This window comes from Mchenga conophoros, linkage group LG22 (assembly GCF_057382185.1).
Source record: "Mchenga conophoros isolate Kocher_MC1m ecotype Shallow Benthic linkage group LG22, M_conophoros_male_GT1.1, whole genome shotgun sequence".
Classification (NCBI taxonomy): Eukaryota; Metazoa; Chordata; class Actinopteri; order Cichliformes; family Cichlidae; genus Mchenga; species Mchenga conophoros.
In genome coordinates this window covers 7,179,291-7,467,648 of record NC_140546.1, presented here as the reverse complement: position 1 = coordinate 7,467,648, position 288,358 = coordinate 7,179,291, and the positions used below count along the sequence as shown (strand labels likewise).

General features: G+C 40.8%; 12 protein-coding genes across 19 annotated transcripts; 3 read left to right on the top strand and 9 right to left on the bottom strand.

Annotated features, from left to right (window-relative positions):
• Positions 1 to 4,161: 4,161 nt before the first annotated feature.
• Positions 4,162 to 26,637, bottom strand: rxrba (retinoid x receptor, beta a). 5 transcript variants are annotated; one of them, XM_085263032.1, is made up of 13 exons: positions 26,426 to 26,637; positions 25,488 to 25,636; positions 22,869 to 23,104; positions 22,195 to 22,348; positions 21,922 to 22,101; positions 19,139 to 19,159; positions 17,177 to 17,337; positions 16,806 to 16,935; positions 15,691 to 15,823; positions 13,047 to 13,082; positions 11,166 to 11,257; positions 10,925 to 11,030; positions 4,162 to 10,114 (listed from the first exon to the last, which is right to left on the bottom strand). In XM_085263032.1, the coding sequence occupies exons 2-13, from the start codon at positions 25,501 to 25,503 to the stop codon at positions 9,967 to 9,969; spliced, it is 1,413 nt and encodes a 470-aa protein (XP_085119158.1). In that variant the 5' UTR covers positions 25,504 to 25,636; positions 26,426 to 26,637; the 3' UTR covers positions 4,162 to 9,966. The 5 variants fall into 5 exon arrangements, with proteins under 5 accessions (XP_085119158.1, XP_085119160.1, XP_085119159.1 ...); XM_085263034.1 differs by lacking the exon at positions 13,047 to 13,082 and having other exon boundaries at positions 26,426 to 26,633; XM_085263033.1 differs by lacking the exon at positions 19,139 to 19,159 and having other exon boundaries at positions 26,426 to 26,633.
• A 23,845-nt stretch (positions 26,638 to 50,482) lies between these two features.
• On the top strand, positions 50,483 to 286,044 carry LOC146548697 (major histocompatibility complex class I-related protein 1-like). Its single transcript, XM_085263391.1, has 9 exons — positions 50,483 to 50,544; positions 53,952 to 54,218; positions 153,408 to 153,668; positions 153,775 to 154,077; positions 179,455 to 179,457; positions 283,133 to 283,334; positions 283,812 to 283,921; positions 284,587 to 284,670; positions 285,962 to 286,044. The coding sequence occupies exons 1-9, from the start codon at positions 50,493 to 50,495 to the stop codon at positions 286,042 to 286,044; spliced, it is 1,365 nt and encodes a 454-aa protein (XP_085119517.1). The 5' UTR covers positions 50,483 to 50,492.
• LOC146548707 (major histocompatibility complex class I-related protein 1-like) lies at positions 54,241 to 61,950 on the top strand. The gene is made up of 6 exons (XM_085263102.1): positions 54,241 to 54,432; positions 54,559 to 57,700; positions 57,799 to 57,917; positions 58,730 to 59,047; positions 60,227 to 60,331; positions 60,539 to 61,950. Exons 2-6 carry the CDS (start codon positions 57,675 to 57,677, stop codon positions 60,604 to 60,606), a joined length of 636 nt encoding a protein of 211 aa, XP_085119228.1. The 5' UTR covers positions 54,241 to 54,432; positions 54,559 to 57,674; the 3' UTR covers positions 60,607 to 61,950.
• On the bottom strand, positions 77,710 to 91,038 carry LOC146548706 (major histocompatibility complex class I-related protein 1-like). The gene is made up of 9 exons (XM_085263308.1): positions 90,804 to 91,038; positions 85,957 to 86,217; positions 85,486 to 85,764; positions 85,304 to 85,366; positions 78,776 to 79,030; positions 78,549 to 78,559; positions 78,151 to 78,337; positions 78,047 to 78,064; positions 77,710 to 77,944 (listed from the first exon to the last, which is right to left on the bottom strand). The coding sequence occupies exons 1-9, from the start codon at positions 90,862 to 90,864 to the stop codon at positions 77,889 to 77,891; spliced, it is 1,191 nt and encodes a 396-aa protein (XP_085119434.1). The 5' UTR covers positions 90,865 to 91,038; the 3' UTR covers positions 77,710 to 77,888.
• On the bottom strand, positions 91,045 to 105,547 carry LOC146548705 (major histocompatibility complex class I-related protein 1-like). The gene is made up of 7 exons (XM_085263076.1): positions 105,285 to 105,547; positions 96,717 to 96,983; positions 96,286 to 96,564; positions 95,861 to 96,163; positions 95,457 to 95,555; positions 95,315 to 95,338; positions 91,045 to 94,789 (listed from the first exon to the last, which is right to left on the bottom strand). Exons 1-7 carry the CDS (start codon positions 105,328 to 105,330, stop codon positions 94,740 to 94,742), a joined length of 1,068 nt encoding a protein of 355 aa, XP_085119202.1. The 5' UTR covers positions 105,331 to 105,547; the 3' UTR covers positions 91,045 to 94,739.
• LOC146548704 (major histocompatibility complex class I-related protein 1-like) lies at positions 110,788 to 125,196 on the bottom strand. Of its 2 annotated transcripts, XM_085263077.1 has the most exons (7): positions 124,934 to 125,196; positions 122,829 to 123,095; positions 119,240 to 119,518; positions 117,005 to 117,307; positions 112,642 to 112,740; positions 112,502 to 112,519; positions 110,788 to 112,027 (listed from the first exon to the last, which is right to left on the bottom strand). In XM_085263077.1, exons 1-7 carry the CDS (start codon positions 124,977 to 124,979, stop codon positions 111,978 to 111,980), a joined length of 1,062 nt encoding a protein of 353 aa, XP_085119203.1. In that variant the 5' UTR covers positions 124,980 to 125,196; the 3' UTR covers positions 110,788 to 111,977. The 2 variants fall into 2 exon arrangements, with proteins under 2 accessions (XP_085119203.1, XP_085119204.1); XM_085263078.1 differs by lacking the exon at positions 119,240 to 119,518.
• LOC146548703 (uncharacterized) lies at positions 132,214 to 136,465 on the top strand. The gene is made up of 12 exons (XM_085263108.1): positions 132,214 to 132,324; positions 132,864 to 132,896; positions 132,993 to 133,082; positions 133,494 to 133,565; positions 133,674 to 133,762; positions 133,875 to 133,977; positions 134,240 to 134,342; positions 134,422 to 134,474; positions 134,582 to 134,660; positions 134,882 to 135,378; positions 135,578 to 135,771; positions 135,880 to 136,465. Exons 1-12 carry the CDS (start codon positions 132,274 to 132,276, stop codon positions 136,022 to 136,024), a joined length of 1,509 nt encoding a protein of 502 aa, XP_085119234.1. The 5' UTR covers positions 132,214 to 132,273; the 3' UTR covers positions 136,025 to 136,465.
• LOC146548702 (major histocompatibility complex class I-related protein 1-like) lies at positions 155,433 to 162,790 on the bottom strand. Its single transcript, XM_085263045.1, has 9 exons — positions 162,008 to 162,790; positions 161,169 to 161,426; positions 160,792 to 161,070; positions 160,340 to 160,642; positions 159,984 to 160,100; positions 159,508 to 159,528; positions 159,330 to 159,428; positions 157,379 to 157,402; positions 155,433 to 157,282 (listed from the first exon to the last, which is right to left on the bottom strand). Exons 1-9 carry the CDS (start codon positions 162,060 to 162,062, stop codon positions 157,230 to 157,232), a joined length of 1,209 nt encoding a protein of 402 aa, XP_085119171.1. The 5' UTR covers positions 162,063 to 162,790; the 3' UTR covers positions 155,433 to 157,229.
• On the bottom strand, positions 164,414 to 167,225 carry LOC146548701 (uncharacterized). 2 transcript variants are annotated; one of them, XM_085263096.1, is made up of 6 exons: positions 167,001 to 167,225; positions 166,801 to 166,918; positions 166,534 to 166,670; positions 166,359 to 166,436; positions 164,640 to 164,829; positions 164,414 to 164,560 (listed from the first exon to the last, which is right to left on the bottom strand). In XM_085263096.1, exons 1-6 carry the CDS (start codon positions 167,100 to 167,102, stop codon positions 164,508 to 164,510), a joined length of 678 nt encoding a protein of 225 aa, XP_085119222.1. In that variant the 5' UTR covers positions 167,103 to 167,225; the 3' UTR covers positions 164,414 to 164,507. The 2 variants fall into 2 exon arrangements, with proteins under 2 accessions (XP_085119222.1, XP_085119223.1); XM_085263097.1 differs by having other exon boundaries at positions 166,633 to 166,670.
• On the bottom strand, positions 180,215 to 210,752 carry LOC146548700 (major histocompatibility complex class I-related protein 1-like). Its single transcript, XM_085263062.1, has 7 exons — positions 210,660 to 210,752; positions 206,415 to 206,684; positions 206,053 to 206,328; positions 202,883 to 203,200; positions 199,841 to 199,921; positions 199,630 to 199,647; positions 180,215 to 180,396 (listed from the first exon to the last, which is right to left on the bottom strand). Exons 1-7 carry the CDS (start codon positions 210,703 to 210,705, stop codon positions 180,272 to 180,274), a joined length of 1,134 nt encoding a protein of 377 aa, XP_085119188.1. The 5' UTR covers positions 210,706 to 210,752; the 3' UTR covers positions 180,215 to 180,271.
• Positions 257,905 to 259,514, bottom strand: LOC146548699 (uncharacterized). Its single transcript, XM_085263098.1, has 4 exons — positions 259,385 to 259,514; positions 258,992 to 259,243; positions 258,336 to 258,425; positions 257,905 to 258,164 (listed from the first exon to the last, which is right to left on the bottom strand). The coding sequence occupies exons 1-4, from the start codon at positions 259,512 to 259,514 to the stop codon at positions 257,905 to 257,907; spliced, it is 732 nt and encodes a 243-aa protein (XP_085119224.1).
• Positions 264,589 to 268,540, bottom strand: LOC146548698 (major histocompatibility complex class I-related protein 1-like). Of its 2 annotated transcripts, XM_085263080.1 has the most exons (7): positions 268,468 to 268,540; positions 266,372 to 266,632; positions 265,913 to 266,191; positions 265,500 to 265,802; positions 265,227 to 265,328; positions 264,941 to 264,958; positions 264,589 to 264,688 (listed from the first exon to the last, which is right to left on the bottom strand). In XM_085263080.1, the coding sequence occupies exons 1-7, from the start codon at positions 268,538 to 268,540 to the stop codon at positions 264,639 to 264,641; spliced, it is 1,086 nt and encodes a 361-aa protein (XP_085119206.1). In that variant the 3' UTR covers positions 264,589 to 264,638. The 2 variants fall into 2 exon arrangements, with proteins under 2 accessions (XP_085119206.1, XP_085119207.1); XM_085263081.1 differs by lacking the exon at positions 264,941 to 264,958 and having other exon boundaries at positions 264,639 to 264,688; positions 265,212 to 265,328; positions 268,468 to 268,528.
• Positions 286,045 to 288,358: the final 2,314 nt, after the last annotated feature.

Below are 288,358 nucleotides of genomic sequence, written 5' to 3'. Positions count from 1 at the left end.
TTTAGGTTTTTTACCTTTACTGTAAAATGGAGAATACACCACAAATTGCACGTAAAACGTAGCTGTTTAAAACGTTTGGGGCACATTTCTTGATTACGTACCCAGTTGGCACCACCACGATGTCTTCCTCTCAGCCTGACATATATTTATCTGCCATGTTCCTTTGATTTGAAAGCAAAACCAACTATCCTCAAATGTAGAATTATATACTTTGTGTGGGACCCGTTCTCAGTTTCACCCAGATTTAGCTCTGCTCAGGAGGCGCTCTCAGGCATCTAAGTGCACGCTGGCTCAGAGCTGGTCTGTGTATGCCCAAAACCTAGCATATCATTACGCCTGAAAGAACATGGGGACAGTGGCTGACCAGTAATTTGGCTTTTATAAATGTTGTCACCACTCATTCCAACGTTTCTCCCCGTCCCAAAACACAACATAAAAAAGACAGAAACGTGACTTTAAGCTTGAAACGAGACAGAAATAGTGTTTCCAAGAATCTAACATGTACCACCCGGTGCCCCCTAACAGAAAAGTTTAATTTAATCACAATAAACTGTGACGACTATATTCAGCGGATGGTTTAGCAAGATAAATGTTTTTGTTTTCATTTATTTTACTTTTTCAGAGTAGGTAGCTTACCAAATGTGACCGCCCTCTACAGCACCATAATGGACCCCGATGATCCACACCACCCGGTTTCCCTTCTGTCAGCAGGGAGGTGGTGCTGCAGGATCTGTGCGAGGACCACCAGTTTTGTAACAGCTTCATATGTGAGGATAATAAACACTCAGCACTCGTTCTCCCAGACTCCTTTGCAGATCCATACACATTCATCCTCTGTTTGTTCATTCACAGTTGGTGAATAAACAAGAGGACACAGTAAAATCCACAAAATACATTAGATGCCACTACCCACGTCTAATCATGTTCATTCTTTTATGTGCTGTCAATCACGCACATATTAAAAACTTCATCCTAAAGGCCACACGAGGTTGGCTCCAACAGTAACTACAGTTACAGACTTTTCTGTTAAAATGAACTTTAACAGGGAAAATAACCTGTTAACATCCAAGTAAAGGTGGAAGGTTTAAGTCCCTGTAAATACATTTCCTTTTCCTTGACACCTGTATGTATACAGATGCATTTCCAGGTTTGAAAAATGAAGCCATTTCTGTTTTAAGAGATGTCTTCTGCCCGATGAAGGCATCAGGGGCAACTTGGGGCTCAGCATCTTGCCCAAGGTTACCATGAGTAGGGGAGCCAGGGTTTCAAACCATCGACGTTATGATTAGTACACTACCCGCTCTCCCTCCCATTTATGGGCTCTCTCACTAATTCTGGGTCATAATGAATTAAAAATTAAGTATATTTTTCAAATTGCGGTCGCACCATGTTTCCAGATGACAGACTGTCTTGCGTATGAAACTACACACCTAATGAGGACACGGTTTGACAGTCAAAGCTGCCACATCTCGTCACATCCAAGTTTTTGCAAGCAAAATCTTGATGGCGTAAACGCCTAAAGCTTCAGAAATCTTTAGGTGATCGTCTCGTATACCGTTTTGTTTCCTCTGCAAAGCTTCACCTCAGAGTTAACTGGAACTTTCTGGTTTGATTTGCCTCTTGGGGCTTTTTGAGGTCTCTGTCGTGCGATTATCTGACACGTGTGTTTTTCTGTTTTCATGAGTGAATATGATTCTGGGGCTTCAAGATGTGGAGTCAATCAAACAATGGACGTCACAGTGGTGATGTTATTTCTATATACAGTCTTTCCCACTAATACATGTTTACTTTAACTGGCTTCTAAAGTAGTTCATCCACTTCTAGTTTACTAGTGTTTGTACTTTGTCTTATAAATAGAGAGATGATGTCTTTAAATGATCTTTTCCTACTTGTGTTCTGTGGTGTAGGAAGAACAGGGTCATTGCTTTTGTGTGTATGCTGGTGCAAACCCCCAAAAACTACTAATTATTTGTCCCTGCAGTCACCAGTATTAGTAATGCTTAACAAATCTGCAGTAAACGGAGCTTTAGCATAAAATACACAGAGTTTAAGATGGATTTTAAGAAAACAACAAAAACCATGTAAAAAAGCTCAAAGGGGATTATAGTGTTTATTTTACTGTGTAGGCCGAACAGAAAATAACAGTGAGCAGAAAACACAACTGACATGTACTCCTCCTGCGTAATATTTGCCTCTCCAAAGAGTACACAGGCTCAATAAAGCTCTGTCCTCCTCAGGTGTGTGTGTGTGTGTGTGTGTGTGTGTGTGTGTGTGTGTGTGTGTGTGTGTGTGTGTGTGTGTGTGTGTGTGTGTGTGTACGATGTGTGGGGTATTCTACCACACGGGATCCACAAAAAGTGACTTCAAACACATCATGTTTATTCAGCACAGGGAAAAAACATTTACCCGGTGAAAAATCGACATTCGCTAAGCAGGAATTAGGAGGAATCTGACCCCTGGCATAAAGGTGTCTTTCTACAGCCCTCAGCCTCAAATAGAAGACAGGAGAGGGGAGGGGTGAGAGGGCGGGAGAGCCAGGAGGAGATTGGGGACAGAGCAGGAAAGAAAGTGAGACAAAATGCAGGCAGTCAATATTAGAGAGTGGACGAAAAGCAAGACAACAGAGGCAAAACTGTGATGAGGAAGGAAACGTGAGGCAGGAAGTAAAGCAAACTCTGAAGATGCTAATGAGCCTTAGAAAAGGTTAAAGGCCCAGGCAACAGCATAGCTGCAAAACACTTAAACAGACCGCAACGCTAAAGGTCAGCTATAATTAAATGCTGTTATTTTAATTCACTAAAAGTGATGTTTCAGAAGTTTCAAAATGCTGTGTTTAGTGTCAAAATACAACTTTACGGGAAAATAGTGACTCTAACCAGGTGGAAACCTTTTTTTTGGAATCTAAATAAACATCATTTGACAAATATATTCCTGGATCAAACTGGGAAACTGACTGTCTACCACTCCAAGATGAGAGGTTATAGGGTCTTCTCTAAATAGAGGCTGCTGACTTGGCTGTACTGAGCTCCCAGAACAGACACCTTATTGTGCCTGCGCCCTCTGCTGGCAGCAGGTGGTACTTCAGGAGCCGCTCAGAGTGGCACACTTGGCTCAAACATCTGTAGCATTCAAAGTGACGCTCGGCATCCTTCTAATCTGTTTTAGTTTACTTATCCAAGTCAGGATAACCATGACCAGCTAGTGATTTGAAGCTTATTCACCACCTCTCTGCTCTGAAGTGATGGAAAGTGTTACAAACTCTGAAAATCTGACCCATATATTTCGGCTTTTAAAAACCTCCAGTCTAATCTGTAATCTTTGGCATAAATCAGCTTGAAAACACAGAAGCAGCTACAGTATTATTCTTATGCTTCTATGGTAATGTGTGGTTTCCCATGTTACAGATCCCTCAGAGGGAGAGTAGTTACAGGTATGAAAAGTGCCCATGAATAACTAGCGTTTCTGAACAGGCTTATAAAAAACAGGTGGTCTAAAATAGTTGATTTATCTGACTCCCTGCAAACTTCTGTTGATTATAAACATATTCAGGATTAAAGTTGTTGTGACCATGACCTAAAACAAATCCTGATGGTTCTGCATAGTGAGCTAAAGCTTCTCTTAGTCAGGAGGAAAAGGAGATTTTTTTGATGGACTGTCAGACGAGGGAGGAGACAGAAAATAGGAGGTGGCACAAAAGTGAAAGAGCATTCCCCTGGCTACATCTCTAAGAGACAAACTCACACCCACATTTTTCTTAACATTTAAATATGCAGCAGAGAGAACAGAGCCACCAGTGTCGGGTGAAACCTATCAGCAAAGCATGCTCTGATCTTAGGTCTGCTGCATCCTTATTGGTCAAGGTGTGCAAAGTAGGCCGGGAAAGAAATGCAAAGCAATTTTACCACGGTGGCAGAAAATTGGACAGGACAAAAAGGTCAGTGCTCCCTCTAGAGGTGGAAAGATGGGAGTGCGGTGCCAGTGGTCACTCGGGGCCCTGGGGTCCTGCTGGACTGAGGAGGATATCGTTTCCCGAGGCAGTCGGAGCGGAGGCGGCACGTTCCCTTACATCTGTGGTCAGTCGGTGTTTTAAAAGAAACTGAGTGCACTCTGGTAACTTTTATCATCTTATAGACTTAAAAAAAAAGACAAACACTATACTCGTACAGTATTAAAACCTTTACTCATGATACAACAAACAGAAACGAGATTCAGAATTAATGACTGAAAAAAAAAAGTTTCATTTTTTTTTTCTTCTTTCAGTCCCCAAAGCACACAATAGTCAATCAGCTCCACATGTACGATGGAGTAAGATACAAACAGGACAAAGAACAGACACAAGAGAAAGAGAGAAATTAATAACGAGTGACAGATTCTTCCATTCTGATTTTACACTTCTCGTATTTGTTTAATACTTTGTAATAAACAAAAGATGAATAGCATAGATTGAAAAGACTGATACAAGAAACGAGACAAAGAAACTGTGTGTGAAGTTTTTAAAGTGAAGAGTAAACAATTAAGGAAGATTCTAGATCTACTGGAAAATAGTTTTCCTGCTTTTCTTCTTGATCAACAACCGAACACCTGATCTGGGTTCTTTAAGTCCCTGCCCTTCTTCTCCTCCCTCCTCGGCTCTCTGACCTACTCTTCGCGGTTCCTCCAACACAACCACCTTCTCCTTCAGTGGAGAAATCCAGTTCAGCTGATCCTTCCTATCAAGTTAATGCAACCAGATCCTGCTCACCACACCTATGCATTTTAGTGGGCTATGCACTGTTTTCTCTAAAGTTAGAACCCTATTTTCTCCCTCATAATCTAAAACAGACTCTGAAAAGCTTTTCAAACGTCCACTTTTAGCCAGACAGGTAACACCCAGCAGCAAAAATACCAAACCAAACCCAGCTTAAGAGCAGGTGGAGGACTAGGCTAGGCTAGCCCTCTTAAATCGTTCCTTATCCTAATTTCACTCATCGATGCATTCCCCTCTCCTTTATAAACCAAAGCAGATCTTTTCAGGCTATTAAGCACCAATGCACAGCTTGAGCACCCAGAAGGGTCCACAACACTGATCCACTCTCTCCTGTGACCAGCACGTCCCCTCTCCACACGTGCTATCATTCAACTCTTATTAGGGCCCCCGTTAGTAAGCATCACAGACAGGCCGAGGTGGGCATCACAACATATGACATGACAGACAAGCGCTGGGGACTGAGTGGCCCTGCATTTAAAAATGGCTGCAAACAGCTTGGCAGTGATAAATAAACCAGTGAAGGTGGTGGCGGTTTTGAGGCTGCACAGCACACTCTTTAGCACTCACTGATCAAACAGGAGGGGCCTTGGCGCCTGGGTTAAAACGTCCAATCAGACACGGTGATCAAATCTTCAGTCACAGCCCGCAGGGGGGAAAAAGCATATTTATAATCAACGTCTTTATTCTCAAAAGCGAGTCATTTCAAAATGTAACAAAGATGGCGACAACAATACTGCTACACAGTCAAAAGGTCACAGCATGCGTCTGCCTTGAGTGCACAAGGTTGCAACGACAAACATTTTTGGCGGTGCGGCGCAATCCCGAGGCCCCTCGGTGGAGACCACAGATCGCCGCAGCTCTGCCGTCAAGTAAAGTAAGCAAAGAGGACAACACACCACGGGATCCCTTCGCCATAGCTCTCCAACACTTTGTCCCACGATAAGCTTCACATCCTTTTCAAACGGTCCGAGTCCATTCAGATGGAAAGCCCAACAATTTTCAGCCCACGTGGGTGACTGAATGTTAAGTTAAAAAAAAAAAGGCAGTGGAGATGGGGCAGTACAGGAAGGAAGGAGGCTGGGCTGTACTGACAGGGATCGGGCCAATGAGCGAGTTCATCACCCCTCCAGCCTGGCTCCCTTTCCTGCACCATTTTATTATTTCACGCAACTAATTTATTTAACAGCGCTCAGCAAGTCACAGCCAAAGCTACAGTTTCTGCCAGTCAAAAGGCGCAGCTGCAGAGGATTCCATACACATGTGCATAAAACCTTACACACATACCTTAAAACAAAAGCTGAAAAACAAAAACACCCAACCACCAGCTTTTGCCAAGACAGCCTGAAAGCTTGAAACGTCTTAGCACGTAAAACCTGCAACGACTGTATCGCCGTTTTACTGTTTCTGTTTATTGTCTTCTAAATGCTAAGCTCATAGCAAAAAGTAAAGTAAAAAATAGCATAGCACAACTTAAATACATTGCTGTTATATGGAGGGATGGGAATACCTAAATGATTTTACTGCCAATTAATATTAAGTTATGTAACAGACTAAGCTAAAATGAACTAATGCCAGAAACACAACAGATATATTGCATGACAAGTTGAACCACAATGAGTATACAAGTTGCATATTTTGACTTTTGAAGAATCACCAACAGAAATCGGCGTCCGTTCAGTCAACTCTGCATGTGTGTCTAGTACTTAATGTCAGCTAGTGAACCCTGCAGCACTGTGACTGGCTGTATAATGATTCCCATCCCAAGGTATAAACACAGTGCAGTAGCAGCAGGCTTAAACATTCAACAGAGGAAGCTCCAAAGCTAAAATCCTGCAGAGAAAGTTTCAAGGATATCAACCAACCAGAAGAGGAGACTATTCACACCATCACACATCCTGAAGTCAGCATACTCTCTGAGCGGCACACTGAGGGAAAAAAAAGCTTGTTTAAGGTAAAACCTAATCCACAGCCCAACTGTCTCAGGATAACCAAACCTGTGTCCAGACCACAGATTTCAAAGCTCAATGGCTGCAGAATCACTCAAGTCTCTATTATTTCATCTGAACCACCTCAAGTCACTAAAGCACTGAGACCATACAGCTTATACAGTACAAGAATGCTGGTAGATGCTCGTGCATCTCACCTAAATCATGAGCTTATCACCATCCCGCTTTGCTTGCTAATACATAACACGAGTCAGCAATGGTGCATAAGAGAATGAGCTTTCTCTGCATGTAGGAAATTAATGGACATCTGGAGACTACTTTGTTGAGTTGATCGTTTGTATGCAAGGAAAAAGAAGAAATGAAACAAAACCAAACTCTAAGGTTAGACCAACTTATATGTTAAACACGACACCTGTTTTACAGGTCAACTGCCAGCCTCTATGTCCACATCACATGGGGGAGGCCGCGGATCCTCTCTGAGAAGTAGTATTTGGACTATTTGCAGGGCGGGAAGCTCTTTGCTCATTCTGGTAGCTGGCAGACCCCAAAATTCAACAGCTACTTCCACTGCTTCCACCAGGCAAACTGCTTCCTACAATTACAAAACAAACTAACTCTGGCTGTGACTGGTAGAGCACAGAGCCTTATCAGCCACAGCCAACAAGTACAAGCACTTTGCTGGTATTCATTTTCCAAAGTAAGGAGACTAAAATAAAGGCCGGGGTCATAAAAAAAAAAAATGAAAAAGAAAACTTCAAGTGGGAGATTCAGTTTTAAGCTAGAGTGGAGAACGGCTGTCTGATTTGTCTGTGTACTTGCATACTGTAATTGCATTGATGTAAATGTGCAAGTCTTAAATGAAAAGACCGTATTCGTTATTTAGCACCTGGTAGAGGACACTTGTGCCTCTTCCCTGTAGAATGATACTGCAAAATGTGTATCTAATTTCTATTCAATGTGGTGACTAAAAAGAAGGCTAAACATACTTCAGAATGTCAACACTCTTTTAAATACTAACAAAAATGGCAGAAAATCTTTATGTGTACCCCAGTATTGCTCGCCTTTGAGCACGTGTAGACGGTTTAATTCATAGTTTTAATATCTCCTGATCGTGTGGTAGCTGCATTTGACTTTTCACTGTAATTCTCAGATTCAGTTGCTCACAAATTTCAATCACAGTAAATGTCAAGTGCCATTGTCAACAAAATCCAGCCAACCAATTACCAAGAACTACAGGAAACATTGGCAGAAGTTGGTGCAAAAGCAGCATTGAGGTGTGGTTTGGCCCTGGGCTCCAAAAGGTTCAATGGTGAAGGTTTAATGGTTGTCACATGGGAATCCAGTCCAATGTTGATTCAACAGCTAAAAATAGAGCTTTATAATTTGTTTGGTGGAGCCACATCTCTGACGTTCTCAAGTGTGAACAGGCCTTTGTTTTCACATGACTCCATTTTTTCTATTATTTACATCTACTGTACAAAAGGTTGCAAGCACCGAGCCCATACACAGTGAATAAAGTTTTGAAAGAGTAGGTAGTAGGTGTAGGATTTCCATTATATATAATCACAAGTTAATTCCAGGAGAAACATGACATACACGAGGATCTTTGTAAACATGGGGGCATCTTCACCGATCTCCATCCTCAACATGAGATCTATAACGAGCTGTGGGCTGCAAAATTATGCCAATGGACAAATTATGCAAATCTCAGCTGCTGCTTTTTGTATTGCACAAACCCTGCTTTAACAGAGAGTATGGGTGCAGCACAGCATGCCTCTCAAACTACAATAACTGCTGGGTTAATTTTCTGAAGAGTCTCCCTGAGCTGCAGGCCACTCAGTTTAGACAGACCGTTCAGTTACATGCAGAACTGCTCAGGGAGAAATTCAAATCATCTTCCTCTTTTGTGTTCAACACACACTCGATTAAAAAAATATTTTTGCTTTTAAAAAAACCCAAAAAACCCATAACAAATGGAGATGTTCAGCTGTGCTGCGTCAAGACCGTAACGGTAATATAGTCAGTATATTAGAGGTTAGCATCCAATCCAACATCCAATCTGATTATTATTTGTTCAGGACGTGACCGAACTTTTATAACAAATCACCACATGGGATTTGAAAATAACACAACAATAAGAAAATCCTACACTTAGTACCTTCAAGTTCATCTTAGATGTCTGAGATGGTCATTTCTAGGAAACAGAAACATTTACACAGTTACAATTCACAAAAGTGCATAAAAATGACCACCAGCAAGAGGAGCCGTTAAATGAATGGGAAGTTAAATGAATGGGAAGTTAAATGAATACTCTTTTTTTTTTTTTTTTGCATGAAGCTGTACTTCCTGTGAGCCTCAAGCTGTTTAAACCATCTGCCAAAGTAGAGAAAAGGATAAAATAAAACTTAAAAAGAAAAGAAATTCAAGTCATTCTTCTTACAAAGCCCGCTGTGCGCACCAGGGCGGGAAGGACCATGTTTGGCTGTTCAGAGTCCTCCCAGCCCCCTTTTTCCTGGATTTCAAAGCCTTGGAAAAAGCTCTCATTTCATGAGTACAGTACTTCAAAATAGAAACTTAAACAAGTTTCAGCATGAATAAAAAGCATTAAACATTTCAATTTTTACAAGATTGGATGAGCTTGTTGGGAGGGTGTTTCTGCCTGTCCATTACAGGGCACCTCCTGACAAAAAAAAAAAAAAAAACTTTTGATGATGGACAGTTGATTGAAATGCTATGCACCTGATTTCAAGCTAAAATCAAACATGAATAACTAACCGGCTAGTGATGGATATAATATGCAGAGGTGCAACTGGCAGTAACCCAAGTAAAAACGGGGGAGGTACACCAGTTACACAGAAGCAAAAACCCACTGCGAGTTGAAGATGGGAAAACGGAAGGCTAACTTAAAATTAAGACATTTACTGTATATATAAGATAAAAAGGGCGTGTATTCCTTGAGTCATAACCCCTATGGAGGAAAACTGGATATGTGAAAACAAGTGAAAATCTGTGTGTCTCAGTATTAGGAAACTTATTTTCACAGCCATATTATCTGTGTATTAGTTACATCATAGGTCAATCCATGGTTGCAATCTGCATGCGTGTGTGTGTGTAGACAATTAGCCAGGGTGAATGTGTGTTTTTGTGTGTCCACCAGCAGGTGCTGCAGTTAAGTGAGGAAGAACAAGAAGAGCCAATGACCCAACACAGAGGGGTCGTGTTGGTAATCCTGGTGTGCACTGGATCCTGACCGGAACAAAGCTGGCTCCTCCTCTAGGTGAGCTGGTGAGGCGCCTCTAGCATCTCCATCAGGAAGGTGTCAATGGGCGTATCACCAATCAGTTTAAAGAAGAACAAGTGCTCCAGGCACTTCAGACCGATGGAGCGCAGTGCCGGGAGCCGGAGGAGGAGCTTTGCAAACCTGTATAACAGAAGGAACGATGAGGGACAAAAATGGCCACTGACCTGGTAATGTCTTAAAATCAATTAAAATGCACGAAAAATTGTGAATAATTTTTCAGATTGCAGAACGAAAGCATCCTGGATAATCTGTTAATATAATGTATTTAAGCAGAACTAACAGTTTGTGAAAACAGTGTAGCTTGCCATCACCAGTGTGTGAATGGGTGGATGACTGGATATGTAAAGCGCTTTGGGGTCCTTAGGGACTAGTAAAGCGCTATATAAATACAGGCCATTTACCATTTACCATTTAAAACACGAGTTGGAATACATAAAATATCTGTCCATAATCACAATATCTAACAGTGTACAGCTCAAGTTATGCTTATAGTACACAGAATCTGCCCCCACTCTTGCATTGAGTTTCAAGTAACAAGATCAGAATCAGAATACTTTATTGATCCCTGGGGGTATCAGCAATACGACTACTTTATGCCAATCCGAGTTATCTCATACAACTAAACTAAAAAAATGAATTATAAATTGTTGTTTCATTTTAACAAAGTCAGTGGATTTAAGAGGACTTGATTAAATGCTGCCCAGGATTCTTGGCTGTTTTATAACTTTTCTGTTTTCACACTATGAGCACAAGTAAATTTGATCAAGATACAACATTCAGTTTGTTTGGTAACAGCCCAGAGACTAATTCAGAAAGGCAGACTGTATCAGCTGCTCTGTGCAGCGGTGATGAGTGTACGTGGGTATGTGTAAACAGCAGAGCCCACAGTGACTTCACCTCTTGTCTGTAGTCACATGTGCAATATCTTACCTTCCCTGCTGATCGGGATATTTCTGTTTGCAGTAAGACTCCAGAGATGCGTACACCCTCTCTCTTAGGAGCTCCACCTCACTGGAGTTGGACAAACCCTTAGCATCTTCAGGTAAAAACAGAATATTTTCATTATTTCAACAGTTTAAAATTTCTTCAGTTTTCCAGACTTTAATGAGTCTGTTTTAGTTTTCCCAATGACACTTTCACATGATTTTCAACATTGCACCAGCCCATGTACCTGGATTGAAGAGAATGATTGCTCGAAGGCAGCCCAGCTCTGTCTTGTCCATTTGCATGTCTCTCATTTTACTAACAAGCTCTGTCAAAACCCTGAAGAGAGGACAAGAGATATGCAAAGAGAGAAGTCCCAAATGGAGACAGTAGGAAAAAGCCGGGAGAGAGAGGGGGAGAAAAAAGAAAGGATTGTGCCAGTGAAGAATAAAAAAAAAGAGGGGGAATCGATAAAAATAGGAGAAAATACATGAGAAAAAGACAATATTAAGTGAAACAGAGAGACCAGATGGCAAAACCACTGCTATTTATGGTTACTTATTAATATAATGACTGTAAGTTAGGCCATGGCTGAACACTGCTGGTTCTGCAGCTGCACCGGTGACTGAATCTGTCCTGTCATGAAAATGGCTGGCAAATGTCAAAATCTACAATGACTGGAGATAAAAATGTTTTTAGTAATTTCTTGTTTAGTTTAAAACTTTAATTTGTGTCTTTCCCTCAACTGCTCATGGAGCAGAGACACTCGGGTCAGAAAAATATTTTTCATTTACCAAACACAGACACATAATTTGGACCAAAGCTTTTGAGAATAAACCCAAAATGTATTTAGTGAAGGGAACATATCCGGTTGTTGTCTCTGTTAAACAGTTTTTTTTTCTTTTTTAACTCTTCATTTCAAGTACAAAGCTGTGGCTGTGGGGACAGCAGACCCACCCATCTGCTGTTAAAGCCTCCTGTTTGAAAGGCACAACCAGTGAGAGGAGGTAAAACGGCTCGCTTCAGGCAGTGGATGGACTGAGGAGCTGCACAGAGGCCGAGGTGGAAATAATCCCCTGTAATTCCTAACAGTAATCCTTTTAACATAATTTAAGGTTTAAAAAAAACTACTTTTCTAGGACTGTCACCAGCATTTTGATGAAATGCTCACTTTTAAAATAATTTCTTAAAATTAAAAGTAGAATGGCTATTTTTAATTTTTCACAACTGCATGAATAAATGCAAACAACTAACAAAAACACCGCCTAAACATGAAAATGTCACAATAACAACATTTTCAAACATTTCATTCAATGCATTTATCAATCTTTAGTAGATGTTGCGTTTTGCAATCTAAACTATTAAGCGTTTCCCCTCCAGGCAAACGAACTGAGTGAAAGAGGAATGGGATACAATTATAGAGTAAGAGGAAGAAGTGATGACTGTTAGAGACTGCTTATTTGCTTCTCCATCGTCCTTGATCAGAAACGAACATCTGTTTTTAATGACAGGGTTGTTTTTGTTAAACAGACACCACCTTAACCAACATTACGATGCACTGCCAAATCAATTGTTTTATGCACGGCAGCGCTCTGGATAAATGCCTTTCCCCCCCCTTTTTACTTGAGAAAGTGGAGGAAATGAGGAGTAATTTATGGGGTACACCCAGAGTACGTGTCATTATTTTTATACTACGGGTATTTCCCATCTGATGACAGCCAACAACACCTCCACTATAAATTAGGGGCTCTAAACTTTAACCGAGGACTTCGGTAATACAGTATTTGCTGTTCACAAAGGCAGTCCACACATTTAGTTTCACTCTGCAGTCGTCTAACCTAAATATACTTTAAGTTCTAAGAAAATGAAGTGCCAAAGTGCAAAACATTCAGTGACAGGATGCATTCAAAGCCACAAACAACACATGGTGTCTGACAGTACGCCGATCATTTACAATTTTAGTAGGTGATGTTCAGACTTGTATCCTGTTGTAAGAACCTGGCTTGCAGCTGTAAGGCTGCAGGAAAGTCTGACAGCATCAACGTTTCCACGTCGTTTGTTTGTTTGTTTTAAGGTAGACTTAAAGAGGAGGGGTTCAAGGAAAGTGTTTGTGTAGTGGGGTAATTACCTGTCAAATATGGCCCCAACCTCGGCATTGTGCGCCCTGTGTATTCAATCACAATGTGTTATTACAATGTCATTACACAGTTACAGTACAGTACTTTCTGTTCTGAGCCCTTCAGCTGTACAGGTAGTGCACAGGTAGTCCACGCTTACATGTGATGTGACATGGTTGTATTAAATGCGATGTCTGGTTTAAGGTTTGCTTTATTTGAAAATTTATTGTGCATGTACTGTTACATGTTGCTAAATGTGGACCTCTGGTAGAAATGTGATGTGCTTTATTACATTATAGTGTGTATATAGTATTCAATGATTTGCACATGTATTAAAACAAGCACAGGCTGTAACAGATTTTATGAGCCAAATGCAGGACAGCAGAAAAACATCTTACAGAAAGGGCCCTTCAACGTTTAAATGATTTTTCTAGCTAAATGTTAACAGATCTGCAAAGTAACCTGAGTAAATGTCACTGAACTGTGTCTGTTGGATGAAGAACAGAGGCTTGACGAGCAGAATACAACATTTAGGACAACAAATTAACCACACACAAAAAAGGAAAATAAAACATCAGTAAACAGAAAACACATTTAAAACAGCACAAACACAACAACAAAGTAAAGCAGAGATGCTTTCTACCTTTGTCATCGATTTATTTTCACATAAATGTGGAGTGTATGTAGGCAAAAGGTCACTGTGTGCTTCTTTTCTGTGTGTGTGCTCATTGCGTCATCTTTCCTCTTGGCCATCTAGTCAGTAGCAGCATAATAATATACTAAATTTAACTGTTCAGTAGCTTCTTTGAATGAGGTCAGCAATGACCATAATTTAGTATTCAACTGAATGAAACACTGCTAGGCAAGGACTGGGTCTGCTTGCTCTAGGAAAGGGTCATTGACCAGGAAAGCAAACAGGAAAGGATGTGCAATAATCAATTTACTTTCTGCCTGTCCAAACTCAAAGAAAGATGGTACCTTTCAAAATAAGACACCAGAGTCATGGTACTATTAAGACTTACATCTTTTAAACCTACATCGTATTAATCTGGACCTGCTCAGCTTTTGTGTTTGCTGAAATTTGTCCGTTAGTTCGTGTAGTTAAATGATGTGTTTTTCAGTTTGAGTTTTGTGTGGAGTTTCTTTCTTTTCTTTTTTTTTAAAGAGCTTGTGGTATTTTACACTTCAGGGCCATTAAAGCAAAACGTCTACAGCGAGTAATGTGTTACAAAGAAATATCCACATCCTCTTTCATAAAATATGGTTCAGTAGACTCAAACAGATGCTGATGCCAAGCGGAAACAGAAGCCTGCTGCTAGTAGAGAGTAGTGCTATGAGAAAATGACCTTTGAGCCATTTGCAACAAGCCCAGCATGATTTGAACTAAACTGGATTTGAAGCCAGGATTAACCATTTGTAGCAAATTAGTAATCTATTAATGTGCAACTACTGTGAATTAAAACACTGTGATCAAGCCAAAACTTTAGATAAGATTAACCAAGAGCTGCAATACGCATACTGTTTTTTAAAATCGAGGCAAAAGCCGTCTGACATCCCATCATGACATGAAACACGTTATTTCACCTTACCTAAGTATTAAATGCATCAACTGCAAACAAACAGTGCACCATTTTGTTCTGGGTCCTCGTCCAGCAAACCTCTCGGCTATGAGGGGAAAACCCCCGCTCAGCGCAGCCACACATGCCTGGGGTGCGACTTGGCGGTCAGTCGGGGAAATATACCTCCTTCATGAAGCTGGCAACTTTTCAATCTTTGGCCTGCGGTCATAAACGCTACGTGGATTGTGATCTGATGGTTTCTTGTAGACACACTGGAGTTTGCACCAGAACTTTAATCATTTATAAATGTGCCAGAAGGGTCCGTTTGTATATCTGCATCCATATTAAAGCCCGATAATTCAAAGAACATAAAGTTTGACATCTTTAACTTATAATTAAATCTGTTTATGCATGTTAAGCCAGTCGTACTGAAATTGTGTGTGTGTGGGGGGGGATAATAAAAAGGGAAGATTTAACACCTTTTAACATACTTACGGCCTCTAAAACATTCTGCACAGTAATTAAATTATAGTCACATATTTTTAAAGACATTTCCATTTCATATTTGCACATAAGATTGTACATTTGCCAGCCATTACCACATTACCAGATTATACAATGAGTGATATGCCACTGAGTGTGCAGGAGTTTGCATGCATGCCTATTGCTAAGTATTAGTCACCAGCCTCCCTGGCATGCGCTGTGATCCTACAGGCAGCACTACAGAAGCAAAGTCTCTCAGCCAATTACAGCCAATGCAGAACACAGCAGCTGCAGCCAGCCAAAGATGAACACTGTAACCTCGATTCTTGTTCACTATCCAGAGAAACCAAAAGGGATTTCATTTTGGCTTTCCAGGATCTGCTTATTTTACTATGTAGTACATGATTTTATACTGCATACATGTAGACGTAGTACACTTGAGATTCAAAGTAGAACGGCTTCTGAAAATGCACTTATATAACAAAGCTAAAACCCTCTAGTGAACACAATGTTTTGGTTTCATGCCTTCTTCTCCTTAAAGCTGCAGAGAGTCCCAAATGTTGTTTGTGTATCAGAGTTGCACCATTTGTGTTTCCATACATTGTGGCATTACCTGTCAAAGATAGCTCCAACACCTGCACTGTGGGCACTGTTCCTGTGGACATGCAGGCCTGTGGCAAGTAAAATCCCGTCCTTCACCGAGATGGAGCGATGGGAGAACGATGCAATCAGGAGCTCATTCCAGCCTGTTGAAAAGTTGGTGTCTCAGTATCTTTAATGAGGTTTATTTCATGTTTAAAAAACAAATACATCAAACTGCAGTGGCTAATACATGAGACAGATCCCCAGTTCAAGACTAAGACACACAAACCCAGCCTCAGTGGGTCACAAGCTACTGTGCTCCTGCAAAGCCCAGAAAAATGGGAGCGATCAGGCAGAACACTCATCATTAAATGTGTGCAAAATCAAAGACACGGATCCATTCAATGTGACAACACATCAGAAACAAGAGATTACCCAAATTTACTGTACTTCACAAAGCACAAAAAGCAGAAAATGCCAAATACCCTTGCAAAAATAGTGTGCAAGTTTATGATTAGCTTTTCTTGGCTGTAGTGGCTGCTGTTGTAATAACTGCATCAAATATACTGCTCAATAAATAGATAAGTAAATAAATATGGGAACACTTAAATGAAACATGATGAAATAATTATTCAAGTTGAAAATCTTTACTGACACAGTGTGAAATTTATTGAGAACAAGACGTAACAATGGATCTTGAAAACCAAAATAATGAAATCAAAATAACATCAAAGAGTTAAACTTAACATTGTTAAATTGTTTCCTGAATTTCTTTAATAAGCAAAAGTGATGTTTGCATTCTTCTTTGATGCACAAGTGAGGCTAAAAGCTGCACTGGAAGTTTTAAGATCGGGTTACAGCACAATATAGAAAATCCTGAGAACTAAAGATTATGTAAGATTAAAATGTTTACATTTTGATGGATAGACCATATGGTGTACTTTATATCAATCCATGCATGGTGAAGATCAAACTGTAATGCCATTGTTACAAAGAACCACAAAAAATGTTCATTGTTTGCAACAACCGCCCTGTTATTTGTGCATTTTTAAAACTGTTGGAGTATATCATGATAGTTTTAACTAAGAGTAAAACCAGTAGAATCTCATCTGAGTTATTAAACCGGATCAAATCAGTCTGACTTACCTGCACGTAGCAAGATGACCTGGTCATCCAGGGGCAGCTCTGAGAAATGAGGGATCCTCTTGGCCCACTCCACCAGCGTGAAGAGCTGCTTGTCTGCTGCCTGGCAGATGTTGGTGACTGGATCGTTGGGCTGAAATAAGCAGATTTACAGTATTAGTGGTAGTGATTTCATTGCAGCTTTAATGCATTACTATGTGCCTGTGAATAATATTAAAACTAATCTGACATCTAACAGTAACTGTATCACGCAAAGCTCAAGAAACACAAACGTGTAACTGCTATAGAGTTTGTTTAAACTCAGACTTCCTTTGATAATTATTTCTATTGTTAAAAACATCTAAAGGGTTTATTTCCACCCCCAGGCTACTCACAGAGCTGCCGCCTGAACTTCCATCTGCATGCAGCTCTGTCTTCTGCTCTACGGCCATCTCTGCTTCCAAAATCTTCTCTACTGGCATCTCCTCGTTGACTGCACTGGTCGACTCCACGTCACCATCTCTATCCTTGTTCCTCTGCCGCTCCTCTTGGACAGCTGCAGGACAAGGGAGAGAGGAACACAGGGGAAAACAATAAAAGGGAAGAAGGTTGGAAGGGAGGAAAAAGTAGGAAGAGCAGAAAGGAGAAAAAAATGCAGGTGGGTAAAATGAGTGAATGTATGTTATTATGAGAGGAGGAAAAGTACACAAGCAGAGGAATGGCCGAGAAAGCAAATGATTTGGGTAGGCAGGCAAATGTGGAGAACAAGAATAAACAAAGAATGAGCCAAGGTAAATAAAGTGAGAGATGCAGAAAAGGAGATTAACAGATAATGTGTGAACAATGAGGGATAAAGATTGGTGTAGGAAGAGGTGAGCATACAAAAGGAAAGAAGCAGAAAGATTCAAATGAATTTGGAAATATGAAAAGAAACAAACAGCAGGGAGAGAGAGGCACATGTATACACAGTTCATAAAAAGTCTCTCATACTGTCTTTCATACTTCTTTCAGGTCCACAACTAAGGCAGAAATAGACCAATTAAGACATACCACATAAATTATTAACAAACCATTTTATAGACAATAAGGAAGAAATTACAGTGAAATCAAACTCAGAGTGTAAGCGCTTTTTCCTAGATTGAATTCCAATTCCAGGCAATTAACAGTTAATGGCTGGAACAAAGTTTTTGGAACTATTAAATCCCTGCTGTAATAAAACTAGGTTTCTATTTTCATAAAATTCAAGCAATCTAGTTATTGCAGACAGTGCCCATGTAAATACAATCAATATAAATGCATGAACTCTACTTTCCCTTTTCATGAGGTATTAAAAAGCTGTGTTTAATAAAAATATGGTTTTATATTCACTTTAGATGACCCATTTCTGTGGGAGTTTTTTAATATACACAGTAACCAGATTTTTTTTAAAAGAAATAAATGCACAATTACGTTAAAATAATCAAATTCATAGTCCGTTACAAATGATTTGCAGTCAAATGTTTTGACAGTCTGATATCCTACAGACATCAGCAGATGCAGATTATGTGACTTGGCCGCTTTGGTTTGTTTAAAGTACCAGATTTATGCCATTGACCTAAATTTTGTAATATGATTTTTTTTAAATAAAGCCTGTTTCATAAGTGTACAAGCTGACAACCAGTTGCTGTTGTGGCAGTCCTAAAGCCATTCAGCTGCCACTCCAGTGATTCTCTTGTCCACCATCCTGGACTAAAGCTGGCGACAGTAGTTCTGGTTCTGCTTGCTGGGAGATCTGCTGTGAGCTGGAAGGCTACTGAAACCAGAAACCGCAGCAGGTGGAGGACTGGTTATCTGCCACTACGGCTAGCTCACTAAGGCGGCAGAGCAGAACAGAACCGGGACTACCAGTGCCAGCTCCAGTATGAGACAGTGAAGTGGCGTCTGTCTGCAGTGCAAGACAACAGCTGGTTGGCTAATTAAAAGAATCTGGATACGTATCCTCACAGTATTCTTACTACGGTACTACCAAGCATCAGTTTATTCTTAAATAAATGTTTCCACACGGTTGAGGACCTCTTCTGTAAGTGTGACTCTACTGGGCTGCACCTGGTTAAGAGCAAAGAATAGGTAACTTAAACTAGTGTAACGATGACTGAACGAGTGGGCATACTCAGCAAACTTTCCCTGTAACCATGAAGGTTAAAAACACATGGGGAAGTAATTCAAGGCTGGCACTGGTCCTCCTCTCAGCACTGGCAAGAAACAGTGGAAAAATATTTTAAACTAGCTGCTCCTAATTGATAGGCAATGTAATATCTCTGCTTCCTGCTCACTCATACAGGCACAGACACACACCCCTCCCTCCCTCTTCTCCTTACATCTGTCGTTCATCTTGGCCACTACAGAAGGAGGGTGGGGGAGAGAGATCGAGAGGAAACAAAAAGAGGAAGAGAGGGGGAAAGGGGTTAGTGTTTACAAGGCTTACCCACCCCCATCTCCCTCTCTACCACTCTTTACTCGCTCTTTCTATCCTCCATCGTACACATATTAAAGCCTTTCCAGTCATGGAATATGTAGCATTGCTGCTTTATCAAGCTCATCAATTAGATTTGGATGATTTGTGACATTTAACAGGCAAGAATAGAAAGCAGAGGAAGTTGCATATAATTTAAGAGATTATTACAGTCCCTTTAAGATACAAGTCTTTTCCATAATCAGCACGATTTGAGATTAGCTCTCTAATCTGAGTGTCAGGCAGAGATTACACTCCCTTGCAGAAGTACATGCAAACAGCTGCAGACAGAGGAAGAATAGTTACTTCTATTCAAATTAGAAGGAGCGCTGACAGCTACACAAAGCTTTGCGTATAACTTCTAATGTTGAAATTTGTGTCACGCGGACAATCATGCTGCAGCAGATAGAAATACAACATTTGCGTCAGCAACATTTCCAGCAGCTTTACTCAAATTTGCAGCGACCGAATGATGCCTGGAATCACATGGAAGCTTGTTAAGAATAATTTATTTTGTTGTTATGACTGGTGAGGAAAATATACAATAAAGTTATCTCATATGAATTGGTTCTGATTTTTTGCATGCCTTCCATTTTGATTGCTCTGATTGGACAGATCTAGTGGGGTTGCCATCGTGTCTGTTACTGTTAACTGACCTGCGTTCTTATACAGGCACGAGACCAATTTGTTAAACCGTCATCAGATTAAGACAGAAGTGTGTTTTTAAATAGTTTTTACACATGTATTGCAGCCCTCAACTTCTCTATATTGTTATTTCACAGCACAAACCACAAACACAGTGAGCGTGACTCACTGTCGTTAGCTTGCCACTTCCCTTGTAAAAAGGTGGACTGTGGTGATGTGCAAATAACTCCGGTACATAGTCCAGAAGATTTACCTCTACTGAAATGATGTCATTAGTGCTGCCTACTGAACACACTAAGCAGCTTTCTCACCCTAAACCACATGGAGTAGTGCTAACGTGTGAAAACAGCTTTAATTAAAGGAAGAATATTTGAAAGCAGATGTGTTTAATTGTATTTTTATGGTATATCATCTCTCGGCTGGCCTGGGAACGCCTTGGTGTTCCCCCGGATAAGCTGGAGGAGGTGGCTGGGGAGAGGGAGGTCTGGGCCTCTCTGCTTAGGCCGCGACCCGGCCTCGGATAAAGCGGATGAAGACGGATGGATGGTATATCATAGCTCTTAAAATGTTGGGTAAAGTTAAAAAATTAGGCTCAGAGTTAGGCTGCAGAAACTGCAGATTATGCAGACATTAGGTCCCACAGAAAGCATGCTGCCTCGAATATTCCTAAATCTGTGCCGTCTTAATACTCCACAACCACAGTGACAATATCAGCAACAACAGTGGTGACATACCTTACATTTAACTTGCATTAAGTCATTATCAATGTTCATAAAATTTGCATTGTACAACGCTAAGGAATTCAGTGCTAATCTAATAATAGGACACGAGAAAGCACAGGGTGCAATATGGTTAGCTTACTTACACTGCTCAACTCTAAGACGCTTAGCAGCAGATAATCTCAGATGGGCCGGCTTGAAATGGATATAACGTAACTTTCAGTGTTAAGACACTTGTACAAGGCAAGATACAGATTAGTAGATGTTTGTAAAGGTTTCTTAAGGACAGCAGTGAGAATTCTGAATGGCGTTTGATGTTTCGTGCTAATTGCCATGTCATCCATTTTAACATTGTTATTGTTTAATAACTGTTAACAAGGCATGAAGTCTGAGGTAGTGTTCAGGCTGTGTCAGACTGAACTACAATGCACACAAAAACACAGCAGAGCAACCACAATGGAAGAAATGCGCACTTTGATAACTTCACACAAAATCTGGCAAAGCACCAGTTTTGAGCAGGGTTGTACCGAGATGTGAGCTTATTTATTTGTATTTCAGAAAAATGTTTATTTCCTCTTTTCACTTCTTTGTTTTCACTCTCTGTTCCTTCACTCGTGCTTCGGCTCACTGAAGCTGCTCTCCATTTCTCTCTCTCACCCTTTGAATGGGAACATTAGGGGCCAAGATTCAATGCTGTGTTTACAAACAGTAACCAAAGATTTCTGTGGCATACTTTAAAGTAACCAAACTGATTTTTACAAACTATTGCGCAGTGTGACTGTGAGGGGCTGGCTCAATTGCTTCATGTTGGCTACTCCACCAGTCAGAAATGATCACTGCTGCAAACCCCACCCATTACATTTTCACAAGTACAAGGCAGGGACTTTTTTGGAAGTTTAAAATGGAACTTAATTTAGATGCTGGTTCCTGCAGCAAAGGCACCAAGGCCGAAACACAACACTGGGCCAATTGAAAGCGCCTTTGAGGACATTACTCTTGGCCTTTTGTTATACAAGAATAGATTGCAAAGCTAAATCAGCAACACTCTTGTTCAACTATTAACAGTAAAAAACCTTTTAAACCTTTAAAAAAAGAAAGAAAGAAAAGAAATTGGTGATTTTATAATGGATTTTAGGACACTGCAAGTTGTAAAGGATGCAGAAAGTATGTTGTGTGTGAATATTTGGCTCTTTGTGTATTTAACCTAAACTTGTTTGGATAAACAGGAATAACACAGAGAAGATTAAGAACAAGCCGATTACAAGGCCTTTTCCTGCTGGCTCACCTTCTCTCTTCATGCCCATGGCCAGGCACTTCTGATAGCGGCAGTACTGGCAGCGATTCCTCTGTCTCTTATCCACAATACAGTCTTTATTGTCCCGACAGGTGTAGGTCAAGTCTTTTCGCACAGTTCTTTTGAAGAAACCTTTGCAGCCCTCACAGCTGTAGACTCCATAATGCTTACCTAAGAGAAAGGGGAAAAATTGCTTTTAATCATAGATGAAACTAACTCAGAGGCAACACAAAGAAAGTAGCTGTATTTTAGACGTCTACTCACCAGAGGATCTATCTCCACAGATGGAACAAAGACGTTTCTGGGAAAGCATCGGCCCAGGGCTGTGAGATGACAGCTGTTTCAAGCCCAGTGGAGGTTTCACATCATCGGAGCTGCTCACTGCATGAAGCCCCGACATCGACACTGTTGAGTTGATCTGAGAAAGCAACAGAAAAGATGCAGAATGCAATGACAACCAGGCTTTTTATGATACATTATTCACTATTCCCTTTTCATCTCTGTAAGAATCCAAAGACTGTGTTTAATATTACGATGTAGACTGCACTATAAACTTTAGAGGACACTGAAAATGAAACATGGGCCCTTTGCAACTAATTTTTTAACCTACTTACTCTTCTCTCTCTGCCATATGGTTGAAAACAGACAGCTATTAGAATCTTCCATGTAAATAACAAAAAACAGAAAACAATATAAATGGGCTCATAACAAAGAACAAACATTCCTGATATCAAAGACAAACACTAAAGCAAAAACAGCATTTTTTAAATACTTTGTGTTTAATGTTGAGCATATACAACGTGAAATATTTTGAATGACACTGATTTACAGAGTAACGTTGGTTTAGCCATCACTTTAGCTGGAGCAAGCTCTAAATCCTACAAAATGACGGATACATCCACATGTACTGAACCATACTAAACAAAGCAAAATGTCACCTGGGGGCTGCTAATTGGGCCGTAACCCACTGACGGTGTGCCAGGTAGGCAGGGAGACCCCAGCGAAGAGCTGATAACAGAAAAGGGGGAACCAATGCTGCTGATGGGGCTATTGACCCCGGCAGTGGTGATGGGAGGCAGGGAGGTCATGGAAGCTGCAGCTGAGGGAACCAGCGGAGGGGAGCGCTGGCCCGAAGGTGGGGAGGACACAGACGAACTGTCTGGGCTGTGGGAATCTGATAAGAGACAGCAAGATGAACAACACAGTAAATTTCATTATTCATAATAACAGCACACAGCAAAAATGCCTAAGTCTATGGATGGCTTTCTCTGTGATGTTTCATCAGTTAGATGTGTGTGAAAAGTATGGAAAACAAACTGCATTACGTGAGAGCTTACACTAAGAAAATATAAAACAACTGCTTAATACTTTAGTTCAACAATACCTAAAGTAACTTAAGCCTTTAAGTCATCAGGAGCTCCACAATATTGTCACATGACAAAACTAAAAACATTATTTCTACAAGGGATGTTGCATCGTGGATCAAGCTTTTTTATAAGCTGCTTTACAACCATGCAACCCCATCAGTAATGTCCATCCACCGTTTGCTCTTCCTGTCATATGGAGTGCAAGGATCAGTGCCCCAGCAAAGCTCAGTTGAGTCACTTGTTTACATTTGGGTCACACGTCACCAGCAGGTAGGATCGACTCCTTCACAGCTTGGTTGTAGTCAACAGTTTGTTTTGGCCTCAAGTGGTTTCCACCGTTATCAGGAACAGCTTCCCTGCATAATTTGCAAAGCACTGTGCTTTGTTGGAGCTTGCTGAAGACGCTCCTTTTTTGAGCGGTAAATTATCATTGGATGCAGACACGGGGCTCCTACTCGTACAACAGATGTACCCAGGCTCATCTCATTTAATTATATCATGATGTCCTCCTGAGACCCAGCCTATTCATTTATGTCCTCTGTAATGGAAATTTGTTTTTGGTCTATATCTTTTGACTTATTACTAAAGCTACCCTACTAAGTCCTGATGTGCTCAATTTAGGACATCCTTACCTTTCCAGTGATATCTCGTGTGACTGGGTGGCCTCTTTTAGCTCCATAGAGGCAGGAAATTATAAAAAAAAAAAAACGTTAAACTGAAAGATACTTTTTTTCTTTGGTTCTCGGGAGGATATGCCATTTCTATATACGTAAAGATACCTGTGTTATCATGGATGAGGTGATATAAATTTCCCTTTGCTTTTAACATTGACTTTAGGGCGAAATTAAGTCAAATCGAACTCAGTAGTTATTCCTTACATTTCTAAAGGAAATAAAAATTCTTACTACAGCAATTTGCATGAGTTTTAGCAGAAATGTGTGTTTGTTCTATGTTATTGGTGCAATATGTGAAAAAATATGAATATTAATATGAATAAATGTACCTCATTTGTCTGAAGACCCTATTTGACTGTGCAATTTCAATCAGATTTATTTTAAAAAAAACAATGACACAAAATATTGTTGGAAATAATATGTAAATTGTGTTCTTCCCCATCATCATTCCTTAAACTAGTCTGTCCCTTCTACAGCTGGCTGTGCTGCATTCTTGCTGCTGTGGGCGATGTACTGGCTGCCGTCTGATGTAATCACTCCCCCCCCCCCCCCCCCAGGAACAAAAATCAGGGAATCACGTTGTCTCATAAATCATCTACTGCAGGCCAGGAAGAAAACAGTTATTTCAAAAACAAATCAACAAAGTCAACGAATTGTGCCTTACATTACTCAGATTTGTGTGTGTGTTTAATTTTAAGTGGTGCATACTTTCTCAGCTGTTCATGTATTTCAGGGGAAAATAAATAAATAAATCCCCATTACTGGCACGAGTTGTTATTACTTTCCTGGCTTGGGAATAAAGGTTCAAAGTGCTGATAGTCTGAAACGTTTTGGATCGAGGTTAATGAAAAACAGAATCAAAGAGTGAAGAGTGCCTTCTTTTTAGCACAGTAACAACTTTATGATTGCCTCACAGTGAATTATATGCATAATTTATTTTTTAGCTTTGACATGTTTTTATAGTACATTGGTTAATTCTGTTCCTACATTAGAACCGGCAAGTTGAACACCGATTCAATCAAATGGGAGATTTTATTTTTAACAGTAAAACAATTATTAAAACCTACTTACTTTTAGAAGAATGGCAGATGATATTTTGGACACCACACACTGATTTATTTAAAAAAACAAAAAACAAAACACTTCTACCTGGTCAGCTGTGTCAGATGTAACACATAAATGGTAAACGGCTGTATTTGTATAGGGCTTTACTAGTCCCTGAAGACCCCAAAGCGCTTCACACATCCAGTCATCCACCCATATACACACACACACACACACACACACACACACACACATCTGTTTAAGCTTTAGCACTGTGATGTTTAAGCAAGTCTTGTTTTAGTTTCTGTTCCTTCATACCACATATCTTTCATAGCTACGATTTTACAACAGATAATAATGTAACATTGATCTATTATTAACACTAGTTTCCAGATGCAAGTCATCTAGACAATAATCCTGTCTGCAGTGCTGAAAGATTAATCTTTGCACATTAGTTCTTCCTTTTGCTTACCTCTGCTGTCTCCCATGATGGTGGTTGGGGCACAGGGGCTGACTGACAGCTACAAGCCGATGTGCTTCCGTCTCTAACAGCCCGATATCAAACTCTAGACCGCGGACTGAGGCCCGGGCCGGAGTTTTTTTGGGAACCCAAAAACGGCTCTGAAATTCCAACAGAAGAAATAGCACCGTATAAAACAGGAGTGTGACACAGAGGGTCCATTTGGGCATAAAGATGCAAAACAAAACTATCGTGGCTCCCATCTTTACACGGCTGTGAATTCTACCTGTGCTTAGCATTAGAAATATTTGCGTATTTGATGCATTTTGGGTGATTTTACGTAACGTTACAGCTGGACGTTTTAAAGCAGCCAGCTGCTCAGCTGATGCCAAGATTGTCTTTTACAGTACAGATCGAAACACCCGTGTTATATTCCGCAAATAAGCAGCATGCTGATCCCAAAACACTGCTCATCTTATCTGGGTTCAACGAGGTGAATAAAACACCCCAAACCAAATGAGATGGAGCCCAGACAGATGGCAACAACCCATCGTTTCTCCACGCTAGCCAACGTTAGCCAAAGCTCGTAAACTAACCTAGCTAACTTGCAATGTCTGTGACTACCGAGAAGCAGAGTGGCTTGTATTACATCAAAATCAAGTGGCATTAGACCGATTAACACTTCCGTTAAAGCTAACAAGCTCTGGTAATAAATTGCGTGAAAAGCATAGTTTAAGTTGGCAAAACAAGCCTATCGCTAAAGCTAACTACACTTAGCTACGTAACTTGGCTAGCATGCTAGTTACCACGAAAGCTTCGAAGGAGAGCGAAACTACCGAGAACAAGCCACCCCATCACCCAGTCCTTCTTCCCCTAACTATGCAATCTTTTTAAAAACATGCTGAATATTTTAAGTAAATATTTCGTGCAAATAAATGGAAGTTACTAACGGTTTAGCGGCTCAGCTTCTCCGCATGAAAAGATGTGGCGACTAGGCCTCGTGTGTGTCTGTCTCTCCCCCCACTTTGCCTCGTAGTCAACCCTCCCTCCCCCTGCAAGGATGAAAACATGATGATGATGGTGGAGGATTTGGCTTAGTGCTCTCTCACAGCTCAACGCTGGCTTCCCTTGCTTCTTAAAGCAGGACGTGGACTGTGCGGAGTGTTGTGCCCCACATGTCACTGAGTGAGGGAGACAACATCCAGCGAGAGGGTCAAGAGGTCAAGACTAGTTCAGCTCACTATGTCAGCTGCATAGATGAAAAGGTTACTGGCAGACACTGAGAAATCAATGCTAATCATAATAATCCTTTATAGCCTTTGTGGTCAGATTCAGTATTCAAAACACTTAACTACCTAATTATTCAAAAATATTCTTTTGTTATTGCAGGAGGTGCAGATATGTAAGGCATACAGAAGAGACTGATGGTTGAAAAAGAAACATGTTAGTGGCTGCTTTGCACCACAAAGGTAAAAAAGAAAAGATTTTTCTTTGTGTTATCAAGAAAAAGCTATGCATGTCCCAATACAATGCAAATTCAGCTGTGTTTACCACAAATGTACTTTTTATTCATTGTAAATATATCAGCTGTGAAAGTTATTAATAGTTTATATTCTCAACAGCTGCATTGGCAACAACAGAGAATGTTCAAGCAGATTTGTTTTCTGTTATTGATGATCTTTTTTCCTATTTTCCTTTTAAAAAGGGATGTTGGAAAAGTCTGTTGCTTTATGTAAAAGGGAAATAATTTAGAACTTGATGAAGCATCTACAATCAGTTTATATAAACATAAAAGAAACAGCAATGAGATCTGAGGAAAAGTCACATAATTTGTAATGATTTCACAGTGCTAAGGTGACTCAAGCGTAGATGCCTCTATTCATACATTAACACTAGTTAAATGCAAGATTTCTTCTTGATGGAAGAAATCCATCAGTGAAGAAATGCTGGCACTCACAATTGTCACAGTTTTTGTTGCTTTTGCCAAAATTAATGTTTATATATCTGTCATACATTAGTCTTTTGGGAATGTTTATCAAGGTAACAGCTTAGTTTAGTTAGCTTACTCAGCTTTTAGTTTTTGTGTCTGAGATGTATCGACATTACTAGCTGGCTGAACTGGCTGAGTTCAGATTTATTAGTTTAGAATGAGTGAAAAACGTTCCCTGTCATGCTTTTCTTGCTTTCATGTGGTCTGCCAGCCTGTGCATTTTACCTAGATTAATTAATTATACCATCAATGAACTGCAGTTTTGACATTGCTTACATTTTGACATAAAATATAAGAAATAATCCGTTACATTTTGAAATATTAGAGCCAGAATGTCTGTGAATGTTACAAATTTACAAACCCTAGTGCAAAATAGTTGGAACATTATGTACTTAATGTAAATAAAATCAGAATGCAATGATTGCAATGGGTGAGAACAGGATGATTGCGATGGGTGAGAACAGGCATCAAACTGGAATAGTATTTAATGCATGACTAACGAGGATTATAAAAGTAGTCAGCAAATTTGATAAAGTCTGTTTAGCATGAAGGGATATAAAGTACACACTCTTAATTCACCTTTCACGTCATCGGTTTAACCTGATTTCAGTGGGGATTGTACATTTATATGGAAATTTACTGAGAATCAGTCCCTGTTTAAACTGGCTTAAACTGTGTGATCCGAATGTTTTGCCTCCATTTTTACAATTTCCGTTTTTATTAATGCAGAAATCAGCAGTGAGATCAAACCCAGTGTTATACAGCAGTGTTATACAAAAGCCTGCTCCTGTGTTCACAAACTGTGTTTCAAAAACAACTAATGGAAAACCCATGATTCCCAATTTAGCAGGTTCTTCCTTCCATCTGCTGTGGCTGAATTCTTTAAGTTTGTTGGTGCTTTGTCACCCTCAAGGGGACTAAAATGGTATGACACGACAACAAAAAGCATGATGTGATAAATATGCTCCAGATTTTATTGCAACACTGACAGATACTGTTTTCCAGTTGAATACTTTTAAGAGAATAATGTGTTTTGCCACATTATCTCATAAACTTTGTGGAACTTTTCTACTGTCTGTAAGTTAAATTAACTTCATAAACATTATAAATAATTTTAGTGATTTAAATAATGAGACAAAACCAACAACCAGCAAAACCTGTTATCCTTACTTATGTGTGAAAATAAATTGTAACATATTTGTCAGTTTTCAACAGGAAAAATAACTTAATTGGTTGATACAATAACATGTAGACTTAACTCAAGAGTTTACCACATAACTCCAGAAGAAGAAACACATCGAAACACAAACACAAATTTTTAAATTGTAGTTTTATTATTGGTGCTCTTAATACAATTACACACATGGCAGTGATATCAAAGATAAAACACAGACGAGACACATAAGAGCAACAGCTGCATTTCAGTGGTTCAGGAGATTTCCTTTTTTGTCTGCTAACACAGTGACACAATATGTTTTGAGTATATCTCTGTAATCTGAAATTTAATACTGATAGTATGAAATTAAATCACGTCAATCTACTTACAACACCAGCTGGAAAACATCTGCACTCAGTTGCTTCGTCTACGTCCCACAGTCCTCTTCACATTCATCAGTTTTTGTGTTTGGACTGTGCATTCAGTCTGCAATAAAAGAAATCCATTTCCAGTTTAAATGCAGTCAGAATTTCGTGTTTTGTCACTGAGCATTCAACCTGGTAGAAAAGATCCTGAAATTACTCATAAAAGCCTGAACTTTGACCTCACGCTCAGTCTTTCAAACCTGTGACAAATCACTGCAAACGAACTGTCCCAGTATTTTAACCTGCACTGTACAGTACATCTGCATGAGCAACTGCATGCGTGTGACCACATGTGTGTAAGTGCTGCATGAGGGATTAGCCTCAGTGTGTGTCCACCAGTGATTAGCCTGGTCAGTGGGCCTGTTGTGTATTCACTCAGGCCATTAGCATATTAATGCAGCCTCGCTCTTGATCTCCCTCCCGCCCTCTCTCTCTCCCGCTCAGCCTCTCCCTCTCTCTTTCTCTTTCTCCATACATATTTCCAGACCGAGTTGTCGCTTCCTGCAGCTTCAATCTATAAATCTTACCAATTTACGCCACTCGTGCTGTGAAGCAGCGAGCAAACTCGCCACAGAGATTTCAAGGTGCTTGCTCTTCTTTTCCCTCCAAAAACTGTCCTCTTGTCCTTCTCTCCCTCCCTCTCTCCGTCAGATCCCTGCCTTCTTTTTTCATCCCACTCCCCAGCTTGCTCCCTCTCTCCCTCCACCTCATTCAAATCCTTTACTTTCACTCATTTTCCCTCTTCTTTCTCCAAGCCTGGCCCCTCGAACTTTGTCAAACAGAGGGAAACACACAGAAGCAAACTCACAGGGGCAAACACAGAGGAGGAGACTACACACACACACACACACACACACACACACACACACACACACACACACACACACACACACACACACACATATGCACACACAGAGTAACACACACAAACTCCCTCCCCTCATTCATTCTACTTTTCTGTCACTCTCACCCCTTCCAGTGCAAATTTAGCAGGACCCTCTCTAGACTCTGGTGCTGAAGTGCGAACCGGACACATTCAACTGTACTTAACGCGGTGAGAGCTATTCAGTCTTTTCTGCTCCACAGACAGACTCTTACCTCCTTTCCAAAATGGGACCCTCCTGATCTGCACTGCCAGGCATCTCCAAGCATTTAGACTTTGCACCTGTGCGGAAAGAAAAATACATATTAGTGAAACCAAATGTCACCGGCAGCCAACTGGCATTGATTTAATCACATCTCCGAGAAAGTTTGCATTATTTAGCAATTGTGCACATTATTTGCGTTTTGTAAATGGCCAGATTAATTCAAGATGAAGTTCTTTCTCTTTACTATTCCTTTGGCTGCTTTCCACCTGCTGCCTCTGTTTGGTGCCAGTGCTTTTCAAATCAGTGATGATATTAATTATTCACCAGCTTCTCTTCACTGCACACCTAGATTGACTGAAATATTTACAATTTAAGAGCTTGTCATTTGTCACAAGTGAAACCTTTGAGCAGTTTTCTAAATAATGCTCCCGTGGGGGGGAAAAAGTTAAGCTGACCTCCAAAAAATGTCAAGAGAGGTTCTTACGGGCTTTACATTTACATAAACACACACTCTGCTCCTTTCTCTGTTTGTCTTTCAGTGTCTTTCACTCGTCCACCCGCAAAGCCGCCGGGTTAGAACCCATCAAAGGTGGTTTCTCCCTCGCTGATTTTCAGAGGTCAGGGGCGTGATGTCCATCCACAACTCCTGGTTTCACAAAAGCACATGCAAGAATTGCGTTTGGACAATCAGCTCCGGACCTCCATCCTTTTCTTGGTCATCCGTAAGTGTGCACACTTGGACACTCGGGTGCATAGCCTACTTAAAGTAGGCTTCAGTCCACTAAGGCCAGAGACTGATTGGTGTTGGTCCACCCAAAAAATCTTTTCTCCACTTGTTGAGCTTTACTTTCATAATGGAGGATGAACAAAAAAAACTAAAAGGATTGTGAGCCCATCACACAGGAATGAGCGGGAAGGCGAAGAGAAAAAAAAAGAAGAGAAAAGAAACAGAAAGCTTTAACTCATGCTTGTCCTCTGTGCCGGTGACACCATGATGAACGAAGGGGTCACCACCCGGGGGCAGGCCCGTCCAAAGGGAGCCAGCGATGTGACCTTGTACAAAAGAAGAAGTGAATCCCCCAACGGTCACACGGATCAAAGAAGACAAAAGCCTGAGATGATAACTCAGCACAGCAGTGGAGCACATTATTATCAGACACATGAGCAGAAGCAGTAGTAAATTTCACAGAGTTCGATGCAGGCGGGTGGACGTGGGAGGGCCTGCAAACGAAAAACTAAAGCTCTGACCCGCTCTAATCTGATTTGCCGTACGCAACATTTTCTCTTTATCTGATTCGCTCCGTGAGGCGTTTTCTCTTTCTGTGGGACCCCATCTTTATCCAAATGATGTGGTCTTTGGTGAGGCCTGGTCTATTCATGGGAACCCCATGTGCTGTGTGCCCACCATTGAGGTGCAGAGTAGCATGGCCACAAAGGATGGCAGCATTTCAGAAGGTCCTCTCCTTACAGTTGAAGTCTCTGTTCAGGATAAAGTTTGTGGTTAAACCACAAAACCAGAAAATCCAACAAATGTAGTAAAATTATAAAAAAGTGAAAAAAAGGTGTTAATTATGGTCTAAACTGCTGAAATAAAGAGGAAGAGAGTTTTATATTGCAATATTTAACTTAAAAACATTTGACGTTGGTCTTGTTTGTAAAGTAAATGATTTGTGTCACGAATTAACATCAGACTGAGCGCCTGAAACTTTTTCCATGAAACTGACTTTGCAATAAAGTTTATCTTCCTTGACTAATACCTACATTTAAAATATTTGTCCTACACTTTTAAATAAAATACTGTGCTTCAAATCTCCATGAAGTGCTGGTATTAAAACAGGCCTGAAGGCCCAAACTTTGCTCTTCAGCTCCTGTTAGCACACAGGCTACTTACAGGTGTAAATTTAAAACAGTTTAAATCTGCTGGAAGAAAAAAAAAGAGAACGAAACAGCAAAAAACCCAAATAAACAAAGAAGGAAAAATACAAAAACTCAACAACAAAACGCACACAAAATCAAGAAGACAACAGTGCAGTAGCACCCAGTGTTTGAACCCTTCGTGGCCTAAAATCTGGACGACCAATTACAGCAAAAAGCATATGATGAAGTCCCTCACAGCCACAGAGCGTTCATCCTTACATGTGCGATGGACATCTCCGCCAGTCAGTCTTCCTCCCTCGGCTCTGGGCCGAATTTCAGCGGCGTCGCTGTCGACGTCTGACCGCACTTGTTCCACTTCTCCATCTTTCACTCTCTCTGCCTCTGCCTCCTCTGATCCGGCGTCCTTCTTCCTCTCCTTCTTCAACCCTTTCTGTCCGGCCCTCCCTCCGCCTTTACATTTCCTTCGCCCCTGTCTTTCTCAATTTCCCCGCCCTCTCTCTCTCTCTTTCTGTTTCTCTCATTCTCTGTCTCTCGCTCTCTCCCTCTCCTCATTTCATGCAGCGCTGGGGTTACCTAAGAGACTGGGCCTCAATGGAGAAAATCTCCTTTGGTACAATGAAATGGGTGAGAGGCAGAGAGGAGGGGAGGGGAGAGAAATGAAGGGTCTGGGGGGACTGGGTAGAATGAGGGGGTGCTGGACACAGGAGGGGAGGGAGAGTTGGGGGTGTGAGAGTAGAGGGACAGTGGGATGCAGATCTATGCAGGGATGTAAGGGGGATACGAAATCCCAAAAACTGAATAAGTGGCTTTGCTTGATTTCGCCTCAATGGTCAGTGCTTTGCTGGTTGCCTGTGATGCCCCCCCCCCCCCCTCACCTGCTCTCCACTCAGCCTAGTTTGTCTAACCACAAAAAAAACAAAACAAACTACACTCATTTGAAAAGTTTGAAGCTAAATTTCCACCAAAAAACATTAAAAATGAACCTAACATGATATAATGCTCTTTTTTTTTAAAGGGAAATTAAAGTTTGACCTCACTTAAATGGTTTTTTTTTTTTTTTTTGCAAAGCCACCATTGCCACAGATGAATACCATTTTGATAACCATGAGATTGGAGACCTCGGTGTCAGTAGTCTCCGTTTTGTTTGTTTATTTGTGTCTTTGCTGGGATCAGAGCTCTCTTTACAAAGAGTGTTTCAGCAGCATAAACTCTCTGTTCTCCAGCACAGTGCAGGCCCCATTCAGCACGAGTAATTACACTGTTCCTCTTACATCTATTCAGTGTCTCTCTCCAAGAGATGTTCCTCCCCAAAATAAAAGAAGTCACAACACATGCAACCTTGTTTAGAGGTTAGTTACTGATTAGCACAGAAACTGTTGCAGTTCATTTTCCCGGTGCACCTTATTGAGCTCTTCAGCGATTCTTTTCAGTTTGTCGCTTGTCTCTGGGTTGGCAAACAGATCCCCCGCTGCTCAGCTCTGTGTCTTTACAACTCTCCCCGAGCCCCTTTTCTCATCGAAGGATGTGAGAAAACAATGGGGCTAATAAAAGAAGCAGAGATAATTACAGCACGGCAAAGAAGTTTGCGCTCCTACGCCCCAAAACCATAAATACCGCCGGTGTAAAATCGGATATGTGGGTGACTTTAGGATGTCTTTTTACACGCTTTTCTGTGCCAACAGCGGAAACTTATTCTTATTCTCATGTATGTCCTGTGTGCATGCCAGGGTGAATCTGGGATCTCTGTGTTAATGACTCTATCAGGCCCTGATACCCAGAGGCCCCTGCTGAGGGAAAGGATCCAAAGGGATTGGGGTGTTAGAATGTGGCACAGAGGGTGGCAGAGTTGGGTTGGGGCGCGCTGTGTGTGTGTGTGTGTGTGTGTGTGCGAGAGAGAGTGAGTGTGTGTGTGTGTGAGTGAGTGTGTCTGAGGATGTGTATGTGTTTCAGACATGGGAGGGAGGGGAGGAAGGGGGTGCGGGCAGATTGTCCATGGTACTCACCCCTCCGGGCGGGGCTGAATGAAGTTATTTCCAGGCCCCTGTCCATCTGTTACCGTGGCAGCAGTGGTGACCAAGGTGTTGCCATGGCGAGGTGGACACAAAAAGGCGTGGCGTGGGAACGAGTCCAGGGGTCAGGAGTAAGGGTCAGGAGGTCAAGGGTCACAGCCAGCTGGACAGCACACAAGAGGAGGCCAGGGTGAGAAAAGAAGGAGCGAAGGTTTGATTTTCGTTTTCTTTTTCATCCTTTCTTCTCTCATTTTTTTTCACTCTAGAAGGAGACATCCGAAGAGTGGACACCAGTGGACATTAACATTGAACTGGGGTGGTGAGATAAAAAGGTGGAGGCGGAGGGGTGGGGGGTCACTGTGGATGAAGGGAGTGAGAGGGGCTGTGGGGTTCACAGAGCAGGGCTCCCACAGCGTCCAGGCTCTGGGAGGCAGCGCTGCATTCGGCCTTACTGGTGTCTAATCGCACATTGCATTTGACAGGCAATTGACTCTGGTCAATGTACACGCAAATGCGACTATTGAGAGGATGTGGCCGGCTGCATGTGAGTGCATGTCTGTCTGTGTGGCCGCAGTCTGCACTTTACCCGGATAAGTGATACCTCAAAAAAGACAAAAGGCCCTTTGGACAACATTTCATTCCTTTCGTTTTAGGCCTCAAAACTGCTCGCAGACAATGAGACAAACTGAAGGGAGGTAATGAATCAAACTTTCACTCAGCATGGGAAAACCATTTTCTACATGTTTTTCCCATCTCATATCATTACCTAGAACTTTTCTTTCATGCACAAATTGCTGCCCATGTACTGCAGCGAGCGACCAGCAGCACCTTTAAAAGTTAAAAAAATGGATTAAAGCTTATCAAAATCGAATGAGGAGGCTTCTTTGCAGTGAAGGACTATCTGTTAAAGACTGTTTGCACAGTTGGAGCCTCATTTTACTGGCATCAACTGTGAGAAAGTAAATATGTGTGTGAGAGAATAATACTGAAGGAAGGCATACATGAAAAGCACAACCTGAGACCAGAGAATTTGGTTTGTTAGCAAATGTCATGTGTTTCTAATAAAATCTGCTCAGTCAGAAGTTTTTGTATTTCCTTTGGTAATGTTCAAATATGAGCTTGTGTTGGCGGAAAACTCAAAATTTAAAATGTAAAATGAAAGTGCTGAAGATAATTTGACCTTCAGTTGTTCATAGACACTGCACACAGTTCACCTTTAACTTCACCCCATGATTTTCTTTCTGTAACAGGCAGGTATCCAAATATCCGACTCAGTAAAATGTCATGAAGTTGTTTCTAACTTGGCAGCTCACTCTGTCCAGGCAGCTCCCTCACCTGCACCAAATGCCGTACTTCAACAGTCAGAAAACTTTTCAGCTGGAGCCTCTCCTGCTGCCTGCATGACAGAAAGGACAATACTTTGATGATGTCTGACGTTCACGTGTGAAAATACCTTAAACAATATATTTTTCCCCATTTTCTCATTAAAAAGATTTTAAAATGAAAGGCTGGAGTGTGAAAAATATCAAAGTTCAATGTTTGATTTCATAGATTAAAGTCATAATTAACACATTTTAAGTAACACCTAAAAACACCCTTGTGAGACTGAGGCCTTTATCATAGTATTTATTACTATTTATCTTGTAAAAGTGAGACTGTATCACAACAAAAGGTGTCTGATAATAAAGCTGGTAATGATGAAATGAGAGCTACACCAAGAGGGATACACTAATACTGTTATTAAAACTGAATCATGTTCATAACCAGGGACAAATAAGGCATTAGACTGGTTTTAGTGCAGACACGAAGCAAAAAGGTTTGCATGTGTTGAGATGCTTTTGCAGTTGCAGCTCTTTTAAAAACACACTGTTACTCCCCTGGCCTTCAACCCAGTGTGAGCTGTCTGTGATCTTATGTTACTTTTATGAACTCGTTTATTGTTTAGCTTCTACAAATAAAACATTGTACTAGCTAACTAGCTAACTAATCAGCTGTTCTTGCAAAATGTACCCACTCACATACCTGCCAGACTGAAAGATGTGAACATACAGTCTACAGGTCAGAACTGGCCCACCAAAGGCTCCAGTCTGGTTCACTCGATGGGTCACACAAGTCATTAAAAACTCCAATTTTTCAATAAAATGCACTGCTATTCCTGGCGTTCGTGTTGCTAACATGATTAACACAGGAGCAGTATCTTTACTGCTCCACATGAAGATGTAAAAACTGTTTAGTTTAGATTACACATATTCTACATGTCATGTGAAGGTGTGTGTGACACTCTTAGCTCAAAATTATTGAAGCAGACTGTAGAAAACCTGAGGTCCAAGTTGGAATTGCTCTTTCTTTTTCTTTTTTTCCTTAGAATTCCCAGTTTGTAAATTCATGAAACATGGTATTTTCAGGATGTATCTGTAATTTTTATAGGTCATTGTGAAGTGTTTTAAATAGATGGGCCTACGTGAGGTCAAATTGGACTACATGAACTGGACTCTCATAAGCTTTCAACTATGGCAGCAGCAAAGAGCGAGAGATTGAAATGTCCATCTGCCCCGTAGCGAACGAAATTGACGGCCAACCTCGAGCCGCATCAGTGGATAACACATTATGACAACGTGGATAAGAAGACGCTTACAATGCAATTACACACACAAGAACACACACACAGACACACAAATACATAGAATAAACACATAGGGCCCCTTTAGACTTTAATAGTTGCCGGGATGAAAGGAGTGCGGGATCCATACTCCTCTGCAGCCCACATTAATAGGATTAGGAGCAGGCTCGGGAGGACGTGGCAGGCCAAGTCCACTGCTCCGTTTGACACCTTTTGTCCACAAGCCCTGAGACGCAGATCACAGCAATAGGATGAGAGACAAAAGCTTTTGAACATTGTGTTGTAGCTACAAAAATGTCCTGATGGGAGAACGCTGAGCCTCGAGGTCCACAGCAGATAAAACGAACAGACGGCGATTTTGACAACTCAATCAATTTTCAAAATGGAGAAAACACGTTTTCACAATTTAAATCCATACAATGCCTTCACCGGCAAAGGCCTGATTCTGATAGTGATGTTTATACATTATTAAGTATTGGAAAGTTTCTGAGATGTGAGTTCTTTACTTAAAAGTGAGAGCAGATCCTTTGGTAGGAACATGTACTTCTCTTGTCTTGCGGCTTCTACTCCATTGACTTATTTCAACCAAACCATTAGAAGAACCACTTCCTGTGCACCACAGGAAATACATCATATACTGGATCACAATGACAGCATGCATGATGCCTGGTATACAGTATAAAATAGTAAATTCTGTCATAAATGTGTAATTTCAGGTTTGAAGTTTTTTTCTCTCACATAATACATAGTTGTGTTTAAAAGCTCATTAAAAACACAGAATTTAATTTTTGGATATTTTGGCATGTATGGTCTGAGTTCATCATTCTCCTTAAATGTTTGCTTTAAAAATTCAGGAGTGATGAGTAAATATCCTGCAGCAGACCACAGGTGGAAGCTGGGGCAGTGACTGTCACAGTCCTGGTGACTCAGGGTGTGTGTGTTTTTGAGTTTGGGTAATATTTCTTGGTTTTGTATCAGGTTCGGTTTTTGTGCTTATGTTACTTTCTTGCTCTTGGTGATTATCTTCTACTTCACTGTCCAGTGTTTTCTTGTTTGTTGTGAGTCTTGTCTGTGTTTCATTCCCCCAGTCACAGTTTCAAGCTCACGTGTGTTGTCTGCGTCTACCTATTTGTCATGCTTCTTGTTTCATTTTGATAGTCCTTGTCCAGTGTGCTTTTGCTTCCCCTTTGTCTCGTTGTGTCAGATTTGTCCCAGTTGTGTTCCCATCTGTTCCCCATCCTCTGTTTGTTGTTATGTTCTCCATTTTTGCTGTGCGTTCCTGGTAAGCTTCATGTTCTCAAACTACATCATGTAATGTCAAGTCTCATCTAGTTGTTAGTAGTCAAGTGCAAGATTTTTAGTTCTCGTTCATCTTTTGTTTGTTTCTATCATCAGTCATTTACTTAGTTTTAGTTTTTATTTTCCAGCAATAAAGCTGCTGCCTTTAGCTAAGCTTTCTGTCTCCGAGTGCTGCGTTTGGGTCCTACCCCAGCCTGCCACACAGCTTACAATGACACTGACATGTCTGATGGTTAAATTTTGCTATTTAAATTATAAAGGTGTGATCTGTATATGAGGCGAGGAAAGAGGTATACTGTGTAGTCACCATATGGTTTTGCTCCATTTATAGTTGCATGCCCAGGGGAGTAAATATGTGCAGATAGACTCAGCCACAGTCTCAGAATCAACCTTAATGTGTTAAAAAGCTCCACAGTGAGTGGAGCAACATAAATACACAGTGTTCAGTTAGGGAAGGACAGCAGATATTGGTGTGAATGTGCTGGTCGGTGGAGAGATGGCACGTTCTTGTGTGCTTTCACATCCATTTTAGGTTTTCTGTTTTCCTAAACTTGCTGCAGGTCTCTGTTAATCCAGTGACAAACTGGTGACCTGTCCAGGGTTTACACCACCGTTTACCCAGCGTCAGCTCGTCTAACCAAGTCCAACCATGACCCTGGTTGGATACATGGATGGGCACAATGGTTACATGATTGTAACACAATGTTTCATGTTTATCAATATGAAAAAAGTCACTATTTGTCATATCACAAATTCAATAAAGGAATGCAAGCACATTGACTGTGAGAGTACATTGAAGTTTAAGAAAGAATGCAATGGTGCCATCAACCCTTAAATATGAATGCAGATCTCTGGTGGATCTTCCTCCAGTGCAGGGGTAAGCAACTCCAGGCCTCAAGTACTGGTGTCCTGCAGGTTTTAGATGTGTCCTTGATCAAACACAGCTGAGTCAAATTGCTAAATTACCTCCTCAACATGTCTTAAAGTTCTCCAGAGGCCTGGTAATGAACTAATCATTTGATTCAGGTGTGTTGACCCAGGGTGAGATCTAAAACCTGCAGGACACCGGCCCTCGAGGCCTGGAGTTGCCCTCCCCTGCTCTAGTGTCATGTATGAATAAATCTGGGGCACGTGACTCACCTTTACAGGATTTATCAACTTATTTTGAAATGTTTTGTTTTAATTTCTCTCATATTGATATTCAGGTCGTTGTGTTGCACTGAGAGCAGGCAGCAGCTCGTCCTCGGTTTGAGCGATTATTGACATTCCCGGCGATCTCCTCACATCCCGTGCCACAGCGAGGTGACACAGAGATTCTCTGTCCTCTCTCCTGCCACTGCGCTCTGGGAGAGCGACCAAAAGCAGTTTTACAACCAAGAGCTGCTGACGCTCACTTCCTGCCAAGAATAAGAAAGAGGAGGTTCAAAGTCATCTGAGGCACACATACCAACAGACATGCAATGACGCACACGTACAAACTTGTTTCATGTGTTTATAGTTTAGTGATGGATGTGTTCATGCTACACGACCTCTTCATTCTTGTTTTTCCTACAGCCTAAACTTCCATAATTCCTACAATAAATGTTTGGAGAAATTTCACTGAAGTACAGGTGGATGAAACAAGTCCATGCCTGCTCTTTGGTCCTATAGAAGCGAGTCCCGAGTCTTCAAAAGCCCATCAGTCACAGGGACACATTCATTGATTAAGGAATAAATCATTTATAATGAGTAGAGTAGGTTAAAAACAGCAGCAGTGATGTCTCTAACCTATGGCTAAAGTCCTAAAACCAGTTTGCCAATCATTCCAATCCATCTGCTGGATGGATATGCAAAGTGTGAAAGTTGCAGAAAGTCATTAATATTCAGTTATTTTAAAAAATAAAATACATTGTTATACCTTATATGGTGATACCAGTGCCTTTAAATATCCATTGGGATCTGTATTCAATTCATTTAACTTTGAATTCTGCACGATAAATTCAAGTGTTTGTTTCATTAGTGGTGTTTAATGCTTCTATGACCAAAACTAAACACGTTTTCAGAGTGACTTTCCTGTTCTGATTTGTTGCTGGCTGTGGAGTTCCTCTCTGCTGACTTGGAGCGCTGTTGTCAGCATAAATGTTTCACACTACATTTCTTCTTTGTAAAAAGTAAATTAAAACACAGGAACAAATGTTTCTGTTACAAAACCCAAGTTTTTGAGCTTATTCAACCTTTACTTCCACTTTTTAAGAAGAAAGGCTGAAGTTTTCCTCTCCTTTGAGTCTTTGTATTGATCAAAGCTTAACAAGTCTGAGACCTAATGAACAGTCAGAGAAATAAAAACTAATTTTGCGCAGATACAAAGAAAGTAACTCTACTGTCCTGATTCTGGTCGAGGCAAAAGGTAAATTTACTATCATTATCTTAAATATATTTTTAAACACCAGAGTCAGTCCTCTCAGATGTCTCTGTCTGTTTGGACTGGCTGTTAGACTGAGTTAATAAAGACTTTATCTTACCCACAGAGACTGCTGTGGTTGCTGGGAGAGTTACGATGCACCTGCAAACATTTGTCTGTCTCTGGTAGGTTACATAAGAGTCACTGCCTGTGGTGTCAAGTTCCAGCTTCAGTTTTAAAATGTAATGTCAAAATCACAAGACATACATACAGGTCAGCACTGACCCCAGCATCCATATCAGAGACACAAAGGAGGGGAAGGAATATCTGAACTGAACAACTGTCTGCTGGACGTGGCTCACACCATACATCTCTTCCCCTCTACAACAACAGCATCCTACAGCACTGCAGAATAAAAGACTCAAAGATGGAATAAAACTTTCATCAGTAAAAAATTCAAAAGATCTAAACCTAAACATCCCTGTTAAATATCAAGGAAATTATTTTCAAATTGATCCTTGTCGTGTTGGCCACATACATGATTTCATATGTCAGTAGTCAAAAGTCATTTATTATCAGGGTGGACACCTTAAAATCTAGACACAGTCTGTAAGTTACCATCGCGTGGATGGTTAGCTTTTGGACTTTTCAGAGATTCATTTATCGTTTTTAGTGTAAAAGTTTGTTGTGGACACAGAGTATCACATCATGTAGCAACATGTTTGCACCACAGAGCTAAAGTTTCTTTTTTGTGTGTGTGAAACAGTAAATGTGAATAAATCTGATCATCTTTTGAATGCATTCTGAGGCTTTGCTTTCTTTAAAAGCTTAAACTTATAATTTAATGTCTAATAGATTTTAAGGTATGCGTTGTGTGTGGTAAGGCTCAGTTCTTGACATCCTCACTCTTTTTTTCCTCAGCATTGAAAGAGGCTGATGAATCAATAAAAAAAAAAAAAGAGTAGCAGAAATGTCTGAATAAGAGAAATGATTACAATGGAAGAGCTTCAGAGAAAGGAAAGCCTTCATGTCATGAAGTCATGTCTTCTAAAAAAAAAAAAAAGAGTGTGTGTGTGTCTGTGTGTGAGAAAGCATGAAAAAAAAGCGCGGTGCATGTGATTATCGGACAACGGCCGGACAGAGGCCACACAGGGCAGGCCGCAGACGGACGCAGAGAAAGGGACATTTACCTTGAACTCCACTTGTCCCGTCTCTGGGGCGGGGTCAGGTATTGTAGCCGGGCCTGACAGGGTCAGGAGGGGACAAGAGAGGGAGACAAGGGGAGGTGGGTGGGGAGCAGGGACACAGGCTGGCCCCGGGGTCGTGGGGGCTACCCTCATGGGGGGCCAGCGAGGGGGAGGAGGGTAGGTATTGGCAGATTTTCGAGGGGTGCAGATGCTCAATATGCAGATGTCTAATCGAATTGTGCTGCGATGAATTGGTTCTCCCTCCTGATTTGCATCAGGACAATCCCCAGCAGCAGCTCAGGGGTCAGCGGAGTTCCCCTGGACAAAATGAGCAGCCGGCTGCAGACGCCCCTGAGAACGTGTGAACTTGAAGTAGACTTTACTCAGTGACAAGGATATTGATTGATTCAAATGTCTGTCTGTCTGGGAGTGCGTCTGACATCTGTCTTTCCTGTGTTTCTCCAACTATGAAAAAAACATTTATTGTTTTTTAGTGATTGAACTGCACTTTGGATTTGACTAAAATAGCCCTAAAACTAATAACAGTACTACGAGTGTGTGAGTACAACCAGAGAGAAGAGAATCTATCTCTATGTATCTATCTACAAACACAATGTAATTGGTAATATTTTTGTTCCAGAAAATGTATAAAATTGTGGAATGAAAGTATTTAGCTGCTGTACTGATTAAGATGTTTATCAGCACATAAACTCATCAGATTGATGCAAATCAATAGGAAAAAACAAAGCAACAAAATAACTGTTCAAAGGCACAAAAAACGACATCTGTGCTCTTCCAGTAAGAAAACATGAATGTCTGTGTTTGATTGAGACAGTTTTCCAACTTATACGGAATCATGTTAACTTAAATAATTTACTTTCCCCCGTTTTAAATCTAAATATATCAGCAAATATAGATGAATATCTACTTATTATTTTACTGGATCATTATTCTGACAACAACAAGACTGAAGCTACCTTTCCTCTGATAGGTATAACTCCCCTAGAATAAAACACAACAAAACAATAAAAGACTAATTTCAGTGCCACACTGAATGTTTTCCTTAAAAAACATAAACCCTCTGAAAAGCCAGAGGTGTGGAAACACACTGACAGCCTGTTTCCTCTGTTGGGACTTTCGCTGTGGCAGAGATGTCGGATTTGTGTTGCCCTCTGGTGGTAACATGGAAAAACACACACTGAGCCTGAGGATTCATTTAAATGAAAATTGTTGGGTGGCATGTGTTTGTTACAGGTTTCATTCACTCTCACACATTTAGTGTGTTTCTGTTCATGACATCTATTTTCATCAGCTGATTATGCATCATATTAGAACAAGATGAAATTTGAAAAATATAATTGGGAAGTCAAAGAGTAAAAGAGAAGTATCAGAAATCCACATAGCAAGTTTAACATTTCAGTTAAAATAATATAAAACCAGACTGCACTTACACATTAGAAAACAGTGACTCCAAAAGTCCAATAGTCAAAATTACAGGGCTTAAAATAAGTCTAAAATCTAAAAAAGTCAGTAGATGTCATTGTTCAGTACAAACAAATGAATAATGTTTTAAAAATGTAGTAAAACTGGAATAAAGCTAGAGGCAGCTGATGGAAACATCTCCACACTCAACATTCACCTGTGAATAACTCGTTACGGGTGAACACAGACTCTCTGGCTATTTATAGTTTTCTTCTTCAAAGATGAAGGTGGGAAGTATATTAGAATATTGTGTTTGTGATGTGTGAGCTGTGATAACCCCCACCAAAAAACACATAAAATGTAACAGTTTGACAAATTAACTATGAAAGTTGTTTAACAAAAGTGTACACAGTTGGTATCTCAGCATGCATTAATTATTGGTATGCAGGCTGGAGTGTCCGTTTGCCTTGTTGTGAGGAGCTGTAAAGACAGAAACACAGTGTTAGTGAAGACACTCCTCTTTGTCCTCTGTAAAGATACTGATGATACTCACTTTAAAATTACTAAAGTATTTGATTTGCTTGAAAATTCTGAGACCCTGGTGACAATATTAAAAACAATATTAATCAAAAATGATTATTATCATAAACAACGATGAGACCTCATGGTAACACTTGGTAATGTGGCCTGTGACTGAGGGATTAAGTCCCCTCTAATTATACCTAATTCTATTAACTTACAAACACCTGAAGGTAAGTACAGTAGAATATGGGGGTAAAACTAACTAACTAAATAATATAGGTACATAGGTAAATTTAAATCATGTGTAAGTAATTTTAAATAATGCAACACATCCACTTTAACAGGAAAGGAAACACAAATTATACTGAAAATAATTTTAAGTACAACATAAGTCATTTTAAGTAGTGCCTAATGATAATACTGGGGAAATGCAAAAAATATTTTCCCATCTTCCATCATAAGTACTCTGTTGTTAGTTTACTTAGTTCTTGTAGACTGTTTTAGACACAGTTCTAAAATAATTAAACACAACTGTCTCCTACTGTCCTTTGTTTTTGTCAATTCGACTCTGAAAGTGATGATGATGAAAATAAGAAAAGCCAGATCAACAATGATGAGGATAATAATGTTTGGATCTCTGTTGAACTAAAACAACACATTGGCATTGTTAAAGACTGCTAAATCTCATTTTAGACTTACCTCAGTTTGTTCTGATCATTTCATTGTCAAGTCTGTTCATGATGTTGTCATCAGAGCGCTGAAACACACAGTGGTATCTTCTCCTGTCTTCAGATGTGACCAATTAAACATTCAGATCGACACTTGTGTGGAAGGTCCCATCATGGTTTGGGATTATTTCTCCTTTTTTCACACCATCATTAATCTCTTCACCATCTTTCCTCCAGTGGGGTACTAACTACTGGCAAATCTGAAAAAGTCTTTGTTTGTGGTTCTGAATCATGTCTATAACAACTTACAGTACGTATAGTTGCAAGAAAAAGTCCAATTTCCTATATTTCAATATTCATGTGACTGTAAACATAATCTGCTTTTCACAAAAAAGTTAAAATTCATATCTGCATTTATCTCCATCCCACTCATGTTTGGTGGCAACAGCCTGCGGCCTTGGAGTAATCCATGTTAGAGTCTTCAGGGCCAAAGATATGAAGGCTTCTCCATCATAACTGTATGGTTGATGAGCAATAATATCCCTGGTCTCATCGTTACATTCCCAACCTGCCATCTATTGAACTACATGGACACATGAGAGACCAGCAGAATAAAGCAGAAAGGCACAATGAGATCCCAGATCACCTGGAGTCTACACACTGGTGCACCAGTGTGTAGACTCCAGGTGATCCTGTCCTGCTTCATTAGAGTCTAATTAACAAATTGCTCCTTTCTCAAATTCTGTTTCTCTTTAAATCACGTTCAGTTTTTTAAATGGTCTCTCCATGCTGAACTGCTATGAATAATTTTGTTGTAAGACTTTGAGTTTTACTATGAGGTGCTGAAATTGTATTTACCTATTCTCAAAGTGGAGAAAATGTAATCAGCCCCAGAAAAGTCAGGTTTTCTTGAGTGGACTGTATACATAGAGCCCTGTTTTAGTATTGTAATTTGTGACTGATTAAAATTCAAGTTTATTTACCCCATCCTTATGGAGACACATTTAATTCATCAAAAGCATTCAGCGGGTTACTGAATGATTACCACAATGAATAATACAGAAATATTTCATTTTTAATGATTATAACCCAAAACAAATGTTTCACTGAAAACTGTCTGGAGTGAAAAGCCAAGTTAATTTGAATAGTTAATGACAAAAATATTCCTTAATTATACTACAAGAAAGTATGTATAAAAACAATGTTCTATAAAGAGAATACATAATAAAATGCACACACCTCTGATTTGGCCTCAGAGCATCTTAATTATAATGTTAAACTACATGGTGGGAATGGTGCACAATCTACTGCTGTGGCCAGTGCTGCTACATCCATTAAAATAGGTGTTAAATTAAGGATTTTAGTGTTCCTGACATTTAAACTCACTTACACACAAACACACAGTGCACATGAAATGTCTAAAATGTGATCATATCTGCAAATTTAACACAACAACCCAGGAGTAACAGAAACGTCTTCATTATGTTGTGGAAAAGTGTGGCGTTGAAGATAAGAGTCTCGAATGTAGGACTGCTTCCTGGTTTTATGAAATATGGTAGGTGAAGCATGTTTACCTGAATAAAGACTCATTTCTAAACAATTCAAACTATCACAGTCATGATTACACAATATCACATAATGACTTCATTCTTTATCTTGTTCTTATTCAAAGTATCATTAATCCTTGCACAGAATTATTATAAACTTTATGATCCCATATATCTTTGGTGGCTGTACATGTGTTTTTAATTCATCAGCTTCCTCCGCAACTTTCTTATTTCATTATAATTTTATTGGTTGGTAGAAACACAGCCCCCTGTTATTCTCTTGCGCACTTCTTCTTTATATAAATACCAGAGCCTTATTGTCTTACCTTTTCCCACAATGTCACCATTTGCTTGCAAGGTATCACATGACCTACCCCCATAATCTCCACCTCTTCACTGCAGATTTGGAAAAATGCCCATCTGGCTAACCAAGCAGCACATTCAACCAGAATAACTAGAATAAGGCAGGTATTTACTTGCCTCTGTTTTCTTCAGAAGTAGATGTGCTCAAGATAATTTCATATCCTGTTTATGACACTTATCTGCAGGTTTAACAAAGAAGATCTATAGTCACTTTGCTGGCTGCATTCCTGGGCATTTGTGTTTCATACTTGTTCATCCTCATGACTTTCCATGCAGTCAAACTCCCTCATCACTACTGTAGTCCAATCATTTTCTCACTGCATTTGGTGAGCCAATCAGCCTCTGTTCTGTGTGGTTTCAATGTAAGGTTTCTTCTGTCACCGTTACACCTTTCAGACTGTCATCTCATGTGATCCTCCGCATCTCCACTTCATCACGGTCACTTAAACAGCCTTATCAAAGCCTCCCCCTTCTTCAAAGATATGTAGACTCAAGGGAATCCTGTCCTGATTTCTTTCATTGTAGGGAATCTATGTTGCTTCTATGTTGTTTCAATAGAGTCTAATTGACTAATTGCTTATTCCTCAAATTCTTTTTTCTCCTTAAGTCATACTCAGTTCTTTCATCCCTATTGAACTGCAATTAATAATTCTGTTGCAAAACTTAGTTTTTCATCTCTTCCTTTTCTTTTTCCACCACAGACACCATACCTCAGCAAATAAACCTCAGCGAGTGACAGCTACGCAGACAACACCATCAGTTTTAAAATATGTACAGCAATATTTAGAAAATTCAGATCAACTAGATCTATATGTGTTTACTCAATTATTTTTAAAACAATTAATCTTTCGTTCTCATTCTTTCGGTCACTACCCACAGCTCGTGACCATAGGTGAGGGTAGGGAGGTGGATCAACTGGTAAATTGAGAGCTTCACTTTTACGCTCAGCTCTCTCTTCACCACAACAGACCGGTACAGCGTCCGCATCACTGCTGCCGCTGCACCAATCCATCGATCTCTCGCTCCCTTCTCCCATCACTCATGAACATGACCCCGAGATACTTGAACTCCTCCACTTGGGGCAGGAACTCGTCCCTGACCTGGATTGGTCAGGTCTGGGCTTCTCTGTTTGGGCTGCTGCCCCCGCAACCCAGCCCCGGATAAGCGGAAGAAAATGAATGAATGGATGGACGGATAATCTTTCGTTACTAACTATTGTGTGTGCAAACAACCTGGAAAAAGTTCAAATCAAAGCAAGCGGGAACAAATGTTGGAAGGTCGCTAAGCTAACATATCTCAAAAATAAGATATAAGATAACTCTTTATTGTCATTGCACAGTCATACCTAGTACAATAGTACAACAAAATTAAAAACTGTCCTATGTTGGCACTATGTACAACACAACACAACCAACACAACACAATGGATAACTTACCTTAAAGTAGCAACAAGAGGTATGAGCAAAAGAGTGACTTAATAAATAAAAAGAAAAGGACTGTGTGTATGTTTTTCGCACATTATTATTATTATTATTATTATTGTTATTGTTGCCCCCCCCCCCCAAAAAAAAAAGTCCAGGGAATGGAGGGAGGAGGGGGGCAATAACGATAACATTAATTAGAGCTACCATTTGCAGAACATTGAATATTGAACATTTAATATATTCAATATATATATTTAATTTGAACTGCATTCATAATCAAGATATGTTGTATTGTGAGGTGGAGACTCTGTAAGTATTTAATTTAATGGAAAAATATTTTCATTTTCAGTGACTTGCAGACAGTGACATGGAATGAAAAAACTTGGAATATAATAAAAACCTTTTCATCTATAAATGCAGTGAGTTGTTAAATAAATATGTACAATAAATGAGGAACTTTTTGCAGTCAGCAGATAAAATTAGATCCCGTTTTTAAAGTATAGTAAAATTCAAAAGCTTCTCACATGCACCTGGCCATCCACTTGATATAAAAGAAGACGTGATCCATCAGGCCAGGCCACCTTCTTTCTTTGCTTTGTCATCCAGGTCTGATGCTCACGTGCTCATTATTTTCCTGTCTACTGAACTTTTAGCAGTGGACAGGGTTGAGAATGGACTGCAGCTATGCAGCCTCTTTGTTTCAAGTGGATAGTGTCTCAGCACATTAGAGACTGCCTTTGACCTCCACAAGTTTGCTTATAAAGCAAATTAGTCCACAAAGGATCCCATCACCCTTCAAAGAGCACTGAACCATGTGGACAAAAGGAAGAGCTACGTGAGGATGCTCTACCATAATCCCAGACATCCTTACCACCAAACAGGACCACCTCCTCTTACTAGAAATGAAGAACGGATGGAATCTGCCTCGATCTTCAGGTTTCTGCGCACGCTCATCTCTGCTGATCTCACCTGGATCCAACACTCCATAGCCCTGGTAAAGAAGGCTCAGCAACAGCTGCACTTCCTCCGTGTCCTGGGGAAGAATAACTTGGACCAGAAGCTGTGCTGGCCTTCTACCACTCCTCAGTGAAGAGGATGATCTCCTACAGCCTGGGTGTTTGGTATGCAGGGGCCACTACTGAGAACAGGAAGGCTGAGCAAGAAGTAATTAACACCACCCAAAAAATCTTTGGGTGCCCTCTGCCACCGCTGGAGGCCATCACTTCAGGAGAACCACGGCCACCACAGGTGACCCACCTTGTCACCGCCGCTGCTGGATAAGTGGGTGGCCACCTGAACTAACACAGCCCTCTGTCTCTGGGCCAGGGGCACCGAGAGTCAGGGCTGATCCCCTCTCCCGCCTGCGGGGGGAGTAGGTTCGGCCTCCCCGGCCTCAGTCAGGCGATGGGCGTATGTGGTTGGGGGTTGTCTGTGGTGCTGCTTCAAGGGAGGTGGACGCACAGGACCGGTTGGTGGTGTGTATGTTTGACTGGTGACTGGAAAGCCGCAGCCGCGTGTGAACAGCAACCTTAGAACCAACCATGGTTCTGTTACAGTAATAAAGCAATAGACCTTTCAGCCCAATTCTATTTTGTCTGCACAATCCATCGTATAATATTGAATCAAATGAAAAAGCTTCTTTTTAAAACTTGTTTTATGAGTTTTAATCTTTTAACTTTATGCACATTCCATCAAGCAAAAATTAAATTCTATGCAACAATCTTTGACTTGACGAGATTTGCTTAACATTCCTGTGGCAGCATGCTCGGACCTTGCTCAGATTTGAAGTATAATTTTATGCTGTAGAAAGATGTTTTCTTCCCACGCAGTGTACTGTGGACGCTCAGGTTTTTTGTCACTTTTTACTGAATCAAATTCAAAGTAAGGTCAGTACTTCAAAGCTTTAAATGCTGGATGGTCTTACGCTCTCCCATACTCCAAATTATCCATTGGTGATCTACACACATCTGTTTCTACCACGGACATCGCATGCGCTTACATCATTGTCAAGAGACACTCTCACAAACAATATCACCGTTTAGTATTGCAGTAACGCAGGGAGCTTATATGAAAGTAACAGTAATCTAATTACTTTTTTACAACAGTAATCCCTTACTTTACTCATTACTTGAAAAAGTAACTTGATTACAGTAATGTTATGTTATTTTAAAAAACATTTTTTTTAGCAGTTAAAGCTACATCAGCTCAACTGTTGGATTGGACCACATGGGCGAGCCTTTGTTCCCCATGTGCATCCGTGAGTGTAGCCACCCATTACCCAGTTGCTGGTTAACCACTGTTCCTCCCTTGGACCACTTTTGATGAATACTGGCAACTGAAGACCGGGAACACCCCACAAGATCTGAAGTTTTGGAGATGACCCAGACATCTAGCAATCTACTGTTCAGAGTTCTGTCAAACTTAATTTTTTCATCATCACTCCGCCAAAGTCATTTTCTTCTTTCTGTGAGCCAACCAACTTCTGTTCATTGTGCTCCTCTGTCATTAGATTAATAATGGCACAGCATGCCTCTTCCACATCGTTACCTCATCCTTGTTAGATGGAGATCATCTTCCAAATTTCCACCTGGTTCATCTCTGCTACCACTGAAATCTTGACTCCAGCAAGTTCATAACATTGTTCAAATCCAATCTGCTAATGAAGGATAGATTAGTAACAATATTTCAATAAATCATGTTCATTTCCTTCAAATGATCTCTTTATACAGAGGGGATGTTCACTCTGCTGCAGGACAGATAAAATAAAGAAACTTCTTTTCTCCACCTGTTTTATAGACACACACATGCATACAGGCATGAACAGGTACAAACACGTTTTAACCCTCTTTAATTGAACAAAAGAAGCTGCTGGCAGTCAAATTAAAATAGTATGAGTAAGAGTGAAGGCTTGTTTGGTTTCTGCTGAAGTTGAACACACCTGAAAATGTAACCTGAACCAGGAAATACCTTCAAACTAAACAAGCCTGTAAAACCAAATGACTCTTGTTAGTTCTTCAGTTTAACTCCAACACGCTGAACATGGTGGTGAAGCTAATGATCCTCTTCCTTCTTTGTCACCCTGCATCTGCAGGTAAGATCATGATCCACAATCAAAAAATATAAAATTTACTTGGCAATGCTGTTCTTAGTAAAATGCAGCTAAAATGTCTCAGCAGAAGGGGTAAATCTAACTGTTCAAGTTAAAAAGATTTAAAACTGATTTGCAACAGACATGACAAATACATGCAGTACTCTGATAAAAAATTATTTGGCTGTTGGACAATTACTTTTAAAAAAGACATTAATGCTCTGACATGAATAAAAGATTAAAGGTTGCTGGTTGAGTTCCAGCTGGAGAAATGCCAGGGCATCTGGTGTCAAACTCTGCCAAATCAGATACTGCTACCTCCTGTGGTGATTTTTAAGTAATAAATAATAATGAGAAATTGTAGACAAAGGAGATTTGACCTCTTCTCAAGGATTCACAAGAGTTTCTATAGGAGATTCAAGTAAGGTCTCCTGAGTCTCCTATATCTCCTGAAAAGCTTGATACTAATATTTCAACACTGTGTTAACTTTCCGAAGCGTAGACCTTTTGAAACACTACTCTGAAGTGTGGTTTGGAACACACAGGTCACATAACCCGAACATCCAACTGTGATTTACCACAGTTTCGACAGGTGGGGTGCCTGCTGCTTCTAGGCATTGTGCGGATTCCCCTTTTTTATGTGCAAGAGTCATTTGTAATGAGTGAATTGTTGCTTTTGATACTACCGCTTCTATTATTACACACATATGTGTAAAAGAAAATATACCCTCTCTCTTATTATTATTATTATTATTATTATTATTGCTGTCGGTTGTGAAGACCAATATATACTATCATATAACTTAAACCCTGGTATCCAAAGTGTAATTAAATATATATTATCTTATTGGAAAGATTACTGGGATAGAGATCAGTTAAAACGAGAAAGACTGATACTGCTGTGTGAGCTCCATTCACACGTTTGCATGAGTCCAACTGTCATTTCCTGTGTGAATAACATGTAAACAAGATCCAGGTTCACCATAACCAAAATTCCAGAATCAAACTCACTAAAACAAATGTTACAGAGCAGTATAAAGTTAAGAGAATGTATTCATTATTCAGAATACTGCATTTGAAATAACAAATTATTGTTTTATATTTGGTATGTTTTTTAACTCCAAGAAAATCAGCAATCCTTGAATATGACTTTAGTGGACATTGGGGGATTTTCTTTTAAAGATTTCAAATTAGGGATTGAAGGACGTAAAGATGAGAAGAATCATTTATCATGAATTTTGAGGTGTATAGAAATTTTGAAATAAGGGGGGCATTCTAAAGTTTCCCCTCCACAATACCTATCTGGCCTTGGGATTCAGATAAGGTTTGTAAACAAACAAAAGGAATATTCTTGCTTACTAAGAATATTGTTAGACCCAGTTTTTGCGTTTTTGTTTTTTTGATTTTGTTTATTTCATTAAATTCTAGCTTTCTTTATCTAATGGGTTATATGATTGTTCTAAGTTTAGGTTCTTTGTGTGGTTTATGTTATAGTTTTAGTCTTCTGGTTTCTGTCTCTGTGTTCCATGGTTTTTCTGTCTCGCCTGTCAGTTGTATCCCATTGTCTAGTCCGCTTCTCTGTGTTATGTTTCCTGTTTTACTTTGAAAGTCTGTGTCTCACTCCACTGTATCTGGTTTTGCTTCCCTTGTCTCGGCAGCCCTGATTTGTCCCAGCTGTGTTTCCCTCCTCCAATTCCCTGATTGCTCCCTCTGTGTATTCAAGCCCTGCATTTTCCTTTGTCTGTGTTGTGATCTGCCTTGTCCTATCCTGTGTGTTTTGCCCACCCACACAACAAACATTGCATCTTTAGATTTAAATCAGAATTAGAGGTGATATGCTTTATTTGTAAATGATAATGATCTTGATTTTCTTGGGTTTTTTAAGTTGTGCCAAAACTTTACCGGTTTTTACAGCACCATTCATTCCCTCAATGTTTTATGTAATAAACTGAACTAAACGTTTTTTGTTTGTTTGGTGTAATTATTATGTATTTCCAATTACATATAAGCAGTGTTGGGAAGGTTACTTTTAAAATGTATTCCACTACAGATTACAAAATACATGCCCCAAAATGTATTTTGTAACGTATTCCGTTACGTTACTCAATGACAGTAACGTATTCTGAATACTTTGGATTACTTAATATATTATCATGCTGTTTACAACTACATGAATGTACTATTGCTGTGTGATTTATTACTGTTACTGAAGGTCCGCGGCTCCGAACCGTAGTAAAGGGACCTCTGACTAATACATCGGGGTCCCTGTCGGCTCGTAGCCAAAAAATAGCTTTACTTTGTTGTGTGGGTCAACTTTGCTTGCGAGAGACAAAGAGGCGTTGAAAGACTGCTCCAACGGAACTTATTGTTTTTGGAGGAAAACACCAACACGGTGTACAGTCGAGTCTTAATAGCTTACTTACAACTGGGCTCGTCAGGCACTCTTCTTGGCTGCAGTGGGTTTTTATTATATTTACATGCTTCCAGCTCCCGTTATTGCTCGATGACAACTCGTACTTTTCCTTTTTCTCCCTCCCTCGCTCACAGACACATAACGGGTATGGCAGTCCATTCTCCCTGCAGCACGGACTACACTGCCTATGATGCTACATTCTTTAGAGCTATACCTGTAGCATTCTGCCTTTTAGCTTAGCACAACAACAACAAAAAGGCGCTCTCTCACCCAGGAAACACACACAGAGAGAGCGTCACCCGGTAACCATAACGCTGCCACCTGGAACAACAGAACATAGCTCTCAAACAAAACCTAAACAGTCCTGACCCGCCACAATATGAAACAGGGAAGTACCGCCGTGTAATCCATTTATTTCAACAATGTAACTGTATTCTAAATACCACCTTTTTAAACAGTAACTGTAACGGAATACAGTTACTCATATTTTGTATTTTAAATAAGTAACGGCGGCACATGTATTCCGTTACTTCCCAACACTGCATATAAGTAAGACTGGGCACGTAGAAAGAAAAGAACAAAACCAACATACAACTTCCTTATCCTACCACTGAAAGAAAAAAAACATACCCACGCCTGATGCGAGCCTAACACGACAAACTGGTTTCTAATGAATTTGCATATGAATAGACTTCACTTAATATATTTGATTCATTTCATGTAATTCTACTCTATTTATTTTAGCACAATACCTTTTAATCTGGTTAGACAGGAATACTTTCTTTCTTTGCGAAGCTAGATCGTGTGCACACAAAATCTAGACATTTTCACTACTCGAGCAACATTTCTCATTTACCATATTGATTAAACACTTCTGTTACTTTTACTACATCATAAGTCATATCACTTATGATGCATATATAATGAGTCATATTTCTGATCATGTCTGCATGTTTTATTGAGTTATTTACTAACATCATATACTTTTGTCCTGCAGTGAGCAATATTCTGAAGTATTTTGCCACTGGAGGCTCTGGACACCCAAACATGTCAGAATACATGTATGTTGGAGTGCTTGATGGCATAGAAGTGTTTTATTGTGACGCCAGAAAGAAAATATTGGAACCAAGACAGGATTGGGTGAAAAGATTATTTGATGACAAACCTGATATCTTGGAGTGGTTCACGCAGTGTTTGGAGGCACAGACAATCATTTACACAAGTTTGATTTCTGATTTGAACCAACATTTAAACCAAAGCAGAGGTACAGTATTTTCTTTGATTCTGTCATATCATCATGGATATATCTAAACAAAACTGATTAATGTAAAATTAATTAAAATAATTAATTAAAAATTGTCAGTGTATTTTAAACTTATTGTTACTAACTTGTTTTTTTAAGATGGACTGTGATTTTAAATTGGACACTCAAATTAGGGCTATTGTCCAGTTTTCAGCACTTTAGGCACTTGACAATGGTAAGACCTTTTTTATCCAGGCCGCATTTTAAAACTGTAATCCTTGGTTTTTTTTTTCATCTCGTTTGGATTACTGTAATGCACTGTATTTTAGAGAGAGATCAATGTCTTCTCTCTCGTCTACAGCTGGTTCAAAATGGCTCTACTCGACTTTTAACTGGAACTTGCAAAAGAGAGCACATAACTCCGATCCTGGCTTCACTCCATTGGCTGCCTTTATATCTTAGAGTTCATTTTAAAATTCTTATGTTTGTTTTTAAATGCATAAATCATCTTGCCCCACCTTACCTCTCTGAGCTTCTTCATCTTTAATCATCCCCCCCATGTTGCTGCAACACGTTCTCACTCCCAAAGCGTAACATTTTACGCTAGGTGACAAATTGTCAACATATTACGTTTTCACCTACCCACCACTTTCCTAAATGACGACCTTGGAAAAAAGAGGAAATATGAGAACCGTCTGGACTCAATGTACACATGTTCACTCTTTTTCTTCAAATCGCTTAGAAACATGCTATTTAACATCATTAAAGTCCTGGTTAAGGTCAGGAATAAGGTTATGGTCAGGGCTAGTGATAGGTTTGTAGCTTGAACCCATCCGCTGGAACGTTGAAGACAATATAATTACACTGCAAAGCAAGACACAAGTAGGCAAGCTTCTTCATGTTTCTCGTGCACGGGAGAGAACCGGACAGGCACCGTTCCTTCGCTTGACCCCAGTTGCTCTCGTCCGTTCTCCCGTACCACTGTTCTTTTATTGAGGTTACATGAATATGCATACGTTCATTAACATATGACGTCTACATACACACAAAGAGTACCTTGCCTGTGTGTGTGTGTGTGTGTGTGTGTGGACTGCTGATCAAAGGGTCAAACATCCTTGGTCAGGACGAGGGTAGCCTCCCCCTCACCCTAGATGGTTCATCCTAGATAACACGGTGAGGAAGTCCTGCAGTTCATCTAAACAAAGAGCACTTAGACTAGAACAGACGCAACTACGTTAATCCTACCATAAAACAATAAGACACGGTATGACCTCTCATGCTCCCAAAGTGCTGTCTAATACACACAAAGTTTGCAGACTATCAAGGATCAAAACCTCTACCAATCTACAACTAATTACAAAACTCTAAGCATATATAAGTAAATATTTCTAAGCATAAATGACAATCAACAATACAAATCTAACAGCTAGGGATAAGGTTAGGTTTAGGGCTGGAATACAGGGCTGGAACGTCTATTACCGCGGGAGCGTCGCTGCACTGGATTCCAGCCATAACCCGCCGCGTACCATAACAACGCCGAAGGTCTCCTTTTGCGTTCCTCAGGAACGCCGCGGGACGTGACAAAACGTCGACATGTTACGCCTCGGGAGTGAGAACGGGCTGCAACACGGTCAGCTGACAAGCTGCTCCCAGGTTCAATAGGAGGCTCAGAGGGGACAGGGCCTTCTCTATTGCTGCTCCCAACCTGCCCCAGCACATAAGAGAGGGCCCTTCATTGTCCATTTTTTTTAAAAACACGTCTTAAAACCCATCTTTATTTCTTTTTTCCCTTTATAAACAAATTGCATGCTTGCTTGATATTTACAGCCTTACTTTTGTGCTTCTTAATTGAGACCAAGAATCCTGATGTAAAACATACATTTACTTGTCCTAATTACTTCATTATTCTAAATCTTAACTTTTTAAAAACTAGTTAGATTTAGCTGTTGCCTTTATAACATTTAACATTTTTTCTGCTTCTTACAGTTTATAGTCTAGATCAGGGGTCAGCAACCTTTAACACCCAAAGAGCCATTTGGACCCGGTTTCCACGCAAAAGAAAACACTGGGAGCTGCAAATACTTTTTGACATCTAAAATGAAGATAACACTGTATATAATGTTTTTTGCCTTTATGCTTTGTGCCAACAACTAAGGTGTGTTGCTTATGAAATCCATGAAGTGCTATAGAGAAAATTACATTTTATTTATGTAATTACCACATTTTGATCTCTTAAAGAAATATAACAAAAGTAAAGACACCCAGCTGAACTAAAATGATCCATGTAGCAAACAAAAACTGTTGTGAGCTGCGACCTTTATATCGCCTTTGGGCTTTTGGAGCCTTGACCTGGCTTTTAAAAAATAATTTGAAAAAAACCCCACTATGCTGCTAAAAAAAAAAAGAAAAATAGATATTTGCAAAATTCTGCCTAAGTATGTATTTTACCTGGTTAATGTGTGTGGTGGGGCGTGGTCTGCAGCGCCGCTGCAGGGGAGGCGGACGCACCTGAACGGCACCCGCAATCACGACTTGCCGCCTTAACGTCTGTGCTCTCTCTGCTGTTGTTGGTGTGTGTCGGGCTGTGAGCTGCAAAGTTACAGCCGGCTGTATGCGTACAGCAACCGTGTGTGAAAAATGGTCAATAAAGAAATGCTGAAAAGCATGTTCATGCAAACATCATCGGGTCTGCCGTGATATGTTTACAATGGGACTTCTGCTCCTGAGCCTCTGCGCACAGCGTCTGCAAATCGGGGCTGTATTAAGTCACTTTTATCTTTAAGCAGGACTGTAAGCTGTCATCTGTGAGGCGTTAGCGGTGTTTGTTTTTAACATAGTTCACGGTGGAGAATAGCCGCTGAAATAATGTGGATCCGAAGATCCATAATTGGCCTACCTGGGGTTGAAAGTCTCGATAAATGCATGGCGTTTCGGCGGGTATACCGCCGAAAAGTGTGACGCTTATTTTGAGCAATGACAAAATAACAGAATATAATTTTATTTTTATATTTCAATATCACAATAATCTTCCAATTTAGAACTGCAAGTTAAAAAAGACCTAACATAAATAAAATATACTTCAGCTAAATACTTCTAATTTATTTTCCCAAGCCACGCAGAGCCGCACTATATGGACTAAAGAGCCTCATGCGGCTCTGGAGCCGCAGGTTGCCGACCCCTGGTCTAGATATATATCAGCTGACGTCTGGGCTGGAATAGTCTTTACCTGTAGTCTTTAATCTTTTTCTTTTAATATTGAATAATCACATCAGACCTCCTTTTGATTCATCTGTGATTCTAATTATGGTCCAATAGAGATATCAATAAAGGTTTACAGATAATCTAACATGACTCATGAGCACAATGCAGACTTTTGAGAACAGAAATGCATCACAATGTACAATTAACACAGATAATTACAGTCTTTGTTTTTCTTTGTCTTTCCAGGTGTTCACATTTTGCAGTGTATAATTGGCAATGAATGGAATAAAAACTCTGGCGAGGTGACAAGCTTTTTACATTTAGGTTATGACAGAGAAGGCATCTTTGATTTTAATCTAAATACAAAGACATGGATCCCACTGAAACCAGAGTTTTACAGTGCAAAACAGATGATGGGTGGTGACAGAATTACATACGCAGAGACCCTCCTCCGTGACGTAATACCAAACACATTGAAGTTATTGTTGGACTATGGGAGCAGCGCCTTGAATAAAACAGGTAGAAGCCTCGTTGAGCTTAAAGCCAGTTTTTCCATGTCGCAAAAGTGACTCTTTATCTAGACAAATCCCTTTGGTAACAATCATCAGACCAGAGGTTTATCCACTACGTACTTATGCAAACAATCAGAAAAAAGCTGTCAGCCTCTCAGCATGACAAGCTCCAGTCTAACAATACACAGACATACCCTGAAAACACATGGTCCACACAGGTCCCAGTAGGATCATGCTTAAGCAGAGTTAATCCTGATTCCAGCAAACTGCCAACTGTGGCCAGAAGATTGCAGTAATGCAAACAGACATGGGAGAAGCTTTTAGGACAGAAGTTGTGTGAGATGAAAGGACAGGGATGACTTTTACTTTGCCTTCAAATGATATCCATTTTTGGTTGCCTTGCTTGCACTGATGGAATGCCAGAGATTTATTTTGATGATTTTGGTCATTTTCCCATTTTAACCTGTTGGTGATTTTGGCTGCTGGTAGATCTTAAAACTGATAGTTGAAAGACATTTACACAAACTATGGTATAAGTATACCATAATACAGCCTTATACAGCTGCTGAAAAGCCGGTGACTCTTTGGCTCTAATGACTCAATAATTCAAAAATTTGATTTGAGTTCCAGCCAGACATGTTGTCTGTTGCTACTGTGTTATTTTTTCATCTAATATGTACACTAAACATGCTTCTCTCATAAAATATATTTTCTTAATATCTCCTTATTAAATGTCTTCATCTTTGTTTTTCATTCCTGTTTTTCCCAATTTTTCCTCTGATATTTACTTCCATCCATTCTCACGCCATCTCTTTCCAGTCTCTCCAGTTCTTCCCTCAGTGTCTCTCCTCCAGAAGACTCCCTCCTCTCCAGTCACCTGCCACGCTACAGGTTTCTATCCTGACAAAGCCATGATGTTCTGGAAAAAAGATGGCGTGGAGATTCATGAGGGTGTGGATCTTGGAGACATCCTCCCCAACAATGATTGGACCTTCCAGATGAGTGCTGATCTGAATGTTTCATCAGTCACACCTGAAGACTGGAGCAGATATGACTGTGTGTTTCAACTCTCTGGTCTTGAGAATATCATCCAACTGGATAAAACAGTAACCAGAACCAACCAGGCAGAGAGAACTGGTAATGATAAAGTTGCGAGAAACGCATTTAATTTATTTTGTCTGCAGATACTGTGGTTTGATATTTGAATTTTTTGTCCTGTTTTTTGTTTGGACACTGATGTCAATTAGTTATTACCAGAATAAAAACTAACGGAGATCATAAAAGAGAATAAAGAATCCTAAAATTTTAATTTGATTTAATTTTCAGTGAATGTATGTCATAAATGTGTTTTCTGGTTCCACATATACAAGCTGTTACTGTTGTTAATGTTAACAAACTACTTTTTAAATTTCACTGTTAGACCCTGAAATCCTGACAGTGATTTTTGAACTTCCATATTTCAAATTAATCAAAGTGTCTTTAATCCATAAAACCTTTGGTTATTAATTTTTTGGCCTGATATTTGGGGAACTGCTGCTGAATATACGCGGTGTTATTCAAATGAAAACAAGAGCTTCTCTAAAAACTTTAGAAATGTAACAATATGATTTTAGTGCATCTGCTCTGCTTAACGGAAAAACATGTTCTTATAGGTATAGTATTTCTGTCATACTACTGGGTCTATAACCCAGTGTGTGACTTAGGTTTGTGGTTAAGTTTACATTCTTTGATTTATTTTGTTTTCATGGTTTTGCTTCTCATTATTGTTTTCTGCTTGTGCTATATTTATAGTTCCTAGTCTTTAGTTTTCTGTCTCTATGCCATCCCTGTGCTCCATGTTCCCTCTCTGTCTCCCCCTAGTCAATCATATCTCCATGTCATAGTGTCAAGTCCAAATCCTAGTCAATATCTCATATTCCCTGTTTTATTTTGACAGTTCCAAGTCTTGTGTTCAGTGTTGTCAGTTTTTCTTCCTCCCTCCCTCATTATGTCAGATATGCTCCAGCTGTGTTTCCCTACTGTTTCCGATACCCTGGTCATACTTTGTGTATTTAAGCCCTTTGTTTCCCTCTGCCCGTCGTTGCGTTGTCCCATAAGTCCTGCATTTTGGTCCTATTCCTGCCTGGCATAGCACTTTTACATGGCAATTGTATGTATGGTTACATCAGACTCCTATAGAGATTATAGTTTAATCACCTCCCCTTACCTCCCCTATGTTGTTTATAAAGTAACTAGCTGAATACTACAGGGTGGACTTCTTCTATTCTAACCTGCTTAATATGCAAATTCTATCTTCTGTGTTTTTCAATGGAGCAGATAATCCCTGTGACATGACAGCTCTAGTCATTGCAACAGTGGTGGTTCTTCTTATTTTCGTCCTCATTGCTGCTGTTGGATTTGCTGTTTACAAAAATAAGAAAGGTGAGCAATTTAAAGGAGTTGAGTTCATCAGTCAGTGAGCAGCTGCAGTACATGGCTCAGTTAAATGATTTCCTCAGCATAGTATATGTTAGACTTTTTTTCTTTCCTATTTAATAGAAAGTTTGATTGTAAGGAATTTAAAATCACAAAATCCAGACATGAAACAATGATTTATAAATATTTTATTTTTTTCTGTGGACATTACAGTTCCTGAGAACAGCACTGAAGCCTCTGTGAGACTGAATCAAGAGACCATTACGGCACCGTCTATATAGTGTTCTTTTTTTTTTTTTTTTTTACTTAACTCTTGTGTTCTTTTATATAAACTTGATTTTTTTTTTTTTTTTTTTTAGAAAATCTTTTTTCATCTTATTATTTTGAAAGGATGTTTGGAAAGAAGCTTCATGTTTATGATTCATTTATGTAGCCACGAGTGGTGTGAAAGTGGAGAAAAGTGGGTCCGTGTCCAGTGCGGAACTAGGAAATTTTCAGTGGGTTGGCCAGGATGGATCTGTGATCATTTTGCGTTGGTATATGCAAAATCTCACAAAAAACACAGAGCTATTTAACCTTTCTAAATGGAAGTGCCTGCGATCCCATTTGCATAACAATTTTTAAATCCTGGTAGAATTGCAACCAAATAAACTAGAGCAAAATGTTTTTTGCATATAAAAGAAGAAGTTGTAGTTACATATCATGCATTCAACTTGTCCCAGGTCGCCATTTCCTTGCACTAATGGCTTTGCAAAAATTGAGTTAAAAGCGCACACAACAACAAAAATGTTATAATCTGGAAACTTGCTGGAATAAACGTCATGTTGTCAGCAGGAACTATCACATGTCCACCATTACCTGAGAAGTGATGTCATTGTAGTTCTTTTCCCACCAGGGCCTTTCAAAAGGTTCACCGGTGGTATTAAAAGTCATGTTTGACTTAATGCCTTTCTGTATAGTTCCTGGGACACTTAAAACTTAAACTGTACTGTTGGAAATAGTTTATTTTGATGCATATTCTGTTTGTTTTATTTAATTTTGCAATTATTATACAAATATGCAAATTTGCAAATATCTATTTTTGTTTATTAAGCTTTAGGATATAACAGTTATATTGATTTATAGCAACTTAAAATGCTACAAGAAGTGTCACTACAGCATGTAAAAATGTAAAGTTAAGCTCTGGCATGTTCGTTCTATGGTGGGGTTAAAAGGGTTGGACCTAAACCACACATCTCTACAATATTTGGAAGGTAGTGGTGGAAAAGATGAAATAATATGTCTTGCATGTAAGTTTACACTAAACAAATCTAGCACAATTTGCAGGCAGTTCGACTCTGTATTACTACTATGCTGAGAGGACAGATCCTTCAAGTACAAAGTGTCAGCACCAGAATGTAACTGAAAATTAAAGTCAGTATTTCTTTTCTTCACTTGTATAAACATGGAGTATTTTGGATTAATAGAACTGTCGTGTTTGTATGCTTTATATATTTTTGGTAAGTTAATTTACAGCATTAAATCATATTTTATAAGGATGTTGTGTGTTTTTTAAGAAATGATGTGATGCTATGTTAGAGCCGTTACTTTATATATTGGACACCGGATAACGTTTTGACAAGAACAGTGGAACCCCGGCTTACGAAGACCCCATTTAACAAAAAAATTCAAGTTACGAAGGCACTTAACGGCAATATTTCTGCCCATGGTACGGCAAAATGCCCGTGTAACGAAATAGATAAAATAGAAAATTAAAAAAAAATTTAATTAAATTCCATAATGTTATGTACATGTACACGTACGTATGTATGCATGCATACGTGTGCGTTCTTCAACCTCCGCCACTACCTCCTCCACCAAGAACTTTGTCTTCAGCCAGCATCGCCTCACTCAAAAGGCGATGGAAAAAGGTGCTTTGACTTACGAAAATTTTGACTTACGAAAGACCCTCTGGAACAAATTAATTTCGTAAGTCGGGGTTCCACTGTATCTTTGACAGTATATATATATAGATGTATTATATATAATAGACAAATATTGTTCGTTTAATGTGTTGGCATTATTGCATTTGGCTCAATGCTTACATATATGTGTAAAAAGAAAATGTACAAGCTGTGATAACTGTTACTACGGTGGCCCTGAGAGGCCAAACAGACTGCAACTTCAGAAAACACTTGCAAAAAGAAAAATGCTGCAAAAAGAAAAACACCTGCAAAAAGAAAAATGCTGCAAAAAGAAAAACACTTGCAAAAAGAAAAACACTTGCAAAAAGAAAAACGCTGCCAAAAGAAAAACGCTGCAAAAAGAAAAACGCTGCAAAAAGAAAAACGCTGCAAAAAGAAAAATGCTGCAAAAGCACACACAACACAACGGAAATGTTTCTGGGGAGACAATAACCGGACGAACCAGTTGCACGAACCAAAACATGTATGTATGGTTGTATCGCAATTCAGGGGCTGTGTCCCAATTCAGGGTCTGCAGCCTTAAAGTAAGCAGCCTTAACGGTCCTCAAGGGCCGCGTACTCAAAGACCGCTGAGGCCGGAAGTGCGAGGCTTGTAGGCTTGTGAAATGGGACGGTCTAGCCTCCGTCGCGCTGCCCAGGTTGCCTAGCAACTATGATACTAGCAGCTGGAAACGTTCCATACAGCTTTGTTTGGCAGAAATGAAGGAGAACATATTTTGTACATTTGTTTCTACATGAGCTTTGTGTGATTTGATAAGTATCTATCACCTTAAATCTTCACTTAAAGACAAGTATCTGTTACAGTGTATATATAGATGTATTATATATAATAGACAAATATTGTTTGTTTAATGTGTTGGCATTATTGCATTTGGCTCAATGCTTACATATATGTGGACAAAGAAAATGTACATGCTGTGATAACTGTTTCTGATAAAATGAAGAGTAGACTGATATATTAAATATTCCTTTATTACAGAGGTGAAGGGAGCCACCAGGCTGAAGAAGGAGTCCTATCAGGCTTGGTTAGCCTGTGGGACTCCGGAGGCAGCCGACAGGTATCGACAGGCCAAGCGGAATGCGGCTCGGGCAGTGGCTGAAGCAAAAACTCGGGTGTGGGAGGAGTTTGGAGAGGCCATGGAAAAAGACTTTCGGACTGCCTCGAAGAGATTCTGGCAAACCGTCAGGCGTCTCAGGAGGGGAAAGCGGTGCTCTACCTGCACTGTGTATAGTGCTGGCGGAGCGCTACTGACGTCGACTGAGAAAATTGTCAGGCGGTGGAAGGAATACTTCGAGGACCTCCTTAATCCTACTGACACGTCTTCCGAGGAGGAAGCAGAGTCTGGGGATGAGGGGAATGACCCGCCAATTTCCGGGGGCGAGGTCACTGAGGCAGTTAAACAACTCCTTGGTGGCAGAGCCCCTGGTGTTGATGAGGTCCGCCCCGAGTTCCTGAAGGCTCTGGACGTTGTAGGGCTGTCCTGGTTGACACGCCTCTGCAATGTTGCGTGGAGATCAGGGGCAGTACCTGTGGACTGGCAGACCGGGGTGGTGGTCCCCATCTTTAAGAAGGGGGACCGGAGGGTGTGTTCCAACTACAGGGGGATCACACTCCTCAGCCTCCCTGGGAAAGTCTATGCCAGGGTGCTGGAAAGGAGAGTTCGTCCGCTAGTCGAACCTCGGATACAGGAGGAACAATGCGGTTTTCGTCCTGGTCGCGGAACACTGGACCAGCTCTTTATCCTCTCCAGGATACTTGAGGGTGCATGGGAGTTTGCCCAACCAGTCTACATGTGTTTTGTGGACTTGGAGAAGGCATTCGACCGTGTCCCTCGGGGTGTCCTGTGGGAGGTGTTGCGGGAGTATGGGGTGTCTGGCCCATTGCTACGGGCCATTCGATCCCTATACAACCGTTGCAAGAGCTTGGTTTGCATTGCCGGCAATAAGTCGGACTCGTTCCCGGTGGGTGATGGGCTCCGCCAGGGCTGCCCTTTGTCTCCGGTTCTGTTCATAATTTTTATGGACAGGATTTCTAGGCGCAGCCAAGTGGCGTAGGGCTTTCGCTTTGGTGGCCTCAGAATCTCATCTCTGATTTTTGCGGATGATGTGGTTCTGTTGGCTTCATCGGGTGAGGGCCTCCAGCTCGCACTGGAACAGTTCGCAGCCGAGTGTGAAGCAGCGGGAATGAGGAACAACACCTCCAAATCTGAGGCCATGGTTCTCAGCCGGAAAAGGGTGGAGTGCCCACTCCGGGTCGGGGATGAGTTCCTGCCCCAAGTGGAGGAGTTCAAGTATCTCGGGGTCTTGTTCGCGAGTGATGGGAGAAGGGAGCCGGAGATCGACAGACGGATTGGGGCTGCGGCTGCAGTAATGCAGACGCTGCACCGGTCCGTCGTGGTGAAGAGGGAGCTGAGTGTAAAAGCGAAGCTCTCAATTTACCGGTCGATCTACGTCCCTACCCTCACCTATGGCCACGAGCTGTGGGTAGTGACCGAAAGAACGAGATCGCGGATACAAGCGGCAGAAATGAGCTTCCTCCGAAGGGTGGCTGGCCTCTCCCTTAGAGATAGGGTGAGAAGTTCGGCCATCCGGGAGGGGCTCAGAGTACAGCAGCTGCTGCTCCACATCGAAAGGAGCCAGCTGAGGTGGTTCGGGCATCTGACAAGGATGCCCCCTGGGCGCCTCCTGGGTGAGGTGTTCCAGGCATGTCCCACCGGGAGGAGGCCCCGGGGCAGACCCAGGACACGCTGGAGAGATTAGATTTCTCGGCTGGCCTGGGAACGCCTTGGTGTTCCCCCGGATAAGCTGGAGGAGGTGGCTCGGGAGAGGGAGGTCTGGGCCTCTTTGCTTAGGCTGCTGCCCCCGCGACCCGGCCCCGGAAAAAGCGGATGAAGATGGATGGATGGATGGATGGGTGAGAAAATCACATCATTTCATAACTGCTTTAAGTCATACAGAATAGATATCAGAGCCACACCGAACGAGATGGACGCAAACAAAAACGCCCCAAACGCCCCTAATTTGACGCGTGCACATTCGCGCCTCAACGTGTGTCCAAGAAAAATCCATCGATATTTTGACGCGCGTGAACCAGGAATGTGGGAGGAAGTTGTTCCAGACGGTATCTTTGCAAGATGGCAGCTGTCGAGCTAGCGCTTGAAGAGAGTCTCCCTTCTCTATGTACTGTGGAGAGCAGAGCAGCGGCGTAAAAGACGTCCTCGCCGTACCTGGGTCCATCAGGTCCTCCAGAGGCGTGAGCAGTTTGGTAAGTTTCACCATTTGCTCCAGGAGCTGCGCCTGGATGACGGCAGATTCCAGCGATATCGCCGTCTTTCACTCGGCCAGTTTGAGGACCTGCTTTCCCGCGTCGGTCCCAGAATCGCCCGCCTAGACACCAATTACAGGCGCTCAATCCCACCTGCAGAGCGCCTGTCCATCTGCCTGAGGTTAGTAAAAGTATTTAATACGGTAGTCCTTTATTGATACCTGTGCTAATATATGCTAAACCATCCATTTATACACTGCTAACATGGATGTGCTATGCTAACAGTGAATGCTCTCAGTGTTTACTGATAGCAAACTGTGGTACGGAGACGACTGTTTATAATACAGGGAGTGCAGAATTATTAGGCAAATGAGTATTTTGTCCACATCATCCTCTTCATGCATGTTGTCTTACTCCAAGCTGTATAGGCTCGAAAGCCTACTACCAATTAAGCATATTAGGTGATGTGCATCGCTGTAATGAGAAGGGGTGTGGTCTAATGACATCAACACCCTATATCAGGTGTGCATAATTATTAGGCAACGTCCTTTCCTTTGGCAAAATGGGTCAAAAGAAGGACTTGACAGGCTCAGAAAAGTCAAAAATAGTGAGATATCTTGCAGAGGGATGCAGCAGTCTCAAAATTGCAAAGCTTCTGAAGCGTGATCATCGAACAATCAAGCTTTTCATTCAAAATAGTCAACAGGGTCGCAAGAAGCGTGTGGAAAAACCAAGGCGCAAAATAACTGCCCATGAACTGAGAAAAGTCAAGCGTGCAGCTGCCAAGATGCCACTTGCCACCAGTTTGGCCATATTTCAGAGCTGCATCATCACTGGAGTGCCCAAAAGCACAAGGTGCGCAATACTCAGAGACATGGCCAAGGTAAGAAAGGCTGAAAGACGACCACCACTGAACAAGACACACAAGCTGAAACGTCAAGACTGGGCCAAGAAATATCTCAAGACTGGTTTTTCTAAGGTTTTATGGACTGATGAAATGAGAGTGAGTCTTGATGGGCCAGATGGATGGGCCCGTGGCTGGATTGGTAAAGGGCAGAGAGCTCCAGTCCGACTCAGACGCCAGCAAGGTGGAGGTGGAGTACTGGTTTGGGCTGGTATCATCAAAGATGAACTTGTGGGGCCTTTTCGGGTTGAGGATGGAGTCAAGCTCAACTCCCAGTCCTACTGCCAGTTTCTGGAAGACACCTTCTTCAAGCAGTGGTACAGGAAGAAGTCTGCATCCTTCAAGAAAAACATGATTTTCATGCAGGACAATGCTCCATCACATGCGTCCAAGTACTCCACAGCGTGGCTGGCAAGAAAGGGTATAAAAGAAGAAAAACTAATGACATGGCCACCTTGTTCACCTGATCTGAACCCCATTGAGAACCTGTGGTCCATCATCAAATGTGAGATTTACAAGGAGGGAAAACAGTACACCTCTCTGAACAGTGTCTGGGAGGCTGTGGTTGCTGCTGCACGCAATGTTGATGGTGAACAGATCAAAACACTGACAGAATCCATGGATGGCAGGTTTTGAGTGTCCTTGCAAAGAAAGGTGGCTATATTGGTCGCTGATTTGTTTTTGTTTTGTTTATGAATGTCAGAAATGTATATTTGTGAATGTGGAGATGTTATATTGGTTTCACTGGTAAAAATAAATAATTGAAATGGGTATATATTTGTTTTTTGTTAAGTTACCTAATAATTGTGCACAGTAATAGTCACCTGCACACACAGATATCCCCCTAAAATAGCTAAAACTAAAAACAAACTAAAAACTACTTCCAAAAACATTCAGCTTTGATATTAATGAGTTTTTTGGGTTCATTGAGAACATGGTTGTTGTTCAATAATAAAATTATTCCTCAAAAATACAACTTGCCTAATAATTCTGCACTCCCTGTATTTCTAGTGATACTCAGAAGCTCTCATCAAGTCCCGATTTAATTCGATTTATGCTGTTATCAGTGTTTGAATGATAGCATGGCTGTGGTGTCACATCAATGTATGCGCTCGGTGTTTGCTGATATCAAACTGTAGCATTAGGACCACTGAGTTAACCTTTGTAGTGATACATACTCCTTTTTATTTAGACCTGGTTTAATTCTGGGATAGTTGAATATTTGTATATAATCACCGCAGACTGTTTTAGATTATATCTAATATATATCATGTAATTATCCTTATAATTACAAAATGCGTTATGTAAGATTTATGTTGTGTAATTTGGAATTTTGGAATTTCAATAATGCATTTTGTAACTGCAGTACACATAATACTAATTTTAAACAATTTTGTCCAGGTTCCTTGCCACCGGGGACTCCTTCAGGACCATCGCGTTCAGTTTTCAAGTTGGTGTGTCCACGGTGAGCCAGATCATCCCCCAGGTAGCGACGGCCATCTGGGACTATCTAGTGGACGATTTCATGGCTGTGCCTGCAACTGAAGACTGGCGGTCCATCACAGAGGGATTCCAGGAGCGCTGGAGCTTTCCTCTGTGCTGTGGAGCTCTGGAGCCAGCACAAAACACAAAGAAATGAGAAGACTGCTACTAGATTTTAATTTCAACATCGAAAAAAAACAAACAGGATATAATCAGATTGGTTGTAGACATTTAGTAAAGGTGATCACAAGGGAATCCCACCGAATAAAAAGCTATCAGTGCTTACCGTACATCTGATGCTACAATTACATACCTGTGGTGCAGCAGCAGGAGCTCAGGGACTGGGGAGCCAGGAGAAGCAACAGGGGATGCTCTGCTGCAGAATCAGTTGGTTCTATCAATACAGTATTAAATGTTAACAGGTTGAATATAATAATCGTAGAGTAGGCAGTGGTCCCTCATTTATTGCAGCAGGGGTTCTCAGAATAACTAGCCCCTGGTCACGCACTTTATACACTGTTTTCCCCACACACATGAACATTGGTCACAGTTCTCACAATTGATTCTCAAAGTGCAAACCTTTGTAGATTGCAAAACGTAAAAGTATTATGCCGCGTTTTGTCTTCATCTGCCTGCCACTTTCGTGCGCCTTTTTCCCTCACGGTGCAGGTGTCTATTTCTGAATGAGGGTCATAGTTATGGGTGTTTTTGTGCTGTTTTTTCTATTGGACGTGATGGTTATCAAAACCAAACGTGATAAATTTGGCAAGCGCAGGATACACGACACGAAGGAGATTTGTCAATCAGGCTGCAGAATGCAATGCTGTACTGTGCAATAAAAAATCAGCGAAAAAGCGAAGCAGTGACGGATGAACAGCGGGACCACTGTGTGCTGTTTATTAATAAACAATAAAATATATTCCTAAATGACAACATGCATAAAAGCAGAACGGTATTTGTACGTCAGTGGGAAAATAGCGGTGGCTTGCTAGCTTTTGTGCGGCTTCCCCGGGTCAGCGAAAACTTTAGAGAAAACTTAAGAGAAATGAATGAACTTACCAGGTTGCCCGATCTCTTCACATATCTTCCTCCAAGCTCGGTCCTTTTTATTCCTGTCTCGGTACAGAAAGCAGCTGGTGTCGTACGACTCCGGGTTGTTTGGTACTGCATTGATTAGCTTTATAGGGCGACCGTGGCTCAGGGGGTTGGGAATCGCATCTGTAACCGGAAGGTCGCCGGTTTGATCCCTGGGCTCTCTGTCCTGGTCGTTGTGTCCTTGGGCAAGACACTTTACCCTACTTGCCTACTGGTGTTGGCCAGAGGGGCCGATGGCGCGATATGGCAGCCTCGCTTCTGTCAGCCTGCCCCAGGGCAGCTGTGGCTACAACCGTAGCTTGCCTCCACCAGTGTATGAATGTGAGAGTGAATGAATAGTGGTATTGTAAAGCGCTTTGGGTGCCTAGAAAAGCGCTATATAAATCCAATCCATTATTATTATTATTATTATTATTATTATTTCCCTCCATTGAAGTATGAAGGGCTTTGGCTGGATCTGCCCCTTTGACCTAGGTCACAGCCACGTCACCAGGTTCCTGATTGGTTGTCGCAGCGCGATTTGACGCTGGAGTTCAGATTTTTCCAACTCGAGCGGTAGACCCGAAACGCGCGTATGCGCAAAATACAACACAAAAACTCACACGCGTGGTTTTATTCGCGAGTTAAACGCGCCAGACACGCTAGACTGACGCACGTTTCAGGCGTTTTGGCGACGCAAATCTGCTTCCGAATTTTCGTGGGAGCCGCAATCGCGGGTCATCGCGCTTTTCCGGCGCCCCCCGTGTGCAGCAGCCTGTTACAGCAGCTCTGCTCATTCTGAGTTTCTTTCTTTCTTATCTTTTTCTTCTCGTAATTTTTTTATAACTAACGTATCAGTAATTAGACCCTGCAACCATGTTCTACCGTTTTGTGCTAGTTCTGGTCGTTTTTCTTAGTTTATTTCTACTTTTTTCACGCGTGTCTGGGGACCCAGAGCAGGGATCCTTTGTTTACAGTAAGGATCAGCTGTTAGCGTTGAGTCCCGCAGCGGTACTGTCGGCGGGCAGACCCGACATTCCCAGCGAGCTGAGGAGGAAAAGACGGGGGTGTCGTGCTGGGAAGGAGCGCCGTCGCCCCAGAAGGAGACGTTATCGACCATCTCTTCCTTCTGTAATCATTGGAAACGTAAGATCTTTGCCCAATAAGAAGGATGAGCTCACGTCGCTAACCTGGTCACAGAGGGAGTACCGGTAATGTAGCATCATGATGCTAACGGAGTCGTGGCTAACACCGCTAACTCCGGACACGAGCGTGACACTACCGGGATTTCAGATGCTGCGAGTGGACAGGACGAGAGAGAGCGGTAAGAGGAAAGGAGGGGGACTGACAGTGTTTGTGAACGACAGATGGTGTAACCCTGGGCACATCACTGTGAAAGAACAACTCTGCAGCAGAGACATTGAGCTGTTAGCCGTTAGCATGCGTCCGTACTACCTGCCCCAGGAGTTCTCGCATGTTATCGCGATAACAGCGTATGTCCCCCCCTCGGCCAACGCGGATGCAGCCTGTGACACTCTCCACTCAGTGGTCAGCAGACTGCAAACACAATCTCCGAGAGCCCTTCTCATAATATCAGGGGACTTCAATCATGCCTCACTGGACTCCACACTGCCCACCTTCACCCAGTATGTGACCTGCTCAACCAGAGACAATAAAACACTGGACTTACTATATGCCAATGCTAAAGAGGCATACAGTTCATCACCTCTCCCTCCACTGGGCAAATCTGACCACAACCTGGTGTACCTTGTCCCTGTGTATGAGCCCTTAGTGCGCAGGGAGCCACCAGCCACCCGCACAGTACAGAGATGGTCAGAGGAGAGCGAGGAGGCTCTTAAGGACTGTTTTGAGTCGACTGTGTGGGAGGTGATCTGTGACGACCACGGAGAGGACATCGACAGCCTTACTACATGCATTACTGACTATATTAATTTCTGTGTGGATAACACCGTACCTACCAGGACTGTACGGTGTTTCTCCAACAACAAACCTTGGATTACCCCAGAAATTAAAGCTATCCTCAAGCAGAAGAGGAGGGCCTTCAAATCCAAAGACAAAGAGGAGCTGAAAAGGGTGCAGAGAGAGTTGAGGAGACTGATAAGGAATGGGAAGGACAGCTACAGGCAGAAGATGGAGAACCAGCTTCAGCAAAACAACGTTGGTGAAGTCTGGAGAGGCCTCAGAACCATCTCAGGCCACAAACATCAGAACTCTCTGCCTGAGAGGGATGTGAGATGGGCAAATGAACTGAATCATTTCTTCAACAGATTTGATTCAACCATGAGACAGTCTCCAACATCGGCTGCTGACTCACCCACCCCCACTGCTGCTGTTCCACCTCTGACACCTCAGACACTTCTCACCTCCTCTATTCACCCTGCTCACTCCTCCCCACCCCCAACAACAGCATCCAATACACACTCAACACAAGGCTCCAGCCTGTCTCTCTCAACCACCCAGGTTAGGAGGGAACTGAGGAGGATTAATGGCAAGAAGGCAGCGGGTCCAGATGGCATCAGCTCGAGGGTCGTCAGGTCCTGCGCGGACCAACTGTGTGGGGTGATAGAGCACCTCTTCAACCTGAGCCTGAGGCTGGGAAGAGTCCCACAGCTCTGGAAAACCTCCTGTGTTGTTCCAGTGCCAAAGACTTCACGCCCCAAGGACCTCAACAGCTACAGGCCGGTGGCTCTGACATCCCACCTGATGAAGACCCTGGAGCGGTTGGTCCTGGCTCAGCTTCGGCGCCTAACAAGCTCATCACTGGACCCACTTCAGTTTGCCTACCAGCCTGGCATTGGAGCGGATGATGCCGTCATTCACCTCCTACATCGTTCCCTCGCTCACCTGGAGACCGCTGGAAGCACTGTGAGAATCATGTTCTTTGATTTCTCCAGTGCCTTCAACACCATTCTTCCCTCGGTTCTGAAGGACAAGCTGGAGAACTCAGGAGTGGACCATCACCTCACTACCTGGATTTTGGACTACCTCACCGACCGACCACAGTATGTGAGAACTCAGGGCTGTGTGTCGGACAGGGTCGTCTGCAGTACGGGGGCCCCACAGGGAACGGTTCTGGCTCCGTTCCTCTTCACTATCTACACTGCAGACTTCTCCCACAACTCCACCCAGTGCTTCCTGCAGAAGTTCTCTGATGACTCTACAATAGTCGGCCTCATCACTGATGGGGACGACAAGGAGTACAGAGGACTGACTCAAGACTTTGTGGACTGGTGCCAGCTGAACTACCTCCAGATCAATGCCAGTAAAACCAAGGAGCTGGTGGTAGACTTCCGCAGGCACAAGCATTCTCCACTGCAACCACTGAACATCCAGGGTATGGACATCGAGGCTGTGGACAGCTACAGGTACCTTGGTGTTTATCTGAACAACAGACTGGACTGGACTCATAACTCAGACGCCCTCTACAGGAAAGGGCAGAGCAGGCTGTACCTGCTGCGGAGACTCAGGTCATTTGGAGTGGAGGGCCCACTCCTGAAGACCTTCTATGACTCTGTTGTGGCTTCCGCTATCTTTTATGGTGTGGTCTGCTGGGGCGGCAGCATCTCTGCTGGGGACAGGAAGAGACTGAACAAGCTGATCCGAAGGGCCAGCTCTGTTCTAGGATGCCCTCTGGACCCAGTGGAGGTGGTGAGTGACAGGAGAATGGCGGCTAAGCTGTCATCCCTGTTGGACAACATCTCCCACCCCATGCAGCAGACTGTGACAGCACTGAGCAGCTCCTTCAGTGGGAGACTGCGGCACCCACGGTGTGGGACGGAGAGATTTCGCAGGTCTTTCCTCCCCACTGCTGTCAGACTCCACAACAAAGACTTTAACTGAACAAACACACACATCCACACATGTGCAATAACACTAAGTGCAATAATCTTTTCTGGCATCGTTGTATTTTTACTCAGTTGTATATAGCATTTGTATTCTATTTTTATCTTATTGTATATTTTTATTCTATTTTATTCTACCGTATATAGTATATTATTTTATTCTATTCTGTACAGCTGTGTACTGTATTTATTCTTATTGTATTCTAATTTTTGCATCATAACTTTTGCACTGTCCACTTCCTGCTGTGACAAAACAAATTTCCCACGTGTGGGACTAATAAAGGTTATCTTATCTTATCTTTTCCATTGACTTTACATGTAAACCTGACGCTCTATTCGCATCCATCGCGTTCAGTGTGAACACACCGTTATAGTGCTTGGGCTCAGGTGGTTGTTAAGACCCAGAAACATCAGCTGTTTGGGAAAATATAATGACAGTTCACTCTGCATGTTCTGAACTTCTCTCTTTAGTGCATTTAATTACAGTGAATAACAAAGCACCGTTCAAAAAAGGTCAGAACAGTTGTTAGGTTCAGTCTGCAAAAAGCTTAAAGCCAACCAATGTCAGTTTTCTCCCAGAATTCACAGAGTTACTTAGAAAAAGGATCCTGGTGTTATTTGTCTCTCAGAAACAGTTCATAACTTCCCTTCAACTCATTCATGTCACCTAAAAGGTAAACCTGCTTCTCCATCACCTGTTCAGCTCTGATGATTCAGTAAGGACATCTCCTGGTTTCATCTTCATGTTTCCCTCTCACCACATATCCAAACCGATATCATGACCAGCAGCTTTTACAGCTGTGGCTCCAGCAAACATCAGCTGATACTAGAAATGAATATTCAATAAATTCTAACAACAGCTGATCAAGCTTAAACGTGCTGCTGTTGTTTAGCGCGACATCCGCTGGTTTCCTGTTTCTGGCACAAAGTGGGCGATAAATAAACAACAGAGAAAAGCCAATCAGCTGATCATTGATCAGTTTCATGATTGAAGTACAAACAGGAGAGGGAGGGGGGGGGGAGATAAGAGAAGAGGCAGCTGTGCAGCGTAAAGACAGAATAACTCCAGCTTTTTGTCTTTTCCCATTCTAGCTAAAGTACGGGACAAACTGCGTCTCTTCTCAGCTCAATACGAAACGCATAATATTTTCTCTGAATGAGGGACCATTCCATCTTTTAAGGAGCTGTTGGCAACTCTACTAACTAACCTTATGAATAAAATAAAGTTCACTATCAGTAACATCATAGCAACCGAACAGCTGTATAGAAACTCCGTCATGCTAGCTCACGCAGTACGAGTTATTGTAACTGACTGTAAAAAGTCAGCACAACGAAAATAAACTCCACCTAAACTTGGTTTATATCTGACCCAGATAGACTGCAGGTCATAACTTCTTACCTGAAGTTCAGTTCACCTGATACTCGAACCGGCGGCCGCTTCGGGTCTCTGCTCCTCCTGCCTCCCCTTCCCTCATCCACCTGTTGCCTCTGTGGAAGCCCCGCCATAGCCACCACCAAACAACTGAGTTATTTTTACATATCGGCCTGCATCTGGCCAATCCACCAGGGCCGTGCAGAGAGGTTTAAAGGGGCGGGTGCTCAAAGTTAAAAAGGGGCACATTGAACCAGGCTGAATAACAACAACACACATTCATCAAGAATCTAATATGGGAAGGGCAGGGCTGTGTTGATCTGAGACTGTAGACATTAAAAAGTCCATAGGAGAGATGGTAGCTGATTAAACAAGTGTCATGAGATAATAACAAAATGCAAAGATTGGTGACAGCGCTTGGAACCATAAGGCAACAAAAAACTGTGAGAAATAAACTCGGCTCTGCCTGTGAATCACTCTTTGCTTCTCTTCTTCCTTCCATCCCATCATTTCATATATCACTCTCCACTTGCTATGTGAGAACAAGGCACAACTTGCTATTGCAATAAACTATAATCTAATTATCCACACCTAACAACTCTTGCACTTAATCTATAATAAAATGATGACAGAAAAACGTTATAGCACTGCCTTTAGTAGCCTCACACAGCTCCTGCTGTTTCCTCCTCATGTCCTTACCAGCCATGTCTGGACAATGTTATATCATGAGTAATATTTTTTTTTAAAAATCCATCTAAATAAAACACACACATGCACGCACACACAGTGACATTTCAGACCTTCTTCAGAATACTGTATATACTATGGGCATCATGGTGCTGATCCAGAATCCTTACATTATTATTTATTACTAGAGCTACAATAATAAAGCAAAGAGGAGGGGGAAGTAATAAATATGAAATAATGTCATTATGATGATTCCATTTGTTTCACTATCCACTCTGTGCAGGGGCAAAGCTTATTACATGTTTAAACTGTAGGGATACAATCATTTTACTGCTGTAAAATCCAAATTTTGTCTTATTTAAAATATAAATCTAATATAATCTGCTTCTTAATGTATGTTCTTTAAAATACAGTGTGTGTTTTTTAATATATTATAATTATAATAATGCATAATTATGTGGACATGCATATTAGATCGTTTTTTAGTGAAATATAATCCCTCCAGAAAGGCAGGAAAAGCCCGGAAACTTACTTTAAAACTAAACATGTTCCCTAAAACGGTGACAGAGCTACAGACCCATGACAGCCAGGTAGCCAGCAGCTATGACCAGCACTACTTTGCAGTTAATAAAAGGACAGGTAATGTTTGTCACGCTGTTCGTCAGTTGCCACAAGACAACTTACCAACGTGTACGTAATAAGCCAATACTCCTGTGTGCTACACACTACAGTGTACGCTGCACACCTACTTACTGGTTTTGTCGCATCAGTCTGTGTCTCTGAGTTAACTTGTGTTTCTCTTACAGCTCCGGACCGGAAAAAACGCGCGTGCTCTTTGTGAGCTCGTTCCCGGCTCGTAACCAGCGCGTTCTGCCGTCAAGGGCGATCATTGGTTAAATGTGATCATGTGACTGATGCAAGAAGATCCTTTTATTTAGCAAAACTGTGATTAATAGTTAAATATTATTGTTGAGGGGCACAGACAGGACTCCGCACGCACGCACACGCACATAAAAAATAATAATTTTTTTTCTTTAAAAAGTTGCCTCAACAAAAGGGCACTTTGGGCACCCATCAGGAAAGGGGCGGGTGCTCAAGCCCCTCTAGCCTCCCCCTCTGCACGTGCCTGCAATCCACCACCTCTCATTGTTCATGCTGTTACAAAAAAAATAAATAAATAAGTCATCAGCCCACTGTGCAAATGTCCGATGGCTAGTCCAGCTATGTTAACTTGTTAATCTTTCGCTGAAAAAATGTTTTCTGTGGTGCCGTCTTTCGTGCTTGGCTCTCCTACCTTTGCTAACATGATGCTCATAGTGCAAAACCCGGTGCTGCATTCACTTACCCTTGGACATCTGAGCTTCACTGTGAAACCATAATCGTACATTTGATATTTCATTGAATTTTATTGTTTTAGCTTCGGGGTGGCACCTGGGGTAGCCAGTCTGGTTGGGGGGGTGGCCTGTGCCGCCCCAGGCCACCCCGCTGGACACGCCACTGACTGCTGTAACTGGAGCCTCGTCGTCTCCTCTCTCTATATACTGGACTGTATGTAGCAGAGATGACAATAAAGTTTACTTTGACTTCAGCAGCGAGCAGGCGCACTGAGGGCTCTCGCGCTTACTTTTCGCATACAGAATTTCGACAAAACATCGGTGCAAATTAAATTCTGTATCATGATGTCTGGTGTTTTCGTATTTGTTTGTTTGTTTTTATTTTGTTTTATTTTGCGAGTTGGTTATTAGATGCTGCTCCAGCCGGTCAGAGAATCCCCCGCCCTCTCCTCCCTGTGCCGCAAGTAGCAGGCGCACCTCGCAAACGGAGGAAGCTCTTACTCCCAGCAAATGTGCGATAGAAAGCCGACCGGTGCCCATGACATTCACAAAATGCGCTGACTAACGTCGGGGCAGCATGAGTACGAGTATAAATTTTTTTTTTGCCGATGCCCGTGATGCCCCCCACCACGATGCCGCCCCGGGCAACCGCCCATGTCGCCCGCTACTGGTATGTAGCGGAGATGACAATAAAGTTTACTTTCACTTCAGCATCAAGCAGGTGCACCGAGGGCTCTCGCGCTCACTTTTCGCGTATAGAATTTCGAAAAAACGTCGGTGCAAATTATAAGTCTGTATTATAATGTCTGGTGTTTTCGTGTTTGTTGCCACCTTGGATGGACAATACTGCCAAATGCCTCCATCTGGTAGTGAAGCGCAGCAGTTTCTTATAAGCCCACTAATTGTCAGCTGGGAAGGTGTGGATGTTAGTGGTGCATTCGTGAACATCATGTGAGATCCTACCCCAGAATCTACTTCACTACAATCGGCCACGTAAAACCAGAGTCATGATAAACAATTTATACGCGCATTTTTTTTACTGGGGGGCAGAGGGGAAGTTTTAGGAGTGGCGTCGAAAGAGAGGAAGAAACAAAGACAGCAGAAAGAGAGAGAGAGAGAGTTTTGAGATGTGAGAGATTTGTGACATTTAGCATGTTTGGAGTGCGTAGTTAGTGTGTTGTCTTTTTTAGTTAGTGTGTAGCGTTGTGGATAGTTTTGTGTTGTGTGTGAGAACAATGAGGCGACCGCTGTCTCCAGGTAAAAAACAGGATGAAATACTAATAAAGGTACTAATTTCCTGAGACATCACTTTGCAGAGGAATTTTTAAGACTGAATTGATATCAGAGCAGCAGGTTACAATATTAAATAAATATTAATATTACCTGAAAAAACAAGGAGGCAGTATTAGTTTTGCCAGCACAATTATTTATTAATCACTAAGTAAGAGCTGATTCAAGTTCTGATTCACATGCTCATCAGAAAAATACCAGAAATGTAAAAACTGTTATTAATAAAAATAATAAAATGACCAACAATCTTCTTTGCACTCAACTTGCTTAACTGGAGGTTTGTATACTTGTCAAGAAGGTGGTGTGTTTGTCTGTGTGGTCTTTGGATTCAGTTTCTCAAATATGAACTTCTCAACTCCTCAATTTCAGAGACGTCACCTGGAGCTGTAAGGTCCAAAAAATAAAGTTAGTCCCATTAATCTTGCACTGGCTTTTACATGCAGTATCAATGCAACCCAGAGTAACAAAGAAAATTAATTTACTTACATGGTTCAGTATTTCTTTCTGAAATAAAATGGAAAAATAAATATTTTCGTATCAGTTTTGTACTGCTTATTAGATAATCAGCTCAACTCATTTGAATCTCTCACCTTTTTTCTTTTTGTAAACAGCAACACCAACAGCAACGAGGACGAGAATAAGAGCAACAACTACTGAAGCAATGATGGAAATCAACATGCCAGACGGCGTCTCTGCACAGTAAAACACAGATGTGCAGATGAAGCAGGTTAAAACAGACGTCCATCCATCTCTAGTTAATCTATAAATCACAATGCACTATAACATCTACATCAAGCTCTACTGATGAAAAACACATCCAAATAAATTCAGTAACAGCTCCCCAACTCTAAGGCAAAAAAGAAGTAACAAACGTTTATATAAATTGTGAATATTTTAAGTAAACTTTCAAATGTATAAGTTCCAGTATTCCTGTCATAGTTAGTCTAAACAATGGATTTTAAAAAAGGGTTATCTCAGGAATGTTAACAGCAGTCACAACTTGCATATAAGGAACAAAAGACAGACTATCATTAATATCATGATAACCAAACATTTAAAAAAATACTCTTTTAGGATCCCAATTAGTTATTCAGACAGTAGCAGCTGTTCTTCTTGGAGTCCAAACAAAAAACAAGACAAAACATTCAAATATTACGTTTTAGACAATCCACAGCATCAGCAAACAAAATTAATGAATGAGTCTTTTTCTCTCACCTTTTCTAATGTTCCCCTCTGGGTTGGTTCTGATCAGTGCTTGATTCAGTTTGGTGACAATATCCTCAACACCAGAGAGATGAAACACGCAGTCATACCTCTCCCACTCTTCAGGCGTGTCTGATGAAAGTTTCAAATCAACACTCATCTGGAAGGTCCCATCATTGTTGCGGAGGATCTCTCCAGGATCCACACCTTCATGAAGCTCCTCTCCATCTTTCCTCCAGAACATCTCGGCTCTGTTAGGATAGAAACCTGTAGCTTGGCTAGAATATCGCCCATATGGTTTTCACTGCCCTATGCATAGCCAAGAAAACAGTCCTCATGAACTGGAAAAATAAAAATAATCTTAATTCTAACCAATATAGAAATTATCTATTAGATTACATTAGTCTTGATACAGCCTCTGCCACCACATCAGATCAATTGCTCTGGGCTCCTTTGATCAGCTCCATCACCTAGTGGGGGTGGGGGGTCATAGTTTGGTCCCGCCTTCACTGTTGTGATTGATGTGGGGGTAGGGACAGGCTTAGGGCGTCGGGGGGTTCCCCGGAGGCATCTTCCTTGGGGGGCTCAACCCGGGGTAGCGGTCATGTCCGGTTAGGGGCTCTGTTGGCTCTCCGGTGACTGTTTCCTCGCGGCTGCGTGCAGCGGGGCTAGGGGAGGGTCTGTGCTGACGGACGTGGGTTACTGACCTGGTAGCCTGGCTGGCCCTGGGTGGGTCCGGGATGGGCGTGAGGTTCTGGGGGCGCTCCGTCTCTGGGCTGGGACCCGGACCGGGCCTCGGGGGCTTGGGTCCTGGTTGGTGTGTTGCCGGGGTTGTGGGCGGGTGGGTGCATGGGGGCCCAGCCCTGGAGCAGGGTGCCGCCGGTGCGTCGAGCCACCTGGGGGGCTCTTCAACTGGTGGGGGAGATTGTCACATCTTGCAGGAGCTTTCCTCTCCTCAGGAGCTCCCTCTGCAGGAGGGGGAGATACAGGAGAGGTGGAGGAAGATCTCAGCCTGGGTGTTTATTGTCTTATGTAGTCTGGAAGATGAGTGGATGGTGGGGTGGGTGCAGTTTTCTCTGTGGTGGGGTTGGGTGGACTGTCCCGGGCTCTGTGGGGCCGGGCGGCGCTGCTGCACTGGGCCCGGTCTGGATGGGCCTGGGCCCCCTTTCCCTGGCGGGTCGCGGAGTATGGGGGTGCCTACTGGGGTCAGCGGGGGAGCTGGCCCCAGGGAGGGGTCACTTGCCCCTCCCTTCCTTCCCTCCCCATCTCCAGCTGCCTCCCTCTTCCCGCTCCACCACAACCACCCACACATGCAGGGCCTTGGAGTAGGGGTATGTCACCAGGGTGCAGAGGAGGCTACCCCCCCCCTCTGTCCCCTTCTGGCTGCCTCTGCCTCAATTTTATCCCACAACTTAGACATTCACATTACTCACACTCTCATTACACATACATATAGGATCTTGGGGGTGGGCACGATACACGGAGTCCAAAGTACCATCAGGGTGTACACCCCACCCCTGGCATCGTTGCCCACCTCTCAATTTTAAATACACGTAGACATTGAGGGCTAGCAGGAGGGACCATGCGCTTACCTGCTGCTCTCTGGCAGGTAGCTCCATGCCCTCCTGGGTTTTAATTGCACCTTAGAACACACATGCATCAACACTACAATGAGCGGGTGGAGGGAGGTTTGGAGTCTTCTCTCACCCCCGTTCTCTGCGACCTGCTGGAGCAGGGGGGCTAGGAGCAGGAGTTGGCCGTCCGACTGTGGTCTGGAGTGTGGAGCCTTCCTGCTGCTGCGGAGTCGGGGCGGTCTGCCTCCCCCCACCGCAGGGAAAAGGGAAACACCACCTGGGTCTGGGTGCAGTTCCCCCCTCCAGGGGCGGGGGCACCTAGACCCGGTTTGTAGAGTACGCTTGGGGAGTGTGATCGTGTGTACAACGTCTCTTTATGTCTGTCTCCACGTTGGTTGAGTGTGGAGTAAGTGCATATCAGAATCAGAATCAGAATACTTTATTGATCCCTGGGGGAAATAATTTTTTGTTACAGTGCTCCATTTTAAACCAACATTAAGACAAGACAGACAATACGCTAACTAAGAATAGTACAATATATACATATATATACATACATACATACATACATAAGTCACTTATAAATAAATATTTGGAAAAGAAACATGTGTAGTTGTAGCAGCAACAGTGTGTTAAGTGGATGCGTTGTACAGGGAGATGGCCACAGGCAGGAATGATTTCCTGTGTCGTTCAGTGGTGCTTTTCGGTAATCTCAGTCTCTCACTGAACGAGCTCCTGTGACTGACCAACATGTCATGGAGTGGGTGGGAGGTGTTATCCAACATTGTCTTTATCTTGGACAGCATCCGCCTCTCCGACACCACCTTGAGGGAGTCCAGCTCCATCCCCACAACATTGCTGGCCTTACGGATCAGTTTATTAAGTCTGTTGGCATCTGCGACCCTCAGCCTGCTCCCCCAGCATGCAACAGCATAGAGGATCGCACTGGCCACCACAGACTCATAGAAAATCCTCAGCATTTTCTGGCAGATGTTGAAGGACCTCAGTCGCCTCAAAAAATAGAGACGACTCTGGCCCTTCCTGTAAAGTGCTGTGGTGTTTTTAGCCCAGTCCAGTTTATTGTCAATGTGTACTCCAAGGTATTTATACTCCTCCACAATGTCAACACTGACCCCCTGGATTGACACAGGGGTCAAGTGTTTCCTGGTCTTCCTGAAGTCCACGATCAGTTCCTTGGTCTTTGCCACGTTGAGCTGCAGATGATTCTGCTCACACCACGTGACAAAGGAGTCGACCACAGCCCGGTACTCTGTCTCATCATCCCTGCTGATGCATCCAACCACCGCAGAGTCATCAGAAAACTTCTGAAGATGGCAGGTCTCTGTGCAGTGGCTGAAGTCTGTGGTGTAGAGGGTGAAGAGGAAGGGGGAGAGGACAGTCCCCTGTGGTGCCCCTGTGTTGCTAATCACCTTGTCAGACACACACTGTGGGAGACGTACATATTGTGGTCTTCCTGTCAGGTAATCAACAATCCAGGACACCAGAGAAGCATCCACCTGCATCGCTGCTAACTTATCACCCAGGAGGGTCGGCCTGATGGTGTTGAAAGCACTGGAAAAGTCAAAAAACATGACCCTCACAGTGCTCGCCGGCTGGTCCAGATGGGTGTAGACACGATTGAGCAGGTAGATGATGGCGTCCTCTGTTCCGAGACGAGGCTGATAAGCGAACTGAAGGGGATCCAGATGTGGTCTTACTATGGGTCGCAGCTGGTCCAGGATGAGCCTTTCCAGGGTCTTCATGATGTGGGAGGTCAGTGCCACGGGCCTGTAATCCTGGGGGCCACTGGGACGAGGCGTCTTTGGTACAGGGACGAGGCATGATGTCTTCCACATCACCGGGACCCTCTGCAGACTCAGACTCAGCATAAACAGTTTATGAAAGACTCCACACAGCTGGGGGGCACAGGCCTTGAGGACAAGGGGACTCACTCCGTCTGGTCCAGCAGACTTGCCTGAGTGAAGTCTCCTCATTTGCATCTCAACCTGGTATTGAGTGAAGGTGATGGGTGGGGGAGGGGTGTCAGGAATCTCACAGGAGGCAACATGTGAAGAGAGAGGCTGGCACAGTGGTGTGGCTCTGGATTCCAGGCTGACTGCAGGTGAGGTTGTGGGGGTGGGAGCAGACACTGTGGTGTCGAATCTATTGAAAAACAGATTCAACTCGTCGGCTCTATTCTCACCTCCCTCAGCTCCCCTGCTGTTGGTTGGCCTGAATCCAGTGATGGTCTTCATGCCCCTCCACACCTCTCTCATGCTGTTCTGCTGGAGTTTCCACTCCAGCTTCCTCCTGTAATTGTCCTTAGCCTCTCTGATCTTGTCCTTTAGTAACACCTGGACCTTCCTCACCTCCTCTTTGTTGCCCCCTCTGAAAGCCCTCTTCTTGTTGTTGAGGAGGGCTTTGATGTCCTTAGTCACCCACGGCTTGTTATTTGGGTAACAATGAACAGTCTGAGCTGGAACAATGGAGTCGGTGCAGAAAGTTATGTAGTCTGTGATACACTCAGTAAGCCCATTGATGTCCTCGGCGTGAGGCTCACAGAGTGTTTCCCAGTCGGTCACCTCGAAACAGCCCTGTAGTTCTGCTAAGGCCTCCTCTGACCACCTCCTGACAGTCCTGGTGGTCACAGGTTCCCTCCTCACAATTGGCACATAGCGGGGGGTGAGGTGAATCAGGTTATGATCTGACCTACCAAGTGGGGGGAGGGAGGAGGAGCTGTATGCATCCTTGACGTTAGCATACAGTAAGTCTAAAGTTTTCTCTCCCCTGGTGGGACAGTCCACATATTGTTTGAATGTTGGTAGTGTATTGTCCAGTGATACATGGTTGAAGTCACCCGAGATCACAATAAAGGCACTCGGGTGCTGAGTCTGTAGCCGAGCTATGGCAGAGTGGATAGTGTCACATGCAGCTGTGGGGTTAGCAGAGGGGGGAACATAAACAGCCACCAAGATGACGTGAGAGAATTCCCTGGGTAAATAATACGGCCTGAGTCCAACAGCACACAGTTCAGTGTCCGGGCAACAAATCCTTTCTTTGATTGTTATGTTGGCAGGGTTACACCACCGGTTGTTAACTAAAACAGCAAGCCCACCTCCTTTACGCTTACCGCTAGCGATGCTGTCCCTGTCCGCCCGAACAGTGTGGAAGCCTTCCACGGAAGCATTCTCATCGGGAATGACCTGGTGCAGCCATGATTCGGTGAAACACATCAGGCTACACTCTCGGTATTCCCTCTGACTCCGTACCAGTGCTGAGAGCTCGTCGATTTTACTTGCCAACGATCGCACATTTCCCATCACGATAGACGGCAGACACGGTTTAAACCTCCTCCTCGCTTCGAGCCTCCGCTGTCTCACCGTCACCTTTTTTCTTCTCTTCTGTCCTTGACCTCTGCATCCCCGATGTGTTTTCCTCCAAATTTCAGCTGGTACTTCTGCGGGCACTTCTGCGGGCCTGGCCAGCGAGCCGGCCGGCATCAGGGCGATCAGCTGATCTCTGGAGTAAACAGTCCGTGCGTGTAGGAGATGTGCCGCGGTCCCGTTCCATGATAAAAGTAACAGTTCCACGGCCACCAGAAGAACAAAAACTCTCTCAATCCACATGATTGAGTAAGAGATAGAAAACGGAGGAAAATACAAGTCAGAAAAAAAAAGAATACGTAAGAAAAAAGAGCTAAACTAAGAGAAAAGCAGGAGCGACTGTAACAGGCTGCACGCTGGTTGGCGCATGCGCACTATATGAGAGCATGAGGGTGGGAATGGATGTTTGTATCTGTGTGTGCCTGTATGTCTGTGTCTATATGTCAGGTTGGGTGTCAGGCGCCACCTCTCTGGGGACATCTCAGGCCCTCCAAGGTTTGGAGGCCTATCTCCCCCTACCACCACTTCCCCTGCCAGTGGCGGACCCCCTCAGACATCGGTGCGTTGGTGGTTCTTTGTGTCCGGGGATGGGCGTCCAGGTACACACCGGCTCACTCCTTGGCGGCCGCTTATCGGGGCCTGGAGCCTGGGGCTCGCTCGGGCCACTTCGGAGGTGGGGTGCCCCCGGCCTCTTGGCCTGGGGCTCGGTCACTCAGGCACGGCTGGCTGCCGGCGGAGCTCACGGGCACGTCACTGCAACTCCCCCTGGCTTCTGCTCCGCGGCTGCTGAGTGAGCCCTCATCTGGGACTCTCCTCAGCTCTTTCCGGGACAGTGGCGCAGCTGCCCCTCTGTTGGTCTTCCTTGGTCTCTTGTGTTCTGGGGGCCTCTGGATGTCTGGAGTTTTGATCTCCTCCACACCTGCTTCAAGCCCTGGAGGACGGGGCTGTGGCCCCCCCACACCCTCTAGCAGATTATTACATGAAGGAACCTTTTAAAAAAACAAAAAACAAGCGCGTCCATGCTCACAGGTGTACACACGGGTGATCACACCCACAAACTACACCCTTTTTGGCTCCTACCTCAAAGCACACTGTGTTCTGTTGATCTTATGTGCTGCACAATAATGTTTAACATTTAGTATTTACTGTCATATTCCCATATATCATTGTGATGTTGTTTATTCTATTACTCTTGTTCTCTTCTGCTTGCTTTCTTTTTTCTTTCTCAGCAGGTGATCCAGGTGATCGATATATGCATTTTTTTTTCTCTGCCCGTTCTGTTGGTTTTTGTCTTTTGCCCTTCTCCCCCGTCCCTCTTCTCAGCTGTTTCTCTTTCCCTCTTTCTTTCTCCCCTTCTTTCCCCCAGTCAAGTCTGTCCCGTATTCAGTAAGTGAAAATAAAATAAACAATAAAAGGTGAATCAAATGGACCATTACGGCAAGGCTGGGATGGTCAGTTTGGTAAAGTAAATCCGTTGGGCATCTTTCTTTGCCTTTAGACAACAATTCTGATGGCAAAAGAGCCAAACGGGACAGGCCAAAAAAAAAAAAAAAAAAAAAAAAAAAAAAAAAAAGGATAGAAACCTGTAGCGTGGCAGCTGACTGGAGAGGAGGAAGACTTCTGGAGGAGAGACACTGAGGGAAGAACTGGAGAGAGACTGGCAGTTGTTACATTCTTTTTTTTTAATGTATTCTATTCTACATTTGAAGCAAGAAATACATATGAATTCTATTTGACTACATTTAATCAGATTCTGTAATTCTACCTGCTGTCTGCAGAAAGCTCCTGCCATACTGCAAATACTGCTTTAAAAATTCAGGGCACCGATGGCCTAAAAAGTTTTTATTTCCTTCTAATCGAGCTTTATAAGCATCCCATCTCAGTTTGGTGATGACAGCCTGTGGTTTTGGAGTGATCCATGTCAGTGTCTTCAGGTCCAAAACTAGAAAATCTTCTCCATCATAACCAAACTGATTGAACCCATTAATCTCTCCAGTCTCATCATCCCACTCACAGCCATTCATCCTCTGCATGATATGAACACCTGAAAAGAGAGACAGCAACAGTAACTGTGATAAACCAGTAAGATGCCAGCACAGCTAATACTTGAAACTACACCTTTACTACAAATAAACAATGCAAATGCAAAAATAAATACTTTTAAAATTAAAATTAAACTGATTTTTAAAAATTCATTACAATATTTCAACAGTAAAAAGGTGAAACAAATCCATACCGTCAGTTTGGTTTAAACGTTGCCTGAAAGTTTCAATGTTAGCCTTGAAGACCTGATGACTCTGCTTAGATATCGAACTATACCACTCCAGGTGCTCAGGATGATCCTCAAAGAATTTAATCCAGTCTTTCTTTGGCTCTGCTCCTCTTACATTATTGAAGTCACCTATCTGAACTTCATCAACAAATGCAACAGCCACAAACTCTGGGATGCTCTGGACTCCAGGGGTTTCAGTGCAGAAAAACTTCAAGGAGTGTTTTACTGTAAAATTGGGAGGACTTTGAATTAAGAGACACTCCTATTATGTAGTTTTTAATATAATTTAAGAAGTTTAAATATAAATTAAAACTTGTTTCAGATTCATCATTTTTGCAGAAAAATTAACCTACAACAACGTTTTAGAGGGAAAAAACACTGGAAACCTGCTCATTTATGAAATACTGTTAGTGTTGTCTAAAATTACAGTTCTATTACTAATTCTTCGTTAACTCTACTACTACTCCAAACATACATTACCATTATACAAATGAATATAGCACATTCTGAAATCCACATCTACAGCAAAAGTACATTCACTGATAATACTAACATGTTTCCTACACACACTCTGACTGTGACATTTCAGGGGTGCACACATCATCCTTCCACCACTGACCACCTTAACAATAGTATAGAACAGAATGCTTTTATTGTCACAAACACACAGCTCCCCTAGAGTGCAACTTCCACCACTGGTGCAGACAATGGTGTAAGATGAAAAGATAAAATAAAAGATAAAAGATCAAGTAATTTGCTTTTGGCAAGATGGCGCCGGTGTGCATGGCTGACCGTCTCCGACCACGTCTTTGCCTCGGCGTTGTACTTCTCGTTGTTTTATCTTTGGTTTTATGTTCTCTAGGTGATTGTACACTAATAACTTATGACAGAGACACGCTCCTGAATCTTCGGTTTTCCTGTTCTCAACGACCTGACTGCCTTGGGACCGCCGGTGCCGCTATCCCCCCGATGCCTGTCTCCCCTACCTATGTGACCTATCCTCCTCTTCCCATGCTCCGTAGGAAACGCTTCAGGAAACGGGGTAGGAGGAGCGGCGTCCGTGTCCGCGTTAAGGCTTATATCAGAGCCATGGCTATGGACTTCCCTTCTACAAGCCGTGAGCTTTCCTGTTTCTTCCACTATCTCAGCAGCCACTCTGCGGCTAGATTGCTAACCCACCGTTGGATTTGCTCCGTCGGCCTTCAAACCTACCCTGCTCGCCCAGTGGCTTACCACTCTGCCCGATCTTGGATAACACCGCCTGGCCGCGGTGTTCAACATAACAACCTTTGCTCCTTGCGACGGGCTACTACAAAGGTCCTGGCCCCCCGGATTCGGATGGCCTTATTTAATGTCAGGTCTCTTTCAAATAAGGCCTTCCTCCTAAATGACTTTTTTCTCACCTCGGGACTGGATGTCCTATTTCTAACGGAGACCTGGACTTCTCCGGGTGAGTTCATCCCCTTCTCTGAGCTTCTACCTCCTGACTGTGCCTTCTTTAGCTCACCTAGGCTAACTGGTAGAGGTGGTGGCTTAGCCTCGGTTTTCAAAAATAAACATGATGCACGGCTGCTATCCTCTCCAACCTATTCCAGTTTTGAAGTTCAGCTATTGGAACTGACGGGCTCTCGGACCACTTTGTGTGTCGTGGTCTATCGTCCGCCTAAATATCATAAGATGTTTATCTCTGAATTTGCTGATTTTTTGGGATCCGTTCTTTTTAAATATGATTCTGTTATTGTTTCTGGAGATTTTAACATTCATGTCTGCTGTATGAATGACCAATTGGCTAAAGACTTTCTTGTGCTGACTGATTCTTTTAATCTTATTCAGTGGGTGAATGAGCCTACCCATGTTCAAGGCCACACCCTTGATTTGGTTTTTTCATTCAATGTGGACATTTGCATTAAGGAAATCAGGAATACTGGTCTCTCTGATCATTCCCCGGTCATCTTCGATGTAGACCTGGGTGATACTGGTCAATACCTAAACTCTCCTCTTTATCCTACGCGCACTATTAATGCCAATACTGTGGTCAACTTTATTACGTCTTTTGTTAACTCCCCATTTAGTATGCTGGATTGTTCTTCCCCACACACACTTGAGAACTCTACTAATACTCTTTTTACCACCTGTTCCTCGATTCTTAACATTGTTGCACCCATCAAAATGAAACGCCCTAGAACTTTCTCACAATGCTGGTTAAATGATTCTGTTCGTGCCCTACGACGTATATGTCGGCGTGATGAGAGGAAGTGGAGGAGTGATAGACTTCAGTCTTCTTATGATATTTTACGTATTAGCCGCTCGAAGTTCCAAAACTGCTGCCAGAACGGCTAAAGCGGCTTTTCTCTCTAAAATTATTACCACTAATGGTGATAATCCACGAATTCTATTTAAAATTTTTAACTCTGTGGTGAACCCCCGTCCCTCTATGCCACTGCTGTCTTCCCCGGGTCTTTGTGGAAAATTCTCAAACTATTTTTTAGATAAAGTTTTATCCCTTAGATCTACTCTTCCTCTGGTGACTGATTGTATGTCTACTCCTGATTGTTCGGCCACCTTTTATCAATTTGAACCCGTTTCTCTCTCCACTCTGAAGCGTCTAATTGATAAATTGAACAATACTAATTGTGTACATGATGCTCTCCCATCCCGTATTGTTAAGGATTGTTTCAGTGTAATTGGACCTTGTTTATTGTCCATATTGAACTTCTCCTTGTTTTCTGGCTATGTACCTTCAGCTCTCAAGCATGCCATAATCCAACCTGTTCTAAAAAAAAGGAACCTTGAGCTTAGTGATTTTGCCAATTTTAGGCCAATTTCTAAGCTTCCCTTTCTGGCTAAAATACTTGAGAAGGTGGTTCTGCTCCAACTGCAGACCTACCTTGATGAGAATAATATAAATGATAAATTTCAATCGGCCTTCAAACAACATCACAGTACAGAATCAGCATTGCTTCGTGTTTTCAATGATCTCCTACTAATGGCTGACAACGGACGCCCCTCAGTCTTAGTGCTTTTGGATCTATCATCGGCATTTGACATGGTTGACCATAATATCTTATTAGCGAGACTTGAGCACACTGTAGGCATCAAGGGCGCTGCCCTGGATTGGTTTAAATCCTATCTCTCCGATCGGCTCTCTACGGTACATCTGGCTACATCCTCTTCCTCGGCTGTACCTGTTTGCTGTGGTGTCCCCCAGGGATCTGTGCTGGGCCCTACCCTTTTCTCATTATACTTGCTTCCTTTAAGTGCCATCTTTGAGAAATACCATATTGCTTATCACTATTATGCTGATGATATCCAGCTCTATTTTGAGCTAAACGACGATCTTGCTCTGTCTCTGAATAGCCTCCGAGAATGCATGTCCGAGGCCAAGAAGTGGTTGTTGTCGAATTCTCTTATCCTTAATGAGAAGAAAACCGAGATTATGATTTTTGGTAGTAATGCCCTTCGTGCCAAACTCCGGGATGCCTTTGGTTTTCTTAGTTGTTCTCTCTCTGATACTGTCAGGAATCTGGGTGTCTTATTTGACAGCTCCTTTTCATTTGACAAACAAGTGTCTGCTGTTGTCAGATCTAGTTTTTACCAGCTTCGTCTTATCTCTAAGGCTAGGCGCTATATCCCGCATAAAGATCTCGAAAAGCTCATCCACGCCTTTGTAACGTCGAGGCTAGACTATTGTAATTCACTTTATTGTGGTCTCCACTCTTCCCTTTTACAGAGATTACAGACAGTTCAGAATGCTGCAGCTCGCATTCTAACTAAAACCAGCAAGTTTGCCCACATTACTCCTGTCCTTGCCGATCTGCACTGGTTGCCTGTCAAATATCGTATTCAATTTAAAATTTTGTTGTTTACTTTTAAAATTACTAACAACACTGCACCCAGCTACCTTAAGGACCTTTTAAACCCTTATGCTCCTGCTAGGGCTTTAAGGTCATCGTCACAGTTACTGCTGGCTCAGCCCAGATCTCGACTTAAGACTAGAGGTGATCGATCGTTTGCTCTTGTTGCACCTGTGCTGTGGAACAATCTCCCGATTGGCATCCGGGCATCTGATTCTATTCATTCTTTTAAATCACAGCTTAAAACATATCTTTTTAAACTTGCCTTCTCCACCTTTTAATTGCTGGTTTGTTTGTTTGTTTGTTTGGTTGCTGTGACCTATTGACCTCTTGTATTAATTCCCTCCTATCTTTCTATTGGTGTCTTTTATTATGGTGGTACAGCTTTTATCTTGCTATTACCCATGTGCTGTAGTCATTCTTATTGGTAGCTTTTATCTATGAACATAACTCGTTATTTTTATTTATCCGTTATCAACGTTTGAACCTTTTATTGTTTTATGTAAAGCACTTTGGTATGCCCAAGGCTTTTAAATGTGCTCTATAAATAAAGATTGTTGTTGTAGATTGTTGTTTTAGAATAAGTTAACTCTCACAATTGTAAATAACCTAGCTGTACGTGTATAATGCGCTGTATTGCTGTATTTAATAACACTCTGTAGTGCTTTCCTGTCAGCTACAGTGCAGTTAAAAACAACAGGATGTCACGAGAGAAGATACAAAACATCTGTAAAAGCATAGCCACAGCTGCTGATCTAAAATCCATCTTCTATATGCTTAAATATCTCCCTGTGCCTTTTTGACAAGTTAGGTAGTGTTAGTAGTCCATGTCAGTTGTTGACACTCTCCACCAACAAATGAGTAAAATGGCGACAGCTCTTAGTAAAACTAAGTCTTGTCTTGCGATTGAAGTTAAGAGAAATATTTTTTAAAGAAAAACTTGAAATATGATCTTACCTGAAGATGCAGCATGGCAGCAGAGGAGTAATATGAGCACACACTTCATCTTTTTTTCCATTTTCACGTTCACTAACACAAGAAAAACAACAGAACAAAAAAAACTGGGAGTGGTAAGGTGACTTGTCCAAAGTCTATGTTCTGTTAGGCTGGGCCAAAGTTCTCTGAGTCAGAAATAATTAAACATTAAACAGACTGTGTGCCTCCTACAGTCTCCCTGTTTTGCCCATGGCATCCAGTGTTCATGCCATGGGAAAACATTGAACAAACAAGACAGAACTGAAACTCTTTTTTTTAGATACTTTAGAGAGATTTATTTTCTATTAATGCTACTTCCGCTGCTTCAGTTGAGTCACAAATGTTACCTAGCTTAATAAAAACAATTGAAAAAAAAAATCCAAAATTTAAACAATTATTATTTAGTAAAACTAAAGTAATCCCCTATTGCTGGGTTCAGACAATCGAGGTATAAATACTCTTGCACAGAAATAATTAAATTTCTATGTTTTATTTGTAATTAGGATCAAACAGTGGATGCTACTCTCAAACTGGACTAAAAGTACTGTTTAAATGGAGCTATATTAGATGAACAAATTTATTATAGGAGGTTGGTGACTCAGATATGCATTTTTAAGGGTTTTGTGTACAGACAATATCACTGAAACACTGTGATATTGAAAGAAACTGAAAACCAGAATCAACCTATCAGATCTTCAAACACATTCTAGGACCTGAATAATAAAAAAACAAACTGTCAGAGACAATAAATCAGGAACTGTATTTTTACTGAGTATATGCATGTAATAGGGCTTTATCTAATGAACAACAGGTGAACTTCATCATGTGTTTTCTCTGGGGCGATCGTGCCTCAAGAGTTGTCAGTTCGTCTTGTAATCGGAAGGTTGCCGGTTCGAGCAAGGGAACCCAACCGTTGGATGTTAACAAAAAGTATTGCACAGTGAAAAGGCACTACAGCTTAGTTGTCCACCCCTCCATTGTCCTCCTGTTTCCTCTCCCTCTCCCCTCCAGAGAGGAGTTAAACAGTTTGATGGTGTGTGAGACAAAGGAGTTTTTAAGTCTGTTGGTTCTTGTCTTTGGAAGTAGCAACCTGTCACTGAACAGACTCCTCTGGTTGTTTATGGCCGTGTGCAGAGGATGCCCAGCATTGTCCATAATGTCTAGCAATTTCTTTAGTGTCCTTTTCTCTGCAACTGTCACCAGAGTGTCCAGCTTCATGCCGACCACAGAGCTAGCCTTCCTGATCAGTTTCCCCAGCCTGGATGAGTCCTTCTTTGCTGTGCTGCTCCCCCAGCACACCACAGCATAGAAAAGTATGGTCTGGATATTTGCATCACGGACATAGAGGACTCTGGGATTTCAGATCACTTCCCGGTTTTGTTTAATACTGTAGCAAGTGCTGTGGACTTGAACTGTGATGGTCCTGTGCGGCAATCGCGCACGATTAACTCCCAGTCAATCGCCTACTTCATTGATGCTTTCCTTGACTCTCCCCTCTCTGATGCTAACTGTAATGGGGTTTTATCAGCGGATGAGCTTGCTAACCTCTTTTATACTACATGCGCTGACATCCTTAACTCTGTGGCACCTCTGAGGATTAAACGTGCCAAATCCTCACAACCCTGGCTAAATGATACTACTCGCGCCCTTAGGCGTGAATGTCGTCGTGCAGAAAGAAAATGGAGGAAAGACAAACTCCACGTCTCTCTGGACATCCTCCATAATTGTCTATCTAAGTATCAAAAGTCTGTTAAAGCTGCCAAATCTGCCTTTTTGTCTAGCATTATTATGACTAATAGCCACAACCCCCGAGCCCTTTTTAATACTTTTAATTCTCTGATAAACCCTCGCACTACCACTTATAGGGATGCCTCCCCTGCTCTTTGTGATAAATTCTTAAAGTATTTCTCTGATAAAATCTCAGCTCTAAGGGCTTCTTATCCATCTCATCCATCATCAGTTTTAGACCCAGTTCCAGTTTCTGAATGCTTGACTGTCTTTCAACAGTTTGAGCCAGTGTCTTATTCTGCTTTAAAAGATATAATTGATCATCTCAAAATCTCTGGTTCCCCACATGATATTCTTCCTTCTCGTTTCTTTAAGGAAGCTTTACATGTTATTGGTCCTTGTATCCTATCTCTGCTGAATGCATCATTGTCATCAGGTTGTGTACCGTCTGTCTTTAAGCATGCTGTTGTGCAACCTATTATGAAAAAGAAAAATCTTGACCTAATTGATCTCACCAACTACAGGCCGATCTCTAAACTCCCTTTTATTTCCAAAATATTGGAAAAGGTAGTTTTAAAACAACTACAGGCCTTTTTAGATGCAAATGGTATTAATGAAAAGTTTCAGTCTGGTTTTAAACCTCGCCACAGCACAGAGACAGCCTTACTTAGAGTTTTTAATGATCTTCTTTTAACTGTTGACTCTGGATATTCTGTGGTCTTAGTTTTACTTGACTTATCTGCTGCTTTTGACACGGTTAACCACAACATTCTTCTATCAAGACTGGAACATGTTGTTGGTCTCAAAGGTACGGTTTTATCTTGGTTTAAATCCTATCTCTCAGAGAGGTCGTTCTCTGTTGCTATGGGGCAACACTCCACGGCTTCTGCCTCTATTTATTGTGGTGTGCCTCAAGGGTCCGTGCTCGGTCCTGCTCTTTTCTCTTTGTACATGTTGCCCTTGGGATCAATTTTTAGTAAATACAACATCTCCTTTCACTGTTATGCTGATGATATCCAGATTTATTTACCTTTGAAATCCGATGTGACTGCTTCTTTGCAACCTCTGTTCAACTGTTTGCATGAAGTTAAAATTTGGTTATCATATAATTTCCTTACATTGAACGAGAATAAGACCGAAATCATAGTCTTTGGTAGCCACACTCCACTAGACCAGTTAGCTGATGCCCTAGGCCCTCTCGCTAGCCATCTTTCGTCCACTGTAAGAAACCTCAGAGTGTTCCTGGATGGCTCTTTTAAACTCGAGAAACAGGTGTCCACTGTGGTAAAAAACAGCTTTTACCAGTTGCGTCAGATTTCCAAAGCAAAGCCGTTCCTTCCTTTAAAAGATCTTGAAAAGCTTATCCACGCATTTATTACATCTAGATTGGACTACTGTAACTCCCTCTACTCGGGCCTTCAACACTCCTCTCTTTGCCGACTCCAGTTAATTCAAAATGCAGCTGCGCGTCTTTTAACAGGTACGAGAATTCATGAACACATAACTCCAATCTTAGCCAAATTACATTGGCTCCCTGTTAAATATCGTATAGATTTTAAAATTCTTTTGTTCACTTTTAATATTTTGAATAATTTAGCGCCCAGTTATCTTTCTGATTTACTCCATTCATACAATCCCAACAGAGCACTTAGATCGTCAAACCACAGGCTCCTAGCACAACCTAGGACTCGAATGAAGTCGAGAGGCGACCGGGCCTTTGCATCCGTGGCACCCAGACTCTGGAATAACCTCCCCGTTCATATTCGCACTGCCGAGTCTATCCAGTCTTTTAAATTACGTCTTAAAACTTATTTTTTTATCCATCCTCACTGCTAATTACACTAAGACAATCTGTTTTTTTAACTTCTGGCAGTTTTGTACGCATGATACTACAAAATTTCAATATATATATTAATATATAATAAAATATTTTGTGTAAGACATTTACCAACTTCATATACTTAAGTGCAGACTTTACAGTAACTCTTAAACGCAGTGGACAAATATTCAAGAATTTTCCAAGGTCTTTTTTGCAGGAATAGTGGAGTTTCTTTGGAGACTGCCATTCAGGAGTAATTAGAGAAACAGAACTTTTGTTTCAGGTGCTATTAAACACAATATATGAAATGGTTTATATCAGAATCCGACCTATTGCTCTCCTAAGGTAATTTACTGTATGCAGAGTGTTTATCAGGCTTCTGGATTCAATTTCTCAGAGAGTTCAGAGATGTTGTCAGGAGCTGTAAGAAAAAAGAAACTGTTTACTTATGCTACACAATTTTCTTTAATAAATAGCTGGTATAATGTTGTTTTTATTGCCATTTAACTCTTAACTGTTAGTCAAGTCTGTCATTACTCTTAGTATTTCTTTACTCATTGGCAAAATAAAGATCGTTTAAGTGGAATTTTACTGTTTATGCACAGCAGGTATGTAGGGCATCTGTGCTCACCGCCAACTCTGTCAGTTTACAGCAAAGATCATCTGAGGTGCATCAAACAGCAGTGATATGCTGGAACTATTGGCAGGAGATTTCTGATGTACTCTGAAGTCTGAATGTTTGGCTTACATGTATTACTTATGCATACACTGTCCTAATTATTTGAAATCATGGGTATCCGTCATTGTAACACAATATTTAGATCACTCAATAAGCTTCAGATTATCTGACTGTTGTGTCCATCACATTTTGCTTATTCGTGAAGAAGCATCTTTCACTCTTAATCTGCTATTCATTATATTAAAAACATGAATAGGTTTTACTCACGACAGAGAGAGGATTCAGCAGAAACTAGAGGAAAGAAAATATTTTCCTTATTTACTACATTTCTCAGATATAATGAATTTTCTAAGCATCAAATTTAAGTAGAGAAGATGAGAAGAGATTAGGTGATTTTTTTCCCTCTTACCTTTCTTCTTTTTGCAAATGAAAGCAGCAGCCACTATGAGGGTGGCAGCAAGAGGAGCCACAGCAGAGATGATGGAAATAGTCATATCAAAGGGCTTCTCTGTTCAAAACGAAACAACGAAAAAAAAAAAAAAACAAGAAAAGGTTTACTAGGACTAACTACTGATATAAAAAAAAACAGGTCAGATACTTTCAGATACCACTCCTTGTGATATTTGTTCTGCAGCAGGGTATATGCATTGGAAGAAAATCGGGGGGTTCAGGTTGTTAATTGTATACAAGAAACAGAAAGGCGGTAGGTCGAAAAGAGTGGTGAAACTAAACGTATTTGCAATTTAATGCAATTTGAGCATATGTACATGCATGTGTATTTCTCACATCTATCACACATTATTCTAGTCTTACTCCAGTTGGTTCTGATCATGCCTTTTTCCAGTTTGGTGATGATGACTTTGTTAACACCAGATAGCAGAAACACACAGTCATAATTCCTGAACTCCTCAGGTGTCACTGTTGAAAGGTCCAAGTCAACACTCATCTGGAAAGTCCCATCATGGTTTGGCAGGATTTCTCCATGATTCACACCTTCATGAATCTCTTCTCCATTCCTTCTCCAGAACATCATGGCCCTGTGAGGGAAGAAACCTGTGGCGTGGCAGCTGACTGAAGAGGAGGGAGTCTTCTGGAGGAGAGACACTGAGGGAAGCTCTAAAGAAAAAAATTGATCAAATAACTGCTAGCTGGAAGCATATGCGTAATAACTATTTTAATGTAGGCTAAGAGAAATTTTAATAAAATCCACAAAACTATCTTACGGTATGTTAATTTACCTCTTCTCAGCAGAAAGCTCCTCCCATAGCTCATATGCATCTTAAGGCAGTCAACACAAACTTGTTTTAAGAATTTCTTCCAAAAATCATTGTTGAATTTGTCTTTGTCCCATAAATGTTTTGTAATGACAGCCTGTGGTTTTGTAGCAATCCATGTTTGTGTCTCGAGGTTAAATGTTAGAAAGTCTTCTCCATCATATCCATACTGATGAAAACCATTGACTTCTTCAGTCTCCTCATCCCATTCACAACGACTGAATCTTTGCAAAATATGGACAGCTGAGAAAAGTAAAAAGTGTGGTAAATGACAAACTGATTGCCACAGTGACATACTGACTCACAGACTGCAACAACTACTGTCAGTGATATTTTTGTGAGTAACACAGTTTAAGCATTAAAACTGATTCCAATAAATATTTACAGAAACACACCTCCAGTTTGATTTAGGCGCTTCTTCATAAACAGAAATTCTTCTTTAAAGAATTGCTGATGCACTGTACACTCCCCAGTGTACCACTTCCAGTAGTTTGGATCCTCATCTCTTAATGTTTCCATCCAGTCCTGTTTGGGTATAGCTGTTTTGAGTTTGCTGTCACAGTAACCGACCTCTACATCATTATTCAGCATAACAGCCACAACCTCCGGGAAGTTTGGGACTCCAGAAGATGCAGTGAAGAAAAGAGTCATTGAGTGCTTTACTGTAAGTTAAACAGAATATCAAGATCAACTGATGTAACTGTCCTTATGTCAATGCAGGCCTTGTATGGTACCATTTTAGGTCATACATTTTAATTGTAAATACAGTGGAACCCCGACTTACAAAATTAATTCGTTCCCGAGGGTCTTTTGTAAGTTGAAGCACCCATCGCGCCTTTTGAGTGAACGATAGGCTATAGGCTAATTGCTAACTGCAACAACAATACGTCGTTGAAGTGGAACAGCGAAGCCCAAGTACGAAAGCCAAGGGGGTTGTCACATGATTCGGAAGGCATTCTGGGCTCAGCCAATCAGAGCCAGCGGATTTCGTGCATTTTGCTGTAACACGGGCAGAAATATTGCCGTTAAGTGCCTTCGTAACTTGAATTTTTCGTTAAATGGGATATTCGTAAGTCGGGGTTCCACTGTACAATTTTCTTGTGTGTTTTTAAATAGGTGTTTTATAATATTCATCACCAAAGTGTGAAGACAACCCCTCTATGAGCAAAAAGTTGAAGGAACTGTTCACCATGCCCTGGAGCCCAGCCTGGGGAAGGTACCTGAGGGAAAGGATCTGGTGGCTGAGCCTTAGTCTATGGCCCAGCCAGGCCCTACCTGAAAAAGGGCCCAGGTAATGAAACTAGCAACTGGGACATGGAATGTCACCTCTGTGGTGGGAAAGGAGACTGAGTTAGTGCGTAAAGTGGAGAGGTACCGGCTCAATATAGTCCGGTTGTTCAGTCTGACGTCACTAGCCGTGTCTGGACCTAAACTCCGCTGCAGGTCCATATATCAAACGATCACTATCACTAGGGTGGTCTCAGAATCTCATCTCTGCTTGTTGTAGATGATGTGGTTCTGTTAGCTTCATTGGGTGATGCCGTCCAGCTTGCACTGGAGCAGTTTGCAGCCTAGTGTGAAGCAGGAGGAATAAGAATCAGCACTTCTAAATCTGATACCATGGTCCTCAGCCGGAAAAGGGTGGAGTGCCCGTTCAGTGTTGGGGATCAGTTTCTGCCCCAAGTGGAGGACTTTAAGTATCTTGGGGTCTTGTTTACCAGTGTGGAGAGAAGGGAGCAGCTGATTGACTGATAGATTGGTACTGTGGCACCAGTGATGTGGACAGTGTACCAGTCTGTTGTGGTGATGAAAGAACTGAAAAGTGAAGCTCTCAATTTATGGTTTGATCTTGTTCCCTGCCCTCACCTAGGGTCATGACTGAAAGGAACAGATTACGGATACAAGCGGCAGAAATGTGCTTTCTCCAAAGGGTGGCTGGCCTCTCCCTTAGAGATAGGGTGAGAGGGTCAGCCATCTGGGATGGGCTCAGAGTAGATGGGCTCAGAGTAGATCCACTGCTCCTCCACTTTAAAAGGAACCAGTTGAGGTGATTTGGAATCTGACTAGGACTCCTCTTGGGCGTCTCCTGGGTGAGGTGTTCTGGGCATGTCCCACAGGGAGAAGGCCCTGGGTCAGACTCAGGACATGCTAGAGAGATTATATCTCTTGGCTGCCTGGGAATGCCTTGGTCTTCCTCCTGAAAGGATGGAGGAGGTGGCTGGGGAGAGAGAGGTCTGGGCTTCTCTGCTTAAGCTGCTGACCCTCGAACCGGGCCCGGATAAGTGGTAGAAGATGGATGGATGGATGGATGGATGATGCCATGAAAACAACGAAAACTTGAGTTTTATAATATGCACATTTATGCATACTTAGATAATGATTCATTTGCATACGTAAACATAAAATTTCAGACAATATGAAATAGAAAATGTATTCTTTAATTAAAACCTGTGTGGATGTCGCCTGTGGATGTTCCATATTTTTTTTATTTATGTATTAATTGATTTTTTTAATCAACTTCTCTTAAGTCTTAAGATAATGCTTAAAAAAAGAAAAACACATGAATGTAACCACATTTATTACATAACTTTTTTACTAATAAATATTAAAACTCTTTCATATAAATAATGATTAATGCAAGAAGTATGAGAAAATCAAAAAACTGAATTACTGCACAAGAAATGTTACTCTCTTATAAGACATAAAACACATACACTGACCAACCACTTCATCAGGAAGACAAATATTTAATCAACCCATCAGAAGTCAGCAAATTAGTGCAATTAGGCATGTAGACATGGTCAAGACAACTTCCAGAAGTTCTTACCGAGTATTCTTACCAAGAAAGAGGAAGAAAGTTGATCTAAGAGAGAAGTCTCTAAGACATACTGGTCTGAGTATTTCATAACTACTGATCTACTAGGAATTTTCCACAAATCTGTCTCTAGAGTTTACAAAGAATGGTCCAAAGAAAAAAAAAAATCAAGTGTCTGGCATTTCTCTGGGTGAAAATAAGTTGCTGATGTCAGAGGTCAAAGGAAAACAGCCATAATGCTTTGAACTGATAAAAACAACAGAAACCCAAAGAAAAACTTGTTAAAACCAATACATGAACAAACATTACATCAAAACTTGAAGCAGATGTGACACACCTGCTGCCACTCATTTCAGCTAAGAACAGGAAACTGAGGCAATAGATTACATGGATTCACAAAAATTGGCAGCGGAAGATTGACCTTGTCACCAGGACAAGAACTGCTCCATGGAGCAGTTCTGAAGGGGAAACTCCAGTTGTTGAATGAGGGGTTGCTCTGTAGTCCATTAGGTAAGTTCTCAGGAACGATTTCCAGGGCTGTCCTTGAATCAATGCAGTCTGTAGGCAGTCATTAATGCATCTATTGAATCTCTCAACTTCCCCATTAGCTCTTGGGTAATACACTGAGGATCTCAGATGTTGGATTCTTCTGCTTTTGAGAAAGTCAACAAACTCAGCAGAGAGAAATTGAGAGCCATTGTCACTTATCAATGTCTTAGGATTCACTTCACGAGAGAAAGCTAAAGAAAGGAACTGAATGATAGTAGCTGCATCAGCTCGGCAAGCAAAAGCTACTTCAGGCCACTTACTACAGTAGTCTACAATGTGATGGCAAATCTACAGACAGAAGGGGCAATTTCAAAAGGGCCTATGATGTCCGCAGACACCTTTTCCCAAGCAGCAGCTGGTAGAGGAATGGGTTGAAGTGGAGCATCATGGGTGACTGTGGACTTGTCATTCTGTCTGCATGTTGCACAGTTCTTTATCATTGTCTCTATCTGACAATCCATTTTGGGCTACCAGTACAATTCCCTCAGGTGTTGTTTGGTACGTACAATGCCTTGGTGAGTTTCATGACCTATATCAGTGAGTTTTTTCTGCAATGACTCAGGCACTAGCAATCGATGTGTACCTCTGACGATGCGCTCGTTCATGACCACAAGTCTGGAAGTCATCCTCAGACACAGCACTCAGATCAGTGAGGATGGATGCAACTGACTCCACATCCTCTGCACATGCCATGTCTGTCTCGGGAATTGGGAGCCTAGATAGACAGTCAGCAACATGGTTCAATGACCCAGTTCTATATTCCACTTCATAGTCAAACTCCAACATGCGAGCTGACCATCTGGCTATGCCTAGACCAGCTCTGTTATTGCCCTTAGTAGTCAGCAGTGTTGTAAGCGCTTCGTGATCTGTTCCCAGAGCCATGTGCGCCATTTTTTAGCAGCCCAGATGCAAGCCAGGACTTCCTTCTCAACGATTGAGTATTTCCTCTCTGCATCAGACAGGCTGCAAGATGCAAATGCGACAGTCAGTTCTACATCATTACTGTCAAGTTGAGTCAAAACAGCACTGACGCCGTAGTCTGAGGCATCTGTTGAAGGGTTGAACATCACCAGAGCAGGGCTGTGCACAATTAACTACTGAGTAGTTAATAATCACGTAATTTGGCACAAACTTGCTGTACCATGCACTCAAACCAAGAAATGTTTGCAGGGTTGCAGGATCAGTAGAGGTCGGAGCATGCAGGATAGCAGTGACATGAGAATCATCTGGCAGCAGACCTTTTGGACCGATCTTTTGACCCAGAAAGATCAGAGTAGTTTGACAGAGTTGACATTTGTCAACATTGAGTTTCAGTCCTGCATTGTTGATTCTGTGTAACACAGCACGCAGGTTGGCCTCATTTTCAGCTTCTGAAGTTCCATATACGATGACATCATCAAGATAGCATTGCACCCCTTTTTGGCCACGTAGAATTTGTGTCATCATCTTTTGGAACACTGCAGGCCCCGAACCTAACCCGTAGGGAACTCTGCACTACTGGTACTTCATGTGTAATGGAAGCAGTGAGCCCTCTACTGTCTTGATGTAGTTTTAGCTGATGGTAGGTGGATTTAAGATCTAGGGTGGAGAACATGACAGCCCCACACAGCTCAGACAGTATGTCCTCAATCAGTGGCAAGGGATTACTGTCAACGACCACTGCTTTGTTAGGTTCTCTCAAATCAACGCACATGCGTATGCCACCAGTCTTTCTTCTAGTGATTACAGATGCATCGATTTTCTCTATGATGCCATATTCCTCAAGGTTCTTGAATTCTGGGGAAACAGCATCAAGGACTGACAGGGGTAAGCGTCGAAGTTTCTGCTGTATTGGCTTCACTTCAGGTCGTACCTTCACTTTATGTACAAAGTCCTTTGCACATCCGAATGCAACTGTTACTTTCTATCAAAAGTAACTCAGTTACTTCAAGTTACTCATTACTTTCAAAGTAACTAGTTACCAGGGAAAGTAACTTTGGTTTTACTCAAAATTCTCTTGTTAATGTGTTGCTTCCGTAACTGGATACCCAGCAAGAGTGCCAGTCTTCTAGCTTGCTTACTTTCCACAAGTGCACTGTGCCACCTACCAATAGAAAGGAAAAAATAATGTGCATATTTCCACGAGAGAAATCCCACGCCTGGACCGTCGTTGACCGCCCCCATGATTCTAGCCTACGTCACAGCATCATGTGCGCTTTTTACGTCCAACACGAAAACTGCAGTCGTGGTGGTTTCGATTGTACTCAGAACTCGGAAATTCTGCCTTCCGAATAGGAAGATGTAGGCAACACCAGACTGCAGATGAGCTGCATACATGGCTGGACTGGGACAAAAAATCGCTCTGGCCGTTTTGACTCGAGACCGGTCCTCCATTATAGGAAAATCATAAAGCCTTTGAATGAAAACAAACGCTGTTGTGACAGTGATGTACACTGTTTTGATGGTATATATGCATCAATCTATCAGTCGTTTGTTGTAAGATTCAGATAATTATTTTTTAAAAGCTAGACATTTTAAATGAGAATAAGAAAGAAAAGTATTTCTTTGTGCCCCCCTCTCCCTGTTAATGCCCTACCTGGCCCCCCTGGCAAAACTTTGCTAGACCCGCCCCTGCACAGTTACCAGCTGTCAGCTACTTAGAAAAGGGTCCTGGGGTTATTTGTCTCTCAGAAACAGTTCATAACTTCCCTTCAACTCATTCATGTCACCTAAAAGGTAAACCTGTTTCTCCAGCACCTGTTCAGCTCTGATGATTCAGTAAGGACATCTCCTGGTTTCATCTTCATGTTTCCCTCTCACCAGATAACCAAACCGATATCATGACCAGCAGCTTTACACCTGTGGCTCCAGCAAACATCAGCTGATACTAGAAATTAATATTAAATAAATTCTAACAACAGCTGATCAAGCTTAAACGTGCTGCTGTTGTTTAACGCGACTTCCGCTGGTTTCTTCTTTCTGGCACAAAGTAGGAGATAAACAAACAAGAGAGAAAAGCCGATCAGCTGATCATTGATCAGTTTCATGATTGAAGTAGCATCAGGAGAGGGAGGGGAGAGAATGAGAGGAGAAGAGGCAGCTGCAGCGTAAAGACACAGAATAACTCCAGCTTTGTGTCTTTTTCATTGTAGCTGAAGTATGGGGCAAACTGCATTCCTTTTCACCTCAATACAAAACGCATAATATTTTCTCTGAATACGAGACGATTCCGGTTTTTAGCGGACGGTTGACAACTCTAATAATCAACCTTATGAACAAAAAAAAGTTCAACATCAGTAACATAGCACCCACCCAGCTGTATAGAAGCTCCGTCATGCTTGCTAGTACGCAGTACAAAAAAGTCAGCACAACGAAAATAAACTACTGTCAGGGTCCTGGGTCTGAGCGACCCAGGATCCCTGGGCAGTCATGGACTGGTGATATCATACACTCAACAAAAATATAAATGCAACACCTTTGTTACTGCTCCCATTCCCCATGGGATGGACGTAGAGACCTAAAATTCATTCCAGATACACAATATAACCATCCCTCCCAAACAGTGGTCACAAATCAGTCCAAATGTGTGGTAGTGGGCACATCTGCTATATTGAGATAATCCATCCCACCTCACAGGTATGCCACATCAGGATGCTGATCTGACATCATGAGTAGTGCACAGGTGTACCTCAGACTGCCCACAACAAAAGGCCACCCTGGAATGTGCAGTTTTGTCTCACAGCAAAATGCCACAGATGCCACAAGCAATGAGGGAGCGTGCAATTGGCATGCTGACAGCAGGAATGTCAACCAGATCTGTCGCCCGTGCATTGAATGTTCATTTCTCAACCACAAGCCGTCTCCACAGGCGTTTCAGAGAATATGGCAGCACATCCAACCGGCCTCACAACCGCAGACCTCGTGTAACCACACCAGCCCAGGACCTCCACATCCAGCAGGTTCACCTCCAAGATCGTCTGAGACCAGCCACCCAGACAGCTGCTGGAACAATTGGTTTGCACAACCAAACAATTTCTGCACAAACTGTCAGAAACCGTCTCAGGGACGCTCAACTGCATGCCCGTCGTCCTCATCGGGGTCTTGACCTGACTCCAGCTCGTCGCCGTAACAGACTTGTGTGGGCAAATGCTCACATTCGATGGCGTCTGGCACGTTGGAGAGGTGTGCGCTTCACAGATGAATCATGGTTCACATTGTTCAGGGCAGATGGCAGCTACCCTGAGGTACCCCTGAGCAAGCTACCGTCCCTACACACTGCTCCCCGGGCGCCTGCTTAGTGGGCTGCCCACTGCTTCACTGAGTGAATGGGTCAAATGCAGAGAAAAACAAGTAATTTCCCCATGGGGATCAATAAAGTATCCATTATTATTATTATTATTATTATTATTATTATTATGTGTGTATGGGTGCAGTTGTGTATGTACACTGGTTTACAGGCGCCTTCAGGCCTGGTGGGTGTGGCCTGGGTCTCTCCTCCTCCTGCCTCCCCTTTCCCTCATCCACCTGCTGGCCTCCACCACTTGCTAATGTTACTGAATCTGTGGAAGCTCCGCGATAGCCACCACACGAAGTAACGAATAACGACCCTATCTAAATCCCAGTAACGATTAACGTGTTCCTGATTTTGGCATAATAACTAGTTACCGTGCTCGTTACCACAATAATAACATAGTTACTGTAACGCCTAGAAATTTCCAAAGTTCTAACAACCATCAAATCCTCCTCCATTAGCAGTCTTTCACGTATACGAACATTATTTGTCTTCTCCCGCAACATTTCATTCTCATTAGCTCCAAACTTAGATCGTATCACGAGCTCACGCATTGCTGCAACGTAGTGATCTGTAGACTCACTGACAGCTTGGGCTCGTTGCCTGAAGCGGTATCTCTGGGGAACAACATTGACTTTAGGATGAAAGTATGTTTAGAAAGCCTTTATGGATCCCTCGCAATCATTCTTAGCGAGTGGTAAGGCACTGTAGATTCGTTGTCCCTCCGTTCCCAAACAGTGAATGAGCAGGTCCTTCTTCCTTTCCATAGCAAAGTCATTAGCCCCGATCGCAGGCAAGTAGTTATTGAACAACTTTTTTCATGCAGCAAATGGAATTTTCAGTTTGCCCGGACAATCCAGGAAAACACCCGGGGGTTGCAAAGAGAGCAGAGCTATAACTTCATCACCACTCGTCACCACTTGTGTGGTGTTGGTTCAGCAGGCATTACACACACACACACACACACACACAGGTAGGAACAGAGGATCACCGGAGATAACTCTTTTTTTATTATTTTTTCTTCATACAACAACATGCAACAACAACATACTCACTAGCGCCCTCTAGTGCTTCTGGTAAATGCAGAACAAATGCAATAGTATGTGGACACAAAAGACAATGAGTTCACTAAACTCAAATGGCCTCCAAAATCACCAGATCTCAATCCAATAATGGATCTTTTCTTGAATAGTGTTGAATCAGTCCAAACTATCATTGTCAAAGTGTACTTAATAAAGTGTCCACACTCAGGGTATCATAAACCATAGGAAACTGCAGGACACTGCTTTTAATGCAAAAGAAAAAAGTAAAATATTTAAAAGGTCTTACCTGAAGATGAAATGTGACAGAAAAGCAGCAACAGCAAAAACTTCATGCTGAATACACAAAGAGGAAAAGCATATAATTTATAGACGAGAACTTTTTGCTGAGGTTGATTTTTCCTGGTTTTGTGTTGCAGTGTTTATTTTCCTCCTTAATCTGTTCACTACTTGTGACTTGTGATCCTCACTACAAAAGTGTTAAAGCTCCAATGTGTGGAAATTGACTTTTCCGTGCTGTCCGTGTCATTTGTGAGAAAGCAGGTTAAGAGTTTGGCATGAAGTACACCTTTCTGCTTCTGTTTGCTTTGTTGTTGCTTTTACTGCCTCTCAGTCACACCCATGAAGCATCTCTCTGTCAAATTCCCCTATAATTAAAAACCTGTTCATCATGTTTCTGCTTTTAGATTACTTTTACTTTTGAGTCATAGGTTAAGGGTATTATTTGTTTTAAATGTGGTATTTCTTATATCATCTGCTGAGGACTACTCAGAAACATGTTCAAGATAATCTAGTTAACACTGGTTTCAGTTAACTCCACAGGAAACAAACAAAGAGAAAAGCTGAGGAATTAGAAATTATGACTTAATTTCCCTTTGTTCAATACTAGGCTTTGCTTATTCAGAAATCATTGTAAGACAGTCCTGATTAAGTCACTGAATGATTAAACTGCATGGTACAACTGACAAAGATTAATGTCTCTGATCCAATGACTTGTAACACTACAATTTGACCAGAGGTGGCAAAAGTACAGATATTTGTGTGCTTAAGTAGAAGTCCAGATAATGGTGTTGAAAAATACTCTAGGAAAAGCTGAAGTACAGATTAAACTTCTTTATTCAAGTGAAAGTGAAAATGTACAGACTCTTGCCAAAAAGTAAAAGTATCTCACTGAAGAATATTTCTACCACATATTTTATGCAAAGCTAGCTGGATTTTGTGCTATATCAGTGTAATAATAAAATAATATTAGTAGATGGAAATACCAACTTTATGTCAGTGAAAAGTTAATCACGTAAGTAGAACATGAGCAGAGACCAAGAAGGAAAACAAAATCTGTTTTCTGTTGCCTACATTGTAGAGGGTGTGTTTGCCTCTAAACAGGAAAATAAGTAGAGAAGCGGTTAAAGTGGGATTCAGTGGGGGGTAGAGGTCCCTAAAAACAGTTGGGGAAAAGAATAATGACTCACAATAATTTCTATAAAGACCTTATGTAGATTTACAGGCTGTGATCAATTGACCTGCTGCACGTTTTTGGATTTACACACTTATATTCAACAAGATGTTGGCCCACGTTTCATGAGTCGTCCTGGCTGATTTCCATCCTCTACACTAATCATCAAGAAAGTGACCTCACAGCCCATTGTTCATTCAGATGTACTGTTTATAAGGTTGGGCAGTCAGCTGATACTGAAGAAGTCACTTGGATCAGTGACGAAAGGTTTTTCCTACTGAAAACAATATAATAAGGCATTAACATTGCAGGCATATTTTCTGATTGTTGTGCTGTGCAATAATGCAACTTGCACCAATCGAATGAGTCAATGTTAGAACTCTCTCTGCATTATTTTATTTAAATTGTTTAAGTTAATTCCTTCTACCACAGTGGTATGTTGCATTGGCTTAGCTGCAGGTGGAGGGTGGAGCAGAGGGTCCAGGAACCAATGCCAAGAGAGGCCGTTAATGCAATTTATTGCTTAAAAATGTAAATTGTTTATTTAAGTTCATTACAAACAGTCATATAATACACAATGCATGTAGGGTTTAAAAGCAATCTCATCTACTCAGTGTTTCATTTTCATTTTACTTTAACGAATAAGCACTTTTAACATGATGGTTAATTAAATATGAGCAATAATGTTCTAGAACATTAAAAAAAATAAATTTTTCATCATTTAAAATGGATATTTGTTGCGCTGCATGTTAATGAGTGGATATGTAGAGGCGCAGTTTACACGTTTGTGTAACATATGAAATATCCCCAGTTCATATAGCTGTGGGTTGTGTCAAGAAAGACAGCTGGCCAAATAATTATATGGCATGAATACTTGGAGAACCACCAAAATTAATGTCAAGAGTGAGCATCTGGTTTAACATTGTAGGATACAAGATAACTTAAAATGAACCAACCCCCCAAAAATACAGATTGGCCTAATGGGAGTCTTTCAACGGGCTTTAGGAAGATTTTTATGATATGCCCATCAATCAATGCCTTAAAACTGAAGGCTCTGCCTCCCATTCTACTTTTAAATACTCTAGGAACAACAAGTAGGCCTGCAGTGTGAGAGCGAAGTGCTCTAATAGGGTGATATGGTACTACAAGGTCATTCAGATAAGATGGGGCCTGATTATTTAAGACCTTGTATGCAAGATTTTAAATTCAATTCTGGATTTAACAGGAAGCCAAAACAGGAGAAATATGCTCTCTCTTTCTAGTCCCTGTCAGTACTCTTGCTGCAGCATTTTGGATTAGCTGAAGGCTTTTCAGCGAGTTTTTAGGACATCCTGATAATAATGAATTGCAGTAGTCCAGCCTGGAAGTAATAAATGCATGAACTAGTTTTTCAGTGTCACTGTGAGACAGGATATTTCTAATTTTAGAGATGTTGCGCAAATGGAAGAACGCAGTCTTAGATATTTGTTTAATATGTGCGATGAAGGACATATCTTGACTCCAAGGTTCCTCACAGTGTTACTGGCCATCCAGAGTAAGAATCTGGTTAGATACCATATTTCAGGGCTGACAATAACTAATAGAGCTGGGTGTCATCTGCATAGCAGTGAAAATGTACACTATGTCTTCTAATGATACTGCCTAGGGGAAGCATGTATAATGTAAATTGGTCCTAGCACTGAACCCTGTAGAACACCATAGTTCACCTTAGTGTGTGAAGAGGACTCTCCATTTACATGAACAAATTGGAGTCTATTAGATAGATATGATACAAAGCAATTGCTCTAATAGAATATTATGGTCAGCAGTATCCAACTGCGGAACTGAGGTCTAGCAGGACAAGCACAGAGTCAGAATCAGAGAGATGTCGCCTTTCTGACCCGATGGCATGCTGTGCATGAAGCCCCGACATGCCGTCAGGGCTTCATGCACAGCTCTCTCTCTCTCTCTCAGTGCATTTTTCGCTTGCTTATTACCCACAAGTCTACCGTTATGTACTGACTTCCGACAAGGAAGTCTCGTTTCTGCTGTTAAATACTGAAGAAATGTAAACTTTTTAAAATCATGCGAAATTGCAAAATGCTTAGCTGTATCTCTAATTAAACCTCTGTGACATTGCCCTGCTTTACTTCAGCAGCATCAGGTAATGTTTATATGCTGATTCATGGTTTTCTTCCGTTTTTTTTCTATTGCAGAATATTGTTAAGGTTATCTGCTATGAAAAGTGTTCCGTTTTCTGTTTCACCCCAGTTCTTTTTATTACTCAGGCCTCCAGAGACGACACCGGAACTCAGTAGTTATTTCACAAAACCTTTATTCATCTTCAGACACTCATGCACCTTCCACAAGGGGAGATATACAGGGCCCGGCAGTCCCTCTGCAAAAATCTCAACTTCTTTGTCTGTTACAAGCAGTTTTATAGAAGCGACCCCCAATCGTAAACCCACATGATGTGTTATAAACCCAAAACACTGTGTTTGTGTATGTATGTGCGAGCAGGTGAGTGCTTGTGTGCGCGCACATACCTGTGCGTGTGTGCACGTGAGTTGTGTGTCGTAACAGTTAAAACACTGGGTGTGTGTCTCTGTATATGTGACTCCCTGCCTGTCATAAAAGTCCATCTCCCCTCCAGACCATAATTATCAGGTTACAAACACTGAGACCCCCACTCTACTTCCATTTGGCAGTTTCCACTGGGCCACTGGCCTCTTATTGTCTTACTTTTACAGCTAAGCATGGGGAGGGTCTCCTGCAAACCTACTTCTAAGTTGTGACAGTTATGAGCCTTTATTCAGGGACAAGGGTAACAGACTGCTCCTCTCTTTCCTATCTGTTCCATACAGTCCTAGCATCCCCCAACTGTGGCTTCCTATTTTCTTTTATGACAGGCAGACCCCCAGTGCCTCTCCCTCTACACAATTACACAGAGACTCAGGCCTATAGCTAAACCAACCTAAAACACACAGACATTCACAAATCCTTTCCTATTCCTGTGATCTAGAGCTGGACCCTCTCATCTAAGCAAACTTCAGGACATTGTACTCTAATCATTGTTTTCTTGTACTCACATAAGCCAGGCCAGGAAAATTGCCTTCATGTTTTTCTGTATTTTATTCTGAGTTACTTTGACACAAAGGAATCTGCTGTGATGTTTACACCTGTGATGAAGTCTCAGCTTTATTTTTATAGATATAAAAATATGGATATGTACTGATAAGTGATCAGAATTATAATATTTTGGACTGCCTGAGGCAAAATTTCCCCGATTCAAATTGAATCAAATCGTGGATCGAATCGATTCTAGAATCAGTGATGACACCCAGCCCTGTTTATAAGCATTTTCCCTTTCCAATTCACAATAAATCCAACCCTTAGGTCAGAAATATGTATAAGAAATTTCGCCTAATATAATGATATTTATAAACATACCTGTCCAGCTGTCCAGTGATTAATTTCCTAAGTACATGGAGGCAGGATCTCACAGCAAAAGCATACTCCATAATTCAAATTCAAATTCAAATTTTATTTGTCACGTACACAGTCATACACAGTACGATATGTAGTGAAATGCTTGGTGTGCTGTATATTATTATATGTATTTTTCAGTTATTTTATTTACCAAGATCAAGAAGTCACAAGTAAAGAAAGACCACACCATGGCGCATATTTAAACAAGGAAAGATTATTGATCAAAATTATTTATTAAACATAACATTTTTTTTCAGCCCCCCCCCCCAAAAAACAAAACAAAACAAAAAAAACAAAAAACAAAACCCAAATAACCAATACATGGTCAAAGCAACACAACGGTGGCCCAATATGAAACAGAATTCCACTCTGTAGAGTGGGCAATCATAATGAAGCAGTCCATTTCATTTTGTAGATTCAAGTTGCTCTTCATATTTTTGGCCACCAGATGTCACCAGAGAAGACTGTGTTGAAAAGCTTCGAGAAATGAACCGTTTTTCAATACAAGCTTCAACGCTTCAGAAAGCTTAATTTGGCCATCACTAGGTGAGAACACCATTTGTCCATATTCTTAGTTAACATTCTTGTTTTGATTTAACCATATTTCATATATAGTCTGCAATAGGCAAACCTACTATCCCAGGTTTGTTTATGTTTTGCTCTTTTATAGATTATTAACATAACATCTTGGTTTAAATCAAAGTTTGTTAAGTTAACATGTTATTTATTTCAACTGTTAATTGGTTTAGTCTGAACTCACCTTACCTACCTGTGTTCCAGGAACAAAAGGAGAAAATATAGTTTTACTTCCTTTATTTATAGCTTCCTGGTTAATCTGAGGTCACAAGAAGAGACCAGGTGAAGAAGGAGGGAGAATCTTGGTAATTTAATAAAGCTGATTGTAGACTGTGTTTATACAGATATGGATTTATTGGTGCAATATGTATTGAATATACCGTAGAGATTTTTTTTTTTGCTAGTAAAGGGTAGTAGGATAGGTTGGAGTATGTTAATGTTCATCCTACCTACCTAATGGAATAGTCCTGGGGTGAATGGTCTATTTAAGCAGATGAATTCAGATGGGTTCAGAAAAAGGATCAGGTCAGTGTAGCTGTGTGCATTTTGACCTTAATTTCCATTAATTTAAGTTCAGTTATGTTTATTTGAACTGAGTTAATTATGGAGTTGAGTTTTTTTATTTTTTTGTAAATATTGTTTGGTCACAAGATGGTGAATAAATCACTCGCTACACTGGCTAGCATCTGTCTCCTGCACTTCTTTAGCTGTGAAGGTCAAGTCCTACCACAAGCTCATTGGTTTATATTTCATGTAACACATTTCTTTTTTTTCTCATACACTACTAATTATAGTAAAACAAGTTGTTTCTTTAAATTCTGGCACTTTTGTACATGGTCAGAGGGCCCGGTGGCGCCAGTGTCCAGCAGCCTCGCCTCTGTCAGTGGGCCCAGGGTGCCTGTGGCTACAATGTAGCTTGCCATCACCAGTGTGTGAATGTGTGTGTGAATGGGTGGATGACAGAATGTAGTGTAAATCGCTTTGGGGTCCTTAGGGACTAAGTAAAGCGCTATCCCTCTGTGGGGGGATACTCCCACTAGGCTTATATCTGGGACTCTCCACCATTTGACCTTAGAACTGAAGAAGCTTCTCGGATGAGAGGTGAAACGTCTTCAAGTAACTTAAAGAAGTCCAGATGCTTTTCTTTGCAAGCTCCTTTGACTACGATGACCTGGATGACTGAGAACCTTCACAGACATATACAATACAGGCCATTTTGTATGCATGATACTACAGAATTTCAATGTCAAGATGTAACAAAAAATTAATGTAAGACAGTTACCCACAACATACTTATACATATATACAGAAGTGCAGACTTTACAGTAACTCTTAAATATAATGGAGAAATATTCAAGAATTTTAAGAAAGTTCAAGAAAGTTACCATTGACCATTGACCATTGAATTTTAAGAAAGTTTTTTAGTTGATATCACAACCTAACCTATTGCTCTTCTAAGGTAATTTACTGTGTGCAGAGTGTTTATCAGGCTTCTGGATTCAGTTTCTCAGAGAGTTCAGAGATGTTGTCAGGAGCTGTAAGAAAAAACAAACTGAGTTTACGTACGCTGCATAATTTTCTTTAATAAACAGCTGGTATAATTATGTTTTTATTACCATTTAACTCTTAGTCACGTCTGTCATTACTCTTAGTATTTCCTTACTTTTGTATTTTGTGTTTTACTTGGCAAAATACAATGGAAAGTAAGTGGACTTTTAATGTTTGTGCACAGCAGGTATGTAAGCCATCTGTGCTCACCCCCCACTCTGTCAGTTTACAGCAAGAGTCATCTGAAATGTGTCAAACTGCAGTGATATACAGGGATTAGGGGCAGGAGATTTCTGATGTAGTCCAAAATCTGAATGTTTGGTTTACAGGTATTACTTATGGATACAGTGTCCTTATTATTTGAAATCATGGGCATGGACATTTTGCTTATTCACAAAGGAGGACTTTTCACTCTTAATCTGCTATTCATTATAGTAAAAACATGAATAGGTTTTACTCACGACAGGGAGGGCATTCAGCTGAAACAAGAGGAAAAAAAATATTTCCCTTATTTATTACATTTCAGAGAAATGCTGAATTTTCCAAGCATCAAATTTAAGTAGAGAAGATGAGAAGAGAATAGGTGTTTTTTTCATCTTACCTTTCTTCTTTTTGCAAATGAAAGCAGCAGCCACTATGAGGGTGGCAGCAAGAGGAGCCACAGCAGAGATGATGGAATTGGTTGTGTCAAAGGGCTTCTCTGTTCAAAACAAAACAAACAAATAAAAAAAGGAAACAAAGAATTGTAATGATTGACTCCTCATAGAAAAAAGGGTTCGATAGTGTACCTTAAGACATGACTCACACATTAACCCTCTTTTCAACCAATTGCTTTTTGTTTTTGTTCTATAGCAGATTATAGGCACTATTTGAAAACCAAAGAAAGATTTTGTGAACATGATTGACAAACTGCAAACCACATTAACAGCGTGAATATTGAAGGAACAGAGACTCACAAAGTATGGATGGAAGGTCTGAGATTATTTGATCATCTGTTGGTGTCATGATCCTGGGTCTGGGGAACCAAGCATGTTTCTTTTTTCTTTTTCTTTTTTTGTTTTTGGAATATCCCTTGATATTAGCATTTTTTCTTGGTATAGTCATTTGTATATCTAGCTACCTTAGTTATTCTCTGCTTATTTTATGGTATCTAGTTATCTAGTTAGGTATCTAGGTTTTGTTACTGTGCCTCCGCTGTGTTCCTTGTGTTACATCTAGTCATCCTTGTTTCTTTATTCCTGTTTTTCCTGTTTTATTTTGATAGTCCCTCATCCTGTGTGTAGTATGTTCAGTTTTGTTTTTCTTCCTGTCTCATTGTTTCTGATTAGCCTATGCCGTGTTTCCCTCTTTTTTCCCATCCCCTTGTTTTCCACATGTATTTAGTCATCTGTTCTCCTCTGTCTGTTGTTGGTGTGTCTGCTTAGCGTCCCTTGTGTTTTCAAGTTTCATGGTTCCAGGTCCTAAGTTTTGTGATTCAGGTTTTTGCGGGGTTTTTTTCTATTCAATTTGTGTTTTTTGTTTTTAGCTTTCCCCAGTTTAGGTTTTGTTAGCTCTAACAAATTCTTCCCATGCTTTTATTTGTCGAGTTGTGCAACCCAAAATAAAGGCTCATCTTTTGTTAACATCTTACTCTGTCTCTGTAGTCCACATTTAGGTCCACACTGTCTTCACTCCATGCTGTCTGCAGCAGATATGACGGTACAGACCAATCACAATGGTCTCAGCAGACTCAACTCACTGTCAACGTTCTCGGCGAGGCCGGACTTGCCGAGACCGCACGGGAGTACGGACTTGCCGAGAACGCGAGCACGGACTCGCGATTTGTACAATTGGAACACCAGCGTACTTGATGATGTCACAGGTCCGGAGTTTTTTCTGCCATCCCCTCTTAATTTAACTGTGAGTAATATGTTATGAAGCTTAACTCTAATCACAGCCAAACCGGTTTACTCAGGAACAAATAAAACACTGAAATAAAGCAAACATTAACATTTAGAAGTGATCTAAGTTACTTATATATCATGTTTAACCTCAGTAGTGAAATCTCTATTAATAAAAATAGTGTACATGTACATACCTTAATAAATACAAGCAGGTGAGATGTTAGAACGCTTTTATTTTTATTTTAGTGGACACTCAATACAATAGACAGCTACTGGGGTTTGGGGTTTGTTTAACCTGAGTAGCGAAAAGACCACGGGGGTGAAAACGATGCGCCGCTAATGATCCTCGACCTCGCTGTCTGCTATGGAGCTGGCGGGTCACAGACCTCTCCGAAAACGTCGGAGCGCGTTTGGAAATATATGATATCTTGATAAATCGAGCAGATATTTGAAGTTTACACAGCTACATTCTTGCTTGAAAATAACTTAAACGTTAAACGCACAAGTACGCATATTGAGAAAGGCCCCTAGACTTCTGTCCTCAAAGTTAGGTCAGTAGGGCTAAATGTCGTGGAAGCCATTTTTCCAAGCAATCCACTCCTTCACCAGCTCTACATGGCTTCAAAGTTCATCCCCACCCTAACCAAGGCAAAAAAAAAGGACTTCAAAAAGCACCACCGGAGTCTACAGTTCACTCGGTTGGTGCGGACGCCTGGGGTGAGTGAAACTGACAGTTTTTCTCAAGCTTCCTGAGGTTACAAAAATTAGGACTGAGACTGTTAACCTCACCTCAAAATATTTAAAGACTGTTTCTCTATCATGTTTCTGTGACTTCCACCCGCTACTTGCTCAACCACTTGCAGCCTCCACACCACTACCTGATCAACCACCTGTCCAGCCTCCACCAGAGGTCTCTGCACCATCTGATCCAGCTAGGTACAAACCTGTGGTCAGTGCTCTGCCTGGTCCTGCTCAGTTCAAGGGTCTCCATTGACGTCGGCTTCCAGCCAAGCTGCCCGAGAAACTCCTTCCCCAAAAACCTACCAAAGCATGTCAATGCCTACACCGGCTACCTGGCAAGCTACCTAGGATCTCCCATTCTCCTCGATGGAGAATCACTGGTACTGCAGCTCCGCCAGACCTGTTTCGTATACGCCACTGATGCAGCGGTTGTCCACCTGATCTGCTTGGCCTGTGCCATGGTACTGCAGGCAATGTCAAAAAGTGCTCCATTAATGCTGCTGGCATTTACATGACTTGCAGCATTATTTATTCATACAATAATCACACGGTTGCTGTAACAGTACATTCAGCGGCTGCAGCTCTCCTGCTGCCAGCCATACACATCACCACCAACAACACAAGCAGAGCACAGATTTTAAGCTGTAGATGCTGTGCAGTTGAATGCATTTCACCTGCAGCGGCATCGCAGACCACGCCCCACCATATACCCCCATCGCCTCTCTGAAGCCTGCGGGGCATTCAGCCGAACCTACTCTCCCCTCTGCGAGGAGGCAAGTGAATCGGCTTGGACCATCAGCGCCCCAGGCCAGGGCCCAGCGATGGGGAAGTGTCCACTCTGGCGGTCGCCCGCGCATCCAGTGACGCCGGTGACGACGTGGTTCCAGGGGTCCCCCGCGTCTCCAGTAGCAACCCCGGAGCTGGTCCGGTGGCCACCCAGGTGGCAAACAGTGGTGGCGCAGCAGGCATGGAAGTGAGTCGGGGCTCACTGGCAGTTGGGCAGGCAGCCAGCACACAGGACCACGGAGCGTGCCAGCCTTTGTTGGAAGACAGGCCGGACCGGCCGCCCTCGGGCATTGCAAGACCCCTGCGCACCTCGACCTCCGTCTTCAGCTTGGCAGGTCCCGCTGGCACGCCAGCCTCCGGCTCATCCCGAGTTGGTCCTGCCCGCGAGCTGTCCACCCTTACAATACAATACAACCCTTATAATAATCACACGGTTGCTAAAACAGTACATTCAACGGCTGCAGCTCTCCCACTGCCATCCGTACACATCACCACCAAAAACAACAATAACACAAAAAGAGCACAGGATTTAAGCCATCAAGGCATGATTGTAGATGCCGTGCTGGTGAGTCCATCTCACCTGCAGTGGCATCGCAAACCACGTCCCGCCACAATAATAAAGCATTTTGTTTTTTATTATAAACTTTGTCCTAATTATGTCCTGGGGCCTGGGACAACTCACACTTTTCGACTCTCCTTTTTCTCCCTCCCTCCCTCCCTCCCTCCCTCACACACACACACACATAACGGGAGGGGGAGTCCCACACATTCTCCCTGCAGCTTGGACTACACTGCCCATGAGGCTACATTCTTTAGGGCTATGACTCTAATACTGCTCATATTGACTTCATATTAACATATTTTTGTAATAATTATTTTTAAAAATATTTCTTCACGTCATTATGCGGCCCACAAGTAGGGATGACATGGGCTGTGAGATTGAGAACCAGGCATTAGAGTCTTATTGAGTGTTTTGTTTGGGTTTCCATGGAATTACCAGAAATAGAGAGGGCATAGCCTAACAAATGAAACGGGAAAAGACTGTCGTGTAATCCATTTGTTTGTTAACACTGAAGGTTTTCCAATTAGTTTTAAGGACAACCTGATAATAAATTAATTACAATGATATTTTTTACAACTGTAAGGCTTGGAAGAAAAAATGGATGGACTAGTTTTTCAGCATCATACTAGATAGGATATTTCTGAAGGTATTGCACAAATTAAAAAAGTCCAACATAATTTTGTAAAATGCACAATAACGGATTACTGATACACAATGGATACACAATTACTCCCACTGGGTTTATATCTGGGACTCTCCGCCATTTGACCTTGGAACTGAGGAAGCTTCTCGGATGAGAGGTGAAATGTCTTCAAGTAACTTAAAGAAGTCCAGACGCTTTTCTTTGCAAGCTCCTTTGAGCACAATAACGGACATATCCTGGTCAGAAACAACTTCAAGATTCTACAAAAGTAGAAAACATTTGAACTACAGAGCAAATACAAAAGACTGAATATGTCTTTCTCATATCTATAAGACTATTCCAGTCTTACCCCAGTTGGTCCTGATCATGGCTTTGTCCAGTTTGGTGATGATGTCTTTTTTAACACCAGAAAGCTGAAACACACAGTCATAATTCCCGAATTCCTCAGGTGTCACTGTTGAAAGGTCCAAGTCAACACTCATCTGGAAAGTGCCGTCATGGTTTGGCAGGATTTCTCCATGATTCACACCTTCATGAATCTCTTCTCCATTCCTTCTCCAGAACATCATGGCCCCGTGGGGGTAGAAACCTGTAGCGTGGCAGTTGACTGAAGAGGAGGGAGTCCTCTGGAGGAGAGACACTGAGGGAAGCTCTAAAGAGAAAATTTGATCAATTAACAGTTAATTGGAAGCATAGGCTTCATGATTATTTTAATGCAGGCTATATATATATATATATATATATATATATATATATATATATATATATATATATATATATTAGGGGTGCAACGATATTCGTATCGATATTGAACCGTTCGATACAGTGCTTTCGGTTCGGTACGCATATGTATCGAACAATACAAAATTTGTAATTTATTTTATCAACTTTCCTTCTGACGATGCTGTCTGTGTTGAGCGCTCAGTGAATCTGCGTTCGACTACTCCGCCTAGGCTCGAGAGTGCAGCCTAGGCGGGGTAGTCGAACACAGATTCACTGAGCGCTCAACACAGACAGCAGCGTCAGAAGGAAGAGCGCAGGGCAAGCTAGCGAGACAGAAGTTAAGCTCTCCTTGCAACATGGACCTCCCCACCCTCATTCAGATCTGGCGTTTGGAATTATTTTGGTTTTCATGTGACGTATGACCCTGAAGGTAAGCGAGTCATGGACTAAAGTAAAACAGTATGTTGGATGTGCCATGCAATGCTCAATTACATGGGAACTAGTGCATTAGCGCAGTTAGCTCGTTAACGTGTTGGCCGTCTAGCCCCATGCACGGGGCGATCGGCGGTAGCTCGTTAACGGAGATTTGCCGTGTTGTGGCGTTAAGGTCATTTCAACGAGATTAACTTGAAAGCACTAGTGGGAACACAACGAATATGACTGCACATTTACGCCGACATCATCCTAGTGCAAAGACAAGTGGAAGCAGACAAAAACAACAAGCACGCATGCTACAAACTTTAGCCGAGTCATTTAGACAGCTGTTAGCACATGATTCTCCTTATGGAGACCTGATATGTTTAATATGCTGCTGAGAATATAGCCCAGAAGAAGCGGATAGTATAGCTTTTATTTTGGAAAGAGCCATTTCTCTGTAATAAACTCTCTTTTCCAAAGATGAGTGATTCCTCAATCAGATACAGGGCTCGCAATATCGCTAGCCCGACGTCCCGGGGCTAGCGATTTTCTCAGTCGGGCTACCAAAATCTATCTCTGCCCTGCCCGTCGGGCTATTGTAGAAAGGAAAAATATATGTCAATGCTTTTGCATTCTTTCAGAAATGTAGCTGGGTAATTATGTCATTGGCATCGGTGAGCCACTGTCAATATGTGACATATTGAAATCGCGTTTGAATTTGCGCTTGTTTTTTTGCTTTCACTTTGCAATCGTGCGAACTGTGTATAGAGAGCGACAGCACTGATCTGTGAGTGATGATAATTTGTGCACCAATTCCTCTGACATTGTCTTATTAATCGTTGGCTTACTATGCAAACATGACAAGTGAAATCTCCCGCAGCAAGCTTGAACATGTGAGAGGTTGATCGCACAGAGAATCGCTGAGCTTATGTGAGTGCGTGTGTAAAAGCAGCAGGATATATGATATATATTTTATATTATTTTAGTTCTGCTGAGCCAAATAAGACAGGTCAGGGTGAAGAAGTGACAGCCAAAGAAAAGCTTACCACAAAACGGAGAAGTTATGACAAATCAGACTATAAGGCAAAAAGAAAGTGCAGCTTTATGGTTTCATGGACAAAATAATTTCTGTGGCTGCAATATGACGAGCTAAATAACCAGGGGTGCACATAAGTGGTGCGCATTCGCTGTCAAAATAAAAAACACGCACAAGGGTTAGGGTTAAATTTAAAAACTGTACTTTTGAGTTAAAATATATATTTATAATTTTAATAAATGACAAATTAAAAAGGCATGAACATTTTTTTTGTATCGAAAAAATATCGAACCGTGACACCAAAGTATCGAACCGAACCGAACCGTGAATTTTGTGTATCGTTGCACCCCTAATATATATATATATATATATGATAAATCATGAAACTACATCAAGTTTTTAATTTACCTGTTCTCAGCAGAAAGCTCATGCCATATTTCAGATTGGTCTTTAGTGTATAAACACAAACTTGGTTGATGTAATTTGTAAAAAAGATATTTCGAGCACTGTCATTGTCCCATAAATGTTTTATAATGACAGCCTGTGGTTTGGGGGCAATCCATGTTTGTGTCTCCATGTTAAACGTTAGGAAGTCTTCTCCATCATAGCCATACAGATTAAAACCACTGACTTTGTCAGTCTCATCATCCCATTCACACGAAGTCAGTCTCTGGTAAATGTGGACAGCTAAGAAAGATACACAGACTACAGTAAGCCAAAGTCATATATATTAGGGGTGCAACGATACTCGTATCTATATTGAGCTGTTCGATACAGTACTTTCAGTTCGGTACGCATATGTATCGAACAATACAACATTTTTAATTTATTTTATCAACTTTCCTTCTAACGATGCTGTCTGTGTTGAGCGCTCAGTGGATCTGCGCTCGACAGTGCAGCCTAGGCGGAGTAGTCGAACACAGATTCACTGAGTGCAGGGCAAGCTAGAGAGGCAGAAGTTAAGCTCTCCTTGCAACATGGCAAACTGAACCTCCCCCACCCTCATTCAGATCTGCTGTTTGGAACTATTTTGGTTTTCATGTGAAGTATGACCCTGAAGGTAAGCGTGTCATGGACTAAAGTAAAACAGTATGTTGGATGTGCCATGCAATGCTCAATTACATGGGAACTAGTGCATTAGCGCAGTTAGCTCTTTTAACGTGTTGGCCGTCCAGCCCCACTCACGGGGCGATCCGCGGTAGCTCATTGCTGTGTTGTGGCGTTAACGTCATTTCAACAAGATTAACGCTGACAGCACTAGTGGGAACACAACGAATATGACTGCACATCATCCTAGTGCAAAGACAAGTGGAAGCAGACAAAAACAACAAGCAGGCATGCTACAAACTTTACCCGAGTCATTTAGACAGCCGTTAGCACATGATTCTCCTTATGGGGACCTGATATGTTTAATATGCTGCTCAGAGTATAGCCCAGAAGAAGCGTATAGTATAGCTTTTATTTTGGAAAGAGCCATTTCTCTGTAATAAACTCTTTTTTCCAACGATGAGTGATTTCTCGATCAGATAGATTTATTTTTTATGACTTTGTTGTTTCAGCAACATTAAATTTAAAAACTGTACGTTTGAGTTAAAATATATATTTATAATTTTAATAAATGACAAATTAAAAAGGCATGAACATTTTTTTGTATCGAAAAAATATCGAACTGTGACACCAAAGTATCGAACCGAACCGAACCGTGAATTTTGTGTATTGTTGCACCCCTAATATATATATATATACAGTGGGGCAAAAAAGTATTTAGTCAGCCACCGATTGTGCAAGTTCCCCCACTTAAAATGATGACAGAGGTCAGTAATTTGCACCAGAGGTACACTTCAACTGTGAGAGACAGAATGTGAAGAAAAAATCCATGAATTCACATGGTAGGATTTGTAAAGGATTTATTCGTAAATTAGGGTGGAAAATAAGTATTTGGTCACCTCAAACAAGGAAAATCTCTGGCTCTCACAGACCTGTAACGTCTTCTGTAAGAAGCTTTTCTGTCCCCCACTCGTTACCTGTATGAATGGCACCTGTTTGAACTCATCATCTGTATAAAAGACACCTGTCCACAGCCTCAAACAGTCAGACTCCAAACTCCGCCATGGCCAAGACCAAAGAGCTTTCGAAGGACACCAGGAAAAGTATTGTAGACCTGCACCAGACTGGGAAGAGTGAATCTACAATAGGCAAGCAGCTTGGTGTGAAAAAATCAACTGTGGGAGCAATCATCAGAAAATGGAAGACATACAAGACCACTGATAATCTCCCTCGATCTGGGGCTCCACGCAAGATCTCATCCCGCGGGGTCAAAATGATCATGAGAACGGTGAGCAAAGATCCCAGAACCACACGGGGGGACCTGGTGAATGACCTGCAGAGAGCTGGGACCAAAGTAACAAAGGTCACCATCAGTAACACACTACAACGGCAGGGAATCAAATCCCGCAGTGCCAGACGTGTTCCGCTGCTGAAGCCAGTGCATGTCCAGGCCCGTCTGAAGTTTGCCAGAGAGCACATGGATGATACAGCAGAGGACTGGGAGAATGTCATGTGGTCAGATGAAACCAAAGTAGAACTTTTTGGTATAAACTCAACTCGTCGTGTTTGGAGGAAGAAGAATACTGAGTTGCATCCCAAGAACACCATACCTACTGTGAAGCACGGGGGTGGAAACATCATGCTATGGGGCTGTTTTTCTGCCAAGGGGACAGGACGACTGATCCGTGTTAAGGACAGAATGAATGGGGCCATGTATCGTGAGATTTTGAGCCAAAACCTCCTTCCATCAGTGAGAACTTTGAAGATGAGACGAGGCTGGGTCTTCCAACATGACAATGATCCAAAACACACCGCCCGGGCAACAAAGGAGTGGCTCCGTAAGAAGCATTTGAAAGTCCTGGAGTGGCCTAGCCAGTCTCCAGACCTCAACCCCATAGAAAATCTGTGGCGGGAGTTGAAAGTCCGTGTTGCTCGGCGACAGCCCCAAAACATCACTGCTCTCGAGAAGATCTGCATGGAGGAATGGGCCAAAATACCAGCTACTGTGTGTGCAAACCTGGTAACGACCTATAGTAAACATTTGACCTCTGTTATTGCCAACAAAGGTTATGTTACAAAGTATTGAGTTGTATTTTTGTTATTGACCAAATACTTATTTTCCACCCTGATTTACGAATAAATTCTTTACAAATCCTACCATGTGAATTCATGGATTTTTTTTTTCACATTCTGTCTCTCACAGTTGAAGTGTACCTCTGGTGCAAATTACTGACCTCTGTCATCATTTTAGGCGGGGGAACTTGCACAATCGGTGGCTGACTAAATACTTTTTTGCCCCACTGTATGTATGTATATATATATATATATATATATATATATATATATATATATATATATATATATATATATATATATATATATATATATATATATATATATATGTATACAAATAAATTTCAGTAAACCTGTTCAATACCTTGTCCCTGTTTCATTTCTCAGCATTAAGGATAATATATGCATCTATGGTTTTATTTTTGTGCACCTGTTTAATATGATGAGTTGTTACTAGTAATGTTCCTGGCCACTAATTTCTTTCTTGACTACATAAGGAAAACGATTAAACTGACAAACTGACTAGTGTAAAACTAAGAAACACTCAGGTATTAATTTGAAAAACCTAAAGCAAAGGCATTTATCTCATTCTTCAATAATGAATAATGCTGCTTAAATGTGCACCTCACATTGTGCAACATGAATTTACTAAAGTGTATATTATGTGTATATTATTTCACATTCCATTACTGAAGCACGATCCTTTTTGCTATTTTAATATGCATGAATCTTCTGGTACTCCATAAAATATATCATGGTATACATTTTTGTTAAATTAATTCCACTTCAGACAGCTACAGCAGGGATATGCAATGTATACACTGAGTAATCTATTTTAGTGGAACAAAACCAAATCAACAAACTTCAATGCACAAACCTCCCGTTTGGTTTAAGCGCTTTTTCACAACATGAAATTCTTCTTTAAATAGTTGCTGATGCACTGTGCACTCCCCTGTGTACAGCTTCCAGTACTTTGGATCCTCATCTCTTAATGTTTCCATCCAGTCCTGTTTGGGTATAGCTGTTTTGAGTTTGCTGTCACAGTAACCGACCTCTACATCATCATTCAGCATAACAGCCACAACCTCCGGGAAGTTTGGGACTCCAGAAGATGCAGTGAAAAAAATAGTCATGGAGTGTTTTACTGTACAGAACAGAATATCAGAATGAGACACTAGAAGCATCTAATAACAAGTCTTCAGATAATTAAACACCCAACAGACATATTGTTTCCACTGGTTACGTATGGAAATTGATGAGATAATATTCTATTTAGATACCATAGTTAAACAAAATCCAGTAAATGGGTAAAATTGTAGCAAATGCCATTATATAACTGATGTAAAAATCCTTATGTCAAAAAACATGGTATGGTAACATTTTAGGTCAACATTTTAACTGTAAATACAATTTGCCTGTGTGTTTGTTTCTAAATATGTAATTTCCAGTGTTTATTATTACACTGCCAAGAAAACAAGCTTTAAAATAGGAACATTAATGCATACTTGCATAAAGATGAATTTGCATACATAAACACAAGATTTCAGAAAATTTGAAATACAAAATCAACTTCTAATGTCTTCTCTTAAAACACTTAAGAGAAGGGTTAAAAAAGAAAAATACATGAACCTTTACAGTTCTTACTAAGTATCACAAATTTGTCTCTAGAGTTTACAAAGAATGGTCCAAAAAAGAAAATATCAAGTGACCGGCATTTCTCTGGGTGAAAAAAAGTTGCTGATGTCAGAGGTCAAAGGAAAACAGCATAATGCTTTGAACTGATAAAAACAACAGTAACCCAAAGAAAAACTTGTTAAAACCAATACATGTAAAAAAGCATTTTTGAACAAACATCACATCAAAACTTGAAGCAGATGGGACACACTTGCTGCCACTCATTTCAGCTAAGAACAGGAAACTGAGGCAATAGATTACATGGATTCACAAAAATTGGCAGCGGAAGATTGGAAAAAGATTGCCTGATCCAATACGTCTCGATTTGTGATGCAAAATGCAGATGATAGAGTCAGAATTTGGCATAGAGAACATGAAAGCTGTCAAGGGTAGTGTCGTGGATGAGAGAAGGAGGACCCAAACGCTGGACTCACAGGCAGGTAGGTGAAGGTGGATGTTTATTGCCGAAGGAGTGAGCAAACGGTACAGAGGGAGGAAATGGCTGGCTGACCGAATGAACAAAGGACTGACTGACTGACTGACTGACTGACTGACTGACTGGACATACAGACGACATTGACATCAGACATACATCATTAATGACCCGACATTGAATGGGTAGAACAGAGGGCTTAAATACACAGACTGGTGATAATGATGATAATGAGAGACCGGTGAGTACACAGCTGAACATAATGAACTAATGATAATGGGAAGAGGACGGAACATAATGCACATGGACCAAGGCTAACACAATAAAACAGGAGGTGAAGCAGACAGAATATAAACAGTGAACATGAACTAAGAATACTGGGTCAAAGACCCAGAAACCCTGACAAAAGCATTGATGTATCCTGCCTTGTATCAACAGTTCAGACTGTGGTAATGGTGAAATGGTAACGGGGATATTTTATCACGGAACTTGAGTATCTTAATAACAACTCAACTCCACAGCCCATCTGAGAATTGTTGGAGACCATGTCTATCCCTTTATGGATATGTGGACCATGTTCCCATCTTCTGAAGGGCGCTTCCAGCAGGCTAAAACATTATGTCACAAAGGTCAAATCCCATCAAACTTATTTCTTCAAGATTACAATGAGTTCACTAAACTCAAATGGCCTCCAAAATCACCAGATCTCAATCCAATAATGGATCTTTTCTTGAATAGTGTTGAATCAGTCCAAACTATCATTGTCAAAGTGTACTTAATAAAGTGTCCACACTCAGGGTATCATAAACCATAGGAAACTGCAGGACACTGCTTTTAATGCAAAAGAAAAAAGTAAAATATTTAAAAGGTCTTACCTGAAGATGAAATGTGGCAGAAAAGCAGCAACAGCAAAAACTTCATGCTGAATACACAAAGAGGAAAAGCATATAATTTATAGACGAGAACTTTTTGCTGAGGTTGATTTTTCCTGGTTTTGTGTTGCAGTGTTTATTTTCCTCCTTAATCTGTTCACTACTTGTGACTTGTGATCCTCACTACAAAAGTGTTAAAGCTCCAATGTGTGGAAATTGACTTTTCCGTGCTGTCCGTGTCATTTGTGAGAAAGCAGGTTAAGAGTTTGGCATGAAGTACACCTTTCTGCTTCTGTTTGCTTTGTTGTTGCTTTTACTGCCTCTCAGTCACACCCATGAAGCATCTCTCTGTCAAATTCCCCTATAATTAAAAACCTGTTCATCATGTTTCTGCTTTTAGATTACTTTTACTTTTGATTTATAGGTTAAGGGTATTATTTGTTTAAAATGTGGTTCTCATATCATCTGCTGAGGACTACTCGGAAACATGTTAAAGATAATCTAGTTAACACTGGTTTCAGTTAACTCCACAGCAAACAAACAGAACAGTATGATATACAGGGAGTGCAGAATTATTAGGCAAATGAGTATTTTGTCCACATCATCCTCTTCATGCATGTTGTCTTACTCCAAGCTGTATAGGCTCGAAAGCCTACTACCAATTAAGCATATTAGGTGATGTGCATCTCTGTAATGAGAAGGGGTGTGGTCTAATGACATCAACACCCTATATCAGGTGTGCATAATTATTAGGCAACGTCCTTTCCTTTGGCAAAATGGGTCAAAAGAAGGACTTGACAGGCTCAGAAAAGTCAAAAATAGTGAGATATCTTGCAGAGGGATGCAGCAGTCTCAAAATTGCAAAGCTTCTGAAGCGTGATCATCGAACAATCAAGCGTTTCATTCAAAATAGTCAACAGGGTCGCAAGAAGCGTGTGGAAAAACCAAGGCGCAAAATAACTGCCCATGAACTGAGAAAAGTCAAGCGTGCAGCTGCCAAGATGCCACTTGCCACCAGTTTGGGCATATTTCAGAGCTGCAACATCACTGGAGTGCCCAAAAGCACAAGGTGTGCAATACTCAGAGACATGGCCAAGGTAAGAAAGGCTGAAAGACGACCACCACTGAACAAGACACACAAGCTGAAACGTCAAGACTGGGCCAAGAAATATCTCAAGACTGGTTTTTCTAAGGTTTTATGGACTGATGAAATGAGAGTGAGTCTTGATGGGCCAGATGGATGGGCCCGTGGCTGGATTGGTAAAGGGCAGAGAGCTCCAGTGCGACTCAGACGCTAGCAAGGTGGAGGTGGAGTACTGGTTTGGGCTGGTATCATCAAAGATGAGCTTGTGGTGCCTTTTCGGGTTGAGGATGGAGTCAAGCTCAACTCCCAGTCCTACTGCCAGTTTCTGGAAGACACCTTCTTCAAGCAGTGGTACAGGAAGAAGTCTGCATCCTTCAAGAAAAACATGATTTTCATGCAGGACAATGCTCCATCACACGTGTCCAAGTACTCCACAGCGTGGCTGGCAAGAAAGGGTATAAAAGAAGAAAAACTAATGACATGGCCTCCTTGTTCACCTGATCTGGACCCCATTGAGAACCTGTGGTCCATCATCAAATGTGAGATTTACAAGGAGGGAAAACAGTACACCTGTCTGAACAGTGTCTGGGAGGCTGTGGTTGCTGCTGCACGCAATGTTGATGGTGAACAGATCAAAACACTGACAGAATCCATGGATGGCAGGCTTTTGAGTGTCCTTGCAAAGAAAGGTGGCTATATTGGTCGCTGATTTGTTTTTGAATGTCAGAAATGTATATTTGTGAATGTGGAGATGTTATATTGGTTTCACTGGTAAAAATAAATAATTGAAATGGGTATATATTTGTTTTTTGTTAAGTTGCCTAATAATTATGCACAGTAATAGTCACCTGCACACACAGATATCCCCCTAAAATAGCTAAAACTAAAAACAAACTAAAAACTACTTCCAAAAACATTCAGCTTTGATATTAATGAGTTTTTTGGGTTCATACAGAACATGGTTGTTGTTCAATAATAAAATTATTCCTCAAAAATACAACTTGCCTAATAATTCTGCACTCACTGTATAATTTGTTATTAGCTAACACTGTGAAGCAATACAGAAATGTTGAAAGAAATAATAATGGAAGCTTTTTAGACCCTACAGAAACTGGAAATATCACAGTTTTGTTTTTGGTTTTTTGCCCAATGAGCAGTGTTGGGTAAGTTACTTTAAAATAGTAACTTAGTTACATTACTAGTTACTTCTCTCAAAAGTAAGTCAGTTACTTCAAGTTACTCGTTACTTTCAAAGTAACGAGTTACTAGGGAAAGTAACTTTGGTTTTACTCAGAATTCTCTTGCTTCCATAACTTTGCCAGTCTTCTAGCTTGCTTACTTGCCACAGTGCACTGTGCCACCTACCAATAGAAAGGAAAAAATAATGTGCATATTTCCACGAGAGAAATCCCACGCCTGGACCGTCATTGACTGCTGCCATGATTCTAGCCTACGTCACAGCGTCATGTGTGCCTTTTACATCCAACACAAAAACTGCAGTCGTGGTGCTTTCGATTGTACTCAGAACTCGGAAATTCTGCCTTCCGAATAGGAAGATGTAGGCAACACCAGACTGCAGATGAGCTGCATACATGGCTGGACTGGGACAAAAAATTGGCCCGGGCATTTTGACTAGAGACTGGCCCACCATTATAGGAAAAATCATAAAGCCTTTGAATGAAAACAAACGCTGTTGTGACAGTGATGTACACTGTTCTGATGGTATATATGCATCAATCAATCAATCGTTTGTTGTAAGATTCAGATAATTATTTATTAAAAGCGAGACATTTTAAATGAGAATAAGAAAGAAAAGTATTTCTTTGTGCCCACATCTCCCTGTTAATGCCCTACCTGGCCCCCCTGGCAAAACTTTGCTAGACCCGCCCCTGCACAGTTACCAGCTGTCAGCTACATAAAAAAGGATCCTGGTGTTATTTGTCTCTCAGAAACAGTTCATAACTTCCCTTCAACTCATTTATGTCACCTAAAAGGTAAACCTGTTTCTCCATCACCTGTTCAGCTCTGATGATTCAGTAAGGACATCTCCTGGTTTCACCTTCATGTTTCCATCTCACCACATATACAAACCGATATCATGACCAGCAGGTTTACAGCTGTGGCTCCAGCAAACATCAGCTGATAGAATTTATTTAATATTACTTTCTACTAACAACAGCTGATCAAGCTTAAACGTGCTGCTGTTGTTTAGCACGACATCCGCTGGTTTCCTCTTTTGGCGCAAAGTGGGAGATAAACAAACAAGAGACCCAATCAGCTGATCATTGATCAGTTTTCATGATTGAAGTAGAAACAGGAGAGGGAGGGGGAGAATGAGAGAAGAAGAGGCAGCTGTGCAGCAAAGACACAGAATAACTCCAGCTTTGTGCCTTTTTCATTGTAGCTGAATTACGGGACAAACTGTTCCTTTTCACCTCAATAAGAAACGCGTAATATTTTCTCTGAATACCAGACGGGACGGACTCTAATAACTTATGAACAAAATAAAGTTCAGCATCATTAACTTCATAGCACCACCCAGCTGTATAGAAACTTCGTCATGCTAGCTAGCACGCAGTACGGAAAAAGTCAGAATAACGAAAATAAACTCCACCTAAACTTGGTTCATATCTGACCCAGATAGACTGCAGGTCATAACTTCTTACCTGAAGTTCAGTTCACACTTGGACCGGCGGCCGCCTCGGGTCTCTTTTCCTTCTGCGTCCCCTTTCCTTCATCCACCTGCTGGCCTCCACCACTTGCTAATGTTGCTGAATCTGTGGAAGCTCCGCGATAGCCACCACACGAAGTAACGAGTAACGACCCTATCTAAATCCCAGTAACGACTAACGCGTTCCTGATTTTGGCATAATAACTAGTTACCGTGCTCTTTACCACAATAATAACGTAGTTACTGTAACGCGTTACTTAATAACGCGTTAGTCCCAACACTGCCAATGAGTACTGAGCTGTGCCACATGAAGAAACCACCATTTTACCAGTTTCCATAGAGTTTGCACTGTGTTAAGATTTGATACAACAAGAAGTATCTGCCTACTGTCACTGAAAAACATTTGTGTTATACACTTTTGTTCCCCTGTCTTTAAAACGGCTGATATTTTGCAAAATACAAATGCTTCTTTGTGAACAGAGCTGAGGAAATTGAAATTATGACTTAATTTCCCTTTGTTCAATAATAGACTAGCCTAGTTTATTCAGAAATCATTGTAAGACAGTCCTGATTAAGTCACTGAATAATTAAACCTCATGGTACAACTGACAAAGATTAATGTCTCTGATCCAAGGACTTGTAACACTACAATTTGACCAGAGGTGGCAAAAGTACAGATATTTGTGTGCTTAAGTAGAAGTCCAGATAATGGTGTTGAAAAATACTCTAGGGAAAGTTGAAGTACAGATTAAATTTCTTTATTCAAGAGAAAGTGAAAATGTACAGACTCTTGCCAAAAAGTAAAAGTATCTCACTGAAGAATATTTCTACCACATATTTTTATGCAAAGCTAGCTGGATTTTGTGCTATATCAGTGTAATAATAAAATAATATTAGTAGATGGAAATACCAACTTTATGTCAGTGAAAAGTTAATCACGTAAGTAGAACATGAGCAGAGACCAAGAAGGAAAACAAAATCTGTTTTCTGTTGCCTACATTGTATAGGGTGTGTTTGCCTCTAAACAGGAAAATGTGTAGAGAGAGGTTAAAGTGGGATTCAGTGGGGGGTAGAGGTCCCTAAAAACAGTTGGGGAAAAGACTAATAACTCAAAATAATTTCTATAAAGACCTTACGTAGATTTTCTTATTGTACAGGCTGTGATCAATTGACCTGCTGCACATTTTTGGATTTACACACCTATATTCAACAAGATGTCGGCCCACGTTTCATGAGTCGTCCTGGCTGATTTCCATCCTCTACACTAATCATCAAGAAACTAACCTCACAGCCCATTGTTCATTCAGATGTACTGTTTATAAGGTTGGGCAGTCAGCTGATACTGAAGAAGTCACTTGGATTAGTGACAAAAAGTTTCTCCTACTGAAAACACTATAATAAGGCATTAACATTGCAGGCATATTTTCTGATTGTTGTGCTGTGCAATAATGCAACTTCAGAGTCTTTCCACAAGACCTGAGCCTCTGCAGCAGGTACAGCCTGCTCTGCGCTTTCCTGTAGAAAGCATTTGAATTGTGACTCCAGTCCAGTTTATTCTTCAGGTAAACACTGCCGTGTACAGAATTTTTGGAAGGAATCTCAGGAGAAAGGCTGCCCCTCTGTTGGTCTTCCTTGGTCTCTTGTGTTCTGGGGGCCTCTGGATGTCTGGAGTTTTGATCTCCTCCATACCTGCTTCATACCCTGGAGGACGGGGCTGTGGCTCCCCCACACTCCCTAGCAGATCGTTACATGGAGAAACCTTTGGAATGCAAGCATGCTGATCCACACAGGTATGCACACAGGTGTACACACGGGTATTCTTGGCTGCTGCCTCAAAGCACATTGTGCGCTGTCTATCTTGCGTGCTGCACAATATCTTTTGTTTATTTAGTATCTACTGATATCTACTGCTAGCTAGTTTATTGTAATGGTGCTTTTTTTTTTATTATGTTGCTCTTTGTTGTTTGCTTTCTCTTCTGTTTTTTTTCTCCATACAGGTGACCCAGGTGTTTTGTTTTTTTGTTTGTTTTTTTTCTTTCTTCCCCCCCTTCTCACCGTCTCTTCTCCCCTTTGGTTTTCTTTCTCTCCCTCTCTTTCTTTCATTCTTTCTCCCTGTCCTATCCCCCAGTCATGTCTGTCCCGTTTGTAGCAACTGAAAATAAAATAAATTCATAATTATAATAAAGGTCAATCAAATGGACCAATATGGCAAGGCCATGATGATCCACTTGGTAAAATAAATCCGCTTGGCATCTTTCTTGGCCTTAAGACAACAATTCTGATGGCTAAAGATCCAAACGGGACACAAAAAAAAAAAAAAAAAAGGATTTACTTTGCTTTTGGCAGTTGAAATGGACGATCTGATTTCCTCGTGTCAGCATTGTTCCCACATCATCATAATTAATGTTGTTCCAGGTTCAACATTGCAAGTGACCAATCACCTTCTTGTGACGTCATTCCTTTGCGACTTCGAAATACCCGCCTTCGATTATTTCGAAATACAAGTGAAGAAGCGAAAAACCGCCGCCTGTCCGCCGAATTTGAAGTCAATTTAGGATACTTTCCTTTAATAAACGGTAAGCATTATACATATGTTCCTCACTTGGCTTGCTGTTTGTTTGCTAGCGATAGGCTACTTGACGACAGCATTAGCTAACCAGTGTTCTCTAGACCAGCGTTCCCCAACTTTTTGGGTGTTTCGTGGCCCGGGGGTTGGGTCAGGCAAAATTGCAGTAGCTTCCCTGATCATTTTACAAACATAAGTGAAGAGAATCTGGACTAAAAGGCCTAGACTTATGGTTGTGTGCTGAATCTATGAATCAAACTATCACCTGGAAACATAATTAACTGGTCCATAGCTGTGAAACTGGACATGAGTTCTTGATTCTATGGAGATTAACAGTAATCCACAAATTTACAAATTTGTCCTGGTACATCGCGTAAATGTTGTCCCAGGGACATCGCGTAAATGTTGTCCCTGGGACATCATGTAGAAGTTGCCCTGGGACATCGTGTAGATGTTGTCCCTGGGACATTGTGTAAATGTTGTCCCTGGGACATCGTGTAATTGTTGTCCCTGGGATATCGTGTAAATGTTGTCCCTGGGACATCGTGTAAATGTTGTCCCTGGGACATCGTGTAGATGTTGTCCCTGGGACATCGTGTAAATGTTGTCCCTGGGACATCGTGTAAATGTTGTCCCAGGGACATCGTGTAGATGTTGTCCCTGGGACATCGTGTAAATGTTGTCCCAGGGACATCGTGTAGATGTTGTCCCTGGGACATCGTGTAAATGTTGTCCCTGGGACATCGTGTAAATGTTGTCCCAGGGACATCGTGTAGATGTTGTCCCTGGGACATCGTGTAAATGTTGTCCCTGGGACATCGTGTAATTGTTGTCCCTGGGACATCGTGTAAATGTTGTCCCTGGGACATCGTGTAGATGTTGTCCCTGGGACATCGTGTAAATGTTGTCCCAGGGACATCGTGTAGATGTTGTCCCAGGGACATCGTGTGATAGCTTGTAAATAATGGAATGAAAATTATTGATTGTTATTAACTTGTGAAAAAGAAGTGTAACAAATCCACATGTTATGTTCTTACACCCTTACAGAAACTGTGACTCCTTCACAATGTCAGGTAAATGTCAACTCATGTTGAATAATCAACCAATCAAGCCTTTTATTATCACATGCAATGTTACACGTACAACTGCAATGAAAATTTCACCCCCTTCTGACCATACATATATTGCTTAAACATCACATTGGGAAGACAGGTCGGAAACAGTTAGGAAGGTCAGAAAACTAATTAATAGATGAGGGGAGAGGAGGAGAAAAAAGAACTACAACCAGACAAAGCTCCTAGAAGACTGAAATGGATGATGGTTGCAGCATGCAAAAAGAAAATGATATCTGTTGACTACAGCATATGCTTTCTCACAGATTACCTTGTGGGAGTAGCTGGACCAAACTCTATTGGTATTTCAAGTTTGAAATCCCTGTTTGACCAGACTAACATTTCAGATTAGGTACCTCTTGACATAAAAATCCTTTTATGTTGTCATAAAACTAATGTTAAATTCTGCTTTAAATACACTTTATTGTACAATTTACTTAATGAATCGTATTCCTTAGTTCTGTTTTTATTTATATGTATTTATTTATTTGTTTTATAAGGTAATAGATGGCCTAATCTATTTGCAGTGTGAGGTATGTTGAAAAGCTTGTTTGATCATAATGACATAGCATGTTTACGTTTTTTGTAATGTATTTGAAAACATAGGTGTATTTATGTTATTTTTATAGAATTTCCCTCACATTTATCCAATACCAAGCCAAATCACTGGAAAAATTTTGGATGGGTCCACAAGAGCACAAAGTGCATACTTTTTGAAGGTATGACTTGGACTGTGGTAACTATGTTCTTATCACAAAGGGTTTATAAGTTGCCACTATAAACAAACAGCATTTTCCAAAATTGAGGCCTTGTCAGAAGAACCTGAAAAATACCTTTCTGAAACCTTTTCTGTGTAAAGACTTGCTCAAAAGCAATGCACACAGATTAAAACATTTCTGTCTTGGCCAACTGATAAAGAACACCAAAAATTGAGTGGTGCGTGTTGAGTCTGTGGTCTTGATTTGTTTTGTACACACTATAGAAATTAATTAATGTAAACCAAAAATGACACTTTCTATATGTTTGTGTATCTGCAGAATTAATTACAAGTCTCACCTGACAAGCTTTTGCAGTTTTGCAGTGTCATTCTTGACAGAAAAACATACTTGTCACATTATTTTTATTTCCAGAAAAACATCTTTCAGATGTATGAGAAATTGATTGGAGCCTGTCTGGAAAACGGCAGCCACTGGACCTTGTTTGTAAGTTGCACAGATTTTGCACTCTCTCTAGTGCATGATACTTTTCAGTGTCCCTCATTAGGAAAGCTCAAGGCCCAAGCCTACCATATCCATCTTTTTACAAAACAGTTTTGTGACATACCCAAGAGGACCATAGTCTATATGAATTCATTTGGCGAGTCGGAGGTCAGAAAAAGTGCGGTGTTGAAAAACTGGAGGTAATTAATTAACATATTTAACATAACATATTTAATTTAATTGAAATCATTACCGAACGTGGTTATTGATTTCTCTATATGCTTTTTATTTGTAATAACTGCGATCTCTCAGCTCATTTGCTTCAGCAAGAGGCTGCGCTGGAGAGTGGACCTTGTCACATGTGAGCCACCCACATCAACAGGATGGGAACTCATGTGGAGTGCATGTCATAATGGTACTGAAAACTATAGCTTTAACCTATATAAGTAATGTTTACATTTTTGCCTATTCAGTTTTTAAAGCCTTAGAGGCAGGATGGTAAAATCTCAATTTTTTTTGTAGATTGAACCATTTCAGCAGTAATGCTTTGCTTTGGTTGCTCTGTTTTTTTTTTTTTTTCTCGGGGGGGGGGGGGTTAAAAACAAACAAACATTTCTTTGTTAATCTAATTCTTTTTGTTCTTTTTTTTTTTTTTTTTCTTCTTCGTCAATTATTAGTTTGCCCAATCTCTCATTGACGGTAAAACACAAGTGGAGGAGTACAACACTGAAATCACAAAGCTCAGGTCCCGACTTTGCCACTACTTATTTTCCTCAATAGGTAAAGATAAAATTAGCTGCCTTCTTTTTCTCTAACATTGGAAAATGTAACTTGTACTTAAACAAATTATATTTTGCAGATCGAACTAGGAAGTGCAGTCAGTGCTGGTGTGTGATTGCAGCCAAAGACCGGGTACACTATGACATGTCCTTAGCCATATAGATTGTTTATTTAATGGACTTTGTTCATTTGTTTTTTGTTTGTTTATTTCTTCTTCTTTTTTTTTTTTTAATTCACAGGTGCAGTGCCAGAAATGTGGTGCATACAAGCACATGCGTTGTTCAAAGTCTGTTTGTGGCATCTGTATCTTCTGTGAGAGTAAGTCACAATATAACTAAACAATGTCCAAAAATGTTTAAAGTGAATTTTTTTTTCGTAATTTTGCCTTTGCACACCAGGACTGTGTAATTAAAGTGGACGTTTCAAGATCCAGTTTTTACACAAAACTATTTTAGACATAACTGTGTCGTATTGTGGGGATTTCTCTTCACAATTAAATTGATATAGTGCTGTTTATATCATTCTTCTTTATGTAACAGCACAGTGCAGCACAGCAGAGGGAAAGGAGTTGTGCAGCATAGTGGATGGCTATACAGGAGGAGCAATAGAAGTAGCCAGTGAAGAATGTCATCAGGGAAAGCATCAGGCAGCGAATGACAAAGGAAAAGTTCCTAAGGGAGAGAACATCTGCAGCAAATCGACAAGTAACAGTGAGATAGGAAGACTGACAGTCAGAGATGAAGGTACACAGACTGAAAGAGATGAAGGTACACAGACTGAAGACAACGAAAAAGAAGCAGAAGTATACGGCACAAGTCTGAGTACAGATAATGCTGCTGCTGCTGATGTTGACAGGATCGATGCAGATACAGAATTCCAAACTGATTCAGAAGGAACTAGTACAGTTTACAGAGTGCATGGTCGCTTATCTGTACCAAGCTCAAAAAAGAAAACCTACACAATAACAGAAGACGAGATCAAGCGCAGAATCAACGCAGAGAACATGTCAGTTCATGTTTTCAGAGGTTTGATTGGGGTAGGTATACATTTCGTGATTTTGATGTCACCTGAAATAAATCCGGGTTACTCGTATCAATGAAGTGACAATGTGGCTGGAAATTGTGCATTTGCTGCAACATATACACAATTACACCATGTAAACAAAAGCATTTAACTTTGTGCGCGTGTGTGTGTCTCTCTCTGCTCTTTTGGTGTTTGCACTTTTTCTTTTTTAGGGCCGTAAAGCCAAACTGCCCGCAATGATTCTTGACAGGCCTAAGAAGGCCAAAACTAAAGTAACAGTGTTTAGTGTTCTGAGTGAAGAGGAGGCTGGGGAGCTAGCCCTCGGGTTTGCCGGAAGATTGGCCTGCGATGTCACAACAGACATGGTCTGTAAAGGCATCGACCATTCAAGTGCTGATATGACAAAGTAAGTTAGTAAAACAATATGAAAGTTGTATCTTTTTTGGTATTATTTGTCATTTCCCCGTATTTGGGTTATTGGTGTAACATTGTTAATCTTACTTTCTAATAACAGACAGACTCTTCTCAAAATCCAACACAATCTTAAACATGAGCTGACTGATTCCTCAACCTTCAGTTTGCTGACACACACCTTTGGCCCCGCTGCACTGGATTCTGTCATTTCATTCCTGTGTGAAAAACTTGATCTTGTCTCTTAAATAATGAAACCTTTTGTGACTTTTGTTTGTTCTGTAAATCAGAATCTTGAAAATTGTTCATTGTTGTTCTAAGTTTGTGTTAACTATTTGGCAAAAATGATTGGTTCCTAATCCAAACAGCATAATGACTGTTCTAACACATATCTTAAAAATGCTACAAAGAAAGAAAATTATCACATATGTTTCAATATGAATGTAATTGTGTCACACTCGGTTTGTAGTAGCTTTCCTGTTTTATTTTGAGTTTTGGTATGTTTACACTGTTATTTTTATTTCCCGTGTGTTCGTCTTCCCTTATTAGTTTTACTGTATTTAATTAGTCTGATTTAATAACTTATAATTATTTACTTTCCAGTGTGTATATATGCTCCTCGTTTGGATTATTGTTTGTTTGAGTTCTGCCTGTCTTTTCTATTAAAGATTTGGACTTTTGGACTATTAGTGGACCTCGTAGGTTTTTATTCTGTTCAATTGGTAATTGACTGGGTTTAATTTAGTGGCCTGGAAAACAGGCCGGAGGGGTCTGGTCATTTTAACCCCCTAAGACCCGAAATCTTCCATGGCATGCATTTTTAATTTCTCTTTGATATTTGGGCCGATTGGAACCCGATGAATGTAAAAAGAAAGAATTACCAGGTTTTGTTTTTTTTACCTAATTTTTGTTTCTGAGAAAAATGAGAGCCACATATGAGGACATTAATTTGAAATTTCGATAGAACAGTTGCAGTATAATGTCCTCATAACTGTATATCAGGCACTTGTTGATCAAGATTTAGTATTTTGGTCTAAATAACCCAAAATGTGATGTCCACATGTGTGGACGCCAGGCTGGAGTAAAGTGTTAGAGCTATTTATACCTATGTAAACTTTTATACACTGGTTTTTACCTGTCTTGTTTCAGAAAGGTTTAAAAGGGTAATGTCCACAGTTTATTTGTTTATTTATTTGTTTGAATTCAACATATTTTATTAAAGTAATTGAGCTTGAACACAGAAAAAACTGAATCAAATAATCATGAAATCAAATCACTTGCACTATACTGAAGTCTAATCTACTCTGAGCTAATGCCGGTTTCCAACACTAATGATCGGGTGAAGGAGAGAGATGAGGGTGTGCACGGCCACTGGTGCTCTTATCCCTGTTCTTTGTGATACAATCCAACAGGAAAGCAGTCAAACCCTTGGACATTAGCCAAGTTAACGTTCACAAATATATACACACAGAGGAACTCTGAGCCCCAATGTCAGCATTAGCACAAACATGCCACTTCATACCAAATCTCAGTGTGAGGTCAGGTGTTAGTCTCATTCCATTATTCTGGCTATATTTTCTTACTCATTACTATTAAACTTATACTTAAGACTAACTATTAACAAAATCACACCCCAATAACTCTGTTATTACACTTTGTATTTAATCATAAAAAGGCTGGATGTTGAAACCTTTTACTTCTATTTTGTATGAGCCAGGATTCTCAACAGCTGATACTCTATGTCCAAAAAGTGACAGGTATCGTTTTATGGAGCAAAAAAACTTAAGAGCGCATATTTTATAAATAATACCAACAATTACAAATGCAGACCTTTAATAGTAATAAGTAATCCTTTATTTATAATGCATAGCAATATAAAAATAGTAACATATGAAAATATTACAATGGGCACAGATGAATTTGTATCAAAAACAGCAACCAAGCCAAAGTAATGAATAACACACATAAATAACAACTGCTTGAGAGACCAAACAATTTCTTTTCATCTGTTCCTTGGCAGAAAGTTAAGACAGCTATTCAGCTTTAGGTTTCAATAAACAGAAGTAATGGATGCAGTCCCTTTGAAATGTCACACAAAAGTCTACTTGTGCATATACTTAGCTTTAACTCTTCTCTTTTTTGTTTTGTATTCCAAAAGGTTTTCATTTTCTCCAGAGGATGTCTCTCTTTCAGTGGTTATCGACTGTTCACATTCATTTTCAGACTGTTGGAATGTCGATGCTGGCCGAACGTTTCTTGCTAGAATACAATGGCCTAATTTTGCGTGCATTATCTGTTGTCTTTATTTCGTACTGGCATATACTTTTGCCTACTTGTTTTGTTTTTAAGACATTTGTATGCAGTTCATCTATCATTGCAGTAATACCCTCTGGAATGAATGCCCACTGTTTAACAGCATTTAGTTTTCCAACTGCATCTTCTGTGCATTTTTTGTCTGTGCTTTCAACTACAGGAGTGTCATTCAAAGTTGATAGAGGACTTTTCAGAGAGTTTTTCATTTGTTTAAAATGGCTACAAGCCACCTTCAGGCAAGCACATGTGTTATAGTGAGAGAACGTACAACAAATGCACTGAAGTGTTTCAGCCGATGCAAAAAAACACAGATTTCCAAACAAACTTGGCATTTTTATCACTTTCAAGTCCTCACAGTGTACAAAGTAATGCCTTTCTTTCACTGCAATTCTTGCCAAGGTCTGTTTCCATGTTTGGATAGATGTCATTGTCAGCCTCTGCTAATTTTGCAAGTAACACTAGATGCTTGCAAAGAAGTCCTCGTAAGCCATATGTACAGTTGCAGTAGGACTCAACAGGGCAGACATCATACACCATGTCTTCTCTTGACTCAGATGGGACTTGATATGCATTAACTCCATGGCTGTTCTTGATAGAGATGGCACGATACCACTTTTTTATGTCCGATACCGATACCGATATCATAAATTTGGATATCTGCCGATACCGATATGAATCCGATATAGTGTTTTTTAATCAACAAAACTGTTTTTTAAAATATCTTGCTGCATTTTGCAAGTCTGCAAGTTCATACTCAAGTTTAAAACAACAACTACACTAAAGCTATTCTGTTATACCTGTATACAAAAAAAATATTTCATAGTTCAGCAATACTGATCAATCTAATAAACTTAAACCTACACCATCCTCACTATTCTGGTATTTTAAAGAGTACTTAGCGTAAATATTAAGCAACCTAACTAATAGGGTTCCAACTCCCAGCAACAACAAAAAGAAATAAATAAAAAATAGGGAACCACCCCTCACGCGCCACCTCATGATGCTTAATCGACGTAATCAACCTTAATTTGATGAAGTGTGAAAAAAATGCACAGAAATCAATTATTTTTCAAGAAATATTAAATAGATTCAACATCTTTCTTCAACAAAATTGCAGACTGCACAGATGGTACCTTCCCAAAGTAAAAAGTACTATAGCTTACTAGGGTATATATATTAGACTTAATAGTCACTATATACAGTAATTGACTTCTATTCATTTTACATCAAATTAAAACTTTGGGTGTCAGATAATTATTTATTAAAAGCTGGACATTTTAAATGAGAATAAGAAAGAAAAGTATGTCTTTGTGCCCCCTTTTCCCTGTTCATGCCCTATCGGCCCCCCTGGCTAAACTTTGTTAGATCCGCCCCTGCACAGTTACCAGCGTCAGCTACGTAGAAAAAGATCCTGGAGTAGAAAGTAATAATAAATAAATTCTAACAACAGCTTATCAAGCTTAAACGTGCTGCTGTTGTTCAGCCGCTGGTTTCCTCTTTCTGGTGCAAAGTGGGCCAAAAACAAACAAGAGACACGGACTCGCGACAGAAAAGCTGATCAGCTGATCGTTAAGCAGTTTCACGATTGAAGTAGCAGCCGGAGAGCGAGAGGCAGTCGCTTGTTAAGCTTAACACAGGAATGCTTTACAAACATTCAGAGATGGACTTACACACTTGCTTTACTTCTCTCGGGATAACTTTGTCGGAGATGAAATGCCAGGTTGCTAGCGAAGCTCCAAATGCTATCCAGACCACAGGTCCCGCATGCCACAGCCGCTCTATCACGTGATGCATACTGCTCCGACTGCTAACGTTCTGAGGTGAGTTACGGCGTGTTGCAAGTTTTGTGAGATGCTTTCGTGATATTTAATGGATCGGATTACATTTTTTATTTTTCTCCGATATCCGATCCAGTAATTTAGGTCAGTATCGGACCGATACCGATACGTAATATCGGATCGGTCCATCTCTAGTTCTTGACTGTAATTTTAAGAGCCCAACCACTTTCCATCAGTCTTGAAGCAGAGTCTGAAACTTGAGACAAGGTGTCAGCAAACCTGTTTTTCATGCGGCCCACATCTTGCAGGGTTTTTATGACTGAGAAGTAGTCGTCGGCCTTCCCTAGGAGCACTTCAATCAGATCATCCAAACGCCTATTCTTGTAGCCAGATAAAAACTGGTATTTCAGGCGGTGGAAAAATCTGAAAAACAGTTATTTGAAATGATTAGTAACTGTAATTGAAGGAATTTAAAGTTTTAATCAAGACTGTATTATTTTTTAAAAAATTGGAATACCTATTGCACACGTCTTTTATAAAGGAATGCTCTGTGCCGGTTTAGCTGATTTAGGCAAATCCACCTACTCTGTTTTTTGTTGTGATAACATAAAAAACGCTGCTAGAATTTAAAGGATTTGCCTAAAACCTGTTCTGGCAATGACATGACGAACCTACTCAGTTTAGCCTCTTGGATTAAAGCATAATATCTTTTTTTCAGCAATACAATTGAATGAGGTCAAAATAATAAATCATACCTTTCAATCACATTGTTTGTTTCAGAACGAGCGTGACTGAAGCGACGGCCGTAGTCACACCACATGTGGCCAATGCCTTCCCAGTGCTTCTGAAAATACTGGCACACCAAAGGGTATTGCTTAAATGTCTGGCAGAACTCTGCTGATGTGGCTTTAAAGTCGTCCTCCTAAGAGAATTGGATGCAACAGAATATATTTCAATCCATTTAACAGACCTTTTGAAATCTTTAATATTATGAGAGAGTTAATACCCTACAGCTTATGACAAAATTTGATCCGAAGTGATTGATGGCCCTAATCACGACCTTTTGACCTCCCGCCCCTCCCCCCCGGAAGCGTGTAATGAGCGTGACGAATCGCATCCGGAGAAGGGGGGTGGGAAACCCCCCGCGTGTCGAATTGCATCCTGAGAAGGGGGGGTGAACCCCGGAAGCGCGCCATCTGTTGCTAAGCGTGTCGAATTGCATCCTGAGAAGGGAGGGGGGAAACCTCCGGAAGCGCGTCATCTGTTGTTGGGAAAAAAAAGTTTTTAGAGGGAGGGGGAAACCTCCGGAAGCGCGTCATCTGTTGTTGGGAAAAAAAGTTTTTTAGAGGGAGGGGGAAACCTCCGGAAGCGCGTCATCTGTTGTTGGGAAAAAAAGTTTTTAGAGGGAGGGGGAAACCTCCGGAAGCGCGCCATCTGTTGGAGGAGAATAAAAAAGCAGAGAGGTGGAGTCCGTCACAATTTCTAAGGCACAGACACAAGATGGATTTCCTTCTGCAGCCCAGCAGCGTTCCTGTGTCCGATGAGATCTGCTCTCCCAAAGAAGAAGGCTTTGAATATGACATATTCAAATACAGCATATTTACTATGGAAGGCCTCGATCCGGACCTTATGACCCTACCGGAAATACTCCGGAAGTGTCTAGTCATTTTCAGACCTGATGCGTCATGTTCCCTAAGCACAGCGGTGATGCAGCAGATGATTCTGTGATGTATAGAGAGACAGAGCGGATGTAATTTTACTTTCTTAAGCTGCACCGGCGTTTGTAATGGAAATAAAGAGTGACTTCCTGTAGAGATTTCAATAGTATTTTATTTTCCTATAATACAGACGCTGTAAAAAACCTTTAAGATACACCATAGCTTGTGATGAAAAGAAGAACTTTCTATCCGCTTGTAACCTACAGGCTGCCTATGTGTAAAAAATGAATAAATATCCCTTAGTGAATACTACTTTTCCTTTTGAGAGACTGAAAAACAAACCATAATTGCAGCGACAGGCGATCTTGTTTCACACACACACACACACACACACACACACACACACACACACACACACACACACACACACCCCGCGGGCCAAGGAGGAGTTTTTTTCTTCAATACTTTAACAATAAGTTTTCTCAATAGATAGAAAATGATGACGCTGAGGAGTCAACATCCGATATTATCATTGCTTGTAACCCGGTAAATAATTTCGTACATCTCCCCATAAAACAAGTCTTAGTGGAAAAAAGCTCATATTCGAATAAGTTTATTAAAGCACCCCCCTCTGTGGGGAAAGAGTCAACCATGAGGCGAGTTTTGTCAACAGCAAGAACAAGGTCAGACAACTGTTGCCCATTTGGTAAAACAAATACCCGTCTCAAAGTCATATTTTACCGTTGCAGAATGTGGAAAACAGACGGCGTTCGCAAGAAGGCAATCAAAAAAAAAAAACAACCCTCTCTAACTATTGGTATTGTCAAGAGAAAGATGCGAAAAACAGATGCTTCGCTAGACTAGGATAAAATGAGAGAAGAAACGGGAGGGGAGTCGATATCTGCTCAGCCCCTACTGTGACAGTTCTACCAATCGCGAGGAAGAATCCGTGAATATTATGTCAGCATTCCGTTCAAACAACGCCGCCGATCACACACACACACACACACACACACACACACACACACACACACACACACACACACACACACACACACACACCCCGCGGGTCAAGGAGGAGTGAGACGGCAGAATAGTTTTTTTCTTCATTACTTTTACAATGGGATTTCTCAATAGATAGAAAATGATGACGCTGAGGAGTCAACATCCGATATTATCATTGCTTGTAACCCGGTAAATAATTTCGTACATCTCCCCATAAAACAAGTCTTAGTGGAAAAAAGCTCATATTCGAATAAGTTTATTCCCCTCTGTGGGAAAGAGTTTTTTTCTCAGAGTCAAGTTTTGTCAACAGCAATTGTCCATTTGGTAAAACAAATATCCGCCTCTAAGTCGTATTTTACCGTTGCAGAATGTGGAAAACAGACAGCCCTCACAGGAGGCACCATAGTTAAAATATTTAAATTTCAACTAAATTTGTAGTAATGATCGGATTTCCTCACTTATCTACACCACACTCCTTGTCCTTGATTTCTTATCGTTTCTTATCGTTCCTCTGTCCCTTAATAGAAACCACATATATAGAAACTATCCTCCCTTTCAGTTGTCTTTTGCACTTCCATATCGCAAAGCAGTTACTGTAGGTTATTTTCTGCTTATGCATTAATGTAATTAATTAACTTATTTATCCTTAAGTAAGGTAATGACTTGAGTTCTAATGCTTTTTGTCTCTTGAGTTAGCTGTCAATGTGGGATTTTTTCCCCCTTTTGTCCAGTTAAAGCTGCCTTTCATTCTTCAACACAGCTTAAACTCTAATAGGTAAGCTTTCTTGTAATTTCTTAGTTCTGCAGGCTTCTTGAAAGACATCCGAGACTCTTCTTTGGATGCTGGCTGCCTTTTGTTTTGTTTTCTGTCAAGATGATCCCACACTGCTTCGATTATCTTGAGGTTCGAACCCTGGAGAGATCAATCCATGACTGATGCGTTGTTTCATCCAGGCATACTTTGACTACATTGGCAGTATGTTTGCGATCATTGTCGTACTGAAAAATGAAGTTGAAGCCAATCAGACACTACGTGGTATTACATGGTCGATCAAAATCTGGTGGAACTTTTCTACATTCATAATTTGATTAATTTGGATAAGAGCTCCAACAACACTGGCTGAAATCCAGCCTCAAAGCACGGTAGAGTATCCACGCTGTGTTAAAGACGGCTATAGACATTCACTGTTGTATCTCTCTTCGGACCTCTTCCATGCATATTTCAAATTTGGATTCATTACTCCATAAGACATATTACAGCTGATTTCTTTTTCCAGTCAATTTCTTGTGTAATTTGGCACACCTCAGCCTTATTTTTCTCTGTTCTCCTTCCTTAAGAATGGCTTATTAACAGCCACCCTTCCAACTCAGATAACTTTTGATGAGGTTTCATGAAATGTTTACAGCACTTGAGTTACTCGCCACGGCCATCCTAAATGCTAAAAACACTAAACTTTAATTCTAAATTACGTAATTAACGTTAACCAGAAAAAACAAGCCAAAGTCGAAATGTTGCTGAGCTGACCTGTGGTATGCTATGTCTTCTAAAGCACGTATAATGTAAACAGAACTGGTCTTTGCACAGAAGCCTGTGGAGCTTCATAATTAACCTCAGTGTGTGAAGAGGACTCTCCATTTAATAATAGCTGTAATAAAATGTTCTGGCTGACGGTGTTAAACGCTGCACTTGGGTCTAGCAGGGAAGATTTCAACTTTTCAATACGAATGAAGGCTGCAAACTGATTAGATTAATGTCTGATGATCTTTTCCGTGCTTCTTCAAGTTTGTAACACCAAACATATTAAAGGATGATGTAAGGCTCACAGGAAGAGTTTAATTAGACACACATTTACTATTTTTCTTTATACTCTTTCTTTCTTGACATGTTTAATATGCTTACTATCAGAGGAGAAAATGAACCTTGTGTAGTCTAAAAACTTTTTTATTTAATCAAACTGTAATGTTGTTGAACTCTGACGGACGTGTCTTTTAATCTTGTCAACAAATCCTTAATCATCTAAATCTGCCATTTATCATCTTGTAAAATGTTCCCTCTGCTTCTGTTGCACATCTCCCCCCGACACTCTCTGCTTCACCAGCCCTGTGCAGGTGGTTCAACCCCTGCCTGCCTCCTTAAACTGGGGTGTTTAAATCTCTTTACCTCTGTTGTGAACTTCACACAAAGTTTGTGGTAACAAAATCAAACTGACAAGGATCTCGTTTGAAAAACACACACACTCACGAGACAAAATAAAAACAGACTGCTCAAAGCAAAAGCAGAGCCCTCACAGCTGGTAGTACAAACACAGTGACAACATGCGTATTAGATACCCTCAGTGCCAAAAGCATAAATATGAAAAAATGTGATCACCAAGAATATCCTAAAAATGGCATTGAGGTGGGTGTTACAGTAAAGAAAAAAAAAAAGTAGCCAAATTTTCATCGGAAAATGTTGAATTTTAGTAAAAACAATGCTCTGTAGTTTGATACTGTCGTTACAGACAAAGCAGATGTTTAAAGCCTTTGGACGCACATTTGAAACGCACTCATTCTCCTTATCAGCTGGAAACATTAAAGCCGTAAAATGACTTTTTCAAACGGATAAAAACTATTGAACAGCAGCAATGTTGAGCCTGTTCCAAAATTTGAATGTACATGTGTTGAAGGTGCGGGTCTTGTTGAATTATTAAACATACTTTCTTTAATTTTTCGAGCCACAAAAACAACAACTTTTAATTTTCTTCTGCTTGAGTATCGGCCTCGGGTAGCTCTACTTATCATTGCTCAGTCAGTTGTCTGTTTGTGCTACTTTTTTTTCAAGGAGCAGTGGATTATTGGTAAGGGTGACTTTATGTGTTTAGTTACTTAAGTGGAAGTACTGTGGAAAGTTTTACCTTACATACATAGATCTACCAGTACAGCTTCTGAGGTATCTGTTTACAAAATGTTATAATCTATTCAAAGGTTCTTTGCAATTTTACATTGATAAACATTATCCTTAACACATTTGGCCCACATAAAGTACTATGGCCATCACACGGTCATTTAGAATTGTTTAAATAACTCGTGTCTTAAGTCCTTCCATCAAACAGAAAATTTAAAAAAAAAAAAAAACATGGTTCACTTTTACATCACAAAATGTTAGAAATATAAGCCGTTCATAACAAACTGAAAGGCTGGGAGTTTAAATTGCAAACCGATGGAAGCAGAAGTAGAAGACTATAATGTCTCAGAGCACACGGTGTCTATTAATGTGTAGACATGTATAAATAAGAGCTTAATAAAGATGCTTAATTTCTTAAGAAATAAACAGGTGGAGTGATCTTTATCAAAAGTGGATGTTGCATCTGTGGCTAAACCACTGTACCCAAAAAAAACTTTTAAAATCTACTGTGTGTGAGGCTGTGTAAGTAAAGCTTGCCCTTCACACCTGCGTGTAATAAACCATTTGTTGGGGGTTGTGGATTTGGCACCTCAGCATTGTGAAAGTGGGGAAACATGTTTCTGGCTGTGCATAAGATTCCTCCTTACAACTTAGAATCTCAGTTCTAAATGAAATTCAGATGTTTTTTTAAGTATGGCTAATGTATTATTTGACTTCTAAGGCACACACACACACACACACACACACACACACACACACACACACACACACACACACACACAAGAACAACACAGAGAAGAAGAAGAGGGGGTCGTTTTACTACACATCATAAAAACGCAATCATTCATCTTCCAACTGTATCTTTCTGTTCTGGCTTTAGAATCATAGGTTGTTTACTGAGCCGTACTTTGGGAGTCATACTGTTGTGATACTGAGGAGAAAAGGGTAAGGTTTGATAGACTAAACCATTACACACACAAAACTTGAATAACCTAAAGAGTGTGTGAGACTGCTAGCTGTGTTGTTCAGCATTAAACTCATCTACAAATGTGTTAGTAAAGAGCGACTTGTACTTCTGTCCCATTAAGCAACGGTTTAACAAATTTCACTGCAAACTATAAAAGGAATCTGGATTTATATAGAACATAGTAGTGATGGATTAAGTGCAGGAAACACTAGTATAAGGTGTCTATTGAACAAATCTCCTTCAGCGTTCAAAATGACCAAAGTGAGGCCTACAGGCGTTTCTCTCGATTGGTTGTGTTCAGGGAAAAAGCAGCTAAATACACTGAGACTGCTCCACATTGTTAGCGAGTTAACTCTGGATATCTGTAGGTTTTTGTCAAACTTGGAGTGAACAAAAGCAGAAAAACAGTAAAAGATGCAGACAGTGAAAGTCTGGTTTATTTCATGAACACAATGAAACATTTTACAGTCCACAGAGCAAAGTAGCATACATGATAAATAGATACACATAACATGAGAAGTAAAACTCGTCGTCTTACCACATGTTATATTCTGTAAACTTAAAATAACCACAGAAATTAGAGTTTAGTGTTTTAAGTCATCTATTAAAAAACATGAGTCAACATTACTGAAGTGACGCTTTAACGATGCGTCTTATCACCGTGTTTATGATGATAAAACATGTTCTCTCGTTAGTAGATGTCTGCGCTGTCACTTGTCATGAAAATGTCCAGAGCCAGGGTTCCTCTTCAATTACCATTGATCATTAATAGGGTCACAAAAGATTTGTCACATTATCCCCATAAACAAAATGCTTTTATAGAAATCATTGTGATACAAATATTTAGATTCTTGATTCACAATGTGCACGAACTCAAAATCTTTAGAGGTTCATATTTATAAAGTATCGCAAATAATACATTTATACCATTGTATGAGCTACACTTCTTGTAAAAAACTGATTGAAAAAAGCTCCTGTCGTGACCTTCCTTCTGTGAGGACACACACACACAGAGAGAGAGAGAGAGAGGGGGAAGATCATTAGGATTGGAGGCGTTTTTGGATTTTCACTTATTGTTGGCTTTACAGTCACATAAAATTCATTCCAATTTTTTTGCCTTTGCTTCAATTAAGGTGTTTCTTTAAATCTACAGCAGCTTCCTTTTCAAAAAGCTTACTGACATAGTAAGGAAGTAGCTAGGGAACTCAGTAAGTATGAGCAACAACAGCTTAGGGACTGTTTCTACAATAAAGAGGAATTCATCATCATCCGCAGTTCATCAAAAAAAAAAAAAAAAGTGCCATTAAAAACAATTCAGCAGATCCTCAAAGTATGGATACAATCTGTTTTCAGCTGTAGAGGTACGCTTCACTCGGGGTTGCTAGGTCATCTTAAATTGTGGTTTGTTTAACATGACTATTTTTCTTTCTCAGCCAATCAGTAGCACTTGTGCGATTGTTTGGCCCCCTTAGCTCCCGGTAAGCTCAAGAAAGCTTCAACCGCATTTGTGTCGAAAAATAGTAACGTGTCCCCACCACATTTTCTTGTTAGTAATGGTAATGGCGTTGTAACGATAGAAATAGCAATTAGTTAGGTTACTATTTACTGAAAAAAGTAACACCGTTATTTCCATCACTGATTATCACTTCGGTTAAAAATTAATTATACTGACAAGTGCAATGACTAATGCCATTTAAAATAAATTTAAATAAAATGTAATCGAAAATGGCTAATGGAAAAACCCCAAATTTGTTCCAAATCTTTTTTGCAGACTAAAAATATTTAATATTTTTAAAATGTAACTGCACACCCTCAGCTGTTAATGTGGTTCTGGTCAGGTGTGGTCCAAGTAGCAGCTCTGTAAGATAATGATTTCCATCTTTTCTCTGGAGGTGGACCAACTGTGTGCTGAGTTGCTTTTTGGAGTCATGTTATATATATATAAAAAAACCCAAAAAAAAACACCCAGCACGCCCCTGCGGGCGGTTTATCCTTCAAGCTCGGGTCCTCTACCAGAGGCCTGGGAGCTTGAGGGTCCTGCGCAGTATCTTAGCTGTTCCCAGGACTGCGCTCTTCTGGACAGAGATCTCCGATGTTGTTCCCGGGATCTGCTGGAGCCACTCGCCTAGCTTGGGAGTCACCGCACCTAGTGCTCCGATTACCACGGGGACCACCGTTACCTTCACCCTCCACATCCTCTCGAGCTCTTCTCTGAGCCCTTGGTATTTCTCCAGCTTCTCGTGTTCCTTCTTCCTGATATTGCTGTCATTCGGAACCGCTACATCGATCACTACGGCCGTCTTCTTCTGTTTGTCTACCACCACTATGTCCGGTTGGTTAGCCACCACCATTTTGTCCGTCTGTATCTGGAAGTCCCACAGGATCTTAGCTCGGTCATTCTCCACCACCCTTGGGGGCATCTCCCATTTTGACCTCGGGACTTCCAGGTTATACTCGGCACAGATGTTCCTGTACACTATGCCGGCCACTTGGTTATGGCGTTCCATGTATGCCTTGCCTGATAGCATCTTGCACCCTGCTGTTATGTGCTGGATTGTCTCTGGGGCATCTTTACACAGCCTGCACCTGGGGTCTTGCCTGGTGTGATAGACCCCAGCCTCTATGGATCTTGTACTCAGAGCTTGTTCTTGTGCTGCCATGATTAGTGCCTCTGTGCTGTCTTAGGATAGGATGACGGACCTATGGATTCTTCGATATATATATATATATATATATATATATATATATATATATATATATACACATTTATCCTGTTAACTTTTTTCTTTTTACTATATTTTATAAACATTTTGCTCTTACTATTTTTTTTACTTACTATACTGCTCATTTACTGTCTGCTGCTCGTCAAATACATTTCATTGCCATGATGACCCTGTGCTAACTTGCATATGACAAATAAAACTGAAACTGAACAATATAACCACAGTCATAATGAAGGTGATAAACTTTGATCTACCTATAAAGTTGTGTTTATAGACAGTCTTAAAGATAAGATAACTCTTTATTGCACAGTCATACCTAGTACAATAGTCCAACAAAACTGGAAACTGTCCCATTTCGGCACTGCGCACAACACAAACAAGACAACACAACGTAGTAACTAGTAAAAGTCGCTGTTGTTACAAAACAGTTAATTATGAAATAAATTTAAGCTATAGATAAATTCAATAAATGTATGTTATAGATGCAGAAAAATGAAAAAACATGAAAGGTGTCCGCTCTGCTGATCCTGGAGCTGTTTGAAGTTAATGCCATCAACATGCTGGTGGATCTTTTGACCAGACTGATTACAGAGTCCTCAGAGTAAACCAGCAGTCATTCTGTTTGTGTTCTGTATACATACTGTGTGTATGCTGCATGATTCAGTGGTTGTTACACCCTATTCAGAAACAACAGCACTCTTGAAATCAATTCCAACCTTCACTCCTCCCCTGTCGAGACAAATGAAGAGAAAATGAAACTTCTCCTGTTACAGTGAAAGAATATCAGTTGCTCAGAAAGTAAAATCAAGTTGCTGCATTTTACAGGGAGATTACACACTGTGTTCAAGTGGGAACACTGAAATACAGACAGAAGAATGAAAAACAAAATGATCAACAGGTTGGAGCTTACCAAAAACAAATGATCAAATAACTCACTAAAAATATCACCTAAATAACTGCAGCACTTATAACTATTAAAAGCTTTAATCCCTAATTCATAATTGGAGTAAAAATCTGCTAAATCTCACCATTATTGTTTCTTCTCCAGATGAAGAATCCAAGGGGGAGTAAAACAACACCTCCAACAATAGGACCAACAGGAAACTCTGAGGGAGAAACTGAAAAGGTTAAAAAATAAAGGCTAATTCCACTGCTAGAAGTTCTGAACTTCTGAATGTTTAATACAAGCTGATGGTATTCCTGCTGTAGGTGAAAAAGAAGGGGATTTTAAAGTATCTGTAGATCTCTGTTGCTTTTTTCAAAAATGCTGAGTACTGTAAATATTGCTTCAAATTAATTATGTATTTTTATTGTCACAGTAACAATATGTGAAAAGCTATCAAACTTTAAAGGACCCCTAAGAGTAATTGTTTAGCACCAGTGTTGTACAAATGCTACAATATTGGACCCATTGTCCATACAATATTTTAGCATTTGTACAACACTGGTGTTGATTATATCGGCTCATGCCTATGACCATTTTTGGTACATTTGAGAAACTTTAGTAGATTAAGGTTAAGTATCCTGATGATAAAATGAAAACATTCTCAATTAGATCTCTTTTTGCACTCATTTCCTTACATCTTAAATAATCGCTAAAATATTTCTACTAAAACTAAGGCTGCAAAATATTAAAAATTATATTTACTTTTAATTTACTTAAGTTAAAATGTCGTCACTAAATGAATTCTGTTGAATAAATAATGTGATGAATTTGATTGAACCAACTCGATGATGTCACATTCTGTTCTGACAGAAGATGGCGCTAAACATGTTTTAAAAGCTTTAAGCACTTAAATCACACACGGACTATGTCAGTTTTTGAGAGCAGAGCTCAATGATGAGTCTGAGCTCAGCAGTACAGGAGCTAGGATTTTCAGGAAAATAATGGAGTGAGAGCAGTGAAACTGAGTGTGTTCATGAAAACACAAAGCAGTTGATAATGGAGAACAGAGAGGACTGATCGCAGGTTTAAACTGATGAGACTGATCAATACATGCTGACTGAAGAAGCTTATTTTTGTGTTTGAACCAAAAAGAAAAAAAATGTTTTGACATGTTTTACATATTTTAGCCATTTCAATTTGGTTGCAGGTCTCATAATACTAACAATAATAAATCATAATACTGGCAGTGTCACGTCCGGGGTGGTGGACGTGTGGAGTTGAAGTTAGGACCCAAAATGCGGCAGCTCTGGTGCAGGTGAGTATTTATTGAATAGGAGTAGATACAAACAGAAATGGCAGGTGAACATGAAACTGGAAAACCTAAACTGGGCAAAACTAACAAAACAAACCAGAGCGAAGATGCGGGGAGTTATGAGGAAATACACAGAGAGACGGACGGAGAGACGCAGGGAGACCGAGGGGAACAACACAGACGAACCAGCCACGAGGACGGAAGACTCTCGGAGCAAAACAAAACAGGAGCCCGAACCGTTCAGGGGGCCGACCGTGCGGACGGCAACGGCGGCGACTCAGGCGAAAGAGGTCTGGGGGCCGACCGTGCGGACGGCAACGGTGGCGACTCAGGCGAAGGGGGTCTGGGGGCCGCCCACGACGGCCATGGCGCCCGACCAATAGCCTGGAAAGTGGCCGGTTAACTGCAGACCCAGACAAGGCAGGACCAGGCGACACTGGAGGCGAAGACACAGAGGCTGGACCAGGCGACGCTGGAGGCGAAGCAGAAGCTGAAGCTGGACCAGGCGAAGCAAAGGCTGCTGCAGGCGAGGATGATGAGGCCGCTGCAGGCGAGGCTGAAGACTCTGAAGCTGGACCAGGCGAGAATGGCGCTGCAGGCGGCGGCATGGAAGCCCCGAGACGGAGGCGCTGCAGGCGGCGGCGTGGAAGCCGGAGACGGAGGCGCTGCAGGCGGCGGTGCAACAGGTTGGACGGATCCCTTGGACCCTCCAGCTGAGACAGGAGACGAAGGCCGGAGCGGTCCCACGGACCCTCCAGCAGAAGCCATCACAAAGCCAGCAGGCATGGAGTCCACTGGCAGACACGAAGGCAATTGGTGCTGAGCTGGGCACTAGCTCTGCCCAGACGGTGCTGACACAGAGTAGTTCTCTGAGGGCTGCTTAATCTTCAGGGGTCCAGAAACAGCCGGGGACTGAAACCTAGCTTCTGGGGAGGCCCTGGAGTGCATAACTGTGCCCGAAGCTGCAAAAGCGCGAGAAACTCCCTGATTGGAACTTAGATTACCTCCCTGCATAGATTGAATGTGTGAGACTGGTGACAGAATGAGTGACGGAGCTAGCGGTGACTCTGAAGCCTGAGCTACTGGTGACAGTGGAGGCACTGGAGCCTGAGCTACGGGTGACACTGGAGGCACTGGAGCCTGAGCTATGGGTGACAGTGGAGGCACTGGAGCCTGAGCTACGGGTGACACTGGGGGCACAGGGGACTGAGCTGAAAGTGACACTGGAGACTGAGCTGAAGGTGACACTGGAGACTGAGCTGAAAGAGAGTGGACAGCCGACACTGGTGACTGAGCAGAGAGCGAGTGAGCAGCTGACACTGGAGACTGAGTGGCCAGTGCAAGGACTGGGAATCTTGTCAAAGTTGAGTGACACATGGATTCCACTCAGTATCAGCAGATTCTGGATACCAATGTCCAGGAATCAGTGACAAAGCTGAAGCTGTTCTGGGCCTTGATCTTTCAACAAGACAACGACCTGAAACACTGCTCAAAATCCACTAAGACATTCATGCAGACGAACAAGTACAACGTTCTGGAATGGCCATCTCAGTCCCCAGACCTGAATATTATTGAAAATCTGTGGTGTAAGTTAAAGAGAGCTGTCCATGCTCAGAAGCCATCAGACCTGAATGAACTAGAGATGTTTTGTAAAGAGGAATGGTCCAAAATACCTTCAACCACAATCCAGACTCTCATTGGAACCTACAGGAAGCATTTAGAGGCTGTAATTTCTGCAAAAGGCGGATCTACTAAACTATCTACAGTGGGATGCCCAAACTTTTGCATCCTGCTGTATATGTATATGTATATATAAGTCTTATATATATGCATACATATTACTATCTACTGCATACAATGCAATAGATAGTAATGAGATTTATTGTTTATGAAGACAAGTGAAAAGAAAATAAGAACAGTGAATAAAAGCAGAAAAAAGCGACACTTCGACACTGTCCTTAAGTTGATAGACTGGTTTTTATGTTAGTAACAGGAGATCCTCTTTTTTTGTGTCTGTATCAGATGACAAAGATTTGATATCGGCTATGAGCTCTGCTGACATCTCACTAATTTCCCGTGTTTTTTGTCACCGTGTCTCTTTTCAGGTGTTCATATTTTGCAAAGGATGAATGGATGTGAATGGGATGATGAGACTGAAGAGATTAATGGGTTCAATCAGTATGGATATGATGGAGAAGGCTTTCTATCATTGGACCTACAGACACTGACATGGATCGCTCAAAAACCACAGGCTATCATCACCAAACTGAGATGGGATGCTGAAAAACCTAGATTAAATTACAATGAATGCCCTGGGCTTTTAAAGAAGTATGTGCACTACAGGAGAAACCTTTTGCAGACAGCAGGTAAAATTACAGAATCTCATGTGAAGTTGTAAAAGAGAAAATGTATGGCATTTTAAAGCAGAGTCAAATTCAAACGAGAATCTAACAACTGCCTGTCTCTCTCCAGTTCTTCCTTCAGTGTCTCTCCTTCAGAAGTCTTCCTCCTCTCCAGTCAGCTGCCACGCTACAGGTTTCTATCCTGACAGAGCCGTGATGTTCTGGAGGAAAGATGGAGAGGAGCTTCATGAAGGTGTGGATCTGGGAGAGATCCTTTCCAACAATGATGGGACCTTTCAGACGAGTGTTGATCTCAATGTTTCATCAGTCACACCTGAAGACTGGGAGAGGTACCACTGTGTGTTTCAGTTCTATAGTGTGAACAATGACATCATCACCAAACTGGACCGAGCAGTGATTAGGACCAATATGAGTAAGACTGGAGCATTTTTACACAGTAGTTATTAATACTACAGTATTAACGTAAAGCATCATACTGAGTTGGCACTCAGTAGTTCCACATAATCGCTAGAATTATTTATTTAGAAGAGGACAACAAGATTCTCACCAAGCACTGTAATCATTCATCAATACCAGTTATTATAATACGTATAATAATATTAACATCAAAACCCTTGAAATTAATGGAATAAACTTTTTGTCTTGTGTACAAAAGACAGCAAACACAAATTACTCTCCTTTGTGCATTTGTCTCTGACTCTGTGACTTCATGTTCCAGGTCTGTAGACCTGACTGCCCAATTATCTCTTCCTGTGTTATGTGTTATGTTGCTTGCTGTGTCTCCATGATCATCTTTTCACTCAAAACTTTCTCCCAGCTTGCTGTGGCAGATAAGCATGTCATGGCCCTGATTCTGTTTCTTCCTGTCAACTTTTCTTTTTTCTGCTCAGTTTTGCAAAGTGCTTTCCCACAGAGTATTAATTGATTGATGATTTCTTTCTATAATGGTGTAAGTTGCTTGAGACAATATTGGATATGTTGACCTTTTACCAATTTTACCACATTTACTAATCAAATCTCTACTACTAACAACTCAGTAAGATGGTTCACTGAAGTGGGGACACATGATAGATAACTGAAGTGAGCAAAAAGTAATAAGGTACCAACTGTGGAACTGATAAATCTTATTATTTCAATCAGAGATATAAGATGCATCAACTACCAGGTCCTTACTGATTTGTTCTTCACTTATTCTTAAGTAACAGCACAAATCTATTATTAAAGTCCTTCCATATTCTATTCAACAGAGAATCCCACTGACATTGGAGCTGCAATCGTTGTTCTAGTTATCGTTTCCATTGCAGTTGTGGTAATCGTGGCAGTCGTTACCAAAGAAGAAAGGTGAGATCTCAGTCGTGGAAATGCAGAGTTTATTTTTTGAATTTGTGTTTTAATCCATACTCCCAAATTTGCACTTTTTAAAAATATATACAGCCAGCTCAAAAATCAAAACACACAAACAGGTTATAGAATTTGGCATTTAGTATGTGAAGAAGAAATATGTTCTTTTTGAATGCAGCTGTCCAAATCCCATAAATCCCATCCCACATATATAACATAGATAAAACATAAAAAGTTTATAAGTTAGACAGATTAAAAATATGTTATATTTACTTTGTCACTTCATGTTATTTCTGATAATTATGTATTATTCATGGCTTTTTGCTAATGCTGCTTCTCTATATTTATCTTCTAACTGGTTTGACCGACACTGCTCACTTGTTGAGCGGGGCAGTGTTTGTAAACACAAAAAGATAATCACTTCGTATTATACCTTTAAAAAGGCTAGAACATATCCAGACACAACAGTTCCAGACAGTAGATTGCCTTCGTGTGGCCGTCTTCACCACTTGGAGAAATGTTCCCACTCACCTCATGGAAACGCTTACATCAAGTATGCCACAATGAATTTTTGAAGTGATTAACAATAACGGTGGAGCTACTCATTATTGAGTTCATGTTTGGAACTTTGATTTCTGTTTTGGAGAGTTTATGGGGTTTTTTGCAGGTGTGGTCCTAAACTTCTGATCAGCTTTAAAACGGCCTGTTTCAGTTTAAGTGTTGTTTTCAATAAATTGCATGCTCAAAAAATGTTTTGTCTCACTCTCATTTCTTCTTGTTGCGTGTTGAAGCTCGACTTGGAACCTTGTGAAGATCCAACCACGCAAAATATGATTTTTTTGCCATTTTTCAACTGGTCTTTAAACTTTTGATCGGGACTGTATGACAAGTCGCACTGACAAAAATCTGCTGTGAGCCCTAAAGGGAGCAGCCAAAAGATTTACAGAGTCTCTGCTGCCATCTCTTAGACTTAGGATGAAAACTTTTTTTTTTTAAACAAATCAAGCTTTGAAGAAATGACAGCCATAAACCCATTTCCATTTCTGCTCTAACATTACTTACTACTCAAACATCCCCATAGTTTTATTTGTGTCAGGGACCTGGATCTGAGCGACCCAGGATCCATGAGCAGTTATGGACTGATATATAATGTATGTTTGCTGCACTGTACTGCTGTTCTTGTGTTCTCCATGCTTGTATGTATAGGCAAGTGGGTGTGTCTGTGAGTGTGGCTGAGCACTGGGTTTCAGGCAGGCCTGGTAGTTATGTCCCATCTGGGGCGATCGTGGCTCAAGAGTTGGGAGTTTGCCTTGTAATCGGAAGGTTGCCGGTTCGAGCCCCGGCTCGGACAGTCTCGGTCATTGGTGGTGGTCAGAGGGCCTGGTGGTGCCAGTGTCCGGCAGCCTTGCCTCTGTCAGTGCACCCCAGGGTGGCTGTGGCTACAATGTAGCTTGCCATCACCATTGTGTGAATATGTGGATGACTGGTTGTGTAAAGCGCTTTGGGGTTCTTAGGGACTAGAAAAGCTGTACATTTACAAATCAGGCCATTTACCCTCTGGAGGCTGGCCATGCCTGAAGCGGATGATCACACACACCTGCAGCTAATGAAGCCTCGTCGGGGAGTGTGGCCAAGCGCTCCTCGGCGCGGGATTGTTGTGTGAGACTCCACATCAGTGGTCTTTGTGAGCCAAGTTAAATGAGTGCATACCCACAGTGGTTGAGTGTCCTGATGGTTGCTTCTTTGTTATTTTATCCAGGAAGGAGCGTAGAAAGACAAGAGCACAGGGTGCCAGGACACACAGGAGGGGAAGAGCACGGACTTGTGGGTGGAGGACACAACAAGGCAGTCAAGGGAACACATGGGGATTTATTATTCTGTGGATTGTTTACACCACTGTAAATAAATGCACTGTTTATCATAAAGAGTCCAGCATTTGGGTCCTTCTTCCTCACATCCCCACGGTTGGCCAGCACTAACCATGATAATTTGTGAGTCTACACAGTTATGAATCCACAGTACAAAGATAAATTCAAAACACAGTTTGTACTGAAATAATATACAAACACAGCCTTGTGTTTGCATTCAAGTAGTGAGGCATATAATGTCCATTCAACAAGTCAGCGAAACAATATCAGTGTGCAAATCAATCAATGGTAAATAAAAAACAAATGCATTAATACTTCAATATGTAAAGTCAAGGTCTTATAATTACGTCCTGTTTCAGGGTCCCCATTGTATTCCAGGTAATGGCTCTCTCCATTTCAACGCATAATCTACCAGAAGAACAAATGGTTATCACAAAGACTAAAAATCTTCACGTTAATAGCATAGATCACATAAGAAAGAATAACAGAATATGCTTTACTTACCAGATCGAAGAATTATGGAGAAATCTGAAACACAAAAAATTAATGTCTCTGTCCCCTTGTTGAACTCTCACACTTAGAGGTTTATAAAAACATTTATTCTAATACTGCTTCCACTTTGATTGTAATCTTAACACTTTTCCCTTGTTGTGTCAAAGTACTGAAATATACAGGAAATGACGCTCCAGCCTGAACAACATTATGTTCAATTGTAGTTAAACAAAAGTAAAACTTCCGTCAACATAACCCTTATAAGACTAGATATCAGAATATAATGTAAACATCAGGTAGGCAACAATACGTGACATACATTATTATACCATGTCATTATTTAACAAAAATGCAGAAGCAGTCCTGTGAGAATCTAAGTACACCCTTACTGCTTCAATAGGAGTTAAGATAGTAAGTAACAGCCAGATGCTGCTAATTAAATACATGTGATTAACTGATTATAAGTAAGTGTGAACACCTATCAAAGCAGAACAATTTTTTCAGATTGCTGGTCTGGAACATTCATTGTCAATCATTTTATTCTGTTCATTCACTGTATTGTGGGAAACCATTGCCAAGCTTTGCAATGTGTGGACATTCTAGCAAATTCACTAGAAGGGCAAATGGTGTGTAAGGTTGTGGCGTAGACCAAGATGCAGACAAGGAAAACCATTAACTTAACTGAAACTAACTTATATTGTAGTTGTGGCAGCAAACAGATAATGCTGTAGGAAACGTAAGTTCAATAATCCAAAAAATAGCATGGAGCAACGCAAGGACCGACAAACAGTACAAAACCACAATGAACAGTTGGAGACAGAGAGAATAAATAGAGCCATAGGACAACAAGCTAAAAATTGAGACGGACTTTTGCGAGATCTCGCAAAAGTCCGTCTTAATTTTTTTTTCTCCCATATCCCCTGCGGGGCTCCGTAACAAGCACATGGCCAATAGGTGGGAAAACAGCTGACAACAATTAAGGAGGACAAGACATGGAAAAATTAAACAGCACACAGGGGACAAAGACTAAAAAAATAAAATGGGAAATAACAAAAAACGGAAACACAAACAGGGACGAGGATGACTTGACAATGGGAACAGAGAACTGCTGATAACTGTAATAAGGAATTAATACAAACCAGAAGTCAAGAGCACAACCCAGCTAATCATGGTATTAAGAATAGAGATTAAAACATAAATTGTCACTCTAAGGGGAACTAGAAACAAACACAAAGGAGAAAACAGCCTAAGCAAAAGCATAATATTAAACCAAGCCTAAATTAGTTGAAACAGAGAACAGACAGAAATTGTAAGAATGGAAAACGCTGGTTGAAAACCCAGGATCATGACACTGTGCCATGTTCACACAAAAACAAACAAACCAAGAGCTAGATTTTTTACTTTACAGGCCTCAGTTACCATTCTAATGTTAAAGCTGATAACAAAACAATTAGAAAAAGACTGAACAAATAGTTTTAAAGGATTACCAGGAGATAGTCTCTTCTCATTAAAAAGAGTAAAACAGCAGAACTTAGGTTTCCAGTGCTTAGGACAGATAAAACTCTGGCTGTCTTCCATAATGTGTCTTCTGGCCCGTTTCCCTCTGTTTGTCTCCACCCTCAACTGGTTGCAGCAGATAACTGCCCCTTCCTGAGTTTGGTTCTTCCTGTCAAAAATGTGTTTTTTTCTTCCCAGTGCCACCAAATGCTTATTCATAGGTTGTCAACAGATTTTAGGGGTTTCCTCTGTATTATTTTGAGGTCTCTGACTTACAACATAAAGCGGGCTGAGTGTTGTTGTGACTTGGGGCTATATGAAAACAGTTGAATTGAATTGACATATGTCATGTTATGTTGTTCATCTCACATTGAACAACCAAATGTTAATTTTTGTACTGACCTGAGGTTCTATTTATATAATGTATATAATGTGAAGATTTGAGTTAAATGTTTTGTTTGCTTACCAGTATTCGTTTTGTAAAAGTGAACTCCAGTTAAACAACAAAGGATGAGAGCAAGAACCAGTGCAGCGATGGGGGAGTACTTCAATGTCTCCAAGTCTTCTGGAAAAATAAAGAAAGTTTTTACTCAACAAATTATCTAACTCAGTTTTTATTTCAAATGAATTTAACTCATGCTTACTCTTTTGATTGCTTTCGTCAACTGGAATTGCAGACACAAACAAACAAAGTGTTAATCACCATATCCAGTCTTCAAAAATATATAATGACTTAAGTCTTGACATCAAATTTATGTTATACTGCAGATAGTCACCACAGGTTTGGTTCAATTCATATCTGATTCATCATTAAAGTTTTTCTGTTGAAATAATTTTAATTTGGGGTATTTTAAACTGATGAAAATTCTATAAATGATTGTAGATGGCAAACAAACTCAAACCATAATCTTAAACCTTAGATATAAAAAGTTAAACCAACAACTGAACAACAAATTAAATCTAACTCTCTTTAATATTTTAATATATGTTTGTTCTTTTAACTTTTCTTTCACAACATCATGAATGCTTTGGATTTAAATTAACTGTTTTTGGGTGGTAAACTGAATCAATAAAATTTTATAATCGTTTAATGAAAATACCATATAGATATACACATCACCTGTAATCTTGTACACGATGAAAACAAGGACTATGATGAGTAGAACAAAAAAAAAAAACATGGAAACTTTGATGTAATAATCATTGTTCTCTTCGGGACTTGTACAGATTAAATAATCTGGAAAGACAAGACATCCATCAATCCAAAGTTGTGTATCTGTATAGATGTATAACAGTTATTACATCCACACTACCACACAAAAAATGCTTTTCTATTTGTCTGCTGGTCTACTTCTTTGCCAAGGATTTATAATGAAAACATGAAGCATGTAGATTTCTTAGCTTTAAAGTTATTACTTTCCCAAGATCTGGTCCTGAACACACACACTAAATCCATTATTTTGGGTTCACTCTTACCTCTGTTACTCTTGATCACTTTTTGGTCCAGTTTGATGATGATGTCTTCTTTGACAGCAGAAAGCTGAAACACACAGTCATACCTTGACCATTCCTTAGGTGTGACTGATGAAAGTTTTAGGACGACATTCATTTGGAACGTCCTGTCCTGATTAGGGTATATCTGTTCACGGTCCGTGAATTGATAAAAATTTTTTCCATCTTTCCTCCAGAACATAACGGCTCGGGCAGGATAGAAACCTGTAGCGTGGCAGCTGACTGGAGAGGAGGGAGTCTTCTGGAGGAGAGACACTGAAGGCCAGTCTAAAGAGACCAAAATAAGGCATTATACCTTAATAGAGAACAGCTTTGTGTTTTGCATATATATTCCTTTATTCCTTTCATTTGAAATGAAATGAATAACCCCTGTAGATATTGTTTCCCCAAAACAGCGTTATGTGATGGAAACCCACCTGTTCGTTGTAGAAAATATTTTCCATAGTCCAGATACTGTTTCAGCCATTTAGAACACACATTTGTGAGGTAATGGTTAATATCTGCTATTCTAATTTGCTGATTGTCTAACTTGTGTTTGACAATGCTAGCACAAGGAGTTGAAATGAGCCATGTCTGTGTCTCCTGGTTAAATTCCATAAGGTCTTCTCCATCATAACCATATCGATCAAAACTTTTGACCTCTTCAGTCTCATTGTCCCATTCACATCCATACATTCTCTGAAGGGTGTGAACACCTGAGGGACAGAAGGAAGAAAGAAAGAAGATATCAAAGCAAGCTTGTTCTGCTTGGGCAAAGCAAAAGCTTCTGAACAGTTTAGCTTTACAACAGTACCTTCAGTTTGGCTGCAACTCCTTCTCAATACATTTAATGTGTCTTTAAAAAAATGTTGACTATGAAGACACTCTTGAGTGTACAAGTCGTTGTGTTCTTGATTGCTTTTCATGAATTCTTTAAGCCAGTTTGGTTTTGGTTCTGCTTTGTTGAGTTTGGTGTTGCAGTGCACCAGCTCAGTTTCATCAGCCCACAGGACACCCACAAAGTCTTGGACTCCAGATGATTCAATGAAAATCAACTTCAGGGAGTGTTTCACTGCATGAAATAAATAAATAAAAATAATATAGATTTGAGGTTGTTTTATATGTTTATTTCCATTTTGCTTAAGAAAAACAAGACTGTAATATTTTTCCTGTTTTAAGAATAGTATTTATTTTAAATATCTAAAAGTAATTTCAATATATTTCCTCGTTCAAGAAATCAGAAATACACACACACACACACACACATAAATATTCTGCTAAAAAAGCATGTCTCCCGTTCTCGTCTGATCTCATCTCGAAGTGGCATTAGTCACTTACTGCTGTGCTCAGTGAAAGATGATTCTGATACGAAAAGCTTGTTTTTAACTTTACTGTAAATGTATAAAGCGTCAGTTTTGTTTTCTCCTGAGAACCATTCTAGTGTGTGAATTAAATATATATCAATGTTATTGTCATTGCATAAATGTTTTTAATTCTATGAAATAACAAGCATTCGTGTATGCAGGTATTTTAAATTTTGCAGTTTACGCCAACGATTTTTGTAATTACCACTAATGAAAGTGAAAGTAGTTAGATGCCTCAGTTTCAATTCCAAGAGACAGTTTTAAAAAATTAGATAAAATACGAGCTTACCTGGAGATACTACATGACTTAAGAGGGAGAACGCCGCAATAAAGTGAATATTCATTACTGCAGTTTCTTGGTGACTTCCAATGGGGACATCTGTTTATCTGGGAAGTCGGTGCATTTTTCAGAACTTGTCTCAATACTTCTCCCAACTAATCAAGTATAATACAACTCGAGTAACATTACTTGAGTATGTGAGTATGTTGTGGATGGCGCAGGACAAGAAGGTGACGTACTTGGTATCAGTGGCGGTTTTTGATATGGGCGACATAGGCAGTTGCCCAGGGCGTCACTGTGGTGGGGGGCGGCATCATGGCGTCGGCGAAAAAAAGAAAAGAAAAAAAAACAGTTGCTCGCGCCCATGCTGCCCCAACATCATGCCAGCGCATTTTGGGGATTGCTTGGGCACCGATCAGTTTTCTATTACTCATTTGCGGGGAGTAAAGGCGCCCTCAGTTTGCGCCTGCTGCCTGCCACAAGGAGGAGAGGGGCGAGCCGGCGGGGGATTCTCTGGCTGGCTGCAGCGGTATTTAATAACCAGCTCGCAAAATAAAACAAAATAAAAACAAACCAGCAAACTAGGCCTGTCAACGTTAACACCGTCATCACGATGAACACGATTAAAAAATTTAACATAATTAATCCATTTGGAGCGCAGAATGACTCAAAATCCCTGAAATGTCTCTGTCAACGCATTTCGGGCAGTTTGTCCAAAGCTTGTCTATTCTGCGCTCCAGATGGATTGATTTCGTAAAAAACTTTAATCGTGATGACGTTGTTAACGTTGACGCCCCTCCAACAAACACAAAAACTGAAGACATTATGATATAGACTTATAATTTGCACCGATGTGTTTTCTAAATAATATCACACACATATATCCGAAAAGAGAGCGCGAGGGCCTTTGGTGCGCCGGCTTGCTGCTGCTCCTGTGCTGAAGTCAAACACACAACCTGTCGAAAGGGGAGGAGGAGGGCTGCTTCCAAATAGTGCACATTTCATTCATAATCTTGTCAATCCAAGCCCATTATGTATACTATTTTTTCCTGGGTTGTGTGACATCCCAGAAAAAAAAGAAAGAAAAAAAACTATAAAAGGTGTAGGTCTATTAGTCTATAAGTTTATGTTGCGGGCTTGTGTGTTGGCTACACAAACACATCTTTCATTTACTACCGGGACAACTAGTCAGCTTAAAGATATCTAACTAAAGACTGCTGAATTAGATTGTTAGTTTTTGTTTGTTTGTTTTTAGTGAACCATAAGCATATATCTGAAAACACAAAAGTCTAACAGTCCAAGAGATTACAGAATATTTAAATGTAATTCAACCCTAAACAGATACAAAGTGAAAATGCAATTTAAATTGAAATACAGTCATATATGATCTCACGGGAATGTTGTGAAAAGCACATTTCTGTGTATATGTATATTTGTACTGTTCATATTCAAGTATATTTTGCAAACTGTATCTCTTTAAATTACAGGAGACCTGGTAAAATATACTCAGAACCATAGCCAATTATTAACTAACAATATTAACTATAACAACTAACGCTGGAAGGTTTGACATTCTGACTCTGGATAAGAAGTCAAACATTTGCAGCACAGTGGTACGGGGCTTAGCACTGATGTCTCACAGCAAGAAGGTCCTAGGTTCAAATCCACTGACCTGTGGCCTTTCAGTGTGGAATTTGAATGTTCTCCTTGCCTTTGTGTGCATTCTCTGAGCTGCTTATCTGACCAGCTCCTACTGGTATGCAGCTAGTGGAGTTAGGTTAATTGGTGACTCTAAATTGCCCATAAGTGTGAATGGTTAGTCTGTGTTAGTCCTGCAACAGGGTGTACACTGTCTCTGACAGCTGGGATAGGCTCCAGTCCCCCCCATGACCCTGAATAGGATAAGTGGAAGAGAATGGATGGACAAGTTTACAATCAATAAGTTGTCTCTTTTAACAGCTTAGATTTCCAAACATTCATGCCATAGCTTCAGAAGCTGAAGGGCTGCATGATTAAGTGTCTTTCACCCCTTTGGAATGTAATAAAAGAACAGTAATTACTTTTACTGGCTTTACCGCAGTTTGAAGGCAGCAAAATCCAGTCTCATGATAAACACAGCAACATGAAGACTCTGTATCTATTACTCCTCTGATCTAATGTGGTATGTCCAGGTAAGATCATACTTCAAATATTAAAATTAGTTTACAGCATTATTACAGCTTGCTTTATTTGTCATTTATTTACTTCTCCTTATGCTTACCAGTGGGGCTCTGAAGAAAAGTAAGGAGCACTCTGTGTATAGTTGTCATGGCTCAGAGGCCCGTGGCGTGGAATGGACTCATGCGCAGAACCAAAGACCGGAAACCCGAAGTGATTTGCGAAAACAAAAACTTTTATTTACAAGAATTCCTAACATAAATATTCAAGACAAAAAACAAGATTAAGCTTTGTGCAAAAGCGTGGTGTCTGTGAGGTGCGGGGCTAAGGCGAGCATGGAACAGTCAGGTCACTAAACTGCTGAGACTGGAGCGGGGCAGGTGGAAACTGTGGCAGACCAGGGCACTGAAACGTAGGAGAGGAAAATCAGAACAGTCCAAGGAGTTGTGAGTGTTTCCCCATTTGACAAGCTGGGATGGCTTACGTGTTCGCAGGCGGGGATTAGCTGGAGGTGGGGGCGAGGCGAGGTCCAGGCGAGTGCTGAGTCCAATACAGGTGTGCAGGGAGGCAGGCAGGTGAGAATGGCAGTTTGTCTGAAAAGGATTAAGCAGCAGCTGACCGGAATCCAGAAGCGAGGCTATGGCAGGGTTTGGAATGACGAGTCCAGGTACCGACTAGGAGACAGGAAGAGAGGTAACTAATCACACTGAGCGATACACAGAAACATGAGGCTGTGAACTAACTGAGGTTAGCAGACGATCTGGCGAAGACTCGTTGTGTGTGCTGCTCCTAAATACTGCCAGAATAATTGCCTGCAGCTGAGGAACGGGGAGGGGCAGGAAGGGCTCCACCCAGAGGAGGAGAGCTGATGCTGAGGAAAGTTACTCAGGCTCGCCCAGACCATGACAATAGTATGTGTAAAGTTTTGTTAAGTTGTATCATGAGAAATGCCAGTTTGGGAAGTAGTTCCTCCTTTCATTGTCCTATTTGTAAAGTGTTAAATTAGTCTCAGCAGGGTTACAAATGTGTATGATGTCATACACAAGTGTTAACTAAGATTTATAAATGAGTACAAGGATTTGTGTGCAGTTTTCAGGATTTGTGTGCAGTTTTCGGTGCTCACAAATGTGTGCTCCAGTCCACATACAAAGGAATCTGAACACATAAAATGTTTTACAAATTTGTATGTTAATGTGGTGGACATCTGGAATATTTGACTTTTATCTGTATTCTTATGTTTGTTTGTTTTTTTGTTTTGTTTCAAATAAAACAAACAGTTGATTCTGTTCATCTGGACGTAACTTTTTCAGTGGGAGAAACGTTCCATCACTCATCCAAGTGACTTCTTCTGTCTCAGCTGATTCCAGATTTCCCCAACCTTATAAATAGTAAAGTTGCATAACAAACAAAACTCGAATAATTGCCTAACAATAAGCAAAAATTGTTTTTTTTTCAAATTGTCCTGGTCACAGATAAATGATTGCAGCGATTCCTAAACTCTGTGAATGGTAAAAGGTCAGGATAAAAGGTTGTTATGCTGCTTTGAAGGTTGGGGAAACCTGCAGTCAGCTGAGAGTGGGGAAGTCACTTGCATGAGTGATGAAACGTTCTCTGAGAATGCTACGTCCAGATGAACAGAATCAACTCTCTGAGATTTTCTGACCTGGGTTTTTGAGCATACTTCAAGATAAATAGAATTAATGTTTTATTCTCTAAATAAATACAATTGCTTGTCACCCCTTCGACTACAGCAAGTACATTTACCAATTAGATGCACTACACATGGAGCATATGGAATTTAATATGTTTTTAAAAAGCTTCTGCTACATGGTGGACATTCTTGTGCTGGTAAATCAGTCAGTGCTCAGACTAGAGCACAGACATCACCGTGGCTCATCCTCTGAAGTATCTGGGACATTCATGTTCATCTTAACTTTCTCTTATGAGAGCAGGCTAACAACCTGTTTGTATATATGGTCCCCTTATCAAAAATTTCATTTAAAAGGTTAATGTCAGTAATTGCCCAGTCTGTCATGAGTGAGCCTTTCACTTGTGCAATATTTTCTGCAGTGTGTGCATTAGGAAAATATTGCACTCCTAAAACAATGGTGTTTAATGTGCTGGACTCATCAACAAAATGGCAGGTGACTGCAAGATAGGCCTCTGTGTTGATGGAGATCCACATATCTGATGTCAGACTCACAGCTGCTGCTTTCTCAATGCTGGCCTTAGCTTTCTCCTTCATCTCCTGGTACCTGGCCTCCACCATGACTTTCAGGGCCTAAAGGAAAGAAAAAACATTTTGTTTAAAAGTACGACGTGGCTGTGCCTGTTCACATTTTATTCTGTAAAAACTAAATTTTCACTGCTTTTATGACCTTTTTAGTGGGGAGAACATAGCTAGGATTTAATGATTTAACAAATCTTTTAAATCCTTTGTCCTCCACAATGCTAAATGGCTGGGAGTCCTCAATCACCATGCTAACCAGGTCTTCATCTATTTGAGATTGTTCTCCTGAGGAAAGACAATAAAAACAAAGCACAAACATAAATATCACACATGTAACTTATTGCATTGTATGATATTGATATATCATTTAGTAACATTACTGCATGCTATGTTATCATGGCATTTGATGGCTCACCTGGTCTTGCTCCACAGTCGGTGTTCCTCTTATTCTCATGCAAAACTCTGTAGTGCCTAAGCATGGATGAGGTGTTGTTGTTATATCCCAGCTCCCTGGCACATAGCAAACACTTCACCTTGTACAAAAGTAAAGACAGCTTAACATAAATTGTATTGCACCATCAGTATTATGAAAATACATCTTCTGTAGAAATTTACCTTGTTGGGAGATATAAGATCAAAATGTTCCCACACAGGGGAGGACATCCTCCTCTTCTTAGCTGGCCCCATTCTCTCCTGACTTTCTCTCCTCACTCTCATAAACCTCCAAACTGTCTACAAACTCTCACTAACCGCAACTCTCCATCAAACACCCACATTTTGAATGAAGACTGAGGGGTTTATATCGCTGTCATAGCTCGCGGCAAAGTTCGAACCACTTCCTGAACCAGTCACGTGGTACAGCCGGGCAGCGAGGCTTCGGACGTCATCATTTTCAGCTCCTCCCATAAATGAAGCAAGCCTCGTTACGCTCATCGCGGAAACGCCCCCTCAATTACTCGACACAAGCTTTGAAGCCTCGATACAGAACGTCACATCACTAGTAATGTTTATCCAGTCTATTAGAGCTGTTTTCAATATTTGGTTCAAAAATATGAGTGGAAACAGAAATTCAACTAGGATTCTTGCATATGATGAATGAAGTCTGTTTTTGACTGTATCGTCCAGCTGATCCATCAAACCCCCAGCAGGTAAAAAACCTTATTCATGACATAACACAGTAACAATGTAAAAAATTAAACAGCAACAGCCTAAATGTAAAGTGCATTCTCCTCTTCAATAAATTATATGGATGTGCAGTGAGTCATTCAGGACTGTAAAACGTGAACTACAGAACCCAGAGTCTTCATCATTAAATCTCTGGTTGCTTCATTTTTCTAATTTATATCAGATGCTTTAAAGGTTTTAGTAAAGTTGCATTCTCATGGTGAGGCAAAGTGTTTTATGTTTGTGTGTGTGTGTGCATGTCATGAACGGCTATAAAATGCCTTTAATTAAAGAACAAAGCGGGGTTTGAGTTTGAGTCACGGCAGACTGTGGCTACTTCTAAATGGAACGCAGCCTTCCTACGGCGGACAGCTAATAACAGAAACCGGACGCGCCGTCAACCCTAGTCCACAGCAACCAAGCATGACCTTAAGAACATATTCTGTCTTCATAACTATCAAAAACGTGAAATGATTTGCAAAGTGTGAACGTGTTACAGCTGCAGAGAGCTATGGCGGTATCTTGGAAGCTGTTTACATAGCTAATAATATACGATGTAACCATGGAGACAGTCAGTCACGTGAGCTAGCGGCGCATGTTTACTACAGTGAATAAGGTAATTGTGTGCACAGTGTCCACACGCTGCAGAGGGTAAAGACATTACCTCAATATTGTTTTATATTTATATAAAACAATATATAAATATATATATATAATATTGACCTTCTGTTGACCATCACCTCAGGTTCACCATTACAGTTTCAGCATACAGATGCACACTGTCTAAATATGAACAAGAATATGAACAAGAAAAATCATGTCTCAGAAATAAGCACAGCTGTTCATGTTTGTCATTATAGTTTTATTTGTAAGAAAATTGTGAACTTCATATTGTGTATCTAATCAAAGAACATTTGACACATCTGAGTCATTCCTTTGCCCTATGAGAGCTGGAATAAATATATATTCTGACAATTACAGTTGAGCAAATGTCAGTTGAAACAATAGAGACAGGTAGAAATGGGATCAGATTAATCTTTGCTTAGTCAGACACCTCCTGTGTTCAGTCCATCATATTAAAAAAAAAACAATAGCACGTTCCGTGTGATTTTGCATCCATTTCCAAATCGTAGTCAAGCAGCCCAGTCTCATAAATAGGTAACAGAAATGTCTTTAATGTAGACATGTACAGTGTAGTGTAAGCATTAAACGATCATAAATCAAACACCAACATTTATGTCAAACTAATTTTAATTAAAAAATGAGCAGGCGCTTTATAGATTAAAAAGAAAGAATCTGAAAACAACACTTTTTTGGTCTAGGTGGTCAAAGTAGAAAACAGAATTGATGTTCAAGAACAAACCATAGCTGCACTAATATTACACATCTTGATTGTTGTGGTGAACAATGTTGCTTTTAAAACCACATGCAGTGTGTGACCATGACTGTTCACTGAGACCATGAACGCCACTTCGCTGAAGCCTTCGCCTTCTTCTTCTTCTTGCCATCAGAATGGAAGCAGAAAGAGCACGAGCTGCTTTGATCTACTGAAAGGAAAAAGCAGAACATCTGAGCTGAAACCAGTCAGCTGAAATCATTAACATAGAAACAATCATTCAATGCAGTGTCACAGGTAGCTCAGCCTGTTACAACTGTTGACACAAGCTCAGTACAATTAACACACAGTGTCAGGGAACTCCAGTGTGGGAACTAGTGGCTTTAGGTTTGTAGTCATTTAACTTTCATCCATCTATTCATTTAATTCATGAGGAAGAAATGTCAGGTTGGTGCAGGCTGGTTACATGCATTTGGTCCCATGCTGTCTTTAACTAAGGCTACGTTCACACTGCAGGTCTTAATGCTCAATTCCGATTTTTTGATCAAATCTGATTTTTTTGTCTGCTTGTTCACACTACAAATAAAATGTGACAGCAAACGCTCTCTAGTGTGAACCCTCAAAGCGGCCCGCATGCGCAAAAGAAGATGTCATACACAACGCGCTCTGTTTAGACCCAGAGCAAACAATATAAGATAAGATAAGATAACCTTTATTAGTCCCACACGTGGGAAATTTGTTTTGTCACAGCAGGAAGTGGACAGTGCAAAAGTTATGAGGCAAAAATTAGAATACAATAAGAATAAATACAGTACACAACTGTACAGAATAGAATAAAATAAATATACAATAAGATAAAAATAGAATACAAATACAAATACTATATACAACTGAGTAAAAATACAACGATGACAGAAAGGATTATTGCACTTAGTATTATTGCATATGTATGGATGTGTGTGCTTGATCAGTTAAAGTCTTTATTATGGAGTCTGACAGCAGTGGGGAGGAAAGACCTGCGAAATCTCTCCGTCCCACACCGTGGGTGCCGCAGTCTCCCACTGAAGGAGCTGCTCAGTGCTGTCACAGTCTGCTGCATGGGGTGGGAGATGTTGTCCAACAGGGATGACATTGTGACAATGAATATTGTTTGACTGATGGCCCTTAATATAAAGACTTCGGACTTTATGTTTCCCAAATTTTTGCTTTAAGTTATTTTGTCATTTACATAATAATGTAGATAACCTAATAATGATCCTTATTGCTGTTTTAGAGAGGAGCGGTGCTTCAAAGGATAGTTGCAGATTTCTGTCAGAATCTGCAGATTATGCAGTACAAGTAAAATGTTAACGTTTCTCCAACGTTGTCTTCTCAACAGTTTCACTAACATCTACACAGGATGGCCAGGAAGCGTTCGCGATGTCTTCTCGGGCGCTTCTCGGGAGCTGATAATTGGCGTCTGTCTTGTGTCAGTGACGTAAAAGACGGATTTAATGCGACATGACCGTTCAAACAGCAGTCGCTTTCTAAAACATCGGATATGTATCGGATTCAGTACCACATACGAAAATGACTCAGATCGGATTTGAAAATATCGGATTTGTGCCGTTCACACTGTCATACCATGATCGGATATGGGTCGCATAGGGTCTAAAAAATCGGATTTGGTGCGCTTTCGCCTGCAGTGTGAACGTAGCCTAAATGACTTGGTTCACTTTATGGCTGGGCTGTATGTGGGGTTATATCATGTTATTTGTGCAGGAGTACCTGTCCCCTGTTAGGCTTAGAAAGTTTCTCCAAGGGTTTCTCCATAAGCAGAGCTTCTAACTCTTCTAGCACATCTGTGGCTGTGCAGGCTGACAGGTTTTTGATGGCTCTTTTTACCCCACTGGTTGTGAGTGTGTAAAAATCCCCACTACTTCTTTTAGACTGCAATTAACTTGGGAGGAAGAGGTGGGTCTCCCATAACAATTATCTGGGATACATACATTTCATAATGCATGCATATATCTCTATCAAATAAACCTGGCCAGAGGGCTGCCATTTTTACATTCACTTATTTCTCTTAGAAATGTTGGATCTAAATAATGAATGTGTTACAGTTAAACTGACACTGGTCAGTGTAAATGGCTCATTGGGACACAGAAACCTTTAAATTAAATCCCATCACCTGATATCGAGTGTCAAACAATATCAAAGCTGTAAAAGCTGTTTACAGTCAGAATTTATAAAAACTATGATTGTAAATAAATTCAAACAAGTGAGCTTTTATCTTTGTGCTGAATATCAACACTGTGACTTCTTAGACTGTAAGCTTTACTTCAGCACAACCAGTTGTAGAAGCCGTCACTCTAAATGTCTTTTGATAACAAGAAAAAAATACCTTTTCATTACACGGTAGTGATGTGCGATACCACTTATTTCCTTTCCGATCCGATACCAAGTAATATTCAGGGTGGTATCGACGATACTGATCCGATACCGATACTTTATACAAAAACTTATTTTATTTATTGTATCTCAAATTATAGCGTCATAATGATTACAGGACATCAGATTACTTGTTCTTATCACTTAATAATGCAGAGTTCATCACATAGAAATAAAAAAACTGAACTTGTGCGCTATTTGAACACCTTGCCTGCCTGCAGCACTAAAGGACTCCATGAGAGACGTCTGTCTCGCCCTAGCAGCACCTGTCCCTCTCCTCCTCTTCAGTTCGCCTCAACATACGCTCGTCATATTCTGTGATATGATTTACTCTGAGGTGTTTGACAAGGTTAGTGATGTTGCCACAACCGTACATGCCAACCCTCCTGATTTTTCCGGGAGAATCCCGAATTTCAGTGCCCCTCCCGAAAATCTCCCGGAGCCACCATTCTCCCGAATTTCTCCCGATTTTCCACCCGGGCAACAAAATTGAGAAACCATATCGCAGAATTCATAGCGCGGCCCAGCCAATTCCAGTTTCCAACAATGGCGGCAGCTACTTAGTTTTAATATTACTCTTAGTACTCTTTCTGGGTCGCAAAAAAACTTTTTAACATATTTTCAGGTGAGAATGTAGCTGTGTAAATGTAGCAGGTTGAAAAAGCTACATGTTTATTTTGTAAGAAAACCAATTACCCCCTTATTTTTTGTTTATTATTGTGACTTATTTTGACATTGTTATGTGTTGCCAGACCATGGTTATATTTCATTATGCCAGTAGATGGTGCTCTTGCACTGCTGTGGAACTACCAGAGAGACTCTAGCTATAGGCTCTGCGCATGCGCAGCTCAGAAATAAATGAGCTCCGGCCTGAGCAAGACGCTAACTTCGGTGTCCTCTCTATTAATCCACAGGTACTGACAAACAAACTTTTATGTTACCGAACTGGTTCTAAATGTCATGTAAGTTGAGTAACAACTGTTCAGCTATATTTTGAGATGAGAGTGATGATGTTGTTTTGTGGTATTTTGTTGTAATGAGTATTAGTGTATCATCGGCATAATGCTATAATGCTACGTAGCACTATAAGTATATGCTATGACAGTGGCAACCTGCGACTTCCGAAAATGTGTTGTAGTGTTTGTTTTAGTGTTAGCCAAGCAGTACTGAGTACATGTATTAAGGGGAAAGCTTTTTGTTGGTGAAACAACGTTTGCAGTCGTCTGCCGCCATGTTGTGTTGCATTCAGGGGACGCCATGTTCAAAAGTAATAGCGTATATGGCGCGAATGTGGGGAAAGGTTGTGTGAATGTGAGATGGGTTATTTTGATATGTTGTTATGCTTTAACCGTGAGTGTTTTGTTTAAGTTGTGAGTATGTAAAGTCATTTTGAATTAGTTTGTATTTATTTTGCTTTTGAGAGAATGCTTTTTGTAACTTTATTTTTGTTTATGAACTCTGTTATTTTATGGGAAGAATGCATGGTCTAGTGTGATTTGTATTGTGTATATGTGGAGAAATAAATGAGCTCCGGCCTGAGCAAGACGCTAACTTCGGTGTCCTCTCTATTAATCCACAGTTTGCTCATATTTGGCTACACAGTGCTCTCTAGCCTGTGTGCCGCTTGCTGCCGGTCCAGATTCCCCTAGGTCTGGTGCCGGTAACATAAACTTCAAATATCTGAGCCGACCGACACATCGTCTTCAATCCCCCGCGGTCTTTCACTACTCGAGTTAAACATGATATATAAGTCACTTTGATAACTTAAAAATGTTATTGTTTGGCTTTTTCAGTGTTTTATTTGTTCATGAGTAAATCGGTTTGGCTGAGATTAAAGTTATTAGATTAGTTTAAATTAAATTTTACTTTATTAATCCCTCGGGAGGGTTCCTCCGGGGTTTTCACACAGCTGAATAAACGTTAAACAGAAAACTAATTAAACAAAGTGTGAGAGGTCAAGAGTTTACGCCAGTGTCCTGTTATATTTTAGATAGCAAGGAGCAGACAGCAGAGTTTCACTTCACTGAGGGAGCTCACGACGTACTACCCGGCTTTCTTTAGACCGCGAAGGCCGGGTCCTCAGGTGGAAGCAACCTCTGAATTTGGACACCCCCGCTGTTTCCGGGCCAGCCAATAATAACGGTGACATTTAACGTATTTTATCCGATAAATAAACACTGTGAAATGTATTTATCCCCCAAAAGCCCTTTTAAATGTCTCCCTAATTCTGAGGTCTCAAGGTTGGGAAAGTATGGCCACAACACCTCACTTTTTTGCCACATGTATCGCAAACCACGTCTCAGCTGTTTGTGGAGGTAAAATACGTCCGCACAATTACGCTCAGCCATTGTTGTGAGTGCGCGCGCCAAGGGGCTGCGATACATTTATACAGCCGTATTTCGCACATGACTACGAAAGGCGGAAGAGGAAGTAGTTCCTTAGAATGTAGACAATCCGAATGTTATAGTTTCTTTCCACTGTGTTCCTGTTAATGATAAATTACAAATTTACCCTAAATTACTAAAATATCGATATTTTAATGTGAGAATCGATTCTAGAACATAAATGACTGGTATCGGAGGAATCAATATTTCAGGATCGATACGCACATCACTAGTATTTTGTCTCTATCTCCCATTCTGCAATTCATCTCATGTAAATGTGGCGCACAACATGACGTGAAAAAAGGCACACACCTTTGACGTTGCGTGACGAACTCTGTATTCTTCGTCCACACGTAAACGGGAAAAAATGAGTTTTAAAAAAAATCTCCGTTTTCGGTGATAGGAAACGCCGTTTACGTTTGGACGAAACAGCTGCGTTTTCAAAAATACCCGTGTAGGTGTGGACGTAACTTAAAAGAGTTAGTAGTTTATTTTATTACTACCTGTCATTTATTGCAGATTACTTGTATTTGCTTAATTGTTTACTAAATGTTTGAGGTGTGAAAGAAACCGCAATGGAGCAAAATATGGGTATGTGTGGTTGGAGGATGTGTTCGTGCGTGTGCGTGCGCGCGTGCACGCGCGAGAAGGGGGGGGGGGGGTCGTGAACATTTTTCTTGTAAAACAAAGGGGGGCCTAGCAAAAAAAGTTGGGGAACCACTGCCCTACATCAATGCAATAAACGATACAAAAGTAATAGCCTCTATTTAGTTTATCTGCTGTTTTTCAGGTAGTTGTTTACATTATATAAGTTATTGTGTTCAGTATACGTCACTACAATGCGATATATAAATATTAGGACAACAGGCTCTTGTCGTCAATAAACAACGTTTAGGGAGCTCCATAGTATTCAATAAGAGGACCCTGCACGTCAGTTCTCGACGCTAGGGGGGTACCCGGCGCGTCGATAAGTGAAGCAGAGGGAGCCTGACCATGCGTCACACATTTGATGACTTGGGAGTGAGAATGTGTTGATAAGTCTCAGAGCCACAGAGAAATTATTATATGACAGTAAACTGATGATGTGAGAAGCATCTGTGTAATTGATAAGTACAGTGCTGCCGATCTTTGTAGCTGTTTTCATAACACAAACTTTTGAACTCCCTAGCTGTGAACTAAATTTTGGATAAAGATTTTGCTCATGTGGAACAGTGTAGAACATATTAATGCTGGCATTCATCACTACTCCCTAAAAACATTCAGCATATTATTACACACACACACACACACACACACACACACACACACACACACACATAATGCCTTGTTTTTGTAACCAAGGGGTTTTTTACAGAGGGCGGTGCTTTTGCTGTGATGTGTATTGTAACAGTTTGTCAATAAATAGCTGCGAGGGAAGCTGCTCTTTGAAGGATTTGGGCTTCAAGAGCTGGTTCTTGACCAAAACTTCCCTCGTTAGCGAGTGAAAAACCGGTTGAAGATGTTCTGTTATGTCTTGCATTCTTCATGAGGAATAAGTCTATAAACTAGCGGGGCTTGTGGAAACAAAGACCCAACAGAGACTCGCAGAGTGTCATGATCCGGGTGAGTGTCTAGAAATTTCCGTCAGGTTCCTGAGCTTCTCTGGTGTCCGCCTCTTGGCTTCCCCAGCAGCTCCATGCACCTGGATCTGATTCTAAGCAATCAGGCTGAGAGATTTAAGCTCCACGTTGACTCTCCTTCACCATCACTTTGTCAACTACTCCAAGTTGTTAACTAACTCCAATGATCCACGTTACTATTTCCTAATGTGTTACTTACCTTGTTTTCCTGTGCCAGCTCTACTGGACTCTCAACACTTGCCTTTGGCTACAGCTGCTCTTGGAATATCACCTCACTCTGAAAATCTCTCTGAGCCTCACCTGCCTGCCCTCCAGCTAGTGATAGCCAAATGAAGCTTTTTGAAGCATTGACGCTTGTGTTAAAAACAGTTGTGCCATGGTGTGGTCTTTCTTTGCTTTTGACTTCTTGATGTTGGTAAATACAATAGATGAAAAATACATATAATATACATATAAAAATGTACAACACATTATGGAGTATGCTTTGCTGTGAGGTCCTGTCTCCAGATATGCAATTAATCACTGGACAGCTGGACATGTATGCTTATGAATAATATAATATTAGGCCAATTTTCTTATATATATATTTTTTTTAAGCTAGGGGTAGACTTGATTGTGAACTGGAAAGGAAAAAGGCTTCTGTAAAGAGTGATGTAAAGTAAAAACATGATACATTTAAGGGCATCCTGTTTGGCTGTTTTTAAGAAGAGAATTTGTTCCACTGTGCAACGGCTGAGACTGTATGTTTTCTTGAAAATAATTTCTCCCTCCTTAGAAAAAAATCCTCTCACATAGAACAGAAGAGGCTGGAGCACACAGAAACTACAATGCAAGTTGGTAAAGATGCAGGTATACAGTCTTCCTGGGTCCCACAGACTATCAGCTAAAAAGAAAAAACAAATTAATTTGTTGCACATATTGTTGAATAACATTCTAAGATTATTTTACAAAAATTAATTGTTTTTTATTATATTTAATTTAAGAGTCAAATTTAAGTCTTTCTAAAATTATTTAGTGATAGTTGTATTATGAAAAGCAGATTTTTGTTAAGACATTTTAAGTTTTTCACATACAAAACAAAAGCAAACAACAGGAAAACACAGCAGGCAAACCCAAACAATTGACCAAAATCAACTCAAAATACTCCCACATGAGAGAACCTCCCCTCTTCCTCGCTGGCTCCATATCTCTCAATAGAATGATCCATGATTTACTATCTCTCACCCTCAAAACACTCCACAAATCCCACGAATGATTCACTTCCATATAAAACATCGAATCAGGTACCGAAGCAGGTATGCTCTAAATGAAACTTCGGACGTCACTGATCACGTAACTCTGGTCAAACAAATTAAGCCTCAACACAGTGCTTCTGAAGCAGTGTGTTGTTTTTTTGACACACGCCGGAGCGTCAGCTTCAAGTGCGCTATCACTACCTCCAGCCATAACACACTATTCGAATCCTGCGGAACTCAGGTCAGCCAGCTCGTACCATCTAACTAACCTGGTTACTCACCGCCTCTCCCTCAAAGACTGTTTTCATTCTTGAAGTGATACAATACAATACAATAAAAACTTACGAAAATGTACCTGTTTGACTGTACGTTTTCAGTTAGTGCACATCCCCTATATTTTACCCTTATGTTATTTATCTTCTACTAATGTTCCAGTGTATAAATATCCCCACCTTATATTTATGAATACCCAGTAATTTTATCTTCTAAGCTATTCTCTAATGTTTTATTTCTTATTTTGTCTGTCCTTTTTTTGGGGGGGGGGGTTGTACTCTGTTATAGCCCTTTTTGTTATGTAGAAGCCATAATTGAATGTATTGAATTTTGATGATCACTGGGTTTTTATTTGTTTGGTTGTTATGGGAGTCACGTGGGTGCTAGCGGTGACATAAATGGGCGTTGTCAGTCTGTCATTCACGGGTTTTGATTTTGACAGAGAGGAGGGCTGGGTAGCTGTAGTTTTTGTTGACTGCTGCACAACATGTTTCGCTTCGTTATATTAGAGCCTGTGACGTTGTAAGAGTCTGAATCAGGAGCCGATGACATTACTCTGTAAACTCTCAAAGCACTTTAATAAACAAGCAAACAATTCCACCTCTCGCATTATTGCGTAAAGTTGACAGTGCGTCAGGCAAATAGGCAGGCTCCATCCCCGGCCTCTAGCGACTGTGGAAGTCGCTACATCTTTAGTCAACAAAAAACGGCATTTTGGAGAAGCAAGCCGCAAGCAGGATCAAAGAAATCAGATCAAGGAACCTGAAAGATGCCAAGTAAGTGCAGCGCATCTGAATGAGTGAGCCCAGCAGCACCGACACACCTGACGCAATTCTGAGGAGCGCAGGTAAGAATACCTGTGCATGTCTGGTTGTGGAAAAGGAAGCCACATTGGATTAGCGCTGAGATGGTTCAAGAGGAGACACTGAATGGAATGAATGTTGGTTAAATGTGCAATGTTTTTGGCTGCGCTCTTGGATTGATGTCTGCGCTGCGTCTTTTTAATTATGCTGCTTGGATGACGTTCAAATGGACAATTAAAGTGCCGTTACGTTGAAAGGATTTTATGGTCAAAGTCTATTGTGGCTTCCAGTGGATATATGTTTTAATGGATGATCACTGAAGATTAAAATAAATAAATAAAAAATCGAACAAACAAACGGGAAAATCATGAGTCAAACAGGTGGTGATGATTGTTCCTCTAATGATTTGGGGGGAAAGAGAGAAAGAAAAATGACTGGAAAGGGATTGTTGAATAAAATCGAAAAATTTCAAAATGAATGCAAAATATATGTCAATAAAATGAAAGGACTAATACAAAAAATGAAAGCGCTCATGCAACACAATGAAAATCTTTCTCAAATTAAGCAGTATTTGGTGGATTTAAAGGCACTGTGTGAAAAGGCTTCAAGTTCACATGTTGAGGTGTTGTCTTTGGTGCCAGAGGAAGAAGTAATAAAACAAGAGGAATGGTTTTCAAACATCATGAAATACACCAATGTGTTTTTAAATGAAATTCAAAACTGGATAAATCAAAGAGAACAAAATCCTGCTGTTTGTCCAAAGCAAATCAATTTATTGGAAAACAATGTTGCATCAAATACTGAGACAGAAGTGGAGGATGATATCAAGCCAAGTGATAGTGTTTCAAATGTTGAAAGCGGCAAAACTTCTTCATCAAGATCTTCAACTTCATCTGTTCGTATGAAAGCTGAGGCAGAGTTGGCAGCTTTAATGATAAAGCAGAAATTATTGGATGAGAAACATGTACTGGAAGAAGAGGAGGAACGTCTTCGTAAAAGAAAGGAAAGGCTAAAATTGGACACTGAAATTGCTGAAAAAATGGCTACAATAAATGTCCTTAAAGCTCAAAGTATAACAAGCAAAAAAGGATCTTTAAAAGTTTCAGATGGAATGAATTCATACATTTTCCATGAAAGATCTAAACAAACCCTTAATGTTGATGCATTGGAATTTATACCTCACATTTCTGCAAAACAAAATTCATTGACTAATGCTGAAACTCAAAACAGGAGAAAAGATAAAACCCAGGAATGTGTCATGCAACAAGCCGTGCTGACTGAATCTTCTCAAAATAAGCATCCTCGACAATATTCAGTTATTCCTTCAAACCCATCTGATGGAAATGGACAAAATGACTGTCATACAAATGGTATTGTGGAACTGGAACCACAAAATGATGTTATTGGAATAATGACTAAACAAAATGAAATAACAACACTCTTAATCCAACAACAAAGCCTCTTTTCTTTACCAAAGAGAGAAATACCTCATTTTGATGGAGATCCACTTCAATATTATTCATTTATTAAAGCATTTGAGAATGCAGTTGAGTGCAATACGAAAAATAACAGCGATCGTTTATATTTTTTGGAACAGTACACAAGAGGCCAGCCAAAGGAATTAGTGAGAAGCTGTCAACAAATGAACTCAGATCGTGGTTATCGCAAGGCAAAATCACTGTTAAAGGAGCACTATGGCAATGAACAGAAGGCCGCAGCTGCATATCTGGACAAGGCACTTTCATGGCCATCAATTAAAACAGAGGAAGTAAAAGCTCTTCAGAACTACAGTTTGTTCCTCAGGGGATGCTGTAATGCAATGGAGGAGGTGCAGCATCTGAGTGATTTGGACATGCCTTCTAATATGGTAAACATTATTAAAAAATTGCCGTATAAATTTAGGGACAAATGGAGAAGCCATGTTTGTGACCTGCAAGAAAGGCATAAAAGAAGAGCCAAATTTATGGATATTGCAGACTTTTTGGAGAAGCAAATAAGAATATTAACTGATCCTGTATTTGGTAATATTCAAGATTCTCCGCTTTCTTTACCAACAAAAGGAATGAGTAAAGCCAAGTATCAAGGCAGACCTGGAAATAAAGGAACAAGCTTTGCCACCACTATGCAAGTTGTGGAGAGTACACCTAAGCTTGCGGAAATGGAAATGAAAAATAATCAGGTTGGAAGGAACGTCTGTATTTGTTGTGGAGGAAGACACTTGTTGGACGTCTGTGCACAGTTGGGAAAAATGGCTCATGAGAAGAAGATAACCTTCTTAAAGGAAAATGGCATCTGTTTTGGCTGCTTGTGTATAGGACACATCAGTAAAGATTGCCGTAAGAGGATTTCCTGTTCCAAATGCAGCCGGAAACATCCCACCATCCTGCACAAAGAAAGTTCACCTTCTGAAAAGACCGACAGGAACATGCAGCCGCATGTGAGCACACTGGTGTCGAGTGGTCTTACAGGGGCTGGAGACCAGGACTGTAAACTGCCCATTGTGCCTGTCCAAGTAAAGTCAAAGAAAGGAAGCAACATTATTACAACATGTGCTTTTTTGGACCAAGGGAGCACAGCAGTTTTCTGCACTGAGAGTCTGATGCGCAGACTTCACCTTGAGGGAAGGAAAGGAAACATCCTCCTCAGAACCATGGGCCAGGAAAGAATTGTGAGCAGCAACACTTTATCAGGACTGGAGGTTGCCGCTCTTTGTGGTGACGAATTTCTGGAACTGCCAAAAGTGTACACACAGGAGTCCATGCCTGCACTGTAAAAAAGAAAAAGTTGAGAAAACGTAAAATTTCAAGGCAACATGATGCAAGAGATTTTTGAGTTTCCTCAACTTTTGCAACTGTTGTTGACTTAACTAAGATTTACAAGTTCTGCCAACTTGGTTCTTCTTGTTCACCTAATTAGGATAATCCTGGAAGTCTAACGAAGAAATTCTGGTTTCAATGCCATGTTTTTCTGCCTTCACCAAACAAGGATATTCTTGTTGAGTAATCATACAATTCTTACTCCAGTGAGTTGAAAATGTACCTATATAAACAAAGGAAAATGTATGCTGTGATTATACTTGAAAGAACACTCAATAAATAGATATAGAATAAAACAAAGCACAATTCAATGTTATCTAAAAGCTTATTTATTTTGTTCAACAGTGCTTTCAGTACATTTCAGAATGTCATGGGCAGTAGGGTGAATTTCTGTTAAAAAAAAGAAGAAAGAAACAAAAACGTGTTGCCAGTTTCTTTTGGGTGCGTCTCACCCCAGCAGAGACGTTAAAATTCCAGAGTCCAGAACCAAAAAAGCAAAGTGTCTTAATAATTCACGCACACACCCTGACCGTCTTGTAAAAGCTGAACATAACTATTGCACCTTAAATAGGGTAATTCCACAAACGATTGCCTATGTACCCAGACATTGACATTTTACATGGGCTTACTATGATGAACTATGGAAGTTAAAAGTTATTAGAAATGTTACCATCAATGAAGAGGAAACTAACAGGTAAAACACCAGTTCTATGCTTCATGTGGAAAACACTATAACAAATCTTTTAAAATACTACAAGACAAATTTTCACCATATATTCTCAACAATACAGATTCATCTGACTAAAATTTACATTTCAAATAATGATTTATCCACTTCACCTTCATAAAGTCCGACCAGGTCAAAATAAGATGGCCTCAATTGCTTTAAAGGTGTAACTCATCTGCTTTGGATAATCAATGTTGAGGGCATACAGAAGGCCAAAGAGGTATGCCAAGGCAGTAGAGAGATCTGGAATGTTATGTAGCACGATGTCCCCTTCCAACACAACTGCATGTTCTCGCACAGACGTATCGGCATCGTCATCTTGCAGGATGGTGAGGATGGCAACTGATACACCGTTCAACACTGGTTCCAAAATGTCAGTGTCCTGAAGAAAAGTAAAATATGAATTATTGAAAGCTAAGAAAAACTAAAGACCAAACAAATTTCTAAAGATTTTAACTGTAACCTCTATACCATGCTGGTCATTTGACTCATAGAGGTTTTAAGAAGAAAAAGCTTATTTTCCTTTAATTAATGCCACCTTGTGAGTTTTGTACAAAAAACATTTTCTGCTATGGAACACCCACTAACAATGCCCAGCTGCTGCTCAGCAGAAAAAAAAGGAGTGAGAGTTATAACAACTGCAATCCCCACTATAAAATTATCTGGACTGCACTGAGGACGTGTACATTTCCATTTTGGATTAACTCATCCTTTAAAAACATCTCATAGCAATTAGTTTTACTTGCATTACTTTTTTGTACTTACTAAGCACATCAGGAAAACCTCTGTTGCATCCTCTCTGAGGAAAATGGGCAGGCCTCTCAGTGCCGGTGGGACACAATGTCAGATGCCTAAAAAGTATTCAGTGGAAAACAAGAATTTCAATTAGTGTAGTAACATGGTGTACTATACACAATGCAAAATCAGAACTCTCATAGTAATGAAAATAAAGCACAGGTCAGACCCAGCAACACGCAAAACTTACAAAAAACCAAAAACAACAACAACAACAACATCATGTTAACAATTTTACTTTCTATTTACAAATTAAATAGAAATACTGCCAAATAAGAACAAAGCAATGACTGATGACATTAATTTTTACTGACATGTCCACTGATGTGTTTTGTTTGAAGCCAACATCTTTTTCAGTTTCTGTTAAGAGAAAAGCATACTCTCTTCTAAAAATGTCAGCTAAAGAAGCACTTCACTCACCTGTTTGTCAAGTTTATCCAGGAGGTCTTCCATCTCCTCACAAAGAGCTCCCTTCTTAGACCGGTACAGTTTCAGCAGGCCAGGCACAAATTTGTCAAGGGATGCATTGAAGGTCCCCAGGAGGTCTTTGCTTGTGATCTGATGAAAATTTTCAGATATCTAAACAAGACATTCACCAAAATATTGTCATTTATTCAGCACAGAAAATTCCTGGGTAGCGGTCTTGGACAGTCTGCACCATGTTATATGCCTGACTGTGTTATCAACAGCAAAACCTACTTCAGAAATCTCTCATGAATATGTATTTTGCACAGGAATAGAAATACCCTCCACAAAACCCAGTATCAATATGCAAATACATATTATGTTCTAAGTTGCACCAAAATCTGTGACCAATCAGATTCTGTGACCTGCCTTAGTATTCTTTCCCTAACCATCTCAGTCTATAATAGTCCTATTTCTACCACTAAAAGAAAAACAACAAAAAACCCAAAACATGCCAAGTCAAAATTATGAGATTGCCTTTCTGTTTCACAATTTCGATTTAGCATGGGGACTCTTTTCTTGAAAGAAATTTCTTTACACATTTTCTGTGTAAAGAAAAGTTCAGGGTAAGGATTTCAATGTAACACTGACAAGGGTCTTGACTGGAATAGTAGCACAATATAATAAAGTTGGCCAATGCATTACCCCAGCAAATACTGCACTACTTCAATATAGTCAATCTAGTATAAATCATGCCCAATTTGAATAATAATTAAATTATAAATAGATTAGGACAGTCTTACCTCCTCAGAGTAAAACAGCACAGGTCATCTCTCCTGGACACACACACTGGACACCATAGACTGACACTCCACGACCTCTCTCCGCCTGAGAGAAAATGTTTGCAATAATGAAACATTTCAATATAACGTAGAAAAAAAAAACGAGAAAAAAAACGAGTTACGGATCGGACTCCCTGATCCTTACTGCGCATGTGCAAAGTCGGACCGTACAGATCGCGTCTACCCGTGGAATTGTACATCAAATCAATACTCCACCAACAAAAAGGCTCTCAAAACAATACAATACTTTCCATAGCTTTGAAGGATGGGTCAGGTGTATCCTTCGTGGCCCACCCTATGCCAGAATTCATAGCGCGGCCCAGGTGATTCTAGTTTCCAACAATGGCGGAAGCCACTTAGTTTTAATATTACTCTTATTACCCTTTCTGGGTCACAAAGTAAACTTTTAAGATATTTTCAGGCGAGAATGTAGCTGTGTAAATTTCAAATATTTGCTCAGTTTATTAAGACAACACATATTTGCAAACATGCTTCTACGTTTTCGGAGACGTCTGTTACCACCGGCTTCGGTAGCTAGCTGGCATATCATTTTCAACCCCCCCCCCCCCCGCGCGGTCCTTCGCTAGCTTAAACATGATATATAAGTCACTTAGATAACTTAAATATGTTATTGTTTGGCTTTTTGTCAGTGTTTTACTCATTCCACCCTCCTGGGTCCTGAGGAGGATGCAACCTAGGCACTTGTAGAAAATCCTAATAATAGATCTCGTTAGCTTACCTGCTAGGGCAAATAGTCAGCTTGTCCTGTCCAAAAATGGTCCAAAAATACACTCCAACTTCAGACCAGGTAAAATCCGTAATAGTCGAAAAATTGTAATTTCCATCCAACTTTGGACACGTTTCTTCAAATTTTCTTAGCAGGTTTTCAGTCCAGAAAACATTGACAAACCACTATCTATCACACAGCTCAGGTCTGCTCAGGCTCGTTTGGTCTAGTTCAAACTTGGCACAGACCACGTGTGCCAGTCATCTACGGGGTTTCCCACTGGTTCCCAACTTGACTCAAAAAATCTACTCAAAAGATGATAATCTTTGTTATGCTCTCTAGAAAATCTTAGTTAGGACAACAATGGAAGAAATTTGTTGGGCAGACAAGCTTTTTTAGGTTGTAAATGGAAAGTTTTATTTCTAAGTCAGTTTAATTTGAAAACTTTAATCAAATCAACAATTACTAGTTATCATTTTTACAGTGTGTACATAAAGGAAATATTACAACACCAGGAGATATTGAAGGATGGGCACATTTAAAACGCATAACCTTGCCCCAAATAAATGCAGGAATCGAACTTCTGATTGGAACAAACATTCCCAAAGCCTTGGAACCTCTGGAAGTGGTGTGTAGTGTTGATGGAGGACCATATGCCGTAAGGACAAGGCTTGGCTGGACCATCAATGGACCACTTTCAGGAAACTGTGAAGCTACAGGTGATCAGAAGCATCCACAAGTTACAGTCAACAGAATTTCTGTTGTCACGCTGGGGGAGCTTTGGCAGCAACAGTTCAAGAATGACTTTCCTGAGAGCAAAGTTGATGAGCAGGTTGGATTGTCAAGAGAGGATCAGAGATTTCTGGAAATAGTGACTAACTCTGCCAAATATGTGGGTGGTCATATCCAGATAGCATTACCTTTTCGGAATGCCAGTATCAGTATGCCAAACAATAAGAAAGTTGTTCAACAACGTCTGCGCTTTCTAAAAAAGAGATTTGAGAGAGACACGGTGTTTCATACTGAGTACAAAGTCTTCATGAATGAGCTTCTGGCTAAAGGATATGCTGAAAAGGTCCCGGAAGAGGAGATCAATCGCAATGATGGCAAGCTGTGGTATATACCACACCATGGTGTTTACCATCCGACCAAGAAGAAACTCAGAGTTGTGTTTGACTGTGGAGTGAGTTATCATGGAACATCTTTAAACTCCCAACTCTTACAAGGACCTGATCTTACAAGCTCTTTAATAGGAGTGATCACAAGATTCAGGAAGGAGCCAGTTGTAATTATGGGAGATATTGAATCCATGTTCCATCAAGTCATGGTTCCAGCTGAAGATAAAGATCTATTGAGATTTCTCTGGTGGCCTAAAGGTGATCTGGAACAACCAACATCTGAATACAGGATGAATGTACATCTCTTCGGGGCAACTTCGTCACCAAGTTGTGCCAACTTTGCACTCAGAAAGTGTGTGGATTACTTTGGACATCTCTACAGTGAGGAAGCTGTGAAGAAGTTGTTGCACTGTTTTCATGTGGACGATTGTACCACGAGTTGGTTTCTTTGTGTGCCAAAGAAGGATTTCTGCTCAAAAAGTGGTTCACCAACAAGCCTGGAGTGCTGGAATCAATTCCTGAAAGTCACAGAGCCACAGGAATGAAAGAGTTGAACATGGAATTGGATTCCTCAATGATCGAGCGAGTTTTGGGCGTGGAGTGGTGCATAAAATCAGACTCTTTTAAGTTCAAGATTGTGCTCAAGGACAGACCGCTCACCAGAAGAGGACTCCTTTCAATTGTCAGTTCTATCTATGATCCTCTTGGAATGCTAAGTCCTGTGGTCTTAACTGCTAAGAAAATCCTAAGAGATCTATGCCAGGAAGGAATCGGCTGGGACAATAACGTACCAGAGCTGTTTTCCAAAAGATGGTTAACATGGCTCCAGCAGCTCCAGCTATTGAGCAAGTTTGAAGTGAGTCGTTGTCTGAAACCTGATGGATTTGGAGAAATCACGAGTGCTCAGTTGCACCATTTCTGTGATGTCAGTGAGAATGGGTATGGAACAGTGACCTATCTGCTGATTGAAAACATCTGTTCAGAACGACACTGTGCGTTTGTTATGGGAAAGGCTCGTGTTGCTCCTCTTAAATCCTTTACCATCCCGAGAATGGAGCTCATTGCAGCAACCATGGCCAGTCGATTGGATGTACTCTGGAGGAAAGAGTTGCAGATGGAACTTCTGGATTCTGTGTTTTGGACAGACAGTGCTTCTGTTCTTAAATACATCAGGAGTGAGACTTCAAGATTCAAGGTTTTTGTGGCCAACAGAGTTTCACAAATCTTAAGAGTTTCATCTTCCTCGCAATGGAGATATGTGGACACTGCCAGTAATCCAGCAGATATGGCCTCAAGAGGAGTGAAAGTCGATGTTTTTATGAAGAATACAAAATGGTTGTCTGGGCCTCAGTATCTTCTACAATCTAGGAGTGAATGGCCTGTCTACCCAGATGACATCAGTCTGCTTGCATCTGATGATCCTGAGGTAAAAACAGTTGCCACAGTGAGTGTTGAGCAAGCTGGAGAAAATTCTGTTACTCGCTTGTTTAAACATTTTTCCACCTGGACACGTCTTAAGAAGTCAGTGGCATGGCTGTTAAAATTTAAGGACTTGCTTCTGTCCTTTGTGAAGAAAAGGAGAGAATTGTGTTCAAGCTTACCACAGTCAGAGGTCACCAAAGAGCAACAGAAATCATTTGTAGAAGAAAAGCTGAGGAACTTTAAGAGGACATCTGTGATTAAGAATCTTACAGTGGAAGATCTGGACAAAGCTGAGGTTGTCATTATCAAGTTCTGTCAGAGGAGGAGATTTTCCTTGGAGCTTGTGAGTCTGGAGAAGGGACAATCCATTATAAAATCAAGTCCTCTAAGAAGACTCTGCCCACAGCTGCAAGATGGAATTCTCAGAGTGGGTGGGAGACTCAGTAGATCATCAATGCCAGTTGAGGTGAAACATCCCATAATACTAGCAAAGGATCAACACATTTCCGAGCTCTTGCTTAGACACATACATCAGGAAGTTGAACATGGTGGTCGTAACCACATGCTGTCTAAGCTAAGAGAAAAGTACTGGTTGATTGGAGCTAGTACAGCAATAAGAAAAGTGTTATCTAAATGTGTCATCTGTCGACGTCTTAATGCTCCACCAGTGAATCAACAGATGGCAGATTTGCCCAATGAAAGAATCATTCCAGATGAACCTCCATTCACACGGGTGGGAGTGGATTACTTCGGACCCTTCAGTGTAAAAAGTAGGAGGAGCGTGGTGAAGAGATACGGTGTTATGTTTACCTGCCTTACTATCCGTGCTGTTCACATTGAGGTTGCTCCATCACTGGATACTGACTCTTTCATTAATGCGTTCAGACGTTTCAATGCAAGAAGAGGTCAGGTTCGAGAACTGCGTTCTGACAACTGAACCAATTTTGTAGGTGCTGAACATGAACTTAGAACTGCCATTGAACATTGGAACCAGGTAAAAATCAATGACGTCTTTCTGCAAAAGGGAGTTAAATGGACCTTTAATCCACCTGGAGGTTCACATCACGGAGGAACCTGGGAGCGACTGATAAGACTGGTTCGCAAAGTACTTAATTCCATAATGAAAGTACAAAACCTGGATGAAGAAGGTCTTCATACTGTACTTTGTGAGGTTGAAGCCATCATTAACAGCCACCCAATTACCAAAGCCTCAATGGGCGATCGTGACTCAAGAGTTGGGAGTTTGCCTTGTAATCGGAAGGTTGCCGGTTCGAGCCCTGGCTTGGACAGTCTCGGTCGTTGTGTCCTTGGGCAAGACACTTCACCCGTTGCCTACTGGTGGTGGTCAGAGGGCCCGGTGGCGCCAGTGTCCGGCAGCCTCGCCTCTGTCAGTGCGCCCCAGGGTGGCTGTGGCTACAATGTAGCTTGCCATCACCAGTGTGTGAATGCGTGTGTGAATGCGTGTGTGAATGGGTGGATGACTGGATATGTAAAGCGCTTTGGGGTCCTTAGGGACTAGTAAAGCGCTATATAAATACAGACCATTTACCTAATGACCTGGAAGCTTTGACCCCTAATCATCTTCTTCTGTTAAAGACCTCACCGATATTACCACCAGGAGTATTCTATTCCACTGATATGTACACACACAGAAGATGGAAACAAGTCCAATACATGTCTGACTTGTTTTGGAAAAGATGGGTGAAGGAATACAGCTACAGCAACAGGAACGTCAGCGATGGATTGGAGTAAAAAGGAACCTCATCATGGGAGATCTGGTTCTCATCATGGACAGTTCGGCACCTCGAAACTCTTGGCCAATGGGAGGTGTGATAAAGACTTTTCCTGACCGAAGAGGATTAGTTCGTCAAGTTCGGATTAAAACTCAGACTAGTTGCCTGGATCGACCTATTACCAAACTGTGTCTACTGCTGGAGGCAGATCACAGTTAAAGACTTCTGGGTCCAATTATCAGATTTTGATTGTATTTGGACATAAAATGTCTCTCATTTTTTTTTCTTTAAAGATAGACTTTAAGATTACCTATAGGATTCCTGCGGGTAATATTGAAATACAGTAAATGCTTGACTTTTCTCTGCATGTTTTATGTCTCCTACTTGGTTAATTATAGGTAATTATTAGAAGGGATCCTAATAATTAGGGGCTGGTGTGTAGGAGCCATAATTGAATGTATTGAATTTTGATGATCACTGGGTTTTTATTTGTTTGGTTGTTATGGGAGTCACGTGGGTGCTAGCGGTGACATAAATGGGCGTTGTCAGTCTGTCATTCACGGGTTTTGATTTTGACAGAGAGGAGGGCTGGGTAGCCGTAGTTTTTGTTGACCGCTGCACAACATGTTTCGCTTCGTTATATTAGAGCCTGTGACGTTGTAAGAGTCTGAATCAGGAGCCGATGACATTACTCTGTAAACTCTCAAAGCATTTTAATAAACAAGCAAACAATTCCACCTCTCGCATTATTGCGTAAAGTTGACAGTGCGTCAGGCAAATAGGCAGGCTCCATCCCCGGCCTCTAGCGACTGTGGAAGTCGCTACATGTTATATATTATGTTTTAACCTTGTTGTGAAGCACTTTGGTGGGGAAGATAAGAGAACACAGAGAGAGCACAAGCAACATACAGAGCAAAATTCAAACTTGACATGCAATAGTGCTATGTAAATCAATTAAGAGTGTACAACGGTTTTAGGTGGAGAATAGTCATTGATGGATACAGTCGTCTTGTGGTCTTCCTTCATGCCTCCAACAACAACCGTAGCAGTACCATTTTATCAAGTTTCATCAGAGCCGTGGTATCCTATGGTGTACCCTCAAGGGTCAGGACAGACAGAGGAGGTGAAAACAATGCTGTCTGCCTGATGATGAACATTTTCAGAGGCTTTGATCATGGAAGTGCCCTAAGAGGAAGGAGTACCCATAATCAGAGAATTGAGAGGCTCTGGGGTGATCTGTTGAGAGGAATGACCAATGTCTACTGTGATTTATTTCACCACCTGGAGGAGGAAGGCATTATTGACACTGGCAATGAAATGCACCTTTGGGCTCTCCATTACATCTATCTCCCAAGGATCAACAGATTTGAAAGACTTCACTCAATAGTGGAACAATCATGGCTTGCGGACAGAGAGACACTTGAGCCCATTACAGATTTTTGTCTGAGGCAGCCTCGAGCAACAGGGCCGAGCCTCAACTGCCATGCAGGACATCTTTCAGATCAGAGAAGCTGCTGCTAATGGGACTATTGGTGGGACAGCTGATGGTGGTGTGACAGCCACTGAGAGTGAGACGACTGCTGCTCAGGGCTTAGGTACTGATTCTGGTGGTGGTGGTGGTGCTCGTGGGACAGTTGAGATGGGATTGCTGGTTGACTGGCCTGAGAGGATAGCTGTGCCAGACATCAAATTTACTCTGGACGGTCCTATGATGGAGCAAGTGGTAGAACTATTTAATCCACTAAGTGGCCCCAGAGGGAGTCATGGTATTGAATTCATCACTGGCTTAATATACTTTCTGGACTCCACATATCCCTGAAACAGTTCAATTAATGACTGAAAATAATAGCAGAAGTGGAAAGACTTCAAAATATCTAGGTGACTGGATACACACATGGTCTGCATAACCCGATGCCAATACATCCCCACAACCCATAAAAAGTAGTTTAATTAAAACACCTAGAGATTTGAATAAAATAAAATGCTAATTAAACATATATGAACTCATATGACCCTGAGAGCACATGGACGAGCAAAGGTACCTTGTATAGGGGCAGGTGCACGCTTACACGCACGTACATGAACCCGCACGGTGGGGTGGTGAGGTTGGGGGCGGCGATAATAGAGTACTCATATTACTACTCATACTTCTTGATTTCCATCTCCACTTAGTGGGATTTTCTGCTGACATCTGGAAGTATGATTGTAAAGCTGAGAAAATTATCCAAAACATCTAGATAAAAATTTTCAGAATCTTACAGAAAAAAAATCTTACAGAATCTTAAAAGAGGAAAGACAAAGAAACAATGCCAAATTGAAGAGACATATCTAGTTTCCTGTATTCACTTAGTGTACTCAATTACACAGCGCAGCATTAACTGTTTCAAAAATGGAAATGACTTCAAACTAAATAAAATGCAAACCAAAAGAAGTGTTTTTCCAATGGACAATCTGTCACAAGAAACAGATACTAGATATAGATACTAAATGATAATAGGAGTTCACTGAGAATTTCACCATATTGTCCACAGAGGATGTCCGATGTCAGTGTCTCTTACTGCTGGAAAACCCCTTGAAATTGTATTGTGACAACACAACAGTACTGTAGCCGTCGCATTGAAATGTAATTATTATGTGATTGCAATGTTCAAAATTTGGTGTTTAATCTGGATTCATGTTGTGTTGTCGCCACTTACTGGTGGGCCTGAGTGTGGCGCTTTGTGGTGCGCATGCTTTGGGGTGAGGCTCAATTAAGCGCACGTGTCACCACCAGAGACTGAAGGCTCGAGCCAGAAAGAGAATGCTGGCCTGTGTAAAGGGTGGAAATATAGAAGATATGTACTACAATTGCTCATGAATGTTCAGTGGAAAGGCGCACACGGTATGTTGGTGCATTTAGTTTGTGTGTATGTTTTATTTGAGTTGTAATTTTTGTTCTGCTGATGTAATATCCGTGTTTTTCATTGATCATTTCACCATAGTTTTTCACGGTGTTTGCTGGTGAAAAGAAGATTAAAATACTGGCTGAACATCAGTTGGAGCATGGCCCTTTATTCTACTTCGAACATAAAAAACCTTCAGGAGCAGTTACAGTGAAAAACGTGGCCTGTTATGGAGCGAGCAGCCAGAGCCCTGCACGCCATTCTTCCAAGACGGCAGCCCACGTGGAAGAGTAGACTGTGAGTTCTTACATCAGCGAAAGGTTTTAACTGCATAAAGAGATCTAAGAAAAAGCCAAAGAGAATATTGTATGGTGTAGATATTGTACATTTGTTCATTTATTGAAAGTTTATTACTGTGCTGTTTGAGATTTAAGGTAGTGTACTCTGGGTAAGTTTCCTTTTATTGTTCTAAGTTGTTGGTTCAAAACATTGTAATGGAGCAGAGTACACAAGAAACTCATATCCTTGAGCAAATACTTATAGCCTTAGAAGATGAAAAGGCACAGTTAGAAAAGAAATTGGAATCTGAACTTGAAGATGCAGAAAGAGAAGAAGTTGAAGCACGCATAGGAGAAATTCATGGAGACCTTGAAATACACAAAATAGGGCTGCCTCAGCCATCATCTAAACCTGACGCAGAGGTGAGACGGACAGACCGTCAAAGGCAACTAACAGAAAAAATGCGTGAGTTTAAACAGACAGAGATAACAAGCAAAGAAAGAAAGTTTATGTCAACATATTTAAACTTTAAGGCAGAAATTCAGCTCACTAGGTCCAAACTTAAAGAAGAATGTTCTAAAGCAGAATTAGCTGAAATGATTAAGTCAGTAGAAAAATGTGAGTTAGACCTACAGCAAGATTATGTGGCTTTACGTGCACTGACTACACCATCTCAAGATATGAGAAGAAAGATGGATAGCTGTACTTCAGTTTCTGCTGAGATGATGATACTTCTGAAAAGGCGTTATGCAGATGTTGACAAAGAGTTTGATGCAGGAGCTGTAAAAGAATCACTCCTTCAGTTACTCCAAAGAGAAGGTGCAGAATCAATTTATGGCTCAACTGTGTCTAGAGCTGGAAGAAATAGCCAGCACAGCCATAGTCAGCAAGGAAGTCATGTATCTGCAAGCAAAGCAGAGGCAGCAGCACGACTGGCGTCAAAGCAAGCTGAAATAAACAGAGAAATGGAAATATCTGCCCGGAGAAAGGAGATATTAGCTCAACAAGAGCAATTGAAAATGTTGGAAAATCAAAGATCTTGAGGTCATTCAGGCAGAATACAATGTATATGCTGAAGAGGAATCAAAAATGAATGCTGAAATAAGAAATTGTGAAGTAAGGAGTACTTTGTCTTTCAGCCAGCTTCCTAAACCACTTAGCAGTCCCCCATGCACCCAAGTTCCTCAGAGCACTGCACCTCCTCACTCTGAAGGTAAATTCATCCTGACCTCACAAAGTGTTCACGCCCCTCACTATGATACTCAAGTGGTGCCAAAAGAAAGTGAGCTCTCTCTGGTGCAGGCATTAAAAGAGTCCTTAGTAATGTCTAGACTCCCAGTGCCAGAGGCGTTTACATTTACAGGAGACCCACTTAAATTTGTTGAGTGGAGCACTTGCTTTAAGGCGCTTATCGAGACTGGCTGCACAGATTCAGCCCAATAAGCTGTTCTACTTGAAGAAGTACATTGGTGGAGAAGCTCTCTGTGTTTTAGAAGGGACATTTTATCGAAGTGACGAGGAAGCTTACAAACAAGCTTGGGATGCTCTGAACAAACGCTATGGACACCCATTTGTAGTTCAAAGAGCCTTTAGGGGAAAACTAAGTAGTTGGCCAAAGATTGGTCCAAAGGAGTCACTTAAATTGAGAGAGTTTAGTGATTTCCTCATTTCTTGTAAGAATGCTATGCCCCACGTCCAAGGCCTCAAGGTTTTAGATGATTGTGAAGAAAATCAAAAAATATTGCTGAAACTTCCTGACTGGGCCACAACCCGCTGGAATCGTTATGTCACAAAATTACTGGATGAAGAAAAGGCATATCCAGGGTTTGCAGAATTTGCAGACTTTGTGGCTGAAGAGGCGCGTATAGCATGTAATCCAGTTTCTTCTCTGTTTGCCTTAAAAAACACATTTGAAAAACCTGAGAAAGAACAAAAACGTCTGAAGGCCAGTGTCCTGGTGACATCAGCAAATGGGTCTAAAGATGTGAAGAACACAACTACAGTTCAGAGCAACAGAAAATCAAAACCCAACCCTTCCTCAACTCAGAACAAACAGCAACTTGAATGTATCTGCTGCAAGCAAAATCATTTTATCTATAAATGTGCAAAGTTTACAGCAATGCCGCTTGAAGAAAAGAAACAGTTTATTAGGGACAACAATATGTGCTTTGCTTGTCTGCAAGTCGGCCACATTTCCAAAAACTGTCGACAGAGAGCAACATGTAATGTCTGCAGACGAAGCCACCCTTCTCCTCTCCATGAAGATCCTCCACTGGGAGATGAACCTGAACCACCATCAGAAGAGGAGAATGCAGCCACCGTATCGTGCAGTGTGAGAGTGGGCAACAATGATTGCACTTCAATGATCGTTCCAGTGTGGCTTTCTTCATCAGCGAAGAATCAAGAGACATTGGTTTATGCTCTGCTAGACACCCAAAGCAGCAACACATTTATTGACCAAGATATTTGTGAAAAGATACAGGCAAGCAGGGAACCAGTGAAGCTAAAGCTGACAACAATGACTGACAGGGGTTCGATTGTACCTAGTCAAAGAGTGGATGGACTGAGGGTAAGAGGGTACAACTCAGAAAAGTACATTGACTTGCCACCAACTTACACTCAAGAGTACATTCCATTGGAGAAACACACTATTCCAACTCGAGAGACAGCAAAAAAGTGGCCCCATCTACTTAGCATTGCAAATGAAATGCCAGATCTCTTGGACTGTCCTATAGCTCTTCTCATCGGTTACGACTGTGCAAGAGCGCTAAAGCCAAGGGAAGTCATACCAGGAAAGGATTATGATCCCTATGCAATAAAAACAGACTTAGGGTGGAGTATCGTGGGAGCCATTAAGCCATGGAAAAGTTCGATGGGAGCAGCAGGGATCTGTCATCGTGTCACAGTAAAGGAGCTGCCATCTGTCACGCCTGCTTCTGTGATTAAAGCACTTGAAAATGACTTTCTGGACACAAACCATTAAGAAGGGAGTGTATCTCAAGAGGACATTCAGTTTCTAGAGATGCTGAATGAGAACATTCACTACAATGAGGAAGGCCATTTAGAAATGCCTCTGCCTTTTAGAGAACGCCCACAGCTTCCAAATAACAAGCAGCTTGCAATGTTTCGCTTGAAACGTTTAAAAGGAAAAATGGATAAGAACCCAAAGTACAAGGAAGACTACATCAAGTTCATGAATAGTGTCTTTAAAGATTGTGATGCAGAGGAAGCAGATGGCACATCAGGTAGTAACACATGGTACATTCCGCACCATGGCGTGTATCATCCCAGGAAGCCAGAGAAAATTCAAGTTGTTTTCGACTGCTCTGCTAAACACGAAGGCATCTCTTTAAATGTCCACCTACTCACAGGCCCAGACTTGATTAATGCTCTGGCAGGGGTTTTGTGCAGATTTCGAGAGCATCAAATAGCAATTATGTGTGATGTGGAAAAAATGTTTCATCACTTCCATGTCAACCCAGAGGATCGAGACTTCTTAAGGTTTCTGTGGTGGAAGGACGGGAATACAGATACTGAGCCTAAGGAGTATCGCATGCGAGTGCACATTTTTGGAGCGGCATCATCACCGGGATGTGCTAACTATGGCATGAAGTATCTCGCCAGGGAACAAAAAAAGGACTACCCACTGGCAGCCAGATTCATTCACAAAAACTTTTATGTGGATGACGGGCTAATCAGCATTGATTCAGTCAGGGAAGCCAAGCAGCTGGTCAGTGAAGCACAAGAGGTCTGTGCAAAAGGGAAACTGCGCTTGCACAAATTTGCATGCAACAACAAGGAGGTCATGAGCATTATCCCCGAAACAGAACGAGCCAGCAAGACCAAAGATGTAAACCTGAACTACTCTGTAATTCAAATGCAAGGTGTGCTGGGAGTAAAGTGGAACATAGAGGCTGACATGTTCTCATTCAGTGTAGCCCTCAAAGAAAGGCCAGCCACACGCCGAGGAATTCTAGCAACAGTTGCTAGTGTGTATGACCCGTTAGGTTTTCTCTCACCCTACATTTTGACAGGAAAACAAGTACTCCAGGAAATGTGCAAACGCGGAGTGGGATGGGATGATCCTATTCCTCCGGCACTAGAGACCAAATGGAAAGCATGGCTCGGTGACTTGGAGAATCTAAAAAGGATTGAAATACCAAGATGCCTTGTTCCTGAGAACTTCGGCAAGGTCAAAAAAATTGAGCTGCATCATTTTTCGGATGCCAGCAGCAGTGGCTATGGACAATGTTCATACATCAGGATTGTTGCTGATAAGAACGTGCATTGTGCACTGGTCATGGGTAAAGCCAGAGTGGCACCCACAAGAATAATCACTATCCCACGCCTTGAGCTCACTGCAGCTGCAGTTTCTGCAGCTGTAAGTAACTTCCTCAGGTCAGAGCTCGAGCGGAAAATTGACGAGGAGTTTTTCTGGACAGATTCTAAAGTGACGCTTGGATACATAAAAAATGATGCTCGTCGCTTTCATGTCTTTGTGGCAAATCGAGTTCAGAAAATAAGAGACTCTACTGATCCGAAGCAATGGTTTTACATTGAATCTGATCAAAATCCAGCTGATCACGCATCTAGGGGCCTCAAGGTGGCAGATCTGCTAAGCTCGAATTGGCTCACTGGACCTAAATTCCTATGGGAAAGGGAAATTGTCACAAACCAACATTCCCCTAATCTTCTTGTTGGGGACCCAGAAGTAAAGGTCCTGAAGACAAATGCCCTTGAAGAAAACAGCTTTCTTGAGAGGTTCTCAAGATTTTCCAATTGGGATACAGCTCTTAACGTTGTGGCAAGAATTAAAAGACTTGCAAGGAGAGATAACTCAGGACCCATTAGTGTAAAAGAAAGACAAATGGCTGCTTTTGTACTCCTCCAGGCAGCAGAGGGAAGTCTTTAAAGAAGAGCTCAAATGGTTCAGTCAAAACTCAGCTGGACTACCGAAAACTCATAAAATGTATCAAGTTGATCCTATTTTGGTAGACAACTTGCTTAGGGTTGGAGGAAGGTTGAGAAAGTCCTCAGCATCATTTGCATTGAATCATCCAGTAATCCTTCCAAAGGAAGGCATTGTCACACAACTCGTTCTTGACCACTGTCACAAGAAAACGCAACACCAAGGCCGAGGCCAAACTCTGAACAAACTCAGGGAAAGTGGCTATTGGATCATAGGTGGCAGTAAGGTAGTGGCCAAATACCTTAAAGGGTGTGTCAATTGTAGAAAAGTGCGTGGGCCAGCTGAAGAACAACGCATGGCTGACTTGCCATTTGACAGAGTGGATCCTTCGCCCCCATTCACCTACACTGGAGTCGATGTTTTCGGCCCCTTCTATACGAAACAAGGTCGAAAGGAATGGAAGAGGTATGGCCTATTGTTTACGTGTTTAAGCTCGAGAGCCGCGCACATTGAGATGTTGGAGGATCTCTCCACTGACGCATTTATAAACGCTTTAAGATGCTTCATAGCAATCAGAGGCACAGTCAGACAGATTCGTTCTGACCAAGGGACAAATTTTGTCGGAGCTAAGAACGAGTTCAAGAAGGGTCTGTTGGAATTAGACAAGGAGATGATTTCTACTTATCTAGCTAAAAACCAGTGTGACTTTCAAATGAATGTTCCTGAAGCTAGTCACAGAGGAGGCATTTGGGAACGACAGATCCGCACTGTTAGGAATGTCATGAGTTCTGTCCTAGCTCAAGCCACAGGGAGGTTAGATGACACCTCATTGAGAACTTTCTTCTACGAGGCCATGTCAATTTTGAACCATCGTCCACTCACTACTGACACAATCAACGACCCCAACAGTGCTGAGCCTTTGACGCCTAATCATTTGCTCACAATGAAAGAGTCTGTGCCACTTCCGCCTCCTGGTAGATTTGTAAGAGAAGATTTGTACGCCAGGAAGAGGTGGCGGAGGGTGCAATATTTAACAGAGTTGTTCTGGAGCAGGTGGCGCAAGGAATACCTAACCAGCATTAGTTTAAGACAACGATGGCATACTCCTAAACAAAATGTACAGGTTGAAGATGTAGTGATTTTAAAGGAGGACAATATTCCAAGAAATGAGTGGAAATTGGCAAGGGTGGTTGAAGCCAATGAAGATGATGATAGGTTAGTGCGGAAGGTTAAGATCCAAATAGGGCAAAAGGATGTGGGAAAGAAAGGTGAACGTTTGAAACAAGTCTCATTTCTTGAGAGACCAGTTCAGAAACTAGTGGTACTAGTTAAAGGGTCTAAACTACAGTGAAGTAGTACAAGGGTTAAGAACACAAACATAATATGTGATCTATAAGTTTATTTAAGAAGTGTTTTTTTTTTTTTTTTTGTAACATAAGTTGATGTTTGATTGTCAATTTATTAAAAATTACAGGATTTAATTTTGTTTAACACATGTAAATAGAAATCCTTTGTAATTTTGGTGGCAGTGTAGCCGTCGCATTGAAATGTAATTATTATGTGATTGCAATGTTCAAAATTTGGTGTTTAATCTGGATTCATGTTGTGTTGTCGCCACCTACTGGTGGGCCTGAGTGTGGCGCTTTGTGGTGCGCATGTTTTGGGGTGAGGCTCAATTAAGCGCACGTGTCACCACCAGAGACTGAAGGCTCGAGCCAGAAAGAGAATGCTGGCCTGTGTAAAGGGTGGAAATATAGAAGATATGTACTACAATTGCTCATGAATGTTCAGTAGAAAGGCGCACACGGTATGTTGGTGCATTTAGTTTGTGTGTATGTTTTATTTGAGTTGTAATTTTTGTTCTGCTGATGTAATATCCGTGTTTTTCATTGATCATTTCACCATAGTTTTTCACGGTGTTTGCTGGTGAAAAGAAGATTAAAATACTGGCTGAACATCAGTTGGAGCATGGCCCTTTATTCTACTTCGAACATGAAAAACCTTCAGGAGCAGTTACAAGTACACTACACAACAGCAGTGGTTAATGTTTAAAGAAACTGAAATGCAGCACCCTGACTTTATTTTCATATGTAAGAAAGTGCATTATAATTAACTGGGGATATACATTAATTAACAAAACAGTCTTTTGACTATGTAATTTCTAAAAATTACAAAAAAGCAACAACAAAAAAATCAAACCCATCTTTAAAAAAAAAAAACAGTTTTTATTTTTACTTCTTTGATTTGCAATGTTGTGTATCCAGAAATGAAACTATAGGTAAGCAAACCACTTTGATCTCAATACACAAATGTGATACAAAATAAATGATAGGATATGAAAAAAGTAACTATAGGATTGATCATTCATTTAAAAGTGGACATGAAACAGTAAATGCATAAAGGGTTATTTACACCATTACTCTAAAAAACGGACTGTGAAGCTGGATGACAATCAACAATACAAAACCTAACACTGGATTTAAGAAATAAATGTTTAAAGATTTTAGAACATGATTTATACCATCTTGTGCCATTACAGAATGTGTGGTAACTAGGTTGGTTAGTTGTTGATAATACTACACTACAACCTGAGTTTGCCTCTTATCTGTATTTTATTTTATTTTATGTAATAACAGTACAGTACTCTGTTTTGGCCTTGATGTAAATATGTAAAAAATGTGTATGTTTCTGTTCTGTGCCTTGTGTACTGTTTGTTTGTATATGTGTCTTTCTTGCTGCTGTTACATCCAAATTTCCCCTTGTGGGACAATTAAAGGATCATTCTAACCTGACACCTAATCTACACCTAACCTGACGAGGAAAAATCAGCGTGTCTGACTCAGGCTTGCTAACCCAGCGATGCAGCCAGGTAAATCACAAAAGTGACCCCTCCCCCCTTAGGCAGCTTTTTAGTTTTACTGTTCTTATATATAGTTATTGATTCTGTCACTAGCTAGCTAACATAAACTAATAGGAGTCTATTAGCAGCTACCAATCAATCCTGTGACATTACAATCTGTACTGGCACAAGATGGTGCTAAAAATGCTCTAAAAACTTGAAATGTTCATTTTTTTTTTTGTTCTTTTATTTATTATTTTTTAGAGTAGGACCCCATGGTATAAAATTAACCTTTTATATATGTGGTAGTTCATGTCCACTTAAATTTTAAAACAATAAAAAGAAGTTTTTCTAAAAGTCTGAGTCCTGTGTTCCTGTACGTGGTCTCTCAGTCAATGCTGCCATGATGACAGGAGCTGTTGGGTTTAAATATTTAATAATGACTACAAATATTCTTTTAACCTTAGGATGCATGTCAGATCAGAGAACAACAAGGTTATACTTACAAGATGTCAAGCGTCTTTCTGAATTAAAAGAGGAAAAACATCTTTTCAGCTTTTGCAATTTTTAAACACAATAATCACACTTACTCTTATGTAAAGTCAGAATTGATCATGTCTGATACTACGATATTGCAAACAGAATGTAACTGAGCATTGCACTGCTGCTGCTATTTGACAAACTTAAGCTTTCTTTAAGCTTATTTAAATCTCTTACCTTGCTTTTTTTTGTAAACAATGAAACCAATGGCACCAGTGATGAGGACAAGAACACAGACTGCAATAATGATGGGCAACTCTGCACAACAAAATACAAGAAAAAACGATAATAGTGGCAGATGAAGCAGGTTATAATAGAAGTACATTCATCTCACAATATTTCTAATAACATATTTATTCAATGAACTGGATACATTTTAAACTCTGTGTGAATGTCTTTTGATGTGACAGGAGCAGTGTAAGATAGGGATGGGACGCGTGATACTGATGTTTCAACACTGTGTTGACCCTCTAAAGTGCAGATGTTTCAAAACACTGCTCTGAAGTGTGGTTTAAAACATCCAGGCCATGACACCAAGACTAAATCTGAGGTTTTGATGCACTTCACCCCAGTTTCAACCTACTGCTTTTAAGCAATGCAAGGCTCCAGGATTACCATTCTTTATGGACCATAGTAATTTAGGCTGGGCCTTGTAATAACTGAATTAATCTTTTTGACAATACTGCTTCTATTTGTTACACATGCATGTATAAAAGAAAATATTCTGTCTCTCCATATTATTTTTGCTGTGGATACAACCAGTTAAACTCTGGAATCAAAAGTGTAATTGAATAAATATTATGTCAATTGTTGGGATTAAATAATTTGCAGTGACTCAATAAGGCTATGCTTTTTATTAATAAGTGTTATAAAGTTATATAGTGTAGTATTAAGCGGACACAGCCCTGAAAAATAAAGGCATTAGACCATGTGTCCTTGGGTGATAGAATGTAGGAGACTCTCACACACGTTAGTTTGCAGGAGAGACCTACCCGTGCTTGGCTGCAAAATAGAGATAACGGGGAACTATTTTCTGGTGAGGCAAGGACACAATAACCTATGAGTATGCTGTGCAATGCAACTACTGAATGGCTGGGAAACACTGTTGTTTAGACTGGAGTGGGACGCCCTGCAATAAAACTGTTAGGGGCACACCACCATTTTGAGATCCATGGCAACATGTCATGCAGGACGCATCTCCCTTCTAGAAGTAATAAAGTGTTAAATGGTCTACGGAGCAGTGTTTTGTCTTCCATCGGATGCCTGAGGAATCAAAAGAACTCGGTGAAGTGTTGATATTTATCACAATATATAAACAAATATATAAAGGATATGTAAATATATTCTAATAATTACTGTCATCATATGACAATGTTATGTAAATGAGAGAAAGTGAGAAAGAAAGATTGGTGCGTGAGCTTCATGATTCAGAGGTTCCTCAGTAGAGGATGATTTAAACATGTACAGATGTAGTTCTCCATCATCTAATCATGTTCTCCCCTATCTTGAGCATTGCCAGGATCCGAGGGGAGAGAAGTAAACAGAGATTGGATACAGAACGAGGTAGCAGCTGTGGGAGAGAGCTAAAAAGTATCCTTACAACAGTGTCATAAAAACACTATAAATAAAGCCTGCATGATTTGCAATACTGCGTCTACAGGGTGCTTGCTTTACAAATGGTACAAAAACTCAGGACCACTCGCAATGACAGACCAGAGGCCAGTGTCACCGTAACGTGGACGCGCTGGCCCAAATGGTGGTGAAGCTGCAAGTTGGATAATTAGTCCAACTTCAAGACCAGGCCAAGCACCTGACCAAAGCTTTAGAGAATCTGGTTGCTTGCTCTGGCGGCTCTAATAACCTGTTGAGTCAGTGTATAGTGATGCATTAAAACCTATAGGCATGTTTAGTGTCTGTGCTGTGGTCAGTGATGACCCAATGTCATCTGGCACTGACACTGGAGAGGAGGAGTCGGCAATGAGGTCCCGCAGGCTCCAGTAAATCATGGGAGATTTCCCACTAGTGCAGACTCGCAATGAAAGTTTATCGTCTTGATGCATTCTCAATCATCCAGGAAAGTAAATCTCCAAAAGTTGATTCTGTTCATCTGGATGTAGCGTTTTGTGGGAGAAACGTTTTGTCACTCATCCAAGTGACTTCTTCAGTCTCAGACTCAGACTTCTTCAGTCTCAGACTGAAGAAGTCTGAAGAAGTCACTTGGATGAGTGACGAAACATTTCTCCCAAAAAACGCTACGTCCAGATGAACAGAATCATCTTTTGGAGAATGAAAGTTTATGTTCGCCTTTTGACCAAGTGATACAAATTGATGGTCAAATGGGTGCCCTGAGATGGCGCTGACCTGGCTGCATTTTGTATTGATTAAAGAGACAGACAGAGGGTTATGGGCCGTTTTGTCCGAGCAGTTAAGGGCGTGAAATACTATTCAGTACTTTTCCTTGTGTTATTTCTCATTATTACCCATAGCTTAATTTATAGATATCAATGGTTTGATTTCTTTGCATGTGTGGATTAGGTGGGTTGTTAATCCTCACCAAGATCTGGTGAGAATTTCATGTCAATAGCACCTTAAGAAATATATTTACTTCTAAAACCGGTGATATGTTCAATACTTATTTCACCTGCTGTGTTTTTTATCTATATATCAATAGGTTGATAAATCGATAGATAGATAAATTGCTACAATAGCAGGAGTAGCAAAAACTCCAGTTTGGTGTATCCTGAGAAAGTCACTTGATCTTAACCCAACTGAGCACACATTCTACAGACAAACTTAGGACAGAAAGGCCCACAAACAAACAGCAACTGAAAGCCGCTGAAGTGTGACCTGGCAGAGCATTAAAAAGGACATCTGTTGATATCCATGAGTTCAAGACTTCAGGCTGTCTTTACCAAAAAATGGTTTTCAACCAGGTATTGTAAATAAACAATTCATTTTCATTTATTTAATTTGTGCAAGAAATGAAGGGATTTTGTTAAGAAATGCATATATGGTTCTTCACATTTTGAACCCACTGAATAAATTCTGTTAGTCTGTACTTCAACTGCATCTGAGTAGTTCAATTTAAAATTCATTCTGGTAATGTACAGAACCAAAATTAGAAAAAAGTTGCCTTTGTCCAAATATTTATGGAACTAACTGTATATCTATATGTCTCCACAGTATCATCAAGCAAAACATCATATTTGTTTCTCTCACCTATGTGAACGTTTTTCACCCAGTTCGTTCTGATTATTGTTTTATCCAGTTTGGTGACAATGTCCTCAACACCAGAGAGCTGAAACACACAGTCGTATCTACCCCAGTCTCCAGGTTTGACTGATGAAACAATCAGATCAACACTCATCTGGAAAGTCTCATCATCATTGTGGAGGATCTCACCAGGACCCACACCTTCATGGATCTCCTCTCCATCTTTCTTCCAGAACACTGTTGCTCTGCCAGGGTAGAAACCTGTAGCATGGCAGGTGACTGGAGAGGAGGGAGTCTTCTGCAGGAGAGACACTAAGGGAAGAACTGGAGAAAAGGCAGGTGGAAATCAGAGGGAGTGAGAGTGGATGCAAAGAGAAGCAGTGTACATGTTTAAAAAGTAATAGCAGAAAAACATATTTAAACATTTTTTCGAAATAAAGCAAAAATATGTGTATTTTAACACAGAGTGAGCCCTTTAAGCCAAAGACTCACTAGCTTTCTAGCAGCTGCATAAGGCTGTATTATACTGTACTTAAAGCTAAATGTAACCCTAACCTGACTGATATATGATATATAAGGTATATATGGTATATGCCAATGCTAACCTACGCATGGCCATGCTGCACAAAACAATTTGCAGCAGAACTCGTACCCTGTGTGTGGCTGTGTTAGTGTTTTGGACTCCCCCCATCCCCATCCCCAGAGTTAAAAACAAACAAACACACACAAAAAAACCCACAAATAAAAATGGACTATCTGGGTAGTGACCAGCCTTTGTATGAAATTTAACCATTTAAGTCCAAAGAGTCATGCTAACAGATTTCTTTCTTTGTCACAGCAGCTTTTTCTTAATTATTTCTTAATCCCGTTGAAAATCTACATAATCTACATGATTTTCTTAATCATGTAGAAAAACAGTTAAATATTTAACTACTTTACACTGACAGAAAGGGGAGTTTCACTGGTTCAGCACACTTAAGATCAGTGTGGGCTGTATGTGGCCCCTGATGTAAAATGAGTTCAGCACTCCTGGTTTATAGCAATAACCTCCTTACTGCATTTGGGTTTGTCAGATCATGTGTCACAAGTATACAGACACGCTTCATATCCAGACCACTTTCCTAAAAAAAAAAAGCTGAAATCTTCTCAAACATTATTTCGCCAGTGTCCCTCTAACGGTAGTAAGTGCATTACTGTGCATTATCAGTTCTGTCTGTGAACCCATCTCCTGCTATAGACATTACATCAGTTTTCTTCGGGTCATCTAACAGCATTTCAAACTAGTCTGACGCCAGAACTTCAACTCTACGAATATTTAAACTGTCTGACATGGGTACGTTTTTAATAGCAGATGTCACACTCACTTTAATTGTTTTCGTCATTTATCACCGCATCCACCACGGCCAGCATGCACAAATTAAATAAATGAAAATTACACTGTTTCAGAATCTGTGAAAGGCCTTTTATTCTTCGCCAGGATCCAGCAAACACGAAGGGAAGCTGCTGCAGCTCTCTCTTGGGCTGTACAGGACCCTCACCATGGTAGTACTACCTTGGCCTCCAGTAACGCTGTGAGGAACCTTGGAGTCATTTTTGACCAGGACATGTCCTTCAACGCACATATTAAACAAATATGTAAGACTGCGTTCTTCCATTTGCGCAACATCTCTAAAATTAGAAATATCCTGTCTCAGAGTGACGCTGAAAAACTAGTTCATGCATTTATTACTTCCAGGCTGGACTACTGTAATTCATTATTATCAGGATGTCCAAAAAACTCACTGAAAAGCCTTCAGCTAATCCAAAATGCTGACAGGGACTAGAAAGAGAGAGCAGATTTCTCCTGTTTTGGCTTCCCTTCATTGGCTTCCTGTTAAATCCAGAATTGAATTCAAAATCCTGCTCCTCACATACAAGGTCTTAAATAATCAGGCCCCATTCATCTTAATGACCTTGTAGTATCATATCACCCTATTAGAGCGCTTCGCTCTCGCTCTGCAGGCCTACTTGTTGTTCCTAGAATATTTAAAAGTAGAATGGGAGGCAGAGCCTTCAGTTTTCAGGCCCCTCTTCTGTGGAACCAGCTTCCAGTTTGGATTCGGGAGACAGACACTATCTCTACTTTTAAGATTAGGCTTAAAACTTTCCTTTTTGCTAAAGCATATAGTTAGGGCTGGAGCAGGTGACCCTGAATCCTCCCTTAGTTATGCTGCAATAGACGTAGGCTGCCGGGGGATTCCCATGATGCATTGAGTTTTTCCTTTCCAGTCACCTTTCTCACTCATTATGTATTAACAAACCTCTCTGCATTGAATCATATCTGTTATTAACCTCTGTCTCTCTTCCACAGCATGTCTTTTATCCTGTCTTCCTTCTCTCACCCCAACCGGTCGCAGCAGATGGCCGCCCCTCCCTGAGCCTGGTTCTGCCAGAGGTTTCTTCCTGTTAAAAGGGAGTTTTTCCTTCCCACTGTCGCCAAAGTGCTTGCTCATAGGGGGTCATATGATTGTTGGGTTTTTCTCTGTATCTATGAAGCGCCTTGAGGTGACTTTTGTTGTGATTTGGCGCTATATAAATAAAATTGAATTGAATTGAATTGAATAGTACAACTCCGGTTGTAAGATGCAATTAAACTCGCAATTAAACTACTTTTGCAGCCCTCTCCTGAGATTGCTCTGGAAAGTTTGTGTAGGAATCTGGTGTTTGTCATTGTGGTGCCTCTAAGTACTGCAACACACTCACTGCAAATTAAACACATAAGTTTGGCATTTGGATTTGTCAGTAAAATGAATAAGCACTTGTCAGTCCAGGCAGAGTTAAACTGATGGTTTTCATTGTCATTTTTACGCGTTAGGATTGAGAAAGACATGCTGTTGTCGCATCCTACATTACGATGATATTTTAATATGTTCACATCACGGTGCTTTGTGGGTTAAATATTGCTAGGCTACTAGGAGTGTTGCATTCACAGTCTACACTACACTGTAGGAATTTCAATTTTCAATTTTTTTAAATTTATTTAATTGTTTTTTGCGTCTTCTCTGCATATCTGCCAGGACCACAGGCAGGGCCACTCGCAGGTTGGTTCTGGGCCGCATGTGGCCCGTGGCCCACCATTTGAATAGGCTTGAGGACAAACCATAAAATAAAAAGTACTAGATCAGCTCATGTTTTACCTTTTCTCTGGAGAAAGCTCTTTCCAAAAGACCAATATATCTTCAGTTGTTCTGGACAAGTCTTGGTAAGGATATCTTCAGTAAATTGGATTAAAGGTTTGTCATTATTCCATATATGTTGAAAAGGGGCAGCCTCTGGTTTTAGTGCAATCCATGTCAGTGTCTTCATATCAAATGCAACAAAGCCTTCTCCGTCATAACTGTACTGTACCATACCAGTCACCTCTCCAGTGTTTTCATCCCATTCACAGCCACCTGTCCTTTGCAAAGTGTGAGCTGAAAATATAGTGAAAGAACAGGACTCAGGTAAATGACCTATGATTTATAATGATCTCAGATGAGGTAAATGAAAAATACTGTACCTCCACTTTGGCTGAAGTATTGCATCAAATTCCGAATCACGGTTGTAAAAAAGACCGGCTGGTCCTCAAAACACAGATGAATGTATGATTGCTTCTGCTCAGTGCTGTTTTCAAATACTTCTTTTATCCATTCCTGCCTTGGTTCTAATATGTAATTGCTGCTGTCACAGTAAAGCATGCCAACCCCATCAACTGCTAAAACACCAACAAACTCTGAAAAGTTTTGGAGACCAGAAGATCCAGTGACAAAATCCATCAGTGAGTGTGTCACTGTAGAAAAAAAACCCAATAATAATGACGATGTTAGTATATAATCAAAGATTATGACATTATGACAAATATGAAGTGTAATCAGGTCATTAGAATCACAGCCCCTCCTCTCTGGAGAACTAATGTATAATAGAAAGCTGTATTATTTGGTAGCTTTAGTTTTCAGATTTTACCACAAGTGTGCTTCTGTGCTGCAGAAAGAAGATAAAGAGGTAATGTCATGACACAAATCAGTGATGCAGATTTAAAACACACTTTCATAGAAATTTAGCAAAAGGTCAAACTGTTCTGATTATGTGGTAATGATGCTGTGATTTACAAAGACTCTGCTTATTTTTATTTGTTCTCTAAACGGCATCATAAACGTTAGCTAATGTAGCCTAAATCGCTACATTAGCTAATTTTCTTCTTCTGATTTGTGCTTTCTTATTTTAGTTTTTAAAAATGTATTTTCCTATTCTGGCTGAATTGGGCTTCAGTCTTTGTTTACAGCTCCAGATCCAGGTGACAGGAAGTCAAAAAGATGTTACCTGTCTATGTGTTATATTGCTTTAAACTGATATGAATAAGCTTATGTCTTTTATTCTTTGTAAAAATTAACTTTTGGATGACAGCACAAAGACTGACAGAAGAGGATAGAGAGGGAGAGAAAGGGAAAGAGCAAGATGAAGACAATAACAAGAGAGAGCAAAAAGTAACAGGTAAGAGTGGACATGCATATTATGAAGAGAGTGTAGCTTCTGTTTTGCCCATAGTCACTGATGATGATTTCACATAACTAAGCATTTTGTTATTGTGACATCAAATTTGGATCCCCAATCTGCTCTTATAATAATTATCATCAGATTATAGCCTATTATTTGTTGTCTTTTAATTTTACTGTGTGGTTGTATCTGATTGTGAGAAGGCGAGGAGAACAGAGAAATTGTACAAGAACAGGAAGAACAAGGTGAGTAAATGGGAAGATAATAATAGCTGAAAAAACAAAAATATTTTTTCACCAAATAATTCAAAAATAATTTCTTAAGTATATTTTACTGGCACAGCCTTTCTTTGTGGAGTTGGTATTTTCTCTGGGTGTCTGGGTGGGTTTTCTGGCTTCCTCCCTCAGTCTAAACACATGTAGTTAGAGGGTGAGGTCAACTGGTGATTCTAAATTGCTTATAATATAATTATCTGTGTATAGTGTGTTAGTCCTGTGAACTTTTAGTAACCTGTCCAGGGTGTATCCCACCTCTTGTCCTACTGCAGCTGGGATAGGCCCCCCATGAAACTTGATAAGGATAAACAGAAAAGAATGAATGAATGGATGGATGGATGGATGGATGTGTGCTTTCCAGTGTCACACTTAAAAATGTCAAACGACTGTCACGGTTCCGTGTAATTGGACCAAGCATTTTTGAGTTTGTGTTTTTGTGATTTCTTTGTGTTGAAATGATTTTGTTTTCTATTACGTGGGATTGAGTTTAGTCATTTCCCCGTTACTGAGTTACCGGTAAATTCTGGTTTATGTTTTGTGGCACACGAATGATGGACGCAACCACATAGTTCATACGTTTATACTTTTATTTTGGTTGCCGTTCTTACAAAACACAGCGGCAGCTTTTCAGCTGCGTCCTACACACAAAACCACAACCTCAGGTCCCGGCACGCCTTATACAGGGGAGGCGTGATGACCTGATGTAGCTCCAGTGTGTCAGCCTCCCCTGCAGCCACGCCGCAAACCATGCCTCGCCACATTGCCCCATCGCACGACCTAGGCCGGGGAGCCGTCCGGCCTAGTCTACTCTCCCACCCCCATGAATGGCAAAGGAAATCGACCATGACCAACGTCGTCTCCGGCCCGTGGACTAGCGCCAGGGATGGGTTGGATCCGGCGGCCGACCATGTGTCCAACGGCGGCAATGGCGAGGCGGGTCCAGTTGCTGGCCGCTGTTCAGCGGTGGCGATGGAGCTGGACCAGGGCCCGCCCACGTGAAAAGTGGCGGTGGAGCAGCAGACAAGGATGTGAGCCGAGGCTCACACGAGGCTTGGTAGGTGGTGTAGAGATTAGAATATTATTTTACTGTTACTATTCATAACCATTATTATTACTGTTGCATCATTTATGATTTATCATTATCATTTCATTAGAGCATTTATTGAAACTGTTGATGTTACATTAAAAGTCTGTATTTCAGCTGTGAGCATAATTACATAATAATCTTTCATTGCAGGTGCAACTGTAATCATGTTATACACATTGCATTTTTGTGCTAATTAAAGAGTTGAAGCTCGGTCAAGTTAATTAATGGTTTGAAGCTACGGCCGACGCGATGTTCGACCGATCAATTGATCAAAGTACAGCTATTGAAAGGATTGCATACATGCTTACAGTACAATTCACAGAATAAAGGCCTCTGTGCCCTCAGCAGCCTGCTGCATTGAAGTTTGCCTGGTAACAGATGACTCAAACGGAGTCAGGAAGTATACTTCTGAAATGTCTTTGTTTGTCGAGTAAGGTCATGCACTGAGGTTGGACACAGACACATAGTCTGCCTGAATACACATGTACAGTATTTAGAAACTGCTCAAAACTGCAAAAGTTGTTTACCTGCATACGTGACAGTTTAGTTCTACTAATAAGTGAAGTGCAGTAAGTGAAATAACAGGAAGCATCTAGCGGTGGCGGAGGAACAGAGGAAGGAACTGTTCTTTTTTAGAATATGTCCTGTAGAATTACTGGAATTGATGCATGTTTTTTATCTGCTTTAACGCATAATACTCGTCATCATATGTTATATATATGACACCCCATTTATTGTTCTGGGAAGATCGATGCTGTTTGAGTGATCGTGCTCAGCTTCCCACATATATGTTTTAATAAAATCATTGTTTTGACGCACAATGGACCTCCAGTCGTTTGTCTCTTCCCTCAAATACGAAATCAGGACGGTGGCCAGCACACAGGACCAGACGATGAAGGACCGGACAGCGCGCTGACCTCCAGCTCAGGCAAAGCAGGTCCCTCCGGCATGCGGACCTCTGGCTCGGCGTGGGGGTCACCTCACCTCCATGGGCTGGCCCAGTCGTGGTTCCACGATACCATGATTCTGTGTTTCGTCCCCAATGCGAATAATTTGGACCCCATACAGCTTTCTGATGGCAGTTTATAATTTAATTTGTGCTACACACTGATGCACGGTCATTTTTCTAGCTGTCCTCACTTGCGCGTCTCCCCTTCTGGTCTCCGAAGTGACTATAAATTGTGGGAGGACATAATTTCCACTCCTTCCCTAAAGGATGGTCCAGTTAATCCTTTCCGCAAGGAAGTAATAAAGGAAACAAAGAAGGTCTTTTCCCTCATATCTGGATTCGAATAGCTCTTATTATGGCTGTCAGACAGTACTTCCTGGATACTTCTCCAAGTTAGGAATATTTTAACGTACCCTTTGCGTAAGTTAATATTCTCATTTACAGACAATGGCACAAAAGTGTACAGCAGGAGTTAGTTTGAAATCAGTGTGATGAAACTTGACAGAAGAGAATTTTAATCCTATTTTAGTAAATACATGTAGGAAAAGGACCAGTAAAGAACAAAACTCAGAAATGTCTTTTGGGCAATGTTTAAGTCTGTGATAAATATTAATGATATTTATCACACATTTATCAAATGCACTGTATATCCTGTAAAATACTGCATTATTCATGTCTTTGTGTAGAATGCTATATTACTGGGTTTTTCAAAAATACTGTAAATGTTTTGAGGAATGCTATTTGATGTGCAAATGTATAAATGATTATGAGTAATTAACATTTATGAAAAACAATGTCAATAACTCAAAAATAATTTAATTTTTATTTATTTATTTTTACTTTTTCCATCTATTTCTGAATGACAAGTTTGTTAAATATTCAGCCTAAATCCATTTAAACATCTTCAAACAATCTAAATCTGATACGAAAACTTGAAATGGCGGCTTGATGTGATCCTACCTGCAGATGCAGTGTGACAGAGGAGAAGTATGATTAGCTTCTTCATGTTTAGAGAGTCTGAGAAGAATGAGGAAAAAACCTCTTTCTGTGACTGCAGAGTTATGTTGTTTAACACTTTGATGGGGGGAGTTTTGTTACTCAGCTGTGGGGGAGTGGTTGAGTGGAGTCAGGTGGCAGTTCCAGAGGAGGCTGGAAATCCCCTTGTTGTTTTTTTTGTGCTTTCACTGAAGCTTTTCCCTTTACTTTTTTACTAAAGTTTAAAACACACCATATCATGTCATACAGAGTTTCACACCCTGACATCTCACAAATTCCTCGTCAGAAAAATGAATATTATTAAGTTCAGTTCTTTGTATTCTTTTGGTGGCGAAGAAAAACACGGCTCAAAGTGGTCTAACTCAAAAAATGATCTTTATTTTACATTCCCGGAGCTGTTAGGCGCTCTCATGGACCCACAGCTCTGAAACAAATCACCACAATGAATCTGTATGTGTCTTGTTCGGCTACGTCACCCCCCCCCCAGTTTACTCAGGCCCTCTTTCTTTGTGTCAGATTCCTGGTGCAGCTCTGCACCAAACTTCCACTTTTCTCTACTTCCCCTTTCTAAGGTCAACTTGTCACCCTTAACCTAGTTCTTGTCTCGTCTGGGTCTGGTTTATAAAGGCCGATATTATTAACATACATAAAACAATATAATCAGCAAATAAGCACTAAGAATATATATTTAAATCCCAATAATATTAAAAAAAATAACTGTGTGGCTTGCCTCTACATACCAATTCAGATTTTAAAAAAGGAAAAGCTGTTTGCAAAATTTTGAAATTTTCGCACCACACTGAAATTTGACTTCTCTATTATTGAAAACCTACAATGTAAAAATGTTACACAGTTAATGGAGACATGGCTCCAAAACTGTTTCTTATGATCATCAGTTTGATGTTCGACATTCTGACAAATCAAAAACATAGGTAAGTCTATCAGCAGCTGATTTTTACAAAGGAAGAGAAAACTACAACACTAGAAAAATATCAAGACATTGAAGACAAACATAATGTGACATAGCAGCAGCATGAGTGTGTGTGAAATGAAAACCAGTGAGCAGCAATTTTCAAAGATCTGTTTGAATGTGTGCACATTTGAAACACACTGGTCAATAAGACTATGCAACTATGCAGTATTAATAATATCTTACCTATCAGAAGTCTGGCAAGAAAGCTATCAAAAGTGTAAAGTATACAACAGACTTACCAGTATCACAACTCATTTAGGCTGTTCTATTAAATGAGACCTGCAAAAGAGAATTTTTATTTTCCTACTTTGAGCTGCAGCTTCTGTGGGATTTAATGGTCTGAGACAAGGAATAAATGAAAAAATAGAATTCAAATGTAGGGTTAGTGTACGTGCTGATTGGGTATAAGCCACACAGAAACATAAATAAAAGATATTGGATTTACTGGAATTGCTGTTCATGTATCAAGCAGTGCTCAATCTGAGGTCTTCAGACAGAAACCTGCCGACAGTTCCTACCTCACCCACACACATAAAAGATAAGTAAACATTTCCTGTTAGGGCCCCTTTGTTACAGATTAACCTACCTGAGAAGGTTTATCAGGCTTCATCAGTTTCTTGAATCACAGTGAAAAGCTGCTATTTTTTCATTTTTCTTATCTTATAGTCTAGCATTTTGAGTATGACACATGAACTGTGAAGATGTCAGATGAGGTGAAGTCAGCTGCTTTTGATTTATTTATTTTTCAGACTGACAAAAAGTCAGTTAAAAATGCAAGAAAACTATTGAGCTGCAGTCAGTAAGGAAGTGAAAGAAAGTAAATTAAACTATGCCTTGCACACTTTTGCCTGACTTTAGACTTTGACCCATTCTGAATTATTTGTGTATCTTGGCAGCTTGGTCTCATAATTTGTTTGGATGAGGTGAGTGGAGGTAACCAGACCATTGCAGAGAGCAACTTACACCAGTGATTGATGGGAAGTCAGCTGCCTAAACGCTGACATGCTGGTTGCCCATTTGTAAATGAATGTTATTCTCTGAGGCTGCTGGGGGAAAAATTCAAGTTTAAGACATTTGCACTTCCGTCCTTATCGCAAAAAGGGCCAAATGCTGAAGATAAAAAATGCTGAAGAGAAGTACCCATTTTTTTGCACATTACCAGTCAGCCGAAGCTATTAATTAAATAAAGCACTGATTTAAAACTAAAGTCTCTATTGTCTGTGAAATGATCTTCAGTAACTGATTTTAACCAGTGATGGTCAGTTAAGATTTGCAAAAAGAACCAAATTATTTTAACATAGGTACATATATTTTGACATATATTTTTGAAATATTTTCCTCACAGTCTGTATTTTTTTATCCCCCAGTGTGAAAATCTCAGGGTGTTTTTGTCACCCTGTTGGGCAGGCAGGAGTCAGATGGCATGAAAACATAACTTTGTGATACAATAACTTGAGGAGGAATCAACAAAGGATTTTCAAAATGAAATCACAGCTAAATGGATGAATGGGCTGATTCTTATATAATGTTTTTCTACTCTGGGCTCTCAAGGTGCCATAGATACATGTTTCACTCACGAGGCCTTTTAGGATGGATACAATGGCTCTAAGGATTTGCTGGATTTATATGTAATAGCTCATCTGATTAGTCAGGTGACTCATCTTTCAATCCTATTTCCATGGTATATAATTCTTAAAAGCTATCATGTTACTGAGTTGAGTAGAATATTAGTCAAAAACCCTCATGGTCATAAAGGAATAAACAACTGTAGTTCTTATAGTTCAATCGTGGAAATTGACAGTATACTCTGTGGTTTATATTTAGCATGATTTTTGCTTTTATTATTCCTAGTTCTCACTTATCAGAATCAGAATCAGAATACTTTATTCATCCCGAGGGAAATTAGGGTTACAGCAGGCAGCACGCTAATGGCGCATGCGCACTTACAAAGGAACCTTCTGACCAACTTTGCACAAACATCACATTGGGCAGACATGTCAGAAAGGTAGGCTGATAGGAAAAAACAACGAAAATACATGAGGTAAGAGGAGGAGAAAAAAAACTCCACTCAGACTGAGCTCCTAGTGGGAGAACAGTTTGATAACAGAAAAAACACCTCAGCACAAAAGCACATGACTATCAATACACCATAGAAACACAAGACAAGCAACAGGGGCGGGTAAAGGGTAAGAGAGAGCCGGTGTAGACAGCGCATCTGGTCCTGCAGCATCTGTGCTGGTCCAGTTGACTGCTATCTTCCCCGGTAGGGCACAAGCATCGAAGGCATTGGAAAGGGAGGGGGGATGAGTGAGTGCTTATCAGTGTAAGTGTGTGTGTGTGTGTGTCCATAGTTTAGCTGAGACAGTGTCCTTCGGCCTATCAGGCTAAGTAAACAGTCCTCCAGCCAATCCAGGTGTCCTTGCATGGGATGGGAAGAATAGCCGTAACACAGTCATTATCAGGGAGTGATTGTTCGGCTCCAGCCTTGGGCCTGCAGCTGGCGCCGTGATGGGGATCCGCAATGTTTATGTTGGTTTTGTTAATTTCCATGTGAGCAGCCCAGGAGAATTTTTCAGGCTGCTCTTTAACACTCCGACACTGGCCTCTCGATCTCCCGTTGGAGAGTTGCGAGCCTCTCCATGATGGTATCAAACTTCTGTTCCATGGTGTTGTCATTCTTTGATTCTGAGACCTCACAACTGCAGTGATCCGTTCCGCGATGTTTTCCAACTGTCGCTCAAGGGTCTCATTTTGAGCAGGCCTCTCTCTGATGTTTCCCCTCATACGCTCAATGGTGTTGTTTTGAGCCTTCACAGCAGCTGCAAGCGTCTCCAAGGTGTTGACCATATTACGTTCGTTGTGAGAGGTTGCGCCTCGTTCCATTTCGATTCCAGCGGGCAGCCTTGGGGGGGTTTGAACAGCCGGTTCCGCTCTCTTATTTCTCCGATAAACCAGGGCTAAGCCAACTCCGATCAGCATGAACCCTGTTATCATGGTTCCGAATAGATAGATATCTTCAGCGTCCTCGATCGACAGTCCCGCCAGGCACATGATCCTCCAGTTCTGCCACCCGTCCATCGTGTATCCGGCAGGGAAAGTCCCTCCAGGGCACTCGGGCTCTCCCGAGCCCAGATTTCTCATTGAGAAAAGGGTGTCAATAGCATTCAGAGACCAGTTGATCAAATCCATAATTCTCTTTTAGGTTTTAGAGAACGACAGTGGGAGGCTATTCCAGGGAAAGTAATGCACACAAGACAAGACAAGGACATAGAGGCTAAGCAGGGAAGATAAGGGTGAGGAGGAGAGGAGAAAAGTGCGACCGCCTTCGCTGAGAGCCATCTGTTTTTGAATTGATATGGTGAATAAAAGCAACTAAAGCTTATGCATCCTTAAGATCCACCAAGACTTTGTCGAGAGACATGAGATTGAGGTAAACCAGGGGGACGGTTTATTGTTACATCACACTATCATTACATCTGGGAGGGGTTAAAAGGTTTCAACATCCATCTTTTCAATGATTAAAGTTATTAAAGTAATACAGAGTGTTACATTTATATGTAATAAAACAGAATTTATCTACATGTCTTACTATTCGTCAGTGATTGAATAAAATAAGAACAGCCCTAGGTTTCTCTTCAGCACTGTAGCCAGGCTGACAAAGAGTCAGAGCTCTATTGAGACAACCATCCCTTTAATGTTAACTAGTAATGACTTCATGAACTTCTTCACAAATAAAAATTTTATCATTAGAGAAAAAATTACCAATAATCATCCCACAGATGTAATAATATCTACAGCTACTTTTAGTACTATTGATTTTAAGTTAGACTCCTTTTCTCCGATTGATCTTTCTGAGTTAACTTCAATAATTACTTCCTCCAAACCTTCAACGTGTCTTTTAGACTCCATTCCTACAAAACTGCTCAAAGAAGTCCTGCCATTAATTAATTCTTCAATCTTAAATATGATGAACCTATCTCTAATGATCGGCTATGTACCACAGGCCTTCAAGGTGGCTGTAGTTAAACCTTTACTCAAAAAGCCATCTCTAGACCCAGCAGTCTTAGCTAATTATAGGCCAATCTCCAACCTTCCTTTCATATCAAAAATCCTTGAAAGAGTAGTTGTCAAACAGCTAACAGATCATCTGCAGAGGAATGGCTTATTTGAAGACTTTCAGTCAGGTTTCAGAGCTCATCACAGCACAGAAACAGCTTTACTGAAGGTTACAAATGATCTTCTTATGGCCTCTGACAGTGGACTCATCTCTGTGCTTGTCCTGCTAGACCTTAGTGCAGCGTTCGATACTGTTGACCATAATATCCTATTAGAGCGATTAGAACATGCTGTAGGTATTACAGGTACTGTGCTGCAGTGGTTTGTATCATATCTATCTAATAGACTCCAATTTGTACATGTAAATGGAGAGTCCTCTTCACACACTGAGGTTAATTCTGGAGTTCCACAGGGTTCAGTGATAGGACCAATTCTTTTTACACTATACATGCTTCCCCTAGGCAGCATCATTAGAAGACATAGCATAAATTTTCACTGCTATGCAGATGACACCCAGGTCTATCTATCTATGAAGCCAGATAACACACACCAATTAGTTAAACTGGAGGAATGTCTTAAAGACATAAAGAGCTGGATGGGCGCTTTCTGCTTCTTAATTCAGATCAAACTGAGGTTATTGTACTCAGCCCTGAAAATCTTAGAAATATGGTATCTAAGCAGATTCTTACTCTGGATGGCATTACCTTGACCTCCAGTAACACTGTGAGAAAATGTGAGGAGAAAACTCTTAGGAGGCAAGAAACACAGACTCAAAGATATTGCATGTACATGGGCGATGCCCCGACACGATCCGATCTGTTCTGCACTAACGTGTGTACTAGATGTGTCACAGAGGAATCGCGCGGGGCGTCAGCACATCCTTTATTTATACTCAAACAGCTTTCACAACAATAGGTGTGGCATGTATAGAACTCAACAACAACTCCTTAAAAGGAGGAACCGATAGCTTATCTGTTGAAACAGAAAAAAGGCGTCCAACGGTCATAGCACATATTCTCTGCACGCAATGTCTCACTTCCCCATTCTGCAGTTGTACAACTCATAAGCTCTTCTTCCTTTAAATGAAGCTACAAAATAAACATGACACAAAACTCAAAATCTCCCAACATTCCCTCCTGTTGTAGCTGAATTTACAATATACAGCAGATACATCAATGTGTTTCAGACACAGACCCTACATTGTGAGTGCTTTCGGTCTAGGAATACCGGAAAATGCATTGCTTTGTTTCTTCGTTTAACCTTCAAGTTAACTCAAAACAATTGGTCACAGGTGCCATTCCGAAGTCCAATAGTCAGGGGGTCGCTGTGGTTTAGGACAATTCCTGAATATTGATAACCTAGACTGGCAAAACTTGCTGCGCATTTCACTTGGGTCATGTTCATAGGTCTGCCATGTAATGTAGCATGCTGTGTTGTAGCAGGCATGTGTGAGCATATATAAATATCTTTGCCTTCTGTGAGATTATATATGTATCTATACCAGGCATTGTTCATCCAGGGATGGATGTGGTCCTGTGTCACTTCGACCAGGTGTGAGTTGTCATATGTCCATGCCCTTCTATGCAAGTTGACTTCTTGATCCATTAAGTGCATCAGGGTCCATGCTGTAAGCAGCAGGGCCAAGGTGGTAAGCAGAATAATCTTCATGGTGACCAGACACACCGATTTGCTCTGGTGAGTAGACTACAGGCGAGAAGTAGAAGGCGGGATGTACCCAATCAGCCCTCCCTTCACCTTATAGATCACCAAAGAGTCGGGGTGGTGTCTTTAGGTTGGGCTATCACTCACTTCCACCTTTTTGCAATGGCTCTGGTGGATCCAAGAGGGCCTCTCAGCGATTTTGCAAGCTGTTGGTGTCGTTAGGAGTACTTGGTATGGACCTTCCCACCGGGGTGAGTTCCAATTCTTTCTCTGGAGTACTCGTATGAGGACCCAATCGCCTGGTTTTAATCTGCAAGAGACTGGAGAGGAATCACACGGCAGTTTATTGTTCAACACAATGTCCTTGTTATTGGTAATGGAAAGGTCTCCCATGAATTATTTCGAATGGTGTCAGTTTTTGGGAGCCCTGGGTTAGTCTCATCCACATTTTTACTAGATCTATGCACTCTGGCCATGGTCTTTTTGTTTCATCCATGCACTTCCTCAGTCTTTGTTTTATAGTGCCATTAGTTCTTTCTACTAATCCTGCACTCTGTGGGTGGTATGCACAGTGATTTTTAATGTTAAAATCTAATACTTCTGAAACTTTTCTGATGACTTCGTTGACAAAGTGTGTGCCATTGTCAGATCTGATCAATGAGGGAATGCCATAAGTGGGAATGAAATGATTACATAAACATTTTGCAACGGAGATTGCATCATTCCTTTTTACTGGATATATCTCTGGCCAGTTTGAAAACACATCTATGATCACTAAGGCATATTTTGATCCTTGACATTCATTCAGTTCAATAAAATCCATGTGGATGGTATGAAATGGATGAGGTGGTGTGGGGAACTGGCCTCTCTTAGGTCTTAAGTTTCCTTGTGAGTTGTGTTTTTTGCAGATTAGGCATGTTCTTACAAATTCCTTTGCTGAAGTTTCAAAATTTATAGTGTAAAAGTGTGTATTCATTATCTGTACCATCCCTCCTGTTGACACATGTGTTACTCTATGTGTCACTAAGGCTGCTGTTTTGTGTAGAGACTTTGGTAATATTGGTTTCCCTTCACAAGTCATTAAATCGTCTTTCAGTTGTGCGCCGCATTTTAACCACTTTTTTTGTTCTGTGGTTGGTGCTGCTTTTTGTTCATCTTTAAGTACGTCAAATGGGATTTGCGTGGTGGCTGTAGACATTAATGTGTAACAGTTTGTTGTACGGCTAACTTAGCTGATTGATCTGCAAAGTTATTGCCTTTAGTTATTTTTGATTTATCTTTCTGATGTGCAGCACATTTACATAATGCTAACTGTTTTGGCAATGTTATAACTTCTAATAGTGTCTTCAGAAGACTTCCATGTTGTACTGGGTGTCCAGTAGATGTAATCATTCCTCTGTTCTGCCAAATTTTTGCAAAGTGATGTACTGCTGAAAAAACATACTGACTGTCAGTGTATATATTTATATCTTGGCCTGCGAGTGTGAGGATGTCAACGGTTTCGCTTCTATAACTCTGTCTGTTGTAGGTACCGCATAACCTAAGCTATTTTTAGACACTGAGTGGTCTACAAAACGTCAGTGAAACCAGGTTGTGGTCTGCTGTGAACGTCAGCACGCGGCTTTGTCTCTTCATCTAATTGTTTCATACAGCAGTGTGGATGACCTTTGGGTGAGGCCAAAAGTGTGCTTGGGTTCAGCTGACCACACTTCTCGATTCTAATGTGAGATTGTGACAGTAAGATTCCAGCATATGAGAGCTGTCTCGCATGTGTGAGGAAGGACAAATTGGCTTGGAGTAAAATTGAAGTCACTGCGTGGGGTACTCTGATGATCAAAGTGTGCCCTAAAACAATGTCAGCTGACTTTTTTACTGCCTCTGCTATGGCTGCACAGGCCTGCACATGCAGGCAGGCCTGACGCAACAGAGTCACGAGCAAAATGCAAGCGGGCGTTGCTTTTCTCCAAATGCCTGTGTTATCACAGCTTTCATGTAACCTGCTCCTCCATCTACATGTAAGTAGAAAGGCTAGTTTCAAGTTACTGAATGCTTCTTCTGTTTTATTTCTTTGTAGATGCAACACTCCATTTTTACTTAAGGCATTTTAGATAATTTCTATTTTTTCAAAGAATTCACACATCTCACATATTTCAAACTTTTAAGTTAGGATTTAAAAAAAAAACTTTGCATAGCTCACAGCTCTAAAACTAGGCATCAGTAAATCATATGCCTAATCCTTATGTGTCACTGCGATCCACAAGTATGGTCACAAATTTGTTTCCAAACCAACAAAATAATCAAACAAAAACAAAAAACAGACATGAGTCAAAAAGAAAAAGAAACAAAGCAGAAGTGTGAGGAAAAAAAAAACTGAGCTCACAGACAGCTGCATGTGTGAGCTTTAATATCATGCAGCTTCTGCTCTAAAAAAAACAATTAAATAAAAAATAAAAAATGTGTAACTTGCTCATTAGCTTAGTAGTGTCCACATATTTAATTCAGCTTCTCAATCTTGTAGCTTTAGCTGTTGTATACATGGTTTAGCTTATTAGTTGTTATTATAGGTGTGCTCTATATCTCAGCAATGTCTCATCTAGGATGAATGACAGGTTTTCAAGCAGGTCAAGTGCCTCTATGCACTTAATTAGTTTAGATATTTTCTTTATTTTCTTCATCTCACATGTCATTATACTGAGTTTGAGCAAACCTTAAACTTGATGCAGACTACTTCTAACAATTATCCACCTCACATCATAACTGACTAAGATGCTTCTTCTTATTAATATTATGTCATTATTAATATTATTATCTCTTTTTTCTATATAACAGCAATAGTATATTACAATATTTATTAGTGTATACCACTATACTACTAATATACAACAGTTTATTATAATATTTCATTTATATTTTATTTTGTATCCATCAAGGGCTGCGGGTGATCTGCAGTTTCACCCTTTCCCAAGCTGGAGACATTTCCCTGTCCTTGGCTGAACAATGACACAGCCTTAATATACCTTATGCATCTCTCTATTTTATTTAATAGGTTTTCGTGTGAATTATTTCCTTTTATTCATTCTATACATTCTGGGCATGGTCGTCATGCCAACTATGTTTCATTGTTAATACCAGTATACAGGTTGTTATCCTTGCTATTATTAGTTTCAATACGTTAAAGATAAGTTCTAATGTAATTTTGCCTTTGTTTATTTTATTTTTGTACTTCTTATATTTATATCTATTCGGTGGGGTCTGTTTCCAACCTTTTTAAACTACTTTAAACTACTTTGATCTCTAGTTTTCACTTGATGAGGGATTATTATGTTCTTCCTGATATGGGTGAGTAACGGGTGGTGCTGCAGCTGCGGCTGCAGGAACGGGTGGTGGTTTAATAAAAGGATTGCGAGGAGTGCACAGTGTCTCGTCTTCTGGTTTTACTAAACTGGCAGTTAAGTTCTGTTTTTCTGACTGTTTATCTTCTTTCTCTTTGAGAACCTTCACAGACTTCTTTCTCTTTGTTTTTTGTTTTTTTATTTATTTTCATCTCGCCTAACTGCTTCTTCTCTCCGGGCCTGGAAATATTGTAATTCTTGCGTACATTTTCCTTTCTTTTTTAAGTTTTTTGTTTGTCCTATTCCTTTTAAAAGAGCTTCCTTCACTTGTGTTAATGCTCAGGGGCTGCATTTTCTTTCCCAAATGGGACATTTGGTCTTTTTAGGATTTCTCCATCTTTGCACACTAATTTGTCCGGCGCCTGGACATTTCTTTTCTAACCACTGCTCGTCAGCAGTAAGCTTGGTGGGCTGATTACCCATTATGACAGAACTGCAGAGCCTTCTCTGATATGAGACTTAGGAGTGGTTGCTGACACGCCCTTCTACTCCATGCTATTCGTGGAGCGGTGTCAGTTTTATGAGACAGAACTCAACCGTTCTCCCTTGTCACCAGTACTTTGGCTACTGACAGGAAATAAAATAACAATAATAGTGAGAGTGATTCAGCAGCGTATTGTGCTGTTTAAATCAATTCACTCTCAACACACAGAAAACACAGACATTTATTATACAGTCGCTCAGATCCTTTCGGCGGATCAGTCCTAAAAACCCGTGTGGTGGGTGAGCCCTAGTTTTAAATCCTTTCGGCGGATTACTCCTATTTTACAGATCCGTGCAGTGGATCAGACTAGTTAAACCCTTTCGGCGGGTGAGACCTAAGTTCGTTTTACGCGAGTGTAAGTGAGTGGTTTCTTTACCTCCCCAAGATTCTCTGGCTATGTTGGAGGTCAGCCACTGGATCCCAGCATCGTGGACCACTTGATAAGAACACCGGCCAGACAGATCACACACACACACACACACACACACACACACACACACACACACACACAGAGGCAAGGTACTCTTTGTGTGTATGTAGACGTCATATGTTAATGAACCTATGCATAGTCATGTAACCTCAATAAAAGGGCAGTGTTACGGGAGAACGGACGAGAGCAACTGGGGTCAAGCGAAGGAACGGCGCCTGTCCGGTTCTCTCCCGTGCACGAGAAACATGAGGAACTTTGCCTACTTCGTGTCTTGCTTGCTGTGTAATTATATTGCCTTCAACGTTCCAGCGAATAGGTTCAAGCTACAAACCTATCAAGGAGGCCCCGTTGTTTCTCCCCTCTCTGAATAACACAGCCAACACAGCATCATTTTCCTGTTCGCCTGTTTTTGTTTTGTTTTTGTTCTTTCTTTATGTTTGATTACAGGCTGCTTTGACGGCCCTGAAAGCCGAAGCTGACCTGGACTCCTGCTCTCCCCTCTACCATTGTTGCCCTCTCCGCTACCATCTTTGACCCTTTGACCCCTGAAGGCTACAGCAGCTGGACTCATAACAACAACTTGAGGATGTCAACAGTGCTGCAGAAAACAATCTCATGCAGCGGAGATGGAGAACGCTAAAGCTTCAGCTGACAGAGCTGTGACGAGACACGCATTAAGCCCGGAGGAAAAGGGAGGGTGAGCAAAAGAATGCTGACCTCTGAGAAGAGCTGAACAGCAGAGCTGCAGAAGGCCGTGGAGCAAAGTAAGGACAACATAAATAGACTCCGATCTGACGCGGAAGGAAAAGACTCTGAGGTTTTTGCCCTCAGTAAGACCTTAAGGCATCAGGGCAGAAACTGAGCATGGCTCCGGAGGAGCTGGCTGCTAATTGAACCCATCAGTCAGACTTGGAGTCCCACATACAGGACTTGAAATCAGGCGGAAGCTTGTTGGAGCAGGAGGTCGCCAGACCTGACGCAAAGCTCCAACAGCAGGAACAAGCCCTGAAGGAGCTACAGAAGCAAAAGGGTCAAGTTACAAGGAGAAGATGCAGGCAGCTGCAACAACGGTTGCAAACAGACCCAAAGAGGAGGGCAGGACCCCAGGGCATGCTTCAGGCCGCTGGTTTACCCAAACAACAGAACAGGAAGGTGATGAACACAAACACACCCCAACACACAAACACACACTTCTGCATGCGCCGACTTAGAATGAAGAGAAACACACACATGAACACTTATGCACTCGTTGAGTGAGTGAAAACTGATACATACCCACGCACCAAAATCAAAATGTTGATTCAATTCACTAAGAAGTGACACACAATGCTCCAGCTGCTGCAATGAAGAATGCTTTATTGACAAAGGCTCAATGCTGCACACAACAAATCCAAATACAGAATCGGTTACAATAATAAGCCCAGAGGGCATTTGTGTAGTGTGGGGAGCAGAGTCCAGAGCAGTTTGGTTATGAAAACGATGCTCGTGCGAGATATCTGGGGCTTAAGGCCTCGACTCAATTGTTTACTGTACACTAAAAAAAAGAAGAAAAGAAAACAGCCTGAGCAGTGGTGCAGAGTGGAAAAGATGAATTAACAGTGTGAGTCTTATTTCAGAGCACCACATCATTGTGATGGAGAGTTAATAAAAGGAGGAACACACGGACAAAGAAGAAGAGAAAGGGGGGGGCCAGCCCTTGAACACGATTGCCTGAGGTATTAAAGATCTGTACTAAATTCTGGTTTCCAGTGTGAGAAAAGTCACGCAGTGCCAGTATTAGAGCTAGGTTGAGTGATGATTCTAAATTATTGTAAGTAAATCATTGTAGACCCGTTCAAGTTTCATGATAACTAGGATCTAGACTTTGTTGAACCCTAGGCAATTTGAACGGGTAAGATTTGAGTGACCAAGTAGCAGTTGAATAAAAGTTATTGAATAAGTGTTGAGATAAACTGGCAGAATTAAGAGAACTAAAACATTTCAAGAGCTCAAATTACTTAATATGGAAACGGTTCAATTTTGTTTCACGAACACAAAACATATAGGTTTATCAATATGAAAAGGTTGAGGTGGAGTTGATTTGACTCTGTTTAGGTTTAGGTTTGGCATTTTTACTGATAGGAGGAATATTCAGTGACAAGTCCTAAGACCCGGGCGTCTGCATTTTTGTTTTTGTTATCTTTCATTTTATTTTGTTTTATATTTTGAACAGTGCACTGATTTTTGTTTGTGAATCTTTTCTTTAAGCAGATCTGCATATCGGAAATTACAAGCATTACACGTCGGCGAGAAAATTGTTGCAAGTGAGTTTCTCCACATTAAAATGGGCTCTGGAGAAAGCCACTTATGGGGACAATTAGAAAATGAGAGTCCCTGCCTAAGAAGGATTCAGCGAGGTAATCCGATCTAAAGTTCTTGTTTTCCTTTTTGAAATGAGCTCATTTTGCTGAGGGCGGAAATCTAAATGCGGTGATGGTTTCCACTATCAGCAAAGAAAGAAAGAAAGAATGGATGAATGGATGAAAGACTGGAAATAAAACAAACTGACTGACTGGTAAAAGATGACAAGACTTGACCACGACTCAAGGTTAATCTCCACCTAGATAGAATAAGAGGGTGGATGAATTTATGTGTGCTTCTTTTTACGGGAGTAGAAGGATGACAAAATATTCGAGGATGAGTGAACTTTTAATTGACTCTTTTGTGTCGTGTGTTGCTTACAGAGGCAACTGCGCAGCGTTAACATTTACATTTTCTTCTCTACAGCGTTACAGTTCTTAATGTTTGTCTATTACAGGATTTCTGGGCTGATGTGTGAAGAAACGGTGTTTATAGGTTAGGAGTGGGTGATGCCATTACACTGTATTCTTGGGAGAGTGTTGGATAAGACACATCCTGTCTTGAAAACTGTGATTCTTTTTACAGGAAATCCTTTTATAGCACCTCTGGAATGTGGATGGCTGACCGCGGTCAATGTGCTGCTAAGGTTTGCTTTGCTTTGTTAAGAATGCGTGAGGAGGGTGCAGTAGAAAACAGACAAGTGACATGAAAACAAAGAATAATAATAAAACAAGTAATAATAACAAATAACAAATTTGGGGACAGTTTAACGTAGAGCTCACTAACTGGCCATTAGGAGGCTCTTAGTGATAAACAAGTGGAGTAACATTGCCCAAGTGTGAATAAAACAAATTGCGGCAATAATAGTGATTTAATGATCGGAGAAAACCTGAACATGATACTTGTCTGTTGTGCTGAATCTTTTATTACTCTTAAGATTTACAGGTGGTTGTAAAGAAGCTGTTTGATTTAACAGATTTGCTTTTTAGGTGAATTGGGAGTTAAAGGAGCTTAACATGTAACTGCTGACTAATGTTTTTACACAGGGTTACAGGTTGGCGGGAGAGTGTTTTAGAGAGGATGTGTAATGTTCTTGTGCAGTTTGCAGTAGGGAGATTGCAAATACAACTAGAACTATTAATTGAGACTAATTAAAACTAACCTGAAACTGAGGAGGTTTTAGATAAGGAAGAATTAAAACGGATATAAAATGCATCTGATCTTTAATTGCAGGTGTAACCATGAAGATTTTTGGTACATATTGCAGGTTGTTGCTCATTATAGAATTGTGCTCAGGTTCATAAAGGCAAAAAGCTATATCAGGGGTCTATGATTTCGTTTGTGTTTTAATAATTTAGGTATGCGTGCCAAGCTCCGGAAGTAATAGTTCTGCTTCCAGTGGTCTCAAGGTGAATGAGCAGAGGGGAGCTCAGGGAAAAGCTCATTCCAAGTCACAACACGGGTGGTAAAACAGAGGCAGAATAATCCTCTGCAACGTGGCTGGCTCACTCAGTAGTCTACCTGGGGAGCTCAAGAAAGAAGAATCCGAGGGCGTTTCTTCACTCCAAGAGGAGGTGGCAAAGAGGCCTGAAGCGTGACAGGCTGAGACTCGAGTCTGAAGCTAAAAGGACAGCTGGGTTGTGGGGAAATTGGAAAATAAAGGGGGTGTTGACATGTATGAGTGTTGCTACATGTTTGTTTGTTTTTTGACAGACGGGTGAATTGCCCAGACGCAGAGGTCTACCCGCTCGAGAGTCCAAATTGATTGAGTCGCCGGATGGGATGGCTCAAATTGCTAAAGAACAGCAAGTAGATGATTGTGTTGCTTGTGCTACTGCCAGGCCTCGTCTGTTTACTGAGCCTGCGCCTCTGTATCCAGAGGATGACTGGGGTTATCAGTGCATTTTGACATTAACTAGAGAGGCTGTGGACACAGGTAACTGCAACGAAATATTTACACATGTCTTGAATTTGCGACGGACGTGATGAAAAACACTTTAACAATGCATGTACATTCAGGTGTGAACACGGCGCTGGAGGATTGGATGACGTGTTTTTGGGCAATGGAAGGGTGTGTTTATGTCTGCCATGTTTTCTTTTGTTACTCTTATAGGTATATTGGTGAGAGGAGGTTGTCTCATCCCTCTGGTCGGACGAGTGTTAGTAAAATGGGTAAGCAGGGCTCTAGATTCAGGCTCAGCTGGTTCAGGTGCGCCTGTGTTTATGATGCCCTGGAGAGGTCGCCGGCCGAGCGGAGGAGTGAGACACACCTGGGGAATGTTGGCCTTTTTCAAGGCCAAGAGGAGGGATTATCAGGTGGAATATTATTTCACTGTCTTTGGGTTACAATTCACACTCAGTATTATTGCGTTTGCATCACTTATGGTTTATCATTTATCATTTATGGTTACAGAAGAATCCTGCATTCCAGGCTTAATCATATTCATGTTAAACTGAGCAATAATAAGAGGTCTGCAGATACATGCACTACACACTCCCCACACATTCCACTGTAATGCTGTCAGAGCTGAGGCCGACTAAAGACAACCCCATATTTGGTTTTGGACAACAATTGAATACACTTACACAGAGTACACACATTCAAGTCCACACTACACGCACCTACATAGTCATGTAGAACACGCACACACTTATGGAGAACTGTGAGGGCGTCTCAGGACATGCTCCCTGCTTGACACACACACACTCACAATAGACACGAATAGATATACACACCACACACACTGGTTTTCTCTAAGTGCTGGACTGAGTGGAAACATCTGGAGGCCATATAAGGGGAACTTCCTGAGTTCTGAGAACTGACTGATAACTTATCATGTGACTTGACGGCATCATTGCAATAAAAGCCTTGTGACATGGTTGTTCGGGGGAGATCAGCTCTGAAAGGTTTATGATGCTCATCTTCCCCACATGTATATGTGTATAATAAAAACCACTATTTTGACATCTACTGAGGACCATGCAGTCGTTTGTGTCCTCCTCAAAAACTCGAACCTTGACACAAACAAACAAACAAACAAACAATTTAAATAACTTGATGTTTGAACATTTCTGTTATATAGAAAATATTTTTTGTTTTAGCTCAGAAGGTAAAGTTTTATATGAGGAATCATATAAAATTACAACTGCTATATGACATGATAACATTCTTTCTATCAGATGGGAGTATCAGCAAGGATCTGATAACAAACTGTCTGAAGCTGCAAGTAAAAACAGCTTGACACTGTTCAGATTAGTGATAAAAGTGTTAGGGTTCCTGGGTCGGTGACCCAGTGTTTTGTGTTTTTGGTTATTTGATTTTGTTATTTCTTTATATCCTAGCGTTGCTTTACGGGTTTTTCTTAAGTTAAGGTCCTCTGGGTGGGGTTTGGTTAGAGTTTTAGTGTTTTGGTTTTCTGTCTGTGTTCCTTTGTTGCTGTCTCCCCTGTCTGCTGTATTTCCACGTCCAGTCAGTGTCTGTGTCTGCCCTGGTCCCACGTCTCTGTTCCCTTTGTTTTAGTGCTTGCATGTGAGTCTGTGTTATGTTTCCTGTTTTACTTTGGAAGTCCATGTCTGATGTTAATGTGTCTGGTTTTGCTTCCCCTGGTCTCGTTGGGCCTGATTTGCCCCAGCTGTGTTTCCCTCCTGTTACTCATTCCCTGATTGCTCCCTCTGTGTATTTAAGCCCTGTGTTTCTCTGTGTCCATGTCGCGATCTACCGTTTATTTTGCTGTGTGTTTTGCCAGTCCACCGGTGTTAGTGTTTTTTGAGTTTTTTCCAGTTATGTTATGTTTGAGTTCAGCATTAAAGCTGTTTTGGTTTAAGTTTGTCTCTGGAGTCTGCATCTTGGGTCCTATCCCTGTCCGCACACAGCCGCCACCTAACAAAAAGAAAATATGCAAAATACATCACTGATATAAGAGTTTGTTTCTACAGTTTCTGGCCTTCTGTCACAGCAGCTCTCAGGTCTAACTACAAATAAAGAATACCAGGAAAACATTCTGATTCTAACAATTACAAATAAAAAATACACAGTTATTTTTCATACACCAGAAGTTGAAGGTCTAAATTCATGTTTTGGCTTCACATTTAGTTAGCTGAAAATAAACTGCTGGATTCAGTCGCTGACAGCATTTCGCCTGATGTGTTAGGGGTCTCATCTTGGATACACTTTCCTTACTTTTGTCTTAAAGACATATTTTATTTTTAAAGGTTCCTGGTTTGTCTTTAAATCATTCAGTAATACATTTACGTGTTCATATAGCAGTGGGTACGACAACCTTCTGCATAAATGTAACATTATGTCCCACAATATTAATGTTCCTGTCACGGCTGCCGGGGCGAGCCGTGAGGTGTTGTGAAAAATGAGGACCCAAAATGCAGGCAATAGACTGATGATATGAGTGACGTTTATTTTCAAAGTGGCAGAGTGACAAAACAGGCAATGAGGCATGAGAAATAACTGAAGAAACCTAAACTGGGCAAACTAAGAGTAAACCTGAAATAATGACAAAACGGGGTGAAGGGCAGAGAGACGCAGACCAGAGAACCAAAACACCATGAAACGCAGACAAGCCGACAAAGAGCACAGACCGACACCCACTATATATACACACACAAGGAGACCTGGGCCCTGTGCTTCGTACGTCGCTTACTACATCCAAGATCAAATGAAACATCCAAGATCAAATGATCGCGCTAACCGTGAGCTCGCTAATCCGGTTCCCCGAACACACCTGCTGTTGACGATTAGTACAGCTGGATGAAGTAATGTGCGATCACTGGGTGCCGTAAAAGGGGCTACGCATCGATAGCAGAAACAGTGATCGGCAACCCGCTGATTGGTTGGCGAAAATGGCGAAGGAGCGCGCTCGGTATTTTTCGGCAGCAGAGCAAGAACTCTTGAGTGAGGGATTTCAGGAGTTTCAGAGTTTAATTAAAACGCAAGGGAACACTGCAAAGGCTGCAAAAGCAAGGAGAGAGGGCTGGCAGAAAGTTGCTGACAAATCAAACTCGTAAGTAATCCAATAATAACAATAATAATGGAGTGGATTTATATAGCGCTTTTCAAGGCACCCAAAGCGCTTTACAATGCCACTATTCATTCACTCTCACATTCACACACTGGTGGAGGCAAGCTACGGTTGTAGCCACAGCTGCCCTGGGGCAGACTGACAGAAGCCAGGCTGCCATATTGCGCCATCGGCCCCTCTGGCCAACACCAGTAGGCGGTAGGGTAGATTTATCATATCACACCATATTATCCAATATTATATTACATTATATTATATTATAATATGTTATATTATATCCCCTTTCACATTAGAGCCACAACAGGACCCACTAGAACATGGGAACAAGTAAAAGTGAAATATAAGAATATTCTACAGAATGGTAATATTTATCACTTATATTGCTTGTCGTCTCTTGGAAAGAGACCCTGGAATACTCTGTTTGTTTGTTCATAACAGCAACCAAGAAAAGGGCAGAGCAAAAAAAAAAGACAGGTGGTGGTCCTGCACCCCCTCGTCAACAAGTTGGTTAAGTGAATAATACCCTCACGGGAAAATCGATATCTCTCTATGAGCACACTGTCGCGCTGAGCTAAAGGATCCTGTCTGTCCCGCAATATACGCTGAATTCTGAGGACTCTCCTTATCAATCTTGCACCTTCCGCAATGGGTTGCTCGCGTAAACGGACAGGATATGACTGCGACAGACTTCCCAAATCCACCTTCGCTTTTATAGCCGTGGTCTCTCATCTTGATTACACAAAGTAATTTACAATTACTACTCTGAAATATGAATTACATCTGTAATAATCACATACATGTAATAGAATGTTAATAGTACATTTCCCTTTTTTAGGGAATGACCTGTATGTATCTGTGTGAAATCAATAAAAGGATCAAGTGCTGCATTATCTTTAGTTACATTGATGTTATTTATTTATGGTGAAACAGTGGTGGAATATCGCTGTTGCTTTCGTATGAATGACGCGGACATACCTGCGTGGCCACGATCTAATCCTGTTTACATAAAGTAAACCTGCTCCCCAGCAGGTTTACGCTTACGGCTCTGTTGCTATGACAGCAAGTCCCGGATGGGCTTCGGGGAACCGAACGATCCAGGATCACGCGAAATCGTCAACAATCTAATCCAGCTAACTCACTTAGCGCGGTACGAAGCACAGGCCCCAGGTAATGACACACAGGTGGGAAGCATACTGATCCTAATACACAAGACGACCAGAGGATACAAGCTGAACACAGTGACAACAGACACAGACCTTCAAAATAAAACAGGAAATCCACAACACGAACTCAGGGACACGAACAGGGCACAAGGGGAGGACACAGAAAATAAACCTAGAACTGGAAACCTGAGAATGAAGCCTACATACTAATAGAGATAACCATGAAGAAATTAAACACCAGACTAGCTAATATTAATAAACATAATGCCAAACACAAAACGCGGGGTCAACGACCCAGCACCATGTAGTGATGTGTCGGTCGCGAACAAAATGGCTCTTAGAGCCAGATCTTTGAAGTGAACGACGCTCTCGCTCACCCTTTTTTCCGCTTCACTCCACACGCGAGCCTTGTGCTTTGCGCTGGGAAGAGGGGGGAGGGGCGGTAGTTACTATCGCAGTAGCACAGGAACAGAGCCGGAGGGAAAGAGAGAGAAAGAGAGCCAGGGACAACAACGTCACATTAGAAAGGTATAGCGATCATCCACAACTATTTTCATTTGCGGATAATAAAGGATTCAGAAGGTTTATTCATGCAGGCCTATATGACAGAGAATTTGCATCTTCTTTTTGTTTTCATATTTTAATTTATATTTAATTGTGTTGTGGTTTGCAGTGTTTTGTGTTGTTTCACTTTAAATTTGTTTAATAGGAAAAAGCTGAAAATGTAAATAGTTAAAAGTTTAAAATGTAAATAGTTGGTTTTTTACGGTGGCCCCTATAGACAAAGCATGTACAAACTCCAAAACACTTGCAAATTCCAAATAGCACGCACAAACTCCAAAACACGCACAAAATCCAAAACACATGCAAAATCCAAAACAGTTACAAAATCCAAAACACATACAAAATTCAAAACACATGCAAACTCCAAAACACATGCAAAATACAAAACACTTACAAAATACAAAACACATGCAAAATACAAAACACATACAAAATCCAAAACACATGCAAACTCCAAAACACATGCAAACTCCAAAACACATGCAAAATACAAAACACATGCAAACTCCAAAACACGTACAAAATCCAAAACACGTGCAAAATCCAAAACACGTGCAAACTCCAAATCACAACGGAAGTGCTCCAGGACGCTAGGGGCAGTGTTGAGCTCGATTTGCAAAATAAATGGCAAGTTTGTTGCAAACACATGGGCTGTATGGGACGGTCTAGTCTCCGTCACGCTTCCCAGGTTGCCTAGCAACCATGATACTAACCAGAGGTGTGGACTCGAGTCACATGACTTGGACTTGAGTCAGACTAGAGTCATTAATTTTATGACTTGAGACTTGACTTGAAAAAATGTTCTAAGACTTGTGACTTGACTTGGACTTTTACACCAATGACCTGGGACTTGAATTGGACTTGAACCGGTTTACTTGAAAAGACTTGATATTCCACCCCAAATATAAAATTTAACATGCATATTAAATAGAGATTGAAAATGTGACGTCATTCAGGGGTAAAACCTCAAAGGATTCTGGGAACTCGTGGCAAGAGGTACTAGCGCACGCAGGCTTTCAATTGAAATCAGTTACACAGCGATAAAAAGAAACACAAAAATTGCAAGAAGCTGTTGTATTATTAACTGCAATAGCCGGTCGCATGACAGCCACGGGAAGCCGACGGGTAAAGAGATCGGTTGTTATCGGATTACGTCGTTGAAGAGAAATTGTTCGAGCCATGTTTCCGAAGTAACAAAGAGGCGACGGATGTATGGGCTCAAAATGTGGTCATAAATATTTTGTACTTGTAAAAAAGATTTGTATGTGTAAAAAAGATTTGTGTGTGCGTAAAAAAGATTTGTATGTGTAAAAAGAATTTGTGTGCGCGTAAAAAAGATTTGTATGTGTAAAAAAGATTTGTGTGTGCGTAAAAAAGATTTGTGTGTGGACTTAGAAAAAAAACCCCTGCAAGTTACAACTACGGATTTTTGACCCTATTTTTCTTCCCTTCATCTGATTGGTCAATGTCATGTCAATCACAAATGTAACAATCCAATCAGAGAACAGATGGGTTTGGCTGTCGAGGGGCGCTTTTTTTGAACTGCAGGTCTTTGAAGGGAATAAATGCCCTTTTACATGCCAACCCAGCGTTTTCCTTCATCACCACGAAGGAAAACAGTCTGTGGTCGTCCGAGTTTGGTGATTTTTGTGTCACAGGTCTACGTGTTTAATACAGGGACTTCCACAGCCTTTTCAACAGCGCTGCGGACCGCGGGGTGGGGGCGGGCAGGGTTTTGGAAATGACAGTCTTCATTACAAAGCTTTCTTCGTTATGAATTAGCATACATGTTTTTATTGAACATTTGAAGAACTAGCAAAAAAAACAAACTCTTGTAGAGGACATAAAGTCAGAGATAGAAAAGACAAGGAGCAGGTGCATCTAGTACAGGTAGAGCTGCTGCAAAAACCCACAGAGCCCAGCAGCCAGCGTAACAAATTCTGGATCCTTTGCTTTTAGTTAGCAGTTAGCATTACCAGCGTATCCTGCATCCGATGTGAAAGGACCTTCATGCTGCGCACTGTGACTCACAGCAATGGTCCTGGGTCAGCCCTGACTTTGTGTTAAACTAATCCTAAAGTAATAATGTTATTTCTAACCACTGATATACCACAACTTTTTCCTTTCAACAGCTACTGAAAGTTAGGGGACCTAGCTGCTATCGGATATTTATATAGCGATCCTCCAGCTTCAAACGGTATCACCCTTCAAGGACCTGCAGTTCAAAACAGCGCCCCTCTGACAGCCAAACCCATCTGTTCTCTGATTGGATTGTTACATTTGTGATTGACATGACATTGACCAATCAGATGAAGGGAAGAAAAATAGGGTCAAAAATCCGTACTTGTAACTTGCAGGGTTTTTTTTTCTAAGTCCACACACAAATCTTTTTTACACATACAAATCTTTTTTACGCACACACAAATTTTTTTTACACATACAAATCTTTTTTACGCACACACAAATCTTTTTTACACATACAAATCTTTTTTACGCACACACAAATTCTTTTTACACATACAAATCTTTTTTACACATACAAATCTTTTTTACACATACACAAATTCTTTTTACACATACAAATCTTTTTTACGCACACACAAATCTTTTTTACACATACAAATCTTTTTTACAAGTACAAAATATTTATGACCACATTTTGAGCCCATACGGATGGCCTGGATTGCAGCCATTCAAAGACCAAATATAACGTCCCAGAACACTCCAGCTCACAGGTTAGTCTGCTCCAAGCATTCCCACAAAGGTCAGTGTTTTGTAGTAGTTAATACGTCATTTTTCTTAACATAATTGGTGATATAGGTTACAAGCAAGTCTGGCAGCAATAGCATACAGCATACAATATTATTGTCACTGCTACATTTCTGTAACGAACAGAAACTATTTCCACTACTAATTAATTATCGTTGAGCTCCTATTAATAAACGGTTAACGAATGTGTATTTATGAAGACAATTTGTGAGACTGGTAAACTTATGATACGTACGATGGTCGTTCGTTCTACACGGTGCATTTCAAGGTCCTGTACCCATCTGTCGGTAAACTGTACCTGGGCTTGTTGCAGTGACCTGAAGTTACTAAACTTCATGAGTGTATGCACTCACTCCAAGAACCGTATAATTATAAATATGCATATAAATATGCTACGATGAGATAGCTGACTTCATCTAACTAGCAAATGTTGTCCAGGCTACGTTGGTGATACAGTTTTTTTTAATGTGTATGATATTTTTGTCATGCGATTTTAAAGCCGGTCCTACAACCGCATCCAAGAATAACATGCAGCTTATCTCAGAACTGTCGGTGAAAATTATTCTAGGAGCTAAGTTTAATTGAGCTGCATTTTAAAGGGGTGCAATTTCACAATTTGTGTATATTTTCTAAGTTCACTATTTTGTCATGTGTTGAGAAAAACAGATTTAAAAATTACATGGTCTAATATTTACATTTAGCATATAACTGCAACATGCTTTTTTCGTTTTTTTTCAAAGACTCGAAAGGACTTGAAATTCAAAGTTTCAGACTTGTGACTTTACTCGGACTTTTACACCAGTGACTTGAGACTCGACTCTGACTTGCCTGACATTACTTGAGACTTGCAAAAGAATGACTTGGTCCCACCTCTGATACTAACCGCTGGAAACGTGTCATACAACTTTGTTTGACAGAAATGAAGGGGAACATATTTTGTTCATTTGTTTGTTTTTTTCTACAAGAGCTTTGTGTGATTTGATAAGTATCTGAGGCTGAGACCACAGGACAGTAAAACATGATTTTTGGGCTTCATTTCTGTACTGAACAGTCATTTAAGATTAGCTAGTAAATAACAATTAGCTAATGTTGTTCATGAGACTAAAGTCATATCACTTTGGTAATGTAAATATAATATGGCCAATATTATAGTTATTATATTAATCATTATTAGCTATTACAGCAGTGAACATGAGCTCTGTGTCAAATACTGAGCCTCAGTACAGATTCAAGTTGCAGTTATTTACATGTCTTATCACCTTAAATATTCACTCAAAGACAAGTATATAGGAATGACTGCCAAATTTATTTGCCACTGAAGCAGAAGGATGGCATCTGAATAAAACCTCTCTTGACATGCCTAGATGACATTAAAGCTTGGTTGGCTCTAAACTTTTTAAATTTGAATGAAAAGAAAACAGATTTGTTGGTGTTTGGACCCAGTGGCCCCTGTGAGTCCTCTTCTTTTGATTTGGAACCCGTGGAAGTTTATTTTAAACCTGTTGTTACTGCCCTTGGTTTTAAGTTGGACCAGCCCAGTTTTTATCATTTAAGGCGACTGGCAAGAGTGAAATCTTTTCTTTCTAGGCAGCACTTTGAAACCGTGATCCATGCTTTTATTTCTTCCCCTGTGGACTACTGTAACGCACTTTATCTGGGGTCAGTCAGTTGTTACTCTGACGTCTGCAGCTGGTTCAAAATGTATATTGACAGTGCATATATAGGTGTATCATATATAAGAGACAAATGTTGTTCCTTCAGTATGTTGGCATTACTAAATTTGGCTCATTGCTTACATATATTTACAAAAAGAAAATTTACAAGCTGTGATAACTGTTTCTGATGAAATGAAGAGTAGACTGATATATTGAATATTCCTTTATTGGATGAGAAAATCAGACCATGTCATAACTGCTTTATGTCATACAGAATAGATATCAGAGCCTTAAACAGGCTGACTTCTGCTAAATGGGTCAAACTGGGCAGAAAGTCTACAAACACATAACATCCTTATAGAATATGATGTAACACTATAGATCAACTTACCTCAGAATATATAAAGCATATAAACAATTACAGCAATATGATGCAACAAACACAGCAGTGCTACTAATCCAAAATACTCAAAGCTTCATAGAACTGAAACAAACATTTATTTTTAGCTCCATTCTGCTGCTGATACATACTTTAGGTTTCTGAACATTAAACTTGTTGCTGCCTTTCATAGTGTGTAACTTGAAGGCCCTGAGTACTTTCTCCCACACTGAAAACACTGGGATGATAACATTATTTGAACATTACCTAATAAGACTGATTCAAGACAGACAATTAGTTATGTTAAACTTTCCTAGCAGTCCTTCACAAAAAGGGAACAGTCTGTCTATTCTCTCCATCTGTCAGCTGCTGCTGGCTCTTCCTCCTCCTCTTCCTCACACACTGCTGAGTTTGTCCTGGTGGATCATCAGGGGTGCAAAGCCTCACAGATGATGTGCAGCAGTGGGTCCCTCAGTCTGTCCTCACTCTGGACACTTGCAGTTGTCACACATGGAAATCAAATGTGTGATAAGCTGCAGGATTCAAACAAGTGTAACTTATAAATACATGTTCATACTTTTATTACACAATCAGAGAGAAAGAAAAAGAGAGAGAGTGCAGGACAGACAGACAGGTGACAGTCTCAGGTGTATACACTGCTACAAAACAGCACAAGAGAAGGAGGATTTAGTGTTTGTGTTATTACGAGTGCTGAACAAGAAGAGTTCCCAGATGGTACAGTGGACACATGTGTGACTGCTGTGATTAAACCATCTTTCTTTCAGCTTAACGAGTGAACCGTCAGCTCGTTCAAACACACGTTAAAGTCCATTTTGGCTCGACACCACCGAACAGAGGCAGCAATATAACATAGCTAACATTAACAGTGCAGTGAATCCTGCTTGTGCCGTGATATTCAGGACTGCAAACCGAGCAGCATCACTGACTTTCAGCTTGTTGTGTTTGTGGATATATGACTGACTTTAATTATCCATAAAATCATCACATTCTCTGTAAGATTAAAGTCAACTATTGAACGGCGTTTATTTTGAAGTAAAGGCTTTGAAACAAAGTAAACGCTGAAAGTATAAACATCGCTAATGTCACATAACTTTCCCGACATGTGGCCAACAGTAATGTTTTAATGTTCATCATTATAAAAACATTTGCGCATAAATAAGTGACATAATATTCAGTACTTACTTCTGAAAGTTTACTCTTCGGCCGCTCTGCTTCCAACATTTTTTTTCGGCAAAATTATCCACACCACCGCCATGCTATGAAGTCTGGGATATGTTGGGCCATGAAGGCTACACTGACCCATCCTTAAAATTCAGGGAAATTAAGGACGCATTTGAGGGCCGCATTTCGAGCAGCCTTTGAATTCGTCGTGTCGCTGTGACGTAATCGGCCTTAAAATGCGGCCTTTAAGGCTGCAGACCCTGAATTGGGATACCGCCCAAATCCGGTCCAAATGTTTTGGAGTTTGCATGTGTTTTGGATTTTGTAAGTGTTTTGGAGTTTGTACATGCTTTGTCTCTAGGGGCCACCGTAGTTCTTATATTATATGATTTATTTATTACATTTTATGTGGAGTGAATAAATAAAAGTATATTTACGGTGGCTGCAAGAAACAAAGCACAAAACACGTACAAACTCCAAAACACGTACAAAACACAACAGAAGTGCTCCAGGGTGCTAGGTGCAGTGCTGAGCTTTTGTTACCTAGTGGCTACACAAGCCAGGAAGTAACAACGACCAGATTTTATGTGTTGTAGTAACAGGTAAATGAACACTTTTTTTTAAAAATTATTTGAATATATATGAGTGCTTGTGTATAAATACACAAACAATACACATATGCTTTCAATTGTGTAATTTAAGTGATCTAGGTAGCTCTGTTTTGGAAGTTCAGTTAACACTAGAAATGTGTTTTGGAGTTTGTACGTGCTTTGGAGTTTGTACGTGCTTTGTCTCTAGGGGCCACCGTATATATTTATATATAAACATATATGAATAAAACCACTTTTTTACATTAGTAATCCCTTTTGTGCATAATTTTAGATTGTTGTTAATAATAAATTAATTAAAGCAACAAAACAACCTGAAGAGCCGGTTGGGAGCCGAAAGAGCCGGCTCTTTTTAGTGATCCGAGCCGAAAGAGCCGATTCTCTAAAAACAGCTGGAAATCCCATCACTACTTGGCCTGCCATGGTGTTGCTTTTGGAACTGCATTTCTTGTCTTCAGGGGAGGTTAACGTCCTTGGAGCTTGCTCTAGAGGATGAGGAACGCATGGAAGTGAAGCTGCAAGATAAATCAGCCAAAACTTGGCCTAAGTGTTTCTAATGATGTTAATCTATAATTTTCTTCCGACTGCTGCCCGTGGAAAATTGATCCAGGTCTGTTTCCCCACTTGCAACTGACAGACTGAGACATTTTGATCATTTTCATAATTGCTTAAACACCACATCTCCCCTCTTTGGTTTTGAACTTCCCTTTCTAAAACCCAGAAAGTGAGATTGTAGTTGTTCTAAGCTGAGAAACACAAAACCCTCATCCTATTTGATATTGCTTATTTTTATTAACAATGCTCATATTTTGTTGTGTCCACCTGGGGCAGTTGGTGGCCTGAAGTACCACCTTTCACCACTAGTTGGAGACAAGTCTTTTTACATACATTTCTACACTCCCCTCTTTTTATTTTATTTTCCTTTGTTTTCATTGTTTTTTCCCCATTTTCATTGTTTTCCCCATTGTTTTACAGTTTATGTCACGGCTAGAATTTAACAAAGGACCCAAGATGCAGATATTGCAGTGAAGTGAGAGGGCATTATTGAGACTGAGTGATTAACAAACAAAAGGTGAGGGCAGTGAGAAACAGAACTTAGAAATAATCTATACTGGGAAAACTAAAACCTAAACCATGTTACAGATTCAAATATTGGGGATGGATACAAGAGGAAAAACCACAATAACAACACTGGTCCGGCCGGGTTGAGTCAAACAATGATTTTAATGATCACACGCGTGGGAGATGGACACCGTACGCAGACAGCATCAGATCTCAAAATGGTGGAGCATTGATCAAACTCTTATAGCCTCTAGTGGCCCCCACCTAATCATAAAAGCCTAAACATTCACATGCTTTCTCTCACACAGCACCTAAGCTACGACCTTGGCTCCCTGTTTATCTGCTCCTGCTGAGATGGGGCAGAAAAGTCCAGTATGTTCTGTTCTCTTCTAATCAGACAAATAAGGCGATGACTTTCTGCGAACAGTATTTCTTATAACGCAGCAGTATAATGCATCATAAAACAATATCATTCATTCACAATAAATCAGCAGTCTAATATAATGCAAATCAGTTTAACAAATGCAATAGTTACCACCTTCTTCTAATTCAGGAGAATAATGCAAACTAAAACTACATAATAATTCACAATCTTTAATTAGGGGTATAACATGGCATAAAATAATATTATAATCTCACACTCCCCCTGATGAGCTCTTTAGAATAAAGAGCTCACCTACACCCTGTAATCCAGTGTGGCCGGGTTCATTTCTTCTCACTCCTGAGGCCCTTTGTCCCCCTGTTGGGCGAACCATATGTGAGATGACCTCTGTGTTTGCGCAGTTCAGATGCAAGAAAAACTATTATTACAACAGTAGCCGGTACAGATGACACCTCCATCACTCCCCAGTTCTCCCACAGCTTTATTTGGTGCTACCTTATACCCTTCAGACGTACTCAGACTAGAACCTCTGTCCGAGGAGCTTTTAGCCTTTATTTTATTGCTGCAGCCACCAGTGTCTTCCAGTTGGGTGATCCTCTGCTCTTCTTTCTTCAACCTCAGGGGTTAGACAACCCTTCAGTCGTTGCACAGATCAGGGGATTATTCTGCCCCGATTTCAAACAACGATCTGTGTATCCTCGGGTCCTGTGTGTCCTGTGTATCCCCCAGAAAAAGGAACAGGAACGTGTCCCCCTTCCTGGATTTCCGCCAACCCCTTCATGGTTATTGCTGTGTTTATGGGATCCATCCTTTGAGGTGACTAATCGGAGCCCAAACGCCATGACACTTGAACCCAGTTGGTGTCTTGGCAGTCACTGTGTCTGTCTCTGCTGCGAAGGATCCTCGTATATCTGTGACCTCGTCTGGTGTCTGTTCCTTTCTCTTTAAGAGACAGAAAGCCAAAACATCTCTCTGCCTAGCTCTAATAATCTAATGTTGTTAGCTACTGATCTTCTGGCGATTCAGAATTGGTTTAGAATATTCAGAATGTCCCAGGGACTTATTCTAATCATATTCTATGTGTGTGTAAGCGTGTATGCATTTAGCCCTCTGCACTCAAGGCATTTCCTACACTTAATCAGTCCGGACCATCACGCCGAACGAAGCTTATGACCTTCAAAAGACCGAGTGCCAACTCATTATAAGCACATTTGCAAGATGTGTCTGAAAATTATTAAAACCACTCATTTTAACAAAAGACATCAAAAACAAATTAGCCATTTTAAATTCTAACCTTTGCCCCCCCCTTTTCACAAAAATCATGTGTTTGCTTCCGCCTACTGTCCCACGGTTTCCTCTCCAGTGTGGTACTCAGCTTCTCATGAACACAGGCATTTTATCTTCTAAACGCTATTCAATTCATTTCAATAATTAATGCTTAAACATGGAAATAATGATTTATGCTTCTCACTGATTCTCTAAAAAAGTCCGGAAACCTCTTGGGTCACTATTAGCTTAAGCTTTACCACACCTAAGTTATTAAAAACACAAATGAAGTCATAAAAATGTTCATCTAACCCTTGTTTGATGTTAAACGACGACCGTGGCTCAGGGGGTTGGGAAGCGTATCTATAACCGGAAGGTCACCGGTTCGATCCCCGGGCTCTCTGTCCTGGTCGTTGTGTCCTTGGGCAAGACACTTTACCCTACCGCCTACTGGTGTTGGCCAGAGGGGCCGATGGCGCGATATGGCAGCCTCGCTTCTGTCAGTCTGCCCCAGGGCAGCTGTGGCTACAACCGTAGCTGCCTCCACCAGTGTGTGAATGTGAGAGTGAATGAATAGTGGCATTGTAAAGCGCTTTGGGTGCCTTGAAAAGCGCTATATAAATCCAATCCATTATTATTATTATTAAAACTCAACTTCCCCCCCTTTTTTGACACATTCCCATGTGTCAAATCAACGGAGCTAGAAAATTAAAAGAAAAGGTTAGTGACCTCATATCTTAGAAAGTGTGAGACCTTCTCCCATCCAGTGTCGTTGCTCCAGTCCTGTCATCCGGTGCCAGGGAATGAAGTCAATTTAAATGTCATGTTAGATCTGTTCAACTCCTGGCTCCGCCCATAGCCTGCGTCCGCAGAATTGCCAAGAAACAAAACCTGTAATAATACGAACTTCACTTCAATATGGACCTGTTGACTACTTTAGACACAGCAAAGGAACATGCTCTCCTTCTTGAGGACAGGCAATGACTCCCACTTATCTCCTGGAGCCAACTGTCCCTTATGGAGACACAACATTGCAGCTACAAGGTTTTGCAGATTGTTAAGTTTATCTGTGTAATGCTCTGAATCAGGTATGTGATATTAAATGAATGTTGTTTAATCAACTGCCACTACTTAAAACTTGGCAAAAGACATAACTGAATAAAAGATCACAAAGAATAACATGATATCAGTGTTATGTAAGCGCGTGCGGCCTTCCATGCCCAAAGTCACTCCAGTCCATAGATCAGCCAAACATCGCGTTGACTGTAGCTTTTAACCCTTATTAACTTGAGCACAACTCTATAATGAGCAACAAACTGCAATATGTATAAAAATGATCATGGTTACACCTGCAATGAAAGATCATATGACCATTCTGACACCTGTAAATAGAAGATTAACCTGAGGTTATAACAATCACCGTAATACAAATGTTAATGTAATGTCAAAAGCTTCAATAGATGATCAATGCAATGCTTGTTATATGATTCTGATGCAATAATAATGCTGATGCTAAAATAACAGTAAAACACCCCCCTTTTTATCCCGTTTATAAACTTGACACATAAACGTTTATAAATGCCTCTTTTACTTTTATTTCCCCGTTTTCCCCTCACTGACCACAGCAGGGGAATCTATGTTTTGATTCAGCCATGAATGCAGCTCACCTGATTCATCACTGAGCCCCACCGTCACTGGTGTCTGACAGGGTGGCGCTGCATATTCTTCCTTTAATGTCTCTATTTTCAATCTGTTAATTAGAGTGCTTAAACATGAAGTAGACTACGTCCACAACAAGTCAATACAGCTGTAAATGTGGCCAATTATCAATCTATTACCAATCAATAACAAAAAATAGCTTTTATTTTATGCATGCTTTTAGTCAACCACTCACCCAGAGGATCTCCAATCCCAGAAAATTCCTTCTCCTCATTTAATGAGTCCGTCCTCCTTCCATGCCCTGGTAACTGGTCCATCCAGAGCCAGATCATCTCGAAATATACATACAACAAGCCAAACCACACCTTGGTCACACCAACCCTTTTCCGCCCTGAAGATGTCCAACGCCATCTTAGGCTGGACCAGGGTTTTAACAGTTTTGCAATTTTCATTAGTTTTTTATTTTTATTTAGTTTCGACTTCAGATTTTCAATTTTATGTCAGTTGTAATTAGTTTTTACCAATTCTTTGCTAGTTTAGTTTAGTTTTTTTTTTTTTTTTGAAAATCCTTAGTTTCAGTTTAGTTTTGATTAGTTTCAGTTATAGGTTTAGTTGTGTTTGCAAAAATTAAGTGTAACAAAATCCCAGTTTCATCATATCAGTCATGCTCTTCTGCGTATCCTTGGGTGTTGAGACTATTAACTATTAACTCTTGCAGCACCGGGTGTTCGTAATTTTGGTTCAAGTGAATTGATAAACTTTTTGAAGGCAACTGACTCACACAGTTATGTAGATGTCCCCGTCCTGTTGTCTCGGGATGCATCACGCTGCCTTGTCTGGGGTTAGCTTCTGTTTTCTGGGGATGAGGGTTGAGTGTGCTCCCGTACCTTCTCAAGGTAAGCTAGGTTAGCCTTCTGGTGTGAACTTTTCAAGTGCACTTTAAGGTTTGTGGGATTTTTTCCCTAATTTTCCCTCAATTTGTCTCTTTCCACTACAAGACACTTACTTTAAGCAAAGCACAGTCATATTCAAAGTAATCCCAAATTGGACTCTGGCGCTTTCTCCCGACTTTTCCTGACATGATTCTGCGCATGGACGGAGCAGCAACACAGACGACTCGACTAACGTACTGCCACCTGCTGGCATAATGAGACAGCAAGCAAAAATCTGGAAACTAAACTTCATTTTCACCCTTGACTATCCGGTTGTTCAGTGATGACGCGACGAATCCTACTTCCGGGTCTAAAGTAGTCTGCGTTTAATATGGCTTTTGTGTTGTTAACATGTTTAATGTTATGTATTTTCTTCTATTTGATCTCAAGAAGCTCCTAAAAACAGTCAGTGATCCCTGTTGACCTCCCTCGGCTTTTATTACCGCTAATCATTTATTTAAGCTCAGTTTTTTTTAAAACCTTAGGATGTAACTACAGCCCAGCCCATGCAGCAGTATATGAATGACTAACCTCGTATTGTGGATGGATTATCTCAGTTGTTCTCCTGGCTGAAGTTTGGTCCTTTTACAGCATCCTGCCATGCGATTACATTTGTTTCTGACCACCGAGAACCCTCACGTTAACTTTTATCGAGTGGAAAAAAAAGTTAGCTTGTTTATATTATGCTAACATGCTGTGTCGCTAGCGGTCACGTAGCACATCATTATATACCAGCTAGCCCAACTTCAGTAACCCTACAAATGTCACTGCTGTCTAGTTTTCTGTCTTCATTTATGCTGGAAGTGATAGCAGAGCTGTACGTTTTAATTTGTTTCCAAAACCCCGCAGTCAGGACATGCTATATTGTATTTAGATAGAAGCTAGCGAGCTAACTCCCTGCTAACTTCTAACTCCGTTAAATGTCATAAATTCCGTTTTCATGGATGCCTGGATGTTAAACTCAATTGTTACACCTGGTAGAGCAGAACGCTGATCATTTTATTAAAGATGAAAGACTTTAGACAGTTTTTCAACTCTCAGTAATGCCATAGTGATCGTTTGATATATGGACCTGCAGCGGAGTTTAGGCCCAGACACAGTTAGTGACGTCAGACTTAATGACTGGATTATGTTGGATTGTCAATGCAACCCTCCTCTCCCACTCTTCACACACTGATAGCAACACCGCAGGAGAAATGCCAGACAGGCATCCAGTATCCGTAGTTTCAGGTGCTGCACATCTCGTATCTTCACACCATAGACAATTGCCTTCAGATGACCCCAAAGATAAAAGTCTAAGGGGGTCAGATCGGGAGACCTTGGGGGCCATTCAACTGGCCCACGACGACCAATCCACTTTCCAGGAAACTGTTCATCTAGGAATGCTCGGACCTGGCACCCATAATGTGGTGGTGCACCATTTTGCTGGAAAAACCCAGGGAACATGCCAGCTTCAGTGCATAAAGAGGGAAACACATCATCATGTAGCAATTTCAAATATCCAGTGGCCTTGAGGTTTCCATTTGATGAAGAATGGACCCACTGTCGTTGTACCCCATATACCACACCAAACCATTACTTTTGTTGTTCCAACAGTCTTGGAGGGATCCATCCAATGTGGGTGTCAGACCAATAGAGGTGGTTTTGTTTGTTAACTTCACCATTCACATAAAAGTTTGCCTCATCACTGAACAAAATCTTCTGCGTGAACTGAGGGTCCTGTTCCAATTTTTGTTGTGCCCATTCTGCAAATTCTGTGCGCCGATCTGGGTCATCCTCGTTGAGATGCTGCAGTAGCTGGAGTTTGCAAGGGTGCCATTTGTGAGTAGCTAATATCCGCCAAAGGGATGTTCGACTAATGCCACTCTCCAGTGACATGTGGCGAGTGCTACGCTGTGGGCTCTTGCTGAATGAAGCTAGGACAGCCACTGATGTTTCTTCATTAGTGAAAGTTTTCTTGCGTCCACATTTTGCCAAATCCAACACTGAACCAATTTCACGAAACTTAGCAAGCAGTTTGCTAACTGTAGCATGGGAGATGGGTGGTCACATGTATGAACGTGGCTATGGAGTAAGATCATAGAAATACATTTCTTTATTTATGTATTTATCAGGTGATCAGCTGGGATATTAGTGATGGGTCGGTCGCGAACGAAATGGCTCTTAGAGCCGAGTCTTTGACGCGAACGATGCGAGCCGGCTCCTTATCGCGAGCCGGTTTTTTTTTCCCCCCCTTTTCTCTCACCCTCTCCCTATCGCACTTTTTTTCCGCTTCACTCAGCATGCGAGCCTTGTGCTTTACGCTGGGAAGAGGGGGGAGGGGCGGTAGCAGTAGCACAGGAACAGAGCGGGAGGGAGAGAGAGAGAAAGAGAGCCAGGGACAACAACGTCACATTAGAAAGGTAGAGTAATCATCCACAACTATTTTCAGTTGCAGATGATAAAAGAGTCCGAAAGTTTATTCATGCAGGTCCATATGACAGAGAATATGCATCTTCTTTTTGTTTTCATATTTTAATTTATATTTAATTGTGTTGTGGTTTGCAGTGTTTTGTGTTGTTTCACTTTAAATTTGTAAAAGGAAAAAGCTGAAAATGTAAATAGTTAAAAGTTGTGAATGTGAATAGTTGATTTTTGTATTATATGATTTATTTATTACTGTACTGTTATCGCTACGTGTTGGATACACTGTGTATGTTAACGCAGGTCAACAGCAAGCCAAACTCAATTTTCATAAGCCAGGAAACTGAGCGTCTTGCTCCTTTATTACAGTCTTCTCGACGGCTTACAATCTTTTACAACTGTGACTTGAATAGCTCGATGAAAGTGTTGAGTGAAACTAAAAGATAAACCAGAAAATAAAATATCCTTTAGCTCTTTGACATTGTGAAATAAATGCACAAAAGAAATAGTTAGTGACAGAAAACATGTATCAAAGTTAGTCTTAGCTGCTAAGTAATGATAAACAGTAGTTTTAACAATCCTCTGATATGCAAATTAGATCGCTAGCATCATTGCTATGTTAATAGACCATGCTCTAAGCAAAATCCGCTTCTGGGATAAGGCTAATTCCTGGCACAAACACATTCACAAAGCGATCTCTAAATCAGCTGTTATAAAACATATAAAACAAACCAGAACATGTAATAAACTTACAGCCATTGCTTTCGATGGTGTATATAAAGATTCAGGCCACAGGAGATGAAGTTTAAACACAGATAGGCAGGTTTTCTGTACAATGCTTTTTTCCGACTGACTGCAGCGTCAGCTTCCCACAATGCATTGCGAACACAGATTACTCCTTCAAAATAAGATACAGAAAAACCAATGCTGACTGTATAGAACATATTTTCAACTAAATGACTCTCTTTTTTAACATAAATTACCACAGATGAATTATGACATTTTATCACTAAATTATTATGAACCATTTTTTAATCTTTTACTTGGGACAGAACAATTACATTTTATGTGGAGTGAATAAATAAAAGTATATTTACGGTGGCCCCTACAGACAAAGCACATACAAACTTGAAATCACGTACGAACCCTGAAGCACGTACAAACTCCAAAACACGTAAAAACACGTACAAACTCCAAAGCATGTAAAAACTCAAAACACGTACAAAAGACAACAGAAGTGCTCCAGGATGCTAGGGGCAGTGTTGAACTTTTGTTACCTAGTGGCTACACAAGCCAGCAAGCACCGGATTTGGTATGTGGTAATAACAGGTAAATGAACATTTTTTTTTTAAAATTATTTGACTATATATGAATGCTTTTGTATAAATACACAAACAATATACATATGCTTTCATGCTTTCAATTGTGTAATTTAAGTGATCTAGGTAGCTCTGTTTTGGAAGTTCAGTTCATGCTAGAAATGTGTTTTGGAGTTTGTATGTGCTTTTTGGAGTTTGTACGTGTTTTGTCTCTAGGGGCCACCGCATATATTTATATATAAACATATATAAATAAAACCAGCCTATACAAACGCTCCAGCTAAAGCAGGTAATGGTGCAACTAAAGTGTAATATTGAAAATGGTGAAAATAGGCATATTTGAGATTTGTATTAGTTAATAAATAAATATTTCATTCTGTCATTTTTGTGATTTCAGGATGGGCATACCATGACTGTCTCCTTGTGGAGGGAGGCATCAAATCTCGATGTTCATGTGGGAGATCAGATAAAGGTCTCCCACGTCAAAGTGCACCGCTCTGCCTATGGTGTACAGCTCCAGACGACCTCCTATATAAAGACTGAGGTATGAAAAAGCCATATGTTTGTACCAACATGTAATAGCAATGTCATTTACCAAAATGTTTAGAATTATAGGTGGTCCAAAAGATTGTTCATCTGGACGTAGCATTTTCAAGTGGGAGAGACGTTTCGTCACTCATCCAAGTGACTTCTTCAGTCTCAGCGAACTGCAGGTTTCTGTGGTCTTTGATCAGTGCCCATGACAATTTGTATATTATTGATCAATGAACTGACCTCCCAGCCTATTGTTCCTTCAGTGGGCTAGTTTCAGTCATTATGCAATGTACTGTTTAAAAGATTGGTTAAATGAGACTGAAGAAGTCACCTGGATGAGTGACGAAACATTTCTCCCACTTGAAAATGCTACGTCCAGATGAACAGAATCAACCTTTTGGGATTTACTTACATGGATCATTGAGCATGCATCAAGACGTGATTACCATATTAAATATATGCTTTTTGTGTATCGACAGACAAAGGAAGATGAAAGGACAGAAGTAACTATAGTTGGTGTGGCCACTGCAGAGCAGTCCACCCAACTACAAGTTCTCCTTCAAACTGGAGAAACCCTCTTCATTGAAGGGGAAATGTGTAAGCCCTACGAGGAGGAGTTTGAGAAGGCCACGATCACCGTTACTGTAGAAAACAAAGGAAAACAAATAGTAGACATAGAAAAACCCAGAATAAATATATATATAGTTCATTTGTTTTGTTTGTATTTTTTAAAATGTTCACGTTTGAAAAATGATATATTACAAAGAATGAATTAAATTTTTTTTATTTATATTTTATTTATATATGTTTAGAATTTTTTATTACATGTTGCTATGTTCATTCATTTAAACAATATTTAAAAGTTATAGTTTCAATTGCAGTCTTGTGCTAAGTGTTTTGTAATCTGATCAAATCTAGTAAATAGCTGAAAATGCATAAAGCAGTCTCATGTTTATTAAATGAAACAGAAGACATGGTTTATAAAACACTCTCTAATGTACAGTTACATTGCATGCTCTGTACAGAGCTTAACAGACTTTTTAAGCACTTAAAACCTTCGATAAAGAACACTGCTGTTCAACATCAAATAATAATGTTTTTATGTGTGTGTTATTTAGAAGGCTGAAATATTATATGTTTTTCTTAAACAGTTTGAAAACATTAATAACACACCTAGAAACAAAGATCAAAGCTCAATATTGTATTTTCTGTGTGTATTAAAGGGGGCAAGTCCATAAACAATATTTCATTTGGTAGCTTTGCAGAAGCCAACAAATTAAATTCATTATTTATTTTAACATTCCTGCTGTTTTCATGCTTGAATTGCTGTTTTATTCAAATAATTATGGAAGGACAAATGATCAAGTCAAGACTTCTGGGTGGTTATGATATCAATTAAACAAGTTATTCACATTTTATTAATAAGGCCAGGAGTTTATCTAACAATACTCAATGTATTAAAGCAGGGGTGGGGAACTCCAAGCTTCAAGGGCCAGCATCCTGCATGTTTGTGATGTATCCTTGATCCAACACAGCTGATCCTCACCTGCTAAATCATACTATTTCTGCTAAATCATAATATTTCTACTAAATCATAACATTTTCACTAAATATAGTATTGCTAAATCGAAGTGTTTCGGGTGTCCAAATTCATATGCTGCATCCTCCTGAGGACCCGGCCTTTACTTGGGATTGGTCCTCCGAAGGGTGGGTAGGCCGGAAGTGAGCGGCTGTGAAATTGGACAGTCTAGCCTTCAGATTTGTGTCACCAGCTGTCTTGGCGGGGTTTAATAAACTCAGCCATCTCCTCCTTGCTATCTAAAATATAACAGGTCACTGATGTAAATTCTCAATCATGTCACACTTCTGTTTAATCAGCTTTCTGTTTGACGTTTATTCAGCTGTAATCTCAGCCAAACCAATTTACTCACGAACAAATAAAACACTGAAAAAAGCCAAATAATAAAATGTTATTGATCTAAATAATATATATACATTTCAACCACTATATTTTAACTAAATATAGTTGAAATACCCCTCCATGTGCTTGTCAGAGGTAGCCTGACTCCCATTTGTGGCTGGAGTGAGTCAGCAGTTCCTGCCATACAATGGCGTGAGTCAGCAGTTCCTGCCATACAATGGCATTGATGCTATGGACTCATCCCCCCATTCCCCAGACCTGAATCCAATTGATCACATCTGGACACATCATGTCTTGCTCCATCCACCAACGCCATGTTGCACCACAGATTGTCCAGGAGTTGGTGGATGCTTTAGTACAGGTCTGTGAGGAGTAGTGATGGGATTTCCGGCTCTTTTTAGAGATCCGGCTCTTTCGGTTCGGCTCACTAAAAAGAGCCGGCTCTTTCGGCTCCGAACCGGCTCTTCAGGTTGTTTTGTTGCTTTAATTAATTTATTATTAACAATAATATAAAATTATGCACAAAAGGAATTACTAACGTAAAAAAAAGTGGTTTTATTTATATATGTTTGTATATAAATATATGCGGTGGCCCCTAGAGACAAAACACGTACAAACTCCAAAACACATTTCTAGCATGAACTGAACTTCCAAAGCAGAGCTACTAGATCACTTAAATTACACAATTGAAAGCATGTGTGTATTGTTTGTGTATTTATACACAGGCACTCATATATATTCAAATAATTTAAAAAAAAAGTTCATTTACCTGTTAATACCACACACCAAATCCGGTCGTTGGTACTTGCTGGCTTGTGTAGCCACAAGATAACAAAGGCTCAACACTGCGCCCAGCATCCTGGAGCACTTCTGTTGTCTTTTGTACGTGTTTTGAGTTTTTATGTGCTTCTGAGTTTTTATATGCTTCTGAGTTTTTACGTGCTTCGGAGTTTGTACGTGTTTTGGAGTTTTTACGTGTTTTGGAGTTTGTACATGCTTCAGAGTTCATACGTGATTTGAAGTTTGTATGTGCTTTGTCTCTAGGGGCCACTGTAAAAATATACTTTTATTTATTCACTCCACATAAAATGTAATAAATAAATCATATAATACAAAAATCAACTATTCCCATTTCAACTTTTAACTATTTAAATTTTCAGCTTTTTCCTTTTACAAATTTAAAGTGAAACAACACAAAACACTGCAAACCACAACACAATTAAATATAAATTATAATATGAAAACAAAAAGAAGATGCATATTCTCTGTCATATGGACCTGCATGAATAAACTTTCTGAATCTTTTATCATCCGCAACCGAAAATAGTTGTGGATGATTACTATACCTTTCTAATGTTGTTGTCCCTGCCTCTCTTTCTCTCTCTCTGGCTCTGTTCCTGTGCTACTGAGTGTAATTACCGCCCCTCCCCCCTCTGCCCAGCGTAAAGCACAAGGCCCGCGTGCAGAGTGAAGCGGGAAAAAAGTGGGAGAGAGAGGCTGAGAGAAAGAAAGAAAAAAAAAACCCCCACGTGACGGCTCGCGATTAGGAGCCGGCTCGCGTCGTTCACGTCAAAGATCCGGCTCTAAGAGCCATTTCGTTCGCGAACGACCCATCACTAGTGAGGAGATCCCTCAGGATCCCCCAGGTATTGTAGGGAGGTCATAAAGGCACCTGGAGACCCCACACACTACTGAGTCTCATTTTGATGTGTTTTAAGGACATGACATCCAAGTTGGATCAGCCTGTAGTGTTTTTTGTGACACCAAATCCAGACCTACATGGGTTGCTAAATTTGATTTCCATTGATAATTTGTGTGATTTTGCTGTCAGCACATTCAACTATGTAAAGAATAAAGTGTTTAATAAGAATAGTTCATTCATTCAGATCTGGCATGTCTTATTTTTGTTCTTTTTTTTTTTTGAGCAGTGTATATCACATAGGGCTGCACGGTTAATCGTTAGAAAATCGCGATCTCGATTCATACTTATGTGCGATCTCATTTCCAAATGACAACGATTTAAAAAAAGAAAAAAAGATGACGACATTGTACCGCATTTTGATCCGGGACGTAATCTGCATGAAAACAAGCGCTCACTCTTCCTGCTCAACAAATGACAAGGGCGGAGCCTTATACCACGTGATACAGAAGCTGTACCGTGTGATGCTAAAATTAGCAGGGAAAAAACAACGGAGAGCACGTCACGAGAAGGATGACGAGAAAGTGACAGGAGAAAATCCGTGCCGGTCAACCACCCAAACATCAATAACGGGAACCTTATACAGCGCTTCCCTATACCCGTCGAACTCCCGCAGGCACAAAGAAATTACGGAGGCTATCACTTATCACCTGACCAAAGATATGGCTCCCATCAACACTGTGCAAAACGAGGGATTTAGGAAAATGATCAACACCCTAGACAAACGCTACACAGTGTCGTCCCGCAACTGTTTTTCTATTGTTGCACTACCTGCTCTATACACGCAGTGTCGAGCAACGGTGGAGACGGAATTTCAAGCAGTACAACATTTTGCGGCAACAACAAAACGTGAGACATTTGTTGTTTTTATGTTTATTTATTGTTTTTATGTTCAGTCTCAACTGTTACGAAGTTGATGTGCAGTTAATAAGTGCAATAAATATTTATACTGGAAATATTTATACTGGAATTTATACTGTATACTGGAATTATTATACTGGAATTTATACTGTATACAATAAATATTTATACTGGAAAAGAAAATCGTGAGAGAATCGCGATCTCAATTCTAAGCCAAAAAATCGTGATTCTCATTTTATGCAAAATCGTGCAGCCCTAATATCACATAACTTCCTCCTAATGTGCTCTGCGCAGTGTATGTACTCTCCATCTATGCAGTTGTTATGTTATGTGTTTTAGGTCTGGTGAACTCGATCATCAGCTCACTGTGTTCAGGTGGAGACACTTCCAATTACTCCATTTTCAACTTCCCTAAGTGTTGTGCTGTATTAGCTTCTGTGCTGGCTGAAGCCTATCAGGGCAAGTCCATTTAGCTCAGAATTCATATGATTACTACCAATGTTTATTAGAATAAAATAAATAAATGTGAGAAGAACATGTGAGTAGTTGCTGTTAAAAAGCCTCATGGCAATGGGGATAAAGACCCTCCTGAACCTCTGAGTCCTGCAGTGCAGTGAGATGATTGTTCTCCATTTTAGATTACAACTTCTTCCTCATCTGCTCTGCACAATGTCTGACTGACTCGACATCTTTGCAGACTGTCCTGCATTGTTTTGTTTTGTTTTTTTAGGCCTGGTGAACTCTTTACCACCTACTTGGTGTTGGTGTTCAGGAGATGACTGTTGTCATTGCTTCAGTCAGTTAAACAAATCTATATTAATACATCACATTTTAACACAATGACCTTATATTGATTTATGACTTTTAATCATTAATTCAAATTTAAATAATCATGTTTGAAATATTTATTCAACTTTAAAAATTTAATTTCTGCTAGTTTTTTTCTGTGGCAAAAAATACTGTAAAATTATTATTAAATTGACATACATTTTTTACATTCTCAAGGTCCATTTTGTGTAATTTCCCACTACCAGTGAACGCCTCTTTTTTCTTACGTTTCTGGCTCACTTCTGAACTTCCGCCCACTTTCCCCCCGGATCGCTGCGGTAAACTGCTTCTCTTCTCTGAAATGTCTATCATCTGTTTGAGTGATTCACCGAGTTGTTGTTAGTGACTTTTCGAGAAGCTAGCCCTGACAACCCAATGCTAACGCCTAGCGCTTTTATAGACCCATCAACATGGCCCAAAAAATCATTGGACATCCTCTTCCCTCCCTGAAGGACCTGTACAGCACTCGCTGTCTCAAGAGGGCACGCAGCATCCTACGGGACTGCACACACCCAGGACACCGGGTGTTTAAGCTGCTGCCGTCTGGCAGGAGGTTCAGGCTGCTGAGGTCCCGAACAAATAGACTCAAGGACAGCTTTTACAACAGGGCAATAGCCCTGATCAATGTAAATAGCTGACCTGACTGGATACCTCCCTGGACTTTTTAGGGGGAGGTAACAATGTTTAAAACAATAACAATAATATTTATATTTATAACAAGGTGCAATAATAATTAATGTGCAATAATAACAGTGTGCAATACACATACACTTATTCTTTTTTATACTAAGTTAACATACTGTGTTGTGTTGTTTGTTACGTTGTGATGTGTCATATCGTGTCGTGTTGTGTTATATGTAGTGCCGACGTAGGACAGTTTTTCCAATTTCATTGTACTACTGTACTATGTATGACTGTGCAATGACAATAAAGAGTTATCTTATCTTATCTTATCTTATCTTACAATGGGTCATTTGACTGTATGCTACACTTTATTGTGGTGTTTCATTAGCTTCATTCGGCGTGTTAGTATTTCTGAGTCTGTTACGGAAGGTGCAGTTAGTTCTCACAAATCAGTCGGTTAAAACAGCCTCATTATTTAGGCTGTAAGGGTATGTAATTTATTTATTTATTTATTTATTTAGGACAGTGCATGTTAATGAACATAAATGTAAAAAAAAAATTACATGAATGTAAACATACCAGATTATAGCCAAGGGCTAATTTCCATCTGTTGTCCTTAAGCATAAAAATAGACATAATAATTCATAAAAATTCATCATTCATTCATAATAAAAACTCCATCACCAAACTTACACATACACACCATTCTGTATGTAATGTGCCGCCATCTTAGAACCATTGCGGTACATTACATAATTGAAGCGGCAGGTTATGCAACTTTGAAGGAGCCATTTTACCGCCTCTGACCCAACAGCGGGAGAAAAATCCAAATTCATGGGCTGCATCCTCCTGAGGACCCGGCCTTCGCGGTCTACGTGGGCCGGGTCCTCGGAAGGTTGGGTAGGCCGGAAGTAAACGGCTGGGGAAATTGGACGGTCTAGCCTTCTTAGCGTCACCGCTGTCTTGGTGGAGTTTAATAAACTCGGCCGTCTGCTCCTTGCTATCTAGGCGTAAATTCTCGACCATCTCATACTTCTTTTTAATCAGTCTTCTGTTTGACGTTTAGTCAGCTGTGTGAAAACCAAGGAGGAACCCACCTGGGGGATTAATAAAGTTTTATTTTATCTAATCTAATGTAATAACTTTAATCTCAGCCAAACCGATTTACTCACAAACAAATAAAACACTGAAAAAAGCCAAACAATAACATTTTTAGGTTGTCTAAGTGACTTATATATTACGTTTAACCCAGGTAGCGAAAGTCCGCGGTGATCTGAAAATGATGTGCCCGGAGTTGTGCCATTCTCGGCGGCTTCAGTGACCCTCGAGCTCCCGGCTAGCTATCGAGCTGGTGGGTAACAGACGTCTCCGGAAACGTCGAAGCACTTTTGCAAATATGCAATATCTTGATAAACCAAGCAGATATTTGATGTTTACACAGCTACTTTCTCACCTGAAAATATGTTAAAAGTTTATTTTGTGACTCAGAAAGATTAGTAAGAGTAATTTTAAAACTTAGTAGCGGCCGCCATTGTTGAAAACTGGAGTTTGGCTGGGCCGCACTATTAATTCTGGGATATGGTGGGCCACGAAGGACACACCCGACCCATCCTTCAAATTTGGGGAAAAGGAGGACGCATTTGTCGGCTGCATTCGTATAATGTGATGTCAGTTGAGAAAGAGATGCTTGAGAGACTTGACCACCAAAATGTGATAGATAGATTCACCAACCTCAAGGTGAGGCGACATAGGTTAAAAGAAAAGAAAAAATCTGCAGAGCCATAGTAGTATCTGCAGTAAAGATCTTTTCATACATTGTATACATTATACCACAGGCCAAGGTGTCTCAATTTTTCTAATTTTTTAATAATATTTTGTACATTTCAAGGACTTCTATTTTTGGAGTGTATTTTTATGTATCTGTATTATATTATGCATACACATTAAAAGTGAATCTCTGTCCAAATGCACTCAGTTTAGAGCAGGGCGATATGGCCAAAAATATTTATCACGATATATATTTGAAAATTTGCGATAACGATATAACTGACAATATAATTGATGCGAGACAAAATACAACTCCACAACTTTACTAGCGCAAAAAAACACCATCCGTTTATTTTACTTAAACAAGCAGCTGTTTTTTTATGTGCATTAAAGCTATATAAAAATTTAACAGTGCAAATGCAAATTCCTTGCTGAAGGTTTAACCAAAAGGCATTTCCAGTAGAAATGGGCTGAGATATCCTGAGCATAACCATGTATAAAATCCACTGAAGTTAAAAAAAAGGTGCTTTGCAACATTAAACTGCAGTGTGCCAAATAAAAAAGTCAAATACATATTTTTCAGACCATAAGGTGCACGGGATTATAAGGCACGTTAAGCGAAACAAAGCAGTCAGATAAATCAAACTTTATTCAACTCATTCTTCTTGCTTCCTCCACTTCTGTACCATTGATTCATTAATGCTGTATTCTATCACAGCTGCTCTATTCCCATGTTGTTGCAGTATATTAATGACTAACCTCATATTGTGGATGGATTATCTCAGTTGTTCTCCTGACTGAAGTTTGGTCCGTTTACAGCATCCTGCCATGGGATTGCATTTGTCCCTAACCATCAGGAACCTTCACGTTAACTTTTATCAAGTGGAAAAGTGTTAGCGTTCATCCTGCAGCTTCACTGTTTATGTTATGCTGACATAGCTGTGTCGCTAGCGATCACATAGCCCAACTTCAGTAACCTTACAAACGTCACTGCTGTTTAGTTTCCTGTCTTCATTTATGTTGGAAGTGATAGCAGAGCAGTATGTTTAAATTTTTCAGAAATCTCTCTGTCAGAACATGCTATATCATGCTTAGGTAACTAGCGAAACTAGCGAGCTAACTTCCGCTAGCTTCCTGCTAACTTCTAACTCCGTTAAATGTAATAAATTCTGTTTTCATGGGTGCCTGGATGTTAAACTTCATAGTTACACCTGGTAAAGCAGCAATGCTGATCGTTTTATTAAAGATGAAAGAATTTAGACAGTTTTTAACTCTCAGTGATGCTACAGTGTTCGTTTGACTTTGGGACCTAAAGCGGAGGGAGTTTAGGACCCAGATTACTCCCAGATTTATGAGCACCTTAGTCCAAAAAAATACAGCCCGCTTGTATGTTCTACAAAAAAATGTGCTTTGTTGTGTATCTGACGGACAAACACCAAACCAGTTCCACATCACTGAAGTTGCACCATTTTTACAAACCAATTCTGGTTCATCCGTTTCACTCAACAATCGGCCGTGTGCATATGAAAACAAAGGCACTGCGCATGCGCGTTTTACCCATATTCTATCGCGTTATTTCATTTTCTTATTGTTGCCTAACATTGTACCGGTATTACCGTGAACGGTATAATATGGCCCAGCCCTAACTCAGTTTACTTTTTACTCACTGTGTGCATCATTCATTATTCTCCTGCAGTAATTAAGGTTAGGATATGTTTTTTTTTTTTTTTTTAATTCAAATCCATTCTTCTTTGGCAGTAGTAGTCTTTAGCAGCATTTAAATAACCTTTATCAGATTTGATGGTTTTGTTACAGACTTTTCAAAAAAGTGTTTTGCTTTTCTTTCACAAATGTGGGGATTAAATTGTGTTAAAATGTACAAAACTGTCATGCCATGTTTTGTGATGAGGACCCAGGCACAGAGAGACTTGGTGAATTGGTTGAATATTTGTATATAATCCCTGCAGCTGTCAGACTCTATACAGGGGTCACCAGCCTTTATTAAAACAGAGTTAGATAAAACTGAACAGTTTGGTTCATCTTTAGTTACATGGTTCTATCTTGATAAGCTATGTCTTATCACAGATTAATTTTTCAAAAATATTAATGATTTAAGCAAGGAAAGGGCTACATGTCAACATACAACTCTTTATTTCTATTAATGTCTTATTTCATTCCTACCTGATTGACATGTTTAGGAATTATGAGTGATTGGCACACTGTAGTGGCAAAAGTTGCTACCAATCAAATTATGATATGTTAAAGTTAAAACAAAACACAACTGTTTTAGATATTATCTAATATACATTTTGTAATTATCCTTATAATTACAAAATGTTTTATGTAAGATTTAAGTTTTGTGATTTAAATCTTACATCACAAAAGTATTTTGGAATTTGAATAATGTATTTTGTAACTGCAGTACACATAATACTAATTTTGAACAATTTTGTCCAGGTTCCTTGTCACCAGGGACTCCTTCAGGACCATCGCGTTCAGTTTCAGAGTCGGTGTGTCCACGGTGAGCCAGATCACCCCCCAGGCAGCGACGTCCATCTGGGACTGTCTAGTGGACGACTTCATGGCTGTGCCTTCACCTGGAGACTGGCGGTCCATCACAGAGGGATTCCAGGAGCGCTGGAACTTTCCTCTGTGCTGTGGAGCTCTGGATGGGAAGCACGTCCAGACAAAGGCACCCCATATATCATATAGGAGACACACACATTGATATACACTAAATATTTATTTCATTTCTTTTTTGTGGTGCCCAAATTTATGCACCTGCTTGATTTTGTTTAAACAATTATTGCACACTTTCTGTAAATCCAGTAAACTTCTTTTCACTTCTCAAATATCACTGTGTGTGTCTCCTGTATGATATTTAACTGACATTTTTTATTGTAACAACCAACGATTTATACAGGAAAATAATGTCTATTAACAAGGTTGCCCAAACTTTTGCATCCCACTGTATTAGTATATTTTGTCATTAGTATAATATGAAATAAATTCTACATGTGTCAAGTCGGGTGCCAATATTTGCTGTGTAGTAGAACAGAGACATTTGTCATTATAAATGTTTATTTGATAAAATATATAAATTCAGTAACAAAAACATTAAACATAAATATATGAAATTTAACTATTTACAGAGAGACAGGAATAAAAAGGACCCAGTTTGGAGTGGAAGAGCCTCAGGGAGAAGGAGGAGAAGAATAAGCACATTGTTTCAGCCCTGGAGAGCTGCTGCCTCATCAGAAAACTACTGATCATTAGGGTCCAATGTTTCCAAATTTAACACAGCTGTGCTGTTTTCAAAAACTAATTTATAAATTTGAAATTTCACGAATTCTCGTGTCTGAGGCGGCATGCTCTCCAGAGCAGGAACAAGGCTGAGGAGGAAATGCTTTGTTGGAGACGGGCGTGGCCTCTTTAGGAACTCCAGGATAGCCAGCTCCACCGCCGATGGACCGTCCTGGGACCCGTCCTTCGCCCGCCATCGAGCTGTCCTCCTCTGTGGGCCTGTAAAACACAGCACAAAACACCACAAAGTAATGAGAAGGCTGCTACTAGATTTTCATTTTCAAAATTGAAAAAAACCAGGATATGAACAGATTGGTTGTAGATATTTAGTAAAGGTGATCACAAGGGAATCCAAGCAAGTAAAAAGCTATCAGTGCTTGATGTTCATACCTGTGGGTGCAGCAGCAGGAGTGGAGGGACCAGGGACTGGGGAGCCAGGAGAAGCAACAGGGGAGGACTCTGCTGCATGATTACTTGACTCTATCAAGACAATATTAAATGTTAACAGGTTGAAGACAATAGTCATAGAGAATATTATATTATTATATACTTATTATTATATACAGTGGTCTCTTATTTATTGCAGCACATGAACAGTAGTCACAGTTCTCACAAGTTGATTCTCAAAGTGCAAACCAGTCGATTTTAAAACGTAAAAGTATTATGCCGCGCTTTTTCTCCGTCTGCGGCGCCACTTTTGTGCGCCTTTTTCGCTCCCGGTGCAGGTGTCTATTTCTGAATGAGGGTCATAGTTATGGGTGTTTTTGTGCTGTTTTTTCTATTGGACATGATGGCTATCAAAACCAAACATGATAAGTTTGGCAAGCGCAGGAGACACGACACGGAGGAGATTTGTCATTTGGGCTGCAGAATGCAATGCGCATTGTTGAAAGCTGTACGGTGCAATAAAAAAAAATCAGCGAAAAGGCGAGGCAGTGACGGATGAACAGTGGGACTACTGTATACTGTTTATTAATAAACAAAATATACTCCTGTATGACAACACGCATAAATTAACTGCCTACATTAATTCATTGTAAACATACCTTCTGACTGACACTCCCCTGCTGCCTCTTCGGGCTGTCCCTGGTCCTCGGGGGAGAAGTTCTCCACGGTCCGCACCATATTTCCGCTAGTCTCCCGCGGGGTGAGGAAGGGGTCCAGAAACCCCATGACCGCGAAGAACTTCCATCTCCTCCCCGATCCTGCTGCAGACCCACTCCTCTTCTCCTTCTCTGTCCTCTTCTCCTTATTATAGGTGTCCCTGAGGCTCTTCCACTTTCTCCTGCAGATGTCCTCTGAATAAACGCATTATCTGGTTAGCGGAAAGGTATTTGTACAACAGTGGGAAAATCGCGGGACAGTAGGCGGGCTTGCTAGCTTTTGCACGGCTTCATCGGGTCAGTCTGAAAATTAAAAAGAAGAAGGAATGAACTTACCAGGTTGCACGATCTCCTCACTTATGTGTCTCCAAGCTAGGTCCTTTTTATTCCTGTCTCGGTAGAAATAGTAGCTGGCATCATACAGCTCGGGGTGATTAGCCACAGCACTGATTAGCTTTTCCTCCATACTGAATGAAGAATGAAGGGCTTTGGCTGGATCTGCCCCATTGACCTAGGTCAGAGCCACGTCACCAGGCTCCTGATTGGTTGTCGCGGCGCGATTTGACGCTGGAGTTCAGATTTTTCCAACTCGAGCGGTAGATGCGAAACGCGCGTATGCACAAAATGCAACACAAAAACTCACGTGCGTGGTTTTATTCGCGCATCAAACGCGCCAGACGCGCGTTTCACGCGTTTGGCGTTTCACGCGTTTGGCGTTTTCGCGACGCAAATCTGCTTCCGAATTTTCGCGGGACCCGCAATCGCGCGTCATCGCGCCTTTCCATTGACTTTACATGTAAACCTGACGCTCTATTCGCGTCCATCGCGTTCGGTGTGAACACACCGTTAGAATCTGAATTTTTTTCTGGTATTCTTTATTTGTAGTGTGAGTACAAGAAAATAATTATTATAATATGATGTGTTAAATTTGTTTAGATCAGAGGAATAAGGAAGGATTTGTCTGTGTTTCAGTTTGGCTTAGCTGTAGGCCTGAGAGTGTGTGTAATTGTTTAGAGGGAAAGGAATTTAAGGACACTGGGGGTCTGCCTGTCATAAAAGGAGACAGGAAGCTACAGTTGGGGGTAGCTGATGCTTGTACCTTTAATAAAAACTCATAATTGTTATAACTTAGAAGTAGGTTTGCAGGAGACTCTCCACCTTATCTGTAAATGTAAGACAACAAGAGGCCAATGGCCTAGTGGATGCAGAGTGGGGGTCTCAGTGTTTGTAATGCGTTAACTCTGTTTTCTGTGTTGTGTAGAAGAATTTGGTGTAGCTTGGGTGAGGAGATTACTTTTATGACCGGCAGGAAGTCACGTACACAGAGACACACACACACAGTGCTTTGACTGTTACACTCACACACCCACATGCACACAGGCACTCATGTGCTCATGCATACACACACAAACACAGAGTTTGCTGTACACCATGGGGGTTTTATGATGGGGTCACTTCTATAAAGCTGGCTGTAACAAACAAAGGAGTGCAAGATCTGCAGAGGGACACCGGCCTTGCACGTCTCCCCTTCTAGAAGATGCATGCTTAAATGAAGATGAACTAGAAAAATTTGCATTTCCTGCGAAAATGCAGTGTGGATGCTTTAAAGCTGAAGCTGTATGCAAAAACTAGCTGAAAAAGCTGAAAAGTTGCAGAAATTGTAAAAACTTTGCAGAAGCAAAGGAACTTTGCTAAAATGTAATAACTTAGCAGAACTGCAATATCTTAGAGGAAACATAATACTTGGCAGAAATACAATAGCATAGGAGAACTTAGCAGAAATATTGTAACTTACCAGAAACATGACAACTTCTCAAAAATACAAGAATTTAGGAGAAATAGTATAAGCTAACAGAAAGAATATATTTAGCCAAAAATACTTAAACATTACAGAAACACTATGATTTAGAAAAATAGTACAACATAGCAGAAATACTGTGTTTTACCAGAGACACTGTGATGAACTATGAATATTGTAATTTTAAATTAATACTATGTTTTAGCACAAATACTGTAATTTGGCAGAAATACTATCATTTGGCAGAAATACTATGATTCAGCACAAATACTCTGGTTTAGCACAAATATTATAAGATAGCAGAAATACAATTATATAGCAGAAATGCTATATTTAGAAAGAAAAATATAATATAGTAGAAATAGTATGATTTAGCAGAAATACTACAATATAGCATAATAACAATGATTTAGAACAAATACTATGATTGAGCAGAATAGTTATAACTTAAGTGAAAATACTGGAAAACTAAAATGACAAGCTGAGAAAAAAACAGAACATGGTTAAGCTGTCTTCCCCTCAAACAAATGACCATAATTTCCTAACCGTAGGGGCAAGAACGGTCATTTTTACACAGTTTTGTTCAGAAGAGATGGGGGAATCGTCAAGTGTTGACAATTTATCATTAAAATATGAATTTTTAGAGATATATGACATGGATGACGGGTTGGTTTAGAAGCCACGAAGGCCCCAATATGCAAATTTGAATGCCTCAGCCCACATATATGATTGGCTGGCTGGGAAGCCGTGGAGGCCCTGATATGTAAATTTGAATGTCTCAGGCCTCACAGAGGATTGGCTGCCTGGGGACCTGGCAGTAATATATGGAAATAGTATGATTAAGCATAAATACTACATTTAGTAGAAATACTATGTTTTAGCACAAATACTATAAAAAGCAGAAATACTATATTAAGCAATATAAATATCCTATAAAAATCCTATAAAAAGCAAAAATACTATACTGTGATTTGGTAGAAAAACTATAATTATTCAGAAATACTATATTTGGCAGAAATACTATATTTAGCACAAATCTTATAAAATAGCAGAAATAGTATGATTTAGCACAATAGTAATATCTTATACAGAAAAATTGGAAAAGCAAAATGGACAGCTGAAAAAATGCTGAACATGCTGAGGGTCCCTCAAATATGCTTGTTAAATGAAAAAAATCGGCAAAAAAATATATAACAGAGACACACACACAAGATCCAATTCAGTCAACCAGTCTAAATATATTGAATTTGAATCTTACAATGAGATCATCCCATTAAAAGACTTTCTCTCTCTCTCTCTCTGTCACACACACACACACACACACAGAGGGAGAGAGAAGTAAGTTTCTAGCTCAGTCAAGCAGCCTGGGAGCTGCTGAATTTGAATCCACCAATCAGAGAGCCTGTGCACTTTTTCCCGCCAAAACAGGTGCACGCAGCACAGAGAGACACAGGATTTTTGCAGTCTATTTCTCATAATGACGACTCCCCTCAAACAAATGACCATAATTTCCTAACCGTAGGGGCTAGAACGGTCATTCTTACACCGTTTTGTTCAGAAGAGATGGGGGAATCTTAAAGTGTTGACAATTTATCATTAAAATATGAATTATTAAAGATATTTGACTTCTAATGCACCATAACTGAGTAGCGCAAAGCAAAAACTGCCTTGACTTGCCCTCAAACAACGCTTTCTAACTCTAAATCTATTTGGAGTATCAATATCATTCTTTCACCGTAAGAGACAGCAGGCTTTGGTGAACAATCATGGAAATTTTCAGGTCTCTGTGGAAATCCATTAAAAAGATATGAGAGAAATAAGTGGTTTATTTCCAGAGTTTGAAATCTGAAGAAATCTGAGCGAAGGACGAATTTCCTACCCTCAAACAAGTCTAACTCATTTCAGAACGGTAATAGGTGAGAAAATCATTCTTGAATTGTGAGCGTCAGGAGTGTCTGAAGATATACTGGGACAAGCCTTATGTCTTAACTTTGCTTCATTAAGGAGATATGACGATTCGAATATGCCTCTCATTACAGAAATCAAGCGGTGATTTTGAACAAACTCTCCATTGACTTTCTATGGAGAGTTTTGCGACTTTGTGTTGGTCTGAGGAGATTTGCCAAAATTCTATAAATTCCACAACAATGATAGTGACATTTTCGGAAAGCCAGCAAAAATACCTACGTTTTGATGTATAATTTGTGGAAGTTGAGTGAAAATTGAGCAAGTAGCAAGAAGTTGTTCGGACATGAAGAGAAGACTGCAAAACCTTCAGTGGCACACTGGAAGCCAAGTGCATAGCAACCATAACAACGCATGTATTTTGTGAAAAATCACAATTTTGCAACTGAAAACTTTACGAGGCATAAAAATAAAACGGTAAAAGATTTGAAAAAGCTGATTTATACCTGAATAGCCCAATAATTTGAGAACATTTTAAAGTTTGAATGGTTGTTCTACGTGAAAATATGAGGAAGTAGTTAAGTTTCAAAAACAAGAAAATTTTAGCAGAATTGCAGAAGTTTCCCATTCATTTCAATGGGACAAATTAAGCTTAATATTTTAAAAAGTATAATAGTGAAAAATACCAAAAGACATAGCACACATTAGCAGAAATAGCAGAATAGTTTAAAATTTGAACGGTGAAAATCGGCTGAAAATTGCGGAAGTAGTTAAGTGCCAAAAAGTGTACGGAAGTATCAAGAGGAACTCAATAAGCATCCACACAATAAAGGTTTTTGTGAAAATGACTACTGAGTCCGGTGCCGTCTCTGGATGCCCGAGGAATAAAAAGAACCGGGGTGAAACTGATTTCGTAACAGTAGTTAGACCTGAGAGCTGCTGTGACAGAAGGCCAGAAACTGTAGAAAGAGACACTTATATCAGTGATGTATTTTGCATATTTTCTTTTATCCCTAATCTGAACAGTGTCAAGCTGTTTTTACTTGCAGCTTCAGACAGTTTGTTATCAGATCCTTGCTGATACTCCCATCTGATAGAGAGAATGTTATCATGTCATATAGCAGTTGTAATTTTATATGATTCCTCATATAAAACTTTACCTTCTGAGCTAAAACAAAAATATTTTCTATATAACAGTAATGTTCAAACATCAAGTTATTTAAATTGTTTGTTTGAACACATGAGACAGAACACAGTGAGGAAGTTATAGTGGAATCAAAACAACAGTTTTCCTTGTTTGAATCAAGACAGCCAGAGGTGGTCAAAGATCAAGGTCATGAGACCTCACAAATCAAATGCAGGAAATCCCGGGTTAGTCATTTTCACAGAAAAATAAAATAATAAACTCATAACATTTTATTTCCAAATGAAAGTTTGTTGCTGTCATCCTTCAGATGTTTTGGTGTCATTTGAAAAATACTGCATGCTTTGTACACTGCCAGCGTCTCGGTGAAATAACACACTTCAGGTCTAACAAACTGTCATTGTCAGATGCATAAAAATCAATAAAGTTGAAACATTTAGTTTAGCAAATGTTTTAGCAGACTTGTGATACCGCTGCATCGATACAGGGATTACATAGATCATACTGAAGCAGAAGTCATAATTGCATGAAACATGTACACACAGTAGCTAGATACAATTATATGACCATGCACTAATTTAGAGGAAGTGTAGCAGCCTGTTCTCAGTGATCTGCAAAATATGATCATCAACTGTGTTTTATTAACAGGTGTGTTTAATATATGTCTTTGAAATGTGGAAGTGTCTGCAGCAGCTGGAGGAAAGTCATTCAGACAGTAAAGTGAAGAACTCTTTGCAGGACAGTCAACTTTGTGGATTTAGTCTCTCAGACTGCTCAGAGCCATCGTCAGGAGCTGGAAAATAAAAAATACACAGTTTACAAATATTTTATCGTTTTGAAGGAGATCATTTGTAGTGATTGTTGGTTTCTGTTTGAATAAATGACCCTGCTTCCCAGGGAGATCAGTGGCATTCAAGTGAGCAGAATATGTATCATGAAACTGAATGAATCTATACTATGTTTTCACGTAAATCCTGATTATAATGTCTCTAATCACATTCCACATCTGAAAAATTCCAAATTAATAAAAGCAGATTTTACTTACGGGATGTAGAGCATATCACTGAAACAAACAAAAATAAACCATATCAGTTATTTTTTGTTTTGTATTTTTCTTGATTCCACAAATATCTTGTATGCATTTCCTTTGTAATGTACTTTTTTTCTTCACACATCATCCTTCTCATGCCCTGTAATCATCTCACTGTGGCTCTGAGCCTTTTACAGTTACTTTAGAATTTAGGTGTTTGTGTCCAAACTGATCTGGCAGTAAGATTTCGGAGATGAATTCAAAAACTAAACTTAATATTTCCCACATTCAGATTTCTCACCTTTCTTCTTTTTGTAAGCTACAAATGCCACAGCTGTGACAATGGTGACAGTTAGAACAACCACTGCAGCACTGATGAAGGTCACAGTGTCAGCTGGCTTCTCTGTTGAACAACACATGGCAGCATTTTTTAATATTAAACAGAAAACTGTGCCGACACCAAGGAAGTTGAGAAGTTTGACATCTCTGAGTGAAACAATAAATGACACAAAATCATTACTATTCAGTCATTACAGTTACTCAGACATTAGTTTGAGTAATCTTCTTGTCTTACCCCTGTTGGTCCTGATCACTGTTTTGTCCAGTTTGGTGATCATGTCCTCGTTCATACCAGAGAGATGAAACACACAGTCGTACCTCTGCCAGTCTTCAGGTGTGACTGATGAAACATTGAGATCAATACTCATCTGGAAGGTCCCATCATTGTTGGGGAGGCTCTCTCCAGGATCCACACCTTCATGAATCTCCTCTCCATCTTTCCTCCAGAACATCACGGCTCTGTCAGGATAGAAACCTGTAGCATGGCAGCTGACTGGAGAGGAGGAAGTTTTCTGGATGAGAGACACTGAGGGAAAAACTGCAGAGAGACTGGCAGTTGTTACATTCTTTATTTTATTTTACTCTACCTTTGAAGCACAAAACCCATATAAAGTTTCTATTACATTTCATTAGATTATGTAATTCTACCTGCTGTCTGCAGAAAGCTCCTCCCATATCGCAAATACTCCTTTAAAAACTCAGGGCACTGATGGCCTAAAAAGTTTTTATTTGATTCAAATCGACGTTCATGAGCATCAAATCTCATTTTGGTGATGACAGCCTGTGGTTTAGGAGCGATCCATGTCAGTGTCTGCGAGTCAAATGCAAGAAAGTCTACTCCGCCATAGCCATACTGATCATATCCATTAATCTCTCCAGTCTCATCATCCCATTCACAGCCACTCATCCTTTGCAAAATATGAACACCTGAAAAGAAAGACAGTAACAGTGACTGTGATAAACCCGTAAGATGTCAATACAGCTTATACCTGAAACTATACCTTTACCACAAATAAACAATGCAAAAATAAAGGCTTTTTAAAATAAAAAATGAAAAATGATTTAAAACAAAATGTTTCAGCAGTAACAAGTAAAACAAATCTGTACCTTCAGTTTGGTTTAAACGTTGCCTCAAAGTCTCAATGGTAGCCTTAAAGAAGTGATGAATTTCATTAGATTGAAATCTATACCACTCCAGGTCCTGAGGATGATCCTCAAAGAATTTAATCCAGTCTTTCTTTGGTTTTGCTTCTCTTACACTGTTGGAGTCACCTATCTGAACTTCATCAACAAATGCAACAACCACAAACTCAGGAATGCTCTGAGCTCCAGGAGTTTCAGTGAAGAAATACTTCAAGGAGTGTTTTACTGTAAAATTGGGAGAAATCTGAATTACCATACATTCCTATTATATAGGTTTTTTTTTGTATCATTACCATATTTTTCAGACCATAAGGTGCACCAGATTATAAGGCGCTCTGTCAATGAATGGGTCTGTTTTTATAAATAAGGCGCACCAGATTATGAGGCGCATTAAGCAAAACAAAACAGTCAGATGAGTCAAACTTTACTCAACTCATTCTTCTTGCTTCCTCCACTTCTGTACCATTGATTCATTAATGTTGAATTCTCTCGCAGCTGCTCTATTCCGGTTTTGTTGCAGTATATTAATGACTAACCTCGTATTGTGGATTGATTATCTCAATTGTTCTCCTGACTGAAGTTCGGTCCGTTTACAGCATCCTGCCATGCGATTGCATTTGTCCCTAACCATCAGGAACCCTCAGGTTAACTTTTATCGAATGGAAAAAGGTTAGCGTTCATCCTCCAGCTTCAGTGTGCTAATGTTATGCTAACATAGCTGTGTCACTAGCAATCACGTAGTACATCATTATATACCAGCTAGTCCAACTTCAGTAACCCTACAAAAGTCACTGCTGTTTAGGTTTTTGTCTTCATATATGTTGGAAGTGATAGCAGAGCTGTACGTTTTAATTTTTTCAGAAATCTCTCAGTCAGAACATGGTATATGATGTTTAGGTGGAAACTAGTGAGCTAACTTCCTGCTAACTTTTAACTCTGTTAAATTTAACAAATTCTGTTATCATGGGGGCCTGGATGTTAAATCTAATCCTTACGCCTGGTAAAGCAGCAACGCTGATCATTTTATTACAGATGAAAGGATTTAGACAGTTTTTAACTCTCAGTGATGCCGCAGTGTTCTTTTGACTTTGGGACCTGAAGTGGACAGAGTTTTGGACCCAGATTACTCCACGAGGGTCCTGACTATTGTAGCCATAATGCTCCGACAATCCATCAAGCGGTGCGGCTTCGTAGCTTACCAAAGTCATACTAAAACATTTTTTGACAGATTTTTGAGCGCTGTGTACCGCATAAAATCAGCTCAAGGTCATTAAGTACAACCAACATTCATACATAAGATGCACCAGATTATAAGGCACATTGTCGATTTTTGAGAAAATTAAAGAATTTTAAGTGCACCTTATAGTGCAGAAAATACGGTAGAAATAGTTTCAGATTCAGCATTGTCTTCAAAAGTATTAGGGTGAAAAGACACTGAGAACCTACTCACTGATGAAATACTTTTAGTGTTGTGTAAAATTAAATTTTTGCTAATAACTCTTCTCTAACTCTTTATTCTTACTACTCCAAAAATTACATTGCAAGTACATACAGGAAAACCATACCACATTCTTAAAGCCACGTTTACAACAAAAGTACATTCACTGATAATATTAATTTCTCCTACTGAGACTGTGACATTTCAGGGGTGCCCACATCTTCCTTTCACCACCACTCACCTTAAGAATAAAACAGAATACTTTTTTGTTATTGCACTAACATACAGCTGGTGTTATAAAGAAACTAAGAATATATTATTATTATTATTAAGAAATAAAGAAGAGTGAGAATTCTTTGAACAAAACATCTGTAAAAGCATAGCCACAGTTGCTGGTCTAAAATCCCTCTTCTATATGCTTAAATATCTCCCTGTGCCATTTTGACAAGTTAGGTGGTGTTAGCTGTCAATGTCAGTTGTTGACACTCTCCACCAAACAAACAAATGAGTAAAATGGCGACAGCTCATAGTAAAACTAAAAGACCATGTCTCTTGCAATTCAATCTCGCATAAATTAAGAGAAATATTTTTTTTTAATGAAAAACTTGAAATATGAGCTTACCTGGAGATGCAACATGGCAGCAGAGGAGTAATATGAGCACACACTTCATCTTTTTTTCCATTTTCACGTTCATTAACACAAGAAAAACAACAGACCAAACAACTGGGAGTGGTAAGGTTCCCTATCCAAAGTCCGTATTCTGTTAGGGTGGGCCAAAGTTATCTGAGTCAGAAAAAAATTAAACGCTAAACAGACTATGTGCCTCCTACAGTCTCCTTGTTTTTCCCATGGCATGCACACAGGATGCCATCGGAAAGCATAGAACAAACAAAACAGAAACGAAACTCTGGTTTTAGATACTTTGGAGAGATTTATTTTTTATGAATGCTACTTCTGCTGCTTCAGTTGAGTTGCAAATGTTGCAAGTTTGGTGACAATTGGTTTGACACAGGATGTAAGAGGACCCAAGTCAGATGGTGGGACACCAGGTCCACTCGGCCCAAATATAATGATTTCAGTCTTCTTTTCATTAAAATGTAAAATATTCAGAGCCAGCCATGCTCTGATATCCTTAAGACGTTCTAAAATGCCTTAATGTCTAAAATTTAGAAAAAGTAAATGTAATCCCCTATTGCTGGATTCAGACAATCAAGCTATAAGTATTCATGCACAGAAATAATTTAATTTCTATGTTTTATTTTTAATTATTGGATCAAACAGTGGGTGATACTCTCAAGTTGGACTGTAATTGCCCTGTTTAAACTGAGCTACTTCAGATGACATTCGTAATTACAGAAGGATGAGCAGTCAAATATGGACTTATGTGGAAGTGGTTGCTATTAGTCTAAAATGGAAGCAGTCAGTGTACACCAGTGTAAAACCTTTTAATGCCAATGTGAATTTAAAGGATGCAAACTGTATGCGTAAAATTTTTTGTCTTTAAATTTGTAATTTAAAAGTCACATTGATATTGTGATTTTTACAAAGTGTGCAGTTTTACCTAAATTATTATTCTTCCCTAAATGAACTGATTGTGAGTTTTACTCTACCTGAGCAGTCAAAGCGCTTTATACAACATGCCTCATTCACCCCTTCTCACCCATTCATACAAGTACTTTTTTTCTTTGTCTGTGATTTCTGTGTAACATTCATACACATTTACACTCCTCTAATGTTTTTTTTTTCACAACTCCACTGAGGTGCTATTGAAGGCTCCTAGGGTTTTGATTACCTTTTACAGCTTCCAGCCATTCCAGGATCCATGTGTGAGCCATAGGTCAGTCTAGTCTACAGTCTCAATAGACTCCTCTACCCTAGCTGGAGCTGGTGTTTTACTCCTCTGGTGTTACTGCTAATCCCTTTCTTGGCCCCACTCAGACTTTGCGTCTATAATGTTAAACAGGAGCTTCCAGGAACAAAAGTGGCTCAGAGTGGTTGTAAGTATTTATTTGAAGTATTAATGGAACATGTGCTCCATAGTGTTGCGACTTCCTGTCGCTCCTGATTTTTTTGATTCTGACCTGGTAGAAAACACATGACTCGAGACAGAATACTTCACTTCCCATGTTCCTCTTTATTTACCCATATGGGGAGATGTGCACAGCGCGAAGCCTCCTGCAGATCTGAAGGGCGCTCCTTCAGTCTGGTACATTTATAACCTTTGTCACACAATACATTTACACACTTTGACCTGACCCCCCACATGTGACTATGATCATTGAATCCATACGCTCTATCCCATGACCATGTATGTATGTAACTGTCTTGTCTCTTACCCACATACAGTGGCTTGCAAAAGTATTCGGCCCCCTTGAACTTTCCCACATTTTGTCACATTACAGCCACAAACATGAATCAATTTTATTGGAATTCCACGTGAAAGACCAATACAAAGTGGTGTACACGTGAGGAGTGGAACGGAAATCATACATGATTCCAAACATTTTTTACAAATAAATAACTGAAAAGTTGGGTGTGCGTAATTATTCAGCCCCATTTGGTCTGAGTGCAGTCAGTTGCCCATAGACATTACCTGATGAGTGCTAATGACTAAATAGAGTGCACCTGTGTGTAATCTAATGTCAGTACAGCTGCTCTGTGACGGCCTTAGAGGTTGTCTAAGAGAATACTGGGAGCAACAACACCATGAAGTCCAAAGAACACACCAGACAGGTCAGGGATAAAGTTATTGAGAAATTTAAAGCAGGCTTAGGCTACAAAAAGATTTCCCAAGCCTTGAACATCCCACGGAGCACTGTTCAAGCGATCATTCAGAAATGGAAGGAGTATGGCACAACTGTAAACCTACCAAGACAAGGCCGTCCACCTAAACTCACAGGCCGAACAAGGAGAGCGCTGATCAGAAATGCAGCCAAGAGGCCCATGGTGACTCTGGACGAGCTGCAGAGATCTACAGCTCAGGTGGGGGAATCTGTCCATAGGACAACTATTAGTCGTGCACTGCACAAAGTTGGCCTTTATGGAAGAGTTAAATTTACCCTTCATTCTAATTTGTGTTGTACAGTTATTTCATTTTTAACCTTAATTTATATTTTATTCCTTCCTAGTTAAATTTACCCTTTTTAATTTTTCATATTTATTTCCTATCTTATTCATAGCCTTTTCCTTTTTTGTTTTCTTTAGGTCACGAGCAGTTGTCCAAGCATTTCACTACATATCGTACTGTGTATGACTGTGTACGTGACAAATAAAATTTGAATTTGAGTGGCAAGAAGAAAGCCATTGTTAAAAGAAAACCATAAGAAGTCCCGTTTGCAGTTTGCCACAAGCCATGTGGGGGACACAGCAAACATGTGGAAGAAGGTGCTCTGGTCAGATGAGACCAAAATGGAACTCTTTGGTCAAAATGCAAAACGCTATGTGTGGCAGAAAACTAATACTGCACATCACTCTGAACACACCATCCCCACTGTCAAATATGGTGGTGGCAGCATCATGCTCTGGGGGTGTTTCTCTTCAGCAGGGACAGGGAAGCTGGTCAGAGTTGATGGGAAGATGGATGGAGCCAAATACAGGGCAATCTTGGAAGAAAACCTCTTGGAGTCTGCAAAAGACTTGAGACTGGGGCAGAGGTTCACCTTCCACCAGGACAACGACCCTAAACATAAAGCCAGGGCAACAATGGAATGGTTTAAAACAAAACATATCCATGTGTTAGAATGGCCCAGTCCAGTCCAGGACTGCACCTCCTCTGAGACCCTAACAATTTCCAGTCTCCCCCTTTGCTTCCTTGTCCTTCCCTCAGAGCAAGTAAATTAAAAATTTAAAGTAAAATCATTATCTGTGGTCCTCACTTTGGTTCTGTCCTTTGAGTACATTGTTACCACCAGTTCTGGTGGTTTATGCCAGTGTGCTGCCTGCTCGACTACATGAGCTTTAAAGTTAGAAATGGAAATAATATTGAAATCAAGAAAGAGGTCAATTTTGACTAAAGGTCTTTTATCTGGTATTCCAACTGATGCAAACATAAACTTAATGTGTCAAGTCTCAGATGCCTATTTTCAAAGCTAAACTATCACCTGCTCAAAATTCTGACATTATGCCAACAATAACCACAGGTCTTCGTCTGAGGATATGAGGAACAAATGGCTTATTGCAACAAACATCTGAACTCTTAACTCCTGCAGCAAATAATAGGAGTTTTGGGAAGTTTCACAAATTGTTTAGAACCAAATTGAATTAAATAAAATTGCACTGATTCTTTTACACATGAAATTTGTGTAGGTTCATAGTTTACTCATAGTTTATCTCAGACAAGTTAGATTGATTGTCCTTATGATAACCTGGTTAATTTTGCAGATGTGACATAACTTCAGAAAGAGATACGTCACGGTCATGGTCATGTGTCATGGTTTGTGCTGTGGCAGGCAGGACGTAGGACCCAAATGCAGAACTCAGGACACGGAGGGATGAACTAAAAGAGGCAGCTTTTATTGTGCTGTGAAAACTCAAATGCAAAATACAGAAAACAGAACATAACAACTGGAAACTAAACTAGAAAGCAGAGAACTAAGAACAAAGAAAGTAGACACTCTGAGTTTAACGAGTACAGAGAGTAACCAGGAGCACAGCGGAAACACAGCAAAGAGAGGACGATGCAACAACAGACAGAGGAAAACACAGGGTTTAAATCCAGCAAGAAGTAACAAGGGAATGGGAAACAGGAGGGAAAAACAGCTGGGACTAATCCTACATTAAGAGACCGAAAGTAAACAAAATAGTAAACATTAACAAAGGATGCAGGACTGTCAAAATAAAACAGGAAACAGGAGACAGGCACAGAGACGCAGACTTGACAAGGAGACATGGCTTACAGGGGAGACAGAGGGAACATGAAGTGCAGAGACAAGAGTAACAAACTGCGACATGGGGGCACGACTGACAAAAGAGATTCTAGACAAGAAACTAGAAAAGGGACGTGTAGCAACCAAAGAACTAGAAAACACCAAAACATATAACCAGAAACTTAACTAAAACAAAGAATGTTAATAATAAAAAACATCAACACTGAATCACCAGACTCAGGACCACAACGCTATAACTGAACAAAAATTAATATTAGAGAAAAGATAATGAATTTTACTTTTTTCGGGGAGAGAGGGTTGGATGTTAGAAGACGTATCAGATGAGTTAATTTTTGCAATGTCTTTAAAAAATGGTATTATTAATACAGATATAATTACTGACCACAGAAACAACAAGGTAAGTGAAGTTTAACCACACACACAAAGATGCACATTAATTTAGCACTTTATTAAAACTGGTGATATAACTGCTTAAGCGATATTTCAAAAGTTCTTTGCGTTTCAGTTTTATTTCTTTTCTGTCATGGAATAACATAAATAAGTTACAGATGATTTGTAAATGACTGGAAATAATAAGAGAATAAATAAGATACTACAGTGTATATATATATATATATATATATATATATATATATATACATACACACACACATTGAACAATAAATGTACTTACTGAATAACAAACCTCTCCGTGAATCGCTACCTTATCGTGGTGGAGGGGTTTGTGTGTCCCAGGGATCCCAGTGGCTATGTTGTCTGGGGGCTTTTGCCCCCTGGTAGGGTCTCCCATGGCAAATTGGTCCTGGATGAGGGACAAGACAAAGAGCGATTCAGAAGAACCTTATGAGGAAAACATTGAGGGAACAGTTTACCCTGCCTGGGATAGGGTTACCGGGGCCCCGCCCTGGAGTCAGGCCCGGGGAGGGTGCCCGAGGGCGAGCGTCTGGTGGCCGGGCCTTAGTCCATGGGGCCTAGCCGGGCACAGCCCAAAAAGGGGACATGGGCCCATCCTCCCGCAGGCCCACCACTGCAGGAGGCGCTGTAGGGGTCGGGTGCATTGTGTACCGGGCGGCAGCCAGGAGCGGAGGCCCTGGTGGACTGATCCCCGGCTACCAAGACTGACAATTGGGACATGGAATGTCACCTCTCTGTTGGGGAAGGAGCCTGAGTTAGTGCGTGAGGTTGAGAGGCACCGGCTAGATATAGTCGGGCTCACCTCTACGCATGGCTTGGGCTCTGGAACCAATCTCCTGGAGAGGGGCTGGACTCTGTCTCAGTCTGGAGTTGCCCCTCGTGAGAGGCGGTGGGCTGGGGTGGGTATTCTAATATCCCCTCGGCTTGCTGCCGGTACGTTGGGGTTCTTCCCGGTGGATGAGAGGGTTTGTTCCCTGCGCCTTAGGGTCGGGGAACGGGTCCTGACTGTCATCTGCACTTATGCGCCGAGTGGCATTTCAGAGTACCCAGCCTTCTTAGAGTCCCTGGGTGGGGTGCTGGAAGGTGCTTCACCTGGAGACTCTGTTGTCCTACTGGGAGACTTCAGTGCTAATGTCGGTAACGACAGCGAGACCTGGAGGAGCGTGATTGGGAGGAATGGCCTCCCTGATCTGAACCCGAGCGGTGTTTTGTTATTGGACTTCTGTGCTAATCACAGTTTGGCCATAATGAACACCTTGTTCGAACATAAGAGTGTCCATAAGTGCACGTGGCACCAGGATGCTCTAGGCCGCAGGTCGATGATCGATTTTGTAATCGTATCACCAGACCTGCGACCATATGTTCTGGACACTCGGGTAAAGAGAGGAGCTGAGCTGTCAACTGATCACCACCTGGTGGTGAGTTGGATCAGGTGGTGGGGGAGGACGCTGGACAGACCCGGTGCACCTAAACGTGTACTGAGGGTGTGCTGGGAACGCCTAGCAGAGGCCCCAGTCCACGAGATCTTCAACGCACACCTCCGGCAAAGCTTCAACAGCATTCCGAGGGACACTGGGGACATTGAGTCCGAATGGACCATGTTCAGCATCTCCATTGCCAAAGCTACTGCATTGAGCTGCGGCTGCAAGGTGGTTGGTGCCTGTCGTGGTGGTAACCCTCGAACCAAATGGTGGCCACCAGAGGTGAAGGGAGCCACCAGGCTGAAGAAGGAGTCCTATCGGGCTTGGTTAGCCTGTGGGACTTTGGAGGCAGCTGACAGATACCAACAGGCCAAGCGGAATGCGGCTCGGGCAGTGGCTGAAGCAAAAACTCGGGTGTGGGAGGAGTTCGGAGAGGTCATGGAAAAAGACTTTCGGACTGCCTCGAAGAAATTCTGGCAAACCGTCAGGCATCTCAGGGGGGGAAAGCGGTGCTCTACCTGCACTGTGTATAGTGCTGGCGGAGCGCTGCTGACTAGGGCTGGGCCATATTATAACGTTCACGGTAATACCGGTATAATGTTAGGCAACGATAGGAAAATGAAATATCGCGATAGAATGAGTAAAACGCGCATGCGCAGTGCCTTTGTTTTCATACGCACATGGCCGATTGTTGAGTGAAACAGATGAACCAGAATTGGTTTGTAAAAATGGTGCAACTTCAGTGATGTGGAACTGGTTTGGTGTTTGTCCGTCAGATACACGACAAAGCACATTTTTTTGTAGAACATGCAAGCGGCCGTCGTTATTGTCGTATTTGTCGTATTTGTCAGACTAAGATGCTCTTAAGTCTGGGAGTAATCTGGGTCCTAAACTCCGTATGCTTCAGGTCAAACGAACACTGCAGCATCACTGGGAGTTAAAAACTGTCTAAATTCTTTCATCTTTAATAAAACGATCAGCATTGCTGCTTAACCAGGTGAAACTATGAAGTTTAACTTCCAGGCATCCATGAAAACAAAATTTATTACATTTAACGGAGTTAGAAGTTAGCAGGAAGCTACCGGAAGTTAGCTCGCTAGTTTCGCTAGTTACCTAAGCATGATATAGCATGTTCTGACTGAGAGATTTCTGGAAAAATTCAAACGTACAGCCTTGCTATCACGTCCAACATAAATGAAGACAGGAAACTAAACAGCAGTGACGTCTGTAGGGTTACTGAAGTTGGGCTAGCTGGTATATAATGATGTGCTACCTGATCGCTAGCGACACAGCTATGTTAGCATAACATAAACAGTGAAGCTGGAGGACGAACACTAACACTTTTCCACTTATAAAAGTTAATGTTAAAGTTCCTGATAGTTGGAGACAAATGCAATCGCATGGCAGGATGCTGTAAACGGACCAAACTTCAGTCAGGAGAACAACTGAGATAATCCATCCACAATACGAGGTTAGTCATTAATATACTGCAACAACATGGGAATAGAGCAGCTGCCAGAGAATTCAACATTAATGAATCAATGGTACAGAAGTGGAGGAAGCAAGAAGAATGAGTTTAATAAAGTTTGATTTATCTGACTGCTTTGTTTCGCTTAATGTGCCTTATAATCCCGTGCACCTTATGGTCCGAAAAATGCGTACTGCACACTGCAGTTTAATGTTGCAAAGCACCTCTTTTTAACTTCAGTGGATATTATACATGGTTATGCTCAGGATACGTCAGCCCATTTCTACTGGAAATGCCTTTTGGTTAAACTTTCAGCAAGGAATTTGCATTTGCACTGTTACATTTTTATAAAGCTTTAATGTACATAAAAACCAGCTTCTTGTTTAAGTGAAAATAAATGGAAGGTTGTCTTTTTGCGCTAGTAATGTTGTGGAGTTGTATTTTGTCTCGCATCAATTATATCGTCAGTTATATCGTTATCGCAAATTTTCAAATATATATCGTGATAAATATTTTTGGCCATATCGCCCTGCTCTACTGCTGACTTCGACTGAGAAAATTGTCGGGCGGTGGAAGGAATACTTCGAGGACCTCCTTAATCCAACTGACACGTCTTCCAAGGAGGAAGAAGAGTCTGGGGATGAGGGGGATGACCCGCCAATTTCTGAGGGCGAGGTCACTGGGGCAGTTAAACAACTCCTTGGTGGCAGAGCCCCTGGTGTGGATGAGGTCCGCCCCGAGTTCCTGAAGGCTCTGGACATTGTAGGGCTGTCCTGGCTGACATGCCTCTACAATGTTGCGTGGAGATCAGGGGCAGTACCCCTAGACTGGCAGACCGGGGTGGTGGTCCCCATCTTTAAGAAGGGGGACCGGAGGGTGTGTTCCAACTACAGGGGGATCACACTCCTCAGCCTCCCTGGGAAAGTCTATGCCAGGGTGCTGGAAAGGAGAGTTTGTCCACTAGTCGAACCTCAGATACAGAAGGAACAATGCGGTTTTCGTCCTGGTCGCGGAACACTGGACCAGCTCTTTATCCTCTCAAGGATACTTGAGGGCGCATGGGAGTTTGCCCAACCAGTCTACATGTGTTTTGTGGACTTGGAGAAGGCATTCAACCGTGTCCCTCGGGGTGTCCTGTGGGAGGTGCTGCGGGAGTATGGGGTGTCTGGCCCATTGCTATGGGCCATTCGATCCCTATACAACCGTTGCAAGAGCTTGGATCGCATTGCCGGCAATAAGTCAGACTCGTTACCGGTGGGTGATGGGCTCTGCCAGGGCTGCCCTTTGTCACCGATTTTGTTCATAATTTTTATGGACAGGATTTCTAGGCACAGCCAAGTGGCGGAGGGCTTTCACCTCGGTGGCCTCAGAATCTCATCTCTGCTTTTCGCGGATGATGTGGTTCTGTTGGCTTCATCGGGTGAGGGCCTCCAGCTCGCACTGGAACGGTTCGCAGCCGAGTGTGAAGCAGTGGGAATGAGGATCAGCGCCTCCAAATCTGAGGCCATGGTTCTCAGCCGGAAAAGGGTGGAGTGCCCACTCCGGGTCGGGGATGAGTTCCTGCCCCAAGTGGAGGAGTTCAAGTATCTCGGGGTCTTGTTCGCGAGTGATGGGAAAAGGGAGCCGGAGATCGACAGACGGATTGGTGCTGTGGCCGCAGTGATGCGGACGCTGCACTGGTCCGTCATGGTGAAGAGGGAGCTGAGTGTAAAAGCGAAGCTCTCAATTTACCGGTCGATCTACGTCCCTACCCTCACCTATGGCCACGAACTGTGGGTAGTGATTGAAAGAACGAGATCGCGGATAGAGGCGGAAATGAGCTTCCTCCGAAGGGTGGCTGGCCTCTCCCTTAGAGATAGGATGAGAAGTTCAGCCATCCGGGAGTAGAGCCGCTGCTCCTCCACATCGAAAGGAGCCAGCTGAGGTGTTTTGGACATCTGACAAGGATGCCTCCTGGTCACCTCCTGGGTGAGGTGTTCCGGGCATGTCCCACCGGGAGGAGGCCCAGGGGCAGACCCGGACACGCTGGAGAGATTATATCTCTCGGCTGGCCTGGGAACGCCTTGGTGTTCCCCCGGATAAGCTGGAGGAGGTAGCTGGGGAGAGGGAGGTCTGAGCTTCTCTGCTTAGGCTGCTGCCCCCGCGACTCGGCCCCGGATAAAGCGGAAGAAGGTGGATGGATGGATGGATGAATAACAAATACTTTTGTCTTATTAAGGAGCAATAATAGATAATCAAAGAAGAAAAAACGCAAGTCTTTCAAATCAGTGTCTTCCATTTTAGAAATTGCAATATTTAAAGTTTTAACTACATTCAATATCTGTCAAAAACAAACAAACAAACAAACAAAATAAATAAAAATAGCTAAAACCGTTGATTGTATTTACATGCCTGTACTGTTCTCTCTATGTGTTAAACTCCCTGAGTGTGAACATAGATAAACAGCCAGCCAAACTCCTTTTCAAGAGCCAGGAAGGTGAGCGTACTTGCTCCTTTAATGACTCCAAACATAGCAATCATCTTGCACTGACATCATTGAACTCGAGTGAAACTAGAAAAACACATGAAACAAAACTCTTAATGGATTGTCATACAATCAGCAGGTAAATATATTCAGGCACTTACACAGGAGACTATGAAATAAGTATACTGTAGATATGCAAACTGATATTACTACAAAGAAAAACAAGCAGGTAGTGGGTGAGCGTACACTTGTATCATTAGCTCAGAAGCTACACCCTATAACTGCACTTCAAAGAAGGTACAAAATAATGTCTCAAAACACCCTATTATTAATTGCTTAATATACAAAGAACTGACAGAACTTACGACTATTGCTTTTTTTTTTTTTTTTTTTCTTTTTTTTGCCTGTCCCATTTGGTTCTTTAGCCATCAGAATTGTTGTCTGTAGACCAACAAGGATACCCAATGGATTTATTTTGCCAAATGGATCATTGTGGCATTGCCGTATTGGTCCATTTGATCGACCTTTGTTTTTATTATTTATTTGGTTTTACCAAAACCAAAGCAACATACTAAACACAACACCATCGCATTAATCTAGCTAAGTGTAAACAGCAGTAAATACTAAATATTCAATGTTGTTGTGCAGCACGCAGGACAGACAGCGCACAATGTGCTTTGAAGTAGCAGCCAAGAAAGGTGTAATTTAAGTCTACGAACAGTGAACACCCGTGTGCACACCTGTGTGGATCAGCGCGCTTGTATTCAAATGGTTTCCACATGTAATGGTCTGCAAGAGGATGTAGAGAGCCATAGCCCCGTCCCCCAGGGCATGAAGCAGGCATGGAGGAGATCCAGGCCCCAGACATCCAGAGGCCCCAGAGTGCGAGAGCCCAAGGAGGACCACCGGAGGGGCATCCGTGCTACCCTCATGGGAAGGGCTGATGATCCCCAGACGAGGCGTCACCCAGTAGCCACGGAGCAGAAGCTAGAGGGGGCTGCACCGGCGTGCCCGCCGGCTCTTCCGACAGCCAGCTGTGCCAGAGTGAACCGAGCCGCAGGCCCGGAGGCCGGAGACCCGAGGGCCCCCCGCACCCCGGAGGAGGCCTGACCGAGCAACAGGCGCCAGGCCCCACCAGGTAGCCACCGGGAGTGAGCTGGTACATACCTGAGCGCCCAGCCCCGGACACCAAGAACCACCAATGCACCGACCCCTGAGGGCATCAGTCACCGGCAGGGAGTGTGGTGAGGGGAGATAGGCCTTGGAGGGCCTGGGAGTTCCCAGAGAGGTGGAGTCTAAGACCTGACCTGACATATAGACACAGATAAACAGGCACACACAGACACAAACATGCATTCCCACCCTCATGCACACATATACAAACACTCAGCACTCACCCAACGTAAGGATTGACATAAATGGACATGTACACACAATCACACTCCCCAAACATACTCTATACCCCGGGTCCAGGTACCCTTGCCCCCAGAGGGGGAAACAGAACCCAGACCCAAGAGATGTTACCCTTCCCCCCGGGGTGGAGGCAAGCAGACCGTCCCAGGCTCCGCAGCAGCAGTGAGGCCAATCGGACAGCCAACATCTCCTCCCAGCCCCCCTGCCCGATGGCTAGCAGAGAACGGGGCTGTGTGAAGACCCCATACCTCCCTCCTCCCGCTCATGTGTAGTGTTGCTGCGTGTTGTTCTAAAGTGCATTTAAAACAAGGGAGAGCATGGTGCTGCTGCCAGAGAGCAGCAGGTGTTAGCACGGCCTCTCCCGAGAACCCTCAATGTCTACATGGATTTAAAATTGAGAGGTGGGCACCGGCGCCAGAGGTAGGTTTGAGTACACAGATCGTCCACTGGACGCCGTTAACGTGCCCACCCTCAAGGCCCTATATATATGTGTGTGTTATGAGAGTGTAAGTAATGTGGATGTCTAAGTTGTGAGATAAAATTGAGGCACAGGTGGCCAGAAGGGGACAGAGGGGGGGAATGTCTCCCCTGCACCCTGGTGACACACCCGCACCCCAAGGCCCTACCTGTGTGGGTGAGTGTGGTGGAGCGGGAAGAGGGAGGTAGCCGGGGATGGGGAGGAAAAGGAGGGAGGGGAGGATGCCCCTCCCTAGGGCCAGCTCCCCCGCTGACCCCAGTAGGCACCCCCATCCTCTGGTACCCACCAAGGCAAGGGAGCCCAGGTCCATCCAGACCGGGGCCTACGGTAGCACTGCCAAGCCCCACAGGACCCGGGCCAGCCCACCCTACCCCACCGCAGAGGAAACTGTACCCACCCCAACATTCAATCATCTCCCAGACTACACAAGACAACAGACACCAAGGTTAAGTTTAATCTCCACCTCTCCTATGTCTCTCCCCCACCTGCAGAGTGGACTCCTGCAAGGATGGAACAACCTCCCCGCCAGTTGAAGAGCCCCCCAGTTAGGCCGATGCACAAGAGGCCCCCTGCGCCAGGGCTGAGCCCCCGTGCACCCACCCGCTCACAACCTCGCTGACACACCGACGAGGACCGAAGCCCCCAAGGCCCAGCCAGAGCCCCAGCACGGAGGTGAAGCACCCCCGAACCCCAAACCCCCACGCCTGCCCCGGATCCACTCAGGGGCAGCCAGGCCACCAGGCCAGTAACCTACGTCCACCAGTACAGACCATCCTCCAGCCCCGCTGCACGCAGCCACGAGGAGAACAACCTCTAAGAGCGACCAGAGCCACTAACCAGGTTATGAACACAACCCCCGGGTTAAGCCCTCCAGGGATAACATCTCTAGGGGTCCTCCAGGCGCCCTAAGCCCGTCCCAACTCCACATCAACCACAGTAGCTAAGGTGGGACCAAACCACGACCCCCTACCCCCGCTAGGTGATGGAGCCGATCAAAGGAGCCCAGAGGGATTGATCTAATGTGGTGGCAGAGGCTATATCGAGACTAATGTGATCTATTAGAAGGTTTCTATATTGGCTAGAATTAAGATTATTCTTATTTTTCCAGTTCATGAGGACCGTTTTCTTGGCGATGCATAGGGCAGTAAAAACCATGTGGACTGTATTAGTTTCTGTAGTGACCTCATCCAATTTTCCCAACAAGCATACTAAAGGGGAGGTTGGAATTTTACATTTCAGACACTTTGATAAGTCTTCACATATCTCGTGCCAAAACTTCTGCACTGGTGGACAGAACCAAAGAGCGTGGATGTAATTGTCTGGTGTATTGCCTTGACAGTGTGAGCAGTTGTTGGAAGATGTAAAGCCCATCTTGAACATCCGATGACCTGTATAGTGCACTCTATGTAGTATTTTGTATTGTATTAATTGCAGACTGGGATTTTTAATCAATTTAAAGGTTTTTAAGCATACCTGAGACCAGAAGTTTTGGTCTAAGCTGACTGATAAATCTGCTTCCCACTTTGCAATAGGAAGGGATATTGATTCATCTAATTTAGAAAGTGTTCTGTATATTTTAGATAATAATTTGGGGGATTTAAGAGTAAGAAAATGTACCGCACTTGGTGGTGTTTGTAATTCAACTTGACTGAGGTTAAATTTCTTTTTTACTATGGATTTAATTTGTTGATATTCTAAAAATCTTTTCTTGTTGATCCCATATTGTGCAACTAGTCTGTCAAATGGAATAAATTCTGTTCCCTCTAATATATGTTCTAAGTATTTAATTCCTTTACAACTTGAGAGCCACACCAGACAGTGCAACACTCTCACTCGCCTTCCACGGTCATTGACAAACTCCATTCTGGGAAATTAATCATATTATTGTTTTGTAATATGTCAGGGTTATTCCAGATAGGTGTACGTTTGCATGGGATTAATGAAGACTCCGTTATTTTTAGAAACTCCCACCATGCTGTCAGAGAAAAGCTGATGTTGATACTTTTAAAGCATTCATGTCTTTTGATGTTTGAGCTAATAAATGGTAGGTCTGAAATCTCTAGATCATTGCATAGTGCCTGTTCAACATCTAGCCAGGGCTCATCTAAGAAGGTATGTTTTGTCTTAAACTGCTCAGTAGGGATGGGTATCGTTTAGGTTTTATCCGATACTGGTGCCAAACCGGTACTTTTGAAACCGTGCCGGTGCTTAAACGGTGCTCGAACCGGTGCTTAAAGAATGGAAAACACAAACTTTGTCCTAAAACCTCTCATGTTGAAGCAAAGTGTTGTCAAAAATAAGCTCCTAAGAATAACTTATAATATTTAAATTCCCACTAAGATGGATCAATTACAAAATACAGTGTTTCTTTATGTGTTTCTGTGTGCCATTAATAGGTGGGTGGGTATGTGTGAGTGCATGGCTGGTCCTGAGTTTCGGCTTGCTGAGCCTTAACCCCTATGGGCGGGCAATGGTCATAGAGGGTGAGGGAGGGGTCCACACTCCCTACTGCTCACCCCTGGGAACTCAAATCTTGAATTCCAGCCACACAGATATCATTCTTCTACTGTGTTCTTTTTTTCATCTAATATATACACTACACACACACCTCTCTCTTAAAATATAGTTTTCTTAATATCTACATATTTGTTGTTCTTCTTTCCTTTCTTCCCCATTTTTACAGTTGAATGTTTACTTCCATCTATTTGCACCTTATCTCTTTCCAACCTTCCTTCTCTCCAGTTATTCCATCTGTGTCTCTCCTCCAGAAGACTTCCTCCTCTCCAGTCAGCTGCCACGCTACAGGTTTCTATCCTGAGAGAGCCATGATGTTCTTTAGGAAAGATGAAGAGGAGATTCATGAGGGTGTGGATCCTGGAGACATCCTCACCAACAATGATGAGACCTTCCAGACAACTGTTGATCTGAATGTTTCATCAGTAACATGTCACAGTCCGACAGATCTGCCTGAGAAGTTCTGCTTTGTTCTCTCTCTCTCTCTCTCTCCCTCTGTCGCCTCTACTAAAGGGAAGAAGCAAGACTGCTCTTCGCTGGATCGTTGCTTGACCTGTGTCAGTGAATTCCCATCTTGGATACTACAGTCTAGTTCCTGCATTTCAGGTTCTTGTGCTAATGCTTTTGTTTCCCTGTGTACAGACCCCTGGACCTGCCCTTGTTCCCTACGGAGTTTCTGGTGTGAGAGAGGAGTAAATGACTGGTGAGACGCCAAGAGAGACTGAAGAGGAGTGAGTGTTATCCTGCTTTTCCCCGTGGATTCCCTGGAGCCCTGATCCACGCACGCTTTTATATAGCACTGAGTCACTGTCACACATTTCACCTGGTGTTTGTAAATAAAAACCCTCTGTTCTTCCTTTGAGCAAGGAGTCCTGCGTTTGAGTCCCCCCAGTGACCGTAACATAACACCTGACAACTGGAGAAGATACGACTGTGTGTTTGAGCTCTCTGGTGTTAAGAACATCATCACCAACCTGGATAAAACAGTAATCAGATTCAACAGGAGAGAGAGAACTGGTAATGATTAACTTAGGAGAAACACATTTGATTTATTTTGTCTGCTGAGACTGTGGGTTAATATTTGAATGTTTTGTCTTGTTTTTTGTTTGGACTCTGATCTTAATTAGTCATTACCATAATAAAAACTAATAGAGATCATAACAGAGTAGAAAACTTATTATAACTGAATTTTAATTTAATTTTCAGTGCTTATATCTAATAAGTTTTCTTGGTTCAACATATATGAGCTGTTACTAGTGTTAAGATTAATAAACAACTTTTTAAATGTAATTATTGGACTATGTAATTGGAACTTTTAAATTTCAAAATTGATCAAAGAATTTCTAATCCATAAAAACTTTGGGTATTTATTTTTGGGCTGACATTTGGGAAGCTGTTACTGAATTTAAGTGGCACTCCTGTGAAAACCTTTAATTTAACAATATGCATCTCCTCTGCTTAACAGATAAAAATGTTCTCTTATCTAAATATTCTATAGTATTGCATGTATAGTTGCGTCAGTTGAGCCTCACATAGAGATTATAGTGCAATAACCTCCACTCACCATTATGTGAGAGTAGCTAGATGAATGCTACAGGGTGGACTTCTTCTATTCTTACCTGCTTAATCTGCACATTTTATCTGTGTTTTTCAATGAGCAGAGAATCCCTCTGACATGACAGCTTCAGTCATTGCTGCAGTGTTTGTTGTGCTTATTGTCATCGTCATTGCTGCTGTTGGATTTGCTGTTTACAATAAGAAGAAAGGTAAGAGATTCAAAGGAGCTGTGTGAGCAGCTACAGTGCATGGCTCAGTTACATTATTTCTGCAGCATAGTATATGTTAGACTTTTTTTCTTCATATTTAATAGAAAGTTTGATTTTAAATTATTTAAAACTGCAACATCTTGATATGAAACAATGATTTTATTAAAATTATACTTTTTCTTTTGTGGCCCTTACAGCTCCTGAGAACAGCATTGAACTTTCTGTGAGATCATCTGGATGTGGCGTTTTCAGTGGGAGAAACGTTTTGTCATTCATCCAAATGACTTCTTAGTCTCAGCTGAAGGTAGGTTTCCCCAACCTTATAAACATTACATTTGCATAATGACTGAAACTAGCACCACTGAAGGAACAATGGGCTGTAAGTTCAGTTTCATGATAATTAATATGCAAACTGTTATGACCATTGATCAGTTATGGACTCTTGATTCAAAAGACCATTTAGATAAACGGAGCACCCTGTATTTAGTGTTCACATGGCAGAAATGTTCCAATTTTAATTTAAACTCGTTTTGTTCTTTAATATTTTGTTTTGTAGAAAATCTTTTTTCCTGTTGTTATTATTTTAAAAGGATTGTTCAATCATTTAAGGCACTTGCACTAGGTTCATTGTTATGATTAATTTATGCGCAGGGGCCCTAGAAGACAGTAGAACAGTCAGTCTTTCTTTTTGTTTAATGTTTTCTTCACAAGGTACTTATAAATGTGATGGTTTGCTAGCATTCGTTTTGTTTTGGCCAACAAAGAATAAAATCCAGTCAGCGTCTGATCCAACCTCTCCCCTCCTTATTTCATGATTTGTTTTGGTTCAGGCGTCAGCTCTCCTGGCTGCCAAGCATTAGAACTAGAAGGTAGGATGGCTCTTTTAAACAGAAATCTGGGTTTCAAAAGAGAAAAGAGACAATTTAAAAATTAAACTCACAGTGAAGTCCACATGAAAGAGTATTAGTTATTGTACTTCATTTCTAACTAAGTAAACACAGAAACGTTTGACATCTACTGGCCAATTTGTCTTTGCCACATCTTGATAATACTATTCTGTGAAACACAGATACAGACGAGGCCTGTACAATTTCAAAGCTACTTATTGTAACAGATTTGCAATAATTGTGACAACAGATGTTTTGGAGAAATCCTCATGCAAACAAGGAAAAAAAATATGGAGAAATATTGCTGTTTAAAAAAGCAGGCTGTGACTGTAAAAATCACTGTGCTTCAGCTAAATTCTTCCTCTGTTAACATGAGTGCTGTGTTTATTGTAATAACCACACAGGTTTCCAGCTGTTTCTGGGCTCAGTTGACTTTGCTGCCCACTTTGCTTGCAGCCCTCAAACTTTGGATGTGTTTGACATTTAATCTTTCTAGAGCTCATGAGATTCATGGAGCCAGCAAGGAAGAGAGGACTTTCTACCTATTCCTAAATAAAAAAAACAAACAAAAAAAAACCAAAAACGGGTCAAAGCAATTCTGCCACATAGGAAATATTATATAATTATATAAGTTGTAGTATATTATATATGTAGCTGTCCACTGGTTAATTAGATAATCACATGTACTCAGGGACCTCACAGCGCAAGCATTTTAGAAATACTAACTGATAGCATGAGAAATATTAATCCTGACAACAACAACATCTAGTTTAAGGGGGAAGAAGTAAATGAATTACAGAATCTGACATGAACATTTTTAACTCTGGAGATAGCTCTAAGATATTAAGAGAATGTGCTAAATAAGATCACTGATCACAGGCAAAACACGTACTTTAAAATGAGATCTTCTTGTTTCATTGGAACAGTAAAGTACTACAACAAAGAATAAGTGCACTTATGAAAGAGCAAGTATCACTGCTGGAGTAGGCAGAACAACGCAACCTCTGTCATCTTAAGCTGTGGCAGGATGAGGACCCAAATGCAGGACTCATAGACAGAAGTAATAAACTCAAAATAATAAAAATAAACTCACACTTAAAAAAAATAAACTCACAAAACAACAAACCAAAACCCTGAACATGGAAACTAAACACTGGGAAACTAGAAACAGAAACACTTGGAAACAAGGAGCACAGAACTAGGAACAATGGAAAACCAGAACCACAGAGAAACTCACTGAACATGGGACGCTGCGACAACGGACAGAAGGAAACACGGGGCTTAAATATACAAGCAGGAAATGTTATGTTATATTATGTTATGTTATGATGTGCCGCATCAGTTAGGTTTTTCATGAAAATTTTATCTGTACACATGTTGTCAAATAACCAGAACCTACTGTATTCCTATTTATACATATTATTTTGAGGTGGCGTTTTTATGGAATCTACACATTTTACTATCTTACTTTTACAAGTTTCTGGAAAAACTGGAATAAATTCATCTTTGTGTTATAATCACTTTAAACTTGTGAATTAATGATCTTTGTCGCTGTGTTTAACGTCTGGCGACATCTAGAGTTGAAACACATTTATTTAAATGCACAGTTTAACAAATAAATCTTTAACCACCAAGGGGAGCCAAACCTCATTTAGAAAGGCAAACTTCTGGCACCCCCTTACATTAATGAGAGGAACTACTTTTTCCTTTCCCAAGACAATGCCTAATTGACCATCTACTTATTACATTAATCCTAGAACAATAACGACGGGTGTTTTTCACCCAAAGTGATAGTGGTAGTGTTACAAAACTGCATATTATTGTTCTAGAGCTATGAATCAAAATTAAAAAAACAAACTCTCATAAAAGATCCATCTATCAGTCGATCCTATCGCTAAGGGAGAGGCCAGCCACCCTTTGGAGAAAGCTGATTTCTTTTGGTCACCATCCAGAGCTTGTGATGATGGGTAAAGGTAGGGACGTAAATCCACCAGTAAACTGAGTGCTTTGCTTTTATATTCAGCTTTCTTCTCACCATGATGCCCCAGTGTAACGTTTTGCAAAGCTGGAAGTTTGGTCAGTAGATCTTTAATCTGTAAAATTTTTGAACTGTAAAAATGTAAAAGGAAACATTTTCATGAATATTACAAAATTTCTATAATGATTACATAAAATACTTGAACCTATACTTATTGAAATAAATAATAAACAAATGATAAGGGTATCGACTATATTGTATCACCCTATACTAAAATAAATATTTGTATATTTATACTACATTATAACCTTAATAGTATGTAGTATTGAATTAATAGAGCTGAGATAGGCAGTAGGCATATCCATATTCAAGTCTACTATAAAAAGAGGATAGCATGACAATAAATACAAAGGGTTCACCGTGAAGTGCAAGCCACTCATAAGCCTAAAGAATAAAAAAGGCTAGATTGGAAAAAAACATCTAAAAAAGCCATCAAAGTTCTGGGAAAACATTCTGTGGATAGATAAAACCAAGATCAAGCTTTACCAGTATGATGGCAAGAAAAAAACATGGAAAAGGTGTGAAACAGCTCATGATCCGAAGCATACCACATCATCTGTAAAACACGGCGCAAGGTTGGGAGTGCATGGCTGCCAGTGGCACTGGGAAACTAGGGTTTTTGCAAGCTAAATGCAATCCAATTGATTGGGTGGCATTTCATAATACCGATGAACAATGACCCAAAACATACAGACAAAGCAACCCAGGAGTTTATTAAAACAAAGAAAAGCAAAAAGGCACTAACCATGGCAGCACAGGAACA

Coding starts and splice junctions, on each gene's coding strand:
- LOC146548697 (XM_085263391.1), top strand. CDS start 50,493: ATGGTGGTGAAGCTAATGATCCTCTTCCTTCTTTGTCACCCTGCATCT. Junction 50,545..53,951: donor TTGTCACCCTGCATCTGCAG/GTAAGATCATGA, acceptor TTTGTCCTGCAG/TGAGCAATATTCTGAAGTAT. Junction 283,335..283,811: donor CTGAATGTTTCATCAGTAAC/ATGTCACAGTCC, acceptor CCGTAACATAAC/ACCTGACAACTGGAGAAGAT.
- LOC146548706 (XM_085263308.1), bottom strand. CDS start 90,864: ATGGAAAAAAAGATGAAGTGTGTGCTCATATTACTCCTCTGCTGCCAT. Junction 86,218..90,803: donor CTGCCATGCTGCATCTTCAG/GTAAGATCATAT, acceptor CCAATTTTACAG/TAAAACACTCCTTGAAGTTT. Junction 85,367..85,485: donor GAGCTTTCTGCAGACAGCAG/GTAGAATTACAG, acceptor GTCTCTCTCCAG/TTCTTCCCTCAGTGTCTCTC.
- LOC146548707 (XM_085263102.1), top strand. CDS start 57,675: ATGAATGGAATAAAAACTCTGGCGAG. Junction 57,701..57,798: donor GGAATAAAAACTCTGGCGAG/GTGACAAGCTTT, acceptor AGAGTTTTACAG/TGCAAAACAGATGATGGGTG. Junction 57,918..58,729: donor CAGCGCCTTGAATAAAACAG/GTAGAAGCCTCG, acceptor ATCTCTTTCCAG/TCTCTCCAGTTCTTCCCTCA.
- LOC146548701 (XM_085263096.1), bottom strand. CDS start 167,102: ATGAGAGTGAGGAGAGAAAGTCAGGAGAGAATGGGGCCAGCTAAGAAG. Junction 166,919..167,000: donor ATCTTATATCTCCCAACAAG/GTAAATTTCTAC, acceptor CTTTTGTACAAG/GTGAAGTGTTTGCTATGTGC. Junction 164,830..166,358: donor GCATTGAGAAAGCAGCAGCT/GTGAGTCTGACA, acceptor CCTGTCTCCTAG/TCGGTACCTGGACTCGTCAT.
- LOC146548700 (XM_085263062.1), bottom strand. CDS start 210,705: ATGAAGAAGCTAATCATACTTCTCCTCTGTCACACTGCATCTGCAG. Junction 206,329..206,414: donor ATACTTCAGCCAAAGTGGAG/GTACAGTATTTT, acceptor CTATATTTTCAG/CTCACACTTTGCAAAGGACA. Junction 203,201..206,052: donor GAGCTTTCTCCAGAGAAAAG/GTAAAACATGAG, acceptor CCTTTTCTCCAG/TTCTTCCCTTAGTGTCTCTC.
- LOC146548703 (XM_085263108.1), top strand. CDS start 132,274: ATGTTATGTTCTTACACCCTTACAGAAACTGTGACTCCTTCACAATGT. Junction 132,897..132,992: donor TAATCTATTTGCAGTGTGAG/GTATGTTGAAAA, acceptor TTATTTTTATAG/AATTTCCCTCACATTTATCC. Junction 134,661..134,881: donor CATCTGTATCTTCTGTGAGA/GTAAGTCACAAT, acceptor TTTATGTAACAG/CACAGTGCAGCACAGCAGAG.
- LOC146548705 (XM_085263076.1), bottom strand. CDS start 105,330: ATGAAGTTTTTGCTGTTGCTGCTTTTCTGTCACATTTCATCTTCAG. Junction 96,565..96,716: donor GCGCCTAAATCAAACTGGAG/GTGTGTTTCTGT, acceptor TACTTTTCTCAG/CTGTCCATATTTTGCAAAGA. Junction 95,556..95,860: donor CATGATCAGAACCAACTGGA/GTAAGACTAGAA, acceptor CGTTTTGAACAG/AGAAGCCCTTTGATATGACT.
- LOC146548702 (XM_085263045.1), bottom strand. CDS start 162,062: ATGAATATTCACTTTATTGCGGCGTTCTCCCTCTTAAGTCATGTAGTA. Junction 160,643..160,791: donor ATATTTTCTACAACGAACAG/GTGGGTTTCCAT, acceptor TGGTCTCTTTAG/ACTGGCCTTCAGTGTCTCTC. Junction 159,429..159,507: donor TGACGAAAGCAATCAAAAGA/GTAAGCATGAGT, acceptor TTATTTTTCCAG/AAGACTTGGAGACATTGAAG.
- rxrba (XM_085263032.1), bottom strand. Junction 22,102..22,194: donor CTGTGGAGATAGATCCTCTG/GTGAGTAGACGT, acceptor CCTTTCTCTTAG/GTAAGCATTATGGAGTCTAC. Junction 15,824..16,805: donor GGTCATCTTGCTACGTGCAG/GTAAGTCAGACT, acceptor ACTTTTCAACAG/GCTGGAATGAGCTCCTGATT.
- LOC146548699 (XM_085263098.1), bottom strand. CDS start 259,514: ATGGAGGAAAAGCTAATCAGTGCTGTGGCTAATCACCCCGAGCTGTAT. Junction 259,244..259,384: donor TGAGGAGATCGTGCAACCTG/GTAAGTTCATTC, acceptor GCGTTTATTCAG/AGGACATCTGCAGGAGAAAG. Junction 258,165..258,335: donor TCCTGCTGCTGCACCCACAG/GTATGAACATCA, acceptor TGTGTTTTACAG/GCCCACAGAGGAGGACAGCT.
- LOC146548704 (XM_085263077.1), bottom strand. CDS start 124,979: ATGAAGTTTTTGCTGTTGCTGCTTTTCTGCCACATTTCATCTTCAG. Junction 119,519..122,828: donor GCGCTTAAACCAAACGGGAG/GTTTGTGCATTG, acceptor TATCTTTCTTAG/CTGTCCACATTTACCAGAGA. Junction 117,308..119,239: donor GAGCTTTCTGCTGAGAACAG/GTAAATTAAAAA, acceptor TTTTCTCTTTAG/AGCTTCCCTCAGTGTCTCTC.
- LOC146548698 (XM_085263080.1), bottom strand. CDS start 268,540: ATGAACGTGAAAATGGAAAAAAAGATGAAGTGTGTGCTCATATTACTC. Junction 266,192..266,371: donor ACGTTTAAACCAAACTGAAG/GTACAGATTTGT, acceptor CTTTCTTTTCAG/GTGTTCATATTTTGCAAAGG. Junction 265,803..265,912: donor GAGCTTTCTGCAGACAGCAG/GTAGAATTACAT, acceptor GTCTCTCTGCAG/TTTTTCCCTCAGTGTCTCTC.